Here is a 286,174-nt window from a genome sequence, read left to right as displayed (position 1 = left end):
TGTTGCATTAGGGTGGATGTGGCCGCAAGTATGTTTGCCACAGGAAGTGGGTTGTTTCATTCTTTTCACCTCTTAACACCTGTATTTCTGATTTGGAACAGTTTGGCTAAAACATTTCTCTTGATTCCTGATAAATATATATTTCAGATATTGGTTTGAGTCCCCCTTTTGTCCACCCCAATGTGCATTTGGGTGTCACTGCCATTTGTTTGAAATAGCAGCCTAGGCTAATGTCATCGTGTATATGTTAAAGAGCAGTGGTGATGGGGCTGGCACTTATGGGACACTGGTCAGATTCATTTGACCCTATTTTGACCACTGGCTTAGATTGGTGCAAAGCAACTTGAAGAATCGTTCCCTAGATTCCAATACAGCCCCTTACCCTTTCTAGATTTGTTCTTAATCACATGCCATTGATGTCGAAATCATGCGGGTGATTCATAAAAATAACTTCTTCCAGATGAACCAAGACTTTTGCCTCTTCTATTAGGCACCTACAATGTGACTAGGATTGTTTTGTTGAAGAGATCTGCATTGCAAGAATCCGAGAGAGAAGAGGGTTCGCAATCCATTTATGCTTAGCCATGGCCTACTTTTAACGAGTGCCCTTCATTCCCCATGATAACCCGCTTCCCCCACGTAGCATGGCTGTCTTCAGTCCATCCTTGATCCATGTTTTGTTTTAAACAAGGGAAACAAAGCATGAGAGCACATCCGGGACATTAATAACAACAGTCGTGTGTTGGCATCTGAACCTCCACCCTCATAACCATATGCCCCAAATCACTTGACCATCTTGTGGAGTTCATGTGTGCTTGGGCCATCCCTTGCTGGGTCCAGGTGAGCGGCATAGGTACAAACACCTCCCCTAGGTGTGTTCCAGGGTCCACAGATCTTGGTCCATTTGGGGGGGCACTCGCTGCCCTCGTACACCACAAGCTCTGCTAGCATGATCCAGTCCATATCCTTTTTCCAAACTTCCAGTCCAGGCGGCACGTCCGCCCCCAGTTCCATGCAATGTTCCGCTTGGCTGTCATAAGCCCCAGTGACCACCATAACTGCATCATTCTTGTCACCTCATTCTCCCCCCAAATGTTCAGAAGACACCACTTCACCGACGCCGTGCAGGTGTTCCCTGTAACTGTAATCATGCAAACCACCATCGCTTCCCAGTAGGTTTGAATTATGAGGCGGGTCCACACAGTCTGATGTGCCCATCCAGTAAGCGGTCTTTCAGGGGCGTGGCCTTGAGCAGTGTGATTCCCCTGAGTAACATTGCCATGAGTGTGTTGTGTCTGTAGAGATCAATAGACCTTGGTGGGGGCCAGTTGGTATTCTTGTTTAGGGTCTGACCATGGGATAACTTCTCCGTTCACCCAGAGGTCCCCCACCCTGGAAACACCAAGCAGGTCCCATTTGTCAAACCCTGGTTGGGTGCTCAGGGTACCCAGTGCTGCGGCATCCCACATGGGGGTTGTTGCCATTACTTTGTTCTTCCATCCCAGCGCTTTCAGAGTAGTGTGCCATTTGGTGACCACTATGGCCATGGGGCCGGACACTTGGTGGCACATCTGTGGACTGTGTAGGGCTCTCAGGTAGCCAGATGGCTGCATGAGATATCTATCTATATGCGGTGCTGGTTCATGGGAGGGGGCGGGCATAGGTCCAGTGGTTTATGGTGGTTCGTTGAGCTGCCTAATAGTATTTTCTGGCTGTCTGGAAGTGATATGCCCCCATCGTACCAACCCCTGGTGAGTTTGTGGAGGGCTATTCTGGCCGGGCCCCCATCCCAGAGCAGTGACCTAAGGTCGGAGCTGATTGCCTTGAAATAGGAGTCTCGTACTGGCTAAGGCATGTTCAGAAAGACATATAGGAAACTTGGCAGGGACCTCATTTTGAAATAGGCTGCTTTGTCTGAAAGTGAGAGAGGCAAGGATCTCTGGTGTTTGACGTCCTGTTTCAATCTCATCAATGAGGGCAGGAGGTTTTTCATGTAGAAAAGATCGGAGTCTTCGTGGAAGCCGTTTTCCATCACCTTCGCTTCACCATCTTGTGGCAGGTGGGGTGTCTTACTGTGGAGGAGGTATATTGCGGATTTCCTCCAATTAATGCTGTAGCCTGAGTGTTGGCCAAAGATCCTGAGATTTTGAATGAGTCTGGTACCAGGATCCATGACATAAAGAAGTATGTTGTCTACATACAATGAGATTCTGTTGTCTGAGCCTTCCTGCCAGTTGATACCCCTGACCAGCGGGTCTTGCCTGACCCAGGCCACCAGTGGTTCCAATGAAAAGGCGAAGATCAATGGCAACAGGGGGATAACTCTGTCCGGTGCCTCGACGAAGATCAAATACCGGAGGCACCACTCCATTCACTCTGCCTTGGGCCAGTGGTTGTGTATACAGCAGTTTGACTCAGCTAACGAAGCGGGGCCAAACCCCAGACGGGGATGACCTCAAACAGATACAGCCGTTCCATGATGTCAAATGCCATTTTGGCATTGAGCCAGAGCACAAGCGCCTCCTCCTGAATGTTCAGAGTCTGGCCTAGAACTTAATGAAGGCGGCGCAGGTTCAAGGTAGTGCTATGAGCGGGCATGAAGCCTGATTGGTCTGGGTGGACCACGGTGATCATTCTAAGTAGGTGGGTTGCCAGCACCTTGTCGAGGATCTTGGCTTCAACGTTGAGGAAGGAGATTGGCTGGAATGAGGCACAATCATCTAGAGGTTTGCCCTCTGGGCACGACCACGATGGTGGCCAGACGATGATCCCTGGATCGAGTACCCAGTTGTCTGGAGTCCTGGAACATACGCAGTAAATGAGGGGCCAGCTGTACAGCCAGTATTTTATAAAGATCCACTGGCATGCAATTGGGTCCAACGGCCCTGCCAAGGGGAGAGGTTTTGTGTTGCTTGCACAATTTCTGCCTCTGTGAGCTCCACCTCTAAGAGGGTTTGGTCTACTGGGTCAGGTGTTGGGAGGCGTATGTCCACCAGGACTTCCCTATCTTCTGTCTTAGTTGTGCTAATCGCCGGGGAGTATAGGTGTGTGTAGTAGGCAGCAAATGTCTCTGCCACTTCCTGAGAGTCTTCAATGAGTGTGCCAGTACAAGATTGTAACATTGGAGCCCATTGGTGTGCCTGTTCCCTCTTACAGAGCCAGGCCAGGAGTTTTCTGGCCTTATCCCCAACCTCGTAGAGGCAGTGTTGCCTCGATCGGTGGATTGCCATAGCAGCCACAGATCTGGGTTAAATGTATTGTTCTTTTGCACACCATGCTAACCCAGATCTGTGACTGGGGGTTAGTGTTTGAAAAGTTTCAGCCCATCATCTTGTTGTGTTGCTATGTTCACCCTAAATGGCCAGGGTATGCCCAGACGTGGGTCTCTTGCTCACTGTGCCACTGGATTTAAGCTAGCCTGGCTCCCAGGATGCTCGTTTCCGGTTCAGAGAGGACCTGGCCTGGCAGTTTTGGCTGGTCTGTTCCCATGGGGAGCTGGGTCAAGACTGATTTGCATATGGCTAGGTCCAAACTGGGGTAGCGTGGTGAGCAAAAGAATGATGGATTAAACCCATATCTGTGATTGGTAGTGAGTGTTTGAAAAGTTTCAGCACTCCGTCCATCACCTTGTAGTGTTGCTATTCTCTAAGGTGACTTCTTTGCTTGAACTAAGATTCATGAAGCCACTCAAGCCTCCTGTTGTAAGTTACTCCAGAGTGAAATCTACTTCAGGGTACGTGACTTCAACGTGACCATGTGTCCTGAGATAATTTATTCCATGTGATTTAAACCCTTTGGTTAGGTTATTACAACCTCGCTTCTTCCCTGTACTTGGTGGACTCATTCTAATTTTTCTTCCACTTAGTTACTTCAAGTGGTTCTTCCTTAGACTTAGATATTTTCAAAGGTTTTTCCTTCAAGTTGGCTTTCACCAATTACCTCCCTCTCATATTATTTTAATTAGAGGTTGGTCGTCCTTCGAGGTTACTGCTAGGTTACTTCTTCGTAGGAGTTAGATACGCTCCCTGAGTTAAACATCTGCAAAATGTCGCCTTGTCTCTAGATAGGCTACTGCAAGGTGAATTATCCCTGAAGAAAGGTTGCCACAGGGTGGGTTTTGCATTATACTAGATTTCCCTCACTGTAGGCCAGTGGGAGCAGATTTTGAAGAAGGAAGGCCTCCAGTCATCCTTCAACCTAGGCAGCAATTCCCCTTTCATTGTAGAAGAATTCTGGAGAAGGAACACCCATATTAAAGTTTCAAAGTAGAGTTTCAGCTGTACCCAGCTCAGACTCTAGATGGCGCAGACTTTCTATATTCAAAAAAGTCGATCTTAGTCCTCTCAATACGAAAGCATAACATGCTAAACTTTTTCCAGCTTAAACTTAAATTCATTACTTTTTTATTTGCTTCCAAAGGTTAATAAACGCATACCGACTAACCGAGCTGCCGTGACTATATCAAGCTGTGAAGCCTCATGTAGGTAAGACAGCAAGAAATTACGGAAATAATTCGGTTGAAAATAACTCACTTTGCAAACTTCAGGCAAACACTGGAATGTGGCTGAGTCAATGACAAGTCTGTCTGATCTCTGTGTAGATCCGACCAGCCTTTAATCCAATTTATGTGTAAAATCTTACTTTGCTAGTGCATTGAAGGAACATGGTGCAAAGCTCAACATTCCCAGCTGTTTGTTTTTTCCAGCTGTGCCTTAAATGCACTGACGACGCCCCTCTCCACAGGAGACGCTCCGTATTGCAGTCCTTCCACGCCAAGACTGATGGATAGGCCACATGCCAGGTAAGTGCCCTTTGACACCCCTCGCGCCATTGGAATGTGCTGGCCCATTGCACGTCATGCTGACTGGCGCGCGCTGCACGCAGACATCCCACGCTGCATGACGCTCCACATCTGGTCCTGATTTCCGAGATGCTTGCTTATTTATCATCCCAGCAGTGTGGATTTTGCAGGAAACACAGTCCGCCCTTTTGGCATGTATTGTTAAAAAAAATGAAACCTCAGAACTACTGCCTGACTCGAATGCTGCTGATACCTCTTATGGAAGGCCAAGCCACTTAACTTGAGCTGTTGCTGCAAATCTTTCTTTTCACTCGTTGGGACATGAAGCTCACATTTCAATAAGTGAAACATGGTATATTCTTTGAGGAGAAACGTATTTTGTTTATTTTTTTTTGTAACACAAAGGACTATTCTTGTTTTCGGAGTGTAACCTGCGTGATAGGGAATGCCCATTTTCGACGCTGCGAATAGCACAGATTTGAGAGATTTTAGAAGGTGTTGATTTCTTTTTTTTCTTTTTTTTTTAAATAATATATTTTGAGATATTTTTGCCAGACCAAGATAAACATTGGGGCGCGCCTCAAATATACAGATGAATAGTTGATGTTATTAACTTAAAGGATTTATGGGACTTTAGGCGCAGACATAAGTTGGGCACCTCTATTCGAATAATTTATTTACATATAACCAGTGTCATTGACATTGAAGACTGCACACATAGTCGGAAGGCTAAACTAGCCAAGGTTTAGGAGTTGTGCTTAGTTCTTTTCCCTTTCGTTCTGCAAAATGTGGCATTATTAAAATTTTATGTCCACTATACATTTTATAAACGTTCTCAATGTTATCAGCCTTATAAACGTTCTCAATGTTATCAGCCTTTTTCAAGGAAGTGGTTTGTTTCTCAGTATAGTGTGTGTAGGAAAGTCCCCTCTTTCTGGCATGGTTACCCTCAGTTTTTGCCTGATGTCAGTGTGCTTAGACAGTTTTCACTTGGATCCTGCTAACCAGGACTCCAGTGATTGTGCTCTCTCCCCCAAATGTAGGTGCTTTGGTACTTCTTATACCCCACAATTGGCATACTGGTGTACCCCTGTAAGTCCCTAGTCTATGGTACCTAGGTACCCAGGGCATTTGTACACCAGAGGTCCTCCATGGGCTGCAGCATGTATTATGCAACCCATGAGAGCCCATGCAAACTGTGTTTGCAGGCCTTCCAGTTGCAGCCTGCGCGAAAAGGTGCATACACCCTTCCACTACAGGTCACTACACCAGGTCACTCTATGGCAGGCCTTTTCAGCCCAAAGGGCAGGGTGCAGGTCCCTGTGTGTGTGGGTACCCTGGTAACTCTGAACCTGGGTATGTTTGGTATCAAACATGTCGGAATCATACCCTAAAGCTGATGCCAGTATTGGTAGCATGATTCCATGCACTCTGGGGGCTCCGAAGAGGATCCCCCTGTCCTACCTCTGCCAGTTTTCCAGGGTCTGTGGGCAGCCCACACTGCTGCAGCCCCTCAGACAGGATTCTGCCCCCTGCTGCTTGACCAGCTCAAGCAGGGGACGGCATAACAAAGGATTTCCTGTGGGAGAGGGGATAAAACCTCCTCTCCCTTGGAAATAAATGTTATTGGGCTGGGGAGGGGTAGCCTCCTGATGCCACCAGACTGCTTTGAAGGGCGCATTTGGTGCCCTCTTTGCATCATCTGGTTTGCACCAGTCCAGGTACCCCCAGCCCCCTCTCTGGCACGAAACTGCACAAAGGAAAGGGGAGTGACCATTCCCCTGTCCATCACCACCCCAGGGGTGGTGCTCAGAGCTCCTCCAGGTAGCTACTTGATTCTGCCATCTTGAAAACAATATGTGCGGAGGCCCCCGGGAGCATCTGACTGCTCAGGTTAGGTAGCTGACGTCAGTGACCCCCCCTCTGATAGGTGGTCACCTCGAAGAGTTAGGGACTCCCTTGCGGCTGGGTCCCCAGATTCATTGTTCAAGACTCCACCAGGACCTCTCTGCAAAGATATCTTCTGCTCCTGGCCACTGGAACTGCTGCTGGACTTCACAAGAACCGAACAAAACTGGAACGCCTGAGATGACCTCTCCTTACATCACTGGTTCTGAGGCTCCTGTCAGCAAACTGCAACGTTTCCACAGCTGTGCATCCTCTGGGGTCTGCAAGACTTCAGCTGCACCAAGGAAGCAAGAAGGAATCTCCCTTGGAGTGAAGGAGTCACTCACCTGCTTCCACAGGCACCTAAGGCAACAATGTCCAGCTGCTAGGATCTGCTGTCCTCTGGACTGCGAAGATTTTCCAACACAAGTGGTGGTTCTGAGGGGTCCCTGGGTCCTCTCTGCCTTCTGTCCATCTTGGGGGAGACAGTCCTTGCCTCTTCCTCAAAGATGGAACCCCTGTGCACTGCGACTGTTGCGGCATCCAAGGATTTTTGACTCCTGCTCCAAGGGATCTTCAGGCTCCAAGTACCCCCCAACCACCAGCACTCTACCTCTGCAAGGACAGTCTCCTCTCTGCTGCTCCAGCAACGTGGGACTCCTCTTCAGGTATGCTGACTGGGCCTCACTGCGAAGTACTGTGCCTACTGACAGTGGGTTGCTTGTGGGGGCTCCAGCTACTTCTGCTGGCTCTCCTGCAACCCCAAGGTCAGCCCGGACTCCCCTCCAAGGGCATAGTCCTCGGGACCTTTTGGTCCTTTTCAACTCTGCAAATATCCAATAGCTCCGGTTGCATTTGCTTGTCTTTCTTGGTGTTCCTCCTGACCACTGACCCATCTGCAATCTGGCAACCGTGGGACAGCTCCTAGGTGACTTCAGTGACTCCTCTGCTGCCCCTGGGCTCCGCAGCTGGACTTCATCCATCACCATTGACCCAGGTCTTCACCCACAGCAGGGTGGGCAGTGCCTCCTGCCCCACCTGGACACTTCTGCAAAAGAAGGGAACAGAGTCCAATTCATGCAGGTCTTCTTCATCCAGAATCCACCGTTGGGTTCCACTGGCCTGGTCCTGCTTTTGCAATATTCCATTTACGAGTCCCCTTGTTAGCCTATAGAACGACCAGGTATCTTAACCTCTCCTCTCCTGGTCACTGGGGATCTTCTAGATACTTGTGTCTTGGGGTTCCACACTCTTTCAGCCCTTGGCTAACTACTCCATATCCTCTGGTGGGAGCCCATCCTCACATTCCACTTTTTTAGTATTTGATTTGGCCCCCCTATAGGGCTCTTGCTACTTAATGATATTTCCCAATACTTACCTGTGTATATTTTGTGTGTGCAGAAGGGGGTTTATCTATAGTAATTTAGTTTGGTGCTCCTGAAATAAAGTACCTTTATTTTTGCAACACTGTGTGGATCCTTTCATGTGTGATAAGTTACTTTGTGACTACTGTGGTATTGCAAGTGCTTCACACTCCTCCTGGATAAGTCTTGGCTGCTCACCAATGCTACCACTAGAGCGCCCTGGCTATCTAGACTCTGTAACACTATCCAGTAAGGGTTGCCTGGACCCAGCATAAGGTGTAACTCCATAGTTCCTGGTCGTGTCTGCTGCCCTCCCCAGCTCTTCTGGCTCCTGCTGCAGCCTCTGCCTCTTGCCTGGGACGAACTGAGAGTCTCCTGACTCTCAGTTCGAGGCCCTCCTCCACCCACAGGCTCGTCCCTGTGCCTCATCCCTGGTGGTCTAGTGGCCATCACAAGTAAGTATTTTCCTTTTCTTTTCTTCTTTGTTGCTCTTTCACTCTTGCATTTTCTGCCTTTCTCTTCTATCCCCCCTCGTTTTTCCCTAATGCTTTTTCCTTTCTCCCCTCTTCCTCTGCCCCCTGCGAACCACCTTTCCCGCTCTCCTGCCGCCCAGCTGACTGTTCTCCGCCCCCCCTCCCCTTCTTAATGGTGGCCGCAGTGCGGCTGTGCCGCTGGCGTGCCAAAGGCAAACCCGTCTGTGCCTGGACCACGCCCAGCGCCAGGAACCCTTGTGGCTTTTGGTTGAGGAACCCTCCCCGTCTACCCACTCCCCCCCCTCTCCACGCCTTCAGACCCTCACGGGTGAGTAGCCACACTTTATAAGCATTGATTGATTGAGGGTCCACCACACACTGGACCAACCTCCTACAGTGTGCACCACACAACTCACTTTTTGAAGTTAAAACACTAAACATATATTATGCACAGAGATTTGCTAAGCTTGTGCACGGTTACATTAACCCAGTTTTTTTGTTTAATTCACCTAAACAGCACTGACATTTGAGTCCAGACAGTGAATAACATTCCACTCTTATGAACAGAATAAATGGCAGTCTCCTATGGCACGCGTGCTCATACAGGATCTACACCACAAAGGGCCTGTGTAGGATCGCACACATTTCTTTATCCAACTGTTTCAATACGAACCATCACTATCCAGTGTTTCAAACAGACTGATCACCTTGGACTTTAAATGATTACAGTCTTCCATCATTAGATCTGTGTGACATCCCAAAGCTGTGTGGAAAGGGCACCCTGACTTTCAAAGTGCTATAAAAGAATGCAGCTGGTAGTAATTGGCAATACAAATGCTGATAATGACAACTCATACAAATACACACAGTGCATGTAATTTTGCAGACACTGCAATGCAGCCTATTCCGAGGGTTTGCAGGGAAGGCTTACACGTGTGGTGCCGGACAGTCCTTAGCAATCACAGTTCAGTTAGTAGCCGGAGCACCAGGTCTGGTTCCCAATTCTGTCCAGGAGTATTTAGTATTAGTTGGGACTAACAGAGAGCCCTGGAGAACAGAAGTGCCACTAGGGTTACACAAATCATAAAGGTGCAAACTTTAGACAGCAGCTCAATCGCTCAGGTAAGTAGAGACTGAAGATGTACATACTTCATTCAGTGAAATGGTTAAGTCTTAGATCATACACATTCAGGCTTCTGACGCCATAGCTACCTCTTTGGTTAACTTAATCTTACAGGCTCAGCCAGCAGTTCTTTAGGTACAGATATCCTATAGGCATAGGTCTTTATAGGTGTCCCTTTGTTTAGAGGTTTTGTGGTCTCAGATCCCAGAGGGGCTTCTTTTCTGGTTACTGAGGTCTTAAGACTCTGGAAAGCTGCACATCTTCATGCCAGACTACTCACCTGCCCATCTGGGCACATTATGTTCCATGTGAAGCTTCAGGTGGACAATCCTAAAAAACATTAGTAACTAAAATACCCTTGCAAGGGGGCCCACAACAAAATACATTGAGGCATAGCAACCTTCTCAAAAATGAATGAAATGGCAGTTTCACAGGAGCTCTGCAAGCAAGTCTTTCTGATGAATAAATGAATATGGGAGAACTTTTTTTTTTTTTTTTACATAATGCTCAACATCGGTCATAAATTTGTAATCTCAGTATAGTGCTATCAACATTGGTTTCCCTCCCCCGACTGAAAGGGTTCTTGCCAGAACCACACAGAAACTTCTATTTTCAGCAGTACATAACTAGCACAGCGTACACCTAGGAATGTCTTGTTACTTTTTACCACTCTCTCTGTAGGGTCCTATCCTGAAAGCTGTATGTAATTAGGCAAGAGCATTGCTGTACTGGTAGTGTTAAGCCCAAAGGAAGCAATAAGCTGCATCCCGATCTGCTTCTCAGTGACCTATGAGTGTGATGTAAGTACCCCTTCTAAGCAGATTCTCAGTCATAACATATGAATTGGAATCTACTTGGAAGGGACAGCGTGGAAAAATGAAGAGACTAAAGGTGATGGATGCATTTTGAAAAATGATGGGTCTTTTGACATTGCATAACTATTATTGGAACTTGTTGAAAATGGCCCTTTTAGCAGGGTTTTCCCCAACATGTTTTCCTTCTTCCTCCTAGTTTTTCTGATTTGTTTTTGCTGGTTTATTGTCTACATCCACTTTACCACTGCTGATCAGTGCCAAAGTGCAAGTGCTCCCTATATAAATTGTATTGGTGATTGGTTTATCCGTGATTGGCATACTTGATTTACTAGTAAGTCCCTAGTAAAGTGCACTAGAGGTGCTCAGGGCCTCTAAATCAAATGCTACTAGTGGGCCTGCAGCACTGACTGTGCCGCTCACATGAGTAGCCCTGTGAACATGTCACTGCAGTGTCTGTGTGTGCAGTTTGAAGCTTCCAATTCGACCTGGCAAGTGTACCCACTTACCAGGCCCAAACCTTCCCTTTTTTGTACATGCAAGGCACCACTAGCATAGGCCCTAGGAAGCCCCTTAGGCAGGGTGCAGTGTATTTAGAAGGTAGGACAAGTACTGATGTGTTTTACATGTCCTAACAGCGAAATACTGCTAAATTCGGTTTTCATTGTTGCAAGGAATATCTCTCTCATAGGTTAACATGGGGGCTGCCTTTAAATATCCTTAAAGTACAGTTTCCCTTTGAGAGCAGATAGAAATGTGGAATTTGGGGTCTTTGTACTCTCAATTTAAAAATACATATTTTGATAAAGTTGGTTTTTAGATTGTCAGTTTGAAAATGGCACTCTTTGAAAGTAAGCATTTTCTTGCTTAACCATTCTGTGCCTCTGCCTGCTTGTATATTCAACTTCTGGGTCAGAGTGACAATTGGGCTGTTGTGAATTCCCTCTAGACAGTGACACTAAGGGAGCTGGGGTGTATCCTGCATATCCTGATGGACCATCTGGGCTAGAGTGGAGGGAGGAGTGGTCACTTACACCTGAAAGGGCTGTGCCTGCCCTCACACAGTGCAGTCTACGACCCCCTGGAGTGTGTCTGGGGCCAGGCCTGGGTAAAGCAGGATCTTGTCATTAACAGAGACTTTCTTTTGAAGTCTGCCTACTTCAATCGCAGAAAGGGGTGTAAGTAGTGGACCCAAAACCCCAGACTTTTAGAATCTTTCTGGAATCAAGATGAACCTCTGCCAAGGAGACGAGCTGGAGGAGGAGTACTGCCCCTTTGCAGTGTTGCTTTGCTGGGTTGTTCTGCAGTTGCTGTTTCTGCCTTAAAGAGAGCAAAGGGTGAACTTTGCTGTGTATCCTGCTTGAGAAAGTTCTCCAAGGGCTTGGAATGGAGCTTGCCTCCTGTTGGAAGTCTCAGGGACACCAAAGACTTCAGTTTCCTCGACCTGCAGCACTGGGAACTGTGTGTTCTGTGCAGTAAAAAGAACAATAACTACTACAACGCCGTCAACGATGTTGCTGGCCTGCACTGTGATTCTGCTGCTGCCGCATAGAGCGGCACTGCCCACTTCGCTCCGCGATCCTGGTCTCACCGACGCAGACATCGGAGGACTCACTGAGCCGCTGCTCGGACCGTGACCTGTGGGCCCGCACTCCAGCATCGTCTGCTCCCACCGCAGCATGGCCATCCCTGACGCCACCACTCCTGCTGACACCAACGCCACTACCTGCACTGTGGCCTGTGGACACCACTCGTGAGGAGCAGGAAGCACAGTCCCATCCTGCACCGCAGCCCCGGTCCACCGATGCCAGCACCATCGCCTCCAGTGTCAACAGACGTCCCTCTCTGCACCGCGACCCGTGGATGCCGCAAGGAGCCTGTACTGATCCGCACCGTCAACCTTGGCCTACCAACAACATGATTCTCGTTCTTCCTGGTTGGCATAAAGGACCAGTCACTAGACATATTGGGGACCTTCACAATGTTCATGATATGTCCCATCATGCCAGTGTTCTCTGTTAAGTTTGCTTCACAGATGCCCTCTTAGGCTCTCGCCAACAAGTTCTGGTCCCACTAGCCCAAACTCTGCCTGGTGGGCTGTTGTATGTGTCTGTGTATGAGTATTATAGAGCTCAGTCTTTCCTAGAGTGCTACTGAGCTCTAAAATAGGGTGGGAGCCAAAGATTGTGATTCCGGATCATTTACAATGAAGTTGGATGTGTGTCAGTGGTGAATCCTACTGTGTGGTTATCTAGTTTTTTTTTTCTGTTTTCTGATAAGGTGGCTCTTCGGCTCTTTTCTGATTTTCAGAAGTGTAGGGCCAGTTCTCACAGTGGTGGTGAAGTTGTGCCTATCCTGGGAGCATAAATGGAGAAGGCCCGTCTGCTGGCTTCCATTTTCGTTTTTTCAGTTGTTTCAAGTCCTGCCATGGCCTGACTTCAGGCGATGCTTTTCCCATCTGAGTTAGTAAATTTTTGTGCTAGTTTTAGAGGATCGGTGACACTGCCTCCAGGGAGGCTGAAGGAACTGAACCCCCTTGGAAATAAAATAATGGCCTCCTGACCCCTTTTCCCCTCCTTCCGGAGATAAAAGGCAAGCATTGCACATTGTCATTCCTTGCTGATGAGAAATCTTCAACTTCAACCTCCACAGGCCTGTGAGTGATGAAAGCACATGATGTGTATTTTTGTGTAGGGACATGGTTTGCTTCTTTTCCTCCAACTTGGAGGAGGTGGGAGGGTTGGGGAACTTGAGCCAGGGCAATTAACAAAGGTGGGTTGTATGAAAAGTCCTGCCAGAGGCCTAGAGACTGTAAACAAAGACAAGGCTCTGTAAACACAGAAGGTATACAGGCTGAGGTCAGTGTTGTCAGATTGGGGGTTTTCTTGCACAACTAAGCTAATGTTTCCTATTTGTGCAAGAAGATAATGACTTGTGTGGAACCCAAATTCTTTCTGGGTTATGACTTTGTGATTACGTTTGGTGGCAGGCTCTAATTTGATGGTCGAGTGGCAGGGCTGGATGTGGGCTAGGCCGCTGACGGTCTAGCTGTCCACAAGGACACACAGCCAAAGGTGCAGTTTGCATCTAGAGGCCTGTATTTCGAAGCCCTACTGCCACACATTACCAAATTGGGTGACGTGGACAAGTAACACTGTTTTCTTTGGGCAATTCCACTGTGCTGTCTGTAAGAACACTTTCCAGAAGGTTAAGCATTCATTTGTGTTACTTGTAATCTTTCTTTAGCAAACCACTGCAGCTTTCCTAGTAGTTCATAATTGTGGAAGGTTTTCTTGCTATTTCACCTTCACATTGATTGTAACTTAAAATTAGAAGGTTGTCTGTTTGGCCGTTCCGTAAAGAGTTGTTCTAGACTTTTTTTCAGTGAACAAGTTTTAATTTTATATGAGTTTGCAAATAATTGCCTATTCCATCTCAGTGCCGCCCAAACGTTTTAGAACCATGCCCCACATTTTAGTAAGACAAACATTTGTGACCACCTATCTTTAATGGACTTGAGGTGACAAATTTCCTGCCCCTGATTTTTATTCATATTACTAAGCAGCACAACTGCAATGGTGCATGGGCTGTGTCCCGGGGAGGGAAGCCCCGGGGTTAATGCGATTGCAGAAACCCCCTGACTCACGGCAGCTGTAGACCCTTATTCTCAATCTGAAGTGAGCCGCCCAAATGGGCGCCATGACTTAACAATCCTCAGGACATGTTGGATGCAAGTTCTTGCTGGGCGCGTCTACGGTCCCCTTATTCTCAGGGTTTGCCGCTGCACGCGCTGATCACGCAACTGCAAGTGGCAAAGGAGGGTTGTCTACTGGAATGGGACGCAGCAGAGCAGGGTTGGATACAGTGAGCGTGTTATGTGCTGATGGTGCACTGCGTCTGTTCGATGGTTATGCCTCGCGGAATACGGTCAATTCCTGTTATACAGAACTCTGGCGGCGGCTGTACAACTGATTTGGGGAGAGCGCGGTGTGGAACCCAAGCTCCTGCGTAGCTGCCACTTCCTGTGCAACACCTCTAAATCTCATTGCATGGTCTCTGGTTCATACACTGCCCTCTGAGAGGATGGCTGTTTCCCCTCCCCGCACCTTGCGGTGCTACGGGGTCGCTGGGAGGAGGATCTGGGGGCCCCCTTATCAGATGGGGACTAAAGTGTAGGAAGGGGCACCCAAAATCTCCCGGAATTCCCATTTTAGACTAAAACATTTTTACGTCCTCTACTGAGCGTACCTCATGCCCTTAGAACTTAGGGCCTGATTACAACTTTGGCAGAGGTGGTTAATCCTTCCCAAATGTGATGGATATCCCGCCCACCGTATTACGGGTTCCATAGGATATAATGGACTCGTAACACGGCGTGCGGGATATCCGTTACATTAGGGATGGATTAACCCCTTCTGCCAAAGTTGCAATCAGGCCCTTAGTGTTTATTTTCTACCTGCCTCACCTGATTGCCTTGCTGTCGAGTTGCTAAAGGGGATATCCTTCACATGCTATAAGGGGTGCCCCCTGTTTACCCATTGTTGGATGGAGGTAGTGCACCTTCTGGCAGAGGCCATGGACCGTGTCCTGACTCCTACACCCCGATTTTGTCTCCGGGGCCTCTACCCATGTCCTGCTAAATACAGGTTCATCAACCTAGCATTGGTGCTGGCTAAACGTAGGATCACTATGCTCTGAGGCATGCTGAGCGGACCCAGTTGGAGCGTTGGAAGGCAGACGTGCTGCGCTGGGTGACGTGAGAGGGGGTGGTTTTGCTCCATGAGGTGCACCAGGGCAGAAGACCCATGGAGTTTGCAAGAGGCAGGGATGCTGTGTTGGCTGACTTTCAGTGGGATGAGAGTGCAGATGATGTCCGCGACAAGATGTTCCTCCGGTGTACTGTCCTTACCGGGTTCCTAATACGATGATACCTAAACTTCAAGTTTGAATTGCGGCTCCCTTAAACCGCTATGGCTCACCGCTACAGGGCACAACACATAGAGCGCTTGGGGAGGGCTGCCTACCTACACCATTTAACTCTGGTTTTTTTGAGGGGGGGTGCCGCAGTTTGGGAGAAGGACTAGTTAATTGTTAACCTATTGATTGTTCACTATATTTCAGCAGACCTGCTTTCATCTACTTTTATAAGACCTCACTAAATTCTGATTTTTATTTTTTATATCAGTTGTATGATTGGATATTTGCCTGATAAGTTGATATTTGCTTTCATATTTTGTCTCAATAACTTGTGACATTCGCAACAGATACTATATTAATGATGGTCTTTCTTTTCCCTTGGTGCATTGCTATGTGCTATGCAAATAAATGTTTTGTTTTATGTTTATACCAAAAAAAACCTTTAAAAAAAATAAGGTGAGCAATTTCTTTAATGTAAGTAAAGCATTGTCTGGCAGAGCTTTGTCGTTTACAGACAGCATGTTTTCCATTGAACTGGTCACTAAATTTGCACATGCAGTTTTACTGGTAGAACTATATTGCGCACAAATGAAAATGTGTGAAAATTGGGTCTCATGAATATGTTTTATTTCTGCATGTGTCTTGATTTGTTCTTACCCTAAAATCTTCATTTCCATCACACTTCAGAATTACAAAAATCTGCTTAATTTTTTCTTTCCTAACTACTGTACAGTTCATTTACAGGTATTTACATGTTTTTGTGTGCTACAAACAAATGACATCCTACAGCCTTTCCTTTCACACTTCATGTACCCAGCATGATTGTCACACAACTCTTTCTATTTTTCTTTCTCGCTGCAAAGTGAGAGGAGTTTGTAGATATCAGTCTCCATGTTAAAAAAAAAATAATAAGCAGCAGAAGACTTGAGAGGCCTGACATTTGACCTACGTCTTTCAAGTGCAGCACATGTGACAAGATAAATACAGAATTTAGTATATTTGCTTTTATGTGTATTGCAGTCTGCTCCTCGTTTGTTTTTGCACATATGTTTGGTGAAAGCTAAATTGATAACTTTCGAGTAGGCATTGGTATGTCTTCACAAAATGTATGCTCTATCTCAGACATAACCCCTTACAATGGGCCATCTCAGAAATCCTCCCTGTACATGAATCTCTGCACTGCCCCATTGGTCCTTAGCATATGCATGCTTGTCACAGTAGGTTTAACAGCTCCCAACTCAAGTCATGTCATGTGAAGCATCACAAGACAGTTTTGACAGTGTAGCCAATAATACTTTGCATCCTCAGAATCATAGTTGGACCTAATAGACTTGTCATAGCAATGCTGTTATGTGTAAAAAAAAAAAAAAAAAAAATGGCCACAACTGGTGGAAGATACTTAATTGGCAGGCAGGTCTTTTTAAAGCTTGTTACTATGCAACACTTCTTTCACGTGTTCTTACTGAACCATTTATTTCTTCAAATGTCCCCACACCTTTATTGTGTAGGCTTTTACTGTGTATTTATTTGTTTCTATCAGTGTCCGTAACAGTAATTCATTTTGTATTTTTGACAACTTTAGCCTTAAAATTAAATACTGTAGTCATTTGTGGGATTGTTTTTAAATGAAAGTATACTTAACCTGATAGGTGCGGGCGTCGGCCACTGGCCGAAGCCCACACACCCTCCCTGGTGCGGGTCACGACCAGTGGCCGACACCAGGAAGGGTATCAATAAATCCTCGGGTGCGTCGCACCCGAGGATGTTTTTTTTTTTTTAAACCCCCCCCGGGAGACACGGAAGCTTCCGTGTCTCCCCCCCGCCCGCCCACCCGCCCCTTTGTGACGTTAGCGCGCCTCGCGGCGCGCTGACGTTGCAAAGGTGTTTTCCCCATCAAAGCAGGAAGCAGCCTTGCGGCCGCTTCCTGCTTTGATGGGGAAAACGGCCTTTCTCACGTTCGGGAATGCCTCGTAAGAAAGGGGAGTGTCTCCCCTTTCTTACGAGGCCTTCCTGAAAGTGTTTCCTGGCCCCCGATCGCAGCACAGCAGACACTCCCCTTTCTTACGAGGCCTTCCTGAAAGTGTTTCCTGGCCCCCCGGTCGCAGCTGTGCTGCGATCGGGGGCCAGGAAACACTTTCAGGTTTCCTGGCCCCCCGATCGCAGCACAGCTGCGATCGGGGGGCCAGGAAACACTTTGAAAAGGCCTCGTAAGAAAGGGGAGTCTCTCTTTCTTACGAGGCCTTCTCAAAGTGTTTCCTGGCCCCCGATCGCAGCACAGCTGCGATCGGGGGCCAGGAAACACCACTAGACGCCAGGGATTTCACTTTGGGGGGGCGGCCCCCTCGAAAAACGGGCCGCCCCCCCCCGGGGGCATAATTAATAAAAATAAAAAAGGTAGGTGCCCCCTGGGGGGGGGGGGGGGGGGCGCGATCGCGCCCCCCCCCCAGGGGATTGTTTTTTTGTTTTTTTGTTTTTTTTTAAATAATGAAAAAAAAAAAAAAAATGACAGGGGGTCGCCCGTCGGCAGGGTGACCCCCTGTGGGGGCAATTTTTTTTTTAGATGTTGTAGGGTTTCCCTGGGGGCCATTTTGGCCCCCAAGGAAACTATACAACAACTAAAAAAAATAGATCTATATATAGATCTATATTTATATATCTATGTAGATAGATATATCTATGTACATGGATATATCTATAGATATATCTATGTACATAGATATATATATATATATATAGAGGTAGATCTATATATACCAAAGAGATTTATAAAGTGTGCTACTCACCTGTGAGGGTCTCAAGGCGCTTGGGGGGGGGGGCGGGGGGAGGGAAAGGGGCTGGGAGGTTCACTGTTCGAAAAGCCAGGTTTTGAGGCCCTTCCTGAAAAGAAGTAGGTTTTGGGTCTTGCGAAGGTGGGTTGTGAGGGCGTTCCAGGTTTTGGGTGCAAGGTAGGAGAAGGATCTGCCCCCGGTGGTGGTGTGTTTGATGCGGGGGACAGAGGCGAGAGAGAGGTCAGCTGAGCGGACGTTTCGTGTGGGGGTGTGGAAGGTGACTCTCGTTGAGGTAGACAGGGCCTGTGTTGTGGAGTGATTTGTGTGCGAGGATGAGGATCTTGAAGGTGATCCTTTTGTCAATGGGGAGCCAGTGGAGGGATTTGAGGTGTGGAGAGATGTGTTCGTGTCGGCGGAGGTCGAGGATGAGTCGTGCTGCTGAGTTCTAGATGCGTGTAGTTTGCGCTTGAGTTTTAGAGTGGTGCCGGCGTAGAGGGCGTTTCCGTAATCAAGCCTGCTGCTGATGTGTGCGTGAGTGACAGTTTTTCTGGTCTCTGTGGGGATCCATTTGAATGTTTTTCAGTATACGGAGTGTGTTGAAGCATGAGGAGGTGAGAGCGTTGATTTGTTGGGTCATCGAGAGGGAGGAGTCTAGGATGATGCTGAGGTTGCGTGCGTGGTTGGCGGGGGTGGGTGCAGGGCCTAGCGTGGTGGGCCACCATGAGGGGTCCCAGGTGTTTTTGTGTGGGCCAAAGAGGATTATTTCGGTTTTGCTTGAGTTGAGTTTCAGGTGATTGGCTGTCATATATATATCACTTTTGTCAATATGTGTGTGGTTTCCCTGGGGGGAAAAGGGTCCGACTTGTCTAGTGGCAGTTTTAGTGCCATAAAGAAGCGCAGAAGGTTTATATGCCTACTGCAAAGAGCAAATCTGTATTTTATGTAAATAGCTGAGTACATTAGCAAAGTCTATGGAGAGATGAAGGGCACTTTTGCTGGGTGGTAATGAGGGAATCCGAGGAGGAGGGAGTGGGAGCACCAATAATGATTGTTGGACTGGGCGCAGGAGGTGCTAAAGACTGTGACGAATGGTATGTGACAAGGTGTTTTTTGAGTGTCTTGAAAGTACGTGCTGATTGAGGGAAGAAGCGCAGGTAAGGTGGCCTCTACTGTTGCACGTATCTCACACACCATCGATTTTGTGACTGTCTACGTAGGCTAGTGTTTTAGAGCAACAGTTTAGCCAATAGCAGAGATGGCATCTTGATGGATGACTGCTGCCTACACTCGGGTTATAGAGGACCGCTCTGACATAGGATCAGAGACTGAGACATCAGATACTGAGACAGCATCTGAGGGATAGGACAATGGCGCAGACTCTGGGAGTGATTTTTCAGTCAGAGGAGTCCCATTCGATAACTCCTCTTCCAGTACATTATGAGGGAGGTGATGAGGACAGTCCTGCTGTCCCTTCGCAAGCTGTTTGTGCAACTGGGTAATAGTGGGTTAGGTCAACCCAGAGAGCAGGTGAATGTGGCGGCAAGCAGAGAGAGAGTGCTCTCTTGGGAGCTCCCCAATTTAGTTCAGCCCCAAATTCCACCACCCAAATCATATTGTGGAGACATCAAAATTATCCATGGCAAAACAAACTGGTTTTGTAAGGCAGGCACCTGTGTTTTTGGTCCTGGATTCGGCGGCCATATAGAGAAACACACTAAACCCAAACATTTCTGGAAACTAGACATTCGGGGGAGTCCACAGAGGTGTGACTTGTGTGGCTTCCCCAAAGTTTTCTTACCCAGAATACCCTGCAAAGCTGAAATGTTGAAAAAAAACTAAATGTTTCTCGCATTTCTGTCACACAAACTACAGGAATATGCTGGGATCCACAATATTCCTACCACCCAGTGACTCCTCACCTGTCCTGATAAAAACACTACCCCACTTGAGTGCCTACACCTAGTGTCTGTGTCAGGAATGGATCACCCCAGGGTCAACAGCTGCCTCACGTAAGGACCAACATTGACCGTTGTGTGATCTATTCCTGTCGCAGGCACCAGGCCTAACCACACAAGTGAGGTATCATTTTTATCGGGAGGCTTGGGGGAACGCTGGGTGGAAGGAAATTTGTGGCTCCTCTCAGATTCCAGAACTTTCTGTCACCGAAATGTGAGGAAAACTTGTTTTTTTAGCCACTTTTTGAGGTTTGCAAAGGATTCTGGGTAACAGAACCTGGTCCGAGCCCCGCAAGTCACCCCTCCTTGGATTCCCCTAGGTCTCTAGTTTTCAGAAATGCACAGGTTTGGTAGGTTTCCCTAGGTGCCGGCTGAGCTAGAGGCCAAAATCTACAGGTAGGCACTTTGCAAAAAACAGCTCTGTTTTCTGTGATGTGTCCACGTTGTGTTTTGGGGCATTTCCTGTCGCGTGCGCTAGGCCTACCCACACAAGTGAGGTATCATTTTTATCGGGAGACTTGGGGGGACGCTGCGTGGAAGGAAATTTGAGGCTCCTCTCCGATTCCAGAACTTTCTGTCACCGAAATGTGAGGAAAACTTGTTTTTTTAGCCACTTTTTGAGGTTTGCAAAGGATTCTGGGTAACGGAACCTGGTCAGAGCCCCGCGAGTCACCCCATCTTGGATTCCCCTAGGTCTCTAGTTTTCAAAAATGTACAGGTTTGGTAGGTTTCCCTAGGTGCCGGCTGAGCTAGAGGCCAAAATCTACAGGTAGGCACTTTGCAAAAAACAGCTCTGTTTTCTGTGATGTGTCCACGTTGTGTTTTGGGGCATTTCCTGTCGCGGGCGCTAGGCCTACCCACACAAGTGAGGTATCATTTTTATCGGGAGACTTGGGGGGACGCTGGGTGGAAGGAAATTTGAGGCTCCTCTCCGATTCCAGAACTTTCTGTCACCGAAATGTGAGGAAAACTTGTTTTTTTAGCCACTTTTTGAGGTTTGCAAAGGATTCTGGGTAACAGAACCTGGTCAGAGCCCCGCGAGTCACCCCATCTTGGATTCCCCTAGGTCTCTAGTTTTCACAAATGTACAGGTTTGGTAGGTTTCCCTAGGTGCCGGCTGAGCTAGAGGCCAAAATCTACAGGTAGGCACTTTGCAAAAAACAGCTCTGTTTTCTGTGATGTGTCCACGTTGTGTTTTGGGGCATTTCCTGTTGCGGGCACTAGGCCTACCCACACAAGTGAGGTATCATTTTTATCGGGAGACTTGGGGGGACGCTGGGTGGAAGGAAATTTGAGGCTCCTCTCCGATTCCAGAACTTTCTGTCACCGAAATGTGAGGAAAACTTGTTTTTTTAGCCACTTTTTGAGGTTTGCAAAGGATTCTGGGTAACAGAACCTGGTCAGAGCCCCGCGAGTCACCCCATCTTGGATTCCCCTAGGTCTCTAGTTTTCAAAAATGTACAGGTTTGGTAGGTTTCCCTAGGTGCCGGCTGAGCTAGAGGCCAAAATCTACAGGTAGGCACTTTGCAAAAAACAGCTCTGTTTTCTGTGATGTGTCCACGTTGTGTTTTGGGGCATTTCCTGTCGCGGGCGCTAGGCCTACCCACACAAGTGAGGTATCATTTTTATCGGGAGACTTGGGGGGACGCTGGGTGGAAGGAAATTTGAGGCTCCTCTCAGATTCCAGAACTTTCTGTCACCGAAATGTGAGGAAAACTTGTTTTTTTAGCCACTTTTTGAGGTTTGCAAAGGATTCTGGGTAACAGAACCTGGTCAGAGCCCCGCGAGTCACCCCATCTTAAATTCCCCTAGGTCTCTAGTTTTCAAAAATGTACAGGTTTGGTAGGTTTCCCTATGTGCCGGCTGAGCTAGAGGCCATAATCCACAGGTAGGCACTTTGCAAAAAAACAGCTCTGTATTTTGTGAAAAAATGGGATGTGTCCACGTTGTGTTTTGGGGCATTTCCTGTCGCGGGCGCTAGGCCTACCCACACAAGTGAGGTATCATTTTTTTCGGGAGACTTGGGGGAACATAGAATAGCAAAACAAGTGTTATTGCCCCTTATCTTTCTCTACATTTTTTCCTTCCAAATATAAGAGAGTGTGTAAAAAAGACGTCTATTTGAGAAATGCCCTGCAATTCACATGCTAGTATGGGCACCTCGGAATTCAAAGATGTGCAAATAACCACTGCTCCTCAAAACCTTATCTTGATCCCATTTTGGAAATGCAAAGGTTTTCTTGATACCTCTTTTTCACTCCTCATATTTCAGCAAATGAATTGCTGTATACCCAGTATAGAATGAAAACCAACTGCAGGGTGCACCTCATTTATTGGCTCTGGGTACCTAGGGTTCTTGATGAACCTATAAGCCCTTTATATCCCCGCAACCAGAAGAGTCCAGCAGACAAAACGGTATATTGCTTTCAGAAATCTGACATCGCAGGAAAAAGTTACAGAGTAAAACATAAAGAAAAATGGCTGTTGTTTTCAGCTCAATTTCAATATTTTTTTATTTCAGCTGTTATTTTCTGTAGGAAAACCTTGTAGGATCTACACAAATGACCCCTTGCTGAATTCAGAATTTTGTCTAGTTTTCAGAAATGTTTAGCTTTCCGGGATCCAGCATTGGTTTCACACCCATTCCTGTCACTAACTGGAAGGAGGTTGAAAGCACCAAAAATAGTAAAAATGGGGTATGTCCCAGTAAAATGCCAAATTTGTGTTGGAAAATGTGGTTTTCTGATTCAAGTCTGCCCGTTCCTGAAAGGTGGGGAGATAGTGATTTCAGCACCAGAAACCCTTTGTTGATGGCATTTTCAGGGAAAAAACCACAAGCCTTCTTCGGCGGCCCTTTTTTCCCATTTTTTTGGAAAAAACTAAATTTTCACTGTATTTTGGCTATTTTCTTGGTCTCCTCCAGGGTAAACCACAAACTCTGGGTACCATTAGAATCCCTAGGATGTTGGAAAAAAAGGACGCAAATTTGGCGTGGTTAGCTTATGTGGACAAAAAGTTATGAAGCCCTAAGCGCGAACTACCCCAAATAGCCAAAAAAGGTCTCAGCACTGGGGGGGAAAAGGCCCAGCAGCTAAGGGGTTAAGGAATGTCCCCTGGAGGGTAGGAAGAGACACTAGTTGAATCATACAGTGTTATACTTATATTGGGTTTATTCTTGGCCCCTTTTACGGCTAGCTCGGGTCTCGAAATCTGGCAACATTGTCATTGGTGATGCTCCCATTTTTACACATTTTTTGGGCACATGGTTGCTTGGTATTAACTTTCTTACTCCCCTTTTGTTATTATTTCTCTGCCATTCTAGAACAACTTGAAATATTATATGCATAAATGTGTATATTATTTTTGTCGGCTGGTGATGTATTTGGCTGCAAGTGGGCTCTTGTAAAGTGTGAGACCTTAAGCCCGACTTTACCCTTTCAGGATATGATCTCTAGGAATGGAAAACTTGCAGGGGGGCTGTCTTGGGAATGTGGCATTTGTGCTCATTTCCTGCATTGAACCTGCTTTAAAGGGCTCTGATAATGACAGACAAGGCAAGACTATGGTCTGAGAGGACAATCAATATTGCCATAAAGAACTACACAGTTCAAGGCCTGCACCTTTCCTACGGTCCCACATTTTAGTGTGAAGACGTGTGAGTGTGCACGGTCCTGGTGTTCACTGTAGTGTGTTACAGTCAAGTGTATCTGGCACACATTTCCAGGCATCATTTAGCCTGATTCCAAGTACTTCCAACCTTCCCAAACTTGAAAAGAGAGACATGTTTTTGAAAGGCGGTTGCGAGCACAGAAGCACACAATTGTACTGAATAGAAAGGCGGGGATTAAAAACTATAGGCCTGATGTACTAAGGTCAAGTTGCAATCCAGTTGTTTTTCTGTGCACACTAACAGGCATCTGAGCAAAACCTAATTTTGTGCTTGAAAGACACTTGTTAATGTAATCCATTTGGTGTGATATGCAGGTTATAATCTTGAATCCCAACAAGGCCAATTCATTTTTTCATCCTTCTGAGGTTGTGCATTTGGGAAAGGGGATTTATCTCCAATATATATATTGTAAAGTGGATATTGTGTCGCTTAGGTCAGAAATATACAAGCTATATTGCTGGCTGGCTTTATTGACAGAATCCCTACTAGTTATTTGGTAGTTACGCATGAGGCAGTCCCATCTTAGCACTTCAGCGCCTCATCAGGGGCGGTAAGTGCTGTATAATGCAATAACAATTCAATAAAATAGAATTGAAAATCCAGACCCCAGTATGGTTAGGCTCATTACAAGAATCCCTGGTGAAAAGAGTTCCTTTCAGACCTATGACAAGGTAATCAAATCAGTGGTGGATTCCAACCTTATGTCAAATCATCAGTGTACTCAGAGTGTAACAGATGCCATAGTTGATACTAAACTGAGCATCAGCACACGCGATGATACTGGAATACTCTATGCGCCATCGACAAGACATGATTGAAGCCACACTCTAACCTCTGTTTCTAGAAGAAATGGCTAGACGAACGAGTTACTTACCTTCGGTAACGACTTTTCTGGTGGATACATTAGCTACCTGTGGATTCCTCACCTAATGAATACTCCCATGGCGCCAGCATTCGACGGAAATCTTCTTACTAGTCTCTGCACGTCGACGAGGACGTCACTCTAGCCCACGCGACGCCGTCTGACGTCATACAGGCAATAAGAGGTCCTCGACGACGTGCCGACGTCAGTACCAATCATTTTTTACGTGCATGAGAACAACCAGGCAATGCAATGAAAGAGCAAGGCAACATCCCATTACATTGTAAAAATACACAACATTGCATGAATAACTGTAAATCTTTTATATATATATATATATAACTCTCTCTTTTTAAAATATATATATATACACATCAAGTATATACACAAAGATATATACATATATACATATATATAAATATAATATATACAACATCTATTGCACCCTCAAAGACCAAGAGGAGCGTACTCAAGGATTACTTGGTAAGACCAGAAAGGCAACGGGGAGGCGGGTGGGACCGTGAGGAATCCACAGGTAGCTAATGTATCCACCAGAAAAGTCGTTACCGAAGGTAAGTAACTCGTTCTTCTGATGGATACAACTACCTGTGGATTCCTCACCTAATGAATAGAGTCCCAAAGCAGTACCACGCCCGGCGGTGGGTGCCTAAATGGTCAAACCAAGAAATCCTGCAGCACTGACCGTGCAAAATGGCCGTCCCTTCTAACCTCAGAATCCAAACAGTAATGGTTTGCAAAAGTGTGAAGGGACGACCAAGTTGCGGCCTTGCAGATGTCGACCACAGGAACACCTCTGGCCAAGGCCGAAGTGGCCGACTTAGCTCTGGTGGAATGAGCTCTAATGCCCTCAGGAGGATCCTTCTTTGCCAAAGAGTAACAGATTTGAATGCAAAGAACAACCCACCTGGATAGTGTTCTCTTGTGGACTGCCTTTCCTCTCCTCTTGCCCACGTATCCAATAAACAGCTGATCCTCCAGCCTGAAATCCTTTGTTCTATCAATAAAGAAGCTCAACGCCCTCTTTGGGTCCAGACGGTGCAGTCTTTCTTCCTCTTTGGAAGGATGAGGCGGAGGATAGAACGTGGACAAAGTAATTGCCTGAGCCAAATGGAAAGGTGAAACAACCTTCGGGAGGAAAGCAGCCTTGGTCCTCAACACCACCTTATCCCCATAAAAAGTTGTATAAGGGGGCTTTACTGATAAGGCCTGCAACTCACTCACTCTCCTTGCTGATGTTCTAGCTATCAGGAAGACTGTTTTTAAAACCAAATACCTTAAGGGGCAAGAATGCATAGCTTCAAAAGGGGACCCCATAAGGAAAGTCAGGACCAAGGACAAATCCCATTGCGGCATAACGAATGGCTTTGGAGGATATTTATTTAGAAGAACTTTCAAGAATCTGATAACAATAGGGGATTTAAATAAAGATGGTTGGTCTGGAAGACATATGAAGGCTGACAAGGCCGATAAATAACCCTTAATGGTAGCCACTGCACAACCTTTCTGCGCTAGAGACAGAGCAAAAGACAAAACGTCCGATAGATGAGCATGCAAAGGATCAATCTGCCTCTCTCCACACCACGCAACAAATTTAGACCATCTATTAGTGTAGATAGATTTAGTGGAGTGTCGCCTGGCCGCTAATATAACATCCACTACCTCAGGCGGGAGAGAGAAGGAACTCAGGTTGCCCCGTTCAATCTCCAGGCATGTAGGTGCAGACTCTGGAGGTTGGGGTGTAGAACCTGCCCCTGCGACTGCGAGAGGAGGTCTGCCCTGAAATGGAGACGGAGCGGAGGGCACATTGAGAGTTGGAGAAGGTCGGAGTACCATACCCTCCTTGGCCAATCCGGAGCTATTAGGATGACTAGAGCCCGGTCCTGGCGAATCTTCCTCAATACTCGAGGAATCAAGGGTATGGGAGGAAACGCGTAAAGCAACTGGCCGCACCAGGTTATTTGAAACGCGTCCCCCAACGCTCCCTGCATCGGATACTGGAGGCTGCAGAATAACGGACAATGCGCGTTCTCTCGAGTGGCAAACAGATCTACCCGAGGAAACCCCCACCTCTGGAAGATTAAACGGACTTGATCTGGATGGAGACGCCACTCGTGGTCTGCCGAGAATTGGCGACTGAGACTGTCCGCACGCACGTTCAAGACTCAGGCCAGATGGTTTGCTATCAAGCAAATCTGATGGTCCTTTGCCCAGGACCATAGTCGAAGAGCTTCTCTGCAGAGAAGGTACGACCCCACTCCTCCCTGCTTGTTTATGTACCACATCGTGGTAGTATTGTCCGTTAGGACCTGTACCGACTGACCACGAAGGGAAGGGAGGAAGGCCTTGAGAGCCAGACGTACAGCCCGTAACTCTAACAGATTGATGTGAAACATCTGTTCCTCTGGAGACCAAAGACCTTTGATCTCCAGATCCCCCAGATGAGCTCCCCACCCTAGAGTGGAAGCATCCGTTATGACTGTGGCCACTGGTGGCGACTGCTGGAACGGCTTTCCTTGTGAAAGATTGTTGCTTGCAATCCACCACTTCAAATCCACAGCAGCATCTCTGGAGATCTTGACAGTACCCTCTAGATCCACTTTGTGTTGAGACCACTGCCTTCGGAGGCACCACTGAAGAGCCCTCATGTGCCAGCGAGCATGCGTGACCAACAGAATGCAGGAGGCAAACAGACCGAGCAGACGAAGGACCTTGAGGACTGGAACTACCGCTCCATTTCGAAACATTGGAACCAAATCCTGAATATCTTGAATCCGCTGAGGCGGAGGAAAGGCCCGACCCAATGTTGTATCCAGTACTGCCCCTATGAACAGGAGGCGCTGAGAGGGCTCTAGGTGAGATTTGGGCTCGTTCACCGAAAAACCCAGGTCGAACAACAACTGGGTTGTTGACTGCAGATGATGCGACACAAGCTCCGGGGACTTGGCTTTGATCAACCAGTCGTCCAAGTAAGGGAATACTGCTATCCCCTTCCTTCTGAGTTCTGCCGCAACCACCGACATCACCTTCGTGAAGACTCGAGGTGCTGAAGTAAGACCAAACGGAAGGACCGCAAACTGATAGTGCTGCGATCCCACCACAAACCGGAGATACTTCCTGTGTGACTTGAGTATCGGGATATGAAAGTAAGCATCCTGCAAGTCGACAGACACCATCCAGTCTTCCTTGTTCAACGCCAAAAGCACCTGTGCTAGGGTCAGCATCTTGAACTTTTCCTGCTTGAGGAACCAATTCAAGATCCTCAGGTCCAGGATTGGTCTCAAACGACCATCCTTCTTGGGAATCAGGAAATACCTTGAGTAACATCCTCGACCCCTTTCCTGCTCTGGGACCAACTCCACCGCGCCCTTTGAAAGGAGGGCTTGTACCTCCTGTTCTAGCAACAGGAGGTGTTCTTCTGAACAATAAGAAGGGCGGGGCGGGATGAGGGGCGGGAACTCCCGAAAGGGAAGGGTGTAGCCTTTTCCCACAATACTGAGAACCCAAGTGTCCGTTGTAACAGTCTTCCATTTGGTGAGAAAATGCTGTAATCTTCCCCCTACAGGAGAGGAGTGAGTGGGAAATGGTGGAAGCCTAAGGCTGCTTCCCCTGCTGCACCCCGCCAGAGGATGAGGATTTATAGGGATGGGAAGAGGCAGGTTGCTGATATCTTCCCCGAAAGGAAGAGGAGGAAGAGCCACGCCCAAATCCACGAAACCTCCTGAAAAATCTGGAAGAGGCCGTGGAAGAAGGAGCTTGGAGCCCTAACGACTTAGCCGTGGCCCTGCTCTCCTTTAAAACGTTCCAAGGCCGAATCAGCCTTGGCTCCAAACAGTTTGTCCCTATCAAACGGGAGATCCAACAATGTGGACTGTACATCCGCAGAAAAGCCCGAGTTACGGAGCCAGGCCTGCCTCCTTGCCACCACAGTTGTGCCCATTGCTCTGGCTACCGAGTCAGTCGTATCCAGTCCCGTCTGGATAATCTGGGTCGCAACAGCCTGGGCATTTGAAACAACATCCAAAAGACCCTGGGGAAGCTCTGTAAATGATGAGGAAATGTCATCCATCAGAGCATGAATATACCTCCCCAGGATACAGGTTGCGTTGGTGGCCTTCAACGCCAGACTGCAGGACGAAAAAATCTTCTTGGACTGCGCCTCTAGTTTCTTTGAATCTCTGTCCCCAGGCACCGTCGGGAAAGAACCAGGCGCTGACTTGGATGAACAGGAGGCCTGCACCACCAAGCTCTCCTGCGTAGGGTGCCTAGACAGAAAACCAGGGTCAGTCGGAGCCGCCCGATACCTCCTGGCCACGGCTCTGTGAACTGCTGGGGAAGATGCCGGCCTCTTCCACACCTCTAACACCGGAACCAGCAGAGCGTCATTAAATGGCAAAAGAGGCTCCGCCGCAGCTGAGGCCGGATGTAGCACCTCTGTTAAAAGGTTTTGTTTAGCCTCCACCACCGGCAAAGGCAGGTCCAAAAAACTAGCTGCCTTCCGTACCACTGCGTGAAAGGAAGCAGCCTCCTCAGTGTATTCTCCCGGGGACGAAAGATCCCACTCAGGGGAAGTGTCCAGCCCACTGGCCGACTCCAGACCACGCAGCCCATCACCCGAGTCCTCTAGCTCTCCTTCCTCCAGGGCTCGTTGGTACTCCTGCTCCTCTAATACACGGAGAGCACGTCTCCTCGAATGAAGCCGTTGTTCAATACGCGGAGTCGACAATGCCTCCGCCGAAGTCGAAGATCGGCGCCGATCTTCAGAAGCCACCGACGCCGCGTCCGGCGCCACAGGTAACTGGCAGATGGATCCACCGGAGTCACAGGCCGAAATCCCGACGTTGACGGGATGGAAATCCCCGGGGCCAATCCCTCTGAAGCCACCGGAGCGGCCACCGGCGCCGACACTGGCGCCGAGCCCACGTTCCCAAAAGGGAGAAAGGGCATAAAGGGTGCCGGCCAAAGAGGCGCAGGATCACCCAATGAAAAGGCCAAAGGCCCAGCCGGAGCACCCCCTGGAACCATCTGTTGGAAGATGGCATACGTCGCATTCAAGAATGCGGAACTATCGGCTCCAGGGGTGGGAAAAGCCGGATACTGGGGTGCCTGTCTCGGAGGCGACCCCGACACCGGCCTCGACGTCTGCAACGCCGGAGAAAACACCTGAGGCTCCAATACCTCAATCACCGACGCCTGTCCAGGTGAAGTTGGAGACGCCGGAGAGGGCAACGGCGTCGAAGGATGCAGCGTAACCGTGGGACTGATCTCCCATGTCCTTCGGCGCCGATCCGAAGACCTGGAACGAGTCTCCTTCGAATGACGCCGAGATTCTCTACGGTGCCGGGAGTCTCGATGACGCCGATGTCTTGGTGAAGAAGACTTCTTGTGATGCTTCTCCTTCGATTTCGCCATAAACAGCTTCGCCTCACGTTCCTTGAGGGCCTTTGGATTCATGTGCTGGCATGAATCACAAGTCGAGACGTCGTGGTCGGAGCTCAAACACCAAAGGCAATCGGAATGAGGATCCGTCACCGACATCTTGCCTCCACACTCACGACAAGGCTTGAATCCAGACTTTCTCTGCGACATTATTACCACAGCGAAAGACTACGCAGCAAAAATACACTGTAACCACAAAAGTAACAGTTGCTCCCTCGAAGATAACCGTTTCGAATGCACGGAAAAAAGGGAACTGACGTCGGCACGTCGTCGAGGACCTCTTATTGCCTGTATGACGTCAGACGGCGTCGCGTGGGCTAGAGTGACGTCCTCGTCGACGTGCAGAGACTAGTAAGAAGATTTCCGTCGAATGCTGGCGCCATGGGAGTATTCATTAGGTGAGGAATCCACAGGTAGTTGTATCCATCAGAAACCTAAATTTGGACTGAATACATTGACAATTTGAGTAAAAAAATATTTTGTACTGTAAGTAGGACTGCTGTCCAAATGGGCCTGCCATTATTAAAACCCTGAGAACAAGTTGCATGCCAAGCCTTTGTTGAAAAGTACTTTGAAAATTTGGAAAAGGCTGTATAGCGGTCTAGTAGCCAACAGAAGTCTAATCTACATAGAGGAGCTGTGACCACACTAGCAGCTGTAAAAGGGGGCATTAGTGTTGTTAGGTTTCTTGTTCAGCAGGTTCCATATAGGAAATGAAGCATGCTATAAGTGCACTTCTGAGGGCACTATTATTGCCATATCAACGAACATTCAAATCTAATTGAACTATCATCACTTTAAGCTGAAAGTTTAGCTAGGTGGAACAGGATTTGAATTGTTTTAAAACGTTCTTTATCTGACATCCACGGACGCCAACACCTCAGCACGCAACCTCCACTGCTGGATCTCTGATTGCGCCAACACACTTGTCTCTCCAGGAAACCCTCAGACAAGCAGCCCTCCAACGAAGCCAGCTGGTTCTCCCTGCCCTCCAAGAGTCCAAGCGCACCTGCAGACAGCTTGAGAAAAGATGGTGGAGCAGCAAGATCGTGACCAACCACGCAGCCTTCAAAACCACCATCACCGCACACCACCACCTCACCAGGACAACAAAGAAAGCAATCATACAGGAACGCACCAACACCAATGCACACAACAGCAAAGACCTCTTTGCCAAAGTCATAGAATTTGCCAAACCCAACACAGAGACAGCAGACATTCCCCCCTGCCTCTCAAAACCTCTGCGACAATCTCACCACCTTCTTCGAACCGCAGGATCAAGGAGATCTACCACAGCTTCCCAACCCAAGACCTACCCACTCCACGGGCAACCACCACACCCAGTGGCTCCAGATCCCAGCAGACCTTGCCCAACTGGACCACCCTCACCTATGACAACACCCTCAGGATCATGAAGAGCATCCACTCCAGAGCCCCCTTGGGTCCCTGCCCTCACCACATCTTCAACAATGCCGGCACCTCCATTGTACCCGAACTCTGCCATGCCATCAGCTGCTCCATTGAATCAGCCACCTTCCTGGAAGACTCGAAGCACACAAAGATCAATCCCCTACTGAAGAAACCCTCTGCCGACCCGACGGACCTCAAGGACTATAGACCCATCTCGCTGCCCCCCTTCCCAGGTAAAGTCACTGAGAAATCTATCAAAGCTCAACTCTCCCACAACGTGAACATCTCCCAATCAGGCTTCAGAAGCAACCACAGCACTGAGACCGCTCTCCTCGCTGCTACAGACGAGATCCGCACCTTCTTTAACCGAGGTGAAACTGCTGCCCTCATTTTCCTGGACCACTCAGCCACCTTCGACACGGTCTCCCACCACACTATCTGTGCAAGACTCCATGACGCCGGCATCTGCAACAAAGCCCTAGAATGGATCCGCTCTTTCCTCAAATGCTGAACACAGGGTCAGACTTCCATAATTCAACTCCGAATCAACAGAAATCAACTGCGAAATGCTTCAGGGATCGTCCCTGAGCCCCACCCTCTTCAACATCTACATGGCCCGTTTGCAGCCATCGTCAAAAGCAACGGACTCAACATCGTCTCCTACTCCGACAACACCCAGCTGATTCTCTCCCTCACAGACGAACCAACAGCTGCCAAGAGCAACTTCCACAATGGGATTAAGGCAGTCGCCACCTGGATGAAAGACTGCTGCCTCAAGCTTAACTCAGACAAGACTGAAGTCCTCATACTGGGCTCCCCGCCCTCCGCCTGGGATGACTCCTGGTGGCCTACAGTGCTCAGAACCCCGTCCACACCCACAGACCACGCATGAAACCTCCGCATCATCTTGGACTCCTCGCTCTCAATAAACCACCAAATCAATGCAGTTTCATCCTCCTGCTTCCACACGCTCTGGCTGTTTTGGAAGATCTTCATGTGGAGTCCCACTGAATCCAGGAAAATGGTCACTCGTGCTCGTCAGCAGCAGACCCAACTATGGCAACGCACTCTACACCGGAACCACCAAGAAACTTCTAAAGAAACTGCAGAACATCCAGAACGCTTCCAGCAGACTAATCCTGAACATCCCACACTGCAACTACGTGACTGGACACCTGAGAGACCTTCACTTGCTATCTATAAACAAAAGAATTACCTTCAAACGCCTCACGCATGGCAACAAAGTCCTCCACAAGCTGGACCTGCATACCTTAACCACTGCCTCTCCTTCTACACTCCCACCAGAAATCTCTGCTCCACCCAACTGGCCTTGGCCACCATCCCACGGATCCACAAGACCACGGCTGGAGGAAGATCCTTCTCCTTCCTCACTGCGAAGACCTGGAACTCCTTGGCACCCCCCCTCCACTCAGCACCTTGAGACCCTTACGGGTGAGTAGTCGCGCTTTATCAGAATTCTGTTTGATTGATGTAATCCTCAATAAAATGTTGTCAGTTATGTCACATGCATTATTTTGGAGGTTGTTGAAAGAGTTTCATAAAGTAGAATTTTTCTTTATTATTTTAGATGAAACTGCTGATATATCAGTAAGAGAGCAGATCTCTGTATGCTTCCACATAGCTCACAAGAAGTTTAATGTTAAGGATTTATTATGGTGTTTTTTACGGCAACCAGTGCTATGGTGCTATTGCTATTTCATATATTAAAATATATACTTATTTAAGCTTTAATTGACATTAAAATTATAGGTCGTGTTATAAGGGAGCTTCTATTGTGACTGGGCATCTATGTGGCTTGCAGGCTTTAGTACAAGAAATAGAAGTCTCTGCCATCTATGTTCATTGCGTAATTAGTAATTAGCGATTCAAGTCATAGCTCAAGGAATTGCCATGACCATACATTTGTTATGTTATAAAAGATGTGATTGTGTTTGTTTGAAATCTCCCATGCCTCTTGCATTGTTTCAAGCTTTCACATGGATAGAGTTTGACTGAGTCTGTTTTGTCCAATCCAATGAAGGCTTGTGCTGCATCTTTGAAATCTGTGATCACCAACTCTTAACAAATTATGGAATTGTTAGAAGTGTCCCCTGAAGGTGGCAAGGCAGGATCAAAGACTGCGCTTGTGTGTTCAGTAACAGTGGCATCTTTAAATGCAATCAAAGTTTGCTTAGTGGCGTCTATGTTTCATTCAGTCACTCTGAAATTTGTTTTGTTTTCCAGACTAACTCTCAACGCAGGAATTTGTTTTTATAAAACAAAAACAATGACCCAGACACCCTGAGAGTTTTCTCTCATGGTGTGGGGATCATTTTTCTTTTTCCTAGTGGTCTTGAAGAGAAAAAATGCTGCAGACCATCCGCTATAAATAGGGCGGGCAGACTGATGCACTTACACTGACAGTCCTAGGTTTGTTGGGCAATTGGTGTAGGGTTCTCGCAAGTGTAGACATCAGGGGCACACCTGTCAGAGACATGACTGTCCAAAAGACTCCCTTTAAAGCTGGTGGTCTGTCAGGGTTCTCCACCACACTTGTGGTGTAGTTTACTATCTGACCAACTTGACTTATGGCCTAAGACCAGTAAGTAGGTTAATGAAGGAAATACTAGGTGCAAATAAGCTGTGGATCTCTGTAAGAGGAGAAAATGACAGGATAAAAGAGTTTCTGTGACATGTTTCTGTATGGTGGTGGTGTAGGAATTTTGGATTTTGTTTTTGCCCAACAAATCTAAAATCTCCTTTTGTTGTGTCCTGTAGCTTCCTCAGTGCCACACAACTACTGATGACACCATATCCTGTGACATTACTTGTGGTGATGTCAAAGAGGTTAAAGGTTGTACCTTATTGTTCGGGCCCAGTGAAATTCAGAGGTTGGTTCTCTGGTAGAGTAGTGCAGCTTTGGAGGGCACTGTACATGGTGAAGCTTATCTTGAAGATGATGCAGGAGTGGAGGGGGAGCTACTGTAGTTCCAACAAGATTGAAGTGATCCACTCAGTGGGAGCCAAAGTGGGTTCAAGGAAACTGCAGAGAGGCATTGCCTCCATCTAGGTGCAAGATAACTAAGGCTCAGACCTTGGCTCTGGCTTTGAGGAGGCAGGTTAAACTTTCTTCAAAAGGGAGAGCGTGTACTAGACTGTCTTGGGTTTCATTGTAGTCTTTGAAGGAAAGGTTGGTGTCAGGGGTCGAAACCAAGTGATCTTGCATTCCATTTAAGCTGGTATGAACCTGGCAAATTCATTTTAGAGACCCAGGCTTGAATTTGTGATTTCTTGTTACAGTTGAGGATCATAAGGAATTCCGCCTTTGTCAGGTTCAATTTTAGGCAGGGGCTTGGCATCCAATTATGAATTAGATCATGGTAGGTTTCATGTCGATCAATGTTGTGAGCAGCAGATATTTTTAGGCAGAGTAATGTGTCATCAGCATTTTGAACTTTCTGATGCTGTCTGCAAGGAGGCTTTCAAGGGGTGACATGTAGAGGTTGAAGATGATGGGAGTTTGGGGCACTCTGCAAGAGACTGGAGTTTCTGGGATCTTGAGGGTCCCATCTGGATGAATTGGCGATGGCTGGTGTGGTAGGGAATGAATCTGTGGCGGAGAAGCCTAAGCATGCTTGCACTATGCAGGTTAGTGGTTTGAGGGTGACTATGTTGTTGTGTTCAGAGCGGTGAAGTAGGATCAAGAGGGAGGAAGACAGATTGAAGGCCCTGTAGATAGTTATTCGCGCTGATCTGATCTTGTTTTTGAATGGAGACTGCTTTCTCAATGTTCAGTGATTTTACTGATGAAAGGTAGGTGGGTAATGGGGCATTGTTATTTGTCATCTACATCTAGGGTAGCCTTTTTCAGCATATGAATTTGACCTGTTTCGAATGTGTCTAGGAACGTTTATTGACTGAGGAAAGTGTTGATGATATTGAGGGATGTGAGGACATCTCTGCACTGGAGTTTCAAGATGAATCAGAGAGTAATATTGTCTTTGTAAGATGTGGGCTTGATTAGGTTGAGGATTTCAGTAGGTTTAAGAGAGTGAGAGGAAGTTGAAGGTGGTCCTCTTGTAGGTGGAATGGTGGAAGATTGGAAGGAGTATGGTTGAATTTTTTATGTTGTCCATAAGGGTTCTTACTTGGTTCATCTTTGGGTGAGGAACTGATGTACTGTCGCACTAGTCAGTTGATTGTTGGATGGGCTTCTCTGGGAGGGCTGAGGCAGTGCTTAACTGTCTTGAAGAGTGCTTTACATTTGTTGCTTGCCTCTTTAATGGTGGTTTTATATAGAGAAGTTGGCTTTGAGTATGCTGATGAGATATCTGCATGTAGATTGATGTGTGAGGTTTTCAGGGCTTTTGTCTACCTCCATTTCTTTTCCTGTGTTCGAATGCAGTACTTGTTCTCTGAGACATCTTTTAGGTTCTATGGTGATGAATGTCTGGATTTTAAGTGGCGCACTAAGGCCCATGTGGACTTTTGTGGCAAAGTTGTACATGCTGAGGAATGAGTAGTTAAGGAAATATGGGGCATATTTAAGAGCCCTAGCACCGCCATCGTATCATTGTTTTGGTGCTAAGGCAGCGCTAAAGTGGCTTTTCTGGCACGCCATATTTACACAGTGGCGCAGTGCATGCGTTACCTCACTTTGTAACTCCTTGCGCCACATGTGGCCTGCACCAGGCATAATATGTGTAAGGGGCCTTTCTGGCAGTAGGAAGCCCACAAAAATGGCACAGTGAAATGTAAAAGATTTCACTGCGCCATTTTTGGCGTAATTTTTAACGCCTGCTCAGAGCAGGCATTAGAATGACACTCCCATAGAAACCTGTGGGCCTCCTTGCACTCTGCTACACTAGCGTCAAAATGTTTGACGCTAGTGTAGCAAAGTGCCACAATACCATAAATAAGTGTGACGCTACTGTGTAAATGACCACCATGGTGCGCCGTATACTGTGCAACCATGGTGTTAGGTGCCGGTAGGGGGCACATGAAAAATGGCGCATCATAGCTGATGTGCCACTTTTTCTCAAATATGGGCCTATATCTTGCAGCTGGTTTCTACCTCCGCAAAGATAGAATCAGTAGGATGCAAACAAGATATGCCTGTACTGATGCCTTACCTCCGTACATAGCTGGTACTACATTGATGAGTCACTATCTAGATGTCATCACATTGATGTGATCACGGAAGAGAATGCAAGAACATCAGTAAAGCTAAGCACAATAGCATTTAATTAAATTGAGAAATTAGTAATGTTATTAAAATACAAAATGCATATTTAATTTTATATGATAAAATATTTTATTTTCTTAAAACTAATTCACATTAATAATTGGAGTTAGGATAAATTAATTAAATGTAATTTTCTAATTACTAATGGTTATTGCTGGAATTTAGGGCTAGAATAAATAAATGTAATTTGAATTAATTTAGGGTTAAAGACTGTATTAGGGATAAGGAATGCTAAATATTTCGATTTAATGCAAAGTGAATGGTAGCTTTGGTATTCGGGTAAGAAAAACTAAATTAAATTAATTAAGAATTAGAAATGGTGATAGAATTAGGTTTAGGGTAACTACAATTGTATAAGCATGAGAACTGAGTTATGGATATTTATTTCATTTGCCTTAAATTAAGGGATAGTGCAAGATTGGCATAATTGTTAGATGCTACATTTTATTTAATGTAAATAAGGGTTACAATTACAACTATGATTGATTAAATAATATAGCTAAATATAATTTGAATTCCTTTTACCTTTGGTGAGGGTTGAGGCAGTGGAGTCAATATTGTTGTAAAATATATTTAAAACTTACCTTGACTTTGTAGTATCTCTCAAGGTAGAGGCATTAATAACCTCTAGGGAGAGGGCCTTGAGTCAGTAGCATACAGCCACTTAACCACAACCAAAGGGCTTCTGGCTCTCATTTTGCTCAGCAGGGCAAAATACAGACGTGCTACCCTGTTCCAGTAGGGCATTCCAGGGCATTGCAGCCCAACAGAGGGAACAATTCCAGGTCACCCACTGTGGTTGTGAACTGAGGTTTATGTTCCTTATGGACAAGAAGGTCAGCATTTCATCCTATCCTCCTCACAAGCAGGTCTATGGCTACAGCTCTGAGGATGGCTAAGAGCCATGCAGCTTGATATTACCTTACAACTAAGAAAAGTGTAAAAACCTGTTTTGTTATGCTACATTATACCAGTTGCCATTGGAAATAATGCAAGTTTGCAGCTGCGCCGTTTTCTACATAATTATGGATTTGCCACATAATCAATCACCTGCCGTGTAATCTACAAATTAAAAAAAAGGTTGTTTCTAGGTCAAACAGGTCAACAGTTACTAAAAACATAATGACACGTTGGTTCGCAGTGGTAGGCCCTAAGCAAAGGCTGACTTGCCACCTTTGTGTTGCTTATTTCCATATTTAGGTATCAAAGAGACATAAGTTGCTGGATATTTGAATTTAATTGTCACCCAATTTACTCTGCCATGCCACATATTTTGGTCCTCTCCTGCCACATAATTCCAAAAGCCTGATTATATCCAATATATTCATAAAGAGAAATGTGTGAAAATGTATTACACCACTATGCATGTATTAGAAAACTATAGTTTCCTTCTGATTTAAAACTTTGTACAGTATTGCATTTGCTGACAGCTTTTCTAGGCCATGGTAGACCCGGGAACCATGATGCTTTCTGTTGTACATTGCACAATTTAGCAAGCAGAACCTCGTTTTCAAACCTGGCAAAGGAAGCAGGGTTTTGTGAGAAGAAAAAAGTTAATATTTATTGATATGAGTGATATCTTCCTTTTACAGCTAAGTACTTCCTTGGAGGACATATTCCTGACAGGATCTTGGAGGAAATGGTCCAGACACCTGAATGTTAGCTAATTGTACTTGCATAATCAATCAATCAATCGAACAGGTTTGTATAGTGCACTGATCACCCGTGAAGGTATTCAGGCGCTAGGTCTAGGCTGCTCAGGAAAGCCGGGTCTTGAGTCCCCTTCTGAACTCCTGAAGGGAGGCCAATGTCCAAAAGTGGATGGAAAGGCTGTTCCAGGACTTAGCTCCAAGGAAGGAGAAAGAATGACCTCCACCTGGTGCTGTGGCTGATGCGGCGGGAGGGGGGGGGGATGCGTGAGCAAGGGAGAGTGAAGTGGAGCACAGGGGTCTGGAGGGTAGGTGGAAGTTCAGGCGGTGGCTGATTTGGTCCTTGGTTATGGAGGGCTTTGTAGGCGTGTGTCAGAATCTTGATTAGGCATCTCTTGTGAACAGGGAAAGTAAAGTTTATTCAGGTGGGAGGTGATGTGAGTCTGTCTGGGGAGGTCAAGGATGAGCATATATGTACTAGATTACAATTGGCATGTTTTAGCGCAGTGGTGCCCAACCTGTGGTTCGTGGACTCCTGGGGGTAAGCAAAGCCTCCTCAGGGGGTCTGCGACTGCTTAGAAAATTAAATAAGATTAACAGATTAGGGCCACGGCTTTCAGTACTGACTCAATGTGGGGATCTCCGGATTCCAATAATGATTCAGTGGGGGTCTCCGGATTCCAATAATGATAATGTGGGGGTCCACAGAAGTCAAAAGGTTGGGAACCACTGTTTTAGCTCACTGCTCCAACTGACCATTTTTCCAACATGAGTCCCAGTCAGTTGAAATTACAATTCTCTGTAATAATTTTGCTTTGCTCTCTGTTATTTTGCATTAAATGCTGCTTGGACTTTGGTTTTCCCTACAGGTTTTTAAACGAGCATACAGGTTCAGTTGGCAAATATTTTGCCAGACTATCGTGCTGGCATAGAGGTAGGATATGATAGTCCTTGCTGCAACTGGCTGCTATTTACAGATCTTGAAGAAAATGCAGAGGTTGTAAAAGAAAATCAGCTGTTTCCTACTTTAAAAATTGACTGACTGTAGTGGACTCGCCTCACCTTGCAATCATGTGTACAAACGCTGAGCATGTCTTTTTTTTTTTTTTTTTTAAATCCCTGACCGATGAGATTCTGAAGGACGGCGAGGAAAGGGCACTGATGGAAAGATCACGCCTCACCATCCCAGACAAGATAATGAAGTCATCAAAAAAGGATAAACAGAAGTAATCGAAGGCAGCGTAACGTCTTCCATGAACATTGAACATAAGAAACAAAACTGACTGTCCACCTCTACTGTGGCACCATTTCTCTCTGACTTTCAGAGATAGCCATGCACAGCACTCAGTTGCTGTTTCTGGTCTGCCAAGTGTGGAGACAGCTACTTGTTCCTCTTTTCTTTCTTCTTGGTTTCTTTATCCTTCCTAACCAAGGCCTTGAGGCGTGGCACGTTCCGTAATGGGTGCGTAAAGCTTTTCGCATTAGCGGACAACATGAAGGGTAATCCGTTTGCTCCTTGATGCACAGGACCTGGCATGCTTCAGGGTGACTGTGCTAGCTCAGTTGGGGGAAACACATTCATGCATTCCTTCCATTCTTTGACCACTATTGCCAAATTGAGGTACAATGTAAGGAGGATTCCAGTCCAGAATGCTAGATAATTCTGCAAGCTACGAAGTGGCTCGATGCCTTTTGTCTCTCAGACCTGTGGGAGCTTCTAAGGGAACCATCACGCCTACTTTGATGTAAGATCTCCTTGTTTACCAAGAAGGCTAGTGTTAGGCTCTTTCTCAACAAAATCACTGACCCTGGCTTCTTTGTCCCTATAGCACTGACTACAATTATTTGGATTGAGTAAATGCCTCAGATTTTAAATTGGGGGCTACAAGAAGATTATTACCTGCCTTTTTATATTTTAGTGCGTCTTTAATTTTCCAGATAGCCAGTTAAGGTGTCATGCAGAACTTGACATGGTAGTGTGACCATTATAGGACTTCTGGGCAAAAGTGGTTTTCCCTACAATAGTATTTTATAAAAAAAAATGTATTTGTCTGTTTTCCCTTATATCGCCTTGTGCAGAGACCGTGTCCTGTTTAATATTTAAATGTGTATTACCTCTTTTAGTTCACATGTCTCTTGGACCCACACCATACAGGGACCCGGAGTTCGTGACAAGGAATGGTGCATTTCTTGTTGTGGTTAGATGACCTAGCGAAATTAAGGTATTGCACACCATTTCTGAGGAAGAACCTACGTGTTCGCTGTCAGAACCCATGTTCCTGTTTTGCTAAAGCTGCCTTATTTTTTTATGACTCTATAACTAGTTTGTTTTCCAAATCCCTCCTGAGCTGAAAAGAAAGTTCATTTCCTTGACATTAAAATGGTTTTCCACTTCTGTTTGGGCTGCATGTTTCATAGGATCTTTTCAGAACCTATGTTGCTCACGGTGTTATGTTCTGTGTCTTTGATTGCTTTATGTATCTGGGGCTTATCACCCTGAGCTGTTCCTAATGCATTCAGGGTCAATGGAATTTCGTCAATACGTTTCACTCGTGTTGTTATGCAAAGCAACCATTTGGGCTATGTCACCATTCGTAAATGCTGTGGGCCTCATTACGAGTTTGGCAGTCTTAAGACCACCAGGGGACCGATACCACTGCCAGGATCATGGTCCCCACAGGGGTGGCGGAAGTCGGAGTCATGGTCAGCCGCGGCGGTGCCCATGACAGCACCACCGTGCTGATCAGGAGTCAAGTTTCCGCCAGCCTTTCCATGGCAGGTTTACCGCCATGGAAAGGCTGATGGGAAGCCAGTGCTGGGGGCCACAGACAGCGCACATTCCAATGGTGCTGTTGTGCGACGGTCTGCTATACAAACCATACCGGATGGAGAAAAGGTACACACATTTTTTTCACAAAAATGTGGTGCTGTTCTGAAGGAAACTTTATTTTTTTCCTTCTCTGTATTCTATTTTGTCTTCAGTCTCAATACAGAGGGCCTTTTGTGGCTGCCACAAACATATTTGATTTATTTCCTTGCAGGTATTTTTTTTTGTGACTGGATGGTAAAAAGAGTGCCTGATTAGCTTCTTTATTTTTGTGGAGATTGACACATATACAGGAAATATAACAGGAAGTTGAATAGAAGGAAATACCTGACAGTAAAATAATTACGAACTGGTTCTATCAACAGTCAATTACCTTTTTCCATTTCATTGAAAGCATACCCCTCAGTGCCAAGCAAAACACTGGCACCGGAACACAGCCTCCTGACAAAGGCCCCTTGAGAGGGCGGATGTATTTGCAGCTGAAACAATTCTTACTAATAAGTATTCTCAACCCGATTCCTGGGATTATATTGGACTTTTTCCCAGAAAGGGACACGTTGCCTCTGACATTTGTAAAGCCACGTGAGAAGTCGGCCCTCATCGGCTCCACTGTGGCAAGGTCCTTGCTAATATTTTTCCACAACAGTGAGATATTATTATAAGCTTGGTTAAGAGAATGTTGAGATGAGAAAGCTAAAAGGTATCCAGAATGACAACAGTTTCTTTTTCTAAGCAGCACATTTTTGGGACGGAGCCATCGTCTTCCCGAGTCCAGAATTGGCCAATATAGTCTTACAGGAATCCGAAGACGCTGATGTGAAAAACAAACATTTGGCATTGGACTTAGAGCCTGTTTTAACTGGCCACAGGCACATTTGTGCTCTGAGGATGCGATTCACAGAGTGATTTGCACAGATAAGTTGACATTCCACGTGTAATTAGCTGGAATTATAAGTGCAAAATTCAGTTTTGTAATTCACAAAACGTGAATTTACACTATTTAGAAATTTTGCATCAGAGCGAAAGTATACATGACCATGTTCTAGGTTGGTGACCTCCATCCCCAAGTGCCCTTACAACCAACATCTCTGTGCATAATACAATTCCACAACTCACAAGGAGCAGTACAAACAAATGCTCCAGGGCTGCTTTGGCCTGACTTCAGGTGTTCTATTTTTTATCGCATAGCCTTATAGTCCGCTGCCTTGGCTACAGAGTTTCTGAACCCGAGTTATAGGCCCAAGCCTGGTGAGAGCCTATAATGAGGGAGAGGGCCTGTAACAACTGGTATAGCCCAAAACCCAAAGAGGGTAGAATGTTCTAAATGAAAAGAAACAGGAGAAACACGAATACAAACATTGGAATGTTGGAGCTCCGGTCTTATACCGGCCTTTATAAGCCTGCAGCTACTCCATTGTCTTCAATGTCGCGCTCAACATTCTAATGTTCTAATATTCCTTATGTATGCCCCAAGCTTTGCATACCAGTTCCTCAAGCGTGGTGCAGTGGTTTAATCCGCCAGTCAACTCAGTGACTGACGGTGCATGGGCGTCTCACCAGTGTCGTGCTATTACCACTAAATAACACATAGCCCAGCCTGTTGGTGGGGTCGTCTCTATCTGCATATAACCATTCGTTGGTGGGAGGCAATAGTACAGTTTAGCATCCACCCAGATTGGCAACACTTCTCAAAACAAAACCTGAGGGTTTTTACCCTCCCAAAAGTAAGCACTGATTTGAGTCAGTAGCTATATGAAAAAAGTAGGCGCAATGAGAAAGGATAGTTTTGTAGCACATTACAAACGGGGAAGGAAGACCATTTTAAATAATGCACCATGGCCCACCGTCGTACGTTGTAGGGATGCCCATATTCTAAGCTAGTGCTGTACTTTTGATAACAGTGGTATTCTATTCAGCTTCCAATATCATTGATGCGACAGGGCAATTGTCATACCAAGGCAGAGGAAGCTATCTCTTGCCACCTGGAGATCAGAGGTGTCTTGTCTCTGGTAGTGTCCTGGTTCCATATCAACCTTCTAGTGCTGAGGGCTATCAAAGGGAGGCTGGTACAGGTGCTCAAGGACAACACCACCATGTGGTACTGCAACAAACAGGGCCTGGTGGGACCTTGGACCACGTGCCAGGAGACCTTGCTCCTTTGGACGTGGCAAGTAATTTTCCTGGTGGTGAACTACCTGGCAGAATTGTTAAATGGCACTGAGGACGAGCTCAGCTGTCAGAGCCTAGTGGATCACGCATGTCAGCTACATCAGCAGGTGATGCTAGGTCTCTTCCGCAAATCAAGAGAACCTTAGCTTGATCTACTCCCCTCTGCTGAGAATGTGCAATGTCAGCTCTTCTGTGTTTTGGAGTTTCAACTATGTCTCTCTTTCTGAGACGTGTTCCATCTTGGGAGGAACTTGAGACTCCTGTATGCGTTCCTGCCGATACCACTCCTGCCCCAAGTTCTCAGCAAGCCCAGGACAGACTGCGTCCAAGTCATCCTAGTGGCTCCGGATTGAGCACGAGGAGTATGGTATCCGAAGTCCTTTGCTTGAGCATCTGTCATCTGACCAGACTGCCCCTCTGGCAGGATCTGGTGTGGCAGCAGAACTGTACGGTTCTCCGCCTTCTGCTTTGCAACTTCCACTTTCGTGTGTGGAGATTGAACAGCAAGAGCTGAACACCTTCAACCTTCCTCCGTAGGTTGTTGATGTCATCTTGGCAGCCAAGCATCTGTCAACAAAAACTGTATACACCTATTTGTGGGACTAATTTGTGGTTTGGTGTGGTGCTCTCCAGATTATCACCCTCCTGGCCAACATGTCTAATGTTTTGCTATTGCTCTGTCTCCCACTGGCAAGGCCTTGCTCTGAGAACAGTTAAAGGCTATATTTGGGCCTCTCTGCCTTCTTACCGTTGCCTGAACAGCCATCTTTATTTAAATCACCTGTTGTGTTTTTATAAGGGCTACAACATATGTCTCCTACTTCTTATTTTGTGTAGCCCAATGGGACCTCTACTTCATCTTTACTTATCTGAGAGGTACTCTATTTGAGCTGCTCCAGGGTTGGCCCTTACCGCTGCTCACCATCGAAACTGTGTTCCTCTGTGCTAGGATTCTGCCAATGTCATATATGAGCAGAAAAAAAACCTCAAGGTTCTGTTGTTCTAACCTTTTTTTAAGCTGATACAGTTGTAGTTCAAATGGCACAAACTCCTAGTACAGATTCCACAGACTGAATCAGGTTACAGCTAAGTCATTCAGTGACTATCAATGAATAGACCCCTTTCACATGCATTAGTCTTCTAGGGCTTAGTTTTATGGTAAAAAAGATGGGCAAACTTTCTTTCTTTCAGAAGTCTTTCATCCTGGCTACTTGTTCGTTCAAAGAAGTCTCTGTAGATGGGGGAAGCATATAGAATCAAAAGGAAAACCTCACGGACAACTACTGCACCAGCAGCAAGTCGTAGGTGCCCACACAGCCCAGGACTAGAGCATCGCTTTGCATTGCATTGCTTCTGACAGTGAGACTTACCCTTCTTGTCCTTATGACCTATCCTAGGGGATTGTCATGAGGTGCTTTGTTCCTCTAACAATGGATGTCTATTTGAGGTGATTCCCAAGCTTAGGAAACACAACAGAGGTTACAGTACTGAACATTGAAGTCCTCTCTATCTCTTGGTTGTGATACGCTCTGGGAGCCCCAGATCACTCAAGGCTTGATCCGAGCTCAACTCAGGTACCTCGAAGATGGTTCAGCTTCCAAAGCATTGTATACTTTGCACTAAATGTTCTGCATCTTTCCCCAGAGGAAATTGCAAGTTTTGTCAAAATGGGTTTCATTGACCCCTCCTCCTTAACACTTCCCAAGCACAAACCAGAATCTAGCCACCTGACAATTGGCATTGTTCCCTTTAATGTCACTGTTTGCCAGAGTAAATGTCCCAAAAGATGATATGATGATGTCAGGAGTAGGGAACACAGTTCAACATGAATGAACCATGCATCGGAGGTGGCTGAGCAGAAGAAATGAGCTGTGTGCAGAAGAATCTGTTACCAAATTTGAGGATGGACACCGGATATGATGGTGCTTCCTTAGTGTGGGTGTTTATAGCTTCTGAGCTTGCAGACCTTCTCCAACACCTCCCCACCCCTTACACTTAGTGAGCTTGATCGATTGCTAGTGCAATGCTGAATAAAAGAAGTGGGCCTTCTACTCTGACATTTTAGAAGGTCTCCCAGGCTAAAGTGTGCTCTGAAGAAGTTGCGTAGTGAAGAGCCTTGGAACTGCATTGATCCTTTGCTGCACATTTTAAATTTGGTTGGCTGGATTACCAGTAAGTCTTTTTGTTTTTTTATTTATTCAGGGCATTTCTATGATACACCTTGGCTATAGAGTGCTTTGCGTGTCACAAGGAATATTAATATGACAGAATAAGCAAAGAAAACAAGCACTGTCAAAACCAATAGGTTTCACCTGAGCAAGGTATTGACTTTATCAATGCTTTTGGCCATGTTGTATAGCAGCGTGGCTACAAGTTATACAACAAAAATGGAGCAAGATGCTCAACATGGAGGTTGTGGATAAAAAAAACACTATAGTGCAGCCAGCGGTATCAACATTCTATCCCTTCTGTTTTGTTATGGTGGGTGTTTGGGGGCAGCCAGCTCCCAGGAGGGAAGGCAAGTGAGTGGGGGTAAGGTTTTTTTTTCTTGACATTGGGAGGGCGGGGTGGGTACAGAAGCAAAGAGTGGGACCTCACATAATGGAACAGAGCACTGTATACAGAAATAATTCAAGAACGCCCCTTGGGTGTTTAACTCAACAGTCATTAATTCTTTTCACCAACTTATGCTAACACTCAACAACCCAAAGTAATTTGGGTCGGTATCACAACAATATCAGGATCACAGACTAATGGATGGTAAGTTTTAAAAAAAAAAAAAAGGTTTTTGCACAGTCAATCCCCCAAAAAACGTCTCAACTCATACCGATAAACTATAAACACAAATTTAAAAAATAAACTAAGACTGGGAGAGAAACAGAAGACAAAACACAACTGTCTATCTAGAAATCACTTACTCCTTCACTTGTTATACATGCTACATGACATTTGCATTAAAGTCCCAGTCTATTCTAGCATGTTACTCAGTGGGTTCAGTGCTACATTTGCATCTACGCGTTTCAGTGGGCTTCACAACTTATCGCCACCTTCTACAGGACAAACATATATTCTCCCACATAAAGACTTTTAAAAACATCAATGCACATGCTTTTAAAGCAATGTTTTTGCAATTCAATTACCAATTGATCCCTCCGATGGATCTCAATCTTGCTAGGGAGCCACCCCAATGATGAATACCCTGATACTTTAAAATTCCTGCTGCCATGTGTGTGATCGAGTTGTTACTCCATAATATCGCTGGTGCTGAAAGTGGGTTTTGCTTGTATCTACCCTTGCCCACTTTAAAAAGTTTTCAGCATCTCTAGTCTCTCTAGACAGTTCATACTGTGTCTCCGGCTACTGCCCGAACACCAACGTGCATGCAACATGGAGGGCGTGGGTAAAAAAAAAAAAAAAAAAAGTGCTATGACATGGCCAGCGGGGTCCACATCATAGTGCTTTTTTTTTTTATTCGTTATGGTGGGTGGGTGAAGGCAACCAGCAACAGAAGGAGGAAGGGTCGGTGAGTGAGGGCAAGCAGCAACAGAGGGAGAGTGGGCAAGGGACAAGCAGCAGTGGGAAAAGGTAGGGGCTGGTGAGTGGGGCAAACAACGCAAGGTGCGTTTGAGTGGAGGCAATCAGCAACAGAAGGCGGGGAGTTGGGTGAGCGGAGGCAAGAAGCAACAATACACACAATGGGAGGGATAGTGGGAGAAAAAAGCAAGGAGAGGGATGGCGGGTGGGGGAAAGACCCAAGAAGATGCTCAATGAGAGGGATGGGATTTGGGGGCAAGCAACAGATGAAGGAAAGCGGGAGGGATGGGGGAGATGTACACGAGGGATCCATCTGAAAAATATGCACTCTTGTAGCGTGCTTAATCACAAAGAAAAAAGTAGCACTTAACAAAACAAACTGTGGAAAGAAGCAAGTAATGCACCCAAGCTCTAACAGAGGGATAACATGCAAAGAGGAAGAAAGCCTACAGCAGCTGACCAATAAGAAGCAAGTAAATGTGAGTGACAATGAAGCCAACCAATGATAAACAGTGGATGGCATCCATGCCCACTGCGTAAAAAGCAAAAGCTGTTGCACGTGACATCGCATGCTCTTTCTTAGGGAAGACCCAAAAAGTGGTCCTTTGGCCAAAAAAAAAAAATGGTTACGGATCGACAAAAGTGGAATATCCCCCATGAACCAGTTCTACTTTGCAAGATATGCTCCTGATGTACAGGGGAGAGTAGTTCTTGGTTTCAGCGAGTAAAGCATCAGCTAGATCTGAGAAACCTCTAGCCAGCGGCTTGTGTGTCAAAAGAATGCTCGCTATAATGTATTTGGAAGCTTGCTCTATTTAGGTTCGGCCCTTCCAGATTGTTCATATTTGTGACCTACTTTACAAGTCGTGGCGATTGTGAACATCAAAAGCACATTAAAATTCCCCACATGCTGAGAGAAAACTTCATGCGAATCCGCACCAGCTAAAGGGATTTCTTTCTTTTAAAAAAATTTAAAAACATAAAAAGTAAAAAAAAATGTTAAGGAGAATGTCATAAAATGGCGTCCCTGTCTGCCACTATGGCCTCGTTGAATGTGGTGGAACACTTTAGCCTAAAATGCACCAACTCAGTGGACAGGATGCCCGGGGGGGTGTAAGCAGATCTTCCGCCAACCCAGTGACTTAGCGGCCTGCCCCCCCTAAAGCTCTAGTGACCCATTTGTTTTTTTAAGGTTGAATTTGAAACAGTGAGTCTTCAGATCTTTCTAGAAGGATAGTAAGTTACTGTAGTGTATTAAATCAGCAGACTTTTTTTCATGACACTTGTTTATCTTTTCTGCAGCAAGCTGCAAGGCAAGTTTAGTTGCTACCATTAAACGTTTATTGAAATAGACAATTCCTGATACCTACTTTGTGTGGCAGTTCAGTCTTGTTCTTCCTCATATTGGTGAAGGCTCTGCCCTTCTGCAGCATGTGTTTATGGCCTCTCCGTGGTCTCCGAGTGGTATGCAGAGCTGCTCTCTATAATTTGGCTGCTAGAAATTCTGGTGGCTCCGTCCCAAGTCTCAGAGAGACCCAGAGGCTGCCTCCAGCTCTGGACGAATTTAAGATTCGCCGTCTTGTTTACAAGGTTCCCTCCTATCTGAGTAACAAGTGGCGAGCATTTGGGGGTCAGCATATGCTTTTTGGCTCTGATTTGATTCTTCTGGGAATCCTCTGGGCTAAAATATGGAAGGCGCGCAAGCAGGCCTTTTATGGGGTTTTTAATGGGACAGCCATTGCGCATGCCCAGAGGTTGACTCCTCTCAAGCAATGTTGAATTCACATTTGGAGTCTGTCGTGAACGTCAGGTCGCCGAAATGCCAGGGGTAGCGAAGTGACATCACACGCACTTTGACCTTCAGCTTCACTCACCCACACACTTACGCATACTCTCACATAAACACACCCTCACGCGCGAGCACGCACACAACATACACTTAAAAGCCTTTTATTTACTAACCTTAGCTGCAGGGGAAGGTCATACTCCAGCTAATTCGACCCCATTTTTTATTACACTAATAGTGAATAATGAGATATCATTCACTATTGGTGTAATAAAAAATCACGAGAAAGAGCGAGTGGAGACCCAGACACGTCCAGAAGGACGAGCTGCTACTATGTTCCTGACACTGATTCTTCCGCCACTGTGGCCAAGGGTCGCAAGGGACAAGGCAGGGGTCTCAGCTGCGGCCCCAAATGACGACCCTGGAGTCTGCCCTCCTGAGATAATTTAACGTACATGCTGCCCAGGATGTATCCTTCGTTTTCATTTCTACACGTTCTTATACGTGGTTATTGTGTAATTGTTGGGACTGTAAAGCGCCCCGTTGCTCGAAAGAACCAGGTAAGCGCTAAATTTCCTTTTCAAAATTCTGTAAAATTGGATATTCCATTCAGGCTAAACGAAAGGTGTGCTGGTACCCAGTTTGTGACGATGCACCAGGATAATGAAAACAGCATCCATCCTGGGCTAGAAGGAAATAGCTTACACAGGCCAGAGTACCAGGTCACGAGGTTTCCATTGTCCTCGTGCACAAGTGTGCATTTAAAAGGTCACCCGAGACATAGTCATTTAAAATCCAGCCATGGATAACTATAGGGGACCTGTGCGATTGAAAATTACAAGGATAGGGATGTCAAACCGCAGTTTAATGAAAAAAGACCTTGTAATTTACTAATTAGTTTTAACAACCCACTATTCAGGCCAGTGGCAAAGGGGGTATTATATTCAACCAGAGGGCGGCATGGAAAAAATATGTACGACTAGTATATTTTTACGCTTTTTTTGAAGTTCTGCCTTGTGCAGTGTAAAAGATGGATTATACACTGCTTTTGCAGAGGGTAAAAATACATTGCAAGGTACTGTGTGGCATATTTATACTTTTTGGTGCAAAACTGCGCTAATGCAGTTTTGCGTCAAAAAGTTTACCACTGGCCTGCGTCATTCCAAAGTGCCAGCTAGGCGCAAGATTTATGGAATGCCGCAAGCCAACGTTAAGCTTGGGCTAGCGTCGATAAAAAAGACGCAAGCCGGGTGGGGGTGGCAGTAGAGGAGATGGAGGTTGAGCGCAAAAAAAATAACGCTAGGCTGGTTAGAAGCAAAATAAATGCCGCTAACCAGCCTAGCCCCATTCCTGACGCACAACAATCCATAACACATGACTCCTGTCTTATGAAAGACAGGAGTCATGCCCACCACCCCAATGGCCAGCACAGGGGTCCAGTGTCCCCTGGGCATGGCCATTGCACCCAGTGCCATGCAGGAGGACCCATGTCAGGGCCCCCCAATGGCACTTACATTTTTTTTTTTTTTTTTTTACAAATACCTATACTTACCCTATTTACCTGGGATGGGGTCCCCCATCCTCTTGTGTCCCTCTGGTGTGGGTGTTAATGGGGTTTGGGGTGGGCACCTATGGGCCCATTCAGTGGCTTTTAGCCATGGAAATGGGTCCACAGGTCCCCTAATGCCTGCTCTGACCCAGGCGTTAAATACTGGTGCTAAGCAAGCTTAGCACCATTATTTGGTTCCACCTCCCACCCGTGCATCATTTTAGCACAGGGGGATAAATATGGCGCTATAGGGACAGCGTTATTTTTTGGTTGGGAATGCCTACCTTGAATCTCATTGACGCAAGGTGGGTTCACACATCCAAGAAATGATGCAAACTCCAATATTTTGACGCTAGACGGGTCTAGCGTCAAAATATAAATATGGAGTTAAGTTTGCACCATTTTGGCATTAAAAAAAAAAACGCACAAAGGCGCAAACAGAGTATAAATATGCCCCTGTGTCTGTAGTGAAAGCCCTCAAGATGGTTGTGTATGTCATGCATGCTGTTTGAGCAAAAACATGCCAAGATTTTGAACGCGTTATAGAAATAGTTAGAAAAAAAAATCTAGAGGGAATAGGAGTGTGGCAAAGTGAATATAACATCATTTCCGATGGATACTTCTGCCTGCAGATTCCTCATACTAAATACATAAATATCCCCAGGCAGCAGATTCTAATGGGAAACTGTGCAGTAGTATTCTTGTCCAGGGTGGTGTTTGGCTCCATCTTGGTATTGGGTGCCACCACGGACATGACATCGCTTGAGCCATATAGTGCCACCCTACTGCCCTAACGTCAGTTTCCTTTTTCTGTGCCCTTCGACGCATATTAAGAGTTGGCCATCCATGGAAGACTTTTTCAACAACATTTTAAATTGAAATGCTAGGCAGCATGCCACCACCTAAAAAGTCAGTTTTTAAGCCCTGCCGTTCCTGCCAAGGACAGATGTCTTTTGCAGACCCTGACGAGTTCTGGTTTAACACTTAGGGGCATAAAAAAATGGCACTCATACAGTGCAGCACCACTTTTCTTGCGCCCCTCTAACGCCACCATGTGTGCGCCGTATTTAAAATATAGCGCACCCTAGAGGTAGTTAGGGAACTAGCGTCAGAATTTTTTACACTAATCCAGCGCTTTGCAGGATTAGCATCAAAAACTCTGATGCTAATTCTGCAAAGTACCCAGAGGCCCATTGTAACCAATGGAAGCCTCCTTTAACACCTGCTGTGGGCAGGCATTAAAAGTGCAGAAAAAAAATGGCAGAAGCAAATCTCTTAGATTTCCGTGCACCATTTTTTGCCCCCCCCTCCAATGGGGGAACGCCCCCTTTGCATACATTATACCTGGCGCAGGCATAATGTAGTGCAAAGGTTGCAAAGTGGCGCAATGCATGCATTGCAGCACTTTTTTTTAAATATGGTGCAGCGTTTTTGGCCTTCTAATGCCACATTAGCATAAAACAAATGACGCTAATGTGGCGTTGGAATGGTGCTAGGGGCTCTTAAATATGCCCCTTGGGGTCTTAGTATGATTCTAAGGCCCATATTTATACTCTGTTTGCGCCGGATTTGCGTCATTTTTTTTACACAAATCCGGCGCAAACTTAACTCCATATTTATATTTTGGCGCTAGACACGTCTAGCACCAAAATATTGGAGTTAACAAAAATTTTTGATTGCGGAAAACTACCTTGAGTCAATGAGATGCAAGGTAGACGTTCCCGGGCAAAAAATGCCTCAAAGGCACTGGCACCTTATTTATCCTCCCGTGCAAAAATCATGCACGGGAGAAGGAGGGCCTTAAATAATGGCGCTAAGCCTGCTTAGCGTCATTATTTAACGCCTGGGTAGGGGCAGGCTTTAGGGGACCTGTAGGCAGATTTCTATGGTCGGAGACCAAGGAAATTGCCCACAGATGCCCTTCCCTGTCCCCAGGGACACCCCCACCCACCTCCTACCCACACCAGGAGGTCACCCACGGATGGGGGACCCATCCGAAAGTAAGTCTGGGTAGCTATTTTTTTTTCTATTTAACGCCGCTTGGGGGCCTTGACCTGGGGCCCATGCACGGCGCTGGGCCCAATGGCCATGCCCAGGGGACATTCCCCCTGCGTCTGTATAACTGGAACACCCTCTCCCCCCAAGAAGGAGTCACCCGGTGAGCACTGTAAGAAAATGGCTTCCAGCACATCCCCAGCTGCATTCGATGATGTTGGCGAATGGCAAAGCGCATACACTATCATCCCCTGTGGGGGAGTTAAAATAGGTGCCCGACGGGCGGAGTGCCAGCCTTACCCTGTGGGCGGGTGAGAGGACAGAACGGTTCCATCCTCAGCACATGCCCACTGAGGCTGAGGACGGATCCGCTCCGTCCTCGGCACACATGGGGTTAAACTGTAATACAATGTATTCATCATGAAAAATATAAACAATCTTTTAATAAGAAGAGGATCCTCTTGTTACTACTTTTCCAAAAATCGTATTGAATTCCTTAGACTACTGTTCTGTATTTAGCTTTAACTACCAAAGTGCTTCCAAAACAAAAACAAACCACTCTCCAAGGTTTTAACAAGGTCAGGTAACAAGGTCCTGACTTCAGCAACAAAATTTCTAGATTTCCTGCAACCCTGAGGAAGCTTATCAGTAGTGGTCTGTAATGTGCAGCGGGGAGGGCTTGGCACACCCACACAGGCACACACTCTTTCACACACATACACCAGCACATACACAAACACACAGACCCATTCCCAGCATGCAGGCACGCACACACAATTACACATATTCATAAATACACACACGCTCCCAAAACTATTAAGTTCTTGTATAGCGCATAGCTACCCATAGAGATTCCCAGCGCTTGGAGACAGGTTGAGTAACCTTGAAGTGAGATGTAAAATAGCCAGGTTTTAGCTCTAGTAGTGGTGGTGGGAGTGGGGGTTGGGGGGGGCGGGTAGGGTAGGGTAGGGGGTAGGGCCCGACTAATTTTTGTAAAAACCGAGGTCCCGAGCTTGGATTGATTTTATACATAAAGCAAAGTGCCTTAAAGTTAATGCGCTTGTCCACTGTAAGCCAGTGCAGGTCATGCAGGAGACCAGATGCAGAGGAATGTTTGGGAAGCTGGAATAGGAGCTTTGCAGCAGAATTCTGGACGATCTGAAGACTCCTGGTCACGGACTTGTCAGTCCCCCAAGTATAGGTTATTACCATAATCTAACCTTGATAGCATCATGGCCTGGATAAGGGTTCTCTGAGCAGAGAAGGGAAGTAGCCATAAGATCTTTTTAAGCTATTTCTTAATAGCAGCTCATTACAAAAAAAAAACTATCTGGGCCACAGCAGTGATCTGGGGAAAGAAGCCTCTGTTGTTTCCTGGATGAAGGGACAGATGAAAGATCCACCTCCTCTCATTGGCTGACCCTGAGAACGGTCAGCCAATTAGAATCATAGTGGGGGTATTGCACATTAGCGAAGTAACAGGACTGCAGGCAAAAAGCAGTGCTTTATTTGTACAGATGGTACAGATTTGGAGTCAGCACTTTTTGATCAGACTGTGACCAAGCGCAAAAGGGAAAAAGGCTTCAAAGAGATAAAAGACGAAGAGAAAGATAGGAAAATAGTGACAAAAGGAGAAAAGGAGGAATCCTGCACTGCATGCTGTCACCTGAGCTGATAGTATTTATCACCTAGGACGTGTTCAGTACAGCCGGGGATTCTAAGATCCGGCACCGCATGCGGTCAACTGAGCTGATGGCATCAAACACCTACAATAAGCTTAATTCAGCCGGGAATACTGGGATCCAGAACCGCAAGCTGTCAACTGAGCTGATAGTATCAATCACCTTGGCCTTGCTCAATACAGGAAAATCAGGATTCCAGCACTGCAAGCTGTCAGCTGAGCTGATATCGATCACCTAGGATGTGCCCAATACAGCCAAGAGTTCTGGGATCCAGCACTGCAAGCTGTCAACTGAGCTGATATCAATCACCTACGACGTGCTCAGTACAGCCGGGAATTCTGAGATCCTGCAACCCAACCTATCGACTGAGCTGATACCAATCACCTAGGACTTGCTCAGTACAGCCGGGAATTCTGAGATCCTGCAACCCAACCTATCGACTGAGCTGATACCAATCACCTAGGACTTGCTCAGTACAGCCGGGAATTCTGAGATCCTGCAACCCAACGTATCGACTGAGCTGATACCAATCACCTAGGACTTGCTCAGTACAGCCGGGAATTCGAATATCTGGCACCACATGCTGTGAACGGTGCTGATAGAATCAATTAATCACCTTCAAGAAGCTCAACGCCGCCTGTAATACTGGGATCCAGCACAGCAAGCTGTGAACTAAGCTGACAGTAGCAATCACCTAGGAAGGCAGAGTACAGCCGGGAATTCAGGAATCAGGCACCATATGATGTCAACTGAGCTGATGTCAGTCATCTAGGACCTGCTCGATACAGCTGGGAATTCTGCAATGCACCATCCTAAGCTGTCAGCTGAGCTGATAGTATCAATCATCTAGGAAGGCAGAGTACAGCTGGGAATTTAGGAATCGGGCATCATGTTATGTCAACAGAGCTGATGTTAGCCGTATAGGACCTGCTCGATACGGCTGGGAATTCTGCGATGCAGCACCGCAAGCTGTTAGCTGAGCTGATAGTATCAATCACCTAGGACAGTGGCTCTTAACCTGTGGTCCGGCGACCCGTGATATATATAGTATCAATCACCTAGGACAGTGGCTCTTAACCTGTGGTCCGGCGACCCGTGATATATATAGTATCAATCACCTAGGACAGTGGCTCTTAACCAGTGGTCCGGCAACCCGCAAAGCCCACTTATTGGGTCCTGACTGCTTACACAAATAAATGATATTAACAGATTATTAAAGGGTATAATAATAAGGAAGCAACATGTAGAATTGAAAACATTTAAATGAACTTTAAGTACGAAGGAATTTGAAAATGGAGGGTAAAATGTAAGATAGTATCCTCAGACTGATGGCAAATTGTGAAGGACAAAGTTTGGGAAGAAGTTGTAGTTTCCGATAAATAAACGGATGGTGTATTTGGTTTGACCTCATGAGGCGAGTAAGATGTTTCAGGATCAAGCCCTCATTACTGAGCTCTGCTTGATCCACAATTTGCAGGTTCAAATCCTGGTACAGTCAACTCTACCTTTGATCCTTATCGGGTAAAATTTTGGTTGGCAGATCATTTGTGATTGAGTTTCTTCATTAATAATCTCACTCCTGGATTACATCTGTTCTATATCTTCTTTCTGTACCCCTGGCCCCATGCACAATTTAACACAACCTAGGAAAGTGCGTGAGTTTATGGTACAAGGCTGACAACCCCTGTATGTTTGCAGCCTGCATAAGTCTCAAGCACCCCCAGGAATGGCTGGTGTCCCTGTCCTGTGAGCAGGTGGATAGGGGTGAAACTGACAGGGGTGCGTTATTGCTTACACAGCTGCAGGTTCCAGGCACAGATTCCACTTACGCAGCATTCTCGTTGTTTTGTCGTCTTCAGGTGCAGTCTGTCCCTCGTCGTGCCAGGTGACCGAGCACCAACAGGTTTGCATCATGCTCGAAGGAAGGCAAAGGTTTACTGCTCTGGAAATGTTTGTTTATCGGTGCGGAACAGCTGTTGATCTGCCAACCTTGCCTCCTGGCAGGGCCATGGGCTGGCTTGCTTGGGCCAGCCTTTACTAACAAGGACTCTTCACCCATCCTGCCCCGTGGCCACTGCACTAAGCTGAAGAAGAACAGAGAGTGGGGGTTTAAGGGGCTATCGGATGTAGTATTGAAACAGTTCTCTTTGCCCAGCCCTGTGACTCTAACATTCGCCATCATAAGCATCCCAGAGTGTTGTCATTCTGCAGCTCTCACCGGGTTGACAGTCTAGTGCTTAACTTCCTGTGTGATGTATATACCTCGGCCAGATTTACAAAGGACTTGCGTAGTCTTTGCATCCGGCAAGTAGACACAAGACAAACCAGGGGCCAGATTTACCCTAGTGCCTCTTAACGCCATACTAGCATAATTTTTTTACGCTAGTGTGACATTAAGGAGGCTATTCTCCTTGTGCTCCCTTGCCCCATATTATGCCTGCGCCAGGCATAAAGTATGTGGGGGGGGGGGCGTTCCCCCGCAGGGAGGCCCGTAAAAATGGCGCAATTAAATTTATAATATTTTACTGCTCTATTTTTAGCTTCATATTTAACGCCTGCTTGGAGCAGGCGGTAAAATGACGTGCCCATTACTTTCAATGGGCCTCCCTTTACTTTGCAGGACTAGCGCTACAATTTATGGAGCTAATCCTGCAAAGTACCACAATACCATCATAAATTCTGACGCTATTGTCCTAACATGTGCCATGGAGCGCCGTATTGTAAATACGGCGCACACATGGTGTTGCTGGGGGCAAGAAAATTGGCACATCACAGCTGATGCACCACTTTCTTGTAAATCTGGCCCCAAATCCTTAAGTGGTATTTACTAAACCACGCATGGGGCGATTGGCCCCACCTGGATTGATTTTGTAAAGAAATGTAACGCAATGCAGCAGCCTGCATTGTGTTACATTTTGTAGTGGTAGGTGTTTCAAGGCTGGAGCACAGGCGTTCTCCTGCATCCACCCATGGAACTTGATGCAATCCCAGATTTACTAAAATCAGTAAACGTGGGATTGCGCCAAAGTGGTGCAACTACCTGAAAGAGATGTACCAAGGAGAAATATATTCATTTCTCCTAGTTACTATCTCTTTCCATGTGTGCTGCATCATGCAGCACACATGGGAAGAGAAAGATGACTCTAAGGATTGTTGTTGTGTAGGAAGGTGTCCCTTCCTGCAAAAAATAGAATCCTGCCCATAACGCAGGCACCCGTGCACCATGGTGGAAGTGTGCCTGTGTTGGCGTTAGGCAGCAGACAGTGTGCCAGTGTATGGAGATAGCCAAACTGTGCCATAACATAGTAGAGATAACACATTACTGCTCTCTTGTTTCTGATTTCTCTTTCACGCAATGCAGCGCAGTACAACAAGATGCCTTGCTGCGCTACGTGAACGTTTAATACATCTGGCCCCTAGTTCCTGCTTTCCTCTTCATGCTTGTGCAGAAGAGTAAACTCAAAATATGCATCCAAGCACTGCAACTGAAAGACCGAATCAGATCCATTGCGATAATTTTCTTGCGCGTCAAGAGGACCTCATTTTATGCCTCAAATTCTCTCCTCCGTGATTACATCAAACATTTTGTAAAATTTCCACCGCTTGCATACACAGTCATTCAGGTGGTCAGTTTTTTACCAGCGTGAGTGAAGTTGTGTAATTGACCAACATACAATCCAATATAATTTTACTTTCAAATTTGCCAGTTTTGCCAAAGGGGTTGGGTGCATCTCTAGGGAGCCTTCGCAGTAGCAGGAGACCATTTCTGCGCCTCTCAGGGCACAAAGGGGCAACTATTGGACTGCTCTAACTCACCAGCCATTGCCTGCTGGGGGACACCATTCCACAGCACCATTAACTGATGCTGGGCGGGAACATCCAGCCACAATATCCTGTGGCAGGATGTCCCGCCCCTTGTGGGTGAGAGATACCGTGGTGGGAAATTGCCTCCATCAATGTCCATCGGCTAAACTTTGTGACCAAGTTTCTGGTGGATGGCAAAGTCAAAATGGTTCTTCTAGCCCCACAGGCCCATGGCTACTGTCATCAGACAATGGCCCCTCACATGATGTTTAAAAGAAGCACCATTACGCCTACTATCAATGCAACTGGATTGGGGCACCAGGAGACCCCTTTACCATCAGTCACAGCCTATTTTCTAGGGCCTCAGACTATTCTGGTATCACCCCTAGACAACCGTGTACTGTGAGTATACAGCGACACTCTACACTAAACTAAGCATACCATGCAAACTACACATTGTAGTACCTGCACACCCCTGTCACCTGTCACTGCTATACATGCCTCCAGCTATGAAACTTAGACACTAAAATACCTTCATTTACTCATGCGATCTAGACACCGAGGAGCCTTCCTCCCATGCATCCTAGACACTGCAGTATCTGCATGTACACATGCAACCTTCACAACCATGCAACTTACACACTACAGAACCTGAGCATACGGAACCAACCTAAACACCACTGCGCCTGCATGCACTCCTGCCGCCCACATAATCATTCATTCATTCTGGATACTCAAAAACCTAAATTTACCCATTCAATCTAAACACTTCAGTGCCCGCGTGTACCCGTGGAACCAAGACACTATGGTACCTGTGTGTACTCTCAGAAGCTAGACACTACAACCCTGCACACACTCATCCACCTGTGGTACCTGTGCATACCTAGACGTGTTCTGGATCACACCCTCGTTGCAAATGTTAGGAATCAATACCAGCAACATCATTCTTTATTTTTTACTTTGTTACCACTTGATCTATTCGACACTATGTGGGACTTTAAAGGCGCAGAATGACCACCCACTGGTGCTTTCTACTATATCATATTTAGCTCAGAGTTTCTCCCCAGGCTTGCGAGATGTTTCTTTTCTTAATTTCAGTTTTAGTGAATGGGAAAACAAGGAGCACTTGACACCACAAGAGTTCTCCCAGCATCTACCGTTCTGAGCTGTGCTGCGGTGCCGCCATATTGCACCCCGCGGACTCCTGGGAAGGACGTGCGGGGCGTGCCCCACTTAGCTGCCGTCCATTAACTGTGGTACGATGGTCGGGGGTGTCGAGGCCACCAGGGGGCCCGGCTGTTCCTTCGAAATGCCCTACTTAGCAGCAATGACCGAGATGTGCTGCTGAGGGCACATATGGGCATGGCAAAGATGAGTCAGTCAACGCACTCAGCTGAGGTTTGTACCAGCAGCTCCCCACTGCTGGGCACCAAGAGGGTTTTAAATCATTTATAATGTGTAATGTTTTAATTTAAACGGCGTTAGTTCAGGCAGGCAAATGTCTAGGCTACACCAAACGGGACGTACATTTAAATTTACCAAGATTCAGCAAAATATATCGCTTTTTTGTCGAAATGTGTCTTCTCATGGAACAAATGCTGTTTTTTAATTGAACTTAAAAATGCAAATGGCTCGAAACTGCACGCTGGGTGCCAATTAAAAATGCACATATCTGCGAGGATTCTGTCACGCTCGGTGAATTTCTGTTAACACGTCGAGAGAGGTGAGAACGCACTTGTTAAATAAAAGTGCAGGTGTGGCTTTTCGGCATTCTTGCAGCTCGGGGGAGATTATCCTGCAGCAATTGTTCACAAGCCTTTCAGAAAGGAATAGACCAGCGATGCATACAGGACGGACATAAACACAATATTGTGACCATGCCTGGAAAAGGACTACGGTAGTGACTAACTGGGCTCCCTTTCCACCATTTTCAAGCCAACCAACTATCTTGGCGCGCTCGGACGAGTGTTCTTCCACCCACACCTTCCTTATAATGGATACATCTGTTGCATTGAAGATTCTTCGAGAGTTCTCCCCTCAATGCCTTTGCTGCAATGAATACGTCTCAAAAGTTCTTCCACCTGTGCCTATGTACTACTGGATCCCTCTCAGGAGTTCTCCCACCAATGCCTTTGCTCTACTGGATACATCTCAGGAGTTCTCCCACCAATGCCTTTGTTCCACTGGATACCTCTCAAGAGTTCTCCCTCCAATGCCTTTGTTCCACTGGATACCTCTCAAGAGTTCTCCCTCCAATGCCTTTGTTCTACTGGATACCTCTCAGGAGTTCTCCCACCAATGCCTTTGTTCTACTGGATACCTCTCAAGAGTTCTCCCTCCAATGCCTTTGCTCTACTGGATACATCTCAGGAGTTCTCCCACCAATGCCTTTGTACTACTGGATACCTCTCAAGAGTTCTCCCACCAATGGCTTTGTTCTACTGGATACCTCTCAAGAGTTCTCCCTCCAATGCCTTTGTACTACTGGATACCTCTCAAGAGTTCTCCCACCAATGGCTTTGTTCTACTGGATACCTCTCAAGAGTTCTCCCACCAATGGCTTTGTTCTACTGGATACCTCTCAAGAGTTCTCCCTCCAATGCCTATGTACTACTGGATACCTCTCAGGAGTTCTCCCACCAATGGCTTTGTTCTACTGGATACCTCTCAAGAGTTCGCCCTCCAATGCCTTTGTTCTACTGGATACCTCTCAGGAGTTCTCGCTCTAGTGCCTTTGTTCTACTGGATACCTCTCAGGAGTTCTCCCCCCAATGCCTTTGTTTTACTGGATACCTCTCAAGAGCTCTCGCTCCAATGCCTTTGTTCTACTGGATACCTCTCAAGAGTTCTCCCTCCAATGCCTTTGTTCCACTGGATACCTCTCAAGAGTTCTCCCTCCAATGCCTTTGTTCTACTGGATACCTCTCAGGAGTTCTCCCACCAATGCCTTTGTTCTACTGGATACCTCTCAAGAGTTCTCCCTCCAATGCCTTTGCTCTACTGGATACATCTCAGGAGTTCTCCCACCAATGCCTTTGTACTACTGGATACCTCTCAAGAGTTCTCCCACCAATGGCTTTGTTCTACTGGATACCTCTCAAGAGTTCCCCCTCCAATGCCTTTGTACTACTGGATACCTCTCAAGAGTTCTCCCACCAATGGCTTTGTTCTACTGGATACCTCTCAAGAGTTCTCCCACCAATGGCTTTGTTCTACTGGATACCTCTCAAGAGTTCTCCCTCCAATGCCTATGTACTACTGGATACCTCTCAGGAGTTCTCCCACCAATGGCTTTGTTCTACTGGATACCTCTCAAGAGTTCTCCCTCCAATGCCTTTGTTCTACTGGATACCTCTCAGGAGTTCTCGCTCTAGTGCCTTTGTTCTACTGGATACCTCTCAGGAGTTCTCCCCCCAATGCCTTTGTTTTACTGGATACCTCTCAAGAGCTCTCGCTCCAATGCCTTTGTTCTACTGGATACCTCTCAAGAGTTCTCCCTCCAATGCCTTTGTACTACTGGATACCTCTCAGGAGTTCTCGCTCTAGTGCCTTTGTTCTACTGGATACCTCTCAGGAGTTCTCCCCCCAATGCCTTTGTTTTACTGGATACCTCTCAAGAGCTCTCGCTCCAATGCCTTTGTTCTACTGGATACCTCTCAGGAGTTCTCGCTCTAGTGCCTTTGTTCTACTGGATACCTCTCAGGAGTTCTCCCCCCAATGCCTTTGTTTTACTGGATACCTCTCAAGAGCTCTCGCTCCAATGCCTTTGTTCTACTGGATACCTCTCAACAGTTCTCCCTCCAATGCCTTTGTTCTACTGGATACCTCTCAGGAGTTCTCCCCCCAATGCCTTTGTTTTACTGGATAACTCTCAAGAGTTCTTCCTCCAATGCCTTTGTTCTACTGGATACCTCTCAAGAGTTCTCCCTCCAATGCCTTTGTTCTACTGGATACCTCTCAAGAGTTCTCCCTCCAATAGCTTTGCTCTACTGGATACCTCTCAAGAGTTCTCAATCCAATAGCTTTGCTCTACTGGATACATCTCAAGAGTTCTACCTCCAATGCCTTTGTTTTACTGGATACCTCTCAAGAGCTCTCGCTCCAATGCCTTTGTTCTACTGGATACCTCTCAAGAGTTCTCCCTCCAATGCCATTGTTCTACTGGATACCTCTCAGGAGTTCTCGCTCTTGTGCCCTTGTTCTACTGAATACCTCTCAAGAGTTGTCCCTCTAATGCCTTTGTTTTACTGGATACCTCTCAAGAGTTGTCCCTCCAATGCCTTTGTTTTACTGGATACCTCTCAAGAGCTCTCGCTCCAATGCCTTTGTTTTACTGGATACCTCTCAAGAGCTATTACTCCAAAGCCTTTGTTTTACTGGATACCTCTCAAGAGCTCTCGCTCCAATGCCTTTGTTTTACTGGATACCTCTCAAGAGCTTTTGCTCCAATGCCTTTGTTATACTGGATACCTCTCAAGAGTTCTCCCTCCAATGCCTTTGTTCCACTGGATACCTCTCAAGAGTTCTCGCTCCAGTGCATTTGTTCTACTGAATACCTCTCAAGAGTTCTCCCTCCAATGCCTTTGTTTTACTCGACACCTCTCAAGAGTTCTTCCTCCAATGCGTTTGTTGTAACGGATACTTTTCAAGAGTTCTCCCTTCAAAGCATTTGTTGTAATAGATTCTCTTCAAGAGTTCTCCCGGCCAAGCTTTTGATCGAATGGATACTTCTCAAGAGAGCACCCAACAATGCCTTTGCTCTAATGGATAATCTCAAGAGATCGCCTTCCAAAGCCTTTGTACTAATGGATACTTCTCAAGAGTTCTCTCTCCAAGCCTTTGTTGTAGTGAATTCTCTTCATGTGTTCCCCCTCCAATGCCTTTGTTGTAGGGGATTCTCCTTAGGAGTTCCCCCTCTAGTGTCTTTGTTGTACTGGATTCTTCTCAAGAGTTCTCTCTCCCATGCTTTTGATCAAGTTAATACTTCTCAAGAGAGCCCCCAACAATGCATTTGTTCTAATGGATACTCTTAAGAGTTCTCTTTCCAATGCCTTTGTTCTAATGGATACTTCTCAGGAAGTCTCCCTCCAAAGCATTTGTTGTAATGAATTCTCTTCAAGAGTTCTCCTGTGTACAAGCTTTTGATCGAATGGATACTTCTCAAGAGAGCTCCCGACAATGCCTTTGTTCTAACAGATACTCTTAAGAGTTCTCCTTCCAATGCCTTTGTTCTAATGGATACTTCTCAGGACTTCTCCCTCCAATGCCTTTGTTGTGATGCATTCTCCTCAAGAGTTCTCCCTCCATTGTCTTTGTCTAATGGATTCTCCTCACGAGTTCTACCGCCCTTGCTTTTGATCTAATGGATACTTCTCAAGAGTGCTTTTGACAAAGACTTTGCTCTTGTAGATAATTTAGAAGAGTTCTCTCACCAATGCCTTTGTTCTAATGAATACTTTGAGTTCTTCCAACAATGAATTTGTTCTAATGGACACTTCTCAAGTGTTCTCCTGCCACTGCCTTTGTTCTAATGAATACTTAAGAGGTACAACCAATATATTTGATCTGATAAATACTTCTTAAGAGTTCTTCCCCTAATATCTTTGTTCTAAAGGGTGTTTCTTAAGAGTTCTCTGGCCAGAGTCTTTTTTGAATTGATACTCTTCAATAGTCCCCCCCCAGTGCTCTTGTTGTAATTGATTTGTCTTAAGAGTATGCCCCTAATTCCTTGGTTCTAATAAATACTCCTAAAGAGTTCTCCCACCAATATCTTTGTTCAAATGGAGACTTAAGACTTTCCAACTCAAACAGTGCCACTGAGTGTCACACAATATTGGCTTTCTTTCCACGGTCACCACATGAAGAGCCATTATTATACAGTATGCACCAAGTGAGATGCATCCTTGCAGAGAGTTTGTTTTAAAGGATTTCCAGCTCGTGTTTGGAAGCTTTGCACAACTGATGTCCATTATGGGAGTTTAAACTTTCGCAGGACATCAGCCTTAGGACCTTTTGTGTTTCATTTGTTTGCTTTTTGGGGGGGAACTAGAGGCTGGAGGGCCTAAGTACTTTCATAAGCAGTACTCAGTACGAATCCCCTCCCGTCCTCACACAGTAAATATTCTTAAAAAGTTGGCATGTCTGCTCCTTCTTAAGAGTTACTTCACCTATGCCTTTCTTCTAATGGATGTTCTTAAAAGTTCTCCCACCAATATCTTTGGTATCATAGATAATTCTTCCCACAGATGTATTATTGTTTGAAACTTTCAAAATGAGCTCTGGCCCTAGATGGTTCCATGTATTTTTAAATATATATATATATTTTTTTAAATCCTAGAAGTTCACTGAAAATAAGTTTAAAGTAATGTTATAGTTAGGTGTAACAAAAATATGATTTTTCGATTAGAAAAAACAGAGAAATTAACTGAGAAAACCAATGATTAAAGAAACGTTATAGTTAGGTAATTCCTCAGTGACAATGTTAACATTTTTAACTAAAAAAACACAGTAATTCACCAGTTATACTTAGCAGCGCTAACTATAACATATGTCCTCGCCATGCTATGTTTATGACCTCACATATGACATCATTCATGACATGTTCTATGACATAATTTATGACATCACTGATGACATTTCCAATTACATCATTAGTGACATCACAAATTACATCATCCAAGCTTCATTTTCCCGCATAATGCTGTATAAAATGCGATGGCTTTGCACGTAGTATAGTTCACATTCACAATCAAACACAGTTGGATGGGAAACCCTCACTGAGTACAGTGTTCAATGTGTATACAACTGTTCAGAGAAAGCCAAGACAGTGAATGCCAATTCCAGAGCAAATGCCCTAATAAGGACAGCTCTTATCTGTATCAAACCACTGACACACACTGACCCTACATTAAGAAATGAAGTTTGTATCAAAGGAGAACTGAGTACTGTAAACAGTGTTTACTCTATGGAAAGTGTTCTTTCGATACCACACTGTTTGCAAACAGTGAAACTCTCATGAAAAATAAACCACAGAGTATTGAAAATATTCTACTGAGAACACTGTACATTCTGTGCAACAGGTTTCAAAAACACTATTTGCTAAAAATAACCAAGGTCTAAAAGTGCTCAAGATAATACTACTGCACCCTTCATACTGTGGTGAAAACCCTAGATAGCTGTTTTACTGAAGCAAAACAAGCAGGAGTACATATGTTAGTACCTGGTGCACACATTCTTCCATGTTTAATATAAATTACCATAATGACACAATTCTCTCTAATAACTCAAGGCTTCATAAAAAAGTTAAGATCTACTACGCAGAATTTATCTCCTGTTGGAAACTTTTTCGGCAGAACCAAAAAGTTGTGTGGAGCGTAAAGAATACAAGACAACTGTCACTCACACACAGAGTTACTCATTAATGCAAATATTTATAACATGTTCAGTACCTCTACACAGCTATGGTGCATTAACCCCTTCGCTGCCAGGCCTTTTCCCCCCTCAGGTGCCAAACCTTTTTTTGGCTGTTTCGGCAATTCGCACTGAGGCCCTTATAACTTTTGTCCACATAAGTTACCCATGCCAAATTTGCGTCCTTTTTTTTCCAACATCCTAGGGATTCTAGAGGTACCTAGACTTTGCGGGTTCCCCTGAAGTAGACTTAGAAATTAGCCAAAATACAGTGAAAAATTCGTTTTTTTTAAAAAAAATGGAAAAGAGGGCTGCAGAAGAAGGCTTGTGTTTTTTCCCCTGAAAATGGCATCAACAAAGGGTTTGCGGTGCTGAAATCACTATCTTCCCACCTTTCAGGAACGGGCAGACTTGAATCAGAAATTCAAGTGTCATTTTCACTATGTGGACACATCAAAAGTATCAAATTCTAAACTACCTGGTTTTGTGGGGGGGGGGGCCTGTGTTTTTGGTCCTGGGCTCAGCAGCCATATAGGGAAACCTACCAAACCCGAACACTTCTGAAAACTAGACACCCAATGAAATCCATGGAGGTGTGACTTGTGTGGATCCCCCAATGTTTTCTTACACAGAATCCTCAGCAAACCTCAAATTTAGCCCCCAAAAAATCACATTTTCCCACATTTTTGTGTGGGATCACCCAATGTTCCCCTCAGTCTCCCGGTAACAATGATACCTCACTTGTGTAGGTGGGACAAGTGCCTGTGACAGGGAAGAGCCAAAAACATGTCGAAATTGAGGGGGAACCAAAGCGGGTCCAAAAGGGCAGTTTGAAAAAAAAAATTTAGGCTGACAAGTGGGGCAACATTTTTATCGGTATAGATGAGACAATGCTGGGTGGTAGGAATTTTATGGATTCCTGGAGATTCCGGAAGGTTCCATCACAAAAATATGGAAAAAATATGTGATTTCCTGCAAAGTTGGAGGTTTGCAGGGCATTGTGGGTAAGAAAATGGTACGGGGTGCATGTGAAGCACACCACCCTGGACTCACCCAGATGTTTAGTTTTCAGATGTGTCTAGGTCTTGTGGATTTTTCTAGATGGCAGCTTCCCAAAGTCCAAAAGATGCAGCTCTCACCATTCCAAGTGGGACGATTTTGAGAGATAGCCAAGCTCTCATGGCCCAAATGTAAAACCAAAACCCGAAATAATCAAATGTCCTCTTGCTTGCTGTGGAATAAGATGTTTTAGTGTGTGGGAGCAGTGTTTAAAGACTGTTACCCACTTCAGTTGGGGTGGGGGCATAATAACCATGCCCATACTGGTTGGTAGCCACCACCACACTATTTTTTTCGGGTGTGGATTGGCTGTAATTGCCCCATCTGCCCACTGGTGGGCAGAACAACTGTGGCCCCATTTATTTGGGGGGGGGGGGGTATGGCCATAAACCCACCCTCTTATTTTGAAAAAATAAAATCTTCCCTGTTCTCCGGTGGGCTTTCTGCCCTCCTTGGGGCAGATGGGCCTTCCAAAAATATGCCGATCTTTCCCTCAAGGGGAGCAGATATAGCCAACAGTAATATACCCCCATGGGGAGTGACCCTTTCCCAAGGGGCTGCCCCCCCAAACAAAACACACAGACACACACACCACTCCCTGGTGCCTAAGTGGTTTCTGCCCCCCCGGGGCAGATCAGCCTAATAGAAATAGGCCGATCTGCCCCCAAGGGGAGCAGAAATGGGCTAAAATAAATTTGCCCCCCAGGGGAGCGACCCTTGCCTAAGGGTTCGCTCCCATTGCGTGAAATTGGCGCAAAAAAATTCCCCGCTGCCTAGTGGTTTCTGCCCCCCTTAGGGGCAGATTGGCCTAATAAAAATTGGGGGCAGAAGTGGCCTAAAAGTAATTTTGCCCCCCGGGAGCGACCCTTGCCTAAGGGGTTGCTCCCCACATATAAAAACAAAAATAAACCAAAAAAATGTTATCCCTGGTGTCTAGGGGGTTTCTGCCCCCTCCCCCCCCCTGGGGAGGCAGAAATGGCCTAAAAATAATTTGGCCCCCTGGGGAGCGGCCCTTGTCCAAGTGGCCGCTCCCCTTATGAGTAAGTATAAAAAAAAAAAATCCCTGGTGTCTAGTGTGCATTTCTGCTGCCCGATCGCATCACATCACGATCGGGCAGCAGAAATGCTAGCAGAGACATGAAAGGAAAGGAAAGGAAACGCCTTTTCTTTCCTTTCATGCCTCTGCCTGCCCCCTGCTCGCGAGCGGAAGAGAAATGCTGAGCATTTCTCTTCTGTATTGCGCTGGAAGCATGCTTCCAGCATGATGGGAGGTGACCTCTGATGAGGTCAGCACGCGATCGCATGCTGACGTCATCAGACGTCACTGGGGGGATCAGGGGTGGAAAGGGAAGCAATTCCCCTTCCAGCCCTGCCATGGAGGGGTGGGGGCGCGGGCCTCGGGGGGAGCGCTAGCGTTTCCCCCAAGGGCCAGTACTAGGACGTAATGGTTACGTCTGTGGTGCCTCAGTGCCGCAGCTACGGACGTAACCATTACGTCCTTGGCGCCCAAGGGGTTAAAAGCACATGCTTTTGTAAGCACTTACACCCCTTAGCTGCAACCGAGCTGTGCACAATTACGTAGAATTAATATGGTAGTTACTTGCCACTATGTAAACTGCAAAACAAACTAGTACACTCATTGGATGATGTCATCAGTGATGTAATTTGAAATGTCATGAGTGATGTCATAAATGATGTCCTCAGTGATGTCATAGAACATGTCATGAATGATGTCATATGTGAGGTCATAAGCAGATCATGTCGGGGGCGCAAGTTATAATAAGCGCTGTTAACTTTAATTGGTGATTTATGTATTTTAGTTTTTAGTTCAAAATGTTAACGTTGTCACTAAGAAATTCACCCAACAATAGCGTTACTTTAACCTTTTGTTTAGTGAATATACAGACACACACACACTCTCTCGCTCTCTGTCTCTCCCTCCCACCCTCTCTCTCCCTTCCCCTTCTATCTCTCCCTTCCCACCTCTTTCTCCTCCTCCCTTTCTCTCCCCTCCTTCTCTCTCTCTCTCTCTCTCTCTCTCTCTCTCTCCTCCTCCCTCTCTCTTTCTGAAGAATAGTCCACAGATTTTCAGATCTTTATCCGTTAGGTGCAATATCTGTGACTGCTGGTTGAAACCTGAACTGGTTTTCCGCTTTTTTTTTCCAAAGTATGTTCAACAAGTCCGTTTGACCTCCAAAATATAGTTTTTTGTGTTTTAACTTTGAAACATGATGAGAAGAATTATAATGTAAAACATGTTTTTTTCAAATGATTGTCTTGCAGCAACAAGTAAGAGCTGATTACTCTTGTGGGGTCACGCAGGCTGGACCGCCACACAGGCCAGTAGGAGAATCCTTAGTGGAATGTGTCAATGCCTTGGTGGGCTGAGGAATCCGAGCTCATCCAGCCTCAAAAACTGCTAGGAATCAGGAACATGCAGCCTGAAAAAAATAGGAACAAATACATTAAGCAAAAACATTACAGGAACAAAAATAGAAACTGAATAAAGAATCTGGCACAAAAAAGAAACCAGAAGCATTTTGACGCACAGCTCACCCAAACTCAGCCCTGTTTAGGTCGCAGCCTTGCAGACAGCACAGATGTCAGGTTTGCTAACAACATCTTGGGGACATTCTGCTCATTGCTTGCCATTGGTTTTGTGGTTTGTGACTCACAATTTCTTGCTTTCCATTTGGTGGCTTTATTTGTTTTCGGCTGTCCAGCTTGAGGTCGTACCTTCCACTGCCAAAATCTTAATTACAGTATCTTTCCGAGCCACCCCTTTCTGAAAAGAGGCCTTTAAATTATGTTCTTTTCTCATCACATTTGCTGTGCATTCAAAGATTGAGGTCAAATGTCAGGCTCTGTCTTCCGACAGCGCTTATTTACTTTTCTTTCCCTGACTTCAAAGTGAGAGAATTTATGTGGTAATCTTGCTGGATACTGTGGGTAGGAAAGGTTTTTTTTCTAGCAGATGACAACATTTAAATGAGCTGTGTAAGTATTTCAGAATATATCAGAATTAGAAACACAAATGCAGCATTTTTTTATTTTATTTCTGAAGTGTGTTGGGAACACATACTTTATAATATGATCAAACAAATCATTACACTAGGTGATGCAATTTCCATACATTTTCATCTGTGCACTGCATAGTTTTGTTAGTTAAACTATATGTCTGTGCAAGTGTAATGGTCATTTCAAATAAATATGTGTTGTCTGTAATGGTAGTGTGCTACCGCTACAGCATCCATTTTAGGACATCCTCATTCCTCACTCCTCATCCCTACTTCTTATCCTTGCTTCTCATCCATCATCCCTACTTCTCATCCATCATCCCTACTTCTCCGCTATCATCCCTGCTTCTCTTCCATTATCCCTACTTCTCATCCATCAACCCTAATTCTCATCCATCATCCATCATCCCTTCTTCTCATCCATTATCCCTCCTTCTTATCCATCATCCCTGCTTCTCTTCCATCATCACTACTTCTCACCCCGAGTCTCATCCCTGCTTCTCACCCATCATCCCTACTTCTCATCCATCATACATCATCCCTACGTCTCCTCCATCATCCCCGCTTCTTCTCCATTATCCCTACTCCTCATCCATCATACATCATCCCTACTTCTCATCCATCATTACTACTTCTCATCCATCATCCCTACTTCTCATCCAACTCATCTCCTACATCATCCCTGCTTCTCATCCATCATCCCTACTTCTTATCCATCATCCCTGCTTGTCTTCCATCATCACTACTTCTCACCCCGAGTCTCATCCCTGCTTCTCACCCATCATCCCTACTTCACATCCATCATACATCATCCCTACGTCTCCTCCATCATCCCTGCTTCTCCTCCATTATCCCTACTCCTCATCCATCATACATCATCCCTACTTCTCATCCATCATTCCTACTTCTCATCCATCATCCCTACTTCTCATCCATCTCATCTCATACATCATCCCTGCTTCTCATCCATCATCCCTACTTCTCATCCATTTTACATCATCCCTACTTCTCCTCCATCATCCCTGCTTCTCATCCATCATACATCATCCCTACGTCTCATCCATCATCCCTGCTTCTCTTCCATCATCCCTACTTCTCCTCCATTATCCCTACTCCTCCTCCATTATCCCTACTCCTCATCCATCATCCATACTTCTCATCCATCATTCCTACTTCTCATCCATCATCCCTACTTCTCATCCATCATGCATCATCCCTGCTTCTTATCCATCATCCCTACTTCTCACCCATCATACATCATCGCTACTTCTCATCCATCATCCCTGCTTCTCATCCCTCATCCCTGCTTCTCATTCATCATCCCTACTTCTCATCCCTCATACATCATCTCTGCTTCTCATCCATCATCCCTACTTCTCATCCATCATATATCATCCCTACGTCTCATCAGTCATCCCTGCTTCTCTTCTATCATCCCTACTTCTCCTCCATTATCCCTACACCTCATCCATCATCCCTACTTCTCATCCACCATCCCTACTTCTCATCCATCATACATCTTCCTTTCTTCTCATCCATCATTCCTACTTCTCATCCCTAATCCCTGCTTCTCATTCATCATACATCATCCCTACTTCTCATCCATCATCCTTACTTCTCTTCCATCATCCCTACTTCTCATCCCTCATCCCTGCTTCTCATCCATTCTTCTTTTCCATCATCCCTACTTCTCATCCATCATTCCTACTTCTCATCCCTCCTCTCTGCTTCTCATCCCTACTTCTCATCCATCTTCCATTATTCCTACTTCTCATGCCTCAGCCACATTCCATACTCCTCATCCCTCAGTCATTCCAACACATTTTCAGTTTTGTGAAACACACTTTCATGCTGAGTGGCTGGCAACAGCTAATCAGAGTTATGAGAGAGGCCTGCATTCTATTTAACTGAAAAACAGCCTTCTCATTGCATGTGCTGGGTGAAGGTGGAGGAGAGCAAATGCAACTGTGTGTTTGTTTCCAGTGAATTCAAGGCTGTACAGCATTTCATTTTATTCAACTAAGTATACATCTTCACCCAGCACATGCTATGAGAAGGCTGCTTTTCAGCAAAATTCAATGCAGGCCTCTCTCATAACTCTGATTGGCTGTTGCCAACCAATCAGTGTGAAGGTGTATTTCACAAAACTGAAAATGTGTGGGTATGACTGAGGGATGAGGAATGAGGAGTAGGGATGATGGATGAGAAGCAGGGATGAGAAGTAGGGATGATGGAAGAGAAGTATTGATGAGAAGCAGGGATGAGGGATGAGAAGTAGGGCTGATGGAAGAGAAGTAAGGATGATGGATGATAAGTAGGGATGATGTATGATGAATGAGAAGTAGGGATGATGGGTGAGAAGTAGGGATGATGTATGATGGATGAGGAGTAGGGATGATGGATGAGAAGTAAGGATGATGTATGATGGATGAGGAGTAGGGATGATGGATGAATAGTGGGGATGAGAAGTAGGGATGATGTATGAGAAGTAGGGATGATGTATGATGGATGAGAAGTAGGAATGATGGATGAGAAGTAGAGGTGATGGAAGAGAAGCAGGGATGATGAATGAGAAGTTGGAATGGTGTATGATGGATGAGAAGTAGGGATGATGGATGAGAAGCATGGATGAGAAGTAGGGATAATGGTTGAGAAGCAGGGTTGAGATGCAGGGATGATAAGTAGGGGTGATGGAAGAGAAGTAGGGATGATGGATGAGAAGTAGGGATGATGTATGATGGATGAGCAGTAGGGATGATGGTTAAGAAGTAGGGATTAGGTATGGTGGATGAAAAGTAGGGATGATGGATGAGAAGCAGGGATGAGAATTAGGGATGAGGAGTGAGGAATGAGGATGTCAGCATGAATACTCCATTCCACTCTACTCTGCACCACTCCACTATACACTTCTCCATGCCACTGCACTCTGCACTACTCCACTCAGCGCCACTTCATGCTATGCCTCTCTACTCTACCCTGTACCACTCTAATCTATGACAGCACACTCTTTGCCATTCTACTCTACATCACTGCACTCTGTGTTGCTGCACTCTATACCACTCCAGTCTAAGCCACACCAAACTACTTGTACAACTCCACTCTAAGCCCCTGTAGCATATGCCACTGTACCCTGCACCACTCTGCAATATTGCACTCTACGCCACTGCACTGTGTGCCAATACACTCTATGCCAATGAACTTTATTCTGTAACTCTCAAGTCTAGGCCCCTGCACTCTACACCAATCCACTGTTCGCCACTCTAATCTACTCTGCACCACTGGACTCTATGCCACTGCACTCTACATCACTTTACTCTACACCATTACACTATGCCACTATACACAATAGCACTCTAGCCTGCACCACTGCATTCTACGCCACTTTACTCTAACACAATCTACTCTATACCACTGTACTCCACTGTACTCTTAACCACTGGAATCTATGCCACGCAATTTTTAACCACTGCACTCTATGCCAATGCACTCTACACAACTGCACTCTGTCACTGCACTCTACTCTGCATCAATGTACTCTATGCCGCTGCTCTCTATGCCACTCTACTCCAATCTATACCATGCACTCTGACACTCTACTCTGCAGCACTGCACTCTCCACCACGGAACTTTACACCACTCTACTCTGCACTACTCCACTCTGTGCTACTCCACTCTGCGCCACTGCACTCTACGGCACTATACTCTACTCTGCACCATTATATGCTATTCTACTCTGCACCACTCTAAGCCACTGCACTCTCTCCACTTGCTCTACTCTGCACTCTACACCCCTGCACTCTATGTCACTCGATTCTACTCTGTGCCACTGCCCTCTAAATCACTCAGATCTATGCCAGTCCTCTCTGCACCACTCTACTCCACTGCACTCTTTGCCACTCGACTCTGTGCCACTCTACTCTCTGCCATTGCCCTCTGCACCACTGCCCTCTGCACCTCTGCATTCTACTATGCACCACTCTAATCTACGGCACTGCATTCTACAACACTGCATTGTACGCTGATTAATTCAATGCCAGTGCACTTTATGCCACTATACTCTGCAACATTCTACACCAATGCACTCTACACCAATCCATTCTACTCTGACACTCCAGTGTATGCCACTCTATGCGACTCCATACTATGCCATTCCAGTACGCAACACTCTCCGCCACTGCACTGTACAACACTACTCCACACTTCGCCATTCCACCCTACGACACTAAACCTCACTCTCCTCTTCCCACTAACTTTTAGTCATGCTGAACAGCAGCCACACGGTTCTACAACATGGCTAAAACACATTGGCAAAGCCAATAGCTCTTGCATAGGCGAGACCTATTGGCTTCCCCAATGCTTGTCATAATAGGAGTGGGCCAAAAAGAGGAAACAGGAGAGACAGGAAGAAATGCTGCCATATTAGATTGAACAGACAGTACATATCTTATAAAAGAAGGCACCAACTTGAATTGGGCTGAATGAATAAGCTCTGCTTCTAAGATGGTGGCAACCAAAAAAACAAAGTTTCACTCAATAGGTCCAGTAACAGATGCCTGTCAATAAAGGTTCTAGTAAATGTGACCCTGGAGAACTCTCAGATAAGTGCTCTCTCTATACACATCCTCCCCTTAGTTGTCAACACAAAAGATGCTCAGCAGACTCCACAGTGATGCTGACCCTCCACTCTGGAAGACAGCTTCAGACTACTTCTCACTCCAAAGCGTGATTCATCGAAAGCATGCAATCAATAGTAGTTCTTGATAGGTGGAACGCAAGTCCCTTGTGGGCAAGTAACGCTTCATTCTCTGGCACAAATATTTGGGGTCTTTTCCCTGCACTGCTCTATGAGTTAAGCAGCAGATTTTGAAAATAATAATCTTTTATCCTGGTAACCAGTTCGTAGGAGCAGCATAGAGGCCGTTCTAGGGGGCTGATTGCAGATCAGAAGTGCAGTTGTGTTTTGCACCCCCTGCAATTTCGACAGTAGGGCCTCATTGGCAGATGCGGGTAGTGCATTCCCATAATCCAGTCGGCTCACCACTAAGGCCTGTACCAGAGTCTTTCTGTGAGAGGAAGAAATGGCAGAGCTTTCTTCAGTAAGCATAATGTATGAAAGCAAGTGCTTTTGTGGATAAAACTTTATATTTCATAATAAGGTCCTGATCTACCCTTACTCCAAGGTTTTTTACAACCCTATAGGACGTTGGGGCACACCTAATACCATCGACCACCAATCTGGATTCTATAGATATTGCGCTTTTCCAAACAGCATTATCTCCAATTTCCCTGGATTCAGTTTAAGAAAATTGTCCAGCATCCATCGTGCGATGGCTTTTATTCCTGCTGAAAAGTGATCCTTCATCTTTTCAATATCTTTATCAAAGGAGATGACTAGCTGGGTGTCATCTGCATATGACAAGATATTTAATCCATATGGTTTAATAACCTTTGCCAATGGAGCCACATAGATGTTAAATAATGTAGAGCTAAAAGGTGAACCCTGTGGTACCCCTTTGTCAACCTGCCTAGGGCGTGTGTATTGTGTAGAAAGAGTTGCCATTTTAAGTCAATGGTGGTTTGCATTTGTTGACTACTCGCATAAGCCTCTTCATAAACTACCTAATGGCTTTTAGCTTCTCTTTTACCAGGTATTGTCCCACCGTCAGTAGTAGTTGATCCATACTGGGGGTGAGACTTTGGGCCAGATGTACAAAGCTTTTTTTTTTTTAAAGCATTTTAATGTACAAAGCACTATTTTTGATTCCGTAACCTATTACAGAATCACAAATTGGGTTTGCGAGTCGGAATTAGGAAGGGGCATGTACACAGCATCTTTTCCTAATACCGAATCACAGTTTTATGTGTGAATGTTTTATGACCGAAATTAGGTTGCAAAACATTTGCCTTTTGCCACCACTTTAATTAGGTGGTAACCCATTCGCAAATGAGAAGGGGTCCCTTTGAGAATGCTTGGAAAAACATTTTTTAAGAGCATGCAGGGGTCCCAAGAACCACTGGGTACTCTTAAAAATGAAAAGAAAACTTTTAATTTTTGTTTTTCTTTTTGTTTTTCTTTATGGAAAATGGCTGCATTAAAAGAAAATGCTTTATTGAAAAGCAATCACAGACACATTGGTCTGCTAACCCCAGCAGACCACATCCCTGTGATTTTTGCGATTTCCAATCGGTCGCAAAGCGAGCCCTACTTCATGAATATTAATGAGGTAGGTCTAATTGTGACCCACTGGGAATCGCAGAAACTGTAAAGCACACTTTCGTAAATGGGTGTTTGCGATTACCTAATAGTGAATTTGCAAAAAATCGCTATTTGGTAATCACAAACCTGTCCCTACGTTAATCTGGCCCTATGTCTTGAAGTTGTCAATAGTTACATTTGGCATGGCTCATACTGGGGTAGGTGCCAAATCACAAGAGTGATATTGTGCTTTGAACTGAACTAAAAAAAGAGATTGTCAGTAGACAGAAAAGGCCCATTGGGTACAACAATAGATTCTTAATTCAGGGCCTAAAATATCTGCCCAAATTCCTTGCTTTTTCTGTGCAAGACCCTAGATTCAGATATTGAATTGTGGAGTGGTACATCTTAGGCTCATGGCCCAGAGACACTTGTTTTAGACAAACCATGCGACCACTGAGCCAGGTGGGTGAAGAGATGACATTGAAGGGCCAAGGTGAGGAGCAGGGATTGCTTAACTGAAGCTAGCTGTGATGACTCTGAAGCAGGTACTGGGATTTGAGGGTGCGCACAGAGGAATGGAGAAGGGAATAGGTTCTAAGAGTGGTATAACTGCTCTGAGAAGAGTGAGGATTGGCACTGCAGCACAGTTATAGCCAAGGATGTTTCTGTTGTGATGTCTTAAGGTCTATAGAAGGGTTGTGTGCCATTTGTGTTCTGTTCTGTGTTTAAAGAGAGATGGGAGTTCTATATTAGAGCTGAAACCTGGCTTTTGTGTCCTTGTCTATGGGAGTAAAGTCTTGCAAGAGTTGCCTTCCTGCCTTGCCCCTGGTATGGTTCCTGTCAGAAAGTTGTTTACATATTATCAGTGTTGTGAAGGTAAACGGACTGAAGAAGAGGAAGTAAATGTGTAGTGGTGAGAGTGAGTCACCCGTTACTACTTCCCTTCCAGACCAAGGCGGCCATGCCTCAATTTCGAAAGCTAAAATTAACCAGGCATCAAATATGACCACTATAAATAGTCCCTATCGTAAACCTAGGTCTGATATCTCAAGTTGGAAAGTAGTTAACAACGTAAAGTTGATGATGTATGTATGTGTGACGGTGATTGTGCGTGAAGGTGAGAGCACTAGAATCGAAGCTCTAGAATTGGGTCTGAGAGCCGAAGTAGTTATGACTTCCTGGAGAAGGGTATAATGTCCTCGCTCTGTGGCAAGTGCTTCTGCTGGAGGTCACCACCACTTATTTCTGGGGATGCTGACTACTCTCCAGCCCTACCATATGCTGATTTCATATTGCAGTCTCATTCTTCTGATTTTGACAAACCATGGTCCAGCGCTCATCACTTCCAGTCCACACAGATCTAGTGCCAAGGCTGCTTGAGACTGAGAAGCACCAGCTACCTATCTACTGTACGAGGGTCCAACGCAGCCAGTGGGATGGCATGATGGCAACAATGACCTCCAGGCATTTCATTGAGACTTCACTTTACAGCCTAGATTGCATGGACCAACTGCACTGTTCTCATAATTATATCAACACTGCTGCTCCACTAACACCCACAGTGTCTCAGCCACTGCATGGTCTATGATCAGCCGCATCCTGATGGAACTCCACTGGCTCCTCTTTTCAGCCCGTACCATCTTCAAAGCTAGTTGCATCATTTACAAACCCATCACACCTAGCACCCCACTCCCCCGTTTATCTTGCAGACAAGCTCCGCATCTCTGATGGTTCTCGGCACACCTGCAGCTATGACACATTCAGACTGCAGACTCAGAAATGTAAAAAAAAAAAAAAAGACAGCAGACCTTTTCCATCAATGTTCCCAGAGTCTGGAACAACATCCCCGTGTCCATCAGGACCACCCCAACGCTGCTCCAATGTAGGAAAGAGTTGAAGACTCACCTCTTTATAGAACGCCATGTCACAATACATTAACCGTCCACAACTCAGCTTCCTCTCCTATTACTCGCCGACTTTAACTGGCCTTTAACTATGTACAGTGATACACTGCCTTTTGGCTTGGTTTGCACTAAAGAAAAAACATATGCATACATAGCGGCATATTTACAAGCCCCTAACGCCACCAGAGCGTCACTTTTTTTTGATGCTCTGATGGCACTGTGCCCTGCGCCATATTTACATGGTGGCTTTAAGTCACTTTTTGTGGCTTAACGTTGCCTTGTAAATATGGGCCCCCGATGCACTTTTCTGTGGCAGAGGGGCGTGCAATGGATGTTGCTGTGGGTGTACAGATGCAACACCCATTGCTTTTTGATGCTGCCCCAGATTTACAAGGAAACGTAAATCTGAGGCACTGCCAAAACCTAACGCCGCCCCAGGGGTGGCGTTAGCATGGCACAACAAGGAAAAAATACTTTTATTTCTCCTACAAATTTTTGCTTTTTCTATGTGTGCTGCATCCTGCAGCACACATAGAAAGAGCAAAAGGTCATTCCTGCACATGGATAATCATTCCCTGCAATGCAGGCACCCTTGCACTATGGTGCAGGGGTGCCTGCATTGGTGCTAGGCAGCTAAATTTAGTGCAGGGTTAATCGAAACACATGGGTGCGCGGTATTTTTGTAAACACAGCACATCCCCAATGTTAAGTTGGCGATCGAGGAAAATCTTACTCCAAACCACCTCCCAGCGAGATTTCTCAATGAGGGCAGTCGTGGGTGGTCGCTAACGCTTGTGTTGAGAAACCTTCCGTTCGTGTTGAGGAAGCTGCTGCTCGAGTAGAAAATCTACTCAAGTAGCAGAAAAGAAGCAGCACCCTACTGTGCTGCACATGGTGCCGTTCGTGCTGATTTTTCAGCGCGGGCCAAAACACCTGGCTCTAAAAATCAACATCAACGGCGCAACCTAACCCACTCGGCTGCTTGCGGAACTCCGCATAGCGTGCCTAAGTTTTTTGGTCACTTCGCGCAGTTCGTTATACGGAACTCCGCGAACTCCACCCAGGCCTACTATTTATCAAAAGGCAAGTTTTATATTTCACAATGAAATGTCTGTGTCTTCAAAAAGTAGAAGACCTATCTTTCACAAAATATTATTGCATATCAGAATTATATTTAAAGTTGATTTTAAGGGACAATTAATGCAGAGTTTTAATGCCTAATTGATGATATTGGTTGCTTAGTACCATGCACTGCTATGACTTGTGTGAAGTAATTGAATCTTCTGTAGTGAGCAGACATTCTGAGATATCACTGTCTGAGGTTCCGGCATGTCAGATTGTTTAGCCTGCCTGCTCTCTGATCGTGTAAGCTCTATATAGTTGAGAAGTAGTTCTGCTGTATGGGACTGTAGGATTTGTCTATCACTGTTGCAAAAGATTGTGAGACTTATATAACTTTTTCCAGCTTGCCCATTTCAAACAGATTAGAAGGAGCCATATATATTTTGATAATGATTGGGTATTCAAAATTGCATAATCATAGTTTATTTCCTTGCCAGTACTACAAAGTGTTCCTTTCCCAACGTTAAGAGAAATTGTTCAGACCAGTGGTTCCCAAACTTTTGACTTATGTGTTTCCCCACTTTATAAGTACTGGAACCCGGGGACCCCCACAGAATCATTATTGGAATCCGGGGCCCCCCCAATAAGTCATTACTGAAAGCTGGGGACCTAATCTGTTAACATTAAATTTTCTAAGCAATCACGGACCCCCTGAGGAGGCTTTGCGGACGCCCAGGGGTCCCCAGACTGGTTGAAGACAATCCATTGTTATGTCACCAGTGTCCCAAAACTTCTTGGGGTTGGCGAGGCTTGCTTGAAACACTGCATAATCATTGTAATCGTTCATTAGTGTCACTTGAAAACATTTTTGTTTATTGTGCAGAAATGTTCACCATTTGGTGTTCTTTTTTCTCAAAATGTCCACGCGTGGACCAGCCTGGATCCTCCTATAACAGGCATGGTCCAATGGAAGTTCATCCATCACTGCTTGCAGGCGGGTCTCATGCTAGCACCAGAGATGGTGGAAGCCCGAGTGGTGGAAGTGAGTGGTCCCAGCAGTGGCATGGACAGTGCCCCTTTAAACATTTTTTTAGCCATGGCACCTATGTTTTTTTATAAATCAGGTATTGCACACATACATGCACCTGCATTACTCAGACTGTGGCCACACTAGGGGCACCACTGCCCAATATAAATTAAAACTATAGTCTATGAGAGATATCTGTCATTTGTGGGGAGATCCTATCTCTTTGCCTATATTTTAGCAATATTAATTTGCTTCAGCCATTGCTCTAGAAACTCTCCATGAATGTCCTGTAGCACAGTCCACTGCGATAAACTATAACATGAACAGGAGTACAGAAATCAGTAGGTGAGTTGGAAGGTTGGTGGTGTCACCACCCCGCCCCTTTGGCACCACCAATACCACCTCTACCTCCCAAGTCACTTCACCTTTTCCTGGGCCCCAGTTTACTTACCTTTTCCCCTATCCCTCTCTGGCCCAGGTACTTGTCTCAAGAATCTCACCTCGCTTTCTGATAGTATAGAAACTAGCCCTCTGGCCCACTTTTCCATCCTCCTGCTTGAGCTGAACCCATCTGAAGCCCACCCATGTATTTTCACATCTTTTCCTCTTCCCATGTTAACCACCATGACCCTCTCTTCTCTTCCAATAACTCACATTTCCTCCACACCTCTCCAGACCCAACACCTCACCTTGTACCTTTATCAAGCCCTGCTAACACTGTAGAAGCCCATCCACTCTCCTCTCTCTCTTCCTCGCTCTCTCTGTGTCTTTCTCTCTCTCCCTTCTGCTCTTTATAATGGCTCTCAGATGTCTCTCAGAGTATTTCGTGCCTCAGTTGGTTGTTCTGTTCATGTCGTAGGTGGTCGTATGAGGTCAGGGGCCAATGCTGTTGGTTCTAGATGCCAGTGTCAGTCTCCTCCCATGCTTCCTCTGGCATTCCCACCAGACCATAGGTCTGGGAACAGACCCTTGCTTGCTTGAGCATCTTTGCAGGGCTGTCTCAACATGCAATCTAAGACATGACTGTGCCTATTGCCCTCCAGATTCTTCTTCGTGCCCAGGTGGTAACAAGGATATGTCATCCTACACATACTAAGATGCCAGTCTGGTTATGGCTATGAAGAGTAGAGCAACCTGCAGTATACCAGAGCACTTGTTTTCAGCATGACCATGACCTATAATGACCAGCTCAGTCTTACAGACCAGTTGGGATAGTCAGACATGGGCCTTTCTTGAATACTAACATATTATGTGGGGGGTCTCAAAGTGGGAAAGCATTCTTTGATGAGATATATTTGAAGTGACTGTGTACTGTTGCCAAGGTCAGTGTTCCCGCCTACAACACAACGAAGAGCAGGTTTGCCATTGCCTGCGTCAATCTAACAGCAGGCAAAGAATGGTTTCCTAGGTTTTATAAACATGTGTTATTTCAGTAGCCAGATCAAGGGTCCTCTGTATCCTAATTTGCTTTGGATCAAAATAGGAGGTCCCTGAAGCTTCTCACATTATCCCAGTTATGTGCCATATTCACAGAGAAGCACAGGACAGCAGAACTGGAGATGCTTGGAGCATTACTCAACTTTGAGGTGATCACATGTGAAAAAAGTCAGAAGGATTTGCATTTGTGCCTTTTGAAGATGGTCCAGGTTTCTCCACACTTGCTCAGATGTTACTCCAGGCATCCCCAAATCTGGTACAGTGCACTTGCTGCGACTAATAAATAAGACAGATGCTGTGAATCCAAGGTACACCAGGTCTCTCCCCTATCAGTCCATAAAACATATTTGTGAATTATGACCAATGCATTGAAAGTCACGACAAATATAAGGTTGATGTGAACAGTGGGATGTCGTGTAATCACTTGAAGACAATGGAGTGGCAGAGGTTAAAAAATGGTGAATATAGACCATCTTTTCTCCATTCCAATGTCTGTTTTACAATTCTACCTCCTTAACTCAGAACATTCAGTGGGTGAAAAGATCTAATAGCATTATATGACTTGTAGCTCAAACTAAGATTAAAGTCCCTCTCCCTCGTTACAGATCCATGCCTGCACTTCCTGGATAGTCCTTTTGTGACTAGTACAGCCCTCAGTCTATCTAACGTGCCATTTTGAGTGGAGAACATAAACTCAACATATACATGTTCGGAAGTGGAATTCTTACTCATATTTGAATATATGAAAAGAGCATTGACAAAGCCAATAGGTCTTGCTGGCATTCGGAGTCCTGTCCAAAACATTTAAAAAGCCTGCTGTAGTGGAACAAAAACTAAAATTGTTGCTTTATGTATACAAAGCATCTCTGAGTCAAAGAATTGCATGTGTGGTGATTTAGTCAAGCCAGACCCAAATGTGTAGACCCCATCAAAATAATAGAGAGGAGCAGAGAAGAGGGGATGGAAAGCTGTGTTGTGTCAGAGTGGAATAGGACTGTGGAGAGAGAACAGCCATGGAAGTCAATGACAAATGACAGTGGAGAATGGGAAAGAGCAGCAATTGCAATAGCAAGCTAGGGCGAAGGGTGCCCACAGCAATGTGGTGGCGCGGGCACACACGACAAATCACAAAATGACAGGAAAGCCACAAAGGCAGTGCCACAGTGTGGTGAGAGGAGTGAGACAATACCTGAATAGACAGTGAACTGCACAGGGGGGCTCGGGGGGAGTCTGCAAAATTGTGCCACCTAGTATGGGTGCAGGGAGATGAGCAATCACCATAGTCAGTCACAGGCCAACAAAGCCTTCACAGGAGCCCACTCTTTGCAAGGGTTCTAGCCTTTAGTTCCCCATTATGAAACCACACTGCTCCAATAGAAACCATTGGTCCAATCAATGTACTACCTCTCTCTCAATTAATACTACTAAACCCTACATAGAAACTCAAAAAAGGGAGTACAAATGGATTAAGAATACATTAAACATATCCCTAAAAAACATTACTAATGCAATTAATGATCACACCCCTCCAAACCAAACACCACAAAATGTCACTGGCCCGGTAGAAAACTGCAACTCGCCCTTCCTGACAGCAATTATCCCTCTAACCACAATATCCGAAAAATAAATAAGAAAAGACATGCCAAACAGTTGTTCACATCTTTATCAATCTCAGGAATACTAAACAAACATTCAGGCTGGATCACAAAAACACAACTATCATTCCTACATGTCCTCGGTGGTAAGTAAGGCAGTGCTTGGTGCAAGCAGTTTGTGCCACTGTCTAGTGAAAGCATGCTTGTGGATGTGGTAATGTGTAACAAGAATATTACTTGTGTTGTAATTTGTTATAGTGGTGAAGTGTTATGGTTTTGAACTGCATTATTGTGGTGTGCTATTATTGTGTTGTACTGTTGTTGTGCTATGTTGTTTTTAATGTTTTGTTGTGACGTGCCGTGTTGTGTTTTTGTTTGGTTCTTATTTTGCTTTGGGTTATGTCATTGGGATGCGTTCAGTTTTGCTCTGTAATTACTTTAGAGGTGTCAACAAATGCTGCTACATTTCCAGTCAAAAGCTGCCCAATCCTTTAAAGATTTAGTGATGATCAACCACTTACTACTGTCTGAGATGGTAAAATATAACAGTTTCTGCACTTTAACTATTTAAAACATGAGTCATCCAAAAACTGTTTAGCAAACACTGGTCCAGATTTACAAAGATGCCAGGCAAAACAGTGCAGCACCCAAAGTTGCTGCACTTTGTTGTGTGACAAGAAGAGAGCAGGGGAGCTCCATATCTTCAGAGATGTGGGACTCTTCCCCCTCTCCGCACACACCTTTGCACCATAGAGTCTAGCATAGGTTTGGTACTGGAAGGCTACCCTTCCAGTACAAAAATACTATGCCTTGACAAAAGTTAAACTGTTCCCTACTTTGCATGTGTGCTGTACAGTGCAGCACACATGCAAAGTCAGAGAAGAAAGGAGAAATAACAGTATCTCAAAATGGTGTTATTTTGTGACGCAAATCCCTGTCTACAATTGTTAGTAGATAGGGTTTTGTGCAAGAAAACTTGAGTGGTAGCATGGGGATGCTCATGTACCACCCATGTAACGCCCTCTGACTCAGAGTAACGTAAAGCAGCACTCTTACCTTGATGAAATGTATACCTTCCAGGTACTCAGATGTCGAGATAACAATAGTAAATCTATACTTCCATAGATGCACTTACCTTACAACATTTGTCTTTGACATTCCAGCTACAATATTAAGGTATCATGGTGTTCATGTACTCAATATTCCAGACTACAATGCCAGAGCAACAATGCATAATTTTTTTTAAATCGTTGTTAACACGTTTTCTTGTTTTATAGATATAAATGATACCCAAAAACAGATAGAGAAAAAACATTTTTGGGCACAGGAACAATGCATTCACTCAAGTATCGCAAAGGACCTGCGTGATATGATTTTCATTACCATATGCCCTCATGGCACTAAAGTGAAAGTTCATTGAATGAAAGACATTATCCTGTTCCCAAGTTGCCATAAGCCACTCAGATGCCCACCTCGTGTCATTTTAATGCTCCAGCAATCCTAAGATTTCCTAGCACTTCCTTCAAGTCATGCCATGGTATTTTCTCCATGGAGCCCCAACTTTTGTTGATTTTTTGGGGGTATTCACTTCATGTGTAAGTTTTTCTGTATGCTTCCATGCACCAGTCCATATCTGGCAACAATTTTCAAATGTGGGCGGGTTGCCACTACCCACCTTTGTTAAAGGTATCTCTTGATGTCAACCAAGCCCAAACTAACAAAAACTGGTAACACCTCAGAAGGTCTTGACGGTATCCCACACCTAGTTTTCCTGTAACTATCAAAGTTGCAGGGTAATTTTTTACACTTTCACCATCATTTTTGTCTGTCTGCAACCAAAAGTGTTGAACAATAGGGCATTCCCACAGTAAATTTATGAAGATTCCTTTAAGGCATGTGTCTGCCTAAGGATGACCGATCACCCAAATCTACAAAGTTCTGTCCTTGAGTAATATGCTCTATAAAGGGCTTTCAGTGGGACCAGATATCGACCCAATCTAATGGACGCTGCTTTAGGACAAGTCAATGTCACCTGGTAGATTGTGTCATCTAACTTGGTTCAATCCCCCTCCCAATGTGACTGAAGGGTAATGATTGTTTGTGGTGTTGTTAACTAGAGTGTTGTATATTAAAGATAACACATTTTTTTAATGAATTCTGACCTTCAAAAGCCTGGTTTCTAGGAGTGATTCTTCAGGATTATCTGCAACCCTACTCTCCCCCATTTACCTTTGCCCTCCTTCTCGGATCTACTTCAAACCTGAAATTCCTCAACTGGGCTTAGCATGCTGAGAGCCTGCCAAATTTCATAAAATTCATCCAGGTTCATTACAGAGCACTAAAGTTATTAACTGATGAACTAATTTTTGCCTCAACCCTTAATTGTGTCCCTCCTCCCCGATGAATCTGCACAAAACTTGCCAAAGCCAAAAAATTGTAAACATGCTAAATTTCTGCCAAATTTCATGCAGATTTGTCAAATGATGCTGTAGTTATTAGCAAATCAACATGTTTTGCCCCTTCCCTTCTGAAGTGCCCCGGGTGAATCTGCATGAATACAAAATTTTTATACAAAGAGCAATCTAATCAAGTTAAGCCACTGCCTTTTTTTGTGCAAATTAGTCAAATAGCACTAAAGTTATGGGTAGATCAAAAATACAACTTTTCAACTGTCAAGATATCTCAAATGTTTAATCTCTCATTGCCAGCCCAAGAATCTATTTGAATGCTAGTTTCTCAATAACTACCTAATGGATTTACACCAAATGAGCAAAAGCATAATCCCTGAGTAAAGTTCTCACTTTGTGGCAAGTTTGGTGTAATTCTGTCCAGCTGTTTTCTCTATTGCACAGCAAAGAAACCCCTTGGAATTAAAATGAGAACTGGCACTTTTGGGACTCTCCTTTGCTTGCGCTAGACAGCTTTGTGCAAAACGTACTATAATAGACCCACAGTGGATTAACATTTTTGGGAAACATTTATAGGGACAGATTTGTCAAATGGTGCCAAATTTATTAAGAAAACAAGAACTGTTTTTTTATTGAAACTCAGCCTTAAGTATAACTACACTGGCATTGTAGCTGCCTGTATAATGTGCATATAGGTATATTTACATATGTATATATATTTATATTACAATTTGGTGTCTTTATTTCACAAAAAGCTGTGGCACAGCGAACTGTGAAAAATGAAAATATTTTTTCACAGTTGCCTGTGAAATATGGATTTCATTACCATAATGACAGCCCTCAAACCACTGTGCAGAGCTTTAACACTGTTCAGGCTACTGAGATTAGGTGGCACAGGGGAACAAAGTTTACCACAAGGTTATTGAAATTATGTGGCAAAGCATGCAAATCATGCAGCACAATCTATGTCAGTATCATGTTCATCAATTGGAGAGAAAGAGTATTTTTATGAAAACTGCAAATTGTCCGAATTGTGTGACACGTATAGTAACCACATAATTATACATTAATCACTGCAGTCACAGAATCACTGAAATCCAATGCCCCTCTCCATTGCCCATTGTTTTATGGACAATTTTTTCAAGAAAGATAAAGAAACTCTAAACATTGTAATTCCAATCAGTGCCCAATGTTAGCTGCTCTTTGAAGAACACAGCCTTTTCAAGCTAACAACCCCAAATAAATGCCCCGAAATAAATATGTAATATAAAAATACATAACTGGTACTGTGAGTAAAAGGTCCTTTTTGTGTATCTCGGGGTGCTGGTGGCATTTAAATGACTAGGTCTATGGATGAACAGCAGGACCATGGCATTATTCATCACAAGTTCCAACTGTTCTGGCACATAACAAATGAACCACACTTGTTAGTTGGTCTTTATTTTGAGGATCACACAAGAAACATATATATATATATATATATATATATATATATATATATATATATATATATATATATATATATGTGTGTTTATATATATATTGATATCTATCTATTGATCCTACGTGATATATCAGTGGCGTTCGACACAGTTGACTTTAACCTTCTACTTAACAACCCCCGTTAACTCACTCTGGTGTTGTGGGGGGCTCCTCTAAAATCTTTCAACTCACACCTTGAAGAATGCTGTCAAACTATAAACGTAAACAACACTTAGGGCCTGACTGAGATCTTGGTGGACGAGTTACCCCATCACAATGGTGGCAGATATCCCCTCTGTTGAAATATAAACCCCAAAGGATATAATGGGATTTATTTTTAGGTGGACGGAATATTCGTCACCGTTGTGACGGAGTAACTCGTCCACCAAAATCTCAATTGGGCCCTATCTCTCATCTAATAATGAATCCCTTTGGAGTCCTGCATGCATCCGTATTTGCTCCCATCCTTACTGACGCGCAAATTGGGTTTAGAAATGCATGTCGAATTACAATTTGGATGGGGTATCGTTATGGTATCCCTCCCACAATGTAATTTGTAATGCTATGTATTCATGGTTTGTGTTCGCAATTTGGGTCACAAACCATTGATAGGTTACTAACTACTCAAAGAAGGCGTTAACCAATTCATAAAAGGAAGAAGATCACTTTGGGACCTCCTTCCTCTTTGTGAATGTAAAAAAAACTTTCAGTGGACCACTGCCTACTCTTAAACTTTATTCAAAAAAAGTTAATTTGCTGTTTCCTTTAAGGAAAATTAGCTGCATTTAAATTAAAAAGTACTTCATTTAAACACAGTCACAGGCATGGTGGTCTGCTGGTCCCACTAGGACACAATGCCTGTGATTGTATTCAATCAGAGTGAGTCGTAATTTGCAGCCCATCTCATGGATAATAATGGATTGTGACCCACTCTGAATGATGATTTTGAGAACAAACCTAATAATACATATGCCGGTTCATAAAATTTAAATAAATATGCAAAACATTTGTGCTCAATTCGCAGCCACGTTTTGCAAATCGATTCTTAGCACATCTAGCCCTAACAATTTTTAAACAAGTTACACCCAAAAATACATTTTCTGCTCCTTCCAAGAAAGTTCTATCCCGATCTCACTTTCGCCTTCCATCTGCTATGCGATTCTCTTGCATCCTTTTTTACAGACTACTTTAAGAGTATTTGCGCTGGCATCACACATGAAGCATATGCGTCACCCGGCCAGCCATCCTTTCCAGCCCTGGTGCCCTCCACCTTTGAGTTTCTAAGCATTTCCCAGACAAAGGCAAATCTGTCTCATCTCAAGCTGGATTCTCCGCTTCACTCTGCCCCATCCATCTACTAAGATCTTTTGCCCGGTTATTCCCACCTCTCTGTCCCTATGTCTCTACCAAAACTGGTCCCTTACTCAGGGGATAGTCTGTGCTCAATTTAAAGAGTCGAGTGTTGAACTCCTTCTTAAGAAACTTGAGCTGGATCCCAAATATTCCTGCCACTGCCAGCCACAGACCAATCTTATTCTTTTCCATTATTGTTAAATTATTAAAAACCACGTGACTGTTTGGGCACTGATGGCAGGGGAGTTGGTGCCATGCTGTTACTGCAGCCATGATGGGCATTGGGCAATGTGGACCAATCCATCCTCCTTGATGGGCTCCTTAGGATTGCCACTGGTGGAGGGCCTCCAGGTTGGTTTGCCTCCCATTTATTGGATTCCTCTCAGAAAGCATCTTTATGACTTTGCAGTCTAACATCCAGAGGATCCCCAGCCCCTCCCCCCACCCCAACATGTCTCTGTCTCTTCTCCCTGTTTCTGCAACAGTTATTTTGAGCATTTGGCAAGATTCACCTTTTTCTTAAACTCCTTTTGTGCAGGCTGGTGAATAGGAGAGAGGATGTGGTGTAATGGCCAGAGCTGCCCACTTTAGAGGTGAGGAACCAGGCTTGAGTCCCGGCATCGACTCCACATCTTGTGATTCTGGGCAAATCACTTAGGGCCTGATTTAAGGAAAGTGGTGCTGCAAACAGTGCAGCGCCACTTTCTTTGCACCCCTTAGCGCCCCCCCCTAATGCCACCATGTGTGCGTCATACCTAAGATATGGCACACCATGGCGGTAGTTAGGGGAACTAGCGTCAACATTTTTGAGGCTAGTTCGGAGTTTTGCATGACTAGTGTCAAAAATGTTGCACTAATCCTGCAAAGCACATTGAGGCGCATTGTAAAGAATGGTGAGCCTCCTTTTAACGCCTGCTCTGAGCAGGCGTTAAAAGTGCCGAATAAAAATGATGCAAAGAAATCTGTGCTATTTTTGGGCCCCCTGCATACATTATGCCTGGCCAGGCATAATGTGGCGCAAGGGGTTACAAAGTGGTGCAATGCATGCATTGTAAATCCTGCGCGGCGATTTTAGCCTCGTTGGGCCACATTAGTGTCATAAAAATTATGCTAATTTGGCTCAAGGAGGCGCTAGGGGCGCTTAATTCAGCCCCTTACTAGCCCCGTTCCAACCAAAAAAATGAATGTGTCTTCGGGTAACGTAACTGGAGCTCGTGTAAAGCGCTTCGGGTCGAGTTCGCGCTATATAAAACAGCAAAAAAAAATCTGATTCTTAAAGCAGTCCGACAACTGGGTTTTTTTTGCGTGCCAGAGGAAACAAATTAAATGAAAAATGAAGAAGGTAGGGGTAGCTTTAGGGCTCTGGAAAGGTTAGAATATGATGGAAGGTATGGGTGTCGTGTAGTACTAGCCCTGGGGTCAGAATTAGGGTTGGGTCGAGTGGTGTTATGCTGTGTGTGTATATATAAATATTTTCTTCGCTGAGGTATATTTGTTGTAGCAGTTAATTCCCAGAAATGGCATAGCTCCTTCTGGTCCCATCCACACAGACATTCACCGCAGGCCTCCAAGGGCTAGGAAAGAGCGCTTCGAGGCCGCACTAGTGGCAGCTACGCGCTATATAAATAACAGTGGTTATATGCCTCTGGTTTGGGTATTGGCGTTTAAATAACACCCCTGTAGGAGGGTGGCACTGCCACCTGCTTTTGTCTGGAATCTCTGAAGCTTGGCAGGGGGCGTTCCCTTTGTGGATCAGCATCCTGAGCGCCCCTGCGCCCGCCTGCATCCTGGCGCGTGAAGGCCTGCGCGGGGCACGTGAGGGGATGTCTGGCTGATAAGGGAACCAGCCGAGAGAGCGGTTCAGCGACAGCTGAGGGGCGGAGCTGTTCAGCACAGCTCGCCCCTCCCACCCCCGCCTCGGCTGGGGCTGCCACTCTCCTCTCTGCAGCTGCTCCAGTTGTGCCAGTGCTGTGCTGGCACTGCAGCCCGGCCATGCCCACCAGCCAGCAGCTCTGAGCCCGGGCCGGGGGACCATGCCTTCCTCTGCTGGGTATTCAAGGGCACGAACAAGAGTCGGGGAGCTGTGCGGCCCACTGCGGGGAGACTGCCTTGTCTTTGTGGGGGGCCGACCCTGAAGCCGTAATACCCACACGCGGAGCCCCTGCAGGGGAGTGTGGGCACCATGGATATGGGCAAGAGGGCCAGGGCGGAGGAGCCCCTGCCCCACGAGGAGGAGGAGGTGGACCCCAGGATACAGGTAGGCACGGCATGCGGCATGGCATTTGCTCTCTCCACCCGCACACCACCCAGTCACCCCTCCCCGTAAAATACAAGCACAGGTAATTATAAAATTAGACCTGTGCGCTAGCTCAGCATGTTAAAGCGCCTGCTGCTGATCTCACGGTGAGATGTGGGGGGGTCGTGTTCGGTTGTAACTTAGCCTTTCATCCGTATGTGGGTGATAAACGAGTTCCAAGGCGTTGGGATATTAATAAGAGCTGCAATTCACAGCGTTTCGAGGCTGCAGCCAGCGCTATGTGAACGCATCATTATTATTGCTATTGTTATGTTAAATAGGGGCAGGGCTTGACGACTGGCGTACTGGCCGGGCTGGCTCGACCTTTCATCCCTCTTTGGTCGGGCATTTGTTTGTCTAACGAGGACAGTTCCTATCCGCGCTTTGATACTTGATGAGTTGGCGGCGGCACTGTGCATTAAGACCAAGTGTTATCGTTATTAAGCGTGTGGCTTCTTGACCTATGTAAACACTATAAAGAAGGGGGTATTACGGTATTACCATGTGTTCAGACCTGTGTTGTTTCTGCCTGCGTCCTTTCTGCTCAGTGTGAATGTGGGTTAACGGGCCCTGTCGCTTTATAGCGCTTTATGTCCAGGCTGTGAGCTATTGTTGCAGAGAGAGAGTGTTTTGTTGTCAGAACGGATCACCTTGCAGCGGTGGAGAAGAGAGGCTCACGCCGCTATATAACTGTTCTCACTTTTAATCCATTTACGTCCCCCGGCAGCAAACAAAGGGTCTCCACTGGGAGGCGCTGTTTCTTGAGAAGTATTTTCCTAGAGTGGAACAATGAGTGTGTGGCATTCTCTCAAGAACGCAGGGGCCTTGTGGTTTAATTATAACCACCTGGACTGTGAGCGGAGAGGCCCGAATCTGCAATGCGTTACGCTTTTCTTCCAAAGCAGGCCCTCTATGGCCCGGGCCTTTAACGCAGTTAATACAGTAGTGGTTAGAAGGCACGGTTCTTGTGTGTGCCTGTTTTGAACTCTCAGCGTGATGTAGCGTACAATCTATTTATAAAACAGCTGGTCTTTATGCCACCTTCTGCCAGTCTCTTCTGCCACCAGCGCGTTGCATTCTGGGTCATACATGCTCACACTGAGGCCTGCGCAGAGCTCCGCGGAGAGATGGTCATTTTAAGGCGTCTCTCCTAATTCGAGTTTTATGAAATGGTGAACGCGCACCAGTGCCAATATCTGAGGCCCCCTCCAGCAGCAGGCACAGGCCAAGGGGCCATCTTGGATGACCACCTGGGCCTGGCACTCATACTTCCCAACTTAAAGTGAAACTACAGTTTCCATGACTCAGGCTGCAGCTGATAAGACTGGCCAGTGGAAAGTGTCACACATGACATGGGGTCTCTTGGCAGCCATGAAACCTCCAGAGAGCAAGACACAGTTCTTGAGTTCAGCAAGATATTTCAACCTTGCACGCATTTTCGTTTTAAGAAATAATCCAGGTGCCTTCAAACTGACATAATTTTTTCTTCCAAACAGTCATTTCTGGTCATATCCGGGATGAGTTATTTACTCTGAACATTCTGGTGTCACCAGATTGACTCCAAGCCATGTTTGTAGCCCTCTTCCCTTTCACCAGCTGGTGTTTTTAAGTATTACTCCAGATGATCCGAATAAGACTGCAGCTCCCAGAATGCATCATTTGCATAAATTAATATCAGTTACTGTAAACAAATTACCTCGATTGAATTGCATTGTGCGCCAAACCAATTGTTTTCTTTACTTGGTACCTGAAAATTTGTATTTCTCTTTCTAAATCATTGATTACAATTATAACAGGGAAAATAAGGCGTGAATAACCTGCTCACAGTTGACATAGACAATCTGGCGAACGTGAAAGGATTTTTAAAATAAGGGTTCTTATAGCTGGCAAGTGGACATATGGCAAGTAACACTAGCAGATGGCCCTAACTTTTTAACAAACAGCTCTTTTCATTCTGGAATTTGTGGTTTTGATTTTTCCATTATAAGTCTGGGGAACAACAGCCAGGAACAGCTGAATGGAGCTGTCAATGATATGGGGGTCAACCCTCAGCTGGGTGGTGAAGGTGGAACTTTCACGTTTCTTATCTCCAAGCCCGAGGAGCTCATTGACTCCCAGTTTTAGCTTTGCATTGTGGAACTTGTCGTCCTTTTTTGTGGCACTATAAATTAAGACTTTAATTCCAAGTTTGAACAAGTTGGACTAACATACTTCAGAGCTTTGAAAAGACAGTGGTGGTTTATAGATTCGTATGGAGAAAATAGAGGACTTGAAGTGAGCTAATGTAATGAGCCAGTCCCTGGTATGGAGCCTATAACATGAAGCATTCTGGGACTTGTAGTTTTACAGTTTGCTTAGTTCTGCAGTATGAACAACCAGAGCTAGCTGAAAGCCCCCTTGTAACACTGGACCAGTTGACAGATAAGTGTTACACAAGACAAAGGGGACTACAAGGTGTAGGATTCACGTCATCCATACTGGTAGCATTGTTTAACAATGTGACAAAGCATAAACTCAGGATTTCGAACGTAACACAATGGTTAGGGTTGACTTTACTAGTAATTTATTTCTACCCAAACTCTTGTTAGCAAAATTAGGATAATCAAAGACTCAGAAAAAACATAATTTTCTAACCTGCACCATGCAGTTTTCATGCAGCTCTTTAATGGCAGATCATAGGTCACTGTGCTAGAATATGGTGTAATTTATGAACTGCACAGTTAACAAAAGGAGCTCTGTTACAAAAGTAGTAACCCACTGTGCTATGCACATAAAATACTGCTCTGTGAACTGCGCAGTATATGTTCTTTGCAGGAGGTATATTAACCCTCTGTGCTACTTTAGATGAGTAAAAAATGCCACCAGACAATCCTCCGTCTTTCTCCAGCAGGTGCATTAATCACCAGAGTTATCTTTCCACTGTTATTGTTGGATATACAAGGAACTCTGCAGTTGTTTTAAAACTGCTGCACTGCTACAAAACCGCCCCCGTAACAAAAGCACCTCACCAGTCCAGCCCCCTGGGAAACACCTGTGCCCCGCCCGCCCAGTCCAGCTTTAAATGCAACCCTCACAGGATGGGGGTGAGCTGACATCTGTTTTGGATTCCCAGAAGGCTTCGAAGAGACTGAAAGTGAGTGTCGTAGCATCAAATCCCTCAAGTTTCCAGACTCCATGTGTGAGTAGCTCGTCCAGACCAGATATTTCCTTTGTGTTCCGTTACTTGTAGTTCTATTTATTCCAATATAAATGGAAAAACTACAAGTACCACAATGCAAAGGAAAAAAATTGTCTCCCTAAGCTTTTGGGAACTGGAAAGCTTAGTCTCTTCTGGTATGCAAATCAAAATGAATAAATGAGTGAATGCAGTTTTGACTTGTATTTGAGTGCAGACCACTATTATGTAGGAGTGTTTATATCTCAAGGGGTCTAACTTCCAACCTTGGCAAACTTGTACCATTATATTTCTGATTACGGATCAGATCTACTTTTAAAGCACACTGTTGCCCAAGGGCTTCCAGGCGCTGCGTAATACAAAATGAAAGACAGTTCAGCGTCCTGTGATGACGCATCCCTGCCAAGGGTTACATTTAGCCATTTCTGGCTTTTTATCCAGCAGCACCTTGCCTTCTGGGACTTGTGGTTTTGTTTTGTATTTTTTGCATTCTAAGTATGAGCTTAAAGGTTTCACGTGACATGGAGGATCATGCCAGTAACGAATGCGATGCTGAAATGTTACATAGTCAGGGTGCAGCACATGTGCACGATTAATTGATACCAGGCAGGGACTTTCAATGGAGACAGAGTGCCCCCACACAGGGAGCCTCGAGGCTGTTTGAATGATATTGTACCACTAGGACATATGATTTCCCATCCTGGGTAGGTCTGGCATGTTCCCATTCTTGGGTGGGTCTCCCCTCTTGGGTGGGTCTGGTATGTTCCTCCCTGGGTGTGTCTGTTGTATTTCCATTCTTGGTGGCTCAGGTGTATCTGCCCTCTTGGGTTGTTCTTGGTAGGTCTGGTGTATTTGCCCTCTTGGGTGGCTCTGATGTATCTCCCCTCTTAGGTTGTTCTTTGGTGGGTCTGGTGTATCTCCCCTCTTGGGTTCTTGGGTGGCTCAGGTGTATCTCTCCTCTTGGGTTGTTCTTGGGCAGCTCGGGTGTATCTGCCATCTTGGGTTGTTCCTGGGTAGGTCTGGAGTATCTGCCCTCTTGGGTTGTTCTTGGGTGCCTCTGGTGTAACTCCCCTCTTGTGGTGTTCTTGGGTGGCTCTGGAGAACCTCCTCTCCTGGGTTGGGTGGTTTGCGTGTATCTCCCCTCTTGGGTTGTTCTTGGGTGGCTTGGGTGTATCTGCCCTCTTGGGTTGTTCTTAGGTAGGTCTGGTGTATCTCCTCTCTTGGGTGGGTCTAAAGTATCTCCCCTCTTGGTTTGTTCTTAGGTGGGTCTGGAGTAGCTCCCCTCTTGGGTTGTTCTTAGGTGGGACTGGTATATCTCCCCTCTTGGGTTGTTCTTGGGTGCCTCTAGTGTATCTCCCCTCTTGAGTTGTTCTTGGGTGGGTCTGGAGTATCTCCCCTCTTGAGTTGTTCTTGGCTGTGTCTAGTGTATCTCCACTCTTTGGTTGTTCTTGGGTGGGTCTGTAGTATCTTCTCTCTTGGGTTGTTCTTGGGTGGGTCTGGAGTATCTTCTCTCTTGGGTTGTTCTTGGGTGGGTCTGGAGTATCTTCTCGCTTGGGTTGTTCCTGGCTGTGTCTGGTGTATCTCCACTCTTGGGTTGTTCTTGGGTGGGTCAGGAGTATCTCCTCTCTTGGGTTGTTCTTGGGTGGGTCTGGTGTATCTCCCCTCTTGTAAAGTTCTTGGGTGGCTCTGGTGTATCTCCCCTCTTGAGTTGTTTTTGGGTGGGTCTGGTGTATCTGCCCTCTTGGATTGTTCTTGGGTGGGTCGGGAGTATCTCCCCTCTTGGGTTGTTCTTGGGTGGGACTGGTGTATCTCCCCTCTTGGGATGTTCTTGGCTGTGTCTGGTGTATCAATCAATAAAAAAATGTATAAAGCGCGCTACTCACCCGTGAGGGTCTCAAGGCGCTTGGGTGGAGGGGGGGCAGGAGGGTCACTGTTCGAACAACCATGTTTTGAGGTTCTTTCTGAAGAACAGGAGGACTTTGGTTTTGCAGAGGTTGGTGGGGAGGGAGTTCCAGGTTTTGGGGGTGAGGTAGAAGGACCTGCCTCCTGTGGTGGTGCGTTGGATGCGGGGGACTGTGGCTAGGGTGAGGTTGGCTGATCGGAGGTTGCGGGTGGGAGTGTGGAAGTTCACTCTTTCATTGAGGTGTGTCGGGCCGGTGTTGTGGAGGGATTTGTGTGCGTGGATGAGGATCTTGAATGTGATTATCTTGTTTATGGGGAGCCAGTGAAGGGTTTTGAGGTGTGGTGAGATTCGTTCGTGGCGGGGGAGGCCAAGGACGAGGCGGGCAGCTGTGTTCTGGATTCTCTGGAGTTTGCATGTGAGTTTGAGTGTGGTGCCGGCGTAGAGGGCGTTACCGTAGTCTAGTCTGCTGCTGATGAGTGCATGGGTGACTGACTTCCTGGTCTCTGGGGGAATCCATTTGAAGGATTTTTTTAGAGTGCGGAGTGTGTGGAAGCAGGAGGAGGTTAGAGCATTGATTTGCTGTGTCATGGAGAGGGAGGGGTCCAGGATGATGCTGAGGTTGCGTGTGTGGTTTGCGGGGGTGGGTGCGGGTCCTAGGGCGGTGGGCCACCAGGAGTCGTCCCATATGGTTTTGTTGGGGCCGAAGATGATGATCTCGTTTTTGTTGGAGTTAAGCTTGAGGTGGCTAGTTGTCATCCAGTTGGCGGTGTTGAGGAGAGCTACATGTAGGTTGGTTTTGGGGTGGTGGGGTTGCGTGTGAGGGAGAGGATGAGTTGGGTGTCATCTGCGTAGGAGAGGATAGTGATTCCGTGTGATCGGAGGATCCTGGCTGGGTTGTTCTTGGGTGGGTCTGGTGTCTCTCTCCTCTTGGATTGTTTTTGTGTGGGTCGGGAGTATCTCCCCTCTTGGGTTGGTTTTTGTGTGGGTCGGGAGTATCTCCCCTCTTGGGTTGTTCTTGGGTGGGTCGGGAGTATCTCCCCTCTTGGGTTGTTCTTGGGTGGGTCTGGTGTCTCTCTCCTCTTGGATTGTTCTTGGGCGGGTCGGGAGTATCTCCCCTCTTGGGTTGTTCTTGGGTGGGTCTGGAGTGTTCCCTTCTTGGGTGGATCTGCTGTGTCTCTGGAGGGTTGTGCCCGCCTGCGCTGCAGGGGCCTGCGTTACGCCCCCCGCTGGCAGAGCCCCACAGACAGCAGCCTGCGCCCTCCGCAGTGTCTGGCTGCACCCGAGGGACGCCGCTGCCGTCGTGAGACAGCACCTTCAGCGTGGCGAGGCTGAGACGCCTTACGTAACCCCAGCATCCTGGGGGCGCTGTTGTACCTGGAGGCAGGGGTGGGGCGGTCAGGGGCGTGCTTGTGTCTGCGCAGACGCGGACTAGAAAGGGATTTGGTAAAACGATGGATGAGAAATCCTGTAAGGCAGTGGTTCCCAACCTGTGGTCCGGAGACCCCTGGGGGTCCGCGAAGCCTCCTCAGGGGGTCCGCGACTGCTTAGATAATTAAAAAATATTAAAAGATTAGGTCCCCAGCTTTCAGTAATGACTTAGTGGGGGGTCCCTGGACTCCAAGAACGAGTCAGTGGGGGTCCCCGGGTTCCAGTAATCATAAAGTAGGGGTCCACAGAAGTCAAAAGGTTGGGAACCACTGCTGTAAGGGGCACATGCTGATCTTCCATACAAGCGGCATGCTGAGAGTGTCCCTTAAGCACACGAAGTGGAATAAGTTAGCTGAAAACCAAGCACTCGCTCTCTCCTTCAGTAATTAATTAATCATTGACAACGAGCCAGAAGGTGGAAGAAAACGCACACTGCGGGCAGTTCCGAACCCACCAGCAAGGACGTTTATGCAACATGAGCGGATAGGGCCGTTCTTGAAAATTCACAAAATAGTGCAACCCTCTACACGACAGCCCTTAACAATACCTCGTATTTAATGGATCTGGCCTAATGCTGTGGTCTGGCAATGAGCCACGGCTGATATATTTTCTTGGTTAGACACAGCCTGTCTGCTTTTTAGCTGCTTTGTCCATAACAAATCGAAATGTTATCGAATTTGTAAAAGTCCTATTTGTGTTTCTATAATGCAGGATCCTTGGTCCAGTTTGGTCTGGTATTAAAGGCAGGCTGTCAGGTCCCTTGGTTGGCATCTCCGGGCTCACGGCATCCGTGTAGAACAAGCCTCGGTGGTCCATGTTGTGTGCTGATTGCTGATGCGAGGATACACTTGAGAGCAGTGGAGGTTGGACCTTCCGCACGCGTCAATAGCTGGACTGACTGAATACATGGTCTCGGGACTTATTTTTATGCACCATGGAGTGGATTTGTGCAGACAAATCCACGGGAGCTGCAAAGGCATCCTCTCAGTGGCTGTTTTTAATACACAGTAAATTATCTGTGTGGTTTCTTGACGTCTTTGTGAATCATGTCCAAACTCTAAGCTGATCTACAGCAGTGCTTAATTTGTAAATAAACGTGCCGGTGCCCAAAATTCTCCTCTGAACCACTAGGCTGCCGCAATTAAATGTGCAAGCATCGATTACTGAGGCAGCGTAATCCTAAAGCCATCTCGGGTTTCTTATATCCATTTACAGCCACTCCCTGCTCCTTCAGCTCACTCTTGCAGCTTCTGCTTTCTCCCTTTTTTAGGGTCGAGCCTGCTTTGCATGCGCTCACGCATGCGTATAGCAGGGAGACTCTTTAGTATTTAGAAAAGGGCTCCGAGCCCCGTCAACTTCACGTCAGTGCTTTTTATTGGTTCGTGGGCTTCCCTAATTAAATCGGCTTGCTTTCATTAGTCGAAGGCACGCATAGGTCATGCCTTTTCCGGTGGCTAGCCCTCCTCGAGCGCAGCGACCAAGTACAGAAAACATACAAGGCTCGCTGTTTTCCATCCGGCTGGTGGACTTTTTTTTTAAACTAATTTACGAGCCCGATCTCGCTTGGCAGAAGTCGAGCGCTTTACCTACTTGAGTTCACTTTTTCGGGTTACGTGCATAAATGCACTTTTGCCCGATAGGTGAAAAGTCGGGTTAGGAGTTTACAACGCGATCGGCTCTAACACGAGCAAACGCGAGGCCCGTTGCATTGTAAATGCTTGTCTATTTTCTCTTCCTCCTTTGTTCCCATTTGAGTCTTTTGTTCGCAGTAAATGCTTGAGGCAGAAAACATAAGTGCCGGTGCCTCTCGCCGGAAACCATTGGCTCAAATTAAGAACTGATCTCAATGCGTGCACACCTTTCATACACATACATATTTTTAGGTCTGGCTTGAGAGCACTGCAGTGTATGATTTATTGTTACCATTGCTATACAATATTCAAACTTGAGCTTGCCCCCACCCACAGTGGTATTTCCCTCTCACCTCATATTGTTGGTTGTTTGGTGTATCCTTCTGCCTCATCTGGTGATCTTGCATTACATTTACAATGCAGGGAGGGACTCTTTTACAGCTCAACCGTGCACTGCATCATTACACATTACATTCTTTATTTCATGCACACATTGTATACAGAAAACAATCTTTTTTTTTTTAAAGGTTCTGCACTTGGTTTAAAAAAAAATCTTTTTGACAAGACTTAAAATGATTGACTTTGCCAGTGCTTGTTTCTGTCACCGTCGATCGGCACCAGAATAGCCTCATTACCACTGCGGGGAAAATCACCCTTTAGGAATGGTGCCTGTTCATCCTCAGTCAATAACTGCATGTCATGTGTCAGTAGAAAGTGTCAGTAGAAAGGCATCACCGTACCGACGGGGCAGTTGTTCTCCATTAACTCCTTGGGAACATTGGGGTGTCGAATGGAAGGATGGGGAGCAGCATGGACTGAATAAAGTTAAGCATCCCTCAGCCATAGTCCCGTGCCTAGAGGGATGGTCCCCTGTATCTGTTATGCCAAGTACAGCTCCCTAGACAAGCCTTCCTGCAGACCCAGAAGATGGTGTTTTCTAGAACCCTGGAGTTTAACGAGAATAAACATGAATGAGAACTGGGAATCCCCGAAACGCCCTCAACCCGTTACTGTTGCACACGCTGACAAAGCTGTGTAAGCATCATCTTCTACAGGGAGGGGAAGAGGGCGTGCCCACTGGATGAGTTTCAAGCTGAAATATAAACAGGAAATGTTTGGTTGCAAGATAGCAGTGTTAAAGTGAGTCACCATTTGTGATTGGTTAGGCGGAAGTGGGTATCTTCCTGCTTAGACTGCTGAAAAGGTATCATAAGGCGATATATTCCATTTAAAAGGGCAATTGAATGAATGATGTCACAATGGGTCTCAAAACCCAAGGAGCCATCGTGAAAAAAGGCAACATTCTCCGATGCCTGTTATTGGTGACTGTTTCTGATGCTTGATTTTCTCCACTGGATGGCTCATTTAAAGTGTGCAACCAATCATACTTCTATTGCTATGTATACATACATTTTTCTTATTTTTCAAGTCATCGTACATGGCCCATTTCCTAGTGCCTGAGGACAAGAAGGTCCTGTTGACACTTTTCCCTACAAGGAGACTGATATCAACCTGACTGACAAACATAGGCTCACAGTGACGCAGCAGACTCTGGCTTTAAGTGGAGATGACTATGCACTTATGAGAGACTTCATGACACCGATGTGGCCACCTGGTATGAGGGCAAGCTATCTGAGGCACCAGCACGAGACGCATTCCTCTCCACAGAAACAGTGGGTGGACACTTTGGAGACTGGATGCCTTGCCAGTTTCAGGTAGTCCAAGGTTCTCAATTGAAGTCTGACCCATTATGTTGGTGAGGGTGTATTTAAACTTAATGCTGGACTACATTTAGTTCACACTAGTCAAGTGTCCACTAAGCTATTCCAATTTGCACTAATGTTAGACCTGGCATCCTTGGTGTGGTCTCCCCTAGCTGTTTGCCTCAGTTTCCCAGGTTGTTGATGTGTGCTGGACTCAATTCAATTCAATTTTATTAAGGTGCATGATTAATCAAAACCATTACACCGTCTGGTCAAACAAAACATTCAATAAAAAGAAATTCAATTAAAACAAAATCCAATTTGAAACCCATAAAATAACTTAAAAGGCAATAGCAATTAAATAGAGTTTTAAAATACTCCAATGTTTAAGCTTAAAAATTCATATATAGTTCAGTTGCAAAAGTATTTTTTAAGAAGGAATAAAAGTAAACATATAAAAGACTGTCAACTGCCTCTTTTAAATTCATCTTATTTTGTACTTTCAGTTTTTTTAAAATGCAAGACGTAAATTTTATAAATCTCGCATTCAATATAATGTCAGATGATTTAAAACTAGTGATCACCGCTTGTCTGCACGTTCGTATACCTCTCTGATTAAAGGCAACCTTCAGGAGTTTTCTGCGCTCATTCAGTAAACCCCTATAGAGACAGATCAAATGGGTAAGGGTCTCCACTCCACCACGGCACAGAGTACAAGGAGAATTCTTCCCAGAGTGATCCTAGTAGAATGAATTTGGGCTGCCTGGATGATGGCCGAATCGATACTCGATATATAGGTCTTTATCTGCTTTTGACCAGCTCGACTCCAGTTATATCTGGAATTTCAGGGTTTTGTAATCATTTATTAGCATCCACGCGTGGGATCTACCTGCAAAAAGACCTTTATCCATGATTAAAGACTTAGGGCCTGATTACAACTTTGGAGGAGATGTTAATCCGTCCCAAATGTGACGGATATGGATATACCACCAGCCGTATTACGAGTTCCATAGGATATAATGGACTCGTAGTACGGCTGGTGGTATATCCGTCACTTTAACGTCACTTTTGGGACGGATTAACACCTCCTCCAAAGTTGTAATCAGGCCCTTAATCTTCATTAACCGATTTATGCTTTTTAAAAATACTTTATATGGTAGAATTTTGTCCCACAGTGCTCGAGCTTCCAAGGTATCCAGTGCTTGATCAAGATATTGCCTAGCTGGAGCCCAGCGGTTTTGACACATCTCCTATTCAGAGTGCCTGACACAATTGATTCCCCACCTCCTGCTGAACATGTTTCCAAGTCCTAATGTAACTACCCTTCCTTGCTATCATTTGATTAACATACCCAAATTCTAGCCTAATCTGTGCCCGAGAGGCATTCCCTGGAAGGTGGAACAGTAATCTAAACACCTTTCCAACTATCCTGTTCAGAATGGCAGCATCTCTGCCTCGTAGAGCTTCATACTTTAAGTAATACTGGGTATTAATTTAGCAGCCACTACTTGCAGTAGAGGCCAGTAACTTAGACCATCTAATGATCTTTGCAGGGTGCTGGACTCTGTTTTTGATACTATGGGCACTTTGCCGCTGCTAACCAGTGCTAAAGTGCAGGTGCTCCTGTGTCAAATGTATGAGTAATTGGCTATCCATGTTTGGCATATTTGATTTACTAGTAAGCCCCTAGCAGAGTGCACTAGAGGTGTCAAGGGCCTGTAAATCAAATGCTACTAGTGGGCCTGCAGCACCGGTTGCGCCACCCACATTAGTAGTCCTGTACAAAATTGGCACAGACCTGCCACTGCAGTGTCTGTAGGTGTAGTTTTAAACTGCCAATTCGACTTGGCAAGCATACCCACTTGCCAAGCCTAAACCTTCCCTTTTTAAACAGATTAGGCACCCCTAAGGTAGGCCCTAGTTAGCCCCATGGGCAGGGTGCAGTGTATGTTAAAGGTGGGACATGTACTGATGTGTGTTACATTTCCTAACAGTGATATACTGCTAAATTCTGTTTCACGGCCTATCTCTCTTATAGGTTAACATGGAGGCCACATTTAAATATTATTAAACTGCAAGTTCCCTCTCACAATTTAAAAATACACCTTTTAATGAAGTTGTTTTTTAGACTGTTAGTTCGAAAATGCCACTTTTAGAAAGTAGGCATTTTCTTGCTTAAACCATTCTGTGACTGCCTGTTTGTGGATTCCCTGTCTGGGTCAAAGGGACAAAGTGCTTGCCTCCTGTTTTGAAGTATTAGGTCCATCAAAGACTTCCTCTCTCAACACCTGGATTCTCTGCTGAGTCTCCTTCACTGCCAAGTTGTCCCCCATCCAGTGCTTGGGCACTTTAAAGATGAAGCTGGTGGAAAAGGACAGAAATCCATGCACAGACCGCCATGCGAGGATATTTTTGATGCACTATCTGCAATGCGGCTGATAGACGACACGCCGCTGGCTTCGCGGCTGAAATCGACGCTCCACCTGCATCGCAGCTGGGAGATTGACGCATCCTGGCTGCAGAAGTGGTGCGCAACACCCGCTTGCGGCTGCTGATAACGACGCAAACCTCGCTCAGTGTGGTTTTCACACACCGTGCAAATGGATTTACCACACATCGTACCTGGGTGTCAAAGTCATCCCGGCTCTGCTTGAACCCGATATGCCTCGTCTGGAAATTGACACATCATGCTCTTGTGAGGGAGAAAAACGACGCATCGCCAACACGACCATCTCTGACTTTTCTGATGCACGCTCGCCCGTTCGGCTTTATTTTTGACGCTACCCAGGTACTTTTGTGCAAAATCAACGTTTCCATTGTTTTCTATGGAGTAAGACTCATATTATATTATTTTTAAAATTCATATCTTGACTTGTGTATGTTGGATTTTTATCGTTTTTGGTTTTGTTTGATTTAGATAAATATTACCTATTTTTCTAAACAGGTGTGGTGTCCAATTTATAGTGTTTTCACTGCATCACTGTGTGTGTTGGTACAAATACTTTACACATTGCTTCTGAGTTAAGCCTACCTGCTTGTGCCAAGCTACCAAGGGGTTGAGTGAGGGTTAACCAGGTGTGTTTCTCCTTTGCCCTGCCTAGAGGGAGGGTTGTTGCTTGGACAAGGGGTAACCGGACTGCCACCAAAGACCCCATTTCTAACGACTAACTACTGCTATTATAGTAGAGAATGAAATTAATTGGCTGCATGCCCGGCCTATCAGTTCTATAATTCTGTTATACAGCCTTGCACCTCCACCACCCATTCTACACTTGATCTCTGCTTGACCCCTGTCTCTACGGACACGAATCAAACATGTTCATGAATATTAAATGTACTCAGTAAATCATAAATCGAAACTAAATCTGATGTTTCTCAAAGCCTCACCCTTGTCTTAGTTTAGATAGTTCTCCAGGGCTGCGCACGCCCAGAGGAAGCCATGACTTTTGCCTTAGCTGGCACTATATGATGCTGCTTCAAGATGTCCTGGTGGTCTGCATGAACTAAAGACTCTGACACCAGGGTTGGCTGAGGATCAGGTCTGTCAAGAAGAGAAAAGTCTCACTAAACTCCTTTCACAATCCCTGGCAGCCCCAGTATTGTGTTGTCGCCCAATACCCAAATTACTTTGCCCCTTCCCTCCATCGCCAGTTTCCATTCTTGACTCCTTCTTTGTTCCTTTCCACTTCCTGTTTCATTTTTCTACCCGGAAGTGATAACCAGAATTAATGACTGGCAGTGACTTGGTAACGCCGGTATTACAAGGTCGGAAGCATTGGCAGAACCAGGGCAGTAAACTACCATAGTTAAGAAAAAAAAACCATCTGTGAAAGCAAGCATGAGTATTTATGAGGTTGTGTCACCAATGTATTGAGGGCAAAGAATGCATGGTAAAAAGGCCATGGGTCATCTTTACATGCTGCACAGTCATAGAAGTGTACAGCAGGAACCCATATGCTTTATCCAAGAACAAAGTGTTTATCACACATCCATGTTTAAAAGACCTGCTGAAGAGAATGAGATCTTAACATTTATAAATCTATTGAGAGGTTGCTAACACAAAGGATCTACACCTCATATGTGATCATCGGACGACAAGGAAGTCCTTTGCAAAATATGATTAAGTAAATTATTGTAAACCACATCCTTCCCTTATGGGGTACTGAATATTATATATCACAAATCCACTGAGATCCATGCAGGTACACTGATTTCTGATCACCTGTTGTCCGCATGACGAACAATAGTGCAAGCTTGCAAATTAGCATCAAAACTCTCATTGGTTGTCTGAGGGCTTTGGATATGGACAGTGTGTTAGCGAAAGGATGTGATCTGTTGCTGACGACAAACCTAAATACCTTCTGACATTCTGTGGCCCTTTAAGAATGTACAACAAGAATAGTGAACTTTAAGCTACATCCTTCTGCTGCCTAAAAAGCTGACATTTCTTTGATTTATCGCTGATAAGTAATCCCAAATACGTGAGCTGTGTGGAGTTTTCATTTGATAGCCTGTGTTTTGAGATGCGTAACTCCACGTGATCCTAATACACAAGTTATTAATACTTCCACTTCATACCAATTAAATACCTGCAAACAAACTTTTCATTAAAAAAACTTCATGATTCTCACGCTACTACTGTAACAGGTGATGCCATGTAGGAAAACAAGTGCTTTGGGGCACAGTTCTTGCTTTTCTTTTCTCCCAGTTTAAATAGTAATCCTTTTTAGGTCAAAGCCTACCAAACAGCATAAAGACTTCTTGTGGACATTTTGAAAGCTTCCCTGGGAATGCATTCCGCCATTGCTCATCATTGATTTTGTGATTTGTAGCTTGCTTTATAATCAATGGCTTTATTTGTTTTAAGAGGTCCAGCTTGAGTATTATCCTATTGAGCATAGCCTGATCACTGTCTTCTCCCACGGTTGCTCACTTTCTGTAAACACACCTATACATTTTGTTCTTATCTTGTCACACTTGCTGTGCATTCAAAGACAGAGGTCAAATGTCAGGCTCTGTCTTCCAGGATCTTAGTGTTTACTTTTCTTTCTCTGACTGCAAAGTAAGAGGATTTATGTGACAATCTTGAAAAGGAAAGGTTTGTTTCCTAGCACATAACAAAATGTAAATGTCTGTAAATGAGCTGTGCAAATGTTTTAGAATATTTCGGAATTAGGAAAGCACAAACCAAGCACATTTGTTGTAAATTTAAAGTGTGGTGGAAACAAATACTTTAATATGATCACAACAAATCCACACACTAAGTGATGCCATCTCAACGCCTTATTGTTGGTGCACTGTATAATTTTATTAGTAAAATTGTATGTGCAAATGTAATGGTAATTTTAATTGAAAATGTGTTGTCTGTAATGGCAGTGTGCTACCACACCATGCACAGTCCACCTTACTCCACTCCTCTCTACTCCACTCCACCCACCCACCTCTACTTCACTCTAGGCCACGACATTTCATTCTACGACAGTTCACACCACTTCACTCTGTGCCACTCCACTCTACAACACTCCACTTTGTCCCTCCACTCTGACATTCCACTCTACTTCACTCAATTGTCCCTCACTCTATGCCACTCTATGCCACTGTGTGACACTCCACTCTGTGACACTATTCTCATTTGTACGCCACCCCACTTTACTCCACTCCACTTTACTCCACTCTATGACCTTCCACTCCACTCTACAACACTGTACTTCATGCCACTCTACAACCCTCCACTCTATGACCCTACACCCTATGCTACACCACTTCACTCCTTACCACAATTTTTTAGCCATGCTGAACAGCAGCCACACTAGTGTGAAACATGGCTAAACACAGGCAAAGCCAGTAGCCCTTGCTTTAGGAGAGACCTATTGGCTTTGCGAATGCTTGTTTTAGTTTTGGGCTTTTAGGCAGTTTTAGCTATCTCCAGACTTGTTTAAAAAAAAATCATATATAACATTCATAGAGGGGCTTTTGGTCAGCGGGCTTTATCCATTAGCCTGTTAAATTGAATGAATGAATGAACATTGCACTTGCAGAGCGCACTGTCACTCGCAAGTGAGCTTCCTCGCACTAAGCTGGAGAAGAGACGTAAAAGAATGGAGGGAGAAATTAGGCAGATGAGGGAGTTGTCATAGACATTCTGTTGCCGCCCACTACAGCATACAGAATGGGGCATTAGGTCAATCACCTTTAACCAGTGGATTCCCTGCAGCTTGAAGTACTGCATAAAACCTGCCTACATCCAGGTAAAAATAGTTAATTTCCCTTCAGTGACAAACATGTTTCAGTTTGTTTTTTCTTCTATTAACTTTAAATACAATTTTTTTCCTGCACTTTTGGTGTCCAGTTAAATGGTGACTTATTTTCTGTTCCCCTTTTCAGACATGATGTTCTAAAATATCTAAGTGACATTTAAAAAAGTGCACTGCTCTGCCTCCCTTGGCTCCACCTTGCAAGTAGAGTCCTTTCCCTGGTTCCTCTGAACTCCTGACCCATGTCAGGAGTTCGAGGTGCTCCTCCTCCACCCGCAGGCTTCTGCCTGTGCCTCATCCCTGTTGTCTAGTGGGAGAGCTCTGCTTCTGGGCTAACTTCTGCCTCTCTCCTCCTTTTCTTCACCTTTCTCTGCTTTGCTCTCTGCTCTTCTGTCCCTTTGTGCTCCTTTTCTTCCCTACTCTCTTCCTTGTTTTTCTCTCACTCCGAGCGCTCTCTCTCTCACTTTCACTCTTCCCCTCCCTTCTCTCCACCGTTACTGCCCCACTGCCTCTGTGCAGCCGCGCCACTGGCAAACCCGTCTGGGTCCATCCGCACCTGGATGGCACCCAGCACCAGAACCCCTGGCTCCACCCTCAACACCAGCTGCTCTCCCGCCTGGTTTCAAGACTCCCCGCAGACCACCCACGGTCCCTTCTCCAGACCGACCCACCAAGGCAGGACGCAACCATCTCAGAGGTATCCTCCTCAACAAAGGCTCCGTCCACAAGCACGCAGTAGAGCTATAGAATCTACTCGACTCAGCCTCCCCAGACGATGCCTTCCTGACCGAGACCTGGATGAACCCCTCCTCAGCGCCTGACATCGCCATAGCCATCCCAGACGGCTACAAGATCACCTGCAGGGACTGCTCCAACAAACCAGGAGGAAGCATTGCCATCGTCCACAAGAACACCCTCAGGATCATGACCAGCACCGTAAACACCCTCAGCACCGCCAAACTCCTGCACTTCCAGATCCACACTGACTCAAACACCACCCTCCGAGGGACCATCATCTACAGGCCCCCGACAGCAGTTCAGCGACTCGATCACTGACGTCATCAGCACTGACGCTCTCGCATACACTGACTACATACTCCTCTGGGACTTAAACTTCCACCTCAAGAACACCAGTGACAATAACACCGCCACCCTGCTCGACAACCTCTCCAACCTCGACCTCAAACAGCTCGTCACGACACCAACCCACTCCGCAGGACACACAATCAACCCTATTTTTTCCGCCAGCAATCACGTCACCTTCAGCCACACCATCGAACTCCACTGGACAGACCACCGCTGCATCCACTTCTCCTTCAAGAAACCCACAACACACCACCACCCACAACGGATCCCCCACTGCAGTGGAACAAGGTCACCGAAGACCAACTTATCGTGACTCTCTCCATGGACACCACCGACACTGATGCAGGTGCCCTCAAGTTCAGGCAATGGGTCGACACCTGTGCCAATACTTTCGCCCCAATCAAGAATCCCTCCAACAGACGCACCGACAGAAAGGATTTCTGGTTTACCGCTAGCCTTAACGAATCTAAGCAACCTGCCAAAGACTCGAAAGAAAGTGGCACCAAGATCAGACTCTACAACCACACAGCCTTCAAAAACGCCACCCGCAGACACCACGAACTCATTCCAGCCGCCAAGAGAACCACCTTCAAAGACCGAATCAACAACAACGCACACAGCCACAAGGAGCCCTTCAACGTCAGGAAGGAACTCTCCAATCCTAGCTCCAACGACATCCCGCCATCCCACCATCCCAAGACCTCTGCGACTCCCTAGCCTCTTACTTCCACAGCAAGATTGCAGACATCCACAACAGCTTCATCACCCAGACCTCACCGGCAACCCCCAACAACACAGATTCATCCCTCAACCAACTTCCTGCTCTCCTGGACTCCCGTCAACGACGGCGACACTATCGAAATCATGAACACCATCCACTTCGGCTCTCCATCTGACCCCTGCCCTCACCACATCCTCAACAAAGCAAGCTCCTTCATCGCACCCCAACTTCGGAAGATCATCAACAGCTCCTTTGAGTCTGCCACCTTCCCGGAGAGCTGGAAACATGCCGAGAGCAACGCCCTCCTCAGAAAACCCAAGGAGGACCCAAAGTACCTCAAGAACTTCCGGCCTATCTCCCTGCTCCCCTACCCGGCAAAAGTAATCGAGAAGGCTGTCAGCAGACAACTAACCCGCTTCCTCAAGGAGAACTGCACCCTGGACCCTTCCCAGTCCAGATTCCGCAGCAACCACAGTACTGAAACTGCCCTCATCGCCGCCACTGACGACATCAGAACCATACTGGACAATGGCGAAACCGCGACCCTCATCCTCCTGCTCCTCTCAGCCGCGTTCGACACCGTCTGCCACCACACCCTACGCTCACGCCTCAGCAATGCAGGAATCCGCGACAGAGCCCTGGACTGGGTCACCTCCTATCTCACTTGCAGAACCCAGAGTCCGCCTCCCCCATTCCGCTCGGAGGCGACCGAAATCATCTGCGGCGTACCCCAGGGTTCGTCCCTCAGCCCGACCCCCTTCAACATCTATATGGCCCCGCTCGCTAACATCGCCCGATCCCACAACCTCAACATCATCTCATACTCTGATGACACCCAGCTGATCCTCTCCCTCACCAAGGACTCCGCCAAGACCAACCTCCACAAAGGCCATCACCGAATGGATGAAGAGCAGTTGCCTCAAACTCAATTCTGACAAGACGGAAGTCCTCATCTTTGGCTCCACCCCCTCCGCATGGGATGACTCCTGGTGGCCTGCCACTCTCGGAGCCGCCCCGACTCCCACCGGCCACGCAAGCAACCCAGGATTCATCTTAGACTCCTCATTATCCATGACCCAGCAAGTCAACGCCATCTCCTCCTCCTGCTTTAACACCCTCCGCATGCTCCGAAAGATCTACAAATGGATACCCACCGAAACCAGAAGAACAGTCACCCAAGCCTTCGAAAGCAGCCAACTGGACTATGGCAATGCCCTCTACGCAGGAACCACGGCCAAACTCCAGAAGAGGCTGCAACGCATCCAGAACACATCTGCACGCCTCATCTTGGACATCCCCCACCACTGTCACATCACAGACCATCTGAGAGACCTGCACTGGCTCCCAGTCAACAAGAGAATCACATTCAAACTCCTCACCCACGCTCACAACGCACTGCACAACACCGGACCGGAATACCTCAATAGACTGCTTTCCTTCTACACCCCGACCTGATATTTCCGCTCTGCCGACCTCGCCCTCGCAACCGCCCCATGCGTCCCCAGAACTACAACCGGTGACAGATCATTATCACACCTCGCCGCCAAAACATGGAGCACTCTTCCCACCCACCTGCAACAGACCAAAGGACCCCCTTACCTTCAGGAAACTTCTCAAGACCCGGCTGTTTGAGCAGTAGGAGCACCTCCCCTCCCCTCTAGTGCGCTTTACAAACTCCTGATTGATTGTTTGACATTGTAACATTGTAACATTGCGGCTGCCTTGAGTAGATGGTGATTTATTCTTGACTCTGTCACAAATATTAACAATAACAGTGCACGGCACAAAGAACGTTTTCTTTTTTTAAAGCATCACAAATAAAATGGGCGCAAATGACTTTTTTTTTTTTTTTTTTTTTTTTATAGCAAGCATATAGTGCCCATGCTTCATTTTATTGTGCCATTTGTTTGCAAAAAAATATTTAAAACATTGTAACAATCACAACAGCTTAGCAGTGCTAAACGTCTTGGTTTGCGAATGCCTCTTTCATAAATAGTGACTCTTTTGCGGCGTCTGCCCAACAATCTCTGCGCCAGAGTGATCCTCGGCAGCATTAATAAACAAAACCTTGCCCTCTGTTTTCAAAATACAGCCTGGGCAGTCTGGCCTTCTCAGGTTGACCTTTAACCTTTGGAAAACTCAAGGGGTGTTTCTGGGATCTATTTCTACGTTTCTGTTTCCATTTAAAATTCCAGCCAGGGGCCTGGCTCCTTAGGGGGGTGCTTCATTACTCTGCAAAAAATGTAGAACAAAATGTCTGGATCCCAGCCCGGTCCTGCTGCACAGGGTGTCTGATTTCACTTTCACTAACACTCTCTATGTTTTCCTTATTTTAAGGGGGAGCTGGAGAAGCTGAACCAGTCCACGGATGACATAAACCGAAGGGAAACGGAACTCGAGGTACGTACCTTGCCTTAATATCTGCGCATGCGCTTTGCAGCGTGATTGATTGCTGCGATAGGCCACATGGCCCAGCTCTGGCCTGGAACAGCTGTAGGTAATTGAAACTTCTATTAATGGACACTGCAGCCTTATTGGCAGGAAAGCTTCGCGCTATTCCAATGGGAAAAATGTGTTAATGGTTGGAGGAGAGATTGTGCACCCCTCCACCCCCAGGAGTCTTTCCACATATTCACTGTAGATGTTAGACAACTAAAGCCCCCTGGCATCAGCGTGAATGTTCTTCTAGGATTTACACAAATCTTAAATATAAATCCTTTTAAATAGTTTTCTGAAAATCTTTAATTCACATATATTGTCTTCGTTCTACTTGAAATTGGAATATACAACAAAAGTAGATGTTCCGCATCAGCTAGCACCCTGGCCGTTTACTGAGTGATTTTGCACCAAAATTGTCCGACAGTGCAATGAGGAAAACTCAACCTTTAGTGTCTAGATTCCAAACGTAAGTTCAGAAAAAATTCACAGTCTAAGGTCAATGCCACCTTGAAATTTCCGCTGTCAGACAAGGACAGATAGCTCAAGGTGTGGCTGACATGGTTAACCAGAGCGGCCTGGCTCCGGCATGAGCGGCCTGGCTCCGGCATGTAGGTAACCCTCCTTGGTATTCCCTTTGGAGTGAGTGTGACTACAAGGGAAACTCCCCCCCCCGCACTAGCCAGACCAGAGGCAGATTGCCCCTTACCCTGGGGCCTACCCCACCGTGAACTACCCGTTCAGGTAGGCCATATAAGTTTTTCACTTTTTGAGCACCCCACTTACTGCGTGTGCTCCAACCCTGACGAATGCCCCTGACCTACCAGCACTGAGCGAGGGCAGAAACATGTTGGTCATCCACTTTTTCTTTTAGACTCCAAGAGACATTACTCTCCTACGAGCCTTTCCCCTTTAGTTTTAGGCTTACCAGCATGCACCTTCATTAAAATTAGCAGAAGCTACTGGTGACATGCTTGGTATTTTTAGTATTCACCCCTTCTGGATCAATGTAATTATCCAGCCAGTCTAATTTCAGCACTCCCTCGGGTTCTTTTAACCACGAGGTTGAGTCCGCCCAAGTAGTATCATCTTATTTGGGTGGGGCTAGGTGGTCATATGATGAAGCAAGACACTATTATGTGTGTGAGACCACCTAGTCCGGAAGGGAAATCCCCCATCCCCCTATAGGCAACACAGCACCCCTTAGCCTGGACATTTTTCCAGCTATGACTTCTCGACCTGAGGATATACAGTGACCTTACTAACATCACTGAAGAAAGACTGACCTAGTCTAACTCTCAATTCCTACTACCCCACACCATTAGTGGTGATACAATTTCTATAGGGAGGCGGTGTGGGCTAGCAACATTCCCATTGCTCTCTTTTTGTGTACATATGACATGGTTAACAGCCATTGGTAAAGCCAATAGGTCTGGATTTTTTTTTTTTTTATAGTAAGAGTTTTGGTTGTTCATAGTGGTCCTCCTTAGAAAGGAAATCCCATAAACCAACAACATCCCATAAGACTATACAGAGGCTGGGTGTAGGGCCCATTTGCTGAACAGACTGCATTACTAGAGTTATTCTTTCCTTTAAAATATAAAGGGCCTTATTATGAGGCTGGCAGTCTTAAGATCTCCAGCCTTGTGGTGGCGGTCAGGACCGCCCCATTAAGACCCTGATGGTCAGACCACCAGGGTTCCGCCATCTCCGCCGGGATCGATGGGTTGACGGCGGGCGGAGGTCGCAGCCTGCCAGGGCATTGCTGCATGCAGCGCTGCCCTGTGGATTACAGCCTCGTTCTCCGCACGCCTTTTCATGGGCAGTGCAGGGGTCCCCCTGCCCAGAACCATTGCGATGAACGCTGACAGTGAACATTGTGATGGTGCTGGTGCACCCTGCAGGCAACAGCATTGCCACCCAATCGATTACGAGCTGGAGACAATGCTGCTGCCTGTTTCCCGTTAGGCTGACTGGCAGAAACCTCAGTTTCTGCCCGTCAGTCTAGCGGGAAACACCTAGTAGGTCCAGCGGTGTGGTCACCACTACGGCAGCAGCCACCCTGTCGGGAGTTTGGCAGACAGGCTATCCCGTCCGCCAAACTCAAAATAAGGCCCATAGTGTTATGAAAAGTTGTCAGAAAATAAAGTTTGCTTTGTAAGCGTTGAACTAAAAAGGTATGCATAGAAGCAAAATATTAGAAACTTTTGACAAAGGGTTATTATTTTCGTTGCATTTTTAATGAAGTCTGCTTGTGCACACATCTGTTGTTCTTAAAAAAACTGCTATAATGACAGCAAAGTGAAACAAATGAATGTTTTAGGGTAGTCCGGGAATAGAGTTGTGTATTTAAGACAGGATAAGGCATTCAAACAGCATACACTTCCTAAAAAAAAGATCATCAATTAAAATGCTATTGTTTCAGTAAATTAAATGCATCAAGGATCAGATGGTAACTATGAAGCATAACCTACACCTCACATTGCATCTGCAGTCTAATAAAAGGACTACTCATGCCCCGGTACCAAAACCTAATGGGACCACACATCAGGCAACATAATCATTCATAGCTTTCATGGACAGCCGGTTCAAGCAATGGCAATCAATGAAAAACACATGAAAGCCAATGGCTGAAGGGGGCTGGCCCATAACCTGCTTTCTGTCTGTAATACTTCTTATACCTTTTTGAAGAATTGATAACACGAAGTCTCTAGTCTGCTAAAGCTTTCTTTAGGAAGACCTGCAGTTTAGGAGGTACTAATGTGATGCTTACGAATCTCATTCCTGGTGTCTGATTTGTCTCGAGGCAGAGTCAATTGGCCATCAGCATAGTTTGAACAATGACGTGCATCGTAGCTTGTATTTGCCAAGACTTTCTGAATCACAGTTTGTTGTTTATCTCCTCTTGCAGTCTAGAAGTGGATCCGGGTGTCTCTGGCATAGTTTCACAGTTTAGGTCTTTGTTTTCAGTGATGTCATTGGGTGGGGCTCGAGGATGAATTGGACTGGGAGAGGGAAGGTCCCTGAGGGACCGCACACGATATCCTGCTTATGTCTGAGATGTGAGCTTTAGTTTCGTATTTTAATGCCAGAGGAAAAACTGAATTTACCCAAACATGAGTTTTGGCCTATGGATGACTAGCTCTCTCTGGAAGGGCACCAAAATTCTCGTAATGTTCTTTGTTAAAGATGGTGAAAACGTCACTAGTAGAACAATGTTGGCCTCATGTGATTTTGCATTGAGGAATTCACCTCTTAGGTCGTCTGTTGGGACCCACATTAAGTAGGAGTCCATATTGGCATCTATCGTGTTACAGTCCATTCCACGGTGTGAGCTCGGAACAGCCATTTGAATATCTGGAGCACGTTAGAAACTACCCCATGGCCAGTGTCAGAATTGTTTTAATGTAATTTGTGTGGCACTTTTTCCATATTACGCACAACAAAGTGTTCAATACTCCTTTTATCCAACTAGAACTGCAAATAAAACACTGCAGACCTTCAGAATACAGAAACAAACCATGCATGTGAAAAACAACAATCATTAAAACAAAAAAACACCATATTTTATGATTCATAATATAGACCCTAAAACTAAAGTAACAACACAGAATAATAAAACCAGTACATTATACGTAGGAATCCCCAGAGCAGGAGTGATCCTGATTGTGGCACAGAGAGAACTCATAATTCAGTCACTCACACTGCAGAAACAGAACAAGGATGCCCAGGGACTTGGGTTCAAAAGGTGACAGACAGAAGACAGGAGGACCTTACAGGGAACATGTGAGTTTGTAGCACACAATATTGCGCTTGTATCATGGGGTTTCAAGAAGAGGGGTGCCTATTGCATTTTTGAGCTTGCCTCGCTAACTTTCCAGCTTGAGCAGGTCAAGGTTATGGTGTAGGTCTTGCAGTCTACTCAGTATACACATTTTTAGGTTAAGCGCGCAAGCACTTTCCAACTTGTTGTAATCTATTTGTGGCATTTTAACCACGCCTACCGCACGCCCATCACTATCACTCGTTCGTGGACTCGCCTTTCAAAAATCCTTTGTTATCATTGGTAAATGCTTTACGTTTGTCATTCCTTGGGGAGGTTTTGCTACCACCTCGCAGACTGACCCTGTTACATGGATAATTCCACGATTGTCGATATGTTTGACTGTGAGCAAACTTCTTTTTCCTTTTGTGTCTCTCGTTCACACTCATGCTGAAGGCGGCCACAGCGCTTTGAATCGGCCTGCTTTTATCAACTAAAGTTGTACTTTTGATTTTCAATTTATGTGGCGAGAAAAGTCCAGCTAGGAATTTACAACGCTAATAGCTCTAACTGGAGCAAATGCGAGACCGTTGCATTGCATATGCTTGTTAAATGAAGGTGGAGGCAGAAGGTAAGATTTGTCTGGGATGGCAGACTGCTGCTATCTTAATTTCAACTCAAAGATGACAGCGAGGTTCATTGCTTTGGTTGGTGTGGTGGCTAAAACAGTTTAGTGGCTATTTCTCTATAGTGTCTCTTAGATTGTCTACAATTTGCTTTAGATATGTTTTTCTGTGTCTGCATTTAATTTTTACCTATATTGTATAGTATGTTTTTCTAAAGTATTGTGAAAGCTTCCTGGCTTTAAGGTGTCACCTCCAAATCCCAGAACTCCTGCTCGTCATCATTGTTCTTCATGCCTTTTTAGGGTCAAGTGCACAAGCGCTCTGCCCCGTTGTAATCTCTCTTTGGGCTTGAAACTATGCACATGTCACGCCTATCACTGTCATTGGTTCGTGGGCTTGCCTTTTAAAATCCACTTGCTTTCATTAGTGAAAGGCATGCATATGTCATGCCTTTTCAGGTGTTTAGCCCTCTTTGAGCGCACTGGCTAACTACTGAAAACTTACGAGGCTCTATGTTTTCAGCCTGGTTTCTGCACTATCTTATCTTTTTTTTTTCCACCCAGGGCGATCGCTTTTTTGGCTTTAATTTCAGCGCGATCACGCTGCGCTTTACATAGCACGATCGCGCTCTTTTTTTTTTTTTCTATTTGTGTGGCAAGAAAAGTCTGGTTAGGAGTTCACAACGCTAATAGCTTGAAGCAAATGCGAAACCTGTTGCATTGCAAATGCTTGTTACTACTTTGCTGAGGTTTGGTATTGTTAGGCAAAACCCATTCTTTTCCAGTCTTCTCCTTTCTCTGTTCATGTTATGTAGTTTTCTGGCAAAATTGTTTGTTTAAGGATTTTTATTGGGGGTGGGTAGGTATTTTTGCAGTGGGAAGAGTTTCTAAAGATCGTTGTGAACAATGGTTGCCTCAATGTTTTAGGCTCAGAAGCCATGCCTATTATGAGGTATTGGATTTTCACTGTATAGTCACATTTTTGGGCAAAGGTTTTCGGTTGTTGTTGTTGTGGCAGGATAAAGAGTGTCTTCATGTTTGTTGACTCTTTCTTTAGCACTGAAATCGTCATGGCGTCTCAGTTTAGAAAGTGATTAGTCCAGAATTGTAGGTTAATCTCAACAACTGTGAAATGGAAGTCATGCATGGAGATGCCCCTTGTGGATGGCATCGTTAACAACATAAAAGCAAAGTTGGACAGCAAGTAATTACTTATTAGCAGTGGCATCTAAACTTAACCTTTATAAAAATGCGTACCTTTAGAGATTGCACGGTTAAGATGGAAGTTGAATTTGGCATTGAAGAATGTTTCAGATGCTTGAAGTGGTCGGAAGTGGTAGGAAAACAACTGCTATTATTGTAGGTGAGTTTGAGCTCATAGTGCTCAAACTATTGCTCCGTTGTTTGTGTTTTTCTTCTAAATGGTGTAACTAAGAGAACTCATTGTATAGAACAGTGAGATATTGTGAGTGAGGTAGGTAGGACATCACGTGCTTTTCCACCACTGATGTTAGAACTGCTGGAATTTCTCCAGCTGTTTTAGTATAGACTAGTGTTCTAGTTGAGAGGATTGGTCCACTCAGCTTAGGTCTGGGATGATGTTAGGGAGGGTGTCTGATGCCTGTTACTAGGGGAAGGTTTCTGGATCCTCGTTGAGGCGTTGGTATTGCTTTGTGGGATGTTTTTTCTGAGGATTCCTTTGTGGATTGACTGTGTTTGGTAGCTAACTGTAGATTCACAGGTGGTGTTCAATGAATTGGACCAATTCACAAAAATTTAAAAGGTCAAAAATAAACTCATGGTAGTTTCCCTCCAGCATACCAAATAGACTTTTGACTTTTTCGGGATTCACAAGGAGTACTTGTGTAAACAAGAATTGTGGATTTGTTGGAGCTTCTTCTGATTCCTTATGACAAGACACACACTCAAAGAAGAAATTGTGGCTGAAATGTACTTTAGCACTTTAAACATCTTCCTTTTTTTCTCCACCAGGGAGAAGGTTCTCCTTGTGGATAATCTCTTTCTCCCACACGTACTGAAAATAAAGTGTTGTATGGTTATTTTTCACACCCAATTTTCCCATTTACTCCTAATGATTTCAACACTTGAGGGTCAGAAGGTTTGTGACTACCCATACCACCTTGGAGGGTATTTGCCAGATTCATTATGGACTCCACCATGCCCTTTCTTGGGAACACTCATGTTTCCAGTCCTAGGTCTAAATTAGTACAAAGGTAAAATCTCAAATGTTGGCATATTTTCCATTGTAATTTAGGGTTTTCCCAAAAATTTAAATCATGATTTTATGAAAGAGGATTTGGGATTTTTTTGCCTCTAAGTCCAAGTTTATTTCAGTAATCGTTCAAAAAATTAACACTCAATCGGGGCTGCTCCCTCAGGCAAAGAATTAGCTCATGACCAAGTGAAATGAGAAAAAATTAATAATTGGTTGGGTTACTCTCAAAAGTACGTAACAACACTGGACGTGTTTCTGGGTCAGGAAATATTGAAAGAAACAAACCTTTTTAAAAATCTTGTCTCCTGACTTCAGGTTGTAAGGGTCTAGAACAGTTATAAAAATAAAACGGAGCAATTAATTGGCTCCTTTTCTTGGGGATCAGAAAAGTGCTCTGTGGAATTTTCTCTTGTGTGGAAACCACATGTATGTTGCTTAACATTGACCACTCTTTGAAGATGCCAATTTTGCACTTTTAGATTATGTGATTTTCATAGTTCCAGCACTTTCTCCCTCCACGTATTGACACCCATTTGTAGTTTCAGATAGATTTAAAATGATACTCCTTTATATAATTTACACACACTCATCAAAATTGCCACACTGGGAAATAAACATAGTTGTGAATTTTTCTTAATCCAGTATATTTTGCAGATGCTCAATTTACTTATTTTTTTTGTATACATCTATTTTACGCTTCAGCACCAGGAAATTTGAAAAAACAAATCTTTGCACCAAAATGCATGGTCCCGTCCTGTAGTAGATGAAGAGCGCAAAACATACCACAAAATCAATTCCACAGTTTACATTTTGAATGAGTGTAGCCACTCATATACACAATATTTTAGGGGTCGATTCACAAAAGCATTTATGAGTATGGGAAGTAGTACTCTTTTATGTCGTCTTACATGCCTTTGGGAACTGGCCATGTAAGGTCCAACTCCCTATCAGTAGAAGTGCAGAGAAGGCCTTCCTTTTTTCAGTCCTTTCTTTTTCTTCTAATCGTATATGAATATTCACATTTTATTCCCATTTGATATGTTTATATTTCAATAATGCATTTAAGAGTATGTAAAAGTGTACTGTAGGAGTATTACTTTAGATACTTCGGAGTGCCTTTGTGAATAGGCCCCACAGTTTTTAATCTGTTTTCAAGAAATATTTATCATCTGATCAATGTTAGGATTAAAGAACAATGTTTGGCCTTGTGTCTCCTGATCAAACCAACTCCCCCTCATTGTCCAATGAACAGGAGTCGTATAACCTACTACCTCAGGAGGCAAATTGTCTTGCTGCTGCCAAAAAATATCTTAACCAAGCACTCAACTTCTGTGGTAGTAATTTCATTGAGTGAATGATCCATTAAATTGCTAACTTTTTTCCAAAAGTTCCCGCCTTCCACATCAAAGTTGGCAGTGTTTTATTCTTCACCCATGGGAAATTGCCACCTGCTTTGCATCAGCTAGTAAATTTGTTCTCAGAGGATTACTCTTTCTACCTGGCTGCTACCTGGGAGGCCAAAAAGTGTAGCACCCTTGGCATTATAATTCCAGCAGATTTGTCAATACTGCCTAGTATTTCGTGCCACTATTGTATGGTTTTTGCAGATTACCGCAGTATGCATTGGTCGTTTCCTTCTTTGCCATGGCTGTTCCACCTGCTGGACTTCCAAGGATCCATTTCTTTTAAATCTAGCAGCTGTTTAATAACATTTTGTATTTTTTGTACTGGTTTTACGTACTGTATTAATGTTCCCATCTCCTTCAAATATTACACCACAGTCTTTTATCTGTTGCCTGCCTCAGATCCAGCCACCACGCTTTTTGATGTTCCATGGATAAAAGCGTGATCTTTTATGCTCCTGAAATTAATTCTTCCTTTCCTACAGCGGTACTGATGGATTTTCCAAATGCCATGACTGTTTTCCTTGCTTCTTTTTTCTACCATTAGAGCTTCACACCCAAAAACTTTATTTGATAATATGTAAATATTTCTCTTTCATCCAGCTTAGTCTGCCTTCTTTTCATCCGGATACGGAGTTCTTAGTAACGAGTCATCATGCGCGTTCCAGGCTCACGATATCTCCTTTGAATGCAGAAGTGAGTTGTAAGTTCCAAAGTACCAGACAGAATGGGAACAGACATTGTTCCATACATTAAGAAAAGAGACTTTATTAAGAGACACCTAATATTGTCTTTTGTAGTTGGCTAATACTAATCCTCCCCTGGTCTAACCATTGTCATGATTGACCCGGTAACCTTTCACCTCTTACTCTCCTAGAGTAAGGTAACTACTTTAGCCTGGAAGTCTTTCAGGACTTCACCTCTCGCAGTTACCGCAAATGTTTGATGAAAAATAGGAATCCTGGAGCAATCATAGTATGTACTGCTCTGTAGTACAGTATCTTATACACAAAGACTTTTTGATCTGTCCTATGAATTGGAAGAGTTAGCTTTGTGTGGCCATTGATGTGTTTTCTATGGAAACCATAAAGCTGCGTAATGTACAGCGGCGGCTGCCACAAATCTCAAGGGGAGGGGTGGGGGGGACAGGAACAGGGGCGGGAGGGGGTAGACTGGGAGGGAATAAAAAAATAATTAAAAAAATAACTTACCTCTTTCCGTCGCCGCTGGCGCCACATGCCGCCTCGATTCTGTCCTAGCATTCACCGCTGGGACACATCACAGGCTCCCCAGCAATCCTGGCGCTGCTTTCATGCAAAACCTCAGACACAGCCCTGGGGTCTGCGCAGTTTCTCCAGCCCAGCTGTGGACACAGCTGGACTGGAGAAACCCAAGTGCGCATGTGTGTTTGGCCGGCCTCAGACGGCCGGCCAAACACACTTGTGCACTTAGTGCACTCTCCGCCTCCTTCCACCTCTCATGGTCCAGCCCCGCCCCTCCCTGCACTGCTGTGCCAGAAGCAGAAAAATAAAATGATAGAAAACTATTGTTTTGTTTTTCTGCTTCTGGCACAAACACTGGGGTGATGGATAAGCTTTCTGAGGCCATCAAACCCCATCAGTTGTGATTAGTAAAGTGTTGTTTGTTCCCATAAACCAAAGGAAGATTGCACACTGCTGAGTATTGTTCACGACCCCTGACTACACTAACAACTATTATACTTTCAAGCTCTACTGACTAGAGTTTACCCTTTAGGCTGTTGTAAGACATCCAGGTGTTGTCTGCTCGCATATGGTCCTGAAAATTGTTGCATATGGATCTTCGTGTGAATCCAAAGACCGGGCCAGCGTAACGGGATGGGGATGGGAGGTAGGCACAGACATTTTACAAATATTAGAGGAATCATTGTGGAGCCCAGTAGAACTCGACCTTTCAACGCTTTGGTGAGTGCTTGAATATGTTTAGAGTCATCGAAAGAGCTTCGTCTCAAACCCCTAGGATACACCATGGGTGAAGCCATTATATAGAGCACATTGCATCCTGTACATGTGCTGAATCCATCATGTGCCGTGCGTGCGGCCATCGTATTCAAGGGTTGCTCTCATTATGTGTATCTGTAGCATACAAGGAAATATTTCCCAACTTTTTTCTTTTGTGGAACTCTTACTACAATGTTGTGTTTGCCCCCATCTTTATGCCTGCTTCTTGTTTAATGTTGTCCTCTAAAGGTTTGCACGACTTTCCTTTTAGTTGAGTCAGCACTTCATTCTCCAGGTTCATGGCGCCACTTTTCTTGCACGCCCCTACCGACACCTAACGACTCCATGGTTGTGCCGTCAAATTTTGGGACGCTATTGTGGCGCCTTGCTACACTAGCATCAAAATATTTGACGCTAGTGCAGCAAAGCACAGGGAGGTCCATTTAATATAATGGGTGCGTAATTTTAACACCTGCTCTGAGCAGGCGTTAATGATGGAAAAAATGGCGCGGTCAAATGTTGTACATTTCATTTTTCGGGCCCCCCTGCGCCGCATGCCCCACTTGCCCCACTTGCATACATTATGACTGACACAAGCATAATGTGGCGCAAGGGGTTGCAAAGTGGTGAAATGCAAGCATTGCAGCACTTTATAAATATGGCACGGCAGAAAAGCCACCTTAGCATAAAAAAAAATACTCTATGGCGCACTTAGGTGTCACAAAGGGCTTCTAAATATGCCCTAACTGCGCAGTTCATGACTGCGGCCAATTTCTCTACATTTCTGAGGCATGCCTCTTTGCAACTACTATAACCACATTACAGGACCACAGTTTAGCCCCTTGTCTATGTTAAGCTCTTACAAGAAAAGTGTCTCTATGAAGACTAAGGTGGCAGTCAGTTTGGCAAGAATTATGCATTAAAGTCCTGCTGACCTGAGCAGACACAACCTTCCTCGGTATTTGCTTTGCTTTTATGAACAGAGCTTTAGAAGACTTTTATCCCAAGCACCTTGGCCGTGCTTTGAGACAAACATAAGATTAGGCTTTTGTAAATAAAGGATAATTTTCAAAGTCAGGCGCGGAGATTTCATCTAGTGGCTGACATAGGAAATCAGACGTTGGGGTTCTAATCTGGGCTTCGGCACTTGATCTAATTGCATGATCCTGGGCAAGTCATTTTTATTTCCCTGTTCTCTGAATTGTAAATATATGCAATGTATTTACATTAAATACACCTGCAAAGTTCATCATCCCAATTACTTGCTGTTGGCGCCCACACAACACTGTTCTACGTATGTAAGCCACTTCTTGGTGGAAATGCTTCTGCATTAGAAATTCCCTATGTAAAGCTCTCAGGTGCCCCTTCAAGCTGAGTCTACACTAGACTTAATACATAAAATAAAAATAAATCAAAGAGCATCAATTAGAGCAGTAAGCACCAGGAAACTCGGTCTTTGATTTACAAATTGAACGTCATTCTAGGTTATAATAAATCCCTTTAATTTTTATTTTACATTATAATAAACCGCTTTGAACGTAGGCCGCTTCTGATTGGTCAGATGTGGGTCTCTATCAGAGAAAACGCCTCATAGCAGCTTTTCAATTGGTTCATTTATTGTTTAGCTGTAGAGCAGCAGCTGTTAACAATAGTAATATAATGTATTTTACTTTAAAAAAATTACAAAAATCATATGAAAATTATAGTACAGTCTTATTTAAAATTTACAGGGTATAACCCCCATCTGACATGCCCTCCGATATGCAGACAGACAAGTATTTAAACGCCGGAATTCCACATCATAAAATGTTTTTTTTTCCTTTAAAATCACATATCTGAAATAACACATCCTTTTTGTGCACTTCTGATTTATGTGAACGTCGCATACTCCACAGCGGCATCATTAATCTCTCAGGAGCCAGCTGCCTGCTCAGCAGTAACCCTATTGTGTTGCATTGCCTCTATCCCATTGTCCTTAAAAAGCCAGGGCTGTGTGGAATTTTAAATCCGCTGACAGTGTTGTACAAAGTTCACCATTTCACAATTTCATGAAGATGTTATGTTGGAAAGATTTCGCATAACTTTGCCAATATTAGTTTCTATTTTTAAAAAAGTGTTCTGCTGCAAATATTTCCTGAAACAAATTTGTTGCAGAATTTTTCAGTAAACGCAGGTTTTGCTTGCTTTCTCCAAACCTAATATTTGTATTTTGTTTACCCAAATAAAAAAAGCTTTACGAACTTTGTGAAGGCCACCAATTAAAAAAAAAAAAAATCATCTCTGAGTATGAGTTCACCACCTCCTAGTAAATAACAGTTTCTGAGTGTAACCTTTAATTGCCCACAGTTCGGACATGTAAATGATATAGACTTTAGTCACCTGGTAACCAAGACCAAAATACCAATAGAAAAGTATATCCTTTCGCCGACCTCCATGGCCTGTGAACCATCAAAAGAGCATCCAGATTAACCAAACTGACCTACTGCCTTGTAGTGGGTCACTATTGGTCTGGGCAACAAATATAGTAGCGATATGAAGCCTGCATCAATTATCGATCGGCATGGCATAATTTATTAAACCAGATCTGGGCAGTAGGGATACCGGATCACTCCATCTTGTCTGGATGTCATGTGTCCTGTACAGGGCTTCACATTTACAAATTACTTGTTTGATTGTTGAATTAGTTCATACAAAGCAACTAAATCCCAAATCTCACAGAACACAATGATTTGTTAAATCCACGCCCTGGACTGGGAAAGAAGTGTCCTGCCAATATTAGATGGTCTGTAAACCACTTTTACGGAAGCCGAATGGCATCACCTTGTCTTGGGCTAATCGAAACCCCACTATGGGCTCTAGTTCCCAAAGTGGAAAACAATTGAGTGAGTTGTGATATGAAAGTAACATCCAGGGGCTGCTAATATCACAACCGGACAATAATATGAATATCCTTTGCCGTTCCGCCAAGTATTGCAGGTAAAGTTCTCTGTATGTTTATGCTTCCCAGCAGTGGCTGTATGTCAGTGCTTCCCCTAAACATCAATATACCAAAATAGTTGAGGATAGTATACTTAATTTAAATGTAACTCCAGTCCTTGATGGTGTGGGAAAGGACAGGAGCATTACCAAACCTTCTAGATAGAATATCATCAAAGTGTCCCCATCACAGTGTTCAGAAATCATTTTATGTTTTATTTCTGAATTCTTAGTTGAGCTAACACAAGTATTGCATGTTGTAATACCCAGGTTTACCTGTAACCCCAGCCTTGTACAAGCATAACAACCATTCCACAGTTGAGGCTTAACCTGCTCTGGAGGGAGGTAGCCCCTGAGGCTGTTAGTCTTGCAGTGTAGGTTAAATAAGCAAGTGGCACTGTGTTGCACACATTTATATAGTGTATCTCTATCGTTTTTACAGACTTGATAGTGTTTAATACATGTATTATTTTATTCTCTCCCACAAATGGAGCAATCCGATACCCCAAAAATATTCTGGTACACACACAAAATTAAGAAACAACAATCCTTGAAGGGAATTATTTAGATATGTTTATAACAAATTATTTAAATGAGATTATCTCTTTGACCAAAATAAATTAGCTTGTGTTTTGTATCAGCAGCCACTCAAAATCAAAAGCACACAAAAATTAAAGTAAACATATGTTTTATTACTTAATTTATAGCAATCATTAATGCAAAATATACACAAAAGATTCCTCTGAGGAGAGAGATCTAAACACAAGGAAAATGCACATAAAAGTGTCTACATTTTACAAAGAAAACCACACGTAACATGACTGGTCATTACTTCTTAGGACCACCAAATCACTTTATATCTTAATAGGATGATTCCGGTCGGGATTGTTGCTATTTGAGTTCCCAGTACAGTACATGTGCTAAGCCATCATCAGGGCTAACACAGCTTGCTCACCTTTAAGGCAACTAAAACCTTTTCTTCAGTAGCTTCTGTTTGTGGTCTTTAAAAGTAATCACCAGTCCTGTTATATGTGATTTTTCAGATTGTTTAAGGGGAGGTAAAAAGCCCCAGGGGTGTCTAAAGCATGATATTCTAGTTTTAATTCTCAAAGGTGAGATGCTCCTACTACAGAAAAACCCTTTGGTGGAATGGCAGTAAACTAACATGCCCAGAGAACACAATCTGGTTTATACAAGAGAGCATTTGCAACACCCACTACACTTGATATCAGTGACCACATCTGTCAGGCTGCTTTGTAAACATAGGTTTGCTTTTGTCAGGTGTTAGACCTGAAACCATTAAACAAGCCATGCATCACAGTTTGTGAGTAATAACCTTCAACCCATGAGCTCAGAAAAATGTGTGGCACATGCTGTGGTGTTTGCAGTATAAACAATTGGGAACTCTACCACTTTAAAGTCACATTTAACTTGGGATTTTAGAAAAAAATGACTCAAGGTATTACTGCTCATCTAGGCATATACTTTGTTGTGGTGTCTCGATGATTATCTAAATTTCATGTGCATGTAATCTGTCTCTTAAATTTGTGTCTTTTGAATTTTAATCTGAATTTCAGAAATATTAATCTAAATATACTATTGTAGGACTGAAAGACAGCTCTTTTAACTTCAGATATGCTTACATTTGATATAGCTTGTGTGCTCCCTAATTGGGTGCAGTTTGCAAACATTTTCATTCCTTCATATTGTGAAAACTTTACTTTGGTGGTGACGTGGTTTTAAAAATAGCTGTTTTTATGTATTATACTTAGTAATTTGGACTACTCTCCAGGACCAGCCGTAAACTGTGGTGGCACTCATTTAAAAAAAAAAAAACAAATGCACTTGTAAGCAAACATTGGGTAAGGCGGCTGGCGTGCATTTTGAGCCCTGAGTAAACAATAAAAAAGCCAACTGCAGTGAAGCAAATAAACCACAAACAAGTGTTTTCTGTACAGAATGCATCTGTTTTACAAAGAATCTAATGTGTGATCAATCTGTCTACTGTTAAGGCATAAAATAGTCCGTTATGCATTGTAATGCAAGTCCATGAAAGGAGGTGGAATTATACACCAAACGGGCTAATAGCATGAGGTGAGAGAGTGATATTTCTCTGGGTGGAGACAAAGCTTACTTTGTGTATGTTGAAGAATTGGTTACAATACTTCTTGTAGATAGCTGTGAAATGCAAATTAGATCTAAAAACATAGCTGAGAAAATATAACAGAGAGACATTTGGACAATCCTTTTGGAGGATAAGCTACTGAAACAAATAGGTTCATGAAATGATGCAGGGACAGACTGAAAGTCAAAGGAACGCAGATGTAATTGCAATTCATAGTGATGTATGTTTTAAAAAAGGGGTTGTAGATGTCACATGGGACCGATGCACCCAAAATCTATTTTGGCCCTTGGTAATAGCATGTGTTGTGCTCCTCGAGTCTCTTCAGTTATTCCTTAAACATCACTGCTATGGTTCTCGGTAATAAAAGAAAACTTGAAGTGCAAGGCCTGGTTTACTCTTTAAGGTTCAAAGTAATGCAGGTGTGGGTGAAACTAGCTACAACTTTGTCTATTCCTCAGTTGCGTGGGAGGCTGGGAGGGCAGGTCCAGCGATTGTAGGACCAGGAGATATGAGTTTTGAATTGTGATTGGGGATAAATACGCTCTTTATCTGTGTGCCTGGGTATGTGTGTCTCTTTGCTTTTTTTAAAGTTTCATAAACTCCCAGTGAGTTAGGCACTGAAATTTAAACACACTGATTGTCAGATGTAACCACAGTGCACTTGCCTACTGTGAGCCAACATCCACGTGCAAACAGTCCACAGGAGAGTAAGTTCCAGAAATTCGGAAAATCAGTTTATTTCACAGGTTCTGTTCGATAACTTTTTTGCTCCTTTATACCATAAAATACGTGTGTGCACCTCTGGTTAAGGACTTACAGCTGTTTTTGTGAATGTGTCTTTTCATGTGGTAAAGGAATCTCAAATATAGTTGTAAATCCTCACAAATTTACCATAGTGGATTTTGCTCCATTTTGGCGGCGTAACTGACCGAGCAACCCCCTGTCCACCTCTGGATGCAGATGGAATTCAAAATTACAAACACAATAATTGTCCACAGGAGCTGCAGGGCGTGCACCTTAAATTATGTTTATTTTGAATAATAACTGATGAAGCAACCTTTATGAATATGTCTCTGGTAAAACCCAGTAACCCTAATTGCATAAATTGGGATGAGTCTTTCCATCCGTTAATCAATTCTTGCATATTTTTTAGTATTTGGCTCATAATTTGTTTTCACTACTTAGCACGTCTAGGCATTTCTGCTTATAGATCTCTTGACTCGTGGTACATATATTAAGCCCATTGCTAGAAATGACAATTCAATATAGAACCACTTGTAAAAAACACTTGTAGGCATTTCAAGTGGGAATGACAGGGGCGTGGTCATGTATATCCTATACTAGTATGGTGAACTCCACCATAATCTTAATGTAGTGTCAATTCACAAACAATTGCAAATTGAATTTTCAAACTTTTTTGCTGATTTTAGTTGCCCATGAAAGTTCCAGGTGAAAGTGCTCCTGAAAGTGTGGCACGGGGCATCCATTAAACCAATTTCCATGCAAGGCGTAAATTACATTTTTGTAAATCCAGACTGTGTGGTATATATCCTGAGGTGCATCCCCTGGTCATTTAAAAGACATAGGGTCCAAGGGCTGGTGGACCCTATGCCCAGCCCCCCTTGCTACCAGTGCAAAGCATGGAATGGACGACCTACCTCACAGCAAGGACAGGCAGCGCAGACTATTACCTGTAATGACCAGCGTAGTCCTCCGCAGCGGAGGGAGCCTCATCACTCAATCCAGCGTAAGGATAGCACTTGTGGATTTCCATTGATTTGTCAACAACCCAAAGCAAACAATCATTCACTTTTATTTAATAGCCTCCCTGAGCTCCTTTATGTGGCACTTACCGCATCGAGTGCGACACTCGTTGTGCAGCTAATGACGTACATCAATACGCATACAAAAATGTATTGTGTTAAAGGGAAGTTTAGGACGTGGCAGGGATAAGCCAAGAAAATAAAATGGTTTGTGATCTGTAGAAACTTTTCAAATATCGCAGACAGTTTCCATTTCTGACTAGCTAGTTTGAGCAATTTATCTTGCACACAGTTTTTATGGTCTACCAGTTTGGGATTTTACTCTAGTACAGGGAAACTACATTACTTGCTTAAGACAATAGGTATCCTCACGAGGACCCAATTATTTGAGTAATGTAAGTAAAACCTATGACTCCATCCACCACTAGGCACCATCACAGCAAGCAGCATTTTTAGGTCTCCCAGATACACACTCACACACAGAGGGGCTTGAAGTCATCTCTCTTCATTCACATTTTGTTTCTGCACATCACAGTATACAGCATGAGTCCGCCCACTTCAGCCATAGGCGCCCCTCTGCGTACGTGATAGCAGGTTGCCTCTTTACAGTTTTCATTCTCATCCGAAGGGACGGCCACGGAGAAAGAAGTAGTCCAGAGACCATCTCCAGCTCCATCACACTGCACAGAACACTGCACAAAACACCACTGGGCAGATTTACGAAAAGTGGTGCTGCGCACAGTCCAGCGCCACTTTTCTTGCGCCCCCCTAACAGCACCATGTGTGCTCCATATTTAATATATGGTGCACCATGGCCGTAATCAGGGGATTAACGTCAGAATTTTTGATGCTAGTCCGGTGCTTTGCAGGATTAGCGTCAACATTTTTGATGCTAATCCTACAAAGCACCCAAAGACCCATTGTAACCAATGGAGGCCTCCTTTTGATGCCAGTTCTGAGCAGGCATTAAAAGTGCCAGTTCTGAGCAGGCATTAAAAGTGCCAGTTCTGAGCAGGCATTAAAAGTGCTGGAAAAAAAATGGCGCAAAGAAATCTTTTAGATTTCTTTGTGCATTTTTTCTGCCCCCAAACGGGGGAACGTCCCCTTTGCATACATTATGCCTGGTGCAGGCATAATGTAGGGCAAAGGGTTAAAAAGTGGCGCAATGCATGCATTGCTCCACTTTGTAAAAATGGTGTGGCTTTACTGGCCTTCTAACGCCACATTAGCGTAAAACAAATTACACTAATGTGGTGTTGGAATGGCTACTGGATCAATGGTCCAGCTCAATTTCTGACCAGTGGGTTCGGTCAGTCATAAGTCTGCTCTGAGGTCTCCCTCCTGAGACTCATTTTTGGGTTACTCCATTGTCAGGAGACACCTGTGAAGAGGACTGCTATGTTGTCTGGAGTGGAAAAGTTGCTCCCGAAGGGCACTATTGTCAAGGTACCAGTGAAGGACAAGGGGCCTGGGCTTCTACTCCACTCTTTTCTTGGTCCCAAAGTCAGATGGTTCTTAACGCCCAGTTCTGAATCTCAGGGCTGAGAACAGAATGGTGAAGCTGGATCATTTTCGGATGACCACACTGCAGTCCATCATTTCAATCATCCAACAGGGTGACTTTCTGGCTTACCCGGATTTGGAAGATGCCTATTTTCTTGTGCCTGCCCATCAAGAAAGCCAACAGTTCCTGCGGTTTGCTGTGGAGGGGGCTCATTACCAGTTCCAAGTGATGCCTTTTGGACTCTCCACCGCTCCCCGAACTTTTACTAAGGTATTGGCTCCGGCTGTGGGGGTTTTGCAGCTTCAGGGTTTCTCTGATTTTCCCTATATTAATGATTGTTTGATTTCTGCTTCCTCTCACCTTAAGGCTACACTGGCAGAGGAAGCAACCGTGAAAATGCCTGGGCTTCAAGTAGAATCTAGCAAAGTCTCTTCGGTCCCTGCCCAGAGACTCCAGTTTATTGACGGTCTTTTTTATACTCAGATAGGGACGGTATTCCTCCCACCTGCTCGCATTGCTACCCTGCAGAACCTTCTGTTGGATCTCCTGGCTCAGCAGTTGGCTCCAGCTCAGACTTGGTTGAGGGTCCAGGGGTTGATGGGTGCCACTACACTGTGGTTCCATGGGTTTGCCTGCACCTCAAGCCTCTGGTGAATCACCTGTTGTCTCACTGGGACTACTCCCATGCGAATTATGATTCTCTGGTTCTCTCACTTCTGTTCTGGGCCAGAAATTAGGTTGGTGTCTCTACACTCCCAACCTGGAGGAGGGGGGGGTCAGTTTACAGCTTCCTCCTTCTCTCTTGCTCACGACCGATGCCAGTCTTTGGGGTTGGAGGGCCACGTTGGGGTCCTTGGAGGCCAAGGGTCAGTGGGTTGAGGTGGACATCACTTGTTCCTCTAATTTACGGGAGTTGGCAACCATTTGGCAGGCGTTACTCTTCTTCCAGGTCCATCTGCAGGGGGCTAATCTGATGGTTCACGCCAGCAACCAGATGGCTCACTGTTACTTAAAAAGTCTAGTTGGGGTGAGGTCATCTGGCTACCCTGATTTGTTCCTGGGCAGAATCACATTTCAGGGACTTGAGTGCTGTTTACATTCAGGGTTACCTGAACTTTCATGCGGACATCCTGAGCCACAACTTGCCCTGTTCAGGGAGATTTGCCTCCGGTTCAGGGAGCCCTGGGTGGAGTTTTTTGCATCCCTGCGCAATGCTGTCCTTCCTCGGTTTTGTTCCAAAGTGGTTTATCCTCAGGTGTTGGCGGTGGATGCCCTGTTGATCCCCTGGCCCTTGGGCCTTCTGTATTCCTTCCCCCCTGAGGGTGCTGCAGTAGATTCGGATGGAAAGGGTATCTGTTCTCCTGATTGCTCCTTTTTGGCCTCGCCTCCGTCGGTTCCCTCTGTTGATGAGGTTGTCTGGTGGCAGATTTGTCTGCCTTCCAGTGATCCTCTCCCCGCTACAGTTTCCCCCCGTCTTGACCTTGTCTCTGTCAACTGAAACTGAACGTTTGACAGTAGAGTCTTTGGGTTGTTCTTCTCTGGTAGCAATGGATATTCAACATTCCCACAGGACTTCCACCCCTAAATTTTACAGTAAGCATAGGGGCTCTTTTGTCAGGTGGTGTGCCTCTCACAGGGTGGACCCTGTGAGTGGGGACCTCACAAAAATTCTGGAGTTTCTCAGGGATGGATTTTGGAAGAATCTTTCCCCTTCTGTGTTGGCTGCTCGGTGGGCTGCTATCCATGCATGTAGGGGTTCAGGAGTTACGCTGGATGGTGTTGCTCCTTTGGTGGTTCGACTGCTACGGAGTTTTCAGCTTTGTTACCCAGGCACTCCAGCGATTGTGCCTTCTTGGGATCTGGCGACCATCCTGCAGGGTCTGCAACTGTCCCCTTGTGAGCCTTTGCTGGAGGCCGATTTGCTGCGGTTGTCTACTAAGTTGGCCTTCCTGTTGGCCATCACCTCAGCTCGGAGATTGGAGAGTTAGGGGTCTTGCTGATCTCTTTTCCCTGTCTGCAGTTCCTGTTGGACAGTGTGGTGTTGAGGCTTGATCCGGCCTTTCTCCCTAAAATCTCATCTAAATTCCATTTGCAGAAGGAGATTGTTCTTCCCAATATTCCAGGGGAGAAGGGTTCTCTGGTTCCTTCGGTGTTGGATGTTAGGAGGGCCCTTCAGGTTTATCTACAATGTACCCAGGGGTTTACGTCTTTCTCCTGCTCTGTTTGTGTCCTGTGGGGATGTGGCTAAGATCATGAAGGTGTCTACAACCACCATCAGTAGGTGGGTGCACTTGGAAGTTTGCCAGTCCTAAAAATCTGTGCGGCTGGCTCCCCCTACTCAGGGATGCTCTACTCGATCTATGTCGGCTTCCTGGGCTGAGGCAGCAGGTGTCTCTATCCCAGAGATTTGTAGGGTGGCAACCTGGCAATCGCATCATACTTTTATCACACATTATCGTCTAGATGTGTTGCATGCTTCTCTGAACAATTTTGCTGTGGGAGTTATGAACTCTGCTTTGTCTTGAACCTTGTTTTTCATTAAACTTTGTATTCGGCATGTCTCCTTGGTGTCATTCTTTCTCTTTGTATTTTGGCTTGTGAGATCCTCCCAAATGTAAAGACTGGGACGAGGAAGTCCTATGGGGGGGTAATGTGCTATTACTTATCAGTCATCTTCAGCATCCCGATAAAGGTCCTCCTCGTCCCAGTCCTGTTCCCTCCCCCTCCCGGTGTGGTTGTGTCTGGTCTTGTTTATAACAGGCATGGCCCAGGGTGGGAGAAGTATAATAAACATTAAAAAAGGACTAGCGTTTCAAAGGCCTGTGGGGAGGCGGAAGCGTCTCATTAATGTATGGACTAGGACGAGGAGGACCCTCATCGAGGTCATGGGGATTAGTGGTAAGAATCAACACATTAATCCACAGAACACACCTTCACGTCCCCCAGTGTTAGCAGCACACTTCATTCTCATAAAGAGGTGCCGACTGTGCCACCACAGGCCGCCCAGGGTGTGACTGCACCAGTGGCAGCCTTGTGAAAATATGGGCGTCTGTGGGAAAGAGGCTCGTACTGCAGCCCTCGAGGGCACCTGCACAGCTCAGACCTACTATTGCTGTCATGAAGTGTTCTTGTGTCACAATTGTGATGGGTTCTATGGCCTGTTGAGACAGGCTGTGGTCCCATGCAGACTGCAGCCCTAAATCAGCAGGGGACCCTCCCTGACAGAATAATGACTAGCCCACCCCTGTACAGGTGGACTATGTCCAGACCTCTGGACTGGAAAATGTGCATCGGAAGTAAATGCAGAAAGAGCTCTGTCTCCCTGGGTGTCCTTGAAACAGGTGCACAGAGGGCTGTACTGTTGCCAGGATTTCCAGATGGTTTGGGAAGTTGCAGATCAGGTTTGGTCAGAATCACTCAAGAAGAGAACTGCATGCCCAGGCCTTGGCAGGGTAATGGATTGACGCCATCCTGCCAGGCTCTAGGTATGCCCACTGCCAAGCTTCTGCTGCACTCATGTTCTCTGGCGATTAACTTTAAATGGGCGTTGCCTTGATGTCCCTATCCACATTGTAATGTTTTGCTTTCACGTGGTGAGCAGCTGTGACTGTCTCGCTTGGGTATTATAGTCACAGAGTGCATTATGTGCCTTTTGTCTGTGGAGCCCTGGAAACAAGCTGTTTGATGGGTGAAGCTACAGCTTGTATTTTTACTCTAAAAAGGCATTGGAGGTACATATTGCATTAACATACACACATGCTTAAGAGTCATATGGATGGATGTACTAGCATTTTTGGATATGGGCCATGCCAGTGATAAGAAATGTGACCCTATAACATATGTTCTTTGAAGCAAGTGTACTAATAAACTCAAATTCACAGATGCATTAGTGCATTGCAACAAAATGTCATGTTATTACCAAGGTTTACTGCAAATGACATAATAAAGTAAGGGTTACTGTCTGACAGAATGCATGTTACAATAACCTTAAAAAGGCAGAAAAAAAAACAGCAGGGGTGGGTCCTTTGCAACGGTGAAGGAGCATCACCCCCCGGCTGAGCCAGGAGCTGCAAGATAAAACGATATTTCTTTATCATTTTATCGGGCAGCTGCTAGCTCAGTCGGCAGCATGTGCAGGGACGGGCGGGGAGGGCCGAGGGGGAGGGGGAGGGGAAAAAGGAGAGAGTGCACCTAAGTGCGCATGTGTGTTTAGCTGGCCGTCTTAGGCCGGCCAAACACACATGGGCACTTAGGTTTCTCCAGCCCGGCTGTATTGAACAGCCGGGCTGGAGAAACTGCACAGACCCCACGGCAGTGCCTGATCGGCAGTCCAAGCCGCTCAGACCAATCCTGATGCTGTCTTCATGCTAGGTTTAGCATGAAAGCAACGTCCGGATTGCTGGGAAGACTGTGCTAGTATCCCAGTGAATGCTGGGACACCAGAAAAAGAGGAGCGAGGCGGCAGGAGGCGTCGGCGAAGGGAAGAGGTACATTTTATGAAGTTATTTTTTTCTCCTGCCCCATCCCCCTTCCCCCTCCACCTGCCCCTCCTCTTGAGATTTGCAGTGGCCGCCGCTGCTTAACAGCCGTCCAACATGTTGTTATTTTCGTTTCAGTAAATTAATTTAACCCCTGATATTCTGGCTCCTTTAAGCCCTCTCGAGGCTTGACAGCAGTAAAAAATAAAATTTTACCCCAGGTCCCTCCTGTCCTTGACCCAATCATTACAAGTGAGATAAACCTATCTCGCTGACAAAAGAAAAGAAAATGATATGCTGGGAACCGTACTTTCCCACCCTCTCTCAGGGGGAGTATTAAGGTGTACTTACACAGCATTCCACCTGTTTTCTTTTTTCTGTCTGCCAACAGGATGTTCTAGACAAGGAATGAGGATTGCTGCTTTGGGCTCCTCCTGAGCATTGAATCTGGTTTGCTGCTCGTCTTTCTCCTGTGGCTGGGGGGTTGTGTCTATGGTCTCCCTCTTGTGAGGGGTTGTCCTGTGTCGGTGGTTGCTATTTTGTTGCACCCCTCCGTTCGTTCTCTAAGTGTTCTTGGTTCCGTCCCAGTTTTTGGGTTGGGCCTCCGTGGACCCTGTTTCCTGGGGCCTGGCTGGATGCAGGGGTTGTGAATGTGCTTCTGTGTGACTTTCTGTCCCTATCTACTGTTGTGGGTCACCCTGCCTGTCAGGTTTGTTTCCTGACATCTTTCTATTGTTGTTGGGGCCTAGGTGCTCTTCTTTTTGTTGCCCATGTTGGAGAGTCTATTGTGCCTCCTCTTTTTTCGACTGTCTTCCTGGCATGGTTGGGTTCTCTGCTTCAGGTGTGGCCCTATGTTTTGTTTCGGTGGTCCTCTAGGTCACTGGCTTTGCTGGTTTTGAGGGGGGCTTAGTTGTTTTCCCCATCTTGGTAGCTGCGTCTCCGCTGTCCCTGGTCCCCTAACTGGGGCTGATTGGTTGTGGGCAGGTGGTGGGTGGCCTGCCTTGGAGGTTCAGTAGGCTGGTGCTGTTCCAGTCAGTTCTTTGAGTCTCCTCCTTTTTTTCAGCATTTGTTTAATGTTTTTTGGGGGTTGCCCTGGGTCCCCACTGTATCTCTGCTTTTTTCATGCTCTTTTTGGCCTATCTGCCTCCTTGGGCCTTCCTAATTTGTTCTTATGTTTTTGCCTGCCGCCATCTGCTTCTGGCCTATTGGGATCCTTGGATCTGGTGATTTGCGGCTTTGGAGGATCCTGCAACCTCTCTCTCTTGGCAGGAGGTTGTTGTTGTTTCCCCTGTTGATGGGTGGTCCCATTGCTTCTGTTTGTTCCCCCTTGTTTCTGCTTGTTTTTTTTTTTTAGTGTTTTCAGGTGACTGTTTCCGGTTTCTTCTTCCGGTGTTTCACCTGCCTAATCTTTGAAAATGGGCAGTTTGTCTCTGCTCTAATCCCTCCTCCGTGGTCGCCGTGATGGTGTCCGTGGGGTGGCTCGCTTCTGGCTTCAACTCTCTGCTCTCCCCTCTTGTCTCTGGCTGGGGTGTTCTCCTGCATTTGTGGTAGTTGGATTTGTGGATTGGTTTGGTGTTTCTACCATGTTCTTCGGTTTGTTTGCTGGGTCGCTTGGGGAGGTTTGGGGCCTGCTGCTTTCTTTGGGTTTTGGCAGCCTTGATTTCCTCTTGGGGTTTTGCTTCTGGTGTGGCTCTTTGGGCTTTCTTCCATTTCGCTGGGTTATCAGCATTAGAGGTTTTTTTTGTGCCTATTTTTTTGTCCCGGCTATGCCCTGCTGAGGTTTTCTCTGTTTTTTGGGGTGTCCCTGCTTCAGGTTCCTCCGGTGAGGTTTCTTCCGGTGTGGGGCCCACTTTCTGGTTTGACTTGGATTGTTCCGTGGCCCGGGTGCTGTGGCTCCTGCCTGAATTTTCTGGTGTGGTTGTGGTTCTGTGGCCCGACAGTAACTCCTATGGGGGTTTTGCTGCTCTGCCTTCTCCTGCTCATGGGCACCCAAGATTGGTGGGGCTGCTGTGCTTTGTTTGCTTGGTTCTCCTCCAGCGAGTGGGGTTCAGTGTTGGTCGCCTTGGGGTTAATTCCCTCTCGGCTGTTTGTTCACTGCTTGGGCTTCTCTTTGTCCCTTGTACTCTACTCACTATTTTTTGGGTTCTGCCCAGTTTTTGGGCTGATGAGTTGTCAGGTCTGTGTCCTCCTCAGTTTTTACGAGCAGTCTGGGGTTGCCCCTTGGAGTACTGCTTTTTTGTTTTGGGGAGACCTCCTTCTTGGGGCTTTGCTTTTAACTCTGGAGGCCGGGTTCTCAGCTTGGGCATTCTCACCTGTAATGAATGGGACGAGGACAGGAGGGACCAGTGGGTAATGCCTTATTACTTACCAGTAATCTTTATTACTCCTGGTACTCATGGTCCTGTTGCCCTCGTCTTATTGATTATGCCCCTCCCTCTCATACGTCTGGCCTTCATTGTGGAGCTTGGTAGTTCAGGTGGAATGCTGGGTAAGTATACCTTATGTGCTCCCAGTGGGAGGTGGTGGGAAGGTAGGGTTCCCAGCATTCCTTGTTCTTTTTATCTGTCAGCGACATAGGTTTATCTTACTTGTAATTAATGGGATAAGGACAACAGACCAGGAGTAATGAAGATTACCAGTCACTAATAGGGCATTACACTGTGCACATCTGCATATACAGTATTACATTTGCAGTGTTAGGCTTTTTTTCAGTGATGTGCGTTGTGTTTTCTTCCAGATGTTTTGGAGATGTAAGGGTAATTACCATTCTCTAGTGTGCATGCTGCATTTTATATATGCTTGTTAGATGATCATTGTCATAAAAAATAGAAGTCTTGTTCGTATGGGTCTATAGGTTTTCTGTACTGAAGAGTCTTGTAGGCTCTTGCATGTGTTTGAAGTCACCAACCTTAGCAGAAAAATATTTGCAAACAGCAGAAACGGAGAGCAACCAGTGTTCCCCTCGCCCCAACTAGACACCTCTATTCGGTGTACATAAAGATGTGTGATGAATGTTAAAGTGTGCCCTATATGAATGATTAAATTCCAGTGTCACCGCCATCTTGAAATAGAGATTTCAAACACATATAAAACTATATTGCAGAAAGTGGAAACAGGAATATCCTCTGCTGGTCCCATTTGTACACACATTTTCAGTGATAACTAAGGGCCTGATTTAGATCCTGGAGGAGAGGTTACTGCGTCGCAACGGTGACTGATATCCCGTCCGCTGAAATATAAATCCCATTATATCCTATGGGATTTATACTTAAGCGGACAGGATATCCATCAGCGTTGTGACTGAGTAATCCCTCCGCCAGGATCTAAATTAGGCCCTAAGCCTTTGTACGTGATTGTTATATACGTGATTGCGCTTACTGTGCTATTGCGGTCTTCAAACAGTTATCACTAACAGTTATGAGGTTAAAAAATGGCTCTTGCAGTCAGCGCTGGCTTTATAGCGGTGCGAGCAAAGTGGCTGCACCGGGTGCTGACCTGGATTGAGGGGCTCTAACCTCAGGGGGGCGCTGTGATTAGCTATAACTTATGAAACTTGCGATTTAAAAGCACCTGCTGAAAAGTTCCTTGTGCATCCAGCCTTCAGTAAACAATAAAAATGTCAAGATACTTCTTGTGATTAATGTTCCTGCTAGGGAAATAGATGGGAGTTTTGTCTAGCGGCAGCTTTGACTCGCCATAAGGTAGGGCAGAGGGTTAATGTGCCTGCTGCAAAGAACAGAACTATATTTTATGTGGATACTTGAGTGGATTAGTAAAGCCAGCCTTTACAAGTGCTTTAAAATAAATGTATGTGAAATGGGGGCTATAGAGAGATGAGAGGCTCATTTGCTAAGCGGTAGCAAGGGATTCTGAGAAGGTAGTCATGGGGTTGGGGGGTGCAAAAAAGACTGTCGCACAGGGCGCCTCCAGCGCGAAAGCCGGCCATACTTGTGGTAAAATAAGACTATATGACTGTTCTCTTTGAAAACCGATAGTGATGTCATTGATAGTTACAATGGTGATGTGATGTGTGACGTCATCAGTCATTTGTGGTATATGACATAATCTTTGAAGTCACGAGAAATGCATTAAGGGAAAGTTATGCTTATAGAGTTCACAGTAGCTGGTGAATTTCAATGTTTTTTTAAAGTTTTTGCATTGATTCTTCCTAGGAATTTTTGGGGATCTCATATTTCTTTGCTTATCTCCTCCCATTGTTGTTTGCTTCAGGTTGCTCCATACAGCCCGTCCCCATCCGTGATGTTCTGTATCCAGCCCTGTGCTCCAGATGAGTCCAGGACATGGCCTTCAGCCATACCCAGCAGGCTCTGGGCACAGGGGATGGCTGTAGTCCACACCCAACACCATGTCACCCGCTCACCAGAGCCCAAAGGGCACAAGCTGTTGAGTCTGAGCTTCATTTCCACTCTCAGGTTGTGAAAAAGAGAAGCTCTTTGCAGCCTCTGTGATGCCACTGATGGTGTCTGTGGTGGTATGATGATTCATGTTAGAATTAATGCCTCTTTGATGTCAGCCAATCATAAATCTTTATTCAGATTAACAATAATCCTTAAAGAATAACACGCAAAGATACAAATACCTTTGTTGCACAATATTAAAATCCACATCATACCACAAACAAGTTAACACAATTATTTTAACAATTCAAAGGTGCATGAAAATCCCATAGTGCAAACTATCAGGTGTGCAAGAAAATATTTCAAAACATCATTTTAAAACCATCATCTTAACTGTATCAGTTCATATCCAAGTTAAATGTAGATCCTGGACGGACAATAATTTCAGGTTGTGCAAACTTGGCACAACTATCACTTATACATGAGGCCCAAAATGTGAAATATCCCAGCAAGAATGGGCCTGATTTAAGAAAAGTGGGGCTGCACCCAGAGCAGCGCCCCTTTTCTTGCGCCCTTTAGCGCCCCCTAATGCCACCATGTGCGTGCTGTATCGAAGATACGGCGCACCATGGCCGTAGTCGGGAACTAGCATCAGAAGTTCTAACGCTAGTTCGGAGCTTTGCAGGATTAGCGTAAAAAATGTTTACGCCAATCCTGCAAAGGCCATTGAGGCCCATTGTAAACAATTGTGTGCCTCCTTTTAACGCCTGCTCTACCCCTCACTGCTTGTCACCCCTGTGGCACCGCCCCTTTACAAGGAAACAATAATAAAATTATTGTTTCCTTGTAAAGGTTTTTCAGCTTCCGCTGCTGGCAGAGGGGCAACGCTCCTCTGCCCTAATGGAGGAGCCACCCCTGCTAATATCATTATAAAACCTTCATAAACAAAATAAAGTGCATTGTAGATTGAATGGACTTCCCATCACTGGTGTCATTTCTGAAGTCATCAGTATGTATAGAAAATAGAGGCAGCTGCAGTTTTGCATATCCTCAAAGACGCATGTTCTAGCTGGAAGGCTTCAGTACCACTCTCAACATGCACACGTCCCTGTAACGGCCACAGACATTAATTCAAGCGTAGTACCACTGTCAGGAAATTAATGTGCAGAAGAACGATATTTTGAAGCTCTGCCAAGCTCACATTATTTTTTATTTTATTCACTTTTTTTGTTTAAACGACGATAGGCCCCCGTGGGGATTTAAATTATCACTCCTGGGGAAGGAGAGGCCCCTGCTGGCTTTTAAAAAAACATATTCTCTGTAAAGCAGAATAGGTTCCAGCAGAGCTCTCTAGTCCTACGTTGCTGAACAGTAACACTATTAGAGTTCTGCGAAGTTGCAAATGGTCACAACCCACAACTAAGCGTCATTTTTAGGGTCGAGCGCGCGCAAGTGCTCTGGCCCCTGTTGTAATCTTTCTGTAGGCTTTTAACCACGCCCATCAGTTTGGTTGGTTTGTCGGCTTGCCTTTTACAATTTGCTTGATTTAATTAAAGAAAGGCATGCATACTTCATGCCTTTTCTGGTGTTTAGACCTCCTCTACAGCACCGGTAATACTGAAAACTTACGAGGCTCTGTGTTTTCCGAATGGCTTCTGCACTATTTCTTTTGATTTCCTACGCAGCGAGATCTTGCTGGGCAGTAGTCGAGCACTTTGCATGACATCGACCCTGTTACATGGATAATTCTACTTTTGTTGCTTACATTGATAATTCTACTTTTGCCAGTTACATGGATAATTGCACTTCTGCTGATACGCTTCACTCCGAGCGAACTTGTTTCCTTTTCTGTGTCTCCTTCACGTTTATGGCGACCATCGGCTTGCATATGTGAAACTGTTTTACTTTTCATTTTCTGTTTATGTGGCAAGAAAGGTCTGGTTAGGAGTTTACAAGGCTAATAGCTCTAAGTCGACCAAATGCCATACTCATTGCATTGCAAATGCTTGTTATAAACTATGAGCCGGGCCACCGGAATTATGTGATTGTGCGGCTGCAGCTTTTTACACATAGTTGTAGATTTACCGCATTTGCCACATAAACCACCAATCTGCTGCATAATCTGCAGATTTAAAAAAAAAATGTTTCCAACTCAAATGTTCAAAAGTTATTATAAATGCAGCAACATGAGTTGGCACACAGTGGAAGGCCCTTTACAAAGATTGACTGGACAATTTTCTGTTGCTTATTTCTACAGGGAGTGCAGAATTATTAGGCAAATGAGTATTTTGACCACATCATCCTCTTTATGCATGTTGTCTTACTCCAAGCTGTATAGGCTCGAAAGCCTACTACCAATTAAGCATATTAGGTGATGTGCATCTCTGTAATGAGAAGGGGTGTGGTCTAATGACATCAACACCCTATATCAGGTGTGCATAATTATTAGGCAACTTCCTTTCCTTTGGCAAAATGGGTCAAAAGAAGGACTTGACAGGCTCAGAAAAGTCAAAAATAGTGAGATATCTTGCAGAGGGATGCAGCACTCTTAAAATTGCAAAGCTTCTGAAGCGTGATCATCGAACAATCAAGCGTTTCATTCAAAATAGTCAACAGGGTCGCAAGAAGCGTGTGGAAAAACCAAGGCGCAAAATAACTGCCCATGAACTGAGAAAAGTCAAGCGTGCAGCTGCCACGATGCCACTTGCCACCAGTTTGGCCATATTTCAGAGCTGCAACATCACTGGAGTGCCCAAAAGCACAAGGTGTGCAATACTCAGAGACATGGCCAAGGTAAGAAAGGCTGAAAGACGACCACCACTGAACAAGACACACAAGCTGAAACGTCAAGACTGGGCCAAGAAATATCTCAAGACTGATTTTTCTAAGGTTTTATGGACTGATGAAATGAGAGTGAGTCTTGATGGGCCAGATGGATGGGCCCGTGGCTGGATTGGTAAAGGGCAGAGAGCTCCAGTCCGACTCAGACGCCAGCAAGGTGGAGGTGGAGTACTGGTTTGGGCTGGTATCATCAAAGATGAGCTTGTGGGGCCTTTTCGGGTTGAGGATGGAGTCAAGCTCAACTCCCAGTCCTACTGCCAGTTCCTGGAAGACACCTTCTTCAAGCAGTGGTACAGGAAGAAGTCTGCATCCTTCAAGAAAAACATGATTTTCATGCAGGACAATGCTCCATCACACGCGTCCAAGTACTCACACCGTGGCTGGCAAGAAAGGGTATAAAAGAAGGAAATCTAATGACATGGCCTCCTTGTTCACCTGATCTGAACCCCATTGAGAACCTGTGGTCCATCATCAAATGTGAGATTTACAAGGAGAGAAAACAGTACACCTCTCTGAACAGTGTCTGGGAGGCTGTGGTTGCTGCTGCACGCAATGTTGATGGTGAACAGATCAAAACACTGACAGAATCCATGGATGGCAGGCTTTTGAGTGTCCTTGCAAAGAAAGGTGGCTATATTGGTCACTGATTTGTTTTTGTTTTGTTTTTGAATGTCAGAAATGTATATTTGTGAATGTTGAGATGTTATATTGGTTTCACTGGTAATGAAAAATAATTGAAATGGGTATATATTTTTTTTTGTTAAGTTGCCTAATAATTATGCACAGTCACCTGCACACACAGATATCCCCCTAACATAGCTAAAACTAAAAACAAACTAAAAACTACTTCCAAAAATATTCAGTTTTGATATTAATGAGTTTTTTGGGTTCATTGAGAACATGGTTGTTGTTCAATAATAAAATTAATCCTCAAAAATACAACTTGCCTAATAATTCTGCACTCCCTGTATAGTTGGATGTTAAATTGGTACTAAGCAGGTGCACCCAATGCTCAGATAGTGTTATCAAGTGTAAAAATATCAAAATAATGAAGTAATACTATCACAAAATGTACTGCATTATGCTACATAATTTGCCTTTTCTAGCTTCATAATTTACCCAACTCTGCCACATAATTTGGCCCTCCCCTGACACATAATTCCAGTCACCTTGTCTATGCGAGTTGTACAAAGTATGTAGGGCCTGTAGTTTAAAAATAAAAAAGGGTGCCATCAGGGAAGTCTGTAGATGGGGAGTGGGTCTGGCACTGCTGATCAGTCAGTCCATCCAGTGGTCCGCTTTGAGGCACAAATGAAAAATCTCAGCCAGTACCCACAACCCGTCCCACCCAAAGTGGTTCTTCAGCTATTGCCTGGTTACCCAACACCCCAGACTCTTAGCATCCCTTCTTGACATGTACTTACAATGTTCTGCAGGAAGTCGTGGCTTTGAGTCTATCATCCCTGCTTTCATGAGTTAGGGCCTGATTTAGAGTTTGGCTGAGGGGTTACTCTGTCACAACAGTGAGGGATAACACATCCGCCGAAATCTAAATCCCATTATTTCCTACGGGACTTAGATTTCGGTGGACGGGCTATCCATCACCATTTGTGATGGAATAACCCGTCCACAGAAATCTAAATCAGGCCCTTACTTTTGATGTCCCATGAAAGACCTCGAAGAAGGACATGATGGCTGGGGAGGCGGCCAGTCCAAAATTCACAGGTACCAAAGATGGTATTAACAATGGCATCACCGATGACGTGCTTGATCATATGATTTCTATTAACTCTTCATCTTAGTACCTGGTGCCCGCAGGGCAGGGACTATGGATGGTAATTGTAAAGAACATCTTACAGAGTTAGGTAGAGCATCGGAGATGTCTCATGATATGATTAGTCTGGGTTTTAACAGAGATTCCTTGCTTATTAATGATTTGTCTTAATGATAATACCTAAATGGGAAGGCCATCTGCTTGAAATTTGGTGATCTGATGCTCAAGCTGTTTCCAGAATCAGGGATTCTGATGTGACGTACATTTAAATAGAAATCTAGGCTCATGCATGTCTTCGACCACATTACTCACCAGCCAGCAGAACTTCTTCTGTTGCAGCAACAACAATGCATTTTGTTTGTATTTTGCCTTCTCAATTATCAGCAAAGAATCCCAAATTGTAAGATCAGGGTATATTGAACTTTTCTGGACAATTGCCATTGTGGTCTGCTTCCTTCCCTCGTGCCTTAGAGAGGGTGCCTCTGCCAGGCCAGTTGTGCGGATGTGGTGTTCTTGCTTGGCACAGAAGGGGAATCGCATCCTAAACGGGTGTTCCTCACATCCTCTCGTGCATGAATACAGTGCAGATGAGGAAAGGGGCGGGCATCTTTAAAGAGAATCAAGGATGTGATCGAATATAGGAGAGGTAGGGCTTGTGCATAGCTTGCTTCATCTGCAGCTGTGAAAAGAGCAATGATGTCACATCTGGCTAAAGATCATCTCCGGGCGTGTGTACAGCATCAACTCAGAGTGTGGCCCCCAATCAGAAGACTATGGAAAGGGTGGACATCTGGATCTGAAGTGTTATTTGGGTGTCTGCTTTCACATAAAAAAACAAAAAGTGACATCATACATACATGTGTGTGTGTGTGTGTATATATATATGTATATATATATATATATATATATATATATAATTTTTATATGTTCTTCAAGAAACTAGGAAGAGAGGGCACTGAGTGGTACCTTGAGGAGTGAATGTCCAGAGACTAAATTGGCCCTGTGATATTGCAATAAAACTATCATACGGGGGGTTGTGGTCTCCTTTGATACCCAAGATTGCCTACTTTAGTAATTAGATCTGTCTCTAAGAAATTTGAAGCACAGACTAGTCAATTAAAATCCTTTAGGAGGTTGTAGTACCCTGTTGTGCTTGTAAAGTGGGCTCATTTGTAATTTTTATGCAAAATACACAAAATCCATATGTTTCTTAAAACAGTGACTACAAAGTAGTGTGGAAGTCATATTTAGAAATACAATGTACTTGGTGCGAGTACCTCACAGATAAACCTGTTACTTAAAACGGTTTTAGGAACATTTTTCACTGCAGCATGGTGGCAGCAGGATAGCTCCTGACAAGTCCAATTCAGTCTTTCATCCTTCTGAGGTCTGTGATTGAGACAATTGACTTAGGTGATGCCTATCTTTCAAGTGCTGAGAAGAGCACAGAGGACAAAGGTTGACTGATTTTAATAAATGCTTTTAAACAAACTCATATAAATTGACCACTAAAATGTATAATACATCATTAGCATTACATTTTTTTAACACAAACACATTCGGCTAATGCTTGTTGCACATTCCACAGTCAGTTACATAATAACTTACGAACACGAAGGACAAAAAAATAAATTTGGCCTAGAAATTCTGAAAACATGTAAAAAGTTTCATAATGCGTAGATGGTCTATACTTTTAAAAAGTATTTTCAAATAAATTCTTACCAAGCTTCAGAAAGTGAAGAACTAGCGTGAAGGGGAGCACACTCCTTAAGCAGTGATGCAGGGGCTGAATCTATAGTAGGGGTCTCCAACCTTTTCTATAAGAGCTACTTATGCTCAATGAAAATTATCCAGCGCTACTAATGTTGTTAGTGTTGGAAATATGACCACATCGGGCAAGATTACACTGGTGGCAACCCATATGCAACATTACCAGTAGTGGACACCTCATAGCAATATTGCCTGCAGTGGTCACTTCAGTACATAAGGTAGTATTGCCAAAAGCAATGTACAACAAGCATTGGCAATGCAGTGGGTCTCGCGTTTGCTCGAGTTAGAGCTAATAACGTTGTAAATTCCTAACTGGACAGTTCTTGCCACTTAAATTGTAAATGAAATGTAATACAGTTGACATAAGCGAGCCGATTCAAAGCACCATGGCCGCCATGAGCGTGAGCGCGAAAGAGACACACAAAAAGACGTTCCCTCACAGCCAAACATCTCTCAATTATCCATGTAGCAGGGTCGGTGTCCAAGGTGGCAACAAACTCACCCCCAGGAGGGAAAAACATAAAGCATTTACCAATGATAACAAATGATTTTTGAAACGCAAGCCCACGAACGAATGAAAGTGATGGGCGTACAGTGTGCATGATTAAAAGCTTACCAGACTTCCAGCAGGTCAAACCACTTGCGCGCTCGACCTTAAAAGGCTTTGTCAATTTAAAATGCCTTTACATGGGTAATACATAGCAGTCACAGTTGCAATTCCCCCTGGCACCAAAGCAATGACATTAGTAATACTGTAATGTCACGTGATTTATCACTTGAATATCAGCTTTTAATATTTTTGGGAAATTCAACCATTTTTCTCCAAACACAAGTTTATGAGGTCTGAGGTACACATTTTCGCCTCAGATGCACACTTTCAATTTTGGTATAGATGTACTAATTCAGCCAAGCAAAATCTTTTCATTTAGAATAGTGGACTGCACACAGGAGAGCTATCTTCAGGTAGCTGAAGAGAGAACAGTAGCTTGAGACCTACTCATTGGATAAGCCTGATCTCTGTAGCAAGATACATCAGGTTCAGTACATAAATTAAGGATCTGACCACCTAATGTTGGTAGGACATAAAGAGAAAGTATTGTCTGAGAGTTTAGCTGATAATGCATGGAGCTGAATGTTTAAAAGGCAAAGGTTCAGGAACAGCCCATGACCTATGGCATTAACCAATAATGATTAGACTAATGCCATTAATTTAATTTCTAGCAAAGTTAGCTGGATGGAGGGAGTAACCCCCACGTAGGAGCGAAGAAGAGCGGGTAGGGGGCGGGGATACCAATTTAAACAGCCTTTAGGTTTGGAAATCTGCCTTCTTGGTTTCCTCTGCCAAGTCGCTGCCTTTTAGTGATTTTGAATGTGCCAATAATATATCCGCACATAGAGACGTTTTCTCCATTTGATTCTTCTACACCATTGACAGTTTCGTAACTTTAAATTCACTGTTTAATTAGGAGGCATGGTATGGCTGCACTCTGAATAGGGTAGGTTTAAGGATGATTGGGGATATGCTACTCACGGAGGATGAAAAAGAATCAAACGTGATATTACTACCCATTTCCTAAGAAGAGAAAGAGAAGAGAAGATTATATGCCATTTGTGTCAGTCATGATGTAGATGTTACATAAACATTTTAAGATGGGTATCTTACGAACACCTGCAGAAGGAGCAACTAAAGAGAGGGAATAGTGAAAAGGGATCCTAGCATGATCCGAACAGGCAATTGGGCAGATATTTCTAATTAAAATGTCTGCTTCCTTACTGAGTACGGCGTACAGGTCATGGCCCACGATATGGGTGGACTCATCAGCAAACTGACCAAAAACCCAATCATTGAGGGAAGAAACAAAATAGGTCCGCCTGGACATCAAACCATAGGTTGAAGTCCCCTACACACACAATTCTGGGTGATAATATAAAACAGGTGCCTTTCAGATCAATTAACTTGTTTGTTCATTCCAGATTACTTCCTGGTGACTGGTATTAGGTGAGAAGGGTTGTGATTTGTCTAGGGGAGGAGATTGTTGACAGCAAGGTAATTATTACCTCTATCAGTGACCGGGATGAAGGAAGACGAAGACCCCTCATCGCGAGTCGCTTCTTAAATCCAGGAGGCCCTACCCATCTGAATTCTAGGTTTTTAACCTTAACCGGGAGATCCCAGCTGCTGAAACCTCTGTGTGAAAGGCTGGTAGAAATGAGGAATTATCATCCGCATGAGACCCAAATGTAACAATTTCCCCTAGTGTTGCCTCGTTTATTAGTGGACCCTCAGGGTCAAACTCATAATGACCGGATTTTCCCCACCGATCCCTCTCGGAGATAAAGGTGCCCCCATCATCTGTAACTCCTGGGGTGGGGGAAACTCAGCTAAGTTTCTTGACCAGTCATACTGAGGGCCATGGTGAGTTTTAAAAAAAATGTTTTAGCAAAATTGCCAATGTCTCTCTTCTTCCACGTTGCCTATCCTGGTGTAGAATGAGGTAGCCTATAGACAATTAGGCTGTCATGATGAGTTGGTTGGACTTTGGTTCGGAGATACTGGATGGCGAACAAGGATGGCAGAATATACATTACTGGCAGGTATCTCTGCACCAAAAACCAGCCATCGCAAGTTTTTTTTTTCCGTCCAAAATGGCAATATCTCATTGGGCCCAGAGTTACTTGGTGCTTTACAGAGCATTTTTTCCTAATAAAATACATTTTTTTCCTGCTGTGAGCAGGCAGATTTATCAGCAGGACCGCCTTGGTGTGTGAAGTGGGAGATAGGGGTTTAGGGCTTGTCCCCTCCCTCAGAAGGGTGCAGATCCTGCCCTGAAACATCTGTGACAAGCCTGGTACCTCCAGATCCAAAACGATCAGATCTGGAGTTCTTGGATCCTATAATTCCAGGCCCGGGCACACTACGAATTACGACTTGGGACAGTTCACCCATCGCCAACTCACAGGGTAAAATACCCCAACTGGCAAGGAGGGCCTAACCTGGAGACCGCTGCACCGCGGTAGGTCACGAGCCAGGCTTCCACTGAGCAACAGGTGTCAGCCACTAGTACCAGACTGCACAACAAAAACTGAACTGCTACTTGCACCAAAAATGGGCCACCTTAAGATATCTACTACCCATATCCCACCCACTTTGTGGTGAGAGGTGTAAAAAGAAGCATGACTAATATAGAAAGGAGGCACTGTAATAGCAACATGTTGGCAGATTTCTATTCTCAGATCAGAAAGCACCGGGGGAAGCACAATGCAGGAAACTGAAAGAACTTCCGGTTTCAAGATTAAAATATAAAGACCCAAGTTTACTTCTAACGCTCAAGTTAATTTAGTAAATTACGTAACTGAGTGAGTTGAGCTGAGTGTGACTTACACCACTGACTCGAACCCTTAGTGTTTTGTTTTACAGTGTACAATGCCGGTCACTGCTCACTGGGGCTACAGGAGTGGGCAGCGCATGGGGGGGATGGAATATTAATAAAAAAATGTTTTACATTTTTTTAATTACTTCCGCTCCACGCTGCGCCACTGCTCCTCCGTCTCCTCAGCAAGCAGGCACAGCCCAGCCAGGGCGCTCCCAGGCAGACTGGAAACCTGTGCCTGCTCTATTCAGCCCGGCAACACAGTGCCGGGCTGGAGAGAGCACAGCGCGCATGTGTGTTTGGCAGGCCCAAGATGGCCGGCCAAACATACATGCGCACTGAGGGGAGTGCTCTGTGCACTTCTCTCCATGGCTGTCATCCCCAATGCCCCGCCCCTTTTTCCTAGAAAACAATAATAAACATAGTTTATTATCATTTTGTAGTAAAAAATGTACAGCTGCTGCTGCTGGCGGGGGTTTGGGGGTGCGACGCTCCTGCAACATAGCGAGGAGGCCCCACTGTACAATGCATGTTTTGTATAAAGAAATAGAGGGGTGTCTTGTTACTAAGTTTCTGATTTTGGATACTAGAGAACCTGGATTTAAATTTACAAACACACGGTGTGCTTCTGGGTAAAATAACTTCTCAGTGTGAGTCTGTTCTCATTTCTACAAACATCGGGAGCTCCTAAGGGCAGGCTAAATGCTAGTATAATTTCTCAAACTAAGAAATCACTGATCAGTAGTAATAAGACAATGCACCAATTAAAACATTCATTTTTGTCAGTGACACTGGAATTATGCTGCAGGGGAAGACTAAATTACATGAAAGAATTGCCTAAATTATTTGGCAAGAAATGGCAAATTATAGAGTGTAATGCTGCACATTTTGTAATAGTTGTACCTTATTATTATTATTATTTTATTTTACACATCAACACTTTCTGAGCAAAGACTTCAACTCATTGGAACCACTTTGACACTGAAATACAGAAATAAGCAACAGAAAGGTGAGCAGTCATCCTTCCCCTGTCCAGGAACAGGTGTTGCTGTGTGTTTAGTAACTTTTGATCAGTTTGAGTTAGAAACACTTTTTTGTTGAAATCTGCAGATTATGAGGGGGTGATGGATTATGTGACAAATCCCAAATTATGCAGAAAACGCCACTGGTGAAAAATCACATAATTCCAGGTGCCCTGATTTTATTTAACAGTCTTTCTATAGTAATAATGATTATTTTCATACATGCCCTCACATCTTGCTCACAGTTTAAAGAAAATAAATACCTACATGCAAGGAGCAACAAAGCGCTATACAGTGATTTCTTTTACTTTAGACGGGGCACCTCGGGCAGGAGGTGTTTGCGTAGAACAGCACTTTGGAGTACGGTTCAGACCGGATTAAGGAAGCCATGAAATGATGGCAACATATAAGTGTGGCAATACTAGACAGCATACCAAAAAGGTGTTTTCAGCATCCTTACAATATAATGCATGTATTTATAATTTCAAGTGCACGAGAAATGACTTGCGAACAATCGCATGGTGTTTTGGCAGACCTGCACACAATATTGGCTCCCCTCACACGGTGAGGAGCCAATGTCACACGGTGGGGGGTGGGGGGGGGGGGGGAGGGGGGGGAGCAAGCTAAAAACCACCGTAAACAGTGGTTTTCGGCTGGTTTTCGGAGGCTTCAAACTGCCGATGTCCATTAATGGGTGGGAAAACATTCCAGGACTTTGGCAGCAGTCTCCGCAAGCTTTTTTATTTTTTTATTTTTTAGGAGCGGGTTTGGGATTGGGGTGGGCGCAAAAGCGCCTCTTAGGTGCTTCTTGGTACAAGGCCCCACCCCCCCAAGGCTCCGCCCCTCCTCACACTGTGAGGTTTTTGGTGAAGTTGGCAGGTCAGTTTTGGCCACATGGGAAGTCAGGAAAATAAGTCAGGAGCATGGGGTCGAAGGTCAGCAACCTCACAACTAGACAATACCTCACCCACCCATGCTTTTGTGACTCATGGGATAGGCAGCCTATGCGTGCATGTTTAATTATTTTTTATGCCCAGAAAAAGTACAAACATTTACTGAAGAAGCTTGGACACTCCGCGGCAAAGGACAAGGAATCGGCGGTGCATGCGTAGAGCAGGTTCCAGGGAGTGGTGTTGGGGTGCATTGGAGCAGAGGAATATATTTCCTAATAGTAAGTGCACCTCTAATAAAATTAAGGACTGCACAACACATTTTTACAGAATCTATCCGTTGTAGATACTGAAAGCCCAGGTTATATGATCTAAAATTCATGGGCCGTAAACTGGCACTAAAAACTGGGATTGCAATGTTTTATAAAGGGAACAAAAACACATAAAAGGAACAGTAAATTGAACAGAGCAATTGTCGCAGGGGCATTTAGGAAGATTATCGAACCAGGTACCTTGTTGTGGGAAAGCAAACAAGAAATATGGAGAGCACAGCCGTAACCTAGTCAGATACAGTCTGAATTGCGAGGTCTTTGTAAATGGTAAGTTGAGCTATAGCTTAGATCGAGGGGGATGAAGTGAGATATCTCTCCTGAGAAGGCATCCAGAGAGTGTCGGCTTGGTGTAGGTTCTGGCAGTCGGCATAAAATAAAGCCCTTATCCGAGCTTTCGCTGCGACACATAGTTCAGGATTCGCATACAGCTCTGGACTCCCAACCTTAAAAAGGTACTCTTAACATAGGCTAGCCGTGGGATGCTAGCCACCTTGTCAAGGGCCATGCGATCTGAAATTATATTTTTTTGTGAGGCCTAGCTCACTTGATTGCCTCACTTTAGCCCATAACAAAAGAGGAGCTGGACTAAAAAGATCTTCAAAATAGGGCAGGTCAACCTCAGAATGACAAAAGAAGGTGGCTGTGCCCAAGGGAACTCAAAGTAATCTACACAGAAAGCTGTTTTGCAATTTCTCAAAATTATTGTTGTTGCAAAACATCCACAAACCTGCCCCATAACAGCCAACTGAGATGAAGTTCACTCAAATCTCACCCACTCTGTCACCCACAAATACATACACACGTGTTCCCTAGCAACCTTAGGGTATCAAGATTAGGGAAGGATTAGTGAAGAAACCTAGTCCACTCCATGACCCCATAGAATATCGTTTTCCATTCTGTGCCTTGGAGGTATTTCAGCATTCAGTTTTTTTATTTTTATGCAAGCATGTAAACTATGTAGAAAATTGGATGGCCTCTTAATATTTTCTCAACTTTTTACCAAAAAATTGGCAATGATAAGCCAAGAATCCTTTGGACCATCAAACAGTTTAAAAGTAAATGTGCTGATAGTTTGGAGTGACATCTGGTGATCTTAAAGTTCACCACTCAAGACCGTCTGCGCCATAGTGGGAGGAGCACTTCAATGGGTCTGCATGCAGGAGGTGCAAAACTAATGTTACTGCCCAGTTCTCATTGTTCACATCAAGGAACTTGAACTTCCTGGAGTCAAACAATATATTTCAATTCTTTCTGGATAGTATCTGTTATGAAATGTAAATCTGCTGAAAAGTGAGACTTTTTAAAGCTACATTCATAAAGGGCCATCCAGTGTAGAGGAAAAAAGTCAGTGACCTTCTGCCGGTCCTGCATCGCTAACCATTACCTACAGTAGGTATTATTATGGAATATACCTTTTGATGACATCTGCTTGGGTTTTGAGACCTATTGTCACTTCTCCCAGCGCTGCAGCGTGCTCATCAGGCCTTTCCCAGGACCTGCGCCTCCAGCCTAGATCAAATGCGTTGCTGCGGCTACCAGAAATTATTTCAACAGCCCCCGGTACGTTCTCAGGACAAGACTTTGAATGGAGTTTGAGTTGCTGAAACAATCCTTTGTCTCTGAGTCAGATATTCAGTATTCAGTATTCGGTTCCTGAAATTCCCTGCCCACTCATTAAAAGCCTGTCTGAAAAGTACATTTGAAGCCCAAGGCAGTCCCTGCTACCAGTGACTACAAAAAGCCATCACATCCTTCCAAACTGAGGAGTCAGCGTTTAAGTTGGGTGATGTTTTCTGTACGGCCTGGAAACAAGGTAGTCAACAGAAAACTGAAACTAATTTAGTATTACCAGGATATATCTCCCCTAAAGAACTCTGCCATCTTGCGTCCCCTGAATAATTTGTACCTGGTAGGGAAACCACAACCATATTTATAAGAAGTCATTAATAGACAGACCTGCAGAGAGATCTTGTACAAGCACCTATTGGGCTTACCAGTGGCTGACTTTATCTGGCATGGGCCTATCAGGGGAGGAAGGGGCATCCAGGCTATGCAGTTACAGGAATGAATCTTAGCAGCAGCTTTTGTGTTGCTGTCCCAAGCTAGACACTGCTAGGAGGTTTCTGCTCAAGAACATTTTCTTGACCCAAGTGGTTCACACCTGTCTGGAGGCATCATATTGCGGTGCTGGAAATTTGTTGAGGAACTAAGGACTCTGCTTCGACCGCAAATGTCTGAGCCTTGTTATACCCTGACTTCTCAAAAGCTGATAATTGATTACTGCACACAGAAAACCTGAATCCTGTTAGCCGTGCGGCCTAGAGGCTCTTGAACTAATAAGAGAATGTAGGCGGTACAGGGGTATTACTATCATGACGTCCACCTGTGGGGCCAGTTTCGTAAGACATTAGTTTTGTTATTCCTTGATATTGACTGTGCCTTCTATTTTCTTTGCTCTTCCATTGATTTGGCACGGCTTATTGTATTTTTCTCTTTAATCCACCTCTCCCCCTTGTACCTCCTTGCATGCTAAACACCCCTTTATCAGCAGGTGTATTGATAAAGGACTTTTAGACCTAGCAGCCTACATAGTCTACAGTGAATACCCTAATGTGTTAGCCTACGCGTGGTACATATTACTGCACTATATGAGGCACTGTGGGGCTGATTTAAGAAACGTAGCGCTGCATGCAATGCAACGCCACTTTTCTTGCACCCCTTAGCGCCCCCTACCGCCACCTTGTGCGCGCTGTATTTAAAATACGTCTCACTATGGCACAGGGTAGGGGCAATAGCGTCAGAATTCCTGATGCTGTTGATGTACTCCGCAGGAGTATCGCCAACATTTAGGCACTACTCCTGCAGAGTACATAGGGGCCCATTGTATTCAATGCATACCCCTTTTTAATGCCTGCTCTGAGCAGGGGTTAAAAGTGCCGAAAAAAATGGCGCAAGGAAATCTCTTAGATTTCCTTGCACCATTCTAACGCCCCCCCTTACATACATTATGCCTGGCGCAGGCAAAATGTGGTGCAAGGGTTTACAAAGTGGCGCAATGCATGCACTTCGCCACTTTGTAAAGATGGTGCGTGTAAAAAGCCACTTTAGCACCTCCTTAACGTAAAAAAAATGACACTAAGGTGGTGCTAGGGCCTCTTAAACCAGGCTCTTTGTCTTTGCTTTATTTGCACTAGATGTAGCTGTTTGTCTCTGCTCTTTTTGCCGTCCATGCCCTTCAGTCTAGGAGGATCCCTTTGCACATGTGGGGTGCAGTGAGTAGAAAGGTCCTTATTGAGGTGTCTAAGCTGGTGAAAAAAACCTATTTTTTCCTCTACTTACTGTGCAGTTTGAGTTCTTAATAATTTTAATGTGATATTTAATCATGGTTGTTCTTTTCATTGTATGGAAATACATTTTATTATTGTATGTATAGATATTGTTATTTTTTTCCATATCTAAAACAATAAAAATTGACATAGCAGAACTTTTACCTCTTTATGTTTCATGTCTGACGCTGCACAGTGCACCTTGCTGCTGGCACGTTGCAGACTGACACCACTGGCGTAACGAAACTTAAGGGGGTCCCCTTGCAAAGTACCTGGAGGGGGCCCCCCTCCTTCCTGGACCCAGTCAGGGGCCTGCCGCCCGTGCACAGTGTACTGTGCTGAGGGGGGACCTCCTGGAGCTTGGGGGGCCTTCCCCTCACTGCGGACCTGCCGGGTCCTTTGTTACGCCACTGACTGACACCTGTCAAGTCATGTACTGAAACCTTGGTGTCCCCTTCCTTTGCTCCAATCACCCCATCTGTGGACATTATCTCCTATATTTCCATATTGTTACAGAAAATGAGCAGGTTGGAGCTTTTTGTGGGGATCCGCAATCTGTTGGTGTGTGCTCTCCTTAATGTGGCCGCCGATGTGGTTGAAGAAATTAAATGAAGTGTAGATTTATATAGCGCTGCTTATCACCTGTGAGGGTTTCAAGGCGCTGACCATGGGCATGGGGAGATGAAGTGATTTGCCCAGAATCACAGGATGTTGCGCAGAAGCTGAGACTGGAACCCGGATCTCCAGCTCCCGAGGCGGTCACTCTGAGCGCTGCACTACATCCTCTCCCCTAGAGAGAAAGAGAGGATCAGTACATAACACAGAAGTGCTGCTGGGGAGCTCCCTCCATTCAGTCAGGGGATGGGTCACTGCAGCTGCTCGAGCAACCCGCTTTGCCGCCCCTCAATTAGAACAGCTAATCCTGTGGCAGCTGTCCCTCTGTCGGCTCGAGATAGTGAGCCCGCATTATCTGGGAGGCGGGGTTTTAAATTTGTACGAACACTGCAGATTAGGTCTTCTTGGTTCTCACTGTTGAGGCAGGGAGGGATGTGTGGAGGTGGACAAGGCTGGATCATTGTGCTCTTTGGCACAGGCTAGACCTGCTTATACAGTTTATTTGATGAAAACCATGCTTGCCAATAGAGAGATCATGGGATTGTTGGTAAGGATAATTTTGTTCCTGCACATGGGGTTGGCTATGCACTGATCCTACTGACCTTATGCCAGTACCGTATGGTTAGGCAACCTCTTTTTTCTCCTGAGCTGACAGTTTCAATTGTGGGGGGAAGAGGGCAGATCAGTGCCTGGTCTGTCCTTTGCCCTGTTGAGTAGCCTCTGCTCTGTTGAGTAGCTTACCAGTGCACATGCGGTAAGGTAACCGTATGCCCCACCAATCACATGATCCCTACAATCTTGACCCCTTCCCCAAGAGATTTCCACAACTTCTTCCAGGTAAACTTTCAGTCAACATTCAAGTAACCATCCATCGATAAACCCTTAGGTCATGTTTTTGATGCATACTTCTTAAAAGGGATGGGAGGTGAACTGGGTTCTTTAATACATCCCAGCGCACACTGTCTCATGATTTATTTAGAGTTGCAGGCCGAATTAATTTCGAGTACTTTTAAGCACAACCTCACTTAAAGACAATCTATTTTGCCTTGGAGCAAAATAATCATAGACCACCAGCAAGGAATCTCCTAGCTGCTTCTTTATTGTAAAGTAGTAGATATAAAACAATGACCTTTTCATTTGTATATTTTGAACTAAAATTCAGTCCATTTCACTAACATTTTTGAAAATCTGAAATCAGTGCATAGCATGTTTCTAACTGATATTCCCAACTTTCAAAAGACTCATGAGCATTCCCAGGAGTGTGCATGGATCATAATGGAGATCGTTGATTTCCATGAGTAGGGTTCTCCTATTGACCTGCATTTACTCTAGTAGATTGTGCACAGAGTATTAGTAAACATGCTCATCAGGTCTTTTTTTTTACTCCTCCTTTCTAGGCAGCGAAACCCATTCCACTCTTCCTCATGATTGATGAAGGTGCTCAATAAACATTGCACCCCGGAAACACATGAACACCAACCTTTTTTAAAGGGAAGATCTGCCTAGCGGTTTCCAAGCTGTTAATGACTTTGCAAACTGTTTGTGAACACCCCCACAAAGTCCAGACTTCATGGGAATCCCAAAGAGTTTGCATAGGCATCTCCCTTGCCCTCGCTGGTTTGTACCCAAGAAAACCCTGCTCATCCCATGATCCTACGCTTATAACAACTAAAATTCCCCCATACTAGTGGCTTTACTGAAAGTTGTGACCAGAAATATCCACAGTTCCTATTTTTTCACCAAAGTCTGATTGTGAAGAAAGAAATGTCTTGACCAACGATTGGTTATCAACAGCGGTTCCATCCCTACCTGCCAAGAGGAAGCCATCAATGGGTCCTTCATTGGGTCAACCAGAAAGTGCATATGAAAGCTCTTATCACAAGTGTTTGGAATGCTTTTAAAATTTGGAGATGTTAATCACTGCAAGCCAAAACTTCTCTTGGTCGAAGCTCACATGGCTCTTGAATCTGCCTTCCTAATTTACGACTTGTGTTGGTTAAACGTCAACCGATGCTACTTCCTCTGCAAAACTAAGGATGCTTCTAGGAAAATGGGTTATTCATCTGTTGTACCTCAAAATAAGACAGATGTTGAGCACTTCACATCTATATCTTGGAGGCCTATAATTTTGGGATCCTGGGAGGGAAAGCGATGGGATTGCTTCTAAGTCTCATTGGTCAAGTCTAACCATTCACGACTTCTGGCTTCAGGTTTCGTGTCCAATAGTCCTTGGCACGTGACTGCAGTAGTGTGCTGAAAAATGGACGACTGCACTCTTCCACGTTTTACGTCTGCACGCAACGCCTTGTATGGATCCAGGTTCTGCATAAAAGCAGGCAGCGAGTTGCACAACTCCACAGATTATGGCCCCAACCTTACCTCGTGGTGCGCGTGGGGTTCTGCAGAGTATTGCACTGAGGAGCTTTGCACAACGCTGGCTTCATTTTTACCTTCCTGTGAGACTTGCTCCTCATGTTCTGGCATCCTACCCCACTCCCTTGGCTACTGGTGGCTGTGAAAATACAGGGCTGAGTCCCTTTAGATCAAGTAAAGTGGACAGAAAATCACAATTTTTAACCGCCCTCGAAACTTGTGAAATATAACATGATGTGCCTTTAAATTTTAAAAATGATTTTGTCCTTGGGCAAGAAACCCATCTGAAGTTATATATTCAGTTGTTTCCAAAAGAAGAAAATGAAGACGATGGAAAATGGAGCGAATCAGCCCACTCAAGTGCAAGACTGCTTTGTCCAATGCATTTTGTGGAGGATGCTCAGAGGCCTGGATAATTGTGAAGCCATCAGGACATGGTCCTGAGAGCGCGCCCGGATGCTATTGTTTGGGGAGTGGAGCTGTAGCTGCTCGTTGGTGGTATTTTGTGCAGTTTTGGGAGCTTTAAGGAAGGAGGGTGCTCACAAGCCCACGGAGGTGGCTGATCCAATGCAGGAAGGTGTAGAAAGGAGCTTGGCTAACAGTAGGTACCGCCTCAGGAGCTCCTGCAGGGATCCCACCCAGGCTATGGATCTGTGCCAGGTGAGTCTGTTTCACCTTCTGGCCGGGATGCAGCATAGATGCCCTGCACTCTAATGCAACTACGAAAAATGAGTTTCCTGCACCTGTATGCATAGTAAAGTACAGATATAATAGTTTTATAGTGGCCCCCCATCTCCCTGGGCCCTGGTACTACTGCACCTTCTGCACTAATGATAGCTATGCCCCTGCTTGGGGTTCTGTCTGCAGGTGCATAGCTGCCAAGTTTCCCCAAGCCCATGCGTGAGTATCCTGTTCCACTTCGGGTTTTCTCTTTGCATTCTTGGAGTTGGTGTCGGGTTTTATAATGGAAAAACAAGACTACAAGTCCCAGAATTCAAAGAAAATACATAGAATGGAGCCGCCCATCTCGCATGGACCTGGGAAACTTGGCAGGGCTGCATGTGGGGCCAGTAAGAAGATATATGGGCCTTGAAGTTGTATTTTCATGCTGAAATAGGAACAGGTTAACGAAGCATGTCCCACGATTTCTTTAATGGATTCCACAGAGCACTTTGCAGCTTGCTGAAACGTTCAGCACTTAGGACAGCCATCCTTATCGGTCAATGATTAACTGGTTCTCCATTTAAAAAGTATTTGCCTGAACACATTGTTTTGCAAATCACAAGGTTAACTGCAGTGATGATCAGAGAAATGTTCACCTTTAGAAGGACTAGAGGAAGTTGAGCTCCATGGTGACTACAGAAGGTGGTCCTCTTGGGCACCATCAGCTTGGGAATGCTGGTTTAGCCCGGCAAGCCTTAAATGTGGCCACTTTTCTGGGTGACCAAATATCACTGCGCTTATAGCAGCAACAATCCTTGCACAGGGCCCTGATGTTGATGAGATTACTGTGCACTCCCTGCTTCTTTGCTCGCCAGACCTGATATTGCTCACTTAATTCGCTGATGCTTTTGTGAACAAAGAACCGACCTGTTGCCCCTGGAAGACGCATCCTTACCTGCATTGCCTTCCAGCTTTAGCAGCAGAGCCCAGATCTTGCACTGCCCCTCTGCTGCTTGGTGGCAAGAGGAAACATCACAGTGACACAGAGCTCAGCCGACATGCTGGCTGATCACATCACTATAACATTAGTGACTGCTCTAGAGAGCATTAACATATAGCTATAATATCGTGCCTGCACAATTATGCATGCCAAGCCAAAGGTGAAGGGTTGGAACAAGTGGGGGTATTCCAGAATATCAGCAACAGAATATCACGGGGCCAAACACAATTTAGAAAAAAAACATCGAGCAACAAAACATTGTGAAGGTAAGTTTAGAGTAAACATGGGGTTACTATACTTAACTATATATATATTCACCTTGACTATATATTTGTCTTTAAGGTACTTAGATATCGAGTTAAGAATAGTAAATCTGTAATTAACTTTCTCTGTATTTTGGTCCTCGATGTTTTTGCTGCAGTTTTTTGGCACCACAATAATTTTGCCCTCAATATTCTGCCATACAGCCAGGAGTGGGCCATCTGTATCCGAACACCCTCTGGAATGATTATTAATCACATTAGAACACGCTGGTTTGCAGCAGCAATGCTTATGGTTTTTCGATTTTCAAATGTAATGTTAACTGTGTGGCTTTTGTCTGGTGTACTTTTTTAGCAATGTCCGTGGTAGGCATTGTTGTGTGATATCATTGGCCTTACAGTCAGAAGGGATAAGAGGTCGAGGAAGCAAAAGCTGTGAGCCATATTCTGATTGGCTGGTAGGACACGGTTATATCACAAGTTCCGGAACAGATAGTAGTCCTTTATTACCAGGGAGAGCCTTTTCTCTGAGCCATCTGATTGGTCAATCAATGGACTTCATATTCTAATATTAGGAAAGAGGTTGCTACCATGGAGCATCTAAGCACTTTGACCCCCAAAGTCTGTGCCTTAGATACCCAGTAGATGCACACCCCGCAAACCCAACAAGAAGACCTCTGGTCGAGGTCCTCTTGAGCAAGACACTCAGAGCTGTGGTCGTTCCAGCAAAAACCTATTTTACCACGACATTCTTCCCTTGGAAGTTTTAGGGTAACCTCAGATACAATGAAGAGAAGAGAAAGGGTGTTGGAGTTCAAAGGGGGGATGTCAATATTTGAAATTGATATTTTTCCCCTCCATATTAAACGGTTTGTGCTGTTTGTCTTCCTGTAGGACGCCCGCCAGAAGTTCCGATCAGTTTTGGTGGAAGCAACGGTGAAGCTCGATGAATTGCTGAAGAAGATTGGGAAGGCAGTGGAAGACTCCAAGCCGTACTGGGAGGCCCGCAGAGTGGCCCGACAGGTAAGCACCTGAATGTACCAAGTGTTTGATGGATAGCACGAATCAGTAAAGAAGATATCCGAACATCGCCTCCAGTCTTCACCTAAACGAGAACCCCTTGCTCTGTTTATCGGTCATTTTACCAATTTAAAGCATGAACGTCTCTCTTCGACCAATGTAATCAGCATTGTGCCAAATAATCCTCTGGTTGTTTCTGTTGTTGCTAGATTTGGTGCATTGCTCCTCTCCTGGGTAGTTGGATACATTACACGTTAACTTGGTTCAACCATTGGTAACAAACAACAATCAATTATGTCTGTTTTTTATTTCTCATGATAGTTAGGCAATAAAGACCACCTTTGGGTTGATGGAACTCAACATTCCAAACAACTTGTAACCTTTGGGATGGCGATGAGGCTTTGTTTACTTAAAAATTGTTGTCATGTCAGGTTCTTCTGTTAATTTGGGAGTTCTGGGGCTTCAGGATGTCATACTTTTGTGAGTCATGATGCATATTTCTCTTTTAACAATATCAAAGGGCTTTTAGATTGTCCTTGAAATTAGATTTGGTAGCCACACCAGGACAACTCCAAGCCTCTTGGTGCTTTAGAAGACCAGAATGCCAAGAACACAATTGCTGTAGATTCAGACTCTCCTTGGTGTCAGTCTCTGTCCCTGTCTTTCTGCCCACCTGAAGGCCATTCATGAAAGAGATAGCCCTGCTTGCCAGACATATAAGAATTGTTACCTCCTACAACATCCCAGGACGGTAGGCATTGCTGAATTTTTAAAGCCTTTATTGTTAAATTTGAATACTTGGGTGAGGAATTGTGGCCGCATACACCAACTTCTTCGCCAGACGTTTGCATAACCTGCCACCATCAAGACTTTGACCTCCTCTCCCCTCTTCCATAGTGCTCTGATGCTACCATCTGGTGGATTGCAGGGCTTCACATCAAAATTAGGAAATGCCTCTATGTTTCTTGACTATGAGCCAATGACGCACAAGTGCAATAGCCTGAACAGCTTCAGTGAGGAAATGTTGTCTAATGGTTAAGCTAGTGAGCAACTGAGTGGGGGAATGCGTAAAAACAAACATTTGACACATTTAACGTACCAAGCAGCCTCAAGTACCATCACCTCATATGATCTAGAATAGCAGATTTTTCACACTATTGCAGCAGCGGCGTTGTCTCAGGGTCTAATGGTTGAAACCTTGGTGGCTGACAAAGCAGAGGGTCTCCGTCCCACCAGCACTGCTAAGAGCTCTTTGAGCAGACAGATGTCTACAAAGTGCAAACATTGAATGAATTATGTCTTGGGATTTTACCCCATGATATGCCGGGCCTAGCACATGGAAACATTTAATGGTCAGCGATGCTGTTTACACTGGACCTGCTACATCTTCAGAACATTTTGTAGGGCTCTATGGGCACCAGTGATGTGATTATGGATTTCCAGCTCCGCAGCAAGCTGCATGGCCATATTCTGGTCCGCCTTCAAGGCTGTGAAGAAGACACTTGGGAACTCCAATGTGGATTAGACCACCACTGTATCTATTAGACTTCAAATGCACCCTCCCCACTATGACCAATGACTTTCTGACAAGCAGAATTACATTCTTCAGAGTCTCAGCTGCTGAAAACATGTCTGACTCTGTTGATTATCTGGGGTCTGGTGGCCACAAATGAGTTAAGATTAACATCTGCACTTCAAACCTTAGGGTGAATGGTATTAGTCATACCACAAATGGGAGACTCTCAGGGAAACAGTGATTGTTGAATTTGAGGCTGGAAATTCTTATCCAAATTTCACTGAATTGTGTGATCTTGGGACAAATCTCTTTTTCCTCCACACCTGCAAAACTTCAGAGCATTTCAAAAGTAGCTACCCTTCATTAGTGTTGTCACTAGGTATGTTGACGGTGGAACAGCGAGTCAACCTGTTGGGAATGCGGTCTCTTCATTGAACCTCGCCGGCACAAATAAGATGTGGGCAACAGTGACAAGAAGAGTTAGAGTACACGCATATTCAAATACTGAAAGTATGATTTCAACTTTGGAGCCAGTCGGCAAGGGTTGGTGCTTAGGCCATACAGTTAGGGTCAGCAAAAAGTGTAGCGGTGTAACAAGGCCACACAGGGCCCTAATGCAAACTTGCAAGTGGGCCACTCGTTCCCAGATGTGGTAGGAAAAAGCAGCCGTTACATGGATAATAATGAGCCCCCCGTGCACCTGGACCACGGTGCCACTGCACCTGCTGCTTCATTGATAGCTATGCTTTTGAGCAAGTTTTATTTAGCCATTAAGCACTATATAAATTTTAGACATTTACAAGGCATGGTTTTACAAAGGAGCATGCATTGTTGCGTTGTGAAGCACTTGTGCTGTGAGGTCATTTGTGTGGTGCTTTGTGGCCCGATTTCAAGCTCAGGTGTTTGACAATTGAGCAGTTTTAATATTGTTTCACAAGGAAGAACAGAAAATTGAAATCTATTGTATTTCATTTGCATTTACATAGCGCTTACTACCCCTGATGAGGTGTTGAAGCGCTTTACTCTGTGGAGCATGCTGTTCTGGAATCCAAGGGTAATGGTCCATCCAGTGGTTGTTGTTGGTTAGTTGGGTTAGTTTGTGCTTTGAAGGAGAACTTTCATACATTTACTTCAGTGTCTTTGTGGTGGCTCACATTAGTAGGAGTTGGGTATGGTCAGTAGTGGGTAAGTAGGTGAGTTGCGGAGGATGGTTTGTGTGATTAGTAGATGAGCCAGAGGAAACTAGGTATTGCTATGTTGCAAAGTATGACATTCAAAGAAGGACAGGTTTTGATCCTTGAGCTGAAGGGTCACCAATTTGCTGAACTACAATAATAGAGATTAAAGCAAACACATGCATGGCTTACAGTAGGCTGTATTCAACGACAAAGAGTTATGCACAAGTAAGCACAAGTAAGCGGAGGGTCATTCAAAGAAAAAAAGGAGAGGCATCAATTTGAGATTTTGAGTCAAGACCCAAATTGTCATTCAGGATTTAGGAACAAAGATTATACTTTTGAAACAGAGTCTACTCTGAGGATGCCGAATTGTAAAAAGAAACCTAATTATTTGCATGTGAGATAGTGCTAATATAGGTACTACAATCAGGGGAACATTCTGTCCACTGCTAGCTTGCACTAGACTTCCGCAGAAGTAAGGACAGCTGATCACCCCAGGGGTTGGAAATGTAAAGTAATGGCTAGACACATGTACTGGAAAATATCAAGAGCTTTACACTGCAGTGAATGAAGCATAACCTCATGATCAAAGCAATGTCGGAGAATTTACAGAGTAACATCCAGTGCAAACATCGAAAAGGAGATTCTGTAAATGCTTGATCAGATGCCTTCTGAGTCTAACCTTAAGGTTTGCCTCACAGTATAATTTACCGAAGCAAAGTGAGATCCATTTGGATGCCTTTGTTTTAGCCTGGCACAGGACGGGTGAGGATAGCTTCCCAGACAGTGGAAGTGCATTGCCTGCATTCTCATATCTGGGGGATGGAGACCCAGACACTAAAGTGAGAAGGGAGAGACCTGGTACCTTTTGCAATTCAATGAGTCCTTTTGTTTAACAAGGAGATGTAGATTTTTCTTTCTGAGCACTGCTATTTGTGAATGGCAGGGGTGAGGTGTGGGACTGCAGTTTTTGTTAGGGTCGGGCTCAAAGCACTCTGTCCGTGGTGTAATCTCTCTATGGGCTTCTAACCACGCCCATGAGTTTGGTTGGTTCATGGGCTTGCCTTGTACTGTTCGCTTCATTTTAGCTGTGAAAGGCATACCTACGTTATGCCTTTTCCGGTGTTTGGCCCTCCTCCAGTGCTCTGGTAAACTACTGAAAACATACAAGGCTCCATGTTTTCAGTATGGTTTCTGCGCTATTTTTTCTCCTAATTTCGTAGGCAGCACAATCTCGCTGTGCAGAAGTCGAGCGCTTTGCATGACATCGACCAGGTTACATGGATATTTGCACTTTTGCTTGTTACATGGAGAATTGCACTTATGCCAATACGTTTCACTGCGAGCGAACTTCTGTTTCCTTTTGTGTGTCTCTGTCATGCTTCATGGTGGCCATGGGCCTGCTTTACTGTTCAGTTGATGTGGCAAGAAAAGTCCGGTTAGGAGTTTAAAACGAGAATAGCTCTAACTCGAGCATATGCGAGAGCCGTTGCATTGTAAATGCTTGTTTTTCATGTGGGGAAGTTTATAGGCCAGGCCTGTCCTTTCTTCTTGACTGCTGCTTCAGGAACAATGGCACAGTCAGGTACTGTGATCTCACCCACATTTCATCATAGGAACAGAGGCAAGCCCGTTATCTCATCTGCATTATCGTGCGTCTTAATTATTGCTTCTAATTAGCCGCAAATGCTGCAGGAGATGGCCGGCCCAAGGCTTCCAGCAGCGGCGCGCGCCCGTCCTAGGCTGCGGAACTGCAGCGCGTGACCGCCCAAGCAGCGCTTGCACGTCGATATTGTTTTCATTGCCCCAATTAAGTGATTTTGCAACATTGATCCCTGGGTAGGGCTGTATTACTTTGTGTCGGTGTACACGGGCTGCCAGGGGAGTGCAACTCCTGATCATATTTATGGCTGCGGCTGCCAGGCCGGCTCTGCCTGCCAGGAATGAGAACCAAGCCGCTGCCCTGCTCTGGGAAGAGGGCATCCCGATGAATGTGCTTGTGCCGGAGTGAATCCGGGGGTTGGCACTACTGTCAGAGAAAACCCCCTGTCATTTGTTCATGTTTTGAGATTCTGGAAGAGTCAGGGACTGGTATTTATATAATAATTTGTGTCAAAATACTCGAGATATTTTTTAATGGGGCAATCCTGACCCTTTTTGCGTTAATAATAATCTGTGAGTCACATTGGCAGCGGTAAAATGTTTATGAAATGATTTCTGCGATTTGCTGTTTAGAGTGTATATTTAAAAAAGAAAACTGTTGCTGGCGTTCGCTGATTTAACCAAAAGTGTGTCCAACCTTGGAGAAAATAAAACACCAGCTACGGCTGTAAAATATTCACCCGATGGCATTCTTATACCAGACTGAAGTGTCAGGCAATCTGTTCCCTGGGTGGAATTATGCTATGCTTTCCAAGCACACTCCATGCATGAATAACTAATACTTATTATGTAGTTTAGGCATGAACTTGACTTGTTTTTACACCCTCATATAAGAGATTTTCAAGTTATCTTAACTCAAAAATATCTATTTTATCAACCTCAGAAGGCTGAGAGGCAGAGGCAGGCCTGCACATTGCAAGTGAGTGATCTGTAGATCATTGACCAAGTGTTCATCTGACTGTGATATCTTCCTGACCTTATCTATGAAATGCCAAGGTCACAGGCTCTTATCTCTTAAAATGGAATTAGTATTTCAACCTTCCAAGGCAGATGAAATGAGAATTCATTTCTCTAGTGGTAATATTATGCAAAGTGTATTTTGCAAGGCATTTAAAAAAGGATAACCTTGCAGCTCGTGTTACTCCCAAGTAAGAGACACTCATAGGTCCTATGCAAAACGGTTGTCTGTAAGAAACTGTCTCGATTAGTTGCTGCCTGGATTTTAGGAAGTTTATATTTTATTCCAGGTGTACTGTTTGAGACAAGTTAGCTTACAGAAAAGCCTTTTGACACATTAACCTTTATTTAGTGCATAATCTTTTGATGATACTGTTTATTAATTGATTAATAACATTTTTGAATTGATTTGAGTAATGTTACGCAGGTGTAAATCGTACTTTGGGGTTTCAAATGCTCATTTCGAGGTATGCTCAGCCTGAACTTCCACAAAGGTCAGATTTTTGGCAGTTTACAAGTTCACCTCTGAGCCTTTCCCACCCTGAATATGGTCAGAGATATACTCGGGCAGGGCAAATCCCTACTTTGTGAAGGTTGGGGAGGGGGGTTTCTTCACTGGGAAAAATCTTATTGGTTTGGAGAACAACAAATTGAAAATAAATGGTGTCACCGCACAAAGGCAGTGACGCTGCTCAGTGCAGAATTGTATTATGGCTACAATTCCACATGGGGAAATGCTGGGGCCAAAAAAGTGGGGAATCACATGACTTTCCCAGGAGTAGGTCTACAAAACTGCGACAAGTGCAGTTTACAGGAACACTTCAAGAAAGTTTTGTGAACAAGAAACTTTGAATCTGTATCTCTTTGATTGCAGAGGCACAACTTTGTGAAACCGGCAAAGGGATTTTAAATATTTTTGTGTGAGTAAATCTACTTATAGTTTGGGTGGTGGGCATTACAGGACTAGACTGTCCTGTCAGGTTTTGTACTCACAAACTCTTCTCAGGCACCTTCCTGCCGTAGACGAGCTCAGAAATGCATTCTTTGCGAGGATAGGAGTACATTTCTTTCTACAGTGGGAAATGGGTCTGACATCCTTAGAATTGGCGAGGGTACAGGAGCAGGGGTTTCTCGAGCTGCCAACATGTTTTTTCTGTGGAAAACAAAGAAAACCATATCCACCGAATACCTTTGCAATTTCAGCAGATGTTTGTGAAACAGTGTATATATGCTAATGTAAAACAGGAACTCGCAAATGTTCCAGGAGTATTCATGGAAACTTAGGCCCTCTCATTACGACCCTGGCGGACCGTGCAAAAATGGGCAGTAAGACCGCAAACAGGCCGGCAGTCATTACCGCCCCATTATGACATTGGCGGTTTGGCATATGCCAAACCGCCAATGTCCCGCACCGTCCGCCACTGCGGTAATGATCGCCAGGTTGGAGACAACGGTCTCCAGCCCGGTGGCCATCACTAGTCCGCCGGCAGTATCAGGACCCCGCATACCGCCATGGATTTTGTGGGGTTTTCAACCGCCACGAAATCCATGGCGGTATGCACTATCAGTACCAGGGAATTAGTTCCCTGGCACTGATTGGGGTCTCCCCCTCCCCTGAGTCCACCCCCAACACCCACAACACCCCTACCACCACCCAAAGGCTGTAGGGCCCCCTCCCCACCCCAACCCCCATAGACCCACCCAAACATACCCCCCACACTCCCTTCATGCACGCTCACACCACTCACACACATACATGCACACATGCACACATACATAAATGTAACATTTCCCCTACACACATTACAACCCCCACATACATACACGCACTCACACAACCCCTCTACACAGTCACACGCACACCCCCATGCACGCACACACCACACAACATCCCCTGCACCCCTGCCCTAACGGACGATCACCTTACCTGTTTTGGTGATCCTCCAGGAGGGAACGGGATCCATGGGGGCTGCTCCGCCGCCAGCACACTGTCACCAGAACACCGCCACGCCGAATACTGAGTCGTATTTCGGTGGGTGCTGTTCTGATGACGTGGTGGTGACGGTGGAGCAGCCTCCACTACACCGCCGACCGCCAGTATGGCTGCTGGCAGCTCTCCGTCCAAAAAAGGGCAGAGGGTTGCCAGCAGTCATAATATGGTTGGCGGAAGACCGCCAACACTAGCGTTCTTCGGCCCGGCGGAACCTCAGTGGTCTCTGGGAAAGACCGGCGAGGTTGAAATGAGCGCCTTAATCTCTATTTACGAACATCCATAGACCTATGAGCGAAGATCTAAGATTTTCTTTACAAAACACTTAGGCTCTGATTTATACTTTTTTTGCGCCACATTTGCATCATTTCCATTGTATTTTGTAAGCTTACACCGCTTTTGCGTAAAAAAATGACGCAAATGCGGCACAAAAAAGTATAAATCAGATGCTTACTTTTATAAGGCCCTTCAAAACTCCCGTAAACAAATAAGGCCCTCAGTACAAGTGCCTGACTGGGAAGGCCATTATTGGTGCACCTTTTAAAATATGATACAATGCGGATTGGAATTTAAAGGGTGCAATAATTATACCCTGTAACAAGCTGTGCCCTTAAAAATGAGGCATAACATGCAGATTTTGGTCATTTAGGCACCAAAATCCACATGTATTGGTATTTTCCAGGCATTTACCCCCGTTAAAATTGCGAGGTTTGTGGTAACGACCGCAAAACTCGCAATTCTGATTTCTGTGCAAACAGAAGTTTGCACAGGGATCGGAAAAGATCAGTCCACTCGTAATGAGGACCATAGACTTAGAGCAGAGGGTCTTCAAACTGTGGGTGGTCCCCCTTAGATGGCCCTCAAATGATCCTTGGGGTGTGCGCCAGGCTCTGGCCAAAATAAGCATCATGCTGATAACGGGGCCTTGTTTAAGCTGAAGAAAATGAGCAGCAATAAATCGCTTTGTAATGGGCGATTACTAACATGCTTTGTCATTTATATCCAAGCTGGGAGTATGTGTCAAAAGGGAAGGGACTCCAAATACTCTTGAAATCCCACCCTACCCCTAATAATCACACTGTGGGCAAGTTTACATTGTATTAAGGCCTGCCTGACCAGAACAGTATGTTTGCTGTAATGTATTTGATTGCATTTTTAAAACAGTAACATAACTTAACTGCAATGATTAAATATGTCCAGACATACTTAAACATTGCCAATTTATTAGATTAATTGTGAACAATTCAGAAGGGGGGCCCGATGACTTTTTTTTTCTACTGGGGGGGGGGGGGCAGCTTTAAAAGTTTGAGGACCATTGATTTAGAGCCTTCATGACGGACCCGCTACCTGGGAGAGCATTGTCAAGTCTTGTTTTCCCGCCCTCAAAACACGTTTCCCCACAAAGCGTACAGCTACTTACAAATCAATTCACAAGCCAACTCAAAAGCTGCAAAGTCTGACCATGTGGTGCACCAGTGTATCTGAGTGTGGACTTATGAATGCCATATTCTGTCCAGTACATGGGAGGTGACAGCATTGGCTCTGCTAAGGAACTGGCCTGATGTCACTTCCGCCGAGTGAGCGTGGCTCCCAGTGGACGGTAGTGTCGGCGTCTGAGCTCACATCCGTGTTTGATGAGTTACATCCTGGCACAGTCATGAGGCACATGCTGCTGTCGAAGGGTTTTCAGACAGGGCGGGGAAATGGAAATGTTGTGTACAGGATGCAGGACTAACAAGTTCAGGAAAGTAAACCATCTGTCTTGCTGGGCAGGGAGACATTTCTGGGGGCCTGAGGGTGAAGTATAAACACTAACTCCCGCACTTGGAACACTCCAGTCCCCTTATGATGCATCACTACTATCTTAATAAGAAAACTCTTAGATACTTTTGGGATGTACAAAGGCCGTAATTTTATTTAAGCATGCATGATTACCACTGCAAATGTTAGTTATAAACTTTAATTTGATTCGTTTTTTTCAGAACTCACTAATCACGCAAGTCATAAATCATTGCTGACAAGGTCATAAATCAATCACAAGTGACAGGCCATCAAAATTATACATTGCTGTTAGGTCATAACTCCAAAGGTGACATCTCTCAGTCCAGTCCTAACCTCTGCTTTGCGTGTTTTATGGCACTTTCCTTGTTCGGCAATCATACCTGCCGCTTGGGGAGATGTCCATGGCATATTCTTGGTTTTGTCCTTGTTTGTGAGAGAGGGGTAGCCTTGTGTTTTGTTTAGGCCCAACTCGCTACCATGTTTTGTGTCTGTGCCCTGCTGTCCATCCGGTGGGTCTGCGAGTGACGTGCTCAGCTTACTCCTCCTGCCAGCCACTTTCACCCTGCCGTAATCCCCAGGTGAGTGGCCCCTGTTTTGGCCCACCGCCTTACCAAGTGAGCCTTATTAACAATTCTCCCCCTTTCTTTTTGCCACGCCGCCTGTGAGGCTCACGTCTCCAGACGGCTCCCCCAAGTGTTTCTTATTTCTTCTTTCCCCTTTTCCCTTCTATTTTTTATAAAAAAAAAAAAAATTTATAGGCAGCCCACCTGGACTATGGCTGCTGATAGATTCTCTCAGAAAATCTCCATGCCTCACTCTGATAGATGCACCCCATCTGGGGTGTATAGCTCATGCTCTCCATCCCTTTGCAGTATTTGCTGACTGCAATATTCAGCTTCGGCCTGGAATTATCTACAGCGCTGTTGGGCACGGCCCCTCGCCAAATGATCCTGGGTATGATCTCAGATCACATTATGGTGGCATCACCAAAAGCCCTCGTTGTCTCCGTCAAACCCAACCATATGTCGTTGAGGAGGTCTTTTCTGCCCAGTTGAGCCAGATCGTTGCCTACTAAGTGAATGATGAACACCTCAGTGCATTTACTTGCTGCCGCCCGTAGCCGTTTGAGGGTTGCTGAAAGCTGGGCCCATTTAATGCCTGGGTACCCCCACCATTTGATATCTGTTGCCCTCGGGCCCTTCCTTCGTTCCTGCCTTGGTTCCACCATGCCCCCATTCTATGGATGAATGAGTGCCCGACCACGCACCGCGTTCTGGGCCGGGTTCCTGTCAAACAAAAACAAAATGCTGTCACTTGTGAAGGTGGAGGCCCGTGCTGTGCTCATAGCCATAGGGGGTGTACGTATCCTTTCTAGGTGGTGGAGCGCCATCTGCCCACATCCATGATGTCTTCTTCTAGCAGCCTATGATGGGCCGCTGTTGTGGCTGCCCCGATCTTGAATGAATGGGGCCCATAAATTGAGGGGGCATAGCTTGCATGACTTAGAGATTTGTGCATGACTGCTGTGAATTGGTATTTGCTTATCAGTTCACCATTACTGTGCATGCAGAGGGGTCCCTCCCTCCTCAGGCGGACTACCAAGTAGTCCTGCAGGCAGCAAACTGGGCAGTATTTTGTATCCTCTGTGTTGAGCTGCAACCACACTCCTTTACCTGCCTGGTCTGTCTTGGATCTCCTAAGCACCAGATGGGCTTTTCCATCCGCTAGCCTAATGTCCGGCACCTGAAGGCAGGATGAACCTGCTTCCCTCTTTGCTGGTGCTGCTAGCTCACTGATACTGAAAGCCCAAAGAAATCGGTTGAGAAGGCTGCTCTGAATAATGCCTAATCGTAGCGATTGTCTGCCACCCCTTCCAGTACATTGATTACTCCCATCCGTTTTGCAAAATCTAAGGTGCACCTTGTGTTTCTTTCCCTAAAGCCATTTCCATCCTTTCATGGCAGTCTTGATTCAATGAGAAGCCATGCGATCCCTACCTGTGGCAAATTTTGAAAAATGGCCCATTCACCCAGGATTTGCTCTTTTTCTGAAGGTATGCCCAATCAATAAATCTCAGCTGCCAGCGGCGTGGCTTCTGGGTCACCAAGAGACCGTAACCCCCCCCTAAGTGCATCACTCTTTTGATGTACGAGTTGTAGCGTTTGGCGGTGTCAGGTGCGAGGACGCTCTCTTCTAGTATGGACAGGTCTGCTCGGCGAGCTCCCATAGTTCCTCTGGAAAGGGTGTCACTGTCGGCTGGGCCCCGGGTGCTAACCTTCTGAACCTGTCCATCTGGGAACGAGCGAGTGCATCAGCTGTTGAGTTCTTTATGCCCTGTACATGCCTGGCCCTAATTCCCAGGTTACCTTACAGTTGTAATCTAACAAACAACCTCATGAGCCTCAGTATATCTGGGGACACCGTTGTCCCTCTGTTGATGGCTAGCACCACCCCCTGGTTATCTGACCACAGAGTGATTTTCTTATCACACAGCTTATTCTTCCATACTGAGAGGGCTACAACTATGGGAAAAGTTCAAAAAATGTAATGTTATTTGTAATGCCCAACTGGTGCCACCTGGCTGGCCACTGTCCTGCGCACCATTCGTCGCCTAGGACACCAAAACCGCAGCCTCCCACTGCGTCTGTAAATAGAGCAATTCGTTTTGCCATCACCCAACCCTCTCTACACATGAGGAGGCCATTGAAATGGGCCAGGAAAGTGTCCCTCATATGTAAGTCTCTTTTCACTCCTTTTCCCAGCCTAATGTGGTGGTGCTTCTCCCTTAGCCCCTCTATTAGTCTTGTTAACCTCTTGCAAATACCCACCCTGCAGGTATGATCCTCGCTGCAAAGTAGAGCTTGCCAATCGTGCATTGTTACTCTCTAAGGGTTGCTTTCTCTTTGCTGGATAGGGCCCTTATCTCCTCTCTCAGTTCCAACACCTTGTTTTGTGACATTCTGGAAGTCTCGGCTACGGTGTCTAGTTCGATGCCCAGAAAAACTAGTCTTGTGGTGAGACCCACTGATTTTTTTGCCGCTAGCGGGATTCCTAGCTCTCTTGCTAGCTCTTGAAATGCCTCTAGTGCGGTTGTGCATTCCTGTGATCCTGCCCGACCTATGAACAGGAAGTCATCCAGGTAATGCTGTTTGCTGCGTTGTGGGTGCCTCTTATGTAACGCCCATTCCAGAACTGTGCTGAAACGCTCCAAATATGTGCATGAGATGGAGCAACCCATTGGCATGGCTTTGTCAAAATACACCTGGCCTTTATATTGGAAACCCAGTAAATTGAAACTGTCTGGGTGAACCAGGAGAAGGTGGAAAGCGGACCCGATGTCCACCTTTGCCATAAAAGCTCTCTTGCCTGCCACTTTTACTATGTCAATAGCGTTGTCTATTGTGGCGTAACCCACCGAGCAAGCCTCTGAATCTATACCGTCATTAACTGAGCCCCCTTCGGGGAATGAGAGGTGATGAAACAGTCTGAATTGCCCTTGTTATTTTTTGGGGACAACCCCCAAGGAGGAGATTACCAAGTCCGCAGGGGGTGGCGTACTCACAGAGCCTTCAATGCGGCCCTTATCCTTTTATTTTTCTATCTTTTGTTGGACCACCTCTGGGTGTTCCTTTGCAGATTTCAGGTTCTTGCCAGAGCTCCCTGGAATGTTGCCCTTAAAAGGTATCTTAAAACCTTGTTCGAAGCCCTCCACTAAGAGCCTTGCATCTTCCTTATTAGTTTAACCATTGTCCAGTTTCCTAAGCAAATGCGTGTTGATGGGGAATTTGGCTAGCTGAAAGTCTGACCATTTTGTTGTGTCCCCCTTTGTGACCTCTTCTCCCTATGACCTCTTCCACTTCTCTTTTTTGTCTGACTGGTGTTTGTTAGGTTTGCAACCAGATGCCGGGTGCCCCCCCCCCCCCCACAAGATGAACATGCGTGCCTCAATTTGCATTCTGCCCCCTACGTGCATTGATCTGACTGATATTTCCAGCATATGTCTGGCGGCCCCGTATCCACAGTGGCCTTCGAACTGTGGCTTAGTTTATACCTGTGTGCTGGCCGAAACTTCTCCTGTGTACCTTTAAAAGAAGTGCTTCGAAAGTGCTACTCGCCCTTACCGGCCCATGCTTTTACTTACTTTGCCACCATCATTTTATGGATGCGGCTAGACACATCCTCCTCATTCCATTCCATCTCTGGATGGGCCTGCATCATTAGTCTGAAACCTTTATCATACTCAGGCCACGCATCCACTGGAAATTGTCTATGTGCCTCATGAATTTTGGACTCGTACAACCACAGATCTGCAGCGCAATGGGGGAACTTCTCGACTATCACACATGCCATCACTCTGAATGCATCCAACCAGTAATGAAAGTTCCTGTCTTTCTTCCTCTTGCGCCTGTCCTCCTCTTTTTTTGTCGCATTGAGTAAGATCTAGACCCTCCACCTGAATCTCCAACAGGGTGAATATGTCAATGAATTCCCTCCTCTATATCCTCTGTTACTGCTAGCGGGATTGTGCTTGCTAGCCCGTGGCCCTTGTGATCATTGTTGGATGACCTAATGAGGGCCCTGCATATGCCTCAGGTGCCAGGCCTGTTGCCAGCAGGCTTTTGGTGATGGGCCCCTTGTTACCTCCTGTTGCGCCCTATGCCAGTGTGGGAGACCCTGTTTGAACCTGGTCGGTTCTGCCCCCCTGCCCTTGTATGTCATGCACACCGCTGGGGGTTGAACCGCCTGCCCCATTTCCCTCGATAGTCTGACTTTGCACTGCACCAGGGTTTTTAAATAGCAAAGGTACAAAGCATTTAAAGCATTCCTTTATGATAGCAGCAATTTGCTCACCCTCTGCCATCCTTTCCATTCCCCCACTGCTGGGCCCTGTGGCTGTTGCGCTGGCGACAGTTTGTGGCTCCTTCCTTTTGGTGAAATTCTTGGACACTTTGATGTCTCTCCTCTGGCGCTTCCTATGGTTTTGTGGGGGGATTTCTTCCATTCTTGGTCCTGCTGCTGCGTCGTCACTATCTGCCATTCTTTGCCTCACGTTTCCGGTTCTCTCCTTATCTTGGCGATCATCTACTCGATGTTGATGTTGAACTTGGGCCTGTTCCTCCATGTTTGATGCCTTTTCACCTTTTCTTTTTTTAACTTGCTTACCCCTGTGCTGTTCTTCCCTGATTAGTCTGTACTGATGTGGTGCCCAACTGGTTAAGTCCCTACACCGTGGACTCGACCTGCCTCAAGAGGGGTAATACATTGAACTACTGCTGACCATGCCACTCTGGTTCAGTGTTGCAGCTAGGCCCCGCCCGCTCGCTCCTCTGTTATGTTTTAATCTTTTTTTTCGTTTTTTTGTTCAAGTCCAGGTTCCTCAGTCGAAATTGGCCTGTTAGTTTCCTGGGTGAAATCTGACGCTCGGGTCAAAATGTGCTGGCTCAGTGTTGTGTCGCTGCAATGAAAAAACAGCGGTCCACTGTGCCGCTGCCTCACTTCATGCTCCGCGCCTCTCCCTTCCTGATCACCTGACTTCCGGTTTTTAGAGCTGCGTCAGCAACGTGCTCGTGCAGGCCGAGTGGCATCGCCTGCTTGCACGGCGGCCCCCCGCCTAACTCTCTGGTGCTCTGCTCCTGCCCCGCTTCACAAACCTCAGCACTGGGTCGCGTCACCACTGCTGCAGTGGTCCGCCTCTGCCACCGCCACGGTCCTGTGTTCCCACCTAAGCTCTGGGGCTCTGATCCTGCTCCACCTCACGAACTTCGCCGGCCGGCACGTGGTCGCGTCACCACCATTGCAATGGTCCCCTGCACTTCAGCTGATGCAGCGGTCCTGGAACATGTGATGGAGCAGGCCGAGTCACGTCACCTGCTCGCACGGCGGTCCTTGCACCTACCACCCTGGTACCTCGCTCTTGCTCTGCCACAGAGAAATCACCAGCCGGCACCAGGTCACGTCACTGGCGCTGCAGTGGTCCCCTCACCTCTACTGCCAGGACACCTGGTGACAAGTCCTTGCGGGAAACTCCAGGGGCGCAATCGTCCGAAATAGTGGCAGCGCGCACCTCCAAGCTCTTCTTCTTTGCTGACTGCTCCAGGTATTTCCGTCGTTGTGTTGCGCGCTGTCTCCCTGGTCTTCCACATGTATCCCCTGATGGGGGGGGGGAGGGCAGTGCTCCTCTTACCCCAACGAACACCCCCAGGTCCACTTCTCCTGCCCCCTTATTGGGGGGTTTGAACCAATACTTTTTCCCCCATTGGCCCCCGCACCTTGGCGCCGCTTTTGGCGCTTGGGAGCGCTTGGAGGAGGTGACGTGTAGGTGTCATTCCTTTGAAGTGGCCTCCTCCGGCCACTAGGCCGGTGAAACCGGTTCTTTTGGGTCCCAGACGGCCTCTGCCCATCTGAGTTCATATCAGACTCAAACTATAAAAGAAACGAAAATTGACCTCTTCAAAACTGAATAGTTAAAATGTGTCTTTATCAGCTGAGCACTGTTCATCTGCCTGAGCTGGGCACTCTCCATCTGCAGTGACAGGTCACCCAATGCTGAGATGGAACAACCTGCTATGATCTGAGCCCAGTGTTTAATTTGTGCCGGTGCTTTATGTGGTGGTGCTCTACTTTTTTGGGAACAGAGACTTAATTTTCATCATTAGGCTTTGACCCAGAGTGAGAGAAAGAGAATGACGGAAAAGGGAGAAAGGGCGAGAAAAGAGGGAAGAAAAAAACCCTGCAATGCGAGATAAAGAGACAGGAAAGGTAGAGTGATGAGATAGGAGAGATAGGAACATTTTAGCTCCTTACACTTATAAGTTTTTTTTTTCTTAATTAAACCCTGTCTGAGCTTCCACCTTGCCACTCTGAAATTAAGTAACCTGAAAAATCGAGATCTATTACCTCTTGCCCGCTCCCTCAAATTGTTGTCTTTCCATTTTTCTAGCTCAGACATGGACTGATTGGACAGTTAGTTAGGCCCCTGAGTGGCAACTAGTTGTTGTTCATAACTAGAATTCTGCACATAAAAATAATTGTGATACCCAGCATGTCATCAGGATTTCCAAGCAGAGATCCATTCAATGATATGAAGTTGTCTAGTCACCTGATAGGGTCTGCTGTAAATGTGAGATAAAACTAACCATTTCTTACTTGTCGCATTACTTACTATATAGGAGCAGGGCTTTAAGTGGGCCAGGTCCTGCCACTGCTCAGCACCAGCAGTTCTAAAAAGCAGGTGCTGAGCTGAGTCTCTATCGGGGTCTCCCTTTTCGCCCTCACTCTCAGACTGTTTTTTTTTTTTAACTTGCGGCTGTACCACACTTCACTGCCTTTGATGTAACTTCGAAGAGACTTGTTATAGTTATTTCAAAGTCTCATGGTTTCAGAACTGAAGCATTTTCAATATTATATACAATAATTTATGTACTTGTTTATCTTATGTAAATAACAGCTGCTGACAAAGCCAATAGTCCTGTTTTGTTGTAGGTTTAGTGACAGTTGTCATATATCTGGACGCGAATGACAGAAAGAAGCAGCAAAATACCAGTGGGGGGGCACATTATGCTAAGCACATATTTTTAGGTTATGTGTTTTAAGCCACGCCCTTAATTATACAGGCCACGCCCCTTTCAGAGACTCCCCCAGTTTTTTCATCCAACTTGAAGCCTTGCATAGGAGGTCAGTCCCAGAGATTGGCTGCATTGGTACGTGTCAGACAAGGGGCAGACCTGGATTGGGGGACAACAGGGCTCTCACTTAGAAACTCCCTAGTCATGGAAAGGGAAGAGTCACTCCCCCGAAGAACAGCCTCAGTCCTGGACCTCTCAGGTCTCTTGCAACCATTAAACATATGTATATAAACAAGGAAGAATTTAAGGCTTCCAGCGCAACAGAGAAACAACCAGATTGCCTCTATCCTAGGAGACATCGAAAATAATTTTAAAATGTTTAAATGTCACAGATTCACTTTCTTGTCTATTAGCTCTGCCTTTTTTTTTATACCTGTTAGCTTTTGTCCAATGGGATTTTCAACTAGTAATGTTAATAATAATAACAATAATAACTTGTTTTTATATAGTACTTTATACCATAATTTCTGGATCTCTAAGGTATGTGAATAACAAGAGGTGTGTCACAAAATGATATTGGTGAGTTTGATTTCATGTCCACGGGGGTAAGTACCCAGTGGCGTAGCGTGGGGGGTGCAGGGGGGGCCAGCCGCACCGGGCGCAACATCTTGGAAGAGACTAAATCCACGGGTTAGGGGGCGCAAATTACTTGCCTTGCCCCGGGTTAGGGGGCGCAAATTACTTGCCTTGCCCCGGGTGCTGACAACCCACGCCACGCCACTGTAAGTATATGTATGTCAACGCCTTTTAACTAGGCAACAGAAAGGTGCTTTTGTGCAAGAAGAGTATTAGTAATTAGGCTGATGGACTGGAGTTGAGGTATAGTAACACAATATAACGTCACAATGCACCCAGCCCGCCCTTTGCAATACCACAACAGCAAAATCACAATAACACCAAAACTTCCACAAAACATCAAAAAATACAGAAACAAAATAATAAAACACACCATCACAATACAAAAACACAACAGCAAAACAACACACTAACAGAGTAACCATTTAGAAATGTATTTATTTAGCAGCTGAAGGTCTTCGAACTGAAACTGTACAAAGAACCATTTCAGTGAGTTTCTGTGGTTTAAAGTAGATTAAAAGTGGCAACTGAGTGGGTGGATTGTGGAAACGAGAAAACCGAAAATGAAGACAAATTATTATTACAGCATCTCTTACATCTTGGAATTTTGTAGTGCTCTTCATGTTCATCATCCGGGCTACGTCAGCAGGCAAGATGAGGAAAACAACACTTCCGGTGTTTATTTTTTGGGGACCAGACCTTCACTATTAATCAACTAAAAATGCATGAGGGTGGGCAATTTAAAACGTGTTAACATGCCCCTTCTTCCTAATTAAAAACAGAGAGAGAGATTAAGGTTCGCAGCACCAGGAGGGGTTGCAATGAAATCTTGCTGAAACCAACTGTGAAATAATTTGCGGATATTTCACTGCGGGGCAAACACTGTCTAGCTGCAGGTGCTCGCACGCAGTGGTTCTTCCACCTCCCCGCTCTGTCACTTTTTAGGTCACGCCTAGGCAGCGTGCAAGCGCCGTCTCTTGACGTGTTGTAATCTACATCAGTGGACTTACGATACGCCCATCACTTTCATTCATTCCTTGGCCTGCCTTTCGAAATTCCCTTGATTTCGTAGGTAAATGCTTTACGTTTGTCCCGCCTTGAGGTTGCTTTATTACCGCCTTGGAGACTGACCTTGTTACATGGATTATTGAACGATTGGCCATATACCTTAGTGTGGCACACTACTTTTTTCTTTTGCCTCGCTGCTTCGCACTGCGTGGCCGTATGTTATTTCTTCCTCTTCCCTGTTTCGGGCATCCCGCTGTTTCTTTGTGGTGTCTGCGCACAAAGGCTACAAGCTGGAGGGGCGTTCTTTTTATATGGCAGAGAAGACTAAATTATGCGGCGGAGTTGACCAATTTATGTGGCATGAAAAGTCCAGTTATGCATTTACAATGCCAAGAGCTCTAACTTGAGCAAATCCGAGACCTATTGCATTACAAATACCTTTAAAAAGAATTTATTTATGGGAGTGCCCTCTTCTTGACCCATTTCTTTTTTGTCTTTACTGGGGGTGCCTTCCCTCCTCCCCCCACACAATTTCACCCCAATCCACCTCCCCCAGCACCTTCTACCTTGTTTAATTAAGCAGCGCAGGCAGCAAAATGTTAGTCGGCTCTAAGGAGGCAGTAAAATGGCTGCATACTTTGCCAGATCCAACATGGCCCTTCCTGTTGTCTGGTTGCCGGACCTGCACTCTGTCGCTGAGAGCAAGATCCTTCTGTCCTTCTTAGTAATGACATCAGCCAAGGCCGGACTGGCTGTACCCGGCATCAGACGTTACCCGGGAACATGAAGGATGGGGGAGACACTTTTGTTTCTGGGGGACTGGTTTTGTAGCAGTGCAGCAGTTCTAAAAGCACTGCAGAGTTCCTTGTATATCCAACAGTTTTCAGGCAACAATAAAAGTGCCAAGATAACTCTGGTGATTAATTTAGCTGCTGGAGAGAGATGGAGTTTTGTCTAGTGGCAGACTCATCTAAGGTAGCGTAGAGGGTTAATATGTCTGCTGCAAAGAACATGTACTATGCAGATTACAGATTTTTTTTGGGTGTGTGTAGCTCAGCAGGATACTGCTTTTGTCACAGAGCATCTTTTCTTACTCTGCATTCATAAATTGAAATCATAATCTTGCACATTGAGCTATGAACTGATATCATAGAGCTGCATGAACAGGTTTGAAAGTTATGTTTTTTCCCAGTCTGATTATCCAAATTTTTCCAATAAAGGGCTTGTTTGGGAAGAAATAAATGATTAGTAAAGTCAACTCTAACCACTGTGTTACGTTCTGAATCCTAAGTTTATGTTTTCCCAGACCAAGCACTCATAAGAAATGCCTACCAGTATATATGACGCGAATCCTACACCTGGTAGTCCCCTCTGTCTTATTTAACATTGGGTATACACTGATTTACCCACATAGCATTCATTGTCTCTGTATGTTTGTGTGATGTAAAGTGCTCCAACACCCTACACTGGCAAGAGCGGCGCTATAGAGGGATGAGAGCCACTGTTAGAGGGTGATGGGGAGGGATTCATTGTAGAGGCAAAAAAAAGATTGTCTTATCCTGGTGCTCTGTAAGGTCATCATTTACTATGCTTTAATAACAAATACAATTGAATATATAATGAAAAGTGTGTTGTAGAAGGCACCCTTTTTGCCACTTATTTCCAAATTTTCTGGGGGGGAGAGCCCCTTCCCCCTAGTCCCATTGTAGTGGTCTGGCTAGCTTGCAGTCTGTCCTAAAGGGGCTAGTCTGACAATATTTGCCAGGGCTGCTTTTGGTTCCTGAAATCAGCGCATCGATCCATCCGTCAGGGTGGAAGGCACTGTACTCTTGTCAGAAACGGTACCAAACTGGTTGTCATCAAGGCTATGCAAGTCTGAAGAGCAGAGCGGACAAGATGGAGTTATTTGAGGAAGCCAGTCATTTCCGGACTCCCATTGTGGGTTGAACTGACGTGGCTTGTTTGAGATATAATTTTATTCCAGCAGGAAGGCCAGATATGGGAGAGGGGGTCGTTTGCCAAAAGCACACTCACTGTACATTTGATCACATTCGATGATGTGTCCATGGTGTGTCATGTAGGAAACAGCTTAGCATACACTGAGCGGTCTGTGGCTCGGTACAAACCTTTGCTTCCTAGCTTAGTAACAAGAAAAAGATTCTGCCCTATGCACTGAGCACTGTGTAGAGCAGTTGTTCCCAACCTTTTCACTACTGTGGACCCCCACTTAATCCTTACTGGAACCCAGGGACCCCAGTGAATCACTATTGGAATCCAGGTACCTCACTGAGTCATTACTTTAAGGAGGAGACCCTGGCTTAACCATTTTCGATTATTTGAACCGAAAAACAATACACAAAAAATACATAAACAAGCATTTAGTGAACAAATACACAAAATATTTACGCATTTATTTAATTCTCAATTAAAAAAATCTAAATTTTACTGGGAAGATTGGACCTTTCCTAAATTCGATTGAGGCCACTAATCACCGATACTACTTTCTGTTTGATGCACTTGCATCGCTTCCACTAATCCACATTGGACACTAACTTATAACTTATTTTTTAGCCTCCAATTTTAAATTCCGTTCACATTTATAAAACATTTTAAAATTTTCAGATTTATATTTTGCTTTTTTTAACGTTAGATACCCTTTATTAATATTTTAATATTATTTAATTTTCTAAGCACTCGCGGACCCCCTGAGTAGGCTTTGCGGACACCCAGGGATCCCTGGACCACAGGCTGGGAACCACTGGTCTAGAGCACTAAAGAACTCATGCAAAGTCCCCGTTATAATTCCTGGTACCTCTGCCCTGCTACCCCTGCCTGGATCTACTGCTGCGGGGGACATTGCTAATCCAGGGTGAGAGATTTACCAGGGATATGCAAGTGAGTCCCTGACTGTCCCATACAATTGAGGAATTACCATGGTAATTTATCATTCCAGACCTAAGTAAATCCTAAATTTTATCTGAGAATTCACGTGGAAATTCCCCAAACGTACAACAGAGGCCCTGAAAGTGCCAGTGCATTTACAACTGGAGATGGGAACTTGTGCCCCTTGCTGGCTGTAATACTGAATTACACCACAGGCATGAAGCCCCTATATTTGATTACTACAGTTATTGGGCCCGGGATCTTTGAGATTAAACATACCTCCAGCTGACCACAGGACCACATCCATGTGACATATAATGTTCTATGGCTAGATCTCACGGTCTATCTGCAAGTATTTATGTATATGGTGTTTCTGTAGCGCCAACCTAGGCAAAAGGCAGAGAAGCACTGTACACGGTTATAGAGAAGAATAGGCAGAAGTAGATTGTATTAAAATAGATTTTTGATTTCAAGATATCAAGATCACAGAGGGCTCAGCCAGGTATGTAGCTGAAAGCACATATCATTTATCTTTCTTTTAACTCCTTGCCTTCCTGTAGAAGTTGTGTTGATGATAACTGGCATTGCAGTGGCTGCTACAGGCCTTGAGGAGCCTCCTGACCAGCTGACAGGATCTCAGTTGACTGATATGACTCCATGGAAACTATTGATGAGCTGTGGCCCCTGTTGGGAGTCAGTGCCTAACATGCAATGATGTGCCTCCTAGAGAATATAGCGAGGGCCCCGAGACTTCCATATCACGCAGATATTCATAGGCTTCCTGAACCCCCTTCCAACCCTACACTGCAGGGTCTGCACTAGGTCCCTCGGGGAGCCCCTCCAGCTGACATGTATTACTTTTGGGTACTTTGCAATGTACAACTCTCAGTGCGAGTAGCAGGGCCAAACTGTGCCTGTGGAGAGAAGAGCACGTGGCCCGAGGGGTGAGGTGAACAGACTAAAAATACCAAATATCTTCTAAGCCGCACTCTGGGCTGAAGCCACATACTCTGTGGGCGCCAGCAGCTGGTCTCTGATAAGTGTTCCATTCAACACAAGTTTCTGATCAACAGCTTCATGTGCATCAAGAAAGGAAGATGCGACTTTCACTTACCTTGTTAAGTAATATCACCAAAGTGGGATGTTTCATTTAGAAGACCAAGAGACCAGGCGCAAACGAACGAAGAGAAGACGCTAGGACCCAGATTCCGAAAGGTGTCACGCAGCAGGCAAAAATGCTGCGCTGCGTGACAAGGAGAGAGCAGGAGAGCGCCATATTCACATAGAAATGGCACTCTCCTCCACTCTCCCTAGCACCGGCGCTGATTTCAGCTGCTGTGCGCCACGCATACACCTTAGCGCCATGATGCTAGGGTGTGTGCGTGAGTCTAGCATTGGTTTTGTGCAGGAAGGATACACTTTCTCTACAAAATACTATGCCTAGACTAGTGGAAATGCTTTTCCTTCTTTGTATGTGTGCTGTACAGTGCAGCACACATGCAAAGTTGGAAAAGCAGGGAGAAATAAAAACATTTCTCCATTTGGCAGCATTAAATTTGGGTGCTAAACCCTTTCTTCTGATGTTTCACAGTAGGGTTTAACAACAAAAAGCATGGGTGGTAGCACGGGTACGCCCGTTTACCACCCATGTAACGCCCCCTTGACGCAAAAAAATGCAAAGCAGCATTTTGCACTGCTTTGCGTTACTTTGCCACTCAAACCAATGCAAATATCAATTTGCGTTGGTTTGTGAATCCTCAAACAAGTTTAGCATTGGGTTAGTGTTAGAAAAGTAACTTTAATACAACGCTAAACCTTTGAGAATCTGGGCCTACTACTACTGACCTGCAGAGAAGGACCAGTCGTGCTCCAGTGAGAGAGCGTGCACTTCAGATTTCACAGCGAATCTTCTTTTCACCCCTCAGGTGAGGCTGTGAACTTGCCTACCAGGGGTTTTGAATACTGAGCTATTTTCAGCACCTGTGTACCTTTAATAACCCAGAGCATTTATAACACACAAACTACCTGAATATTGTCTCCTGGCACAAGTCTTGTCAAGTAACATTGGATTATGTGTGCTTTCAGTGCTTTTTTAGAGTGTGTTGAGTTGTGCGAATACCTGAATGCATCAGGGAGAGAATTCAAAAAGACTATATTTGCACTGAAAAGTTACCTTATGTTGATAAAGGTTTGATGAGCTGTCACCTGAAAGTCTCTTAGTGTTAGAAACAAGAAACACAGAAACAAGATTAAACATTAAAATAAATGTGTCAACTGATCAATGTTATGTTCTGTGAATGACGTTAACTCTGTCAGCCAGTGAGACTATCCGGAGCCAAGATGAGAAATTACTAGTTATCTTTCAGTCTAGCTAAAATCTGAAGGTAGGACCCCTGGCAGCAGATCTGTTGGCCTATGTCTGTAATTTAAAAGATGCCTCTTGTGTTTGGTGCAGGTCTTACCCTGTCCCTTCTCTTCTAAGACTGACTCAAGTAAGGATCTTCTTGAGTAGGGTCTTCTTGAGTAGGGATATTTTTGAGTCAAGAGCTTCTTGAGTATAGATCTTCATGAGTAGGAATCTTCTTGAGTCATGATCTTCTTGAGTATGGATCTTCTTGAGTATAGATCTTCTTCAGTAGGAATCTTCTTGAGTCATGAGCTTCTTGAGTATGGATCTTCTTGAGTAGGAATCTTTTTGAGTCATGAGCTTCTTGAGTCATGAGCTTCTCGAGTGTAGATCTTCTTGAGTAGGGATCTTTTTGAGTCATGAGCTTCTTGAGTATTGATTTTCTTGTGGAGGAATCTTCTTGAGTCATGATCTTCTTGTGTATAGATCTTTTTGAGTATAGATCTTCTTGAGTATAGATCTTCTTGAGTATGGATCTTCTCGAGTATGGATCTTCTCGAGTAGGGTCTTGTTGAGTAGGGATCTTCTTAAGTCATGAGCTTCTTGAGTATAGATCTTCTTGAGTCAGGATCATCTTGAGTAGATCTCTTCTTGAGTAGGTATCTTCTTATTGTTAAGGGTGCCAGAATGCACAGTTATTGGCTGCATCCCAGTTCTCCTCTCGGAGTCCCACCATATAACCTTTGCTTGGACCTAAGTCTCCTTCTAAACCGAATTGAATTTGTAGGTTTTTCTCACAATATATGACCTCTACGAGTTTGCCTTGGTATGTATGTTGTATTCGTACTTATGTAGCGTGAACATAGCAAGGAAACAATGAAGCGCTGTATGTTACATGGTCATACTGGAAGAATATCAACAAGACCTTGTTTGTCAAGTGGGGATTACACAAATGCATTTCACACATTACATTTCACATTTTTAAGCACAGGGAGATTAAGTGATCTGCCAAAATCACACAATGTTGAGCGAGGTACTGAGGATGGGATTCAAGCTTGGATCCCCACGTTCAAATGTCAGCAGCTATGAACGTGTGTCTCTGATGGTTTCTAATACATCTATTTTCTAACATCCACCCCTTTAGCTAAAGAGCCAAGTTTACTGCAAGAGGGTTGGAGCATTCTTCGCCTTGAGCATGATGTGACAACATTTCCCACATTAGACACATCCCACCCTTGCATCTTGCAGCCATGAAAGAAAATGTGACTCCAGTAGTATGCAAAACTTTCTGTGATTTAGGCATTCCTAGCTACTGTGTTAAACCACCACAAAACGATCAGAGACCTATTTGGTTGTCACACATGTCACCCAATTTTCTAATATAGAAGACATTGCACATGAGGTCCTTACAACCATACACGTAAACACTGACATGAGAACAACCGGACAAGGCAATAGCCCTACAGAGCCACACTAGCGGCAACCTTTCACTCTTTAACTAACAATAACAGTGCCAACGGTGGTGATAGGCTCATCTACCTAGGCGAGCAGTGTAGGGGACCCCCAACAACTTATTGAGCAAGCCACCATGTTTTTGTGCTATGGTGACTTGGACTATACATTGACTAAGAGGTGGAGAAAATCAAACCTGCCTTGTAACTAATCCAGTTAATGGAATCAAACGTGGCAGAATCTTTACAAGGGTCTTTGTTGCAGGGTCCGAGCTCTTTAAGCTGTACGGAGATGCTTTAAGGTAGTAAAGATGTGGGGACAGGTAGGTGTATTATACCATATGTGGCACATACATAGCGAACAGCTGAGTCATGTATTCGAGGTACAACAATCACACGAGATACCTGCTTAATACATGGGGCCGCCGCCTATATGACATTTTATATTCAAAGCGGCATTCTGGGTCCAAAATACTGTGAAAAGTGCAAGCGTAAGAAAAAAAACACCAAAATGACACAAAACATGTAATACCTAGTAATAGGTGTTAAAATACCAGGGTCTATTGAATAGTTTTCATAAAATAAGAAACTGACTCGATTCCCTCACCTGGTGTCCCCCACGGTATGTTTTCCCAAGTTTAAGTTAAGGGTTACTACTTCTGATGGTTCCTGGAGAAGTGGGTTCCTTCCAGACAACGGTCGATTTACTTTTCTCGACCCTTTACTTAAGCATTTTGCATAAAATTGTCCTGGCGTCTCTCTAGCATCCCTTGTCTGCTTTTTGTATAAGTCCAGGTCGCCCTTTGGCACCAGATCTCTCAATGGTTCCTTTGTCACTGCGTGGGCTCTGAGCTTGATGTGATGTGACATAGATCTGGTGTGCAGTCACGGTTCACTGGGCCCCCATTATCCAAAATAATTACAGAGTAAAACGGATGATGGTATTCTACATGCACCGAGTATTGCATGTCTGGCCGTGTCTTGCGGCGAGTATTTTTAGCATTGCGTGCCTAGCTAGGGACTGAATGTCTTATCTGCGGTGTTACAGTTTGCTCAGTGCCGGAATGTACTTTTCTTGTGTTGACTTTAAACTGCAAATGCAACAAAATATTATGTAAGGATGTGTTTTTGCCTTAGAACAGGCTGACCACGTGCCACCTTGACCGCAGTTGAGCGGAAAGGCAAATTGTCTTTTCTAGAGATTGGGAAATTTACAGCAGGAATTGCCAATGTAAGGCACTGGGGCTAATTCAGCCAAGGTCACCACCAATGTAAATGAGCCAGATTCCTTACAGGGTGGTCCACAGTGGACTATCTCAAGTCTTCCTCCTCATTATGCCATTTACATTGGCTGCCATGTTTTTGAGCTATCCTGGGCTTCCTGGCTTGCTAACTTATGGATCATAGAGTCAAGTGATAATATCTGCTATGTAGAGTGCAACAAAAGAACAAAAATATGTGATGGTAAGTATCAAAATACAAAAAATTACTATTTTACGTATCCTTTGCAGCCCTCCACACTGGTCCTCCTTGATTTAGTAAGTGGCTTTGGTAACAAATTGTTCATCTTCTTGAGTAAAAGAGAGACTCCCGCCCCAAAGTGGGTAAGAGTGTTCACATACCTACTCTTGGGGAGAGGGGCCCAGTTTCATCAGGACCAGGGTGTGAGGTATTGCATGGCACAGCCGTTCAGGGACTGTGGCTAGACACTGGATGTGCTGGTTGTTTTATGTCCCCAGACTGGTCCTGTAGAAGGAAAAGTATGTCATTTCAGGAGGTCCTTCTCATTTGAAAATTCCCAGAGATACAGAAGGACAGCCTCATCGCCAGGGACATCTTAAGGATTTTGGGGGCCCTGGGGCAAAAGTATTTTGGGGGACCCTGTTCGAAACAGCTTTACATTTATGATTCAGTTTCAGCTCTTTTGTGCCCTCTATGGCCAGGTCACTGACAGTGCACAAGCTCACTCGTCCAAATTCTGAATGTGTGTGTTTCTAATATTCAGGGAATAGTGATGGTGTTTTGAATACTGTGACACAGAAGCAGCTCACTAACATTACTGCAAATAATCTCTGTGACACCCTCCCGTTTCTTATATGCAAGGCCAGGTTTTGATCTAAAATAAACATTTTTAGGGATGTTGCGTGAAACATAAACACAACATTTCTCTGCAAAATGTCTGTAATAGACTCTCACACATCAGCCACATTAAAAATAAATGAAAGGACAACTAAGTTTAAAACTATCTGTTTAAGAATTATTGAACGTCATCAGGTCAAGACTCTCTGCAGAGCAGAACTGGTTCTAAGGGTGGCCCCCTGAAAAGGCTGAGGCCCTGGACCAGAACCCACTTTGCCCAGGCCTTAAAACGTCTCTGCACATCACATGCCCCTTACCCCATGGCTTTACTTTGAATACCGACAAGACGAGGACTCTAATCACGCTGCCTGGTGTTACAACACTCATAGCTTGTACAAGAGGTTCCTGGCATACTTTATTCTGCTTTAAACTTTGTGTACCTATTTTATCTGCAGAAGGAATCAAGTTAATAATTGTTCTTGCCTTGGGGCCGCCAGCCGTGCAACCCAGTAGCATATTAACCATATAACATGAACAGAGAATAACCCGCACTCTGGAGCAGAAAGGAGCTGATGGTAACTTAAAAGAACTAAAAAGAAAGAGAATAGACTTTTTCAAATATCAGTGATCTAGAGTGCGAGTCACAGATACAGTTGCATATGTTAGTTACACTTATGTCCACCGTGCACAGACCTTGCCAGGTTTAATCGTATTACAGCGCTTTTTTCCCTTTTAAAACATGTTGCAGAGCAGCTCATGCTGCTGTACAATATGTGTAAATACAGCACAGGGGAGGGGCCAGTTAAGTAGCACTGGGTGGGCGGAAAACAAAACAGATGTGGTCAAACTAGACCGTGGGGTGGGGTGAAAACAGACGGCGGGGGGGAGGAAATAGACAGGTGAGGGCGGGAGAAAACAGGCAGCAGGGATGGGGAGACCACACAGTGCCATGCACTCTTAGAGTGCTTGGCCAAAATTAGAGCAAAAATTACCTTCAGGAGAGCGTGGCCAGTGGAAGAACACTTGCCGCAAACAGGAAGCTGTGCTGAGTGTTTGCTCCATGGCATGGGAAGAAACCCAGAGAAGACTGCAGGAGGAGGTGAGCAGCTGGCAGGAAGTAGGAGGCATGACCAGTAAAAGGTAAGGGAAAGAGAGTGAAGTGGATGCCAACCAGTAGTAAGTAATGGGTGGGCTTTAAGCCCATTTTTAAGCTTTTTTTTTTTTTGTAGCAATAGTTTTCACTGACAGCACATGCGCTTTGTAGGAGAAACCTAAAAATGTTTTTGCACATTCCTCCCACGCATAACTCTGACAATTTCCATACATGAGAGTATGCTTGGAGGACCACTAGCAGTAGGCCTCAAAAGCTACAATGTCCATGGATTTCCTTGTCAAATGTTATGGTGTGTTGCCCATCCCAAAATATGCACAAATCTATGCAAGTTGTAGGCACTGGTCTTCATTGTGTAGATTGATATATGTCTTTGTTAATCAAGCCCACAGGGAGAACATCAGGGGTCGGCGTGGACTTCACCGATAGCATTTGATGGTCATGTGTGGCTTCTTGCGTGCCCTATGTGTTTTGCAGCCCCTGTGTTGTACCCACCGTGACTGCTGCTCTTTGAGAGTACCATGTCTCTAGTAATTACTAGTTGCACTAGGTGCCTGTATCTGCCAGTGGAGTAACACAAATGTATCTTAGGGGGTCCCTAGTTCTTTTCACCCACAGCTTAGCAGCTCAACTATAGGGCTGTAGTGTTGATCCCCTCTTAGACTGTAATGGCTGAGGGGAAGGGGCTCGGGGGTGTTTCCATAATAACCTTATGCTTTATGAAACACTATAGACACAGAAGTACAGTGGCCCATCATCCGGGTCAAAGGCCATGTGGCCCTGCATTCTGTGATGTGATGAGCATGGGATGTCACTTCCGTCCCGCCCAGTAGGTTACTTCAGGTCGACACCGTGCTGGCTTGTGGCGTCTGCAAAGATAACAGTCAGAATTTCAAAAGCTAAACAAGCATTTTCAATGCAACAGGGCTCGCATTTGCTCGAGTTAGAGCTATTTGCATTGTAAACTCCTAACTGGACTTTTCTTGACACAAATTAAAAGAAAAAAAAACACAGCGCGATCGTGCTATGTAAAATGCAGCGCGATTGCGCTGAAATTGAAAACGTAAAATTGAAAAGGTAAAGACTGAGTGCGATCGCGCTATGTAAACCCCAGCACAATCGCGCTGCAGGGAAAATAAACAGACAAAGCAGTCCGGAAGCCCAGGCTGAAAACCTCGAGCCTAGAATGGTTTCAGTTATTTACCGGTGCTGTGTAGGTGGGCTAAACACCGGAAAAGGCATGACGTATGCATGCCTTTAACAAATGAAAGCAAGCAGATTTTAAAGAGCAAGCCGAGGAACCAATGAAAGTGACTGAAGTGACCTGGGCGTGGTTTCAAGCCCACAGAGAGATTACATCATGGACGGAGAGCTTTGCGCTCACCTATAAAAAAGGTTAAGTGGAAGCGAGAGCTCCTGGCACAGTTGGGCTAGACTAGAGTTAAACTTATCCTCTAGCGCTGTGAAAACTGTGAAAACTACCTTGCAATGTAGACAAAGACTCGGTGAGAGTAAGTCAGGAATCTTTACAATTCTCACTGGTCAAAATCCTTAACTTTGGGGGCAAAAATGTTTTAAAATGTGCCCGCCTAGCATTCTTCATCGGCTGCCAGGGAAGCATGGAGCGTTTTCTATGCTTTGTGAGGCCGATGTCCATCCTTTCTGTGGGATGGGAGGTTCCAGCCTAGCAGATAACCTTTCACCTTTCACCTTTGTAGAGTGTATTTGTTTTAAACATTCCTAAACTCGTGCTTCCATCTCTAAGCTAGTGATTTCTTACCTGAGATGTTGATTGTTCAAACTGTTTTTAATTAAGAATAGTTTACCTAGGGCTCAGGTTACTTATTCATCCTGCACGTTTGACCAGCAAATGTGAGCATCGCCTGGTGATTGATTGTTGCAAAGCACAGTTTAAGTTTCAGTTTCAGACAAGAAAACTTTTGTATAGTGCATTTTGAAAACCTGGCATGATTGCAGCTTGGACACTCGGTACACCCCTGACTTAAGCACACATCGGGCTCAAATATAAATGACTTTAGTCAACCTTGCCAACATTTTTAAATCTCGATGAACACTATATATGGTATCAAATTTAGTGAACTATCTGATGTGTTTTAGACATCATTTTGGACAAGTCAGAAAAAGAGAAATAGCGTTGTGCCTCAATCTACCTCTACCAGGATTTTCAAAATGTATGCCCTGTTTAGATGAACAAAAATGCAGACAATGACACAACTCAAATGCAGCACTGACAACGTGTCTTAGGCCAAAAACAAGCATTGCCGCAGCAAAGATAAATTCAAAACAAGCATTTGCAATGCAATAGGGTCTTGCATTTCTCTGAGTTACAGCTATTAGCAGTTGTAAACTCCCAACCGGATTTTTCTTGCCACATTGAATGGAAAAAAACAGCGCGATCGCGCTGCTACAGTTCACTCATAGTGAAACCTATCGGCAAAAGTGCAGTTATCTACGTAACCGGCAAAACTGCAATTAACTGTGTAACAGGGTCGGTGTTATGCAAAGCGCTCAACTTCTGCCAAGCGAGATCGCGCTGCGAACAAAAGATAAAAAGTCCACAAACCTGACGGGAAACAGCGAGCCTCACATGTTTTTAGTACTTGTTCGCTGCGCTCAGTGAGGGCTAACCACCGGAAAAGGCGTGACGTATGCATGCCTTCCACTAATGAAAGCAAGCAGATTTTAACAGGCAAGGCCACAAACCAATGAAAGACACTGACGTTACATGGACGGGCTCCAAGCCCTTTTCTAACTCCTAAAGCGCCTTGCAAGCGAAACGCCTGCACAAGCGCATGCAACACAGGCTCGACCCTAAATAGTGGCACCAGTCCAAGCCTACAATCGGGGCAAAGAAGCTCAGCATAGTCTGTTTTCACTTTCTGGTCTGTACTTCAGAGTCTGCAGAACGCGCACCTCAGAGTCTAAGTAGCCTTTACTGAAGTATCAATGGTTTGCACCAAACCTGTGTTTTTATAAGTAAAGTTCACAGAAGGGCCTCGGACAATGGCCGCCAAGTAAAGTAGCTCCATGCGATGAGGATACAAAGGGGTATAATCACAAAGGCATTTTCGAGTACATCCTGTAGCACTCCTTTAATACTTTTTCACGGTTTTACACGCCTTTGTAAATTAGCCCCAAAGCATTTAGAATAAGAATAGTCAGGGAACACTCATATACAGTTACTATAAATAGAAACAACTGTGCACACTTTGCAGGATTAACAATAAGGAGCTGGGCATTTCGGAGATAATTCACAGAGGTTTAGAAAGGTACTTAAAAGGGCCTCCTGTAATGCTACCTCCCAGGCTCATCAATGCTTTTGTGAATTGGTGCCAATGTATCTAGGGCTTCATTTGACAACCTAATGTGTTCTGAGAGTTGTAGTCGTGGTCCATTGGACTGGCACACCTGATTACAATGCCTTGTCACAGAGAAGTTTAGGACTATATTCAGACATTTTCTTACCGGAGAGCCACAACATGTGAACCGCATGCGCTGAAGGAGAAGTGGCTTATCAGGGTCAGAAGATTGTAATTTTTGACCTAAAATAACAGAGCCTGCTGAAATTATTTGTGAACCCATTCATCTTTACACGGCTCGGCGTCATAGTTTGTCTTGTACTGACCCATACGTGACAAGGTTGTTTGTTCTCAAATTCGACTTTTTGTTCATTGTTCTGGGAACCTCGTTTGTGGTTATTATTGTACTAAACCTGGGACATGACAATTTCACAGAAATAGCCTTGAAAAAGTCCATGGAGTGGACGAAAAACATGTGTCGGCTGAATCATCTGTATTTCAACTCGTGTCTGACCCTTGGCCGAATTATCTGTATCAGAGCAACTAGCATCTGTTGTGTGTACCAAGAGGAATTAAATACATCAACCTAGCACAACATTACCGACTGGACTTAGGTGATTGCTAAAAGAACATTTTTCGAGCACGCATTTCCTAAAATATGGATCACAATGTTTTATGATAGGGTAGCAATTTCACATAATCAGAGAGGTGGGTATGTATTTGGAGCGCTCACCTCTGAGTTCTGTGCAGTAATCATTGTGCTCTGATTACATGTATCCAGGTAGGACACCTATTAGTTTGCAGGATTCCATGCTAGAAAATAAGCAACTTGAACCTAGTACAAGCTCAGCATTTGAGTTCAGCAACTGAGCCACTGTGTGTGTGTGTGTGTGTCAGATGTTGGAAGCACAATGGGAGCTTAGCAAACCATGCATGATGCTAACATGGTTGTACAACTCTTGTCTGCTAGGCAGAAAAGATATGTTTGAGGTTTGGGATTTTATGCTTTGGCTTTTAAAGTTGACACATTGTTTTGAGTGTTCAGAAAGATCTCATATGCTAATTTTGGCGTCTGCCCTGCCATCAATTTTATTTGTTTCCCAACCAATCAGATGATGGTATAAGTATGAAGAACTCTGAATGGGCAGTTGTAAATTCATTTCAATATTAACCAGAATTAATCAAACAGGATGACAGTGACATTTGAACAAGTTTTTCCCTCCATCAGAAATTTCAACAGGGAAATACTTTGGGTTGAGAAGTAAGACAAAGTTTGAACTTCCCATTAAACTTGAGTGGTAAACTGCTTAAAGGATTAAATTAATTGAATGCCATATTTGTAAGGAGGGGGGAATAGTGGGCTTAGCATTTTGTCTTATGAGGGTGAAGGTCTCATTAATCACATTTACCGGATGTTTTCTCAACCAGAAAATACTTCCAAATTGAAAACACACTCTAAAGCCGACCCCCTGGAGCCTCCCCTATCCTCATTGTCTATGATGTCAAGTAATTGACCACACTTCAGGCTTTGTAATAGGTTAGAAAAAAGGCAAAGGCATTGAGTGAAAGGCTTGAAAATAATGTCACCCGTCCACCAGATCTACCTCTGATTGGATGTCCCCAATTGGATATCGATGGCCCTAAGCAGACAAGATCCCCACCTACTTGTTTCAATTGACGCCGAGAAAGCCTATGATGCTATCCACTGGCCCTTCAAAACTCATACTCTGAAGAAACTGGGGTCCAGAACACACTTCAGGAAATGGGTAAACCTACTTTACATGGAGCCGATGGCTGCCCTAAGAAAAAATGGCATGTTATTCCCTGACTTCCCCATGAGGAGAGGGACTCAACAGGACCACCCTCTTTCCCAGCTCCTCTTTGCCCTGATCCTGGAGCCCCTAGCATGTTTGATCCTTGCCCGTCCCAAAATCTGAGGTTTCCATATGGTGGCTCCCCCAATTCCCCAAGAAAAGATCTCCTTATTTGCGGATGACATCCTACTTTAATGATCCCACCCTGAAGGCTTGAGCCCCGCAGTCCTCTGTACATTTGAACGCTAAAGAGCTCACTCCGGATGCAGGAAAAATTGGGAAAAATCTGTACTTTTCCCTGTTGGAGGGTGCTTTTACATGATCCCCCTAGCCAACATCCTCCGATCACACGGAATCACTATCCTCTCCTATGCAGATGACACCCAACTCATCCTCTCCCTCACCCACAACCCCACCACCGCCAAAACCAACCTACACGTAGCTCTCCTCGACACTGCCAACTGGATGACAACTAACCACCTCAAGTTTAACTCAAACAAAACCAAGATCATCATCTTCGGCCCCAACAAAACCATATGGGACGACTCCTGGTGGCCCACCGCCCTAGGCCCCCCACCCACCCCCGCAAACCACACACTCAACCTCAGCATCATCCTGGACCCCTCCCTCTCCATGGCACAGCAAATCAATGCTCTAACCTCCTCCTGCTTCCACACACTCCGCACTCTAAAAAAAAATCCTTCAAATGGATTCCCCCAGAGACCAGGAAGACAGTCACCCATGCACTCATCAGCAGCAGACTAGACTACGGTAACGCCCTCTACGCCAGCACCACACTCAAACTCAAACGCATACTCCAAAGAATCCAGAACACAGCCGCACGCCTCGTCCATGGCCTTGCCCGCCACAAACGAATCTCACCACACCTCAAAACCCTTCACTGGCTCCCCATAAACAAGAGAATCACATTCAAGATCCTCATCCACGCACACAATTCCCTCCACAACACCGGCCCGGCCTACCTCAACGAAAGAGTGAACTTCCACACTCCCACCCGCAACCTCCGATCAGCCAACCTCGCCCTAGCCACAGTCCCCCGCATCCAACACAGCACCACAGGAGGCAGGTCCTTCTCCTACCTCGCCCCCAAAACATGGAACTCCCTCCCCACCAACCTCTGCAAAACCAAAGACCTCCTGCTCTTCAGAAAGAACCTCAAAACATGGTTGTTCGAACAGTGACCCTCCTGCCCCTCTTAGGCCCCCCCAAGCACCTTGAGACCCTCACGGGTGAGTAGCGCGCTTTATAAATCTTTTGATTGATTGATTGATTGATTGACCCAACTGACCTCGCCCAGAAACTCAGAATAATTAGGGAGGGATTCCAATACGTGGGGATCTGTGCCACAATAGACTCCGAGAGAAGCGTGGAACAAAATGTCAGTACGCTTTTGACTAACTGTCAGACAGATGCAGCCTGTGTCAAGAAACTTCCCTTATCACCTTTGGGTAAAGCGGCACTATCTAAACTTATCACCCTCCCAAATGTCTATACGCCCTACAAAATACATATTACAAACTCCCAGATTACATTTTCACTAGAATCGAGAACGACCTTAGAAAACTGTTATGGAATGATGGCCATTCCAGGATAGCTCTCCGCAAATTACAATGGAGGTATAGCCCTGCCAGATCTCCGGGCCTATTATTGGACATCCCACCTAATAGCACTCAATGATGGAGATATATGGACAGTGACCACCCTACTTATGCTTTAGAAAAGACACAATTTCAGCTACGCCCGTATCAACACTACCTCTATGGAGGTAGGGGAAGACGTGGGTGCCTTAATGCCATTTTCCTCTCTCCAGAGGTAATTCCAACTCCACGACCGACAGTTTTATAAATATTTGCAACTCGCACATGCATGGAAAGCTGAAAACATCCCCCGAGACCTCTCTGAATATGCCCCATGGAGGTTAGGCTTCTGCTGAAGGCATCACAGGAAAAGGCTGTATCTTCCACCTACAAAACTATTAATAACAATATGCCAGACACTCTCCTAAAACTGAGGGCTACAGGGGAAAATTATAGCGGCACATTTGATAACTTAGGGCCAGATGTACGAAATCCATGAATTGCGACTCGCTATGGGGTCGCAAAGACCCACCTCATTAATATTAATGAGGTGGGTCGCTTTTTGCGACCCCATAGCGAGTCCCTGCACTCACAGGGATGGTGGCCTGCTGAAGTCAGCAGATCTCCATGTCTGTGACGGCTTTTTAAATAAAGCAGTTTTTTTTTCATTTTGCAGCCCGTTTTCCTTAAAGGAAAACGAGTTGCAAAATGAAAAAAATACTGAAACCATTTGGTTTCGTTTTTTCAGTGTAGGCAGTGGTCCATTGGACCACTGCCTGCTCTGAAAAAACCTTTATGCCCACATTCACAAAGGGGAAGGGGTCCGATGGGGACCCCTTCCCTTTTGCGAATGAGTTACCACCAGTGTGACACTCGTGGTCACAAAGCAATTCTGAATTGCGATGCAAGTCGCAAATAGCAAGGGAACACCCCTTCCTATTTGCGAGTCGCATTTACAAATTGCGAGTCGGTACCGACTCGCAATTTGTGAATGAACATCGTGTTAGGCTGTTTGCATGGCGCAAACTGCGATTTTCGCAGTTTGCACCTGCAAACTGCTTCCTACGCCCTTAGACTGGGAGGCTGCATTGATGTTCCCGTGAGACGTAGCCATTAGAGCCCGGCTACACCTCATCCAATTTAAAATCCTACATTGGATTTACTATGATAGGGCCCACCTCCATAGAATGGGCAGAGCAACCTCACCTGCGCTGCGGGAGAGACCAGGGTGACTTCATCCACACACTATGGACATGCTCAGCCCTACAACCATACTGGCGCTGAGTACTCTCAGAACTTAACACTATACTAGAGATACAGTTGCCAGCCAACCACAAATATGTTCTCCTAGGGATAACTAACGATGTGGGTGTACCGCAGATTACATTTATTCCTGTGTAATATGGGGATGGTCGTGGCCAAACAAGACCAAGCTAGGCATTGGGGTGCCAACTATAGGGGGGTGGAGGAAAGAAATGGGTTTATTAATGGCAGCCAAAAGAGTGACATATAAAATTGGAGGATGCACACGTAAATTTAGTAGAAAATGGGGATTGGATTGCACACTAGGTACTCGCTATAAATGATGATGGCGTTGCTGTGCCGCCTCCCCCGTAACCACACTGCAAATATCATTCTTATTCATTATGTCAATATAATCATGATTGTATTGAAGATTGCACTCTCGACTTTGCTTCTCAACACTGTAAATGCTCTGAAACTATCATTGTCTGATCGCCATGTTTTTATGTAACGGGAGTGCCAGTTGGTGCCCCCTATGTGTAGCTTTATAAAAAATCTATAAAAACATGTATTGTTTTTAAAAAAAAGAAAATAATGTCAGCCACTGCCAATCAATTGGGCTGCATTCACTTCCCTCATTTTTCACACATTATGCCACTCCAAACAGAGACCAGAAATATGCAAACCAGCCTTGGCCCTGCTCCAGTAGTAACAATACACCCCGAACTGCCAAACCAGATTCCCTCTGGATGGGAGCACAAGTAACTCCAGACCAGTTTTGCTACAGGTTGCAGCAGAGGCTTCCATCCCCGGCACAGTTTAAAAAGCACATCAGAAAACATTTAACACGTTTTCCTTTCAAGCATGCTTATTAATCTCTTTTTGCCTCAGATCCAGCCTGTAATCTTTGTATGTATTCCAGAGTCAGGAGAGGGTCTTTGTCTGACAGCATAGAAGGAATGATTGCATGGGTTAAAGCTGCAGTTGAAAACAAGCATTTGCAATGCAATGGGTTTCGCATTACGTCAAGTTAGAGCTATTAGCGTTGTAAACTCCTAACCGGACTTTTCTTGCCACATTAAATGACCAAAAAAAAAACTGAGCACGATCGTGCTGTGTACAACACAGCGTGATCGTGCTGCGAAATAAAGAGAAAAAGTAGTCCAGAAACCATACGGAAAACATGGAGCCTCGTATGTTTCCAGTAGTTTACCGGTGCTCTCGAGGAGGGCTAAACACCGGAAGAGGCATGACGTATGCATGCCTTTCACGAATGAAAACAAGCGGATTTTAAAAGGCAAGCCCACAAACCAATGAAAGTGACTGATGTGACATGGGCGTGGTTAAAATCCCCCTAAAGAGAGATTAGAAGAGGGACCGAGCGCTTTGCGCTCGCCCTTAAAAAATTTTTTAGGCTACTTCTGTTAAGTTCAGACTTGGGCTATGGTGTCTCCCTCCCACCCTCACTTCTGTAGCTAAAAAGCAGGTGATAAACATGCCCTTTAAACATATATTATTTTCAGTTCTCAAAAAGGGGACTTTGCTTCTAAAGGGCAGTATGCAGGAGGCAAAGAACTTCATTGATATGCCTCTCTCGACTCCTGTATAACATTTAAAGGTCGTACCCCACCTGCATTGCTAATTAGATGATGTTTCCTTTTGCATCAATGATGAAGACCAGCAGGAGATTCTAAACAGAGAGGCTAATCATACAAAGCACTGGAAATAAATCAGTACATAAAGGTGTGCAGAACCCCCTCAAGCCCTCCTTGTTCTGTAGTGTGTGAGATGCAACTCAACACAGCCATTCCTTCACTTCCACACCTTACCTGTTTGCTGATAATGTATGCACAGCTCTGAGGTCTACCTTTGGAAATTAACTCAGTGATGGATACATATCCCATTATCACCTTGTTCTCTTTCCCACCTCAGTCTTTAAGGAATGGGTGGAAATCCCTTCTCGACAAACCCCACCAGCTTGCTTGCCCTTTCACTGAGAACAAGATGTTGGAATCTCCCCACCCCTTACTCCTATGGAAAAATACCTGCCTCAGACCTTTCTGTATGTTAAATTTTAATTCGTGCCAGAGAGGTGAATGAATTTTGTATGTTTTTTTTCTTGTAGCACTTCGTGCCTGCTCGCAAAAGTTGAGGCGATACAAGAGGCCTGGGCTTCGACCATGGCTTCTTCTTAACCCTGATGATTGAACGGGTCAGCATCTTACACAAGAATGGCACAATCAAAGAGAGGAGGACATATCAGCCTTCCTCTTCATCCGATGATAATACAGTGAGCTTTTCTAAGGCAGATATGGCAATCATGGGACCCCAACTGTTGTCTTGTCCAGTCAAAGAGGATGAGGCTGGTTGAAGACCCTGGCATTGTCAGACTCGCAGAAAGAACAAAACAAGATGGAAAGGTACCCGTATTCACTAGCCATCGACTGGCAGAAGTGGGGAGAGATTAAAGCCAGAACCTGAGGCTGATTTGCCCTTGTGTCAAAGAGGTTGTAGACCTGTTCCCACAGTATTGTCTGCTTTTGTCTAAAGTCACCGGCATTTCAGGTCAACAAGAATACAGTTTTTCTGTGGAAGTGAAAAAAGTCGGCTCCCATGTTTTTTTTTTTTTGAAGCATTGCTTTGGGAGGTCATTGATTCAGATTTTCAAGTATCAATCAAGATGTAATCACTTATCCTGAACCTCATTTGTAAATCATTGATGTCAACACAGAAATGATTAGCTGGTAAGCAGACAGTATCCAGAGACAACCTTAAGCGGAAAAGTATTGAGAGCTTCGTGGCATCATGTATGATGACGAAGGTCTTTCCAGCCTTAATATGAGGCTTAGCTTGGAGCTTCTCAACAGAAGATCAATGGCTTTTGAAGATGACTAACTTTGGTTATTCTGTGGGTTTCCTATCTCCAGACTCAATGATCTGTACTGCAAACATTTATTGAGACACATGGAAGCAAATGCACTAATGGAGGCAGTGATAGGCCTTCTGCAGAAGAGAGGCATCATCCCTTTACCAGTTTTATGCAACCCTATTGTTGGAAAAAAGATGTGGCCTTTACCAATCTGTAGTGATTCAGTGGCACATTTAGAGTGCTGATACTGCAAGACCTCGTTCCAGCAGTATCCATAAGAGACTTTCTGGGATTGGTAGATCTTCAGGACGGCACTCTCCCTATTCCCATTTGCGAAATCCATTAAAAGTAGGTTGTTAGTAACTTTCACTTCCAGTATTCACAAAGTCCCTGGCATGTATTGGGAGTCCTACATGTCACATAAATTAAAGTATTCCCCTACCTGGGCGACTGACTAAACATGATGACTTCCACTCTTCAAATGGGAGTGTGTCCAAATAGCCTGGGCCATGCTTAGGAACACTTTGCGACTCATCAACATCCAGAAGTACCAGTTGGTTCTGGTCTACAAGTTCCAGCTCATAGGCTCCTTTATAGATCCCATAGATAGAATCATGAACCTTTCATCAGACATTGCTTACAACTTTTCCAGTGGTCCAGGGTCTGATGAGAGCCAAGACGGTGGCAGTCCCATGGGTACATTTACATCCCAAGCCCTTTAAGAGAAATTTCTTGCAATGTTGGGCCCATTATCAGGTATTGAGACATGAGGAGTGTTGTGGGGTTGAATTCCGTAGCTTTGATGAGCATCATAATGGATACCAGTTTCAAGGGGTGTGATGCAACACTGACCAATGTCCCCTATAGGGCAGCTGGTCCCAAAAAACGCCTTCTACTTTTCAAATAGGAAAAAAACATCAACAACCATCCAGGCACTGAAGGGGTTTGCCCTTGTTATTGACTGAAGTACAGTGTTAGTGTGACATGAAGCTGTAGCCAAAAGGTTCTTATGAAGCTGTGGGGATGGAATTCCAGTTGGACCATTCTTGCAAAGATTAATGGTTCTGTCCTTGGAAGATGCTGATGGAATGAGTGGAAGTGACACCGGTGGCTCAAAGAGGACCGTGAAGACACTGACGTTTGCAGTTGTTGAAGATGGTGATGGACCTCATCCCTCCTCTGGTCTACATGACGTCTAAAGGAGACCCGTGTCAGGTATACTTTGCAGCATCGAGATTGAGAAGAGGGCCCTGAAGAGGTGTGAATGTTCAAGGGAGGTATCAGAAGAAATCTACTTTCAAGCCTTGCAGGTATCACTTGACTGCTTGGAAATTCTTCTATGTTCTCCAAGCTCATTAGTGTAAACTTCTCAAGCTCTTGAAATCCCAGTGTAATGGCTTCTTGTTAGGACATGCAATTTCCTCCCTAAGGACCAAATGAGCAGCTACTTGGGTATTCTGGGAGTTCAGGTGAAATGCCTGCCAGCTGCAATGTTACATGTGTGCTCTTCAGCACCGTGGTTCCCTCACTGTTTGCCCTCTAAAGTCTGCTTTTATTGCTGTAGAAGAGGCTTGCTTGGCTTTACTATCCACTGAAACATCTTTCTCGGTGGCCATTTCCCAAGCCTTGAGCTGAAGTCAACTTGGGGTGTTATCAGATCATAAAGTTCTTCCCCTGTTTTAAACATTTTCCTAACAAGTTTCTACAGCTGTAAAGCCACCCCCCCTTCGTTCCAGAGGTGTATTCCTCTTTCGTATCTTCAGTTATTGAACATCCAATGGACCAAGAAAAGAGCCTTCACTCTTTGGATGTTCGCAGGATCTACTGGGTGTCCTGAAGAGAACTGTTGCCTTTTGGGCTTGCCGCTGGTGGGCAACAGCCCCATGGCCACTAGTTAACAACCACCACTTACCATATTAGCAACATATTGACAGGCAGGGGATTTGTTACCACTACCAATGCAGGAATACTCTAAAAGGGGCATTATAGCACCATGAGACGATCTTACCGGAGACCCGAGGGAAACATTTGCCTTGGAGCCTTCCACCCTCTCCCTCTTAGTTCAACCTCCAAACTCCAGGGCTTGGTACCCTGTCTGCCAACACAGGGATCCTCTGCCTTCTTTCTAGATGTCCTCTTTGTAAGTCTCATAGAAACATATCTACATATGGGATAAACGTTTGCTGTGCTGCCTCCGTAGTTCACTAGAAATGCACTTATTCCTGATAAACCTTTTGTGATAATACATCTTGTATGATTGTAATATCAATGAGTTATCTGTAAAAGATCCTAATACCCTTGTTGTGCAGAAGTAGTGTGAAACAGTAGTTCGGCTTTCCCTCCCACCACCCCGGTGTGTGTGTGGGGGGCAGACTCCCAGGGGCCCCCTCAGCACTGCCCGTACTGTGCACGGGTGGTGGGTCCCTGGCCTGATAGCTCCTTACCGGGCCCAAGGGGAGGGAGGTGGGCCCCTCCATGTTCATTGCAGGGGGACCCCCTCATGTTCTGTTATGCAGGTGTGCTATATGAAACTGTTAAATGTATCAAATACATGCTCACATACATGGGCTACTGCTGAGGCTTTTGGCTACATTATTGTCTGGTGTAAGGGACTTCACAGTAGATTAGTTTGCTACAGGAGCACTGGGTGCTTCCTAATAATGTAAATGGAGTATTGTAAAATAAGCCACAGTTGTCACAGATCTACTTGGCATGTGACGAGGAAGAGGGGCGGGTGGTAATGAAAGAGCAAGAGTGGTAGCCAGACCATCTGGCCCTCCCCCGTAGGCGAGTTCCTTTTCATTCTGTAAGGACTGTGATGAGGAAGGGTTTGACTCAGTGTAATGAAGATAACAAGGGGTGTATGTATCATTAGTGCAGCAGGTGCAGTGACACCAGAAAAGTAGGTGGCCACAGCACCCCAATTATGGGCCTGATTTAGATATTGGCGGATGAGTTACTCTGTCACAACGGTGATATCATGGGATTTAGATTTTAGCGGATGAGATATCCGTCGCGACAGAATAACTCATCTGCCAATATCTATATGAGGACCTATGTTTGTCCTTTACTGCATAACAAGGTGAATGTGTGCTCATTTTCTTTGTGTTGGGGTCCCTGCAAATCTTGTGCACCACTGAAGATAAACCAATTTGTAAGGTATCCACTCTCATAGCTTATAAAATGGCGGCCTCCGTGCTGTGGGACCTCCCGTCGGCTTCCTCCCCCGTCATTCAGCTTTTGTACGGTGTGAATTTCCACCTGAACCTTTGCCTGACGTTTCTCTGTTCACTGAATCAGTCACGGCTCCTTGCCTCCCAGACGGTCAGGGTTTATGTCCCCTGTGTCTTGACGTTGCACCGCATTGCACACTTCTCTGCCACACTACAACTAAGGAGCAGTAATATTTAATGACTGCGGAGTCTCTGCTGCTCTCTCTCGTGAAATATGCTGAAGCAAGCTGCTGAGGTGCGGCAGACCGCTCTGTCTCTCGATGGGCCCTGCTGGGCTGAGGGTTTGCCTTTAAAATAGGCTGCGCTGTACAGATTTATCCCAGTGGCTTTCAATGCTGCGTCCCAAAAAATAAAAATCATCTGGCCCCCCTCAGAATTTTTCAGAATTATTCTATTAAGATGGCAATGTTTAAATATGTCTAGACTTCTTCAAAACATTTAAGTTAAGTCGTGTTACCTTTTTAAACATGCAATCCATTTTTTTCTGCTTAAAACAAAGCATTGCTATCTGCATAATGCTTCTTTTGGCCAGAGCCTGGTGCCCCTCCCTGCCGGGATCACATGAGGCCCCCCTAGAGGTCCCGCCCCCTAGTTTGAAGACCCCTGGTTCATCCCCACCTGAGGAGAGCAGTCAGCGGTGGCAAGCGACTGTGAAAGGAACAAGCTCAACTCCAGGAGCATAGATTAAGGGGGTTGTTTGGGGTGTTAAAGCCCCCAATACATGTATTTTCTGCTAAATAGTTGGGTACATGTGCTTTCAGTCGGTTATGGGGATGTGTCTGTTGGCTTTCACCTGAGATTTTTCCACACACAGACAAAAACGCAGACACAAAAAGTCTCATGCCCTCTGTTTTCCCTTGCTTAGTACTCCTACCAGTTCACATTTCTCTCCCTTTCAATCGCCGCTTAAGCTTCTTTAAAGCTCTCTGCTTGTCCAATAATGTATTTTAAGATTATATGTCCGCGTGATTGCTGAAAAACTGAAGCTCACCCCCCCCCCCATTCCTACTGACCAAGCTATGCCCCTGCTCATCTCCATCAGTCTGTGTCAACCTCAAGTTGAGTGGAAACGTGTCACTCTCTCATGAGTTCTCTGAGGGGGGTAGGCAGCTCAGCTACAAGTTAGTGCCATAATGCAAAATGGTGCCCCCCCCCTTGCGGAATGTGATGAGGGGTCCCCGAGTCTTGCATATCTTAAAGATATTCCTCAGCCTTAGGCTCAGCAGGGGGAGGCGGGAGGGGGCTTGAAGGGTGGTGGCCCCCTGGAGGGCTGGGACAGCCATGCTCCACAGGGGCCTGTGGCAACCTCTGTCATGAGGTTTTTGGGGGGCCTTCTGCAAACAGAGCAGAGCCAGCTGAACTTCTGCTTCTGTCCTGGGTTCTCTGTGGCAGGGGATTTGGGACCTGATGTAAGCTTTACACTGTGAGTTGAGCAGTCTCAACCTCTATTATGAATTATTTGGGGGAGGGGGCCACCTGCAAGCACTTGCCAGTGAGCTGAAATGTGTCAACCTCTGTCGAGAGTTCTGTCGAGGGTCTGCTTCAGGCACCCCAAACAACAGGATCAGTGGCTGCAGTTGTGAGGTCTGCTCCAAAAAGAGATTTCTAGGCTAAAGGCAGAAGGAGTGATGTTAAATGAGAGCAAAAGAGGCCTCTATTCCAGTGTTTAAACTGTCAATTACCTTATGGTCTTCGGTTATCATTTCTCCCTCCTCCATTTGTACTTTAGTATGGGAAGAAACCATGAAGGTGACAATAAACTCCTGATTCCTGACACCCTTTCAAAAACTGTATCCAAAGACCAGAGTGCTGACCACAAGCCTCTTACCCCTACCACTACTGACGGCAGCGTTCGCTGTGTACCCTGCGGGTCACAGACTTTAATCTTAGCCTCAAATCTCAGTGGATGAATGCACCTGCTGCACAGTGCATATCCATCAAGCCACTAATTCTGATCTCCAAGAGAAAGCTTTAGCCACATGTTCCAATCAAAGTGACATAGAGTAGAAGGTTTGTGCAGCTACTGCAGAGATCTGCTTGTAAAGTGTGTGACACAGATTCCTTTTGGAGTAAGATAGTTCCCTCCTTGCAGTGCACCGACAGTGTGGAACATTCTCTAGCCAGTGATTAAAAGTGCTAATGTCTCATATTTTGCAGATGTTTAAATGGCAACAGTCTTTGCTTTAGAAGTCAAATAAAAACATGTCTACCAGTTTAATATGTTGTTGGGCAAATATGTTAGGTTTTGTTGCCTGTAGGTGAAAGGCAGACAAAATAGCCATAAGATATTTTTGGCCCATGTCTCTGCCCCACACTCCCTGACCCTGCACCCATTGCACTCAGCATCTTAGGGCCACATGTACCAACATTTGGTTTTGCGACTCGCAAATTGCAAGTCAGAAACCGAATGTTGTATAGTGTCAATGACACTACTAGCGAATCGCAAGGGGGTCGCAAATGCCCACCTCATGATTATTCATGAGGTAGGTCGCAATTAGCGATCCACTTGTGAATGGCGGCCCTCACAGGGATGTTGGCCTGCTGGAGACAGCAGACCACCATGTATGTGACTGCTTTTAAATAAAGCAGTTCTTTTTTTTTAAATGCAGCCCGTTTTCCTTACAGGAAAACTAGATGCATTTCAAAATCAAAAAATGAAAAAAGGACCACTGACTGCTCTGAAAAAATGTTTTCACTGACATTCACAAAGGGGAAGGGGTCCAATGTGGACCCCTTCCCGTTTGCAAGTGGTTTGGCACCAGTGTGACACTGGTGCTAACTGCGATTGTTTTGCGACCACATTTGCGGTCACAAAACAATCATACATGGGACTGCGAGTCACAATTAGGAAGGGAACACCCCTTCCTAATTGCGAGTCGCAACCCCTTTTTGCAATTCAGTACATAGTTTACTGATTCGCAGAAATGGTTTGTACACGGGGAAGTGCATTTTGCACGTCGCAAACAGCCCGATTCGCTGTTTGCGACATGCAAAAGCCTTCGTACATATGGCCCTTAGTTCTTTATGCACTGTGACCTCTGCCAAGGGAAATGCAGCTGCCCATGCCTCTGGAAAGCAATAACTCATTTTGGAGAACGGTGAGTGGTCCCAACATCATTTGGGATCTCAGGTAACTATTAATTAGAAGTGTGTGGCATTGAAAAATCCACATATTTCTGGTGGAAATGCAAAATCCGGATGATAGTACAGGTCTGTTGCCTGAACCAGTACAGAGCTAACTGAGTGGGTTAATGCAACAGTTGCTGTGGACATTGTACAACCTGGGGGTCACAGCTTTGCCTCTAGATGGAGCTCTATTGCCTTTCCCCCTATATCAATGCACCACTCACAGAGCCATCTGGCCAGCAGCAGCCCGTCCTTTTGGGCTGAGGGGACACAACCCCCACCTTTTTCACCTCCAGAAGAGTGTCTGTACCCCCAGCTATAAGATCCTCAAGAATTGGCACTTTCCTTCATAACCACCATATTCAAACAGCTATGGACTGCATATGCCTGTGTTGATAAATATTTCTTATCTGATTATGTGTATATTCTAGTTGTATATAGTTCTTTAGAAAATATGTATTGCTACTATGTCATAACAATAAACTACACACACACTCTTTAAACCTTTTTAACTAATGTATATTTACTCACAGTTTACATATGTATATGTTTGTACATATACGTGTCTATATGTGTGTGTATTGATGTGTGTATGTGTGTGTGTGTGTATATATATATATGTATGTATGTTATTCTATGCTTAACATGTTCGTAGGTCATTGCATAGCTCCTAGAAAAGTTGTTATATTACATACTTATGAATCCCTGCCCTCATTTTATATCACACTGATCAAATGTTTATTATCATAGGTATTTGGCTATTCACAAATTGAGTGAAGATAAATAAATGTTAGAAAAGTACACTTATTAATTAACTTCAAATATTACAAATCTTGAAAGTCTGTTTTTATACAACACTACTTTTCTTCTCATATTACACCCATTATCATATTCTTTAGACATATATTTCCTTACTATGTACTTGCATATCTATTTATTTATGACTCTAGTCCTACTGTACTAGAGAAAAAAAAATCTCTAAATAAAATTCAAATTATAAATAAATCAAAAATGTGTATACATATATATTATTAATAAAGGATAAATACATAAAATAAAAAGAATTATAAAAAATGTGTGTGTATATATATATATATATATATATAATTAATAAATACAAAATATTACATTTTTACTCTCTTGTAACCTTTACTCTGTCTCCACATCACCATATGTCATGTCTCTATCAATCTATCCTCCATTCCCACTCTGACTCATCCTAAATCCATTCTACTACTTACATCTCCTGAATAACCCTGCCTAAGCTTTTCCCTCCTCTTCCACATCTAACTCACCCAAACCTCAGTTTACTACCATGATCTCCCAAACAACCCTACTAAATCCCCCCTCATTTATCTCACCTTTAACTCATCCAAAACCCCTCCTGCTACTATGATCTCAATAACCCTTTCCATAGTCTCTCCCCTCCTCAATCTCCCCTTTACTCATCCCAAGCCTCATCCTAGTATTATAAACTCCCAATTAACACTTCTGGATTCTTCCCTCCTCCACCCCTCCATTACTCCAGTCAATCCAACTAACAAACTCACATATCCGCGGCTCAAATTAACTCATAATAATACTAAAACTGTACTCATATTTCCCTATACTAATCCACCACTAATTCCTTTTGGGTTCCAGAGTAGCGTGCTGCTCGCTGAAAAGCACTTTGATGCCTCGTCAGGGGTAGTAAGCGCTATATAAATATTATTACAATACAATGCAATGTTTGTCCTGTGCACAGCACTGTGGCCATCAAATCCTTCTTAAAGATACTCCATTTGTGAAAATCATATCACTGGTTTCAGGGAAGTACATTGTAATGGGATTTTTATAATTTTCTTTTAAAGGTGCAGGTATTGTCTTTTTACAAAACATTAAGTAGAATGGAGATTCTTCATTTGTCCCCTATTACTTTCCCCTTTGTTCCCCCAGTATTTTATATGTAAGCATTGACAAAGGTTGTAATTTGATATATAGGCGCAGCTCGAAGCCCAGAAGGCCACCCAGGATTTCCAGCGGGCAACTGAGGTCCTACGGGCAGCCAAGGAGACCATATCGCTGGCCGAGCAGAGGCTTCTGGAGGACGACAATCGCCAGTTCGACTCAGCTTGGCAAGAGATGCTGAACCACGCCACTCAAAGGGTAAGGGCCAGGCAGCCATGCGAGTGAGTGTGTGAAAGAGTTGAATGACGCAACATGGCAGCCATCTTGAGAGTACACAAAGTATAGACAATAACTTTTTATATACTTTCCATAGCCACTGCATTGCCATTATGAAGAGCAGTTTTTTCTGTATATTTATTAGCATGTCTGGTTGCTGCTATTGGCTGCATTATAAAAGCATCTGTGTTATGAGTGCTTCTACTATGTCTTTTTTGGAATCTTTGTGTGTAATCGGATTCTGGGGTTGGAATGTGGAAGGCAGAGGATGCCTGACTGGTGAAGTGGCAGCTGGGTCCGGAAGTTGCTGCTGCACATAACTTCAGGCGGAATATAAAATTAATCTAAGTAACCGAATTACGACTACTCATGAACACAACAATCTGGCATGGGCAAAGCCATTTGTAATGGCCACAAAGCATTGGCAAAGCTATTGGTGCGATCACCTTTAGGAGCGGATCAGCAAAAGTGATATGGGGTCCACCAGGTGCCATTGCGACTTGAGGTTGCATGAAGAGGCTGATTCTGTAAGGGTTGAGGGGAACACAAATTGTTAAAATGTGGCTTGGAAGTAGATTCAGTGTTCAGAGGCCCTGGGCTCCAGAGTGTCTCTAGCAGGGTCCCACATACCTGAATGTTTATTGGAGGGTAAGATTGTTGGAGGTCCAACGCTTTTTGTGTACACTGAAGGTGACCATTTTGCAGGTTAGGTAGGGTAGCAAGGTTCCATCAAGTCCTTTGTGCATGAGACAATCAGACGTAAAATTGTTTCACCTGAGCCCGACTGGTCTTATCCAACTTCGTCAGTCATCTTGTCTCATGTCCGTGGTCCACCCGCCCGCATCCAACCACCTCCCGTCCACCTACTCCGACCTGTTTCTTTATCTGTAATATTAAGCATTCACCAGCACACACACTTTCCTCCTTCAAACTCGGAAAAACTGCAGCCATCTCTTCACACTTCTTTCTCTTCCATGCCCCGCGGCCCCAGTGTTCATTTTTATTATCTTGATAACTTTGGTTTCCAGGGAAACCTGTTACCATGGCAACCGTGCGCAGCATCAGTGTTGCCTGCAATCTAGTCTCCTAATGCAGTTGAGTGTTTCCCTGGTCAGCGCGAGGCCCTGCTTGTTACCCGAATGCTGCTGCCTGGGGCTCAGAATGGTCCAGCCGAGTCCCTCAGTGCCTCTCTATCTTTATAAACACAGCTTAGGCTCTTTGGATAATAGGGGTGGATGCGTAATGGTGCTGATGCAACGCATAACAAACCCAAGTCTATGGCAGCGTGACTTTGTTGTCTTCTTCTGAAGAAATATCGGTTACTTAGGAGCAGTGGAGCAGAACTGAGTTTAGAAAGGTGTTTCATGAGAGCTAATATTACCTTGAGTAGGCCATGATGTGGTAGGTAGGAATGGCGTTCATGACCCGGATACCTGAACCAAGATAACCAACAATCTGCCAGGGTCGGACTCGAACAGAAAATAGGTATCAAAATAAAAGTGGTCCCAATCAGGGCCGGCCTTTGCCATGGGCGATCTGAGCCCATGACCAGGGGCCCCAACCTTCAGAGGGGTGCACCAAGCATCCTCCATTAAAGGATGCTTTCAGCTGTCTGGATCAGACTCCAGGAATTCAACTTAATCTTCTTTCAACCAGTTGTTTTTTTGCATGTTCCACTGGCAGCTGAGTTTAACACTCCTCTAACCTTCTTACAACCGCTCTGATGTCATGTAAGGGAACCTATAGAGGAACCAAGGCCCAGATTTTAAAGAATTTGGTGCATCAGTACTGATGTGCCAGATTTCTTGCGCCCCCACCATCGCCACATAACGGCACCATGGGTGCGCCGTATTAACAATACGATGTACCCTGGTACATGTTAGGTAAATAGCGTCAAATTTATTTACGCTACTGTGGCACTTTGCTCCACTAGCTTCAACAATTTTGACACTGGTGGAGCAAAATGCAAGGAGGCCCATTGATTTCAACGGGTGCGTCCTTTTAATGCCTGCTTTGTGCAGGTGTTAAAAATGATGCCAAAAATGGCACAATGAAATCTTGTACATTTCATTGTGCCATATTTGCGGGAATCCTGATGCTGGAACGCCCCTCCCCACTTGCGTTCATTATGCCTGGCACAGGCATAACGTGGTGCAAGGGGTCACAAAGTGGCACGATGCATGCATTGAGCCACTTTGTAAATATGGCATGGCGATTTTTGCCTCCATTAGCAACATTAGCGTATAAAGAATTACGCTAATTTGGCGCAAGGAGGTGCCCGGGCCTTGTAAATCTGGTCCCAAGTGCTATAGGGACCTTTACGTATGTTTAGCAGCTCTTTTTAAGAACCCCACTTTTTAACATAAACATTTTGCACTATTACGAAGAGTGTTGAAATGGCCCATCAGCATTGGTGTGAACGCTATGAATAATGACAAAGGATCCCCATGACAGCATCCAATATTTTCATAAATGTTTCAAAAAGTGTCCTTTGACTGTGCATTCTCTACTTATCTGTTTCCATATTTGCTAATTCCACTTTTTGAGCACTGTTCCTTTTATCATGAGCGTTTTTGCATTACTGTGGGCAGTGCTGAAATGGGCCATTGGCACAGGTGTGTATGCGTTGAATGATGGCATTGGATGACCTTGAAAGCTTACAGCATTTTTACATATGTTTTAAAAGTTCCCTTTGACTGAGCTCTGGCCTTTTACTTATTTTCATGTTTGTTATCTGCACTTTTTTTTAATCAAGTAAAGGTTTTAATTAACTATATCCTGATTAATAAATACAAAATAAAAGTGGTCGCAATCAGGGCCCGCCTTTGGCATGGGCGAGCTGGGCCCAATCTCAGGGCGCCAACCTTCAGATGGGTGCATTAAGCTGCCTCCATTAAACACATGCTTTCAGCTGTCTCAATCTGACTTCAGGGACTCAAAGTAATATTCTTTCAATCAGTTGTTTTTTAATATTGTCCCCTGGCAGCCGGGTTTAACCCTCACCCAACCTTCTTCCTTGACAATCTCCTCCCATCTACCTTGCACCCGCTGGCCCTCAAACCCCAACCTGACCCTTACCAACAACTTGGCACCATTGTGAAGCAGTTGAGCTGTGTGTGATTCAGGAGAGCTGTGGGTGGAGTGGAAAGGCTACTTCCTACTTTGATGTCATCATCCGGCGACTTTCTTATGCACACAAAGTGTACTTCTGTTGCCTTATTTTACGCATAGGAGCGAGGGTCCAAATATGGTTCCGCCCAGGACCTAGGGCAGCACTATTAGAGCAAAAGCCGTCCCTGGCCCCACTAGCAGTGATTAATTTGTAAATAAAGACGTGCCGGTGCCCAGAGCTCTTCTCTGAAACACACGGCTTCTGCAATTAAATGTGCGAGCAGATAATACTGAGGCAGCGTAATCCTGAAGCCATCTCGGGACTCTTTAATCCATTTACAGCCACTCCCTGCCCCTTCAGCTCAATCTTGCAGCTTTTTCCCCCTGTGACAATTTTTCTTTTTTGTCTTCCTCTGTCTTTCCTATGTGTGTCTTTTGCTTGCAGTAAATGCGTGACGGAGAAATATAAGTTCCAGCCCTCAAAAATAAGTGCTAGTGCCCTGCACCGAAAACTACCGGTTCAAATTAAGCACTGCCCACTAGTGAATCAGATAACTAAAACAAATGGTCCTTGGTTGCAAATTGGGGCAGACTGAACTTGTAAAGACACGAGGTATAAATGTTTTATAGGGTATGTAAGAGTGTATGGATGTTTGTTTTAATATCGGGCACAGCAGACCGTCCCAAGAACAGCCAAAAAAACGGCCACACACTGACCAGCCAGACCAGCCTGTCAGGCACTGCCTTGATTGCCCTATGGGGATTCCGTTCCTGCAAATTGCCCAGCACTTGTGAATCTCGGTATACAGGGAGTGCAGAATTATTAGGCAAGTTGTATTTTTGAGGATTAATTTTATTATTGGACAACAACCATGTTCTCAATGAACCCAAAAAACTCATTAATATCAAAGCTGAATATTTTTGGAAGTAGTTTTTAGTTTGTTTTTAGTTTTAGCTATGTTAGGGGGATATCTGTGTGTGCAGGTGACTATTACTGTGCATAATTATTAGGCAACTTAACAAAAAAAATATATATACCCATTTCAATTATTTATTATTACCAGTGAAACCAATATAACATCTCAACATTCACAAATATACATTTCTGACATTCAAAAACAAAACAAAAACAAATCAGTGACCAATATAGCCACCTTTCTTTGCAAGGACACTCAAAAGCCTGCCATCCATGGATGCTGTCAGTGTTTTGATCTGTTCACCATCAACATTGCGTGCAGCAGCAACCACAGCCTCCCAGACACTGTTCAGAGAGGTGTACTGTTTTCCCTCCTTGTAAATCTCACATTTGATGATGGACCACAGGTTCTCAATGGGGTTCAGATCAGGTGAACAAGGAGGCCATGTCATTAGATTTCCTTCTTTTATACCCTTTCTTGCCAGCCACGCTGTGGAGTACTTGGACGCGTGTGATGGAGCATTGTCCTGCATGAAAATCATGTTTTTCTTGAAGGATGCAGACTTCTTCCTGTACCACTGCTTGAAGAAGGTGTCTTCCAGGAACTGGCAGTAGGACTGGGAGTTGAGCTTGACTCCATCCTCAACCCGAAAAGGCCCCACAAGCTCATCTTTGATGATACCAGCCCAAACCAGTACTCCACCTCCACCTTGCTGGCGTCTGAGTCGGACTGGAGCTCTCTGCCCTTTACCAATCCAGCCACGGGCCCATCCATCTGGCCCATCAAGACTCACTCTCATTTCATCAGTCCATAAAACCTTAGAAAAATCAGTCTTGAGATATTTCTTGGCCCAGTCTTGACGTTTCAGCTTGTGTGTCTTGTTCAGTGGTGGTCGTCTTTCAGCCTTTCTTACCTTGGCCATGTCTCTGAGTATTGCACACCTTGTGCTTTTGGGCACTCCAGTGATGTTGCAGCTCTGAAATATGGCCAAACTGGTGGCAAGTGGCATCGTGGCAGCTGCACGCTTGACTTTTCTCAGTTCATGGGCAGTTATTTTGCGCCTTGGTTTTTCCACACGCTTCTTGCGACCCTGTTGACTATTTTGAATGAAACGCTTGATTGTTCGATGATCACGCTTCAGAAGCTTTGCAATTTTAAGAGTGCTGCATCCCTCTGCAAGATATTTCACTATTTTTGACTTTTCTGAGCCTGTCAAGTCCTTCTTTTGACCCATTTTGCCAAAGGAAAGGAAGTTGCCTAATAATTATGCACACCTGATATAGGGTGTTGATGTCATTAGACCACACCCCTTCTCATTACAGAGATGCACATCACCTAATATGCTTAATTGGTAGTAGGCTTTCGAGCCTATACAGCTTGGAGTAAGACAACATGCATAAAGAGGATGATGTGGTCAAAATACTCATTTGCCTAATAATTCTGCACTCCCTGTATACTACCAAGGCAGTGCTTAATTTGTGCTAGTGTTTGCTGGTGCTCGGCACTGGCACCTTTTACTAAACACCGGCACATATTTATCCACTGCAAGGTGGTGCTGGTTGCCCACTATGTTTTAGCAGAATTCCTCAGTGGCAATTTAATATGTTTTTTAAAAACTAGCATGTAGGTACTGCTATCATTGGTAATTGGCAACAGGAATATGAGCGGTGCCAACTGCACAGGACTCCCAAGAAATACTTTGGATCATGCCACTTCATTTTTTTTTTTATACAAATTAGGCACTGCTCCAAGGTGATCATTTGGTGCCTGTGACAGCTGGATCTGCTTATATTTATGTATTTATAAGTTTTCAGCATTGCCTTAATGCTGCAATAAAGTGCTTGACTCTACATGACCAGATGTTTAGAAGATAATTCAGATACGAATGGAAACCAATCAGGTACGAGAGGGATCCCCAGTCGGGTGTGTTTCAGTTGTAGGATCAGCACTTTTTCTTTGAGCACATGCAGACCTGCCAACTAACACGGTGCCACAGTGTGACACACGATAATGCCTCCCCTCACACGGTCTCCTGGTCAGTAGTCCATATCAAACGGTGGCAGGGAAAACAAACTGAAAACCACTGTCAACAATTATTTTCAGCTCGTTTTTGGAGGCTTTTAACTACCAATGTCCATCAATGGGTGTGAAAACGCCCCAGGACATCGGCAGCAGCCTCAGCAAGCTGTTGTTTTTTTGATAGAGGAAGGGGTTTGTGGCCAGGGTGTGGGAAAAAGTGCCTCTCAGGTGCCTCTTGGGACAAGGCAACGTCCCATCCAAGGCCCCGCCCCCTCCTCACACTGTGGCATTTTTTGGGAAGTTGGCAGGTCTGCACGTCACTAGCTTATGCCTGTTAATATCAGCAAAGATAGAGCCTACCTATGAGACAAGAATAATTGGATACTTAAGATCCAGCCACTATGGCAGCCCCGCTGGGAACCACAAGGGGGCAGTAAAAGAACTCTCACCCACATAGCCTATGTGACATACTTCATCATGGAGCACTTCATGGAGAACGACAATGCACCTGGGTGTGCTAGACCTGCAAGAAGGTGAACTTGATCATGTAGATGTGAGGTAATTTCTGAAAATATTCTGTTAACATTACTTAGTACGCTACCTCATTAAATGCGTTTTCTAGTGGGTCTCGTGGTAAGATAAAAAAATATAACAGGTGGTGCAGGGCGGTGATTCTTCCAGAGCTCATAAGCTGGCTTCTACAGAATGGTCTGTTCTGGGCAGGAAGGCATCTGTGTGGCACGGATTGGACCCCTGAGGTCATTTTGACTGCCATGGGACCGAGGGTCAAAGATGTTTGCAACCTCTGGGCAGGTAGTTTGATGTAGTATGTAGCTTGGGCATATGAAAATGCATAAAACAAAAACACTTTGTTTATGGTCTCTTAATGTAAATGGTCCTTCAAGCTACGTGAGTCAAAAACAGTATTGAAACATCTTGGGTCCAAGAAGCCTGACATTGTTTTTCCGAAAAGACTCACGTGTCATAAACAGAGGATGGGAAACTCAAGAGACTGGGTAGGGAGAGTGTTAGCAGCCCCAGGATTTAATAACCAATGTGTAGTCTAAAATTCTGTGATATTGCCCTATACAAAATGTGGTGTTGCTATACTAACCTGGAAAATGCTGCCCACGCGCATACATAAAAAGGGAAGAGACCCTGCAGGTTGCTTTGTGTTTGTCAAACTTATAATTCAGACACTGATCCGGGTAGTTGGCTCAATATGTGCTTCTATTATGACTAAATAAGACTTTTCAGCAAAAGTGCACAGCATCCTAGCTGAAGTAGGTAAGTTGCCTATTGTGATTGGGGGAGGCTGGAACCTCTCAGTTGATCCAATCCTTGATTGTTCAGGCCACTAGCATCACAGAAGTGATAACAATAGAGGACATCTCAGAGACTTGATGCTAGATCCCTCCTTAATCAACCCTTAGAGACTAGAATTATTTTCTGGCTGTCCGCTTGGAAAAGAGTAGGATTGACTTTTTGATACATGATGGTCTATTTTCTACCGAAATAGGCTTAAGCTCAATTTGACATCACACATCAATCCTCCTACCTTAGACTTACGATTAGATGTGCCAGGGACAGGATCTAGAGAATGGATATGACTCGATATTGCATCGCTGAGGCGAAAAAAGAAATGACTTGGCTATTTATAGGAATACCTAGACTTGAATGAGAACTCTGTATCCTCCAAGCAAACTTTAAGGGCAGCAGGGAAATCTTATGTTTGAGGTATTATAATAAGGAACACCACAATAGCACGTCAGGCGACGCAAGAACAGAAATTGAAGTTAAAAGTGGAGATACTGGTTAACATGACTATCGAGCAAACTTAACAGAGGCCAGTGTTAAAGCCCTTACTTTGAAAAAGGGTGAATTAAATACAATACTCGTGCTACAAGCTGAAGAGGCTCTCTACGGCATCAAGGGGCTCCATCATGAACACATCAAAAAGGCTGGCAGGCTTCTCGCCCTAGGAACAGACGCAAGGCTATCTATCCCAGCATAATAGGATGAGAATAACTTGTTGCTTACCTGCCAGAGGGCTATTGTCAAATAATTTGTGTCATTCTACTCTCACCTTTACACTTCAGAAGCTCCATCAGACAATGTTAACTAGAGAGCATTCATGGATAAACTACCCGTGCCACATCTAAAGGATGAACTCAGACGCAAGTTGAAGGGAGAGATCACGGATGAGGAAATCGCAGAATGAATTAAAACTATTCCATCAGAGATGTCTCTGGGAGAGGATGGCTTCCCAATAGAATTTTCAAATACACAGCTAAATTCTTTATCCTTCTTCTAAGAAGAATGTTTAGAGAAGAAATGGAAATGAATGGCATAAGTGCAGACTTTAACAGAGCTTTCATTTCACTAATCCCCTAGACCAGGGAAAGATCTGGGGCCATATGTACGAACACATTTTCCCATAGACACAGAATGGGTAAAACCCTTTGCTACATCTGGCCCCTGGTGTTTTGTAGAAATCATAGATCAATAGCCCTGGTAAATGCATAAATTAAAATACTGACTAAGGTCTCAGTGACCATTTTGAAGAAAGTCATCCTGCTGACAGAACATAGGAACTAAGTTGGGTTTGTCCCTAGATGCTCTTCTCAAAATCCTGTGCGTACTCTCTTGCATTTAATATCAAGAGGCGAAAGGATGGCCCTCTGCCTTGATGCTGAAAAAGAGTTTCATCAAGTGTGTATTGGGGATACCTCTGTGAGAGTTCATTTTGTTTGAATAAATCTGTACAATTCTGCACTGAAACGAAAATGCTATACTTAACAGAACTGTATTTTCCTTGGTCTGGCTAACTTTGGCCCAAACTAGACCTGACTTCCATCTTGGATTTGAATGCAACCATGATATGTGTTTTTGTTTGTCTTTCTAACACTGTATGCAAACCAAAAAGTGCACTGATGCTCTTTATTGACATGCTGTTATTGAAGAACTACGGAGGAAAGCATTTGGCAACATTCAAGGCACTTCCTGTTAATGATACATTAGACTTGTGCATTTGTGAGACTTCCATTGTTTGTGTAACTAGATTTGTACTGTTACCCCTGATAGCAGTAGGTCAGAGTGGAGTCCATTGTTATTCTTCTAGGGGTGAGTGCTAGATTGGTAGCATTAGATGATGTACAATTGTGTACTGTAATTTGTCAATTCATTGCTAAATGTGTTCACTCTATGCTGAGAGTGCAATTTTTATTGCCCTTCATTGTAAATTTGCCTCTAAAAATGACTCATTTAGTAGTGAGCTTGTGTTCAGACCCCCTATCTGTGGAGACTGAACCTTGTTGGTTTGTCTCATGCTTGGGACTTTGAATATTTTGGCCTTAACTTAATGTCATCCATTTGGATGTATTCGATAAAGTCTTATGCTAATTTCCTATACGAACTGATTGATTACTATTTTTGCCTTCTGTAATGCTCTTGATTATTCTTAATAAACCTTCTTTGTTTACATCTTTATTCTTGACTTCGGAGAGCTTATTTTCTGAAATGCTATTTGGTTTATTTTTGTTGGAGTGTCATTTAGGGACACATTGCCTCATTCTAGTCTTGACGTTCAACACCTCCGAATCCCGCTTATGCGATTTATCTCTCTATGTTATCTGATTATCTGAGATACCCTCAATAACTCTTTCACGTCACGGCTAGAATGGAATGTTGTGTAAACTGAATCTCTGGCTCAGCCCTACAAGGTTTGTTATCACACCCATGGTGACCTGAGTGCACTAGCGCTGGATGTCAAAGGCAGGTTATTGTAGCACTGCAGATTCTCGCCCAATACATAATTGAGGTGGCGTCAACGATTTTGGGTTACTAACAGGGAGCAATGGTAATCCAAACGATTGTCCATTAATGATTCACACACCCAAGAGCACTAGAAACGGAACATGCATTTCAACATATTTGTTTTAAGACACTTATTTTAAGAGGCCACGATCTATGTCATACAATATTGGTAACACCATAGAAGATAAAAAGCAGCATCATTCAATAACAGTAAAAACAAAAACAATTGTAACATCACAATTTATAGCCCTTAAGACCCTCACTGTGCTATCTAGGCTATGCTAGTTCTATCAGATTAATAAATAATAGGCCTGACTATTGAAGGTGGTGCGCATACCTGGACAACAGGGTTTGTTGGCTGTTTGGAAGAGATTGTCAACTATTTCGAGCACAAGGCCAAGAGCTAGGAGATTGCTCTGTGTGAAAACATAATCCTGGTACCAGTTTATGAAGACAGAAAGGAATGCCTCTCAGAACCTCGGACAGTCTTGCTGGAGGCTCCTTACGTCAAGATGGAATCTGGTGCTGTGCTCATCTGGATCTGCGACCTGGGTCTGTGATCAGGGTGAAGTTTTCTCTCCTGAAAAGTGGTCAAGTGGCAGCCCTTTTATACTGTGTCTTATCAAATATGGAATTTCCAACATTACCTTAGGAATGTCTTCACATAATCATATACATCCTTGGATGTACCAAAAAAATAAAAATATGTCAATATAGACCACATTGTTCGGGTTATGGTTGTTATGTGATCTTGAAACATGCACCTGCCCTAGACTGACTTCGCACTGGTTTTTTTTGTGAAGGTCATTGATGGGAGGATATGATACATGTAGAGGTCAAAAGTGTGTGACATATTTACAATTCCTCAAGAAGATAAAGGGCACCATGTATTAGACCTACGGAATTAAAGACCACCATTTACTAGACAAGCCTATGACAAAATAGTGTTGGCCTGCACAAAATGGAGCATGCAAAAAAGTCTAAAAGCAAGTGATTGAAACAGATAAAATAATACAATTTTTGAGGGAAACAGTCAAAAGATGTATGTTTTCCAAGAGTAATTTCTGAACTAAGTAGTCAGAAAATTATCTCTGAATGTGTTTTGATTGATCTTGCTTATCAAACATATTCACTATACATTTAAAGATTAAAGTTATGAGCAAACATGTTTTGTAAAAGTAATGCCTTGCAAAGCATTATGGGGTGAGTTTCCAGAGTGCAGTGAATATTGTAGTATCTGCTCCCCTGCTCTGCCAGGAAAGCCATTTTCACTTTGTGTAAAGTATTTATCAGTTTCAAGTGTTGTAAGGGGAGAGCCACAAGAAATGACTCTGATTAGGTAACTGTAAACAATGTGACCAGCACTCCAATACCGCCGATTGAGTTCATGCCGTTGTGCTTGTTCACCCTGTGAGCACCGTGGCCACCAAGCAGCACGAAGGGGGTAAGAGGAATAAAATAGTTTGCACATACTGAAGTATGTCAGCAATTGTACACTAATCCATGTAACAGGGGCAGTCTGCAAGGTGTGAGAAAAACAGCCTCAAGGTGGGACAAACATAGAGCATTTACCAATGACATCAAGTGATTTTTGAAAGGCAAACCCACGAACAACTGAAAGTGATGGGCATGAAGTGGGTGTGCTTAAAAGCCCACAATACTTACAACAGGTCAAAGCGCTTGCACACTCGACCTAAAAAGGAGCCTTTGTGCTGGTAGACATGGTCCTTACGACAGGAACTGGGGTAGAACGTCATTGACACAGCAAAAAGAGTGATGGACATAGTCAACAGTAAATACTTTCTATCAGACACAATTCCTGTTCACAGAGGTACCAGACTGGGGTGCGCTCTGTCTCCACTGCTTTTCTATTAGTGCTGGGACCACTGGTGATTGCAATTCAATGTTCATAGGCGATAACAGGTACAGACACCCGAGCCGGCAAACTTAGCTCATGCTGTAACCAATGACATCTTGTTGATGCTAACTTCTCCTAAAACATCTATTCATCCCTGATGAAGATAATCAAACATTTTGCTTCATATTCTGGATATAATGTTAATTGAACCAAGGGCGAACCTATGCCAGTGACAATGTATATGGCCATTTCTATTTCTGGCCAATCCATTTAGGTGAGTATACAACAAGATGAAATACCAAGGGGTATTTATTAGTATCAACATTCAGAGGATGATTAAATATACTATGGATATCCTTGCTGAGCAAATGTGGCTAGATTTTGAGAAGTGGAACAAGCTACAACCTTCCATGGGGGATGGGTGCAAACAAGAAAGATGATAGTAGATCTCCGCCACCTCCCCGATTTAGGGCCAGATGTAGCAACTTTGCAAATTGCGAGTTGCAATTTGCGAGTCCGAGCGACTCGCAAATTGCAACTCGCAATTTGCAATGCAGAACGGTGTCTCAGAGACCGTCTGCGAGTCGCTATTGGGTCGCAAAGACCCACCTCATTAATATTAATGAGGTGGGTCGCAAATTGCGACCCCATAGCAACTATGGGCACTCAGGGGTATGGAGGCCTGCTGGGACCACCAGACCTCCATGTCCGTGACTGCTTTGAAATAAAGCAGTTATTTTTTTTTTTAAGTGTAGCCCGTGCTGCACTTAAAAAAAAAAACGAAACCTTTAGTTTCGGATTTTTTCAGGGCAGGTAGTGGTCCCTTAGACCACTGCCGACTCTGAAAAAATATTGGTGGGTCCACTCACAAAGGGGAAGGGGTCCCATGGGGACCCCTTCCAATTTGCGAGTGGGTTACCATCCACTTCAAGTGGATGGTAACTGCGACTCCATTTGCGACTGCGTACGCGGTCGCAAATGGAATTGCATACCACTGCGAGTCGCAAATAGGAAGGGAACACCCCTTCCTATTTGCGACTCTGAAATGCATTTTGCGAGTCGGTCCCGACTCGCAAAATGCATTTCTGCATAGCAAACTCCGGTTTGCGACTCGCAAACGGCGATTTTTGCTGTTTGCGAGTCGCAAACTGGTTGCTACATTTGGCCCTTAATTACTTCTTTGGTATGCTATAGATCATAGTCTCCCATACACAACTTTAACAAATTGATCATCAGATTAAAGACTACATTTTGAGAATTGTTTGCTAAGCCTGCCATTGGCCATATTATGTGCTGCAACTACGTCTGTGGGTTTTCGACTACCTAGGCTAAAACTACAACATAGCCCCCAACTGCTATCAAAATTGGCATACCACTTTAAAACTGGCCTGGAAACCCCAGATTGAGCTATTTTGAAAAACTAGTTAAAGGGCAAAGTGGCAGGCTCACAGGTGAACAACATGGACCAACCAATGTATGATAGCAGTCAATCTGATACAAAATCTTACAGAAACTGGCTCTTGAACTTACAAGCTCCTCATTGGGAAGATTTAGAAGTCGATACAAACGAATAAATGATAAACTGGATGATATAGGCAAAGAAAGGAATATTGACTGTTAGTCATGGACTGTCAAAGGATGTGGTCAGATCCTTTCAGGCTGTTTGCATTGAATTTCATAGGGATTCTTCACAATTTCTTCAATATCTACATCTCAAGAACTGTCTGCAAGCCAAACTGGACAAGTCAGCGACTAACTTGGGAAATGCATCTCTCCATTTGTACCTGGACCAATGGGGTTGCTATATAAACTAATCTCTAGTCAAAGCAGCATTCTCTAACCCTACTGTGGACCGACGTGGACGCAGTTGGCGGTCCCATATCTAAAACACATTCATCTGCTAACGCGTCCCTCTATGATAATTTATTACACATCAGGACTCGTTTTAGGCCAATGAATCTTTTGACCCAGTTGAGAGACACCTTAGGACGAGATAGCTAATCAATATGTCAATCAATACGTCAATAATAGCACCAATATTTACCACAACAATGCATTTCACTTTAGTCAAAGACATTAATCAACTCAAGACTCTACCATGACCTTGCAGTCATGAATAACCACACCAGTTTAGTAAAATTTTATGAAGTTTATTCCCTATTGATTACAATTCTAAAAGCAGATTTATTAACCTCAAAACCAAGAAACACAATAGCATAGTCACGATATGGCAACTCTGATAAGATTTCATGAAAGCAAGAATCATAAACATCAGAACATAGCACGACGTGAACATAAACTATCTTTAGCAGAGTATCGTCAACACAGCATTGATTCAGTCGTTTGTCTAATTGCGTCAGTTTAGTGAATACCTCTAAACTAACCTCTAATTAGCATTGGCATGTTGGGCTTCATGCAAAACAATTTAGAACACCAATTTGGAAAACATCTAGCTATGGACTCTTTCAAAAGTAAGCAGTTGGTACCTAGAAAGGAAAAGCAAACCAACAAATCACAATTTCATTGTCATAGTTACCCTCCAAGGTTTGGGTCAGCACTCAGGTTCAGTCTTCGTCTTCAGGACATCAATTGATTCACCATCAGTCAGATATTCGGCTCTCGGGAGGAAAAGGGGCACTTCCCTCATAAGGAGGTAAAGTGTCAAATTGGGCAATCTAAGGAAGAGGATGGTTTTAAGTAAAACCAATAAGTCACCAAACAGAGTGACAAAGTTTCTGGATCAAATCGACAGCATTTCCCTAACCAATCTAAATGGCTCCCTGTGTCATAGGTTTTTATCCCTTTTTCATTGTACATTCCCCTAAAACTTGATTGGATGAATGTTGCTCCCCACTATCTTTAGCCAATAAAAAACAAATTATGTCATTAAATCTTTCACCCCACATTAGTTCACAGACAGTTTATTGGTCCATATGATTGACGTCTTCAGAGGTAGCACGTCCGGTATGATTTCATCCTTCTGTAATTCTTTGCACATCTTTTGGTCAGTAGCTCCATTGGCTGTACCGGTTTGAGCGACCTTGTACATTACATTAATCTACACTGTTGCATTTTAGCTAATACGTTTCTACAAGCAGTATGAATTTCATGAGAACGGATCTACTATGGTTACATTCAGCTTCTAGTTTGAAGAAAACAAGAGGTCATGTCCTTTTGCGAGTCAGCACACTGCACATTAGGAAAAATACATTTATTATGAGAGCCAGGCGTCTTAACTTCGGCTCATGCTAATTTTAGGCCTACAAGGTTTATTAGCAAAAAACTTTAATAACATGCTCATTAATAATTAGAATAAAACTATTCAACTACAATAATTCATAAACATTAGTCATTTTCATTAGTCCAGGTATACATTGGCGGGCACCCCCCGTGGTCACATTTTAGATGCACGTTTTAGCAAAACCTAGTAATACAGTTTCTATGTAGCATTATCACACACTATTTCATAAACATCTCATGTTAATATAGATTATATAAGCTACGCTCTTTCACACCTAAGCAGAATGGTCTGCTCTTCTAGCCAACCATGATCTTAGAGTTATTTTAAGATAGTTCACGACTAGCATTGGTCTCTGTATAAGCTATTTCAGGAGGTGACATGCTGAAGGTGTGGGCGAGCAGAAACAGACTTGTACATATTCTGTGTCGCTGCCTGATTTTGAGAATTTCTTTGTTTGATACCAATTGCAGTCATGAGTAATCTGAAAATTAAACCATTGCTTGAACTTCCCTTACTCCATGTTGCTGTGGAATCCAAGGGATTACATATCATTAGAAGTTACGGACGGACTCAGTGTTAGCAGAGATCAAAGTGTGTATTTTAAAACAGTGGCTAATTCATCTAAGTATTCATGTTATGATAGTGTTGAATTAGGATGGATTAGGCCAGATATTGACAAATAGACTAGAAGTTATTTATACTCAACTTTAAGATTTTACTCTAAGTAGCTCCAATTAACATATTCTGGATTGTCCCCTTCCCCTATACATATTAAGGTAGAATCTCGGGTTCCCATGCACAATAAAATGGAAGAAATATCATGGCACATTTCTAGGTAATTATTAAAGTTCCATGTATTCTGTCTTGGGCAGCTGACGATCTGTTAGATTAGCATTATTTTTAAATGTGCATTCCCTCCTTTTATTTGTATATGTATTTAAAGTCTTCAATCTAAGTAGTTTCAAATTATATATTCTTCTTTTGTCCTAAATTATTAAAACCATATGTGTATTTTATATGGGCTGTTTTACAAATGTACATTTTTATATATCTATGTATGCTTTTATGTTTTTTTACTGAAATAAAGTAAATTACTACTACTACTCAACTCAATATGTAATGACGTGTTTTTAGTAGCGTCATGGTTAAGCAGCCATGTGTAGCGGTGGTTCTCGATCTCTGATTAGGTTTACATTTAAATCCTTAAAAGTTATCATTGATGTGCCATTTTGTGGATGAAATTTTTATAAACCAATAAAAAGAGTTATAAAAAAGAAATAGTAGATGTGTATTCATACAAGGCGTACATTTGACATGGGGGGATATATTGCATCAGGGCCCCTTAATTGTGTGAATTTAACCCGCACATCAAAGTTGCAAAATGATGTCAGTAATAGTTTAGGGACAGCAATCGCATACAAACACAATTTCGAGGGCAGGGAGGCTGAGGGCATGATTTAGAGGTCGGCAGAGGGAACACTCCTTCACAAAGATATCCCATCCGCCGTATTACGATCCCCATAGGATAGAATGGGATCGCAAGACGTAGGACTGGTTATCAGTCACCTTTGTGATGGAGTATTCCCCTCCGCCAAGATCCAAATCCCCAGTGTCAAGACAAGGAGACCGCAGGGCAGACAGTCACTATCCCAGACAAAACCTTATAGCTAACACATGCGTAGAAGAAGAGGAGGACGAGAACTGGATCTTATGTGTTAAGTCATTGGTTCCCAACCTGTGGTCCGGGGACCCCTGGGGGTCCATGAAGCCTCCTCAGGGAGTCCGTGACTGCTGAGAAAATTAAATAACATTAACAGATTAAGGGGGTCATTCTGACCCTGGCGGTAAAAACCGCCAGGGCCAACGACCGCGGGAGCACCGCCAACAGGCTGGCGGTGCTCCCTTGGGCATTCTGACCGCGGCGGTACAGCCGCGGTCAGAAACGGAAAACCGGCGGTGTACCGCCGGTTCTCCGCTGCCCTGGGGAATCCTCCATGGCGGCGCAGCTTGCTGCACCACCATGGGGATTCCGAGCCCCATACCGCCATCCTGTTCCTGGCGCCAGGAAGAGGATGGCGGTATGGGGTGTCGTGGGGCCCCCGTAACAGGGCTCCACAAAGATTTTCAGTGTCTGCCATGCACCCGTTGCACCCCTTCCACTCCGCCGGCTCCATCCTCATGGAAGGGGGTTTCCCGCTGGGCTGGCGGGCGGCCTCCGCCGCCCGCCAATGTCAGAATGAGGGCCTAAGTCCCCAGCTTTCAGTAATGACTCAGTCAGAGGTCTCCGGATTCCAATAATGATTCAGTGGGGGTCCCTGGGTATCAGAATTGATAAAGTAGGGGTCCACAGAAGTCAGAAGGTTGGGAACCACTGTCTTAAGTAATAGAATGCAAGCGTTGGTGCCCTTAAAGACATAACACAGAAAAATGGTGTGTGAATGAACTTGTGCACAGGCACACATCTGTTGAAATGCTTTACAGAGGTCTCTCACATGTATGTTGGAGAGACATATAAGAATTATGAATTGTACTGATCAATGACTGTCTTTGCAACACAATGCAAACATTTAAAAGATATAGGGCCTGATTCTAACTTTGGAGGACGGTGTTAAACCGTCCCAAAAGTGGCGGATATACCACCTACCTTATTACGAGTCCATTATATCCTATGGAACTCGTAATACGGTAGGTGGTATATCCGCCACTTTTGGGACGGTTTAACACCGTCCTCCAAAGTTAGAATCAGGCCCATAATCTCAAGTAAATGCCCTGAATGGCACTTTACAAAAACAAAAATTAATACAAAATAAGATAGGTCTGAAATAAAATCTCAAAATATATCACGGTTTAGTGTTGTGGTTCACCCATAAGATTAGGCAGCAAGTTACCAACAGCAACCAAATTCACTTTTCAAAGATGGTTGCGCTATTAACACAGTGTCATATTTATCCTAATCGGAGCCCACTGCCACCTGATCAGCAAAAAAGTGAAATGGTCGGGAAAGGGGTCAAATATGGGGAAGCTGACATGATGGACTTGCATTTTATGATTGTCATTGCATTTTCTACTTGAAATGACTCGTAATGGCAATGACATCGACTCTAAATCAGCCAGATAAAAACAAATCCTAGTTATGTCGAGTCTGTAGTCCACTCTCCTTAATGCTTGGAAACATGTGGCTGCTTTATTGCTGTTTACCTCTGATATTGTGATCACTTAATGTAAGCAAGAGCATTATCCACTCTGATCGTTAATCAATCAGTCAATCAATCAGGTATTTATAAAGCGTGGCTTCTCACCCGGCGGGTCTCAAAGCGCTGAGGGGAAGATGCAGATCAGTGGAAGAGCCAGGCCTTGAGGTCCTTCCTGAACGGGATCAGCGAGGGCGGAGAGGCAGCATAGCACGCTCCAGGTCTGCGCAGCGAGATAGGAGGAGGATCTTCCTCCAGCTGAGTTCTTGCAGATGCTAGGGGTGGAGGTGGGGGCCAGCTGGGCGTAGCAGAGCTGTCTGGTGGGAGTGTAGAAAGAGAGACAGTGGTTGAGGTAGGTGGGCCCCATGTAGTGTAGGGCCTTGTATGCGTGAGGAACTTGAAGGTGATTCTTTTTGTTGACCGGTAGCCAGAGGCGGTCTCTCAGGTGTGCGGTGATGTCGTTGTGGCAGGGAATGTCCAGGATGAGCCTGGCTATGGTGTTCTGGATTCTGGAGTCATGTTTGGAGTTTCTTGGTGATGCTGGCATAGAGTGTGTTGCTGTAGTTGAGTTTGCTGCTGACGAGTGCTTGGGTGACCATTCTTCTTGCCTCGATGGGGATCTTCTTGCCTCAATGGGGATCCATTTGAAGATCTTTCCAAGCAGGCGAAGAGTATGGAACCACTGTGATGAGGCGGTGTTGACTTGGAGGGCCTTAGAGAGTGAGGAGTCGAGGATGATGCCGAGGTTGCGTGCGTGGTCAGTGGGTGAGGAGGTGGGGCCCGAAGGCTGCGGACCACCACACGTCATTCCAGGCGGAGGGGGTGGAGCCCAGGATGAGGACCTCAGTCTTGTCGGAGTTGAGCTTGAGACAGTTGTCTTTCATCCAGGCGGTGACTGCCTTCATTCCGTTGTGGAAGTTGTTCTTGGCTGTTGTTGGTTCATCGGTCAGGGAGAATCAGTTGGGTGTCGTCAGCGTAGGAGACAATGTTGAGACCATGGTGTCTGACGATGTTAGCGAGTGGGGTCACGTAGATATTGAAGAGGGTGGGGATCAGGGAGGAGCCCTGGGGTACACCGCAGCTGGTCTCTGTCAGTTTCAAGGTGAATGGTGGGAGCCAGACCCTCTGGGTTCGGCCGGTGAGGAAGGAGCGTTTCCACTCAAGGGCCTCGCCGCAGATGCTGGTGTTATGTAGTCTGGTGCAGAGGGTGGGGAAGAGGTCCAGGAGGATGAGGACTGCTGTTTCACTGTAGTCGAGAAGGGTGTGGATGTCATCTGTGGTTGCGAGGAGTGCGATCTCTGTACTATGGTTGCTCCTGAATCTGGATTGAGAGGGGTCCAGGATGTGGTTGCTCTCAATGAATTTGGTGAGCTGAGCGTTGATGGCCTTCTCGATGACTTTGGCTGGGTAGGGCAGCAGAGAGATGGGTCTGTATTTTTTTAGGACTGTCGGGTGAGCGGAGGGTTTCTTCAATAAAGGGTTGATCTCTGCGTGTTTCCAGTCTTCCAGGAAGGTGGCAGCCTCGATTGAGCAGTTGACCGTGCAGCACAGTTCAGGGACAATGGTGGCGCTGGCTTGGTTGAAGATGTGGGGGGGGGGAGGGCAGGGGTCCAAGGGTGTCCCGAAGTGGATTGATTTAATGATCCTGAGGGTGTCTTCCGAGTTGAGGTGGGTCCAGAGGTGTAGGGTTGGCAGGGGGATGGAGTTTTTGGGTGCAGTGGTTGGTGGGTCTTGGTGGTGTATCCATCATAGTTGTCCTGAATCTTGCGGTGGAAGAAAGTGGCGAGGTTGTCGCAGAGGTCTTGGGAGCGATAGATGTCTGTGGTGTCCATGCAGGGTTGGTGAATTCTTTGACCACAGTGAACAGTTCCTTGCACTTGTGGGCGTTGGCCTTTATGCATACCTGAATGGCTGATTTTCTTGCTGTTCTGATGAGGAGGTGGTGTGTGGTGACAGTGGTTTTGAAGGCTTTGTGGTCTGCTGTGTTCTTGCTGCTTCTCCACTTCCTCTTGAGTCATCTGCAAGTGTCCTTGGACTCTTGGAAGTCGGGAGAGATCTAGTTGGTTTTCTTGTGGTGTTGATTAATGGAGGATTTCCAGAGTGTTGATGCAGTAGGAGATCCACTGGTGGAGGTTACAGGCTGAGGCACTGGCGTCCAGTGGTGGGGGGTAGCGGAGGGCTTACGTGAGTTGGGCTCGGAGATCTTTCTCCAGTTTCTGTGGGGGGGTGGCAGTGGGCATGGTGGTATTCGATGTTCTTGGTGAAGGAGAAGTGGATGCAGTGGTGGTCGGTCCAGCTTCGTTTCCAGCGGAGAAGACGGGGTCAAGGGTGTGTCCTGCTGAGTGGGTTGGGGAGTTGATCAGTTGTTTGAGTCCGAAGGTGGCGAAGTTCTCTAGTAGGGATGAGGTGTTCGGGTCACTGAGATTGGCAGATGGAAATTGAGGTCACCGAGGAGGATGTAATCTGCTGAAGTGAGGGCGTGGGGTGTGAAGAAGTTGGCTGTGGAATCACTGAAAAGAGGGAAGGGTCCAGGGGGTCTGTAGATGCGTGGTGTTCGGGTTGGTGACACCTCCTCCTAGTCTATTGATGAGGTCTTTGTGGATGATTTTGTAGCTGTCGGGATGGTGGTGGCAATATCCGGGGCTGAGGTGGGGGTTATCCAGGTTTCTGTGAAGAAGGTGCCGTCTGGGGAGATGGTGTCGAGCAGGTCCCAAATCTCTACGTGTTGAATAGCATGCAGTTGAGATGTCCGGGTGGGCATTTGCTGGGTAGGTCTGGTGTGCCGAGGCAGGTGAAGGTGCAGTTGAAGGACCCTTGTATGTTCATAGGCGAGGCGGCAGGCATTCGATCCTCCAGTGTTGAGGGCGTGGAGGGCACTGGCATTGTACCGTTGGATGATGCAGGAGCCAGGGTCCGTGGAGCTGGGCACAGTCAAGGTGCGGATGAGCACAGATGGGCTTATCATTGGCATGTCAGTGGCACACCCACTGCGCACTTCCGCTGCGCGGCCATTCAGCAGCTGCCATTAAGAAGGGCAGGGGGATGAGAGGGGCTGGCCAGCTGGAAGGCAGGAAACGCAACGCTGAGAGGGGGGCAGGGCCACAGGGGTGAAGCAGCGGCAGGTTCGGGAAGGGGAGGATGAAATCACAAAGGCAAGCAGAATAAGAGCAAGGCAGAATGAAAGACAAAAGGCGAAAAGCAGAAAAGAGGCAAAGAGCAGAAAATCAAAAGAAAAAAGCAGAAATAGCAAAAAGGAGGCAGAGACAGACATAGGCTCACCACTGGGCCACCAGGGATGAGGCACAGGCGGGAGCCTGCGCGTGGAGGAGGGCCTCGAACTCGCTGCAGCAGAGCTCGCGGATCAGAACGGGGGCAGCGGCACACTGGTGGAGCTGCACGGCGGGGAGCGTCAGACGCTGACCAAAGGTCCGTTTAGTCATCAGCAAGGGATGCATCCAGATGAAGGCACTTACCAGAGAGATCTCAGCCCCTGATGCATTGCTCTCTTGCAGAAGCTTTCACTAAGGAGAAGGTAGTACATGGGTGCTCAGTGAGTGCAAAGGCCAACTCTCAAACACTTGGGTATCGAACTGACCAGGGTTCGACTGTGGTGTTGGGGGAGTCTAACTACCCCGTATTTTGGGGTGTCGCATTGGCTATTGGTGATTCTCAGTGGATATTTGTGTTATAAGTTAGTTGAGACTGGATTAAAAAGAGTAAAAGGTTCTGCCCACACTGTGCGCGTGCCTCACCTGGGTGCAGGTGGGGCTGGTCCATCTTGCGAGGTTGACTAGTTTAGTGATGCTCATTATTCAGGTTAGAGGGCTAGGGTCAAAGGTAGAGGGGACCGGCTTTGACCAAAGGGACCTGAGGAGGTTAGTTTTGTTTACTGGGTAGTCTCAGGTTGGGGATTTGTCTCACAACCAGAACCCCTATCACCGTGGCTGTTATCAGCGTCAAGTGGCCGTGGCGGTGGGTCGATGTAAAGTTGACGCAGTGATGTGGGTGTGCCATCCCCTACCACCTATGTATTCTGCCTTTCTGTACAAAAAATACATGATTGAAACATGTCTCTTCGCTACTCATTCCTGCTGAGCGAGAAACTAATGCATTCATTTGCAGCAAGCATAGTAAGCTTCTCCTGTGGTTGTCCCTGGGTCTTAGCTGGCAACATCTGCCTAATTGTCATTCTAACTCTTTAAAGCAGCTCTTAAGATGCCTCTGGGTACTGTCACGGCAGACTAAGATCATTTGATGAATCTGCTACGAATATATAATTGTTCGGTTAAGTTATCATCCATCATAAACCAAACTCATTAATTCACTGCAGTCGATCCACCTTTCTTCAGTCTACATCTCTTTACCAAGCATCTCAATCTGAGTTTTAAGGACGCTGATGATTCTGAACACCAGCAGGTTCCAGTGAACTCATCGTGTGATTCAAACTACCTCCCTCCTTGATGGCTGCAGTATCTAAGCCAGTGCTTAATTTGTAAATAAAAACGAGCCTGTGCCCAGAGCTCTCCTTTGAAACACGCGGCTGCTGCAATTGAATGCGCGAGCACAGAATACTGAGGTAGTGTAATCTTCTTTAATCCATTTACAGCCACTCCCTGCCCCTTCAGCTCAATCTTGCAGGTTTTTGCTTTCTCCCATTGTGACGCTTTTTCGTTTTTCTCTTCCTTGTCTTTCCCATATTTGCCTTTTGCTCACAGTAAATTCTTGAGGCAGAAAAATAAGTGCCGGCCCTCAAAAATAAGTGCCGGTGCGGGCGCACCGGAAACCACCAACACAAATTAAGCACTACGCGCTTGCACAAGCTGTGCCGGACTTCATTTACTTGTCGGCAGTGCTACCCGATGTCCTGTGCCAGGGCAATTTTTTGTTTCCAACAGCCACAACAGTGCAACGGGGTCAAGTTTCGGTGATTCCACCGAGTTTCGTAGGTTACTGTTAATTATTTTCAGCACTTAATTGAAATATCTATCAAGTGAGGGACACTGCTTTGTAAAACTCCCATCTAAGTAAATATATAAATGGCAGGGCTGATCAGACCCGGGCTGCCTGTATTTCCACCGGGCATTTCCCTGGTGGGCTGGAGACTTTGGAGGCCGGTTTTCAAAGCAGGGTCACTGCTGATGCCCCTTTCGCCTTCTCCAGCTTCCATTGGGTTGGGGGTCACCAAAATGCCAGGGGTAGCAGAAGTGCCATCACATGCCCCTTTTCACTTTCACTCACATGCACAGGCTTACACATACACACACATTCAGACTTACACACACACTCTCACGTAAACAGACCCTCACGCGCAAGCATTAACAATATACATTTAATAGGATTTATTTTTACTTACCCCAGCTGCAAAAGAAGGTCCCACTTCAGCCAATTGTACTCCATGTCTCATTACCCTTACAGTGAATAATGCAGTATTATTCACTATTAGTGTAATAAAAAAAACTTGGCAGAAACCAGAGTGACAGTGGAGTCTGTAAGGATGTGCTGGCACTGTGTCCCTGGCACTGATTTTGCCGACACTAAATCCAGGGGTTGCAAAGGCGGGTCCCAGGTGTTGCAAGGGGCAAACAAAGGGTCGCAGCTGCAGCCCCTAAATGACGCCCATGGCATCCCCAGTGGTTTGAACGTCCCTAGTCCAGCACGAGGGCCGGTGCAGACAACACTCGGACTGAATTAAACACTGCCCAGCGTTTCCAATAAGGGCCGGATCCACTCCAGATTTTCAAGGAATCCACAAGGAATAAATGTACATAAAATGAATCTAAATGTAAATCGTTGACATATTCAGTGTTTATTCAGCAAGCCTTCCTTCAGTGTTGAGATGGGGCTCAGTCGCCTTGTACGAGACTCTGTCTGACATGTTTGCGCAGTCCTGCTTCTGTCATTGGGAATCCATTTATGTCTGCAGCAACTGTGCATGGACAGAACGGGAAATAAAAACAGTCTTAATGCCAGACATGCAAACCTATCCAGTAGGCTATTGTCACCAGGGTTGGCTCCTTCGCAATGGTGAAGGAGCGTCGCCCCCCTGGCTAAGCCAGCAGTTGAAAAATAAAATAGTTTACTTGCTCCCTGTGCCACTGGATTCAAGCTAGCCTGGCTGATGAATGGTGATACCCTGAAACCGGTCCATGGGCAGACGTGGGTCCCTTGCTCACTGTGCCACTGGATTCAAGCTAGCCTTGCTGATGAAGGGTGATACCCTGAAACCGGTCCCAGGATCCTTGTTTCCAGTCCAGTGAGGACCTGGCTTAGCAGTTCGGGCTGGACTGTTCCCATGAGGAACAGGGTCAAGACTGATTTGCATATGGCTGGGTCCAAACTGGGGTGGCTTGGTGAGCAAAAGAACGATGTACTAAACCCAGATCTGTGACTGGGGATGAGTGTTTGCATTGTTCAGCACTCCGTCCATCATCCTTTTGTGTTGCTAAAGTTGCCCTAAGTGGGAAGGGTATGCCCAGACGTGGGTCCCTTGCTCACTGTGTCACTGGATTAAAGCTAGCCTGGCTGATGAAGGGTGATACCCTGAAACCGGTCCCAGGATGCTTGTTCCCAGTCCAGGGAGGACCTGGCTTGGCAGTTCAGGCTGGACTGTTCCCACGAGGAACAGGGTCAAGACTGATTTGCATATGGCTGGGTCCAAACTGGGGTGACACAGTGAGCAAAAGAACAATGGTCTAAACCCAGATCTGTGACTGGGGGTGAGTGTTTGCATTGTTCAGCACTCCGTCCATCATCCTTTTGTGTTGCTAAAGTGGCTCAGACAGCAGCATGTGCTAGGAGGGGAGGGGCCAGAGGGGAGGAGGAGTGGAGTGCACTTAAGTGCACATGTGTGTTTGGCTGGCCATCTTAGGCCGGGCAAACACACATGCGCACTTACGGGCTGTGCTACACAGCTGGGTTGGAGAAACTGCACATACTCCCATGCAGTGTCTAAGCGTCAGAAAAGCTGTGCAGACCAATCCTGGCACTGTTCTCATGCTTGGTTTAGCATGAGAGTAGCACCAGGATTGCACGGGGGAGCCTGTGCTGCTGTCCCAGGGAGTGCTTGGACACCAAGACCATAGAAAGGTAACAAGAGTGTGAGGTGGGTGGTGTTGGAAAGTATGATTTTTTTTTTCTCTTTCTTTTTAATTTCACAACTCCCGTCCACTCCCCCTCCCCACCCCTCAAGATTTGTGGCACCTGCCGATGATTGTCGCTGATATTATTTTTAATAAAGGTAAGACCCACATTTTCTCGTTAATCTGGATGCGTATTGTATTTCCAGAAAAATACATTCATATTCTGCAACCATATGTTGTGCCTTCCCTTTCAAGCACTCCCAAAGCAAATTAATTTCAATCGCAGGTGTTTTAAGTGACTTGGGGTTTAATGTGTCTTGGCGTTCAGTGACATAGGTGGTCATTACAACCCTGGCGGACGGTGTTAAAGCGGCGGTAAGACCGCAAACAGGCCGGCGGACAAAAAAAGGGAATCATGACCCTGGCGGAAACCGCCAACAAAGACAGCCACTTTAACACACCGCCCGCCACGGCGGTACAGACAAACAGCGCGGCGGTCACCGCCAACAGACAGGTGGGAGACAATGTACCGCCCATAGTATCAGAACACACCAATCCGCCACCTTTTCCGGGGCGGATTCACCGCGGATAAAAACACGGCGGAAACAGCTTTTGCTATGGGAAAACGCTCACCTTCTACACATCCCACGAGGAATGACGACTCCATGGAGCCGGAACTCCAAATACTACCTGCCCTTCTTCTTTCTGCTCCTCTACGACCAACAGCGACGTAGGCGCCCAAGATACCGGTGAGTACTGCACCTACGACACGGGGAGGCAAAAGTTAGGGGGACACCCACCAAACACCCCCACCCTCGCATATCACAACATACACACCAATGCAGTCAAAAATATCACATGAACAACCCACAATCCCCCCGGAAGAATGCAAAGACAAAGCGAATTGCGGTCAAACATTGTAATGTGCCAATATACATGTCATACAAAAATATACTGATATATATCTCGAAATCTGTCATAATTATATATACAATACAAGAAGTAGTGCAGATATGTACACAGCAATGTCCGTGCACCAACAGTCCAAAAATGCATGGGCGAGGCCCACAATAGATACCTGACCAAAATCGGAGAGAACACTGCCGGGGCATCAGATAGAAACACTACAGGCACCTCAGGGGGAAGCGAAGGGGGGGCACCTCAGCCAGATGAATGCGAAGCCAGATCCACGACGGGGCTCCATGCCCATTGATGTATCCTGGGGAGTGCAAAGCCACAGTCTCTCAAGTCTCTACAGTGGGTGGCTTGCCCACTGTGCCATCCTGGGGAGTGCAAAGCCACAGTCTCTCAAGTAGATGCAGTTCTCTACTGGTACTGGGTGGGACTGGTGCCCAGACTGGATGAGTCTCCCCGTGAAAGTCCCTGTCCTGTCACTGTCCCAGCTGCACATGGGATAAGGATGCCTGACACGGTCTTTGCTATGTTCAGCGGTGCCTTGCCATGGCGGTCTTTGCCCTGTTCAGCGGTGCTTTGCCATGGCGGTTCAGGACTGTTCAGTGGTGCTTTGCCATGGCGGTCTTTGCCCTGTTCACCGGTGCTTTGCCATGGCGGTTCAGGACTGTTCAGCGGTGCTTTGCCATGGCGGTCTTTGCCCTGTTCAGCAGGACTTTGCCATGGCGGTTCAGGACTGTTCAGCAGTGCTTTGCCATGGCGGTCTTTGCCCTGTTCAGCGGTGCTTTGCCATGGCGGTTCAGGACTGTTCAGCGGTGCTTTGCCATGGCGGTCTTTGCCCTGTTCAGCGGTGCTTTGCCATGGTGGTTCAGGACTGTTCAGCGGTGCTTTGCCATGGCGGTTCAGGACTGTTCAGCGGTGCTTTGCCATGGCGGTCTTTGCCCTGTTCAGCTGTGTTTTGCCATCCATGGCGGTTCAGGACTGTTCAGCGGTGCTTTGCCATGGCGGTCTTTGCCCTGTTCACCAGCGCTTTGCCATGGCGGTTCAGGACTGTTCAGCGGTGCTTTGCCATGGTGGTCTTTGCCCTGTTCAGCGGTGCTTTGCCATGGCGGTTCAGGACTGTTCAGCAGTGCTTTGCCATGGCGGTCTTTGCCCTGTTCAGCGGGGCTTTGCCATCGCGGTTCAGGACTGTTCAGCGGTGCTTTGCCATGGCAGTTCAGGACTGTTCAGCGGTGCTTTGCCATGGCGGTCTTTGCCCTGTTCAGCGGTGCTTTGCCATGGCGGTCTTTGCCCTGTTCAGCGGTGCTTTGCCATGGTGGTTCAGGACTGTTCAGCGGTGCTTTGCCATGGCGGTTCAGGACTGTTCAGCGGTGCTTTGCCATGGCGGTCTTTGCCCTGTTCAGCGGTGTATTGCCATGGTGGTTCAGGACTGTTCAGCGGTGCTTTGCCATGGCGGTTCAGGACTGTTCAGCGGTGCTTTGCCATGGCGGTCTTTGCACTGTTCAGCGGTGCTTTGCCATGGCGGTTCAGGACTGTTCAGCGGTGCCTTGCCATGGCGGTTCAGGACTGTTCAGTGGTGCTTTGCCATGGCGGTCTTTGCCCTGTTCAGCAGTGCTTTGCCATGGCGGTTCTGATACTGACATTGGTGTGTGGCATGACGATCTCCACACTGGACATTGGTGTTTGGCATGACGATCTCCACACTGGACATTGGTGTGTGGCATGACGTTTCATCATTGGCCAGCGGGGCTGTGGCATCCTGGCCCTTCCTGGGCTGTGACTCTGGTGGTGGTCTCCTGACCAGTAACGATACTTGGGTCCTCCTGGGCTGTGACTCTGGCGGTGGTCTCCTGACCAGTAACGATACTTGGGCCCTCCTGGGCTGTGACTCTGGCGGTGGTCTCCTGACCAGTAACAATACTTGGGCCCTCCTGGGCTGTGACTCTGGCGGTGGTCTCCTGACCAGTAACAATGGTGCTGGCGGTTGTGTCTGGACCGCCGGAAATGATGGCGCACTTCTCCGTCGTGACACTCACAACAGGCTGGGGAGACTTCCTCGGGACCTTCCCCACCTTTTTTGGAGTTACAGCTGACTCACCAATCGCCTTCGATCCCATTTCAGTTGTAGTCCCACCAGGAGTCTTGACACGGTCCCGTCGTCCACTCTCCAATTTCAGAGCCTTTACAGGGGGTGGGCTGCCAGTGCCTTGGCTCCGGGTCTTACTGCCTGCCCTGGTGGACGGTGCACTCCAAAAACCTGGAACACGCACCACTGGTACTGGAGGCTTTTTGGCTGAGGCGCTACGACAGGACTGATGAATTGGAGGGGGGGTGGGGGCAAAAAGGTCAATTTGACATAGGGACAGTTTCTGACGGACACTGGGATGGGTAGTTGGAGGGGGTCTGGGAGTGGAGGAAGAGGAGGTGGTTGTAGGAGGTGTCACTTTAGGTGTTTTGGGTGCAGGTGCAGGTACTGGAGGCTGTCGTGAGGTGGATGGATGTTGGGTGAGTGATTGCCGGCGTTTGGGTACTTTGGGAGGGGGCGTCACAGAAACACTGGGAGAGGACACAGGGGACGTGTAAATAGCAGTGGGGGTGGTGAGTGCAGGTGAGCGGCTTGTGGTGCTGGGTGTCCTGGTGCGAGTCCTAGTGCCTGTAGATGTGGTGCATGCAGGTGTGTGTGTAGACGAGACTGGGAGGGAGGAGGGAGAAGAGGAGGAGGGGGACACAGTGGAGACAGTGGATGTTGCTGTGTCTGTATGGGTGTGATGCTTGTGTGAGTGCCTGTGGTGTGTGTGGTGCCTATGTTTGCTTGAGCTACTTTTGGCTGTTGACTTGTGTGCATGCTGGTCTGATGGCGTGCTTGGGAGGGGCTGGGGTACAGGGGATTGGGTCTGGGTGGAGGAAGTTGGAGGGGGGAGGCTGGACACAAGGACAATGGCTGCCATCAGTGCTGAGGCCAGAGATTGCAGGGTTCGCTGAAGGACAGCCTGACCAGAATGAATGCCCTCCAGGAATGCATTACCGTGTTGCAACTCTCGTTCTACACCCTGGATGGCATTCACAATGGTAGACTGCCCAACAGTGAGTGACCTGAGGAGGTCAATGGCCTCCTCACTGAGGGCAGCAGGCGTGACTGAGGCAGGGCCTGAGGTGCCTGGGGCGAAGGTGATGCCCACCCTCCTGGGTGAGCGGGCACGGGGCGAACGCTGAGGGGCTGCTGGGAGGGCAGTGCTGGTAGGGGAGGTGGCGGCTGTACCTGTAGAAGTGGGGTGCACAGATGGTGCCGCCACCACAGGGGAGCTCACATCGGCGGACGAGTCAGTGTCGCTGGTTGGTGATCCTGTGGCCGACGTGAAGCTCCCCTCGCCCTCCGTCCTACTGGTGCATTCAGAGTCTGTGGTGTGGCCCTCCATGACCATGTGGGATGCAGCTCCCTCGTGCTCCGGTGCCACTGTACCTCCGCCTGATGATGCTGATGTACAAAAGGACAGGGAGAGCAGGAAAAGGGGGGGAGACAGAAGAAAGAGAGTTTTAGTGCATGGCATACCGCTACCGTTGGCGGACAAGACAGACGCAGCAGCCCCATGCATTACGCCGTGCTCCTGCCCTCTGCACATGCAATTTCTGGGATATGGCCTACATGGCAATGGTAGAAATCTGCGCACATGGATGGCAAGGGGGCAACTATACATCAACTTGCCACTGTTCTGAGGTGGGGTAGAGTGCCACATGGCCTACATTACGGAGGGGTCTTGCCTACCTAACTCGCCCTGGCCTAGGGACACCCACAGCCCACCTCCCCCACCCAGACACCTCCACTGCACGCAAAGTCCACAGAATGAGGTTGTACTCACCCCCTTGTGTCTGCTGTGATGTCCTTAAGCGCCCATCCAACTCCGGGTAGGCCACCGCCAGGATCCGGAACATCAGGGGGGTCATGGTGCGACGGGCACCCCTCCCACGTTGGGAGGCCATCCCCAGCTGAGCCTCCGCCGTCTTCTTGCTGCAGCGGTGAATGTCCTCCCATCTCTTACGGCAGTGGGTGCCCCGTCTCTGGTGGGCCCCCAGGATCCGGACTTCCTTGACGATGGCACGCCAAATGTCCCTCTTCTGGTGGGCGCTGACCTACATGACATGCACAAGGAAAGAGGAACAGTCATTACCTACTGTACCGTCAATGTGAGTGGCCCCCTCCCTACTCTGGCCATGTGGCCCATTCATTCCCATGCATTTCTGTTCTATGAACTCTGCACCCTTCTCTCTTCCAACCAGCCCTCTCCACCTAGGCATAGCCCATCCAACGTGCTCCCTGTGTACTGACCTGTTGGTCTGGAGGACCGTAGACTAGCATGTACTGGGGGAGGACCCTATCCACAAGTTTCTCCAACTCCTGTGCAGTGAAGGCAGGGGCCCTTTCCCCAGACGCAGCAGCCATCGTCGCTTCCAAACCGAGGTCACAGAAGCACTAGCAGTGTAGGTCCTCTCCTGTCGAAGGTCAGGTATCTAGTGATTGAAGAGATAGAAAATGGCGGTGACGTCCGCGGCGGTGACGTCCGCGGCGGGGCGCATCATCCCCGCCGGCACACCTGTTCATTGGCTCCTGGGACCCATAGGGTCCAATGTTAACCAATGCAGCATTGCGCCGCGCTCTACGACCGCCTACCGCGATGGTGTCCAACGCCAGCGCAGTTACCCCACAATCCCATTGTCCAGTTTAGAGGTCAGGCAGCCGCCATTTCAGGGGCCCACATGGCTTCATTTACTACTGCGTCACACATAGCTAGGCCTATAATCAACACACATACAGGAAGGTGTTTTGTGAGTGGTGTAGTCTTGTACCTGGAGGAATAATGACTGGTTCTTCAGTGTTGTCCTTCTTAGGCACCGTCAGCTGGGACATATGAGAAGATGGCAGAATCCTCCGGTGTACCGACCGTTGGTGGACCTGTTGACAATGGAAGAGAGACATTTAATCGTGACCTACCGGTTTGACAGTGCCACAATCCAGGAACTATGTACCCAGTTGGAGCCAGACCTGATGTCACCAATCCGCCATCCGACTGGAATCCCCCCTGACGTGCAGGTGCTGTCAGTGCTCCATTTCCTTGCAAGTGGGTCATTTCAGACAACAGTGGCCATGGCATCAGGGATGTCCCAGCCTATGTTTTCCAAAGTTTTGTCCAGAGTGTTGGCTGCCCTGCTGAAACACGTAAGGAGATACATCATTTTCCCTGAGGTGGAGGATTTGCCTACAGTTAAAGGTGACATCTATGCCCTTGGACATATCGCCAACGTCATAGGTGCTATTGATGGGACCCATGTAGCTCTGGTCCCCCCCGCAGGAGTGAACAGGTGTACAGGAACAGGAAGAGTTATCATTCGATGAATGTCCAGATGGTCTGTTTGGCAGACCAGTACATCTCGCAGGTAAATGCTATGTTCCCTGGCTCTGTGCATGACGCCTACATCCTTGAGAATAGCAGCATCCTGATATGATGGGTCAACTCCACAGGCACCGTGTATGGCTATTGGGGGACTCTGGTTATCCCAACCTTTCGTGGCTATTGACCCCAGTGAGGAATCCCAGGACCAGGGCAGAGGAACGGTACAATGAGGCCCATGGGCGGACTAGGAGGGTGATCGAATGCACCTTCGGCCTCCTGAAGGCCCGGTTCAGGTGCCTCCATATGACAGGTGGGTCCCTATTCTACTCACCGAAGAAGGTGTGTGACATCATCATCGCCTGCTCCATGCTCCATAATTTGGCATTGCGACGCTAGGTGCCTTTTCTGCAGGAGGATGATCCAGATGACGGTGTTGTAGCAGCTGTGGAGCCTGTGGAGCCTGTGGACAGTGATGAGGATGAAGCTGAGGAAGAAGAAAACAACAACAGGGAGTCTGTCATACAGCAATATTTCCAGTGAGACACAGGTGAGTACATTTTCAGGTTTAACATTACATTAACTTTCACACGTCTACCTCTATCCTGTACCTGCATTATACTCACTATTTGTTAATTGAGTTGTCCCCTTCCATTTCAATTTCACAAATCTGGTAACCTACGTGTCAACAGCTTGCACCCTTGAAAGGCTTGTGATGTGTGACATTGGTATGTTGGCCTTCCAATGGGTAACCCTTTTTGACACTGTAATTGACAATACAAAGTTCAAAATCATAGACTGACTCCAGTTTTATTAGTGTTTCAAGGGTGTTTATTTAAGTGCATAAAATTGAAGGGTGGTTGTGAAATGTGGATGGGTTATGGTGGAAGAATGTCCATGGCAGAGTCCAGTCTATTAGTCTCACAGGTACATTGCACATCTGGCCATTGGAAGTGGAGCTGGGGCAGTTCCAATCTGGACAGGGTAACAAAGTGGGACAGTGGGGGGACAATCAGGGTAGTCTTATTTCCTGGTGGGGGTCTTGCCATCTTGCTCTGTCCTGTTCCTGGGACCGCTTTCGTGGTGGTTGTCCGTCTGCAGGGGGTGGGGTGCTGGTGTGGTGGTCCTGTGGCAGGGCGTCCTGTCCACTAGCGCCGGCAGAGGTGGTAGGCATTTCATCGTCGTGGCTAGTGTCAGGGGCCCCTTGGAGTGCCATGGTGTCCCTCAAAGTCTTTTGAATGTCCGTCAGCACCCCTACAATGGTGCCCAGGGCGGAGGCGATGGTCCTGAGCTCCTCCCTGAACCCCAAATACTGCTCCTCCTGCAGACGCAGGGTCTCCTGCAACTTGTCCAGGACCGTTGCCATCGTCTCCTGGGAGTGGTGGTATGCTCCCATTATGGAGGAGAGGGCCTCGTTGAGAGTAGGTTCCCTTGGCCTGTCCTCCCTCTGTCGCACAGCAGCCCTCCCAGTTCCCCTGTGTTCCAGTGCCTCCGTCCCCTGGACCGTGTGCCCACTACCACTGCCCCCAGGTGCCTGTTGTTGTTGGGGTGGTGGGTTAGCCTGGGTGCCCTGTAGTGGTGGACACACCGCTGATTGACCTGTCCTGGGTAGGGAGGTTTGGGCCCGCTGGGTGGGTGCTGTGCTGGTGTTACCAGAGGGTGGAAGTTCGGTGTTGGGTTGTGGCTGGGCAAGGGGAACCGACTGTCCTGAGGCCCACGATGGTCCGGGCTGGTCATCAAGATCCAGTAGGGCAGAGCTGCTGTCGTCACTGTGGGCCTCTTCTTGGGGTAGAGTGGTGTTGTCTGGACCCTCTGGTGTGGTGACGTTCCTTCGGGTTCCTGCGGGGGTATAAGTACATGATTATTGCATGTGTGTGTTTCATGGTGTGCAATGGTTGGGTGTGCGTGTACCCCAGTGTAGGCATTCCTGTGTGGGGGCTTGTGTGCTGATGGTTGGGGGGTGTTCTGGGTATGTGCAGTGGGCATGCTTTAGTGATGGGTATCCATGCTTAGTTGTGTCATGCAGGTCTTGGGGTTGGGATGGGTGGTTGGTGTTATGGGTACATTAGTGAGGAGTTAGGGTGATAGGGGAGGATGTGAGGGTGGGGGTCTGTGATAGCATGCAGGTAAGGTGGGGGATATGATAGTTAAGATTTGACTTACCAGTGTCCATTCCTCCAACGACTCCTGCGAGGCCCTCAGGATGCAAGATGGCCAAGACTTGCTCCTCCCATGTTGTTAGTTGTGGGGGAGGAGGTGGGGGTCCGCCGCCAGTCCGCTGTACCGCAATGTGGTGCCTGGATACCGTGGAACTCACAAGGTCGTTCCACCTCTTCCTGATGTCCTCCCTATTTCTTGGGTGCTGTCCCACAGCGTTGACCCTGTCCACTATTCTTTGCCATAGCTCCATCTTCCTGGCTATGGATGTGTGCTGTACCTGTGAGCCAAATAGCTGTGGCTCTACCCGGATTATTTTCTCCACCATGACCCTGAGCTCCTCCTCAGAGAAGCGGGGGTGTCTTTGGCGTGACATGGGGTGGTGTGGGTGAGGTGTGGGGTGGTGTATGTGTTGATGAGTGTGGTGAGTGTAGTGGTATGTGGTGTTTTGTGCGTGGATTTTGTGTGGGTGATGGTGTAGTGTGCCTCTGTGTGATGGGGTTCTCTATTCTGTGCTGTCTCTCTATGGCGTTCTCTCTAATTTTGGGTCGTAGGGGTTTGTGGGTGATGTGGGTGTATGTTTTATATTGTGTTGGATGTGTGGGAGTGTTGTTTGTATGTGTATCAGGTGTGTGTATTTGGAATTGTCCAATGTGGCTGTGTTTTGGAGATGTGTGTGTATTTTGAGCGCGGCGGTGTGCACCGCCAATGGAATACCGCGGTTGAAAGACCGCCGCGTGGATTCGTGGGTCGTAATGGCATGGGCGTGTTTCTGTTGGCGTGGAGGTGGAGGATTTGTTTCTGCATGTTTATCGCTGACCTTTGGTGTGGCGGTGTTGTGTGGGTGTCTGAATTTCGGTGGATTCCGTGATGTGTGTCATAATAGCTGTGGCGGGCTCCCGCCGCGGCGGCGGTGTGTTGGCAGTCTTCTGCACGGCGGTAAGCGCCTTTTACCGCCAATGTTGTAATGACCCCCATAATTTGCTATGCCATCAATTGGGCTAAATGATGTACCCTTGACCCCTGGCTTGCAAGAGTGTCTAGAAGCTGTATTCCAGCCACTTCCTGCGGCGTGAACTGGAAGTAAAGTTCAGTTTGTTACTTAGACCTGCTGATCACCTTTAGCTTGGGTGGAAACACATAGTATAGCAGATAAAATATGGAAGCCTGTAGGCCAGTATACAAATCACCAATGTAATTTCTCTGTTTACTAACTCAAAGTGCACGTAAACCATTTTAGAAAATCCCTTTTTTTCTTTGTTACAAAGGTCATTAAGATTTACTATACAATACTTAGGGCCCAGATAACACACTTAGGACCCAAGTGTCAGTGGTGGAGTTCCAGCCGAAGCTGTATCTCTGGGTGGAATTCCCTCACTCGCCATTATGAGTTCCTCAATGTCTCCAGATCTTGAAGTAATAGTTCTGTAAATTCCAGCCCCCGTAATCGCAGATGAGAAAACTCCAGACCCAATATTTCTGGGACTAGACACCTGGTATCACCAGGTACAGAGGCTCACTCAGTGAAACGTCTGCAGGGACTGAGGTCAGGAGGCAAGCGTGGACCACAACTGGTCCCTGCAGCACCTGGGGGTGAAGTATACAAGACGTCCCCCCATAGGCCTCCTCCACCATTCCCCCTATTCAAGGAAAAAAGGCCTAGTGTGAGTACACAAAAAAACTTACCTGTTGGGGAGAGGCGTTCGTCTCTCCTCTGTCTTCTTCCTGTTCCCAGACTCCTACCCAATCACGATGCTGCTGTTACCAGCAGCGTAGTGATTGGCCTGAGAGGCCTGCTTCGCCGCTCAGTGTAGGAATTGGAGCCTGGGCATGTTCTCCCATCAGCTGTTCGATACAGCCAAATAGAGAACATGCAAAGTGCGTATGTCTTTTTGGCCGGTCCAACACAGCCGGCCAAACAGACATGCACACTTTGTGTGCACGTAGCCCTCCTCCGGCCCCCTCAATGTAGCCCAGCCCCAATCCTTCTCCCAGGAAAAATAAAATGTTGGTAACGTAACGTTATTATCATTTTATTTTTTCTTTCCCCACAATCCAGTGGGGCTACGCTCCTCTGCCTTCGCATAGGAGCCGCACCCTGAGGAACTGATGGAAAGCATGTGGGGGAGTGTGAGAAGCAGAAGCAAATGGCAAGGCAGGAGAGAGGAGGGACCGGAGAGAGGAAATGGAACTGATAGATGAAGAGGCTGAATAGGGAATGAACAGAGATTATGTGAGGGTTTATTTTGTAACCTGCATGTCAGACCTTTAAATCCCATTTCAAATGCACCAGATCTTTGAAAATATGGAGCTACTCTGCTCTTTACCTTTCAAGCAATGCAGCAAAGCAGCTTCACTTCCTGTGCTGTGTTGCTTGAAATGTTAGTAAATATATCCCTCAAAGACTTGGCACAGGGGTCCAGGCTTGTTTTGGATCATGTAGTGCTCCCCTGCCTTTTGGGCATGGTTCCACTACAGAAACGACAAATACATACAGACAGAAAATCCTACCCTAAACCCCAAAGCTACGCACCCCAATCTCCACGAGCCCTCCATCCATCATCCTCTGCTTGCTATAAGCAGGTGGAAAATCTCACCTGATTTGTCACCTGGATCGGGAAATATTCCACAGAAAACGATCAACTTTGTCATTCGGGGAACAAAACCTAATTGCAGGCCATTATATTCGCTCCAGAAGTGGTAATCGGGGCCTTAGAAGATGTAAAGACAATTCATTTCAACAAATTTCAAGTAAAATCACTGGAGCCATTATGTAGTGGAAAAGCAATTAGGAGCTATAAACAAATATTGCAAGATTTGAGAATCTCTGCAGAGGGATTATTATAATCTGTATTATTGCCATAATGACAAGACCCTGTTTAGATGATGTATGTTTTCAGTCGGGAGAAAGTACACTTGTTATATTTGCTGATTTTTTTTTTGTATGTGTACATTAATATTGCATATACTGTTGCACCCAGCTGTCAAGCCTTCCCATCTGGGCATTCCCAAAGTAGGTTAATCTCATTTGCTCATGTATTAGTATGTGAGGTTATGGAAATACACTGATTAAAAATGCATGAAGCCACAAGTAAGCCACATGGCTCAAAAAGCTGTTTCCTCTCACCCTCTTCAAGGTCATGGATGCGGAGCAGACAAAGACGCGCAGCGAACTTCTGCACAAGGAGACGGCGGCCAAATACAACGCAGCAATGGGGCGAATGAAGCAACTGGAGAAGAAGCTGAAGAGGACTATAAACAAGTCCAAGTGAGTTTTTTGTGCAAGCTGCAAGAGTGTGCCATGGTATCCCCTGTGCTTAATTTGTCAGGGCCCACGGTATTATTCACTGGTCCACTGCAGCTGGCACAACCCACGACCCTTTAAACTGCAGGTTTAAGTTCAAATGTTATCATTTTTTAAGATATATTCAATAGTTTAATGCTCCAGTAATTAACTTTTATTAAACATACACACACAGCACCACCATGTGGTTGTTCCTCATAAATATGTGCAGGGTTTTACAACTGAGTGCTGGTGCCGAGCACTGGAAAACACTGACACAAATTAAGCACTGGGCTTCCCAGCATGGCTATGTGATTTTGCTTCATACTTGCCAACATTCTGTGACTAAAAGAGGTAGGTTTATTCAGACTTTGAAATTGCCAATTATCAAAATGATGACACCAGCGGAAATGATATTGCATGACTTTTCACAGCGATGACATCAGAGTAAGTTACATTTTGATGCTCAGGAAGGAGCCATCCTGGCCCAACACATGATGCAGAGGGCAGTAGATTACAACAGTTGTTCTGGCTACTCACCTGTGTTTCTAAGCTGATAGAGCTAACCTTGGCAAGATGGTGCAGTGGTTACATTTATTTTTCATTGTTATTGCAAGCATATATCACAAAAAGGAAAATTTAAAATAAACGTCACCATAAAGTGTGGCATTGCTACACTTGCAATAACATTTTATATTTAAAAATAATCATACAAGATTAATAGAAAAGCACAGGAGCTTCCTCACAAGCAGGTGTACTTAGAACAGGTACAGAAATTGTCTATAGTTTTGAAGCATATCACAAGAACATATGATTCTTATTTACGTAAAAAAATGTACTACTAGGTCTGAAGTATTGCAATCCAAAGGTATAGAATAAACACACAAGAATAAGTAAAAAATAAAGTTTTGAAGAAAGAAAGATCACTGAGCGCTGCCTTTTAGACACATTAGAGGCAGTGATGCCACAGAGCTTGAATCTAGGTGTAACATTTTGCAACAAAAGGCAGAGAGGCCTCTTGAGGTGGGGGGGGGGGGGGTGAGGGTAGCTACTCCATGTTTTACTACTATTCAGGTAATGAGGTCAAAAGTCAGCATAGAAGTGAAGTAACATAAGCCCCACAGCCCCTGAGGTGTGGGGTGCCCCTCCATATACTTTGCAGGGCCCCCCTTCAAGTTTGGTTATTCCACTGCAGAAAAACCTCTTACTCAGACTCATCACGGTCTGTTCCTAACTTTAAATCCAACACACTTTGAAGACAGTCAGGGGGTTATTACAACTTTGGAGGAGGTGTTAATCCATCCTAAAAGTGACGGTAAAGTGACGGATATACCACCAGCCGTATTACAAGTCCATTATATCCTATGGAACTCGTAATACGGCTGGTGGTATATCCGTCACTTTACCGTCACTTTTGGGACGGATTAACACCTCCTCCAAAGTTGTAATAACCCCCTCAATCATTTTGCCCTTCACTCAAACTATCTTTTGTGATTCATTTAAAAACAGAGGACAAGAGATATTTTTCACTATCAAGGCACCTCTCCCTTCACTGCCCTGCTTTCCTCTCAAGTATGAAGACATTTCTTGTTTTACTTTCTAGAGACACTTCTGAATTTCACCTCTGGCTGCTTTCCATTTGCATTGTTTTTATATGTTTTACAGCCACTGAGTCTGAAATGGTAGGCAGGAGGACTGCCCAGCAAGTATGTCTGAGCGGGATCATGTCTGCTAGTGTGGGGAATCTCGGGTTATGCTTTTTAAGCAAAGCAACCCAAAGCAGGAACAACAGAATGCGAGCACCAGTTTTTTGCGAGGCTCTTGTTTAAATGCATCCTTGCACCAAAAGTTGACGGCTTTGCGATTTGCATAATTAGGCTTAAATTTTCTGTAATTTCTCATACTCACATGAAAGCAAATTGCACAAAATTTGCACACACCACCAAAAAGGAGATGCCTACTGCCTAAATTTGTAGGTATAGTAAGTATGTTCCTAGGGATCAGAGAGACTAACATGAATAAAAACATCACCTTAATTCAAACACCACTCACCTATGTGACAGATGGAAATTGTGACTTACCCAGTGTACATCTGTTCGTGGCATGAGACGCTGCAGATTCACATGCTTTGCACATCCCACCATCTAGTGTTGGGCTCGGAGTGTTACAAGTTGTTTTTCTTCGAAGAAGTCTTTTCGAGTCACGAGATCGAGGGACTCCTCCCCTTTCGGCTCCATTGCGCATGGGCGTCGACTCCATCTTAGATTGTTTTCCCCACAGAGGGTGAGGTAGGAGTTGTGTATTATAGTAATAGTGCCCATGCAATGGAGTAAATGTGTATGTACATAATGGTGTTTAAAGTGATATATTTACAAATTTACAAATGTTCAAGATCAACTTCGAAACGGCTACAGGCTCCCGGGGAGGCGGGTGGGCGCATGTGAATCTTCAGCGTCTCATGCCACGAACAGATGTATACTGGGTAAGTGACATTTTCCGTTCGATGGCATGTGTAGCTGCAGATACACATGCTTTGCATAGACTAGTAAGCAGTTATCTCCCCAAAAGCGGTGGCTCAGCCTGTAGGAGTTGAAGTTGTTTGAAATAAAGTTTGTAGTACTGCTTGTCCTACTGTGGCTTGTTGTGTTGTTAACACATCCACGCAGTAATGTTTTGTGAATGTATGAGGCGTAGACCATTTGGCTGCCTTGCATATTTCAGTCATTGGAATGTTCCCTAGAAAGGCCATAGTAGCACCTTTCTTCCTAGTTGAATGTGCCTTTGGTGTTATAGGCAGTTCTCTTTTTGCTTTGAGATAACAAGTTTGAATACATTTAACTATCCATCTGGCAATGCCTTGTTTGGATATTGGATTCCCTGTATGAGGTTTTTGAAAAGCAATGAACAGTTGTTTTGTTTTTCTTATTTGTTTTGTTCTATCAATGTGGTACATTAAAGCTCTTTTGATGTCTAATGTATGTAGTGCTCTTTCAGCTACCGAATCTGGTTCTGGAAAAAACACTGGTAGTTCTACTGTTTGATTTAAGTGAAACGGTGATATGACTTTTGGTAACAACTTTGGGTTAGTTTGTAAAACTACTTTATGCTTGTGTATCTGAATAAAGGGTTCTTGTATGGTAAATGCCTGTATTTCACTTACTCGTCTTAGAGATGTGATGGCAATGAGAAACGCTACTTTCCATGTTAAATATTGTATCTCACATGAGTGCATGGGTTCAAAAGGTGTGCCCATGAGTCGTGTTAAGACAATGTCAAGGTTCCACGAAGGAACTGGTGGCGTTCTTGGTGGAATAATTCTCTTTAGGCCCTCCATAAATGCTTTTATGACTGGGATCCTAAATAATGAAGTTGAGTGCGTAATTTGCAGATAAGCTGAAATTGCGGTAAGATGTATTTTATTGGATGAAAAAGCTAGCTTTGACTTTTGTAAATGCAGTAAGTAGCTTACAATGTCTTTAGCAGATGCGTGTAATGGTTGAATTTGATTATTATGGCAATAATAAACAAATCTTTCCCACTTATTTGCATAGCAATGTCTTGTGGTTGGTTTCCTTGCTTGTTTTATGACCTCCATACATTCTTGTGTAAGGTCTAGATGTCCGAATTCTAAGACTTCAGGAGCCAAATTGCTAGATTCAGTGATGCTGGATTTGGATGCCTGATCTGTTGTTTGTGTTGAGTTAACAGATCTGGTCTGTTTGGAAGCTTGAAATGAGGCACTACTGAGAGGTCTAGTAGTGTTGTGTACCAAGGTTGTCTTGCCCAGGTTGGTGCTATTAGTATGAGTTTGAGTTTGTTTTGATTCAATTTGTTTACTAGATACGGAAGGAGTGGGAGAGGGGGAAAAGCGTATGCAAATATCCCTGACCAGCTCATCCATAACGCATTACCCTGAGATTGATCTTGTGGGTACCTGGATGCGAAGTTTTGGCATTTTGCGTTTTCTTTTGTTGCAAATAGGTCTATTTGTGGTGTTCCCCATCTTTGGAAGTAAGTGTTTAGTATTTGGGGGTGAATCTCCCATTCGTGGATTTGTTGGTGATCCCGAGAGAGATTGTCTGCTAACTGATTCTGAATCCCTGGAATAAACTGTGCTATTAGACGAATGTGGTTGTGAATCGCCCAATGCCATATTCTCTGTGCCAGGAGACACAACTGTGTCGAGTGTGTTCCTCCCTGTTTGTTCAGATAATACATTGTTGTCATGTTGTCTGTTTTGACAAGAATGTGTTTGTGGCTTATTATGGGTTGAAATGCCTTTAACGCTAGAAATACTGCCAGTAGTTCTAAGTGATTTATGTGAAACTGTCTCTGCTGAGTGTCCCATTGTCCTTGGATGCTATGTTGATTGAGGTGTGCTCCCCACCCTATCATGGAGGCATCTGTCGTTATTACGTATTGAAGCACTAGGTCTTGGAAAGGCCGCCCTTGATTTAAATTTATATTGTTCCACCATTGAAGCGAGGTGTATGTTTGGCGGTTTATCAACACTAGATCTAGAAGTTGACCCTGTGCCTGTGACCATTGTGATGCTAGGCACTGTTGTAAGGGCCGCATGTGCAACCTTGCATTTGGGACAATGGCTGTGCATGAGGACATCATGCCTAGTAGTTTCATCACCATCTTGACTTGTATCTTCTGTTTTGGATACATGGCCTGTATTACATTGTGAAATGCCTGTACCCTTTGTGGACTTGGAGTGGCAATCCCTTTTGTTGTGTTGATTGTCGCTCCTAAGTATTGCTGTGTTTGACACGGCTGAAGGTGTGACTTTGTGTAGTTGAGTGAGAAACCTAGTTTGTGGAGGGTTTCTATGACATACTTTGTGAGTTGTGAACACCGTTCTTGCGTATTGGTTTTGATTAACCAATCGTCTAGGTACGGAAAGACATGTATTTGCTGCCTCCTGATATGTGCAGCCACTACTGCCAGGCATTTTGTAAAAACTCTTGGCGCAGTTGTTATCCCGAATGGCAACACTTTGAATTGGTAATGTACCCCTTGGAACACAAACCCTAAGTACTTTCTGTGTGAAGGATGTATCGGTATATGGAAGTATGCATCCTTTAGGTCTAGTGTTGTCATGCAGTCTTGTTGTTTGAGCAATGGGATTACGTCCTGTAATGTCACCATGTGAAAGTGATCTGATTTGATGTAGGTATTTAATGTTCTGATATCTAAAATAGGTCTTAGAGTTTTGTCCTTTTTGGGTATGAGAAAGTACAGCGAGTAAACTTCTGTTCCTCTCTGATGAATTGGTACCAGTTCTATTGCATCTTTTTGAAACAACGCTTGGATTTCTAGTTCTAGAAGATCCATGTGTTGTTTTGACATATTGTGCGTTTTCGGTGGGACATTTGGAGGGAATTTGAGAAATTCTATGCAATAACCATGCTGGATAATTGCTAGGACCCAAGTGTCTGTTGTTATTTCCTCCCAATGTTTGTAGAACTTGGTTAGTCTCCCCCCCCCACAGGTGTTAAGTGTTGGGGATTTGTGACGTCGAAGTCACTGCTTGTTTTGAGGAGTTTTGGGACTTTGGAACTTCCCTCTACTCTTTTGGAATTGGCCCCCTCTATATTGTCCCCGAAAACTTCCCCGCTGATATTGGCTCTGATAAGTGGGCCTTGTTTGTGAGGTTGAGGATTCTGTGCTTTGTCCTTGAAACCCCCCTCGAAACTGTGTTTTGCGAAATGTGCCTCTGCTCTGTGAGGAGTAGAGTGCGCCCATGGCTTTGGCCGTATCAGTGTCCTTTTTAAGTTTTTCGATAGCAGTGTCCACCTCCGGCCCAAACAACTGCTGTCCGTTAAATGGCATATTGAGCACGGCTTGTTGTATTTCCGGCTTGAATCCTGATGTACGAAGCCATGCGTGTCTCCTTATGGTCACTTCTGTATTTACTGTTCTAGCAGCTGTATCTGCTGCATCCATTGCCGAGCGTATCTGATTGTTTGAGATACTCTGTCCTTCCTCCACCTCCTGTTGTGCCCTTTTTTGGAACTCTTTGGGTAAGTGTTCAATGAAATGTTGCATTTCGTCCCAATGAGCCCTATCATATCTCGCCAGCAATGCCTGTGAGTTGGCAATGCGCCATTGGTTGGCCGCTTGTGCTGCAACCCTTTTCCCCGCAGTGTCGAACTTGCGACTCTCCTTGTCTGGAGGTGGTGCGTCTCCCGAGGTGTGTGAGTTCGCTCTCTTGCGAGCTGCCCCTACTACCACAGAGTCTGGTGTTAATTGCTGCGTGATGTACACAGGGTCTGTTGGCGGTGGCTTGTATTTCTTCTCCACCCTTGGAGTTATGGCCCTGCTCTTCACAGGCTCTTGAAACACCTGTTTGGAGTGTTTTAGCATTCCAGGTAGCATAGGGAGACTTTGGTATTGGCTATGTGTGGAGGATAGTGTGTTAAATAAAAAGTCATCCTCAATAGGTTCTGCATGCAGGGTGACATTATGAAACGCCGCTGCTCTTGACACCACCTGTGTGTAGGTTGTACTGTCCTCAGGTGGGGACGGTCTCGCTGGATAGCAGTCTGGACTGTTATCTGATACTGGCGCATCATAAAGATCCCATGCGTCGGGATCATCCTGACTCATTCCAGTATGAGTTGGGGACTGCATCAGTGGTGGAGTGGCTACCGGTGATGTGTGTGTTGAGTGTGGTGGAGATAGTGGCGGTGTTACTTGTCTTGCCACCTTTGTCTGTGGCTGCTTGTCTTTTTCTTGAAAGGCAAGTCTTCTTTTCATCCTAATTGGGGGAAGAGTACTTATCTTCCCTGTGTCCTTTTGGATGTGGAGCCTTCTCTGAGTGTAGTCTGGCTCCATTGACTCTAGCTCTTGTCCGAACCTATGTCCTTGCATTTGTGAGGACAGTCCCTGTACCTCGGTGTAGGAACTTGTTTTCGGTTCCGAGGCCGGATGTTTCGGAATGGAAACTTTTTCGGCAGTCTTTTTCGGCTCCGACGACACTTTTTTAATTTTCGGCGTTCCGGTCTCTCGGTGCCGACTCGTTTCGGTGCCGCCCTCTCGGTGCCGAACTTGCTCTGACCCGCTGTCTCGGGGTCGAGTCTGCTCTGTGCCGGTATCTCGACCGGAGTCGGATGTCTTCGACACATGCGTGCCCTTTTTCGGCGCCGATGATCGGTCACCTATTTTTCGGGTTAAGCCATGGCCTGCTGGTGGTGGCGTTCCCTGGGCTTTAGTGGTCGTTCCGTGAGTTTTGTGTGTCGACGTCTTACTCACGGTTTTTGGCGTCTGTTCGGGATCGACCTCGTCCGAGTCCGAATCCTCGATGGAGAAGGTTTCTTCTTCCTCCTCTAAGTGTTTTTGTCCTGTCGGCGCCGACGCCATCTGTAGTCTTCTTGCTCTTCGGTCTCTTAATGTCTTCCTCGACCGAAACGCTCGACAGGCTTCACAAGTATCTTCTTTGTGTTCTGGAGACAAACACAAGTTACAGACCAGATGCTGATCTGTATATGGATATTTGTTGTGACATTTGGGGCAGAAGCGGAATGGGGTCCGTTCCATTAGCCTTGAAGAGACACGTGGTCGGGCCGACCAGGCCCCGACGGGGGATCAAAAACCCCAAAGGGCCACCGGAGCTCTTCAAAATTCGGTGTCGATCTGTTGTAACTAACCCGAAACCGAACGCAAACAATACCGTCGAATTTTCCGAGATTCTAACTATCTTTCCTAACCGAAACGCAGAGCGAAAAAGAACACGTCCGAACCCGATGGCGGAAAGAAAACAATCTAAGATGGAGTCGACGCCCATGCGCAATGGAGACGAAAGGGGAGGAGTCCCTCGATCTCGTAACTCGAAAAGACTTCTTAGAAGAAAAACAACTTGTAACACTCCGAGCCCAACACTAGATGGCGGGATGTGCAAAGCATGTGTATCTGCAGCTACACATGCCATCGTTCACTCAGATACACAATGCTTCAGACCAGTGCTGTATTTGTAAAAACAAATAAATCAAAGTAAGTGCATGGGCTTCAGGTTTTTCTTAGGACCTAGTGCTACTGAGTGACAATGTTGTTGACATGAGGTGGAATAAAACCAGGGATGCCATGGTTTGTACCACCTCATGTCCCTTTCTCACAACACATTACACCAGCGGCGGCTCCTTCGCAATGGCCAAGGAGCGTCACTCCCCTGGCTAAGAGCCAGGAGCTGTAAAATAAAACAATATTTAATTATTGTTTAATTTTACAGCTGCTGGCTCAGCCAGCAGCATGTGCAGGGATGGGCGGGGCTGGGTCACAGGAGGGGGGAGATGGGAGGGGGTGGAGGAGAGAGTGCACCTAAGTGCGCATGTGTGTTTGGCTGGCCTTCTTAGGCCGGCCAAACACACATGCGCAGTTAGGTTTCTGCAACCCGGCTGTGTTGAGCAGCCGGGGTCGAGAAACTGCACAGACCCCAGGGTTGTGTCTGAGTGGCAGTCTGAGCCGCTCAGACAAATCCTGACGCTGCTTTCATGCTAGGTTTAGCATAAGAGCAGCACCAGGATTGCTGGGAAGCCTGTGCTGGTGAATGCTAGGACACCAGAGGAGGAGCGCGAGGCGGCCGACGGTGTCAGTGAAGGTACGTTTTTTTAGGGTTTTTAAAAATATATATTTTTTCCCCCCTTCCCCCATCCACCCGCCCGTTGCGCCCCTTGAGATTTGCGGCACCTGCCACTGCATTACACCCTGCATCTGCATCTCACTCATGAAGGTTTTCATCTCTGCGTTCTCCCTTTGTTACTGTCCCTTTCTCCTTCTTTTTGCCTTTATCTCGCTTGCTCTGAGTCAAAGTCTAATGATGAAAAATAAGTCCCCATTTCCAAAAATGCATGCCAGTGGCAACCGCTTGCAACCAAAAGCACAAAGTAGCACTGCCTTAGCACAGCACACATGACACCAGCAACTGGGTTGACAGGGCGAGGCCTTGAAGGCCAACCTACCTACTGCTCTCCTTCCAGCGCCTTGCTCATTCTCAGACTGAGATCGAGGGAACTACTCTCTGGAAGGCTCTAGAGTATTCATACTCTCATCTTACAACCACTCCAGTTTTCACTGCTGGTGCTCTCTCCCACGCTCACAAAGCACTGCACAACACCGGACCAGAATACCGCAACAGACGGCTCTCCTTCTACACCCCGACCCGGCATCTCCGCTCCGCCGCCCTCGCAACCGTCCCATGCATCCGCAGAACTACAACCGGCGGCAGATCATTCTTGCACCTCGCCGCCAAGACGTCGAACACTCTTCCCACCCACCTGGTCAGACCAAAGACCTCCTTACCTTCAGGAGACCTCTCAAGACCTGGCTGTTCAAGCAGTAGCAACGCCTCCCCACCCACCTCAGCGCCTTGAGACCCTCATGGGTGAGTAGTGCGCTTTACAAATTCCTGATTGATTGATTGCTGATTTGCCCCATTTCAGAGACAATTTAAGGCATGGGTAAAGTGGGCTCGGGCTCAGGGCCCCAGCTTTCCAGACCCTGTTATACATATTGTTTTAAATACCGTTTTCCTTTAAGTTATTTTTAACGTGGGTGCAGTGTAAGAGTCTATTTACATACATTGTGCAGAGAAATGCTGTGTTTATGTTTCATGCAGCATCCATAAACAAATTATTTTAGAACAAAACAGAACCTCACATGAGAAATAGGAGGTTGACACAGAGATTATTTGCAGTAATATTAGCGAGCTGCTGTTAAATTACAACATTGAAAACACACATCACTATCTGCAAACACATTTAGAATTTGGACCAGTGTGTCTGTGCACTGTCGAAAAAGCTGAAACTGGTTCATAAATTCAAAGCTGTTCTGAAAGGGGGCCCCAAAAATATTTTTGGCCATGGGCACCCAAAATCCTTAAAATGTCCCTGCCCCATTTGTTCCTGATTGCCTCAATCTTCCTTCAAAAGATGCATTTTTAGGTGACTCACGGGCTCGCAAAAGTTGCCAACCAGAGGCTTGCAGATAAGGTGTCATAGCCAATGTGTCACAGGCCCTAGTGGGAGGAAAGAAATGGGCCCCCTGGCTGCTGTTTGAGTTACAAATCCAGCAATATTCCGGGTTCAGTGGGCCCCTCAGGCCTCTGAGACCCGGTGCCACTGCAGCTGCTGCACCGATTGAAGCTAAACCCCCCTCCTCCTCCCCCCCCCCCCCCCCCCGGCCTGTGGGGAGACCGCCCTACAGAGGCTGAAGGAATGACGCTGAACAGGCGACAACTCTAAAAACACGGATAGAATTAAGAGTTGGCGCTATGGAATGTTTGCCCAGTGCCACGAGGCACCGTACAAGACAACAACACATAAATATGCAGCTGTGTTCCGGAAGAAGCATTTGACGGGAACTGTGCTCAGAGACGCTATAAAGGCACTTTGGCTGATGCAGGAAGTGTACAGGTCACAGGAAATATTGTGACGAGGCTGTTTCCACATATCCCGTATAAATCAACATTTTTTACATTCCTTATCGGATTCTTTCCCCTTCCTCACATCCGCTGTAGCCTGTTCCCTCTGGCTGTATACACTGGAGCTGCGCTGATGACAAGTGAGGAGAGTTCGAGACGCTTTGGCGCCATTTCTCTGCCTGGCTCGATGAACAAAGAAGTGAAGTTGTGACGCATTTTCGTTTTTATGGCAGCAAACGCAGACAAGAAAAATGTTTGAAAGTTGCCAATCCCTCTCACAGCAATACATCACACCTGGAAGTTGCTCGAACTTTGTAACCCAAGCCAGACCTCCCTTCGAATCTTCGCCCGGGTCCTTCTTTGCTTTCTTCTGATTGAGGCCCCATTTTCCTGTTTTTACAGATTTTTAAAGATAAGTACTGACAGAAAACACGTGTTGCATGAAGTGGAGTGTCCTACACAAGATCACATTCACACCCCATTCTTAGCAGCCATTAAATAAAACACATTCATTAGATAGAACCTTTAAAACCACCATCACCAAGAATTCTCTGAGAGCATAATCCTATCTACCTCTTCAGTGCATAATAAAACTACTTTTGCACATCACACTTGAGAAACAGTGCACATGCCATGGTCCATGGTGACACACCTTTCACACCGGCAACCATAATTATTTCCTGTCCCTTTACTCAGTGGTGGCTCCTATGCCATGGCGGAGGAGCCCCCTCCCTTCTCCCCAGTAAGCCAGCAGCAACCGATGAAAATCCTTTAACAATGAAAAGATAACCAACAAAGTTTATCATCCTTTCATTGTTAAAGGGGCAGGGCATTGGGGATGATGGGACGAGGGGAGTGCACTGTGCACTCCCCTCATTGCGCATGATTGTTTGGCTGGCCGTCTTGGGCCGACCAAACACACATGCGCACTGTGGTCTCTCCAGCCGGGCACTGTGTTGCCGGGCTGGAGAGAGCCTGCACAGGCTCCCAGTCTGCCTGGGAATGCCCTGGCTGGACACTCCCAGCCAATCCTAACGCTGCTCAGAGCAGCCTCAGGATTGGCTGCAGGGCAGGCTGGGAGCATGTGCCTGCCTGCTGCGGACACGGAGGAGTGGCGGCGCGGAGGTAAGTTTTTTTTTTTCCTCCATTTAAAAAAAAAAAAAAAAACATTTTTAAACCCCTACCACAACACTCCCCCTTCGTGCTGCCCCACCCCTAATAACCCCCACGAGCCACGACTGCCTTTAGTCAAATGGCCGCACGAGTACTGCCAAACCACTCATACCATTATGAGCCTCTCTTCGATGCCCCTCCGTGCACATCTTATAATGAAGAGCTGCTGCACTACCTAATTGGTACAAACAACTGCTACCCTACCTGGCCTAAACTCACCATCTCAGCCAAGGCAGCATACAAGGCCACAACACAGCACAACCCACAATCAAGCTGGGCAAAACAAAAAAGGGCCACGCAACAAGTCTTCTCAAGATGTGCTCCCGGTATCTGGAATGACATCCAGGAACAATACGGCTTGCTCCTTCACTTCTCCAGGTATGGAGAGAGCTAGAAACTAAGCTTTCCAGTGACCACTTCTTTCCCAGCCGATAACAAAACTCCCAGACACTTTTTCCAAAGTGGGCACATCACGAACAGAACTCCCCTGGTCATTTAACTCCCCATTTCCACTTTTGTATAGGATTCTGAAATGTTCCCCAGTAGTCTTTCATATCTACAGCGCTATGTTGCCCCTTAGCTATGCTTCAGCACGTGCCTACATGACCCTGTCTCGGCACTCGGACACTCCAGCAACCTAAGCATACCTGAGTAGCTCGAGGGCTCATGTTATCTGAAAGAGCCCACAGACACAATGGATACGTGAAGGCATGTCTCCTATACATTGGGATTCCATGGGCTCGCAGCCAGAGTGTGACCACTAAAAAGAATTTGGCTTTAGTCTAGTTTAGTCACCTCCTTGAAGAAGTCATAAAAGGTATGAAATGTTAAACACTTGGCATGTTATATGTTATAGGTTCAGAAAGGTAACCTACATTTAGTATATTCCAATACTGAAAAATGGCTCCATGAATTAATAAAAAAGTACTTAAGAGTGCTTAGAAACAAGTTTATAGAGTGGATAATGGAGTTCACACTACAAATGGTGTATGTCAATTTATATCTAGCTGCAGCCATTCAGTATATTTAGAAATACATCTGGTCTAAAATCGTAAAAAAGTATTTTAGCAAAGCCTCACAAACAGAACACACTTCCCATCTCCTGAAAGTTTCAGCTTGTTGGCACCAATGCCCAACAGGCAACTACGTCCACGTTCCACTGCACCAACGGGGCGTTGGGACTGAGAGGGTACCCGAACAGCGTGGCTGCGGTCTGGTCTCTGTGTGTTTGGCAGGTCAGAGCTTCATAGACGCAGCTGCAAAACGGGCCCACAGCAATTACATCTTTTAGTTCACATTTTTCTTTGCCAGTTCAGTTGCATAACGAGAGACCCAGGCAGCAAGAAATCTGTTTTGAATGCCTTTTCTCTGACTGAGGACATTTTAGGAACCAAACAATTGTGGGCGCTGGGCAGATCAGGGCCTGTTCTAATCCTCCCCAACTACCTTTCTTGTAAGTCTGTGTCAGTGTGAGACACAGTGGTACCCCCACAGCGGGGTGTTTTTGTTATCAATCAGGGTTTGAAGTAAGTCTCCAGAGGTACCATGCATTGCATACCTTACAATCACCATAAACACCCCGCAGTGTGATAAAAGCCTGCACATCCCCATATGCACTACGTCATACCAGAGAGAATACATTCTGCTCTTTACCTTGATCTAGGCTGTGCCACATGCCCAGCACCCTGAAATATGCAACACACCAAGCATAACCTACCATACCCTGTAAAAAAGTGCAACACAGTCTACATACTAAAACATGCCCTGCACGCAGAATCGTGGTGAACATTGTGACACATACCATGAACACCATACAGTGCCCCATGTCCTGCATCATGAACTGTGCTGTACGGGCTTCAATGGATGGAGAGCAGGTCCCCCGATTTTCACAGTTTGGTTGCCCAAATTATCCGGGAAATCTATCCGGGAAATCAGCACAGTTTCTAATAAAGTCTTGGCAGAGCTAGGGTCACGGCCTGCTGGCAGCTGGGCAGACAGGGGTGCACAGCGGGTGGCCTTTGTGAGAAGTGTTTCCATGTTGTCTGTGATAATCACCAAGGTGCGGTTAGCGTGTTATGCAACGATGTGTTTAGCAGTGTGATGCATGTGGAAGTGGGAGAAATCAACCCACATTTTTCCAGTTTGTTATATGCTGGCAGCTCCACAGGGGCAGCTCCTCTGCAATGGCGGAGAAGAGTCGCCCTCTGGCCAAGAGCCAAGAGATGACAAATAAAAACAATAGTTCTGCTGTCGTTTTATTGTTCATCTGCTGGCTCAGCCAGCAGTACAGGGAGGGGTGGGGCTGGGCCACGGGAGGTGGGAGGAGGGGAAGAGGAGAGAGCGCACACAGTGCGCATGTGTGTTTGGCCAGCTGTCTCAGGGCGGCCAAACCCACATGCACACTTAGGTTTCTCCAGCCCGGCTGTTCACACAGCCGGGCTGGAGAAACTGCACTGTCCCCAGGGCTGTGTCTGAGCGGCAGTCACTGCCGCACAGCCCAATCCTGATGCTGCTTTCATGCTAGGTGTTGCATGAAAGCAGCGCCAGGATTACTGGGGAGCCTGTGCTGGTGTCCCAGTGAATGCTGGGACATCAGACGGGGAGCGAGATGGCAAAGGCGGTAGGAGGCAGCTGGAGGCGACTGGAATGGTGAAAAAGGTAAGTTAAAAAAAACAAGTATTTATTTTTCCCCCCGTTCTAGTTGTCCTCCCGCCCCCACTTGACATTTGTGGTGGCCACTGCTGCAGCTCTGATTAGCTGTGCAGCTTGCTTTATTGTGTTAGTGGTTTATCTTTTATATTGTTGATCCAGTTTCTCAGGCTGGCTGTGGCTGAAGGCAGTCCACTAGGTGGTCTTCTAGATCAGGGAGAGGTACCAGGTGTGGACAGAGAGTGAGAGGGTGATCTTCCCAGATAGACTGTGATACACTCCTCCTTTATTTGATTGACATAATGAGATGTCAGTTGAAGAGATCTGCTAAGATGGACCGCGTTATCTTTTTTGTTTTTATAGGATGTCCACACATCCACATCTCTATTACGAGCACCCTTTAAAACTATTTGTATGCGCTGGGCATAAATACATTCTTATGTTGAGCAGTGTACCAAAATCTGCAAATGCATCAGATCCCTTATGCCAATATACATGTCGTACATAAAGACCCGTCCATTTGTCAAGTGTGAGTCCCTAAACAGACATGCAGCACTTAAGCATTATTGTAATCTCCAATGAGAATGTTTTTGTCTAAGCTCATTTGAGCTTTCTTTATTTGCATTTTCCTGGAATTTGGACTGCTCTCCTTCTGGCCCTTAAATTGGGGATTTCTGGTTAGATTATGAGTATTGGTTTAAGGTTTCAGGGTTTTCCTTACAGATTTATGTTTAGGCATAGGGAGCATAGGTTTAGAATTTAGTTAGAATGTTTAATTTTAAAATTAAGTGTGTGGATTTAGCTATGGTGGTAGAGGGTTAAAATAAATAGTTTAGACTTCACCTTAATGGTTGAGTGTTAAGCGTTGGGAGTTTAAGCCGAGTGAGGTTTAGGTGAAGGTTTCCATTTCCTGGTTTAGATCCAATGTGGGCTTGGTGTTAAGGTTTTATGTTTAGGGGCTTAGTAATAGGTTTTAAGCTGAGGCAAAAAAAATTAGGCTAGGCTTGATGTGAGCTTTTAGGCTTAGACTCAGTTTTAGTAATTGAGGTTTATAAGTAATGCCAATATGTGTGACATTTTTTGTTCTTGATAAACTCTGTCTGTCTGGGAGCACAAGTCATAAGCTGAAGCATTTGATGGGGTATTAAATGCCTCTGAGAGGCACCTCCAGCCTCAGCATGACTGGTGGATGTAAGAATATGGATGCCGCAAATGGTACACTACTCTCCCTGACTACATTCCGTGTGCAGTGCCCATATGAATGGGTGACATGTATTTCCCTTTTTCTTCTCTGATCAGTTCTCCTTGGTTGCATCTGTGCCATCTGGCCGGTTACTACCACACGCTCTTATGCGAACCATTGACTGTTCATCAGCAGTGCTTAAATTGTGCCGGTGGTTGCTGGTGGTCGACACAAGCACTCATGTATAGTGACAAAGGGAGATAGCAGGGATGAAAATGAGACTGCAAGAGAGAAATAAAGAGACAGCAAATGCAGGGTGGTGGAAAAAAAGAACATGAAGTGGAATCAGTTGAGAAATTCTTAGCGATGACCATCCTGGCATCTGACAGCGGGGGCCTCCTAAGTAAAACTTGGTGATCCTGCACTTATGTTTTTCACAAATTAAGCACTGTCACCAAGAACAGACCTGCACTTCTTTACCTGCTTCGGGTGAAGATTATCCCCTCAAATATTCACCCTGCCATTGCTTGTACACAAAGGCTCACTGGTGCCCACACCACTCAGTGCTCCTCTGCAGTGTGTGAGATGCTCTGTGTTTGAAGGTGAACCTCAAAGAGATAAAAGGGGGTTTATCAATCTAAACAGCAGATTAGCCAAGGGAAAGCCGAAGGACATCTCTTTGTTTTTATGCCCTTTTGTGACTTTGTCATCAGAGAAGTTCTCATTAATATTTCCTGTTTCATTTTCTCTTCTTTCCACAGGCCCTACTTTGAACTCAAGGCAAAGTACTACCTGCAGCTGGAGGTGCGTGGACAAGGAGTGTTTGTTCCCTGGTCTGTGTTGCAAGGGCTTGGGTTTGCATCGATTGGTTTGTTTCAACAAGAATAAATCAGCAAGTAGGGACATGAGAAAATCAGGGAGGATTGTCCAAAGTTGGTGAACTATTACATTCTGCCACCATGGGTCACATCAGTGGGGTGCATTAATTCTTGTTTTTTATTATACCAAATCGAACACATTATCTTAGTGTCAGTACAAGGAGTGCAGAATTATTAGGCAAATGAGTATTTTGACCACATCATCCTCTTTATGCATGTTGTCTTACTCCAAGCTGTATAGGCTCGAAAGCCTACTACCAATTAAGCATATTAGGTGATGTGCATCTCTGTAATGAGAAGGGGTGTGGTCTAATGACATCAACACCCTATATCAGGTGTGCATAATTATTAGGCAACTTCCTTTCCTTTGGCAAAATGGGTCAAAAGAAGGACTTGACAGGCTCAGAAAAGTCCAAAATAGTGAGATATCTTGCAGAGGGATGCAGCACTCTTAAAATTGCAAAGCTTCTGAAGCGTGATCATCGAACAATCAAGCATTTCATTCAAAATAGTCAACAGGGTCGCAAGAAGCGTGTGGAAAAACCAAGGCGCAAAATAACTGCCCATGAACTGAGAAAAGTCAAGCGTGCAGCTGCCACGATGCCACTTGCCACCAGTTTGGCCATTTTTCAGAGCTGCAACATCACTGGAGTGCCCAAAAGCACAAGGTGTGCAATACTCAGAGACATGGCCAAGGTAAGAAAGGCTGAAAGACGACCACCACTGAACAAGACACACAAGCTGAAACGTCAAGACTGGGCCAAGAAATATCTCAAGACTGATTTTTCTAAGGTTTTATGGACTGATGAAATGAGAGTGAGTCTTGATGGGCCAGATGGATGGGCCCGTGGCTGGATTGGTAAAGGGCAGAGAGCTCCAGTCCGACTCAGACGCCAGCAAGGTGGAGGTGGAGTACTGGTTTGGGCTAGTATCATCAAAGATGAGCTTGTGGGGCCTTTTCGGGTTGAGGATGGAGTCAAGCTCAACTCCCAGTCCTACTGCCAGTTCCTGGAAGACACCTTCTTCAAGCAGTGGTACAGGAAGAAGTCTGCATCCTTCAAGAAAAACATGATTTTCATGCAGGACAATGCTCCATCACACGCGTCCAAGTACTCCACAGCGTGGCTGGCAAGAAAGGGTATAAAAGAAGGAAATCTAATGACATGGCCTCCTTGTTCACCTGATCTGAACCCCATTGAGAACCTGTGGTCCATCATCAAATGTGAGATTTACAAGGAGGGAAAACAGTACACCTCTCTGAACAGTGTCTGGGAGGCTGTGGTTGCTGTTGCACGCAATGTTGATGGTGAACAGATCAAAACACTGACAGAATCCATGGATGGCAGGCTTTTGAGTGTCCTTGCAAAGAAAGGTGGCTATATTGGTCACTGATTTGTTTTTGTTTTGTTTTTGAATGTCAGAAATGTATATTTGTGAATGTTGAGATGTTATATTGGTTTCACTGGTAATAATAAATAATTGAAATGGGTATATATATTTTTTTGTTAAGTTGCCTAATAATTATGCACAGTAATAGTCACCTGCACACACAGATATCCCCCTAACATAGCTAAAACTAAAAACAAACTAAAAACTACTTCCAAAAATATTCAGCTTTGATATTAATGAGTTTTTTGGGTTCATTGAGAACATGGTTGTTGTTCAATAATAAAATTAATCCTCAAAAATACAACTTGCCTAATAATTCTGCACTCCCTGTAGGTGTCCCTGGTGCAGTGTTCCCTCATCAACATTTAAGCATATAACTTATGGACAATTTTAGAAATATCTGTTGGAGAAGCCACAGTTGAGGGGCCAGGTATCCTGGCCTTCGTCGAACCTGTTATTTACATAAACACACACACAAGATTCCATGTTTACCCTGTTTTTTTTTTATTACATATTTCCCTCATCAGTTTAATACTTCTGTTTGTGAATCTATGAAAAGGTATTTAAATGGTCCTAAAATCCTGCAGCGTTGTTGGTATTTTCTTTTGTGTGGGAGGTGTCAGCAGGTTTTTCTTTAAACTCAAATCTTACTTCATTTCCCAAACAGAAGTGCTTATCTTTAAATGAAGTTTCGTTTTTGTTCCCCATCCAATATGAAAAATATTGGTTCAAAAAGAAAATGAACAGTGCAAGTGTCTCGTTTGCGCTGTGGAAATTAGGATATAGAGTAATTTCAGAGAAATTGTCACAAAATAGCATAAAACATTAAAAAGTAAGCATCGAAAGATGTGTGTAAAGATTTGCGTTTTTAACGTTTTTGTGGTTAAAAAAAGTCACAGTTTACTCGAAGAGCCAAAAATTAATTTTTTCTTCTGTTGAACTACAGTGGGAGAAAGAAGGCGGGCAGAGGTAAAAAACACAGATGATAAAAAAAATAAGCAAACAGATGGACTGCATTAATGACAACAATTCACCAACGCAAAACACAACATAATAAGCCTCCTCCTAGTCAGCAGGTCTGGCGTTGGCTGACAGCCTTTTGGCTGTGCCAATCCCTGCTTTGTTATGGGTTTTGGGTTTGCAAAATGTTATTGTTGGGAGGGCTATGTGGCCCTTGTAAATCCAAAAAAAAAAAAAAAATTGGTTAAAAGCCAAAATATATCTTTTGTTGCTTGGGTAGAATGCCGTCACTCATAGTGAATGTAGCCAATGGCATAAGTGGGCTGACTCATTGCCTCATGCTGTATCCTGTACTGAGCAGAACAAGCATTGGCAAAGGCAATTTGTCTCTCCTATGAGACAAGAGCTATTGCCTATGTTAATATTTTCGTGCCATGTTGGACAACAGCACAGCTGCAGCATCGCTGAAAGCTAAAAAAAAGAAAAAGTGCTATTACACTGTTAGCACTTCTTTTTTTAAATTGAGGGAGGAAGGGCAGAGTTTAAGACAATTTAGAGGACAGGTGGAGGCGTAAACTTGGACAACAGAAGGTGTAGAGGAAAAGAAACACTATGATCAGGCCAGCAGCTCCCGCGTCACAGCGTTGTGCTTTTTTTTGTTATGCGAGGTGGCTGGGGCAAGTAACAACGGTTGGAGGGTGGAAGGGCAGTGTCCAAGCAATGCAGGCGAAGGAGGGCAGGCGAGGGCAAGCAACAACGGACAAAGGGTGGATGGGCGGTGTCCAAGCAATGCAGACGAAGGGGGGCAGGTGAGGGCAAGCAACATGAGCTCTCCTTTAACACAGACAAGGAAGGACAGATGGTCAGCTGGATTTACTTCCACATATTACACCCACAGAGAGTAAAAATACGCAGGAATAAAAGGGTTTCCAACTGCAACGTCACCTTTTGGGACTCCCTTGGAGTTGGAAACCCAGTCATTTACATGCTTAAGTTAAATCTCCCCTTCAATGAATCTGTCCCATTTTATTTGTGACCCCATCTGCCTTGCAAAAGTTCAGAATCATAGCCCTTTTTAATGTGTCCACAGCATGGACGAATTCAAGGTCTCAGCAGAAGTGACATCACCTGACATTTGACCTTCGATGGAATCATATGGTTGATCCTATGTCCCGCTCTAGCCCATGACCCTCCCAACTTCCCTCTATTTTTTACTTGGAGGGTAGGAGAAGGGCAGAATACAAGCAGTAAATTTGAGTCTTAGGGCCAGATGTACGTACGTTTTGGATTTAGAGTTCCTAATTGCGATTCTATGTGTATCGCAATTTAGAAATCACAATTTAAAATCTTCAAAGCTAGTTTGAGTTTCATTTGCGATTCTCAAAAAGATCTACCTCATTAATATTCTTGAGGTAGGTCTAGCTTTGCGACCCACTGGGAATCGCAACAAATCACAGAGATGGTGGTCTGCTGGGGTCAGCAGACCACCATGTCTGTGATTGCTTTTAATTAAAGCAATCTTTTTTTTTTTTTTTTTTTTTTAAATGCAAACCATTTGCCTTAAAGGAAAACTGCCTGTGTTTATTACACAGTAAATGTAAAGTTTTCTTTTCATATTTAGGGTTCGAGCCTGCGCTAGCATGAGCTTGCGCATTTGTTTCGCTTGCAAGCCACTTCAGTAGTTAGAAAAGGGCTTGGAGCACCGTCCATGTCACGTCAGTGACTTTCATTGGTTCGTGGGCCTGCCTTTTAAAATCTGCTTGCTTTCATTAATGTAAGGCATGCATACGTCATGCCTTTTCCGGTGGTTAGCCCTCCTTGAGCGCAGCAACCAAGTACTGAAAACATACAAGGCTCGCTGTTTTCCATCCAGTTTGTGGACTACCTTTTATCTTTTTTCACAGCGCGATTACGCTGGGCAGAAGTCGAGCGCTTTGCATGACATCGATCCTGTTACATAGTTAATTGCACTTTTGCCGGTTACGTAGATAATTGCACTTTTGCTGATAGGTTTCACTACGAGTGAACTGTAGCAGCGCAATTGCGCTCTTTTTTTCCATTTAATGTGGCAAGAAAACGGTTAGGAGTTTACAACTGCTAATAGCTCTAACTCGGAGAAATGCGAGACCCGTTGCATTGCAAACGCTTGTTTAAGAGAAGGCAGTAGTCCGTGGAACCACTGCCTGCTCTGAAAAAATGCTGGGGCCCCCATTCACAAAGGGGAAGGGGTCCCTTGGCGATCCCTTCCCGTTTGCGAATGGGTTACTACCAGCTTGAAGTTGATGGTAACTGCGATTGTTTTGTGACCTCATTCATGGTCGCAAAACAATTATACATGCCATTGTGACTTGCTATTTGGAAGGGACGCCCTCCGCATTCCCCATTCAAATAGTGACTTGCAGACCTATTTTGCGATTCAGTAAATAGATGACCGAATTGCAAAATAGCATTGGTACATACCAAAATACTATTTTCTGCTCGTAAACGGCCCAATTCTGTGAATCGGGCCGTTTGCGAGCAGAAAATAAATACGTACATCTGGACCCCTTTTTATTTTCTGTTCATGCTGCTACCTTGCTGACCTTAAGATCCCAGGTAGCAACATGAAGCACCAAAGTGACAGAACCTGCTACCCAATGGCTACCCCTAATTGACATCAATGGATCCCAGGCACCTTGGTGCAGCTAGCCTTTGTCTGGCTGCATAGGCTTGTCCTGATGGTCTGCCCATGTTTTCATGTTAAATAATGGCAATTTACCAGCACTGTGTGACACCAACGTGCAGTATACATTTTGTTTTAACGTGTTTCCTGATCTGCCTATTTCCTCAATGTTAAAACTTTTGTTGTTTGCATCTACAGAAGAACAAACCCTTTCACGCACTTTTGCTGATTCACGTGTGCTGTGATTCACAAACGATTCCAGGCACACTGCTCAAAAGGTGCAACAGTCACAATGTTCCCAAGAGTACTCCTGCAATTCAATTTAAGTCCATTTTCACATGAGCAGATGTACATGTATATTTGCTCATGTGAAATCTCACTTGATGACCTTCCTTTTCTTGTTTTTTCCATAGGAAAATATTTTTTCATGTATAGAAACCCATCCCCTGACATATATACCATTTTGGAGGTGATCTTCCGATTCTGACCCTTGCGAACAGATTTGCTCCTTACTCTGGTAGCTGTAAACCTCTGACACTTTGCATGGTGTAAATGAGAAGAAAATGTGTTTGTGAATACCATCAAAGTCACAAGAGCTTGGGTATCTGAAAACATGCTAGGGCATCCTGGCTCTGGAACGCCCACTTCACAACGTAGTGGCATTACATTATATGTACATTCATTTATTTACAAAAGTAAATTCTCTTTTTTTGAGTATAGAAACATGAATTTTCACTTGTATATCATCCATTTATAAATCAAAGTCCAACTTAAAAACACAGAAGGCTTTTATGATTCAGAGTCCAGAGTGTTTGATAAAATTTGTCTGTGATCAGTTAGGGGGCCATGCTTAAATGTCGTATCAAGGGAGTCTTGCTGGTCTTAATCATGAGACACAGTGGTCCACAGTGGGAACTGAATTTAGAAGCGTAGGTGGAGGGAAATTTCCCAAATACCCTGGGGAGAGCAGCAGTGTTTCACTTTCCACAAAAAAGTCTCACAAATTCTTGTTAGAGATAAAAAAAGGGCAGCATGAAGATCAAAATTTTTCTTCTTTTTTTCCAATTAGCAATTGAAGAAACTGGTGGATGACCTTCAAAGTAAACTATCGCTGGCCAAAGGAGAGTACAAAATGGCCCTCAAGAACCTGGAGATGATCTCTGACGAGATCCATGAGAAGAGGCGCTCCAGCCTCATGGGCCCGAGAGGACGCGGGGTGGGCGCAGAAGGCAGTAACGTCTCAATCGAAGATCCAAGCATCAGCAAACTTGAGCCCGACAGTATATCCAGTAGGTAGACCGCAAGCATGTCCTGAGCCGCTTGTAAAGTATATCTGTCTTTAGCCAGCTCTACGGTCCATTGTTATGGTTACAGAAAAGGTGGTGTGGGTACTATGTACTGCTTCACTGTTATACCCATATATTGCATGTATTATATCGCATGACAATAATATCTTGTTTATACATCCATCTAACCACCACATTGCAAGTGTAGGTGGAGGCAATAATAGTAATTATATATTTACCTTGTGATGTAGTGGTAGATGTTGTAGTGGATGCAGTATTATTGCTGGTCAATATTATTGACAGTGACATAAGCCCTCATTAAGACCATGGTCTACCGCAGTGGCGACGGCTACCAAAAGACCGTTGTCGCAGCGACCAGCCATCCGCCTTATTATGACCACAGCCGGATTTCCGTCACAAGAAGGGCTGAAATCCGGCTGTGGCCTTGCTGGCGGATGGTGGTAAGGTGGTGCTGCTACCACCAGCAGCGCCACACCAGTAGACTGCCACCAGCCGTATTATGACAAATAATACGGCCTGGCGGTGTTCTGCTGGCGGCGCTGCTGGTGGTAGCAGCGCCCCGTCCCATGCCCTGCCGGAAGACCCCCTGGATCCAGGTGAGTGGTGTTTCCGACAGGGGAGGGGGGTGTTATGTGTGGGTGTGTGTGTGTGTGCATGGATGTGTGAGTGCGTGCGTGTATGTTTTGATGTGTGTGCGTGGATGAAATTTGCATGGATTTGTAAACCCTGACTAACATTTTCCATTGTGGCTACGCCAAAAAAGTGATGCAACCACTACGCAAAATGTTAGCAAATCTGTACCCTGGGCCATAGTCTTCTGAATTTTCGTTGGCCGGCACTGCAGCCTAAACCCACAGCTCAAACTACTCACAAGCTTAATTAGTCACAAAGGCGAAAAGTGATAAGGACAAATATTTCTTGTTTGTTTGGCTGAAGGCAGCTGTTGAAAGAACATCTGATTAAGGGATTGATGCCAAGTCATGCATACAATGTGCAATCTCTCCTTCCGTCTCATTGACGTCCCATTGAAACGAATACCAGGAAAGTGACTGCTCTCTTGAACCAGGCATTTTCTTCGTTGTCGCTTCGTACAAAGATTCTTGCATTGCTAGAAGCACAATGAGTTTCGTGTCCTACTGGAAGGGCAGCTGTCCCTCATTTGAGCTGCTTCAATGCGTCTGCCCGACAAATATCAAGGTGCATATCATCCGTAGTCTTTGCCATTTGGGTAATTGACTGCCTACTGCACAAGCCTGTCTTGTGAACGCCTTGCTGAACTCTACTGTGGTCATTTGGCATCATATGTTTGAATTGGCCTATTGGGTGTAGCAGATTACAGAATAATCTTGTTGGCCTGTGTCAGAGGAAACCGGTACTGGTCCACTGTGAGCCTGTTCATCCTCTGCATACTTGTTTATAGCTTGAGCCTAGGCAGAGCGCAAGCGCTGTCTCTCGACATGTTGTAATCTACATCTGTGGGCTTGCAACACGCCCAACTCATGCCCTTCACTTTCATTCATTCCTTAACCTGCCTTTCAAAATTCCCTTGATTTTGTGGGTAAATGCTTTACGTTTGTCCTGCCTGACCCTGTTATATGGATTATTGCACGATCGCCCATGTACCTCATAGGGGCGCACTGCTTTTTTCTTTTGCCTTGCCAATTTGCGCTGCATGGCCGTATGTTGTTTCTTCCTCTTTCTTGTTTTTGGCATGCAGCTCTTTCTTTGTGGTGTCCGAGCGCTTTAAATAAGGACGTGAAGTTTCATATAGCTTGAACTCGATCAGAAGAGCGCTTTACATGACTACGTGAAGTTTCATCTGGCGCGGCCTCGTACTTATTTTTTTTCAGCCAGCATATTACTTTTATCTCCACTCCCTCATAATCAGAAAGCACAGCGTAAAACTTTTCTCAAAACAGGTGCTGCGGTTCATTTTTAAGCACGGCGCCCACAGGTAAATGGGGATTGTCTCCCCTCCCTCATAACCTATTTCCCATTTTCTGGTTATCCAGAGCCGCAAGGTCATACGAATGGCAATGGCGCTATGCAAATATCATCACTCCTCTGCATACAAGAAAACAAAAGTAAAAATAAAATGCCATTTTCAATGCCAAGAGTTCTAACTTTCACAAATGCGAGTCTGATTGCATTGCAAATGCTTGTTTATTTTATCAGTGATAAAGGATAGACTGACATCATCCTCACGCAAAGACAAGGATCTGTCAAAGAAAGGACATGTGCTCATCCTAAGGCAAAACAATACTAAACTGCCGGCCAAGGATCCAAAATTTGGAAATTTGGGGCATCAGATTTGCTCTAAAATCAAGTTTCCTTAAAAGGCAAACACTCAATCCACGGATTATTTTTCTAAAATAAATTCTGATCTCACTTAATGTCTTTAGTTTTGAGCGCCCCCGCCTTGTGAAATGTGTATCTCCCTGAATTGTCTTTGCGGCTGGTACGCTGCTATGGATTATGGGCAGGGCTGTGCATAATACCATGATCGGAACACTTCACACAGTTATATAACATTTTATTAGTTGACTATTCTACATAGTCTGTTCCACAATTCCATGATAGCCAACAAGTTGGTCAGCTAGCCTAAATCACCTCCCTGATCACATCCTGCGACTGATTGTCTTATTTCGGGGTGTATGTATGGGCACTAAAATGAAATTTGTGGTGGCTACTGCACATATGAGGCAAAAAAAATAACTTTTTTAATTTATATAAATTGCTGAACACATATTCACTGCATTCTAAAAGGCTGAAATTGGCATTGAAGATCTCACTCACGGTAAGCCTGGAACTGTGAAGTGCCTTGCTGAATTTCTGTCTAGCCTTAAATACTGCTGACACCACATTAAGCCAAAAGTACCTTGAATCTTGGTACAATTCAGAACAAGGAAGTGATGTTAACCTATCGCTGGAATCAAAGTCACATATTTACTGCCATCTTTGCATCACTATGGGACGGTACATGATAGCTGGCAACATGGATGTACCCACACAACTCTTATTAGCTCAAGACGGCTTGCATTATGTGTCCCCTGTGTTGTGTGAGCGATTGGCTGAAATGCATAAAATACCCCAGAAAAACTCACTTTTAGATCAACCAAAAGGCTCGTGCACCCTGCAGATTGCTCAGTGATTAGACACAGACTATACCTGAGTCTTTTATATTGATTCAGTTGACAGAACAATTTGCTAGAAATTAACTAAGGTGATTCTATACAGAGCACTGAAAGTAAGACCAACTATAGCTAGAACTGCTGAATGTAACTCTCTAGGGCTCCAGCAAGTGAAGCACAGCTAGGTGACTGCCCTCCAACTAAAGGTCCTGAAGAGATAAAGGTTAGTATAATGCATAGTCTGCTAATACTTTTTTGGTCCCCCTTTATTTATTTTTTTAACCTTTTTTAGGTTTCTGTGGTCAGTATGGAGAGGCAAGATCCCAGGGTGGTGAAATCTATGTGAAACAGGTTCAGAATATGTCTGGGATTGTTGTGGGGTGGGGTTTACAACTGGGGAGGTTCTCGCAGTTTCTTTCTTTGAATGTGCTTGATCATTTCTTTGCTCTAGTTTGGGGATAACCTCTCTGGCCTCTCTTACCACACCTGGGACTAAACTAGCCCTCTGTTTTTTAAACAATGGCCGAGCATGCATGATTCAGTGAGCGTATGCATCTATAAAGCCATTCCATGTCCGGCCTGTGGTAGACGCTGTAGGAGTCGGCTATTTCAGACACCCTCCAGCCACTGACCTTCTGTCTCTACCTTGGAAATCTGGACTGTAGGATGGTTGTCATTAAATGAGGTCTTGTTCCTCTTCCTAGTCCTCAATGTCCTTTAAAAAGCTACTAAATGGACAAGGCAGAAGCCCTGTGACTGTGATTTCCTTTTATTTCTCCCTCATTCTATCTCCCTAGCAGAACTCTACACCCACCACCTCCCAGCAAGTGGCAGTTTTATTAACTGGGACTGGCACAGTTCCACTGGGCCAAGTTATTGGCTGCCAGGGAGTAGCAGCAGAGAGGAGATGCTCTCTTCAGTTCATTGAATGCATCCAGTTCTCCCAGCTCTTCACAGTAGGATACTTGTGCATTGGGGCAGTTTGGTTTTGTCATTGCACGGCACTGCCAAGTGTCACACATCGCGAGTTAAACAAACACATTTTAGGGCCTGTGTGCCCATCACCACACTGACACGTATCAGTCATGCATATCAGCTCCTTCAGTCTGTGCCTGCAGATGATCCTCGAGGCGCTGGTCTATGGTGCACAGCCTCTGCGAGCTCTCCTACGGAGGCAGTCAGAAGTGTCCAGGAGAGGTCGAAGTCGAACTGTGACAGATATGGCCCGGCTTGTGTAGTCACATAGTTGGAGGCCTAGGGATGCCCACTGGTAGCCCTCTATCCTGTGAAGGAGATGGTGCTGCAGGAAAACCTCTACTTGTGCTGCCCAGCAAGGCTTGAATATGGTGTGTAGCCCTGACAGTCACTGAGTAGTCTAACATAGCTGTGCAGGCAACTGTAGTGTGCAAAACTCTGCCAGTTGTCAGCACAGACAGGGTGAAAAGTTGAGACACTGCACATTACTCGGTCGAAGAACAGGAACTAAGACATCTTGAGGTTGCACTACATCTCAGGGGTCAGAGGAGCATGAAATCCAACAGTGAGGCAGTGGTAAGCCAATGAGATAGGTATGTTTCTTCTCTCTGCCTTGGAGCATAAAGTTACATTTAAAGAAAAGGTCAGTGGATGTTTGTCTGCTGTGGAGGTCTGAAAAAAGGCACCCCTCTCCCAAGGCCACTTTGTATCCTCTCTCTACAGCACATAGCCGGAGAGTTTCTTTTGTGGTCCTAATATCACAGGCTGTCCCAAACTTTACTTGTTCCAGACACAGATACTTTCATAAGAGGACTTTGCAAATTGTTCTTTTCAGCTTGACTTTCTGCACACAGGGCGACTGTTATTCTATGTATGGCAGGCTGCGAGGGGAACCATATTCCTCAATGGCCAGCACCCCCCCCAACCCTTAAAAGGTTGGCACCACCTTGATGTTTACTATGATGACATATTTTTTCTAGGTTTTACAAAGTGTGTTGAGGCCTTCGGTACGCACATCAGGGATGCTTCAGCTGGTTCAGTGACATTTCTAGAGCTTCAGGTTGCACCAAAGGGTTATTGTGGTACTGACCTCGTTGCATGGAATTCCCTACTTGATTTTACTTGCTAATAAATGTCCCTCGAACTGACACACATAAGGCAAAGGAATATCTTCGGAAACTGGTGCTCGATGAGGCCGCACCCATAAGGGCTTCACAACCCGCCTAAATACCCTCCGTGAACCCAACCGCCTGGCTCTACCCATTAGCCCACAGTGCAGTTCATTCCTGCTCCCTTCCTAGAGACAGATGCAGCGCCTGGCAATAATTGTAGGCATCACCACACCCGATAAACCCCCCCCCCCCCCCACCCATACACGATCACCCTGAAAATTCTCCTCCACCCGCGCCTGTGCTGTTGTTTAGTTGCCCCCTCCTTCTCCTCCATTTTCCCCCTTTCTCCCTACTCTCCCCAATCTCTCTGGGATTAGTTAGAGGTGTACATCCTCCCCTATCTAGCTTAAGGAATACAACATCTTACCCACCACCACGTAACACACGAATAACAAGTATGGTGCCACAGCTAAGCTACCCTCTCTCAACAACTAGTTGTGTGGAAGAATCAAAGTCTGTCGGTCGCAAATAGCTTACAATACTTATTTCGTAACAGTGTCAACATCCTTCTTAAAGTAACTTGTGTAACTTGTTTCTCTGTACTGATGATGTTGCACACTGTTATGTAACCAACATAATAAAAGAAAAAAACTCAATAAAAAGAGTATGAGAATAAGGCAAAGGAATGTTACACATAAGCACACTAAAAAAATGGAGAAGCCACAGAAATGCAATCTGAAAACTTGGCAGGTATGACTGCAGTTGGGGACCACCACCAATCAGAACCCGCTGCTCCATGTACCGGTGCTAGACGGTAGTCTCTGATGGGTGTGGAAATCAAAACTGTAATACAAACCCCTTGAATTTTCTCTTGGTCCTTTTACCCCACCTGCTAAGGTGGGTACTCCACCTGCAGGTGACAAGGCACTGCAGGGGGTCCTCTTGACATCTTTCTGAATATTCAGGGATGGTGAGCTTGAGTGGGCCAGACATTAATTTCCACGTGGTCCTGTGGGGTTATCCAACCCTGCGCTGCCACCACCACCCATCCTTGCAGTCTTGAAGAATATATCTGGACCATGGTCCTGTTCAGTTCATGACTGAGTGACGTGGCTTGTCGTTTGCTGGTACCACACTTTAATGTCTATGCAGCATGTCAGAGAAGATGTTGTCCAACCACCGTGTAAATCCCCGTCAGTCCCAGCCACTTGGTGTTACTTCTGCTCTGTTCCCATTCAAACAGGGATGCCTGCGTCTCACTGGCTGCTGGTCCCTCTCTACCGCAGCAGTCAATGCTGCTGGGCAGAGGGACTCACTGAACGCTGTGGCATGATGTGGAAGGAGCCCCCTTGGTCACTGAAACTTTACACCCTATTCAAACGTTTACCAGTTAATACGACTGACCTCAAATGAACACATTTCCAGAATTGTAACCCGCTAAACGTATTTACGCTTTTCTTTTAATTCTTTCTCTTTTTGAGAATTGCATTTAGTTTACTCCTCTTCCAATTGCGTTCAAGATGTCAAATTCACCTTTTAGACTTGAAGTATAATGCCGATTTGTAGCTTTTTACTGATCAGTATTTATATGTTTTGCTGCTTAAAATAAACCGTTGAATGATTGAAATTTATGGTGGAACTTATGAAGGAAACAAAGGACTTAAATCAAAACTTGGATACCTCAAGTGAAAATAAAGATCAGCTGTAGAAAACATTTTTTGAACTTTTGCTGCTTTGAGTAGGTGTAGCAGACTCATGATGACACAGTTGGTAATACACAATAGATGAATGCTCCCTGATGTCAACGTGCCATGGTTTCAGATGGCATTTCTCTTCGAGTGACTGACATGTACCGTTTTTCCCCATAGTGACCTCAGAAGTGTTTGACGATGACAACTTGAGCAGCCTGGTCTCTGAAGATGATTCTGAAACGCAGTCTGTGTCCAGCTACAGCTCTGGTCCTACGAGTCCTGAAGAGATGCCCGTGTCCTTCTCTCCAACCACGCGACCCGAGAGCCTGGACCTGTCGAGTCCGGGCTCCCTCTCCGATTTCAGACTCAACTCTCTGGTACTGGGCCCGCGCAGCGAATGCAGTGGGGCGTCATCCCCAGAATGTGACGTAGAGCGAGGTGAGGCATTTACCTTTGATTTCTTGAGTGTTTGTTAAACCAGAACATTATTGAGTTATGCAGTTAAATAGAAAAAGAAGGTAAGATTGCTTTCACTGTACCCCTTCATGCAGCGCTTCTGCCATTTCTAAGCGTGGCACTCTTTACTGACCACAGGAGGATGGAAGCCTGATTTGGCTTTGCTGGGATTTAAACATGTGACCTGCAGATCCCACCAGATGTAATTGGCGTGCAACAAATCACTGAGTCATTCTGCCAGAATAACACCTAGGAAATCACACGGAGGCTATTTCATGGAGATAAATAACTAATCCAGTTCATCTGTATTAAAAAATTAAGGGGCATATTTACAAAACCCCTTGCACCACCAGTGCTTCACTGTTTTCCACACTCCGGAAGTGCAGAGTGCACAGCCATAACTACGAGGCCACGGAAAGCCACTTTGTGTGGCTTTCCATGGCCCCATAGATATGGTGCAGCGCAAGTCACTGCGTTGCCTTACACTGCGTTGGGAGAGAGGCGTTCCATGGGTGTTGCAGTGGGTTTTCTGATGGAGCACCCATGGGTTTTGACGCATTCCTAGATTTACAAGAATCTGTAAACCTGGGAATGCGTCACAACAGTACGCCTCCCAGGGCAAGGGCAACATAGAGAAATATCTTTATTTCTATTTGTTGTTTCCTCTTTCTATGTGTGAAAGAGGAAAAAGCCTCCCAGCAGTGGCGGAACATAAGTTGAGGGGGACCGCCGCAAAGTCCCTTGCGGGGGTCCCCACCCTCCTGGACCCAGTCAGGGGTCTGCCGCCCAGGCACAGTGTGCTGTGCTGAGAGGGAGGGAGACCCTGGAGCTCGCCACCCCCTACCGCAGGGGATGCAGGGGCCTTTGTTATGCCACCACCTCCCAAGATTATTTTTGTGGAGGAAGATGCCCCTTCCTGCACAAAAACATTCCTGCCAACAACAAAGACACCCTTGCTCCATGTTGCAAGGGTGCCTGCATTGGCGCTAGGCACCAAATTGTGCGCCGATGCTGGCTAAAAGGGCATGAATGCACCATATCTTGTAAGTATTATGCATTCCTGCCCTTTCAAATTGGCGTAGGGCAGCGCAGCTTAATGATTTGCGGCGCTGCCCTACGCCAATTTTTTGTAAATAAAGTTTAAAGCTATCCTCAGGCATCATAACAACTTCCTGTGTTCTGTCTTTGTAAGCTCCCGATCTGTCAGTGCTGCACAGCATCATCTGCCGAAAGCGTGGCAGGGTTCTCAAACAAACACGTTCCCTAAATATTCAAGGTTGAAGTGGTATGCTGTGAGTATTCATATAGTGCTTACTAACCCTGATGAGCTGCTAAAGTGCTTCTTCAGACAGGCAGCCCGCTCTGCCTTGGAGACCACAGTTAGTGGCTTTGTAATGTTTTAGTTTATAATTTGGTTGTACCTTCATGCAGTGTGATGTGCTGCGTTGAGCAGATTCATGTGAGGGGTGATGGATTGTCATGCATTTGGGTTACATAGGTGTTTCACAGTGTTAGCAACAGTGCTGTTGCTAGCCTAGTATAAATATGGGCCTTTGTTTTTTTAAATGAATAGATGGTGCTTGTCTGATTGTGATGGGGTGCCTTCTTTGCACCGGTGAAGCAGGATCTCTCTTATTCTAGTAAGGATTCCCTGTTTCACAGTCTGATGTTAATTTGTGTTTGATAAACATCATAATTCTTCCCCACATCTTCTAGATCCTACTCTTTGCCTCATGTGCAGATAGACTGTTGTGAGTGGAGTTGTAATACATCACATTGTAGCCTCTGTTAGCATTGGATGATGACAGGATAAATGTTGCTCTTGGTGAGTTTAGCAGTTTTACTTTGGTTAGATGGATCCTGTTGCTCAGTGTCTAGCCGTTGAGACAGTAGGGTAGTATTGGTCTGTCCATCTCCCTAGGGTTAATGTCAGAAAATGCCAGGTCTTCACCATACTTCTGAATGCCATATCCTTGCCCAATATGGGTTCCCTATTTTTGCAGCTTATACTGAGAAAGAAGTGCAATCAATAGTTTTCTTTTTTTGTAATGTAGTATAGTTAGTCAAGGTCCTAATCTGGAATTTCAGGCCAAATTCTCAAAGGTGTCATGCAACACAGCACCCAAAGACGCTGCTCTGCGTTGCGTGACAGGAAGAGAGTAGGAGAGCTCCATATCTGCAGAGAACTGGCCCTCTCCTCCACTCTCCCTAGTGCCGCTGCAGAATTGTGCATACAGAATAGGGCAGTGGTGTGTGCCTGAGTATAGCATAGGTTTTGTATTGGACCGGTATCCTTTTAGTAGAATACACCATGCCTAGACACATTTTAAAACCTTTGTAAAGTACAGCACACTTGCAAAGCGGGAAAAGAATGGAGAAATTTTAAAAATTCTCCTATAACTACCTGCATTCCAGAAGCATTATGGCCCGTATTTATACTTTTTTTGCGCCTTTTTTTGCATCGTTTTTTTACGCTAAAACGGCGCAAACTTGCAAAATACCATTGTATTTTGTAGGTTTGCGCCATTTTGCGTCAAAAAGCGGCGCAAATGCGGCGCTAAAAAAAGTATAAATACGGGCCAATTTTTTGGGAGGTGAACTGTGACTACCAAGGTTAGTTTTGCATCTACAAGCACGGGTGGTTGCATGGGTATGCCCATGAGCCACCCATGTAACACCCCCTTGATGCTAAGTAATGTAAAGTAGCGATTTGCGCTAGTTTGCGTTACTTTTACTTACAAACCACCGCAAGTACCAATTGCGTTGGTTTGTAAATCCCAAAAAGGTTTTGTGTCAGGTTTGCGTGAAAAAGTAATGCAAACCAGTCACAAAAACTTTGTGAATCCTGGCTGTAGTGTCCTTTAGTGTGAATATCCCCTAAACTTCACCTGTATGTAAACTGTCCCTTTCCATTTATTGCCTAGGGAGTACTTCTTGAAAGTAGATGTTCTAGCTCTTGAAGGGCCTTTGAAACAGGGGAGATGTGGGTTCTTTGTTTTACATGTAGAAGGTGTCTTGACCCTACATTCTAAGGCCCATATTTATAGTTTTTCAGCACTGCATTTACACCGCATTCTGACGCAAAAGCAGCGCAAACTTACAAAATACAATTGTATTTTGTACGTTTGCGCCACTTTTGCGTCAAAAAATTTCGCAAATGCGGCACTAAAAAAAGTATAAATATGGGCCTAAATTTTTTGAAGGTGATTCATAACTGAGACTGAGGTTTCATGAGCAGGCCATAAGAATAATTTAGTCATGATACGATGAGGGAGGAGGTTGCCTCGATTTCCTGTGAAAAACCCAGATGCTGGAAGATGCATAGCATAAAATGAGGATTTTCTTACTTGGTTAACTTGAGTTTGTAGATAGTGCTGAGCATTGGTAACTCCTAGGTTTCTTACTTGTTTCTAAATTATAAGTGGTGTTCCCAGTTCTTTCGGCCAGTTTATCAATGGATGACCGCTAGGGCTGCAGACTCTGCATGTCAGAATCTATGTCTGTGATGCATTGATTTTAAGGTGGTTTGTTATCATACAGTGATTCATGTCTAACAGGCAGTCGCCAGGACTTGAAGGTCATTACGTTTTCTCAGAACATAAGACACCGTCTTTACCTGAAGATAAAAGACACAATATTTGCTTGACCCTTTCTGAAGTTGAGTTTCCTAGAAGTTTAACTTCCTTTTTTTAAATAATTTTGTCTAAAATTGTTCCATAGCTGCTCCCTATGGATAAATGAACGAACCGGCAATGCATGTAAAAGTCACCTTATAAACAAGCAATAAACAGCAGTTAGTACAGCTTTTAATACAGTGTGGCATTATGCACTGTATAATAATTCAACAATAATTTCGTTGGTTGTTTTAATGATAAAATACAGGTTTAGTAAAATTGATAGTGTGCCCAAATTCACAAATACTTTTCTGTGAGTGGGTGAGACTCTTGTAGCACTCCTGGCTTACCTGTAGCGTACTACTGCAATTCACGTGTAAGCTAGTCTGCTGCTCTGGCCCACTCACAGAGGAGAAGCCGCACCTCCATTGACCACTGAGCACTCTAGGGAAATGCAGACTGCCTCAGATGTTCTGCAGTCACAATGGTCTAAATATAAAGATCAATTTGGATTGGTCGAAAGGTTGGCCAGTCAGACTCGTTGGAACACCTAATGGTTCAGCCAATCTCATTGGCCGCCCTTTAAAGTAACAGAATTTGCCCCAGTGTTCAGATCATTCTGATTGACTCCTTGGTTCTCACAAAGGACTTGAATTCCTTATTGTTAGCAGCATGCTGAAATAGGCAGAGTCCACTTGTTTAACACACCTGTGAAAAAGTTCACCCACTACTAGTCACAAGAAGATACTTAGGGGCATATTTATACTCTGTTTGCGCTGGAATTGCGTAGTTTTTTTTGACGCAATTCCGACGCAAAACTAACTCCATATTTATACTTTGGCGTTAGACACGTCTAGTGCCAAAGCCCATGAAGTTTGCGTAATTTTTTAGCGTGGACACCTACTTTGCGTTAATGAGATGCAAGGTAGGCGTTCCGTCTAAAAAATTTACTCCGAGGCATGTGCGCCGTATTTACACTCCCGGGCAAAATTCACGCCCGGGAGTGGGCGGGTCAAAAAAAATGACGTACGGCCGCTTTTGCGATGTTTTTTAGCGCCTGGACAAGGCAGGCGTTAAGGGACCTGTGGGCTCGGAAGGAGCCCAGAGGTGCCCTCCCATGCCCCCAGGGACACCCCCTGTCACCCTTGCCCACCCCAGGAGGACACCCAAGGCTGGAGGGACCCATCCCAGGGACATTAAGGTAAGTATATATATATTTTTTTTTTTTTGTGGCATAGGGGGGCCTGATTTGTGCCCCCCTACATGACACTATGCCCAATGACCATGCCCAGGGGACAGAAGTCCCCTGGGCATGGCCATTGGGCAAGGGGGCATGACTCCTGTCTTTGCTAAGACAGGAGTCATTTCTATGGGGGTTGGGAGTCGAAAAAAATGGCGCAAATCGGGTTGAGGCGAAAAATTTGCCTCAGCCTGACTTGCCCCATTTTTTGGCGCCCAAGCTCCATATCCCCCTACGCCGGCGCTGCCTGGTGTATGTCGTTTTTTTTCACGCACACCAGGCAGCGCCGGCGGCTAACGCCGGCTAACGTCATTGATTAAATACGGCGCCCGCATGGCGCTTCAGAATGGCGTTAGCCGGCGCTAATTTTTTTGACGCAAAACTGCATTAGCGCAGTTTTGCATCAAAAAGTATAAATATGGCCCTTAATTCTTTTGCATACGTTTTGTAGATGGAGCACAGATTGTAACTTTTGTCAGTGCTAGTAGTTTTTTTGAAACTACATGAGTTTTAACCAAAGAAAATACTTTTTACTTATGGAAGTAGTTTCTTGTAACATATATTCTACATTCTTTTCAGGGAACAGATTCTTCAATCTAAGCAAAAACCCTGACCTGGAATAACACTTAAAAAATAGCAATAGTAGTTGTGATCATGATGAAATTCATATGTATTTTGTCCACAGAAAAGCCATGGGTACAGTTTGTTGGTGCTCATTCTCATCCCTTTTCGCAGTGGCAGATTTTGCGGTTTCATAAGTCTCATCTGGAAGGAGAAATGTCCACTGACCCAGAGTCTGTGAATCAGAAGAGGTAGTTTCCTCTCACAGATCAGATTTTTTTGCACGCTTCCTTTCATCCTACCCATCCCAAAAATAAAATGAATTAGTCCCACATTACTCACCAGGACCTGGTTGGTCTGCTATAGCTTGAAATGGAGGCTGACTTGTGGAAAGTTTTTTCAATGCACTGAGACTGTGCACTGATCACAACAGTTGTGCATCTGTCCAAACTGTGGTGGCTAGAGGTGGGCAAGTCCCTTGAGGTTGTTCTGCTCTGCTCAGGGCCTTCACTTATGACACCGAAGCACCACGGCTCTCACATTACATGCGAGCAGGACACAGATATACAGTGCCAGATAACTGAGGGTAGCTCCAACTCACCACATAAAGAAAATCTGACCCACATCTTCAGCAAAAAATAAGGCGTAAGGTTTTGGTGCAAATCTCTGTATACAATTTTGTCAATAGGGATTTGCATCGAAACCCATGTGTGGTTGCATGGGAATGCCCAGGTACATCCCATGGAATGCCCCCTTATTGCAAAGCTAACACAAAGCTGTGGATAGGAAACTATCCAACGCAAAAATGACACAAGTAATGCAAACCCAGCATACACAGTTAGTCAACCTCTTATGACGCTTCTCTAGGGACATATGTCAAAACATGACAGTTCCTCTTTGGAGACAGATGAACCTTTTTGACGATGATGCCAATGAATGTTAACTTCTCAGCGATTTCAAGCCCTGAGGAAAAATAGGCAATGTAAGGGTTAATGAGACACGTGTGCTATATCAGTCGGGTAACGAGCAGAGATATATCTTTTATTTCAACTTTTTTTTTTTTTTTTTACTTTGTGTGCTGTATTGTACAGCACACATACAAAGCAGGGAAGGTGTTAAAGGATAGTTTTTGTACTGGAAGGCTCCATTTCCAACACAAAAACTATTCCTCACAGAACGTTCAAGCTAAGGGGCAGCGGTGTGAGCGTTGGTGCATGACACCTTAAAGTGCGCCAGCACAAGGAGAGAGCAAAACTACACTGTATTGTAGTAGATACAGCAATGTTCTGCTCTTTCCCTTTCATGCAGGGGCAACTAAAGTTGCTGTTGCATGAATTTTACATAAAGCTGGGTCCAGTGTCTAACCCGCTTGTTGCTCCCATTGTAGGATAACATGCTAGAGTGGCTTGTTATATGTTTAGTGAACAAATGCATACTATTAAATACTAATAAAGGAGACTTATGCACATAGCACTTTAATTTGTAGCCTTAGTATGAGAATATTTGTCATCGCAAATATACCCCTCTTCACTACTGGCTTTCTTGCTGCAACAGTGAGAATTAAAATGCAGCACTGAGCATTTTCACTATTTCATTGGTAAAAATCTAACATATTCCTCTTCACCTGCTTTGCCCCTCTCCTCCTCTTGTGGACATCTCTTGCTAGATAGTTCCTGTGATCCTGCTACGCAAGGGAAACGTCATAGAGCTGAATACAGGAGATGGACAGTGACATAAAGACAACAGCACAGCTAGAGGCATGATGCACAATGAGATGGGAGTACAGATAGAGGTGATGATGGAGAGGAGTAGAGTAAATTGAGAAAGGTGAAGTAGCAAGAAGGAAAGATAAGGAGCAGAACAGTGAGGAATACGTAGGTCACAAAAGCGAGGTAATTAAAAGGCTCGGTTTATAGTGTGGTAGAGTAGGACAGAGACAGGGAGAAGATGTAGAGAGAAGCAGAGGAATGCAGTACTGCCAGGGTCAGACAGAAAAGTTAAATAGAGAGAGGGCAGAAAGGGAAATGTTGTGTAGAGCAAACAAACAGAGGAAGTTCAGAGACACTCTTGAAATAAACAGAGAAGGATATGTGAGATAGATATAGCGGTAGGGAGTTGTCAGATGAAAGGATGGTGAGGTAGAAAGAGCTATAAAGAAAGATGTTGAAAGAGATAATTGAGGTGGGGGTGAATTGAAATAAGAAAGGAATCCAGAGAGATTATGCGCCAGATTTAAAGAAAAGTGGTGCTGCGCCAAAATTGGCAGCGCTGTGCTGCGTCATTTTAGAAATGCAGGGATGCGCCGTATTTAAGGGAATATGGCGCACCCCAGCATTTCCCCCTGAGCTGGCGCTACATTTAGCTGCCAGCACCAACGCGGGCATCCTTGCACCATTGTACAAGGATGTCTGTGTTGAGGGGTGTGATTGTTTATGTGCGAGAGGGTGTCCCTTCCTGCACATAAACAATCACTAGTGGCGCTTTGGCACTTCTGTGTGTACTGCACAATGCAGCACACACAGAAGTGCTAAAGCGTCATTTTCAAATGATTGTTTATGTGCAGGAAGGGACATCTTCCTGCACATCAACAATCATTTCTGTCATTTAACTTTTTCTATGCGTGCGGCAGAATGCAGCACGCATGGAAAAAAGCAAAAAACTAGGAGGAATAAAAGTATTCCTCTTTGTTGCACCCTGCTAACGCCACCCATGTGGGTGGCGTTAGATTTTGGCGCTGCCTCAGGTTTACAAGATTTCATAAATCGGAGGCAGCGTCAAAATGCAAAGGGTGTTGCTATGGTACACCCACAGCAACACCCATTGTATGCCCCTTCCACGCACAGTGCTGCATGGGAAGGGGCCATGTGGTGTTAAGCTACAAAAAGTGGCCTAACACCACATTGTTAATACGGCGCTGTGCTTAACGCCACATTAGTGTCACAAAAAATGACGCTCCTGTGGCGCTACGGGCCTAAAATACAGCCCCTATGTGTTTGTGTGAGAGTAACTCAGAGAGAAAAGCTGATGACAGAGAAAAGGGGTAGAGGTAGAGCAATAGAGGTTGCCAGAAAGGAGCAAGGCAATTAAAGAGGTTAAGAAAAGGTAACAAAGTCAAAACAAGAGAAAGGGAGTGGGTGGAGAGGTAGGGTAGTGAACTAATGGTGAGGAAAATTGAGAGGTTACGTGGTGCGAGGTGAGGGAGATGTGAGGTAAAGAGAAATGAGATGTGTGACGGGGATTGTGGAGGTTGAGAAAAGGTAGAGTGGGGTAAGGTACTAGGGACATGGAGAAAGAGGTAAGGAGGTAAAGTAAGGGTAGAAATAGGGTAGTGTGAAAAGTGAAGTTGATGGAGAAGAGCTACAAGGAGGTCAAATGGTAAACATGCAGTAATGGACACGGATGTGGTAGAGAGCCAAGGTAGAGAAAGGGGCTTAAGAGAGAGGTACAGATGAATGAGACTGACCTCTTTTGTTCTGCCTCCATTCAAATGTTTCTTTTCACTTTTTACAACTTTCCCTTTTTTTTGTAAGCTTCTTTGGTTATGATGCGAGAGAGGAAGATGAGGGGAGGGAGATGACGTTGGGGGTGTAAATTGAGAACGAGGAGAGGTAGACAAAAGTAAGAGGCAGATTTAAGAAAAGTCGTGCTGCACCTAGCGCAGGGCCACTTTTCCTGCGCCCCTTAGTGCTCCCCTACGTCGCCATGTGTGTGCCGTATTAAACATAACATTTGGCGCACCATGGTGGTAGTTAGGGAACTAGTGTCAAAATGTTTGCCGCAAGGTTGGCGCTTTGCAGGATTAGTGCCAACGATTTTTATGCTAATCCAGCAAAGCACACAGAGGTCCACTGACACGAATTGTAGCCTCATATCAATGCCTGCTTTGAGCAGACGTTAAAAATGCCGATAGAAATGACGTGAAGAAATCATTTCGATTTCTTTGTGCCATTTTTTCAGACCCCTAACGGGGGAACGCCTTGGTGCAGGCATAATGTGGTGCTAGGCATTACAAAGTGGCGAAATATATGCTTTGCACCACTTTGTAAATGTGGTTCGGTGATTTTGGCCTCGTTGTCCACATTATCATTAAATAAAAATAAATAGAAAAAGGGGGCATATTTAAGAGCCCCTAGCGCTTCATTAGCATCAAAGAGTGATAACTGAGAGAGAATGAAGATAAACAGTCAAGTAAAGGGAGGCTTATCTTCGTGGACCTATGCAGCCACTGTAGAGATATGGGTTCAGCCTGCAAGTCACAGGTTCGAATCCTGGAGGATCAAACTACCTTTCATCGTCTTGAGGCCGATATAATGAGTACTAAGAAATTAATAATATCTGCTGTTTTCATAGACGAGACAAACTGTAAATGTGGTAATCATTAATATTATGTTTACTTTTAACTATGTAAGGGCGAGGTTGGCACGGAAAAAAACACTGATTACATGAAATCTCCTTAAATATACTGTTACCTTGTCCTGGATGTGAATGGACCAATCATATTTCACTCAACACTGTACTGATCAGGATTCTGATCAGTGAACAACTTCCTGAAGCCACCAAGGCCGCTGGTAAATTTCAACCCAACTTTTCCATGTTTCTGTTGAGAAATGTAAATAACTCCCCTGATCTTCTTTCCACAGGAGAAAGGGCAGAAGGCTCAGAAAACAAAACCAGTGACAGAATAAACAACAACGTAAACAAAAGCAAGTCCACAGATGTAAGCATCCTGGACAACAGAATGAAGCAGCTGTCACTCTACATTAAGACTGTTGACAAAGCGCCCAGCGGTGAGAGGAAAAAATCCAAGCGCTCTCTATCAGCGGCCGGTGCAGCCTTGCTTAAGGGGATGTGAAGATGTGTCCAAGGGCGTATTAAAGACAAATCCCCTGTTATACCAAGTGTGTGCCAAATCATTGTTGTTTTCGGACACAGCTCTGCACTAAACTTTGAAGACTGAAGATGCTCTTCATGGAGACCTCCTGTGCTTAAATGTTCTCCATTACCAAGGAGCGCGTGTTCCATTGATAAGCCGTCCTCATTGGCTGTCCAGCCCGGCCTTCGTGAAGAACTTGTGTATCCTCAACTCTTAAGCAATAACTCCAGCTTGCCCCTCAACATCCATGCTTGTAGGTGTTTGGACCTAAACTCAAACCTTCATGAGAAGTTGTTTGGTTTTTTTTTTTAATGTTTTGTACCATGGAATGCTCCGTAGGTGCAGTCCACTTGTAATCATTGATAGCTGTGTCTGTATCAATAAGAAACTATACAATTTTGTATATGTTTATGTTGTTTTGTAGTTGTTTGTGTCTTGAAGAGTAGCAGGCTCCTTAGGTGCGATCAATGTGAGGCTGAGAGCAAATCACGCTCCGGAGTCTCCAGACGTGGCCAAACGAAAAAAAAAAAAAAAAGTTCTATAACATTCAGCACTTTTGAACACAAGAGCAGCTTACTGTCAGACGAATACTGTTAAAGCATTTTGTATTGTGGTCGTATCCACATTAATGTCATAATTTATGCTGCTAATGTGGTGCTTTGCTGGATTAGCGCTATAATTTATGGCGCTAATGCAGCAAAGCACAGGGAGGTCCATTGTTTTTAATGGGAGCGTCATCTTAACGCCTGCCTTAGGCAGGCGTAAATAATGACACAAAAATGGCGCAGTGAAATTTAGTAAATTTCATTGTGCCATTTTTCTGGGCCTCCCTAAGTGGGATTGTCCCCCTTGCATACATTATGCCTGGTGCATGCAAAATGGTACAAGGGTTTACAAAGTGGTGCAATACTTGCATTGCCCCATTTTGTAAATATGGCTTGTGGGAAATGCCACCTTAACAGCACATTTGCTTTAAAAAAATGATTCCAATGTGGCGCAGGGTGGTGCTAGGGGCATCATAGATATGCCCCTTAGTTCTTCACCTATTGTAAAACTGGGTTAATTTACTGTTGCAAATCCACTCCACGAATGTATGTGGTCAGTGCTTAATGGCTGATTAGGTGCTTGTAGTTTTCTGCTAGCATGTATGTTGGTAGGGTCTTTATTTTGCAGTCTGTATTTCTTTAGCTTTTACTTTAACATGCTACCATTTTGGAATGATGGAACAGATATTTGCTACCTCTTATGTTCCACCTCATTCCTATGATTCTCTACACCTTTTCCACTTTTTTTTGCACACGTTTCTCTGCTTGTCGAGGATCAGATGATCAATTTTTTGGCCGGATTGTTGAATCCTTGCCACATGACATGCAGTGAGCTTGGACAAATCACTTCATCCCTTCTTCACCAGCCATTCAATTTCAGGAAAACCTAAGACTTGAACTAAGGGATGGCTGAATGAAGTCTCAAAATCAGCTAGTTGTTGATTTCTTTGGTAGTGCTGATGCTCTAAATCTGAAATATAAACAAAGTGGTGTACCTGTCAACTTTCCCTGTTCGCATCGCCTTCGGACACGAGGATCCATCCAGAGTCTTTGTGTTGTGGCGTCTTTTGTGTAAGGACAATGGCTGCAGGTGCTCCGGTACGGCACAACTGTGTGTTAACGTTTATCATCTATAAGCTACATTTGCAGAATTAATTGTTTGATTATGAAGAAGCAATTGTAACCACCTGGGTCTTGCCTCATCAAACCCTAGTGCTAAACTGTTCAGTGACCATAGAGAAATTGTTAATAACTTCTTATTTCAACCTGCAATTCTGAAACCTGGAAATGGACACACGGACAGTCTGTGGTTACTCAACCTTAAAATGAAAAAATGCTGGTCCTTGTGTAGCTACACCACACTTATAAGCAGTGTGCTGTGTTTTTGAGTAATACTCATGTATTATTTTATTACTATTTGACTCCAGCATTATATCTGATGGTTTTTTGTTGAGATGTATCTGCTGCTGTGTTGTGTCTGCCGCCCGGCTGGTGTTTGTGTTAAGTAAACGTATAAGCTATTTAGTGACGTTCATTATGTCTTTGCAGGTCTTCCTTTTGGTGGCTTATATCTAGAAGTCTGTGTTCACATTACACTTCTATAAATGTTTTCAAACTTTCTGAGTACATCAGAATGCATATCTCTTTCTTTCTGGAAGATGATGAGCCTCTGATCAGAACTGAAAAGGATTATTCAGTATCTCATTAAAGTGAATTTAAAATGGAATGAAAAGGTTTAAAGTCCTGACAAGACTAAACACAATTACTTCACAGGTAGAAAAAATAGAATGCCAATTCTTGGGCAATTTTGAGCAGCTATAACAGACACCGATGAGAGGAAATTGAGGCTATTTTCCAATATATTCCTAAGCAATAAAAAAAAAAGAGCATGGGAAATTATCCAAAACGAAAACATTGTTTTCACCACAGGGATGTGCTGTGATTTTGTTGCAGCACACAACTGGCAGACAGATCAATACCAGCCTGCTTCTTAGGAAATGTGCTTGACTTTGAATCTCATTATTCAAACAAGACGTCCAAAAACATTTTCTAAATATACCGT

General features: G+C 45.3%; 1 protein-coding gene across 1 annotated transcript; it reads left to right on the top strand.

The window, feature by feature from the left end:
• Nucleotides 1-89,339: 89,339 nt before the first annotated feature.
• SH3BP5 (SH3 domain binding protein 5) lies at nt 89,340-285,646 on the top strand. Its single transcript, XM_069211932.1, has 9 exons — nt 89,340-89,949; nt 110,227-110,289; nt 158,667-158,795; nt 206,140-206,304; nt 243,145-243,275; nt 259,480-259,522; nt 265,677-265,896; nt 273,001-273,261; nt 283,335-285,646. The coding sequence occupies exons 1-9, from the start codon at nt 89,875-89,877 to the stop codon at nt 283,544-283,546; spliced, it is 1,299 nt and encodes a 432-aa protein (XP_069068033.1). The 5' UTR covers nt 89,340-89,874; the 3' UTR covers nt 283,547-285,646.
• Nucleotides 285,647-286,174: the final 528 nt, after the last annotated feature.

The sequence above is a fragment of the Pleurodeles waltl genome, chromosome 10 (assembly GCF_031143425.1).
Source record: "Pleurodeles waltl isolate 20211129_DDA chromosome 10, aPleWal1.hap1.20221129, whole genome shotgun sequence".
Classification (NCBI taxonomy): Eukaryota; Metazoa; Chordata; class Amphibia; order Caudata; family Salamandridae; genus Pleurodeles; species Pleurodeles waltl.
This window is presented reverse-complemented; position numbering and strand designations above follow the sequence as displayed.

Excerpts from the sequence above, each read along its gene's own strand:
- SH3BP5 (XM_069211932.1), top strand. The coding sequence starts at position 89,875 with ATGGATATGGGCAAGAGGGCCAGGGCGGAGGAGCCCCTGCCCCACGAG. Across the intron at positions 206,305-243,144 it reads TGAACCACGCCACTCAAAGG|GTCATGGATGCGGAGCAGAC; the intron begins GTAAGGGCCAGG and ends ACCCTCTTCAAG. Across the intron at positions 259,523-265,676 it reads AGTACTACCTGCAGCTGGAG|CAATTGAAGAAACTGGTGGA; the intron begins GTGCGTGGACAA and ends TTTTCCAATTAG.